Source organism: Urtica dioica, chromosome 6, assembly GCF_054948205.1.
Source record: "Urtica dioica subsp. dioica isolate 48M chromosome 6, U.dioica_male_clone48M_v1_H2, whole genome shotgun sequence".
Classification (NCBI taxonomy): Eukaryota; Viridiplantae; Streptophyta; class Magnoliopsida; order Rosales; family Urticaceae; genus Urtica; species Urtica dioica.
In genome coordinates, this window is record NC_142761.1 from 41780008 (window position 1) to 41995603 (window position 215596).

Below are 215596 nucleotides of genomic sequence, written 5' to 3' on the forward strand. Positions count from 1 at the left end.
CCTCAAGAAGGCGGTCATGCGTGCCTTCCAATATCCATAGTTGGTTCCGTCGAGTACTGGAGGGCGATTGACAGAAGCTCCTTCTCGGGAACTATCCATAATAGGCAATCAGAAAGAAAATACAGGAAACCACCTAAGAGATCAAGGTGCCTGCTCTGATACCAATTGAGATTCTGATTAGTTGCAATGGCAAGATGTCGCACACAATGTGTTGACAATGTGTCCGACAACTTGCTTGAACACAGATATGGATAAACAACAAAAAGTGCAGTAAACAAAGTACACAGGATATGGTTACCCAGTTCGGTGAAACACACCTACATCTGGGGGCACGCTGCCAGTGGAAAGGATTTTCACTATCTTGTAGTCAATAGTACACACAAGGTTATATCTGATTACAATCAACAAATCAATAAAACCTAGAGACTATTACTACCAGTGATCACCTAGACAGGGACTCCCCCTGAATTTGAGCTCCGTCTCAATTCCACTCTTCGAGCAACCTCCTGGCTCGGATGACCTTCAGTCTTCAGTTGTACGTGAACCTTCAATCACGAAAAGCACAAGAACCCAACTCTCACATACACTCAATCTGTGGAAAAGTGTTTGAGAGAATACACCACTTAAAACCAAAACACACAGCCTCCCAGTCCGCCGGTCTTGCACGTCTAAGAGCTCTGAGTGTTTGATCAAAAAGTGTCGAGGCTGCTAAGGGAGAGCACACGGCTTTTATAGCAGCTGGACAATCCTGGAAGATATCTCGGGTTTCCTTACCCGGCCTCATGCGAATATCACAAAGTAAAGACTCCATCAAGGTGAATATTCGTGCAATGAAGATAGCAGCGGAGGATATCTTGCAATGAAGGCTCCAGCGAGGCAGATATCTTGTAATGAAGACAACAGCGAGGCAATAACTCAGCAATAAGTCGCCATCGAAGCAAACAGACGAAACTGGAAACTTGCCTGAAATACTGTCTGCACACATGAGGAAAGATGTCAATCCAGAAGATGAAACATAACACCTGACATCTTTCCATACCACTTGCACTAAAAAATAAAGCCAACAAAACAACGTAACAACAAACTGTAATGAGATAACTATTTAATTAAAAAGTAAATTAGTTAACAATTAATTACTTATGCAAGACAAACAAAGCAAGCAAACAATAAGTAGAAAAACAATAAATGACACATAGAATTGATAACTCAATGACAAAACATCTAATCTTGAGAACGTTTTAAGCCCGACGGTGAAAAGACATAAATTCACTAATATAGTCAAAAGTACAAGAACTCAAGTTTAACTCTCAAACTCAAGTTACAGTCTTCTCCAATTCTCCAATAAATTACAATATAAGCTCCACTTAGATAAGAGATCTCTCTCTTTTTCACGTAATCCTCTCCCGACGATCGTCTCAGTGAAGATCTCCAATGCAGACTGAAATTAATACTCTAAGCTTGGTGTCGATGAAGATCTTCAATGCAGAGAGATGGGTAAAGAGATAAGTCTGTCATGTATGACTAACAAAAATTATTAACCTACAAGAAATTCTAAGCGGGTGAGTTTTATTTTAGGTCAACCATAAAATCTTCAACGAATTAGTTTGATCAGTAAACTAAATCCAATCGTATCTCTAAACCTGGACATGTGGAAGGAATTATTCCTTCCAATGTTAATAGAAATAAATTTCTTCTGGTCATAAGATATTCATTTTTGGCACAATTTAGAGTCGTTGGATTTGCAACTGCCTCAAATCCAATAGCTCATAATTTATTTTTTAAACATAAAAAATAAAGCTATGGTAGGAATCATTTCCGCTGGTGGAAGTCAACATCCGTTCATCCACTGGAAGAAAATCCTTCCACTCACACTTTCCCAAGGAAGGAATCCTTCCGCTCGAATTTCAAAGTCGGAAGGAAGGGATTTTCATTCATCTTCCATACCATAAGCCTAGGTTTACGTATCTCTTTAAAAATTTCGGAACCAAAAACATAAATATTTTTAGTTCGATTTGTGTAGAAAGGATATGCGACTTATATGATAAGACAACCACTTAAAATGTTTAGAAGAGGACAAAAGATTGATAAAAGGTTTCATGGATTATTTTTTATTTTTTTTATTTTATTTTAACAAAGGCATGGATAAATTGTCATATTATTTAATTAGAGTTTATAGTCTTATATATTTTTTTAAAACGACCCAACCTTCTTATAAAATAGTAATACTTTTAATTGAATATTGCACCGTCACAATGAAGTGGACACTTTCATTGATCTACTTCCTTTTCTCACTGTCAACTATTAGCATATATATTATTATATTTAGGATTATTTCTCTTTTCATTTATTTCTCTTTTCTCTGAATCCCTAAATCTTCATCAACGACTCAACAACGAATATATAACTTGTACTGAAATTAGGTGAAAAGGTTTAGGTAACCAAAAATGTAACCCAAAACATTTCGGTCCCTTATTTTTTTTACCCATCAAATTTTTCTAGAGAGCAAAATAATTCGATTAGAGTTAACTGCTTCTTTAATTTTTACGTAAAATTCAGTTAATAATAATATATCATTTTTAACATATATACTATACAACTATATATATAGTTGGCATTATAAACCCCACAAAGGTTTGAGGAGGCAGCTGGGGAGCCAAAATTTATGAGAAGCGATGATGGTATAACATATCGATGATGGCATAACATATCGAGCGAAAAAACCAAAACTAGGTATGAACATGGCCTTCAAAATAAAAAAAATAAATCGCTCAAAGTGACGTACCGATATATCAAAGATAATTAATAAATTGTGAGTTTGATCAATCTACAAATTACGAAGAAAAAAAAATATATCGACTATACAAGAAAATTAACAAGAAAGGGGATGCTCTCGTGCACTCTCACTCGCTAGACCACTATCCTACATGAACACTCATTTATTTAATTTTCTCTAGAGATTCGTCTATTTTAATGAAAGTTTTGTCCAACATTTCACTTTGTGAAGTAATCTTTCTCGGTGCAAATTGATTTTCTTACTGCCTAATTGTTGTAATTAATATGTGTATCAACATAACCTCTTACAATTTTTTTTTTTTTGGATAGGTAATTAGTAAAATATAGTTAATTAAAAAGTGAATACTTGCTGCTGTACGACTAAGTACTAACCCCTTTTAATGTATGATATTTTGGAAAATATCTAAATTTACGTAATATATATATATATATATATATAATATATATATAACTTCAAGCGTATTAATGAAGGCTGAAATAAATAAATAAACTGCATAAAAAAGCATATTATTGGAGGAAATGGTTGATTGAAGTTAATATACTACATCTGATTCAGTTACTATAGTTCTGCTCAATATATTATTAGACGTGGGTCGATAATTTCTAACTAACTCACGAATATTCACAGTTTTATTATTTATACATAGTAAATTCTATTGGACATATTTTATGAAAAAATGAATAAATTAAGGGGAAAAATCACGTTCATCGATCAAGTTTCTTTGTTCAATAGTGTATGATCATGTAAGTCCTGCATCACTTTTCATGCTTGAACTTCGACATATATATATATATATATATATATATATATATATATATATATATATATATATGTATATATATATGTATGTATATAAAAAAAATAATCAGAAATAAAAAATAAGCAGTAAATAATAATGTGATCATATATCGATTAGTATATTGAAGTTCACGTGTATTTGTTAGGATAAAGTGGAGAATATTAATAAGAAATTTTGGCGCAAATAGTATCCCCAACCTTTTATGATAGTGGCATTTTAGTCCTTAAACTTTTTTTTGAAGCATTTTGGTCCTTAACCTATTGATTTTGTAGCATTTTGATTCTTTTTAAAAAAATGATAACTTTTTTTTTATAAAATTCAACACCAAATCAACTTAAAACATATTTACAAACTAAAATAACGTGTTTATAATTTTAAAACGTTTAAAAAAGTAACATATATAATGCTATAAAAATCTAATATTGTATAAAAAAAATTTAGTGCTTTTAGGATCAAAATATGATGTAATAAATTTATATTGTAAAATTAACAATTTAATTTAGTATATAAACATATTTTAAGTTTGTAAAGTATATAATTTTATAAAATAAAATATATATATTTTTTTAAAAAGGACCAAAATGCTACAAAATCAATAGGTTAGGGACCAAAATGCTTCAAAAAATAGTTTAAGGACTAAAATGCCACTATCATAAAAGGTTAGGGACTATTTGAGCCAAAAATCCGGAGTAATAATTATCATGTGAGCTGGTGATTTTAGGCAAATATTTGAGTGGGTCCATTCAACGGAATTGAGTAATTCATGCTTATTATTATTCTTTGAAAAAAAGGGGTATAATATAGATTATAAGTTTACCAAAATCGGAGCTATAATGAATGAAAAATTGATGCTCAAAATATGCTTTAAGAAACATATTAATTGTGTACAATACATTTGTGTGTGGGAAAAGAAATGCAAGAGTCTCACATGGAGTGAGAATGAACAAATGTGTGAGCTTACATAGCTAATTTGTTCAAGAGTACCACAAAGACTTAAGGAAGCCCAAGTCCACCACACCCCGCCGCCGTCCATCCAGGCCGAGCTTGGGCTTGGGCTTGTTTGGGGTAATTCATATATTTTTATTGCAAAATTCACTTCTTAAAGTTTTAATTCCGTAAACACTTTTGTTAGCTTGAGAATTAATATCAAGTGTTTTGTAAATGTGTCTTGAATTAAAACGTATCTAAACATTTTGAACCATTTGCATAGGTGTTTGAGCTTTATTGCGTTTAAGGGCCATAATGACTGATGTTTTGTGTTATTCGAATTTCGTAACCTCTCAGATGTTGTGGCTAGCTATTTATAGGTGTCTTTATTATCTCTCATTCAGAACACACCATAAACAAATTCTCTCTCTCTCTCTCTCTCTCTCTCTCTCTCTCTCTCTCTCTCTCTCACCGCGTTCATCTCCTCTCGAAATTGTTCTTGTGTTTTCTTTTGTAGTCGGTGTTAGTGTTCTGCAATAAGCAAAGTTTGTCGGAGAAATTATGTTGGTGTTAAGTTCTTATCGCTCCGCAGTTGTATCTTGAGAGGTAAATTATTCGTCGTTTCCAGCATCCATAGGAGAGCAATATTAGTTTAAAAAAACCCGTCGAACGGTCCTCGGCGTTTTTCTTCTTTATTTTATTTCCGTCATATTATCTTCTTGTTTTGTTGTTTATTTATTTAACTATATTTTGTCATAGTATTATTATAATTTACTTCTTACCAACTAATAGTTTAATTTTCTCAAACAAATAAATACTATTTACGTAATATTTCTAACAGTATTATTTGAGGCCTCCATCTCTCTCTTGGAACTTGGTAGAAGAGAAATCATAATCCAGAAATCAATACGGCACTCCAATACAAACAATGTGGTAACAAAGGGAGTCTTAGAGAAATACCATAAGAAAATGAAAGACTAAATTATTCTTCGTATAAACAAATTTCATCATTCTGATCAGAGTGATCACTTCTTTATATGCTCTGAAGTTTTGAATGTTTAATTTCTTTTTTTACGCAAAAATATTTGCAGGTTAGTCCAAAATGAGAAGGCTCCTCTTTCTCTCTCACTCTCATAAATATTACACATAAATATTTGCAGTTCAGTCCAAAATGAGATCTCCCCTATTACCCATCTCTCTCTCTCTCTCTCTCTCTCTCTCTCTCTCTCTCTCTCTCTCTCTACACGTAAAAAAAATTGGATAAATTACACTATTGCTCCCACAACTATGACTTTGATAACGTTTCACTACCTGAATTCTGAAATCGTACATGACAGACCTTGAAATCCTACATTTTAACAAATATCTCATTCTGTCACGTTTTATTAACGGAAGTCTTTACTTTGATCACGTTTCAAGCACGTGAATTAGTATTTGAGTGAATTACATTAATACCCTTATTTAAACTTGCTAAAAACAAAAATTATTTGTTGTTATATATTTATTCCTTCATTTATTATTGATTTTATTACCCAGGATGCTTAAAATCATAGAGAAATCTCCAATGGAGTTCTATTACTTGACTGAATCAAAATTCCCAAATATTTCCCCATCAAATCCCTCATATTTTTTCATCTGTTCGGTCCCCAATCTCTCAGCCCCATTCTCACCAACGAGGTTCTTCAACAGAGCATTAAATTCTCTCTTTCTCTATAGTGACGACCACGGTGAACTCAATCTTCTTGCCTCCTCCATACTCGAACTCCTTGTCCCTAAGTTTCCACTGCCAAAACAAGAAAAACGCCATCGTCTTTGCTGCCGAGAATCGACTATAAATCTCGTCGTTCTCTTCACCAACGCCGGCGGAATAGAATCGGAAGGCCTCGCCAATACCGATGTTGCTCTCGCGGTCAGTTCTCGCCCCCAAATTCTTTATGCTTAGTTACGTCGCCGTCAAATTTTGAATTTCTACATCTTCTGACTTTTTTTGGTCGATGACAGAGATGGATTGGATTCGCTAAAAGCTGACAATGGATTCATAATTTTTTTTTTCATTTTTGTTTGGGTGAGTTGTAGATTGGAAAGATTTGGTGACTAGAGAGAGATTTGGAATCACATATGCTAAGCTGGTCATTCTTGGAAAGAATATGTATGTGTGTTTGTGTGGATTTACCGATTTTTATCAAAACAAAATTTGTATGTGTATGTTTAATTATGCATATGTATACGTATGTTTTTGTGTATATAATGAAAACATGGAGAAAGATATACTAATAAAAACATTTGATTATTTATTATTTATATATAACCAGAATAATAATAAAAAAAACTAAAAAAATTAATGAAGAAAAAAAATACTTCTTTAGCCTTAATATTTCACACCATCAAGTAAATTTTAATAGAAGGACTAAGTTTGTTGCGATGTAGAATTTCAAGATCTGTCATGCACGATTTCAGAGTTTAAGAGGTGAAACGTTATCAGAGTCATAGTTGAAGGGGCAACAGTGTAATTTATCCTAAAAAATTTAAATCATCATATTTAAAAAAAAAATAAGTTAAATTTTGTAGCCTATTTTACCTATTTATAATGGTTTATAATGGTCAAATTTGATATATAACGTATATTACGCAGTAACCGAATAAAAAATAAACTGAACGAATTAAAAATAGAAACCTAATTATTCAAGTAATAAATCATATTCATATCTCTAATTTTGTGCCCTCGGTGACCATTTTTATTTTAATTATATTTTAATTTTATTTGACTTTTTGTAATAAACTTTCTTATTATGATATATATTAAATACGACTAATAAATAGTCAAATTTATTTGTAATAATTTTTTTTTACAATACTATAAATACAACATAATTAACGACACGAACAAAAAATAACATGATTAACAGCAAAAAATACCATCTGCACATTTTATCAAAAACAGAACAGAAACAATCCTATCATTAATTATGGCAACAAAGAAAATTATTAATAGGGTATTAAATGTAATTTTAGTGCACTTTTAAAAAATTATTTGTAACTAACTAGAACACTTACGTTTGACAATTTTTAGGGATATAGCCAAATGACTTATGTGTCAATAATTAAGGTCTGATGCCCTTATTTATTAATAAATTCCTCACTTTCCCTCTCCTATTTTTTTTCAAATAATTTTTTTTGCATCAAAACTTCAAAAATTCGTATATTTCTCATACGAACTCGAAATTGAGTGATTTCATATCCTACAAATTCGTGGCGTCGAGATCTTCAAAAATAGACCTATTGTGTTTGATGAAAAATTATGTTTAATGCATCATATTTACGTTTCCATTTATTTTTTGATAATTTCAAAAAATTTCAGTTATTTCCATATTTAAGGTAGTAACGTGATTTTTCTACATCTATGGTATTAAACATGATTTTCATCAAACACAATGGATCTATTTTTTAAGATCTCGGCGTCACGAATCCGTAGGATTTGGAATCACTCAATTTCGAGTTCATATGAGATAAATATGATTTTTTGAAGTTTTTATGTAAAAAAAAGTGTATGAAAAAAAGTAGGAGAGAGAAAATTACGAATTTGTTAATAAATAAGGCCAAATCAGACCTTAATTATTACCACATAAATTTGTTGGATATTTACCTAAAAGTTGTGAAACTTAGGCTAAAAACAAATTTCATAGTGTCATTTTGGCTATTTTGCTACACCGGTCTTTAAAAAATACAAACCGGCATAGCTATTTCTTCCCCCTTTTATTTATACATGGCTCTATATTACGTCATTCGAACTATTTTTTTTTTTGGTCACTCAAAATCAATCTGGTCTATGATCCTCTGTTGATGCTTCTATATAGGAACAAGTACAAGTTTTGTAACCACAAGATAGAGATTGATTGTTGATTACCTAATATCTGAGATGTTTGACCACAAGATCAAGGATTATTATTCTGTTATTATTAATATTATTATTTTGAATGGAGGGATGATCATTGTAAAGTATAAAATATAGCAAAAAACAAGGGAAGGTCAGATATAATAGTTGGCATATAAAAATAGGGCATGTTCTTATCCTGGGAAGGTGCAAGGTGGTACCTTTATTTTGGAAGTTTTCTAATTGTGGAATACTATTATGTGTGTGTACTCACGGTGGTTCTTCTTCACTTCCTTGAGATACGTTGTTCTTGATCAGGGCGATTTTTAACTCACGGTGGTTCTTCACGTTGTTCTTGATCAGGGCGATTTTTTTTCCCTCTTTTCTGGTTTATTTTATGTGGAAGAAGGAAACAATGAGATAGAAGCTAGACTCTAGAGGCGGTGAAAATTTGATGAAGAAAAAAAGGACATGAAATAGGCATATAATTACATCAAGCAACTATATTGAAAGTTATGAGGTAATGATATATGTATGTACGTGTGCGTGTGAAATGTATATAGGATCTTATTTGACGCAATATATATATATATATATATATATATATATATATATATATGGTAATCTTATCTTTGGAAAATTTTCGTATAATTAAATTTATTCATATATATTTTATTCTAGACATTTCGATTTGTTAATTAGTGTACGTAGGTATCAGTCATATCTCATGACACAACGTGATAACAATTATGGCAATTGAACATTTTGGCATTGTAAGTGAAATATTCAGTTGTTTAGTGTCGTAAAAGTTACAAATATGCACGGTCTAATCCGGTCTAAAATCGATCAAAAAAATTAAATCGAATCGAAGAAGTAAGAAAATAAATTGTATTGGACTAAACCGGTTGAAACACGGTCCGATTAAATTTAGACCGTTTCAGACCGTTCTAGACCAGACCATTTTAAATTGTTAGATAATATTAAATCAAAGCATTTTCGACCTATTTTTATTATATTTTCTTAAATAATATCCGGTCCAGTCTACGTTTAGACCATTTTAGATCGGACCGTTTTAGACTAAACCAATTAATACATTTTTTTATTATATATATATTTAAACACTAATCGATCTGGTCCGGTTTAGACCGAGGTTTAAAATTTTTAAATCGGACCGGACCGTTTAAAAATACAAATTGGACCGAACCGGACTGGTAAAATTTTAAATGAACTGTTGGTTTTAAAAATCAGTGGTCTACTTTGATTTACGATTCAATGATTTTTCTACACCGCTCTAATAATACACCTTCTGCGCAGCTCCGTTTATTTAACAATGTGTTTTATTTTATTTATTTAAAAAAAAAAAAAATTACGCTCGAGTAAGTTTTAAAAAATCAAATTCTGAGTTCTGAGACATTCTAAACCTAAAAGTGACAGTATTCTCCAATTAAGATGAAGTAGAGAAGAAAAATTATATACACTAGCTGAGAAAAGGTGGTAGAGACACTCTTTCGTTTAAGTTTTTATCAAATCTTATGTTTTAAACCTAAAAATTATATAACCTCCTAGGGTATTTTTCTTTTTATCTTACACACCCTTTATAAAATTTAGAATAACATTTTTGTTAATCATATTTGTCCACTCTAACTGTAAATCATGGCTCCACCACTGCTTATGTATTATGATTAACTATGGATAGGGAATGAATCAAAATCTAATCTCGTTGCAAAGTATAAATAATACTGGTCAAAATTAAAATGATATTGTGAAAGATTTTCGTAACTAAATAAGAAAATGTGTTTCTAAAAAATAATTATTTTTTACAAATTTTAAGTAGGGTAATCCAAAAGAAATTAAAGCAAATCGAATTAATTATTAATTATTTTAAAGCCACTACACCTACAACAGGCTCATTAAGTTTTTAAGATCGATTTGCAATTTTTTTTCTTATAAGATATTCGAGATATCAAAATCTAACAGTATATTTGTAAGGATTGTCTTGTTTATTTTTATCATGGTAATTATCATATATCGCCTGAAATGTATCCAAATTGAAAATTTTAGGGCATAATATGGTGCATAAGAATTGCAGTCAGAGGGCTTTAAAAATATTATTCAGGAGAGTGTGTGTGTGTGTGTGTGTGTGTGTGTGTGTGTGTGTGTGTGTGTGTGTGTATAATAAAGATATAATAAAGATTACAGTACATTATTGTTCATCTTTATAATATCTTAAAGCATATAGTGCGGATTAATTAATGTATACTTATTTTTCAGCTACGGACAAAGCCACCGCAGAGTTACAGCTTTAGTATTTTATTTTATATGCTATTTAATGCCATTTCCTTCGACCATATGTATATTATATGCATAGATCGAAGCAGTGACCGAAATAATGGGAAACTTTTCATATATGGGGGTCACATTGCATTTCAACACGTGCTTATTTCATTACCAGCCCAAATAAAAAAAACCCTATAGGGACAAAGCGTTGAATATATATATATATATATATATATATATATATATATATATATATATATATATTAATGCAATACCTCATAACTACTAGTACTTCTGTGTTGTGAATTATAGTTAGCAGCTGTAATACATACTATATATATATATATATATATATATATATATATATATATATATTGATGCAATACCTCATAACTACTAGTACTTCTGTGTTGTGAATTATAGTAATTAGCAGCTGTAGCTTTGGTGTCATGGTCATAAGGTTTGTTTGTGTGTGTGTGTGTGTGTGTGTGTGTGTGTGTGTGACTTGACCACGTATAATCACTTTTGCTTACAATCGAAATATAGCGGCGAGACTAAGAAAATGATAAACTATTGTCAACGTGACAAAACTATATATAGATATATATATATATCATATATGGGTACGAATTATATGTCTTGTAAATAGATACAACTATACAAGTATATATCAAAATGATCTATTTAAGATTATAGATATTATTATAAAGTTGGTTTTTAGCCAAAATTTTGAAATAAAATTATTATCTAAATCTAAGTAATGATGTTCCACTGTTTTTGTTTGATATTGTGGAAATTATCTTGCAACCATTGATTTATATACTATGAAATAGTTTAATTTAACAATAGGCGTAGTTTTATTTCAATACCAATGGAAATTTACTTTTTGTACGAAGAACAAGAACCGTATACAATTTTGATAGAAACATGTTATGATTTGGGACTCAAATGTTATATAATCAGAATAAAGTTAAAAATAGAAAATATATAATAAAAATAATACACAGATTTATGGTGATTTATTTTCAATACGAAAGTTAAATATTTATCATTGTTAATCGCGTTTTTGGATTAGCATTCAGAACCGTTCGTGATTTGATTTAGGACCGGACCCCTATAACTGCACGTAGGATAAGGTGTGGTGAAGTTTTCTATTCTCATCGTCCTTACTTCACCGGAAAATGGTTTACGGCTCCTCGTCACTTCACCAATAGTCAGTCTTTGTGTTCTTCATACTTTTCACGTGTCCTTCACGTTCGTCGTGCTCTTCGCCTGAGAATCATGAAACATGAACTAGGGGGTGCAGAGAGTTTTCCCCCGACGCGTGCTTTCGACGCTAAACATTAGTTGATGTGGGGGGTCTCATCTTACCAGAGGTTTTCTAAGTCAAGAGAAACTTACATTGAGAGAGAGTTAAGATGAGTATTTATAGAGGTCTTGGAAGACACATGAGGGGTTTGGAATTGGAGGCAAATGAGTTGGAGGCAAGTGGGCCAAGTGAAGCCGTGCCCTTGGGGTTGGCGGCAATGACATGGTGCTATGGAGTTGGTGGCGACTTGGCTTGTTGGCAAGCATGGGAGTTGGCGGCATCATGACCAGCTAGAGGAGTTGGCGGCAACTAGCTCTAGGTGAATTTTTTGGGTTGCCGAAACATGGAGTGGGAGAAATTTCGGGTTGGTTGCGCCATCAAGTTGGTGTCACCATCATGTTGGCGGCGTCATCAGGTTGGTGTCATCATCAGGTTGGTGGCGTGGCATGTTGGCGGCAAGGCTCATTTTGTTACAAAATGAGTTTAAGGCAAGGCTTGTTTTGTGGCCAAATGAGTTGGCGATGTTAAATTCCAATCTTAAAACCAATTGGTACTATGTGGAGAGGCTCAACTGATATACAAACACATGTTCATTCACACACACAACTAATGTGAGACTATCTCACTTCAATACTCCCCCTCACGCGTAGCGTGACCAGGCCGAGTAACAATCCCTCTCACACTTCGCGTGGGCCGGGCCAAATTTAAGTTGTGTGAATGAACAAGGCTCTGATACCATGTTAAATTCCAATCATAAAACCAATTGGTACTAAGTGGAGATGCCCAAATGATATATAAACACATGTTCATTCACACAAATAACCAATGTGAGACTATCCCACTTCAATAGGCGACAAGACTTGTTTGATGGCCGAAATAGCTTGAAGGCAATGGTCATTTTTTGGTCAAGGTAAAGCTTATTTAGTGACCAAATAGAGTTGGCGGCAAGACTCATTTGGGGGGGGGGGGGGGGGGGGGGGGGGGGGGACGAATGAAGGCAAGTTTCATTTGGTGGCCAAAGTGAGCTGGCAACAAAGCTTGTTTGATGACCAAAATAGGTTGAAAGCAACGGTCATTTTGTGTTCAAGGCAAAGCGTATTTAGTGGCTAAATAGGGTTGGCGGCAAGGCTCATATGGCGGAAAAATGGGTCGAAGGCAAGTTTCATTTGGTGGCCAAAATGAGTTGGCGACAAGGCTTGTTTGATGACCAAAATATGTTGAAGGCAATGATCATTTTGTGGTCAAGTAAAAATTATTTAGTGGCCAAAATGGGTTGAAGGCGAGACTCATTTGATGGTATTTTGGGTTGACGGCATCATCAGGTTGGCATCACCATAGACTGGTGCCACCATCAGGTTGGCGGTGTGAAAGGTTGGCGGCAATGCTCATTTTGTGCCAAAATGAGTTGAAGGCAAATCTTGCTTGTGGCCAAAATGAGTTGAAGACAAACCTTGTTAAAGGAAATACCCGGACTGAAGGCAAGAGTCAAGTTGACTAGATGTTTGACCAAAGGACTCTACTTATAGGCTTGGGCTTTGAACATGGGTTCGATGTGTCATTTTTTTTTTTTTTTGCTATCGATGTGTTATTTTTACCTTGTGAAAATAACGGCATAACAGATATTACTTATAACTAAAATAGGTAGCTATGTTTACAAATTTCGTGCGCTCTACAAAAAACACGGAACTATAGAGTATAAATAGAAAAAACAAAAGTAGGGCTAACAATACCAGCCTGAAATTCTCTATACCGTCGACTAAGCACTCTTACAATGTAATTTTTGCTTGAGAGGCTCCGCCCCATACGACCCTGGGAAGGGAGTTTACCATCCCTTCCAACCTCCACGTATACCTGACTGCGTAGGTTGATCCGCAACATAATCATCGTAAGGAGTCTATTCATAGTCATACGTATAAAACAATGGGACAAATTAGAACAAATAAGTCTATCAATTGATAAATTTGAATTTATAATATAAGTACATATAATGAAAACTTCAAAATATGCAAAGAAGTCCCAACTAGCTTCCCTTGTACAAGATAAACATCATACTAGCAATGTGAAATTATGTTTACTCATCTTACTTTACTTATTTATTTTACTTATCAAAATTATGTATTAAAAAAATGAGGATTTTACTTTCTATCATATAATACCCTTACGAACCCGTAATCTGGAAATTTGCGGAGTGTTTTTTTTTTTTTTTTAATACATACATTCTCAAATACCATAAAACAATAAAATCATACTAGTCCTTGTCAAAATAATTTGGTCAAAAGTATAACAAATAAAAATAAAAACTAAACTTTAAGATTTGATCATAGTAAATCTTTGACTTGAAAATATTTTACCTTTACTTGAAAACTGGTATTTTTAATACCAACTTAATAGAAAATAAATTATAATAAATTTGTTAATCAAGCTAAGGATAAAATTATACAAAACTATAGCATACAACTTAATCTACATTAAAAATTTATTTTAGAAATTATATTAAATCTAATTTATCTTATGCTTAGCGGAAGTCTCTCTTACGTAGTTGCAACCATAACCCGACCCTCTTACTATCGATGCCGCTGGTCCATACTCATCACTTAGCAGTAAGTTGTTTACCTACAGTACATACGTAAAATTTTCGTGGAAATGAGCTATCGCTCAGCGAGAACAATATAAAACTCACAAAACAAGATGAATAATGTAATGCATGAACCGATTATTAGTATTTTCATTCTAAAAGTGAAAAAGCCTTTCCTAACATAAATCTTATCATATTTTATTCGAGGCTCCCCTAGGGTAGGCGTACCAATTTCAGTGTACACTTTGGAGACAAAGATATGGGGTTGCAAAGTCCCATACTTTGCTCCGTCTTATAAAATTATAACATATGAGAAATTTCCCCATTTGGGCCCGTAAGTCGGCTCGGGAAATTCTCCTTGATACCTCCGTAACTCGAGGCGGTACGACTCTCTTACTTATCTTTTCACTTTATTATTTAGGTGACATGCAAATATGACATGTAATATACATAACCATCATACATGAAATGATTATAAACTAAACAAAACAACATGACATAGCTTACCAATGCATATGTATTGGATTCTGAGATCCAATGATCGAGATAGGGAAAAGAGTTTCAAGATTTGAATTGAATGAAAACTAATTGATTAATTGACTGAGGAATAAATCCCTTTTTATACATAGTACACAAAAACTAAAAAGCAGAAACGACGACAAGTCGTTTGTGACTAAGAAATACGACAAACAGAATAAAACCAAATAACTCCTCCAATACACCCCCTCAAGCTGAACAAAAAATATTTTTTAAGTTTAGCTTGGACATGAAATTGAGCAAAGCTGGTGAAGCCAGTGGCTTGGTAAAAATGTCTGCAACTTGGTGCTGAGTTCTGATAGGCAGGAGCTTGACAAAACCTTTCTGAAGATGATCTCGTACAAAATGCAGATCAATTTCGATGTGTTTTGTACGCTCGTGAAATATCGGATTCGAGGCAATATGAAGAGCTGCCTGATTATCACAATATATCACAGCCGGATTCTTTGACTGGACTTGGAAATCTCTCAATAGTTGCTGCATCCATAGGACCTCACTCAAGGCTGCTGCTAATGACCGATACTCCGCTTCAGCAGAACTCCGGGATACCGTGGTCTGTTTCTTGGATTTCCAGGCCACCAACGAATCACCTACATAGACACAATAACCAGTCACAGATTTCCTTGAATCTACACATGTCCCCCAATCAGCATCAGAGAATGCTTTAATATGAGTTGAGGAATGAGAAGGATAGAAAAGGCCAAGTCCTGGATTAGACTTCAAGTAACGTAGCAGATGGTTAACTGCTTGCAAATGATAAGTCCTTGGTGCCTGCACAAAACGGCTAAGACAATGCACAGCAAAAGTGATGTCAGGGCGAGTAATAGTAAGGTATAAAAGTTTTCCAATAAGCCTTCTATACAGGGTAGGATCTGAGATAAGATCACCATCTTCCTGATTCAAAGTAATTATTGGATTCATGGGAGTCTTGACAGGCTTTGATTCTAAGAAAGCTGCAGTCTCAAGAATTTGTAAAGTATATTGTCGTTGATTGATAACAATACCAGCATGTGATCGTGCAATTTCCAAACCAAGGAAAAATTTAAGATCTCCCAAGTCTTTTAACCTGAAAGCCTGACTTAAGAAACACTTGACATCAGCAATAACAGTCTTAGTTGGACCAGCAACTATAATATCATCAACGTATAACAAAATGACAACAAACTGATCTCCAGAACCACGAGTGTACATAGAGTAGTCAGTTTTAGATTGAGTGAAACCTGCTTGAGTAACAGACTCAGTAAATTTCAAGTTCCATTGCCTTGATGCCTGCTTAAGACCATAAATAGATTTATGGAGCTTGCAAACCATCTTAGTCTTTGGATCCTTAGCCTGAACAACATATCCCAAAGGCAAATCCATAAAAACTTCTTCATAAAGATCACCATTGAGAAAAGCATTACTTATGTCCAATTGTGAGAGAAACCAGTTTTGAGAAGATGCAAGACTAAGTAAAACTTTTACTGAAACTAATTTAGCAACAGGAGAAAAAGTGTCAAGAAAGTCAACTCCCTCCTTTTGATTATAACCCTTGGCCACCAACCGTGCTTTTCGTCGAGCTAAAGTCCCATCAGAGTTTAATTTATTTGTGTACACCCATCGGCATCCAATAGCTGTTTTATGTTGTGGAAGAGGCATGACAGTCCATGTATTGTTGTTGTGCATAGCGGCAAGTTCCTCTGTCATGGCAGCTCTCCATTCACTATCTTTGACAGCTATGTGATAATATTGGGGTGCTGACTGAACTGAAACAGAAAGGACAAAATTTCTGAAAGCAGGAGACAAGTTATCATAACTAAGAACATGATCAAGGGTATGTTTCGAAGAATGAGTATCACCTGATTGAATAAGGTTGCAGTGATACTCCTTCAAATAATGAGGTGGGACATGACTCCTAGAAGACCTTCTCGGAGCTGGCAAGGAAGAGGTTGCCTCAACTTCAACAAGGTCAGGAATGACTGTCTCATTTGTAGTAGGTGAGCTGGTCTCAATCTCATGACCACCCGGCACAACAGTAGTTGGTTCAGGATTATGATGATCAGTGAGTGCATGATGTGCAGGGATAGTGTTTGGAACAGGGATTGGGATTGGAGTATCTTCAAAAGGATCTAGCATAATAGTCTTGCAATGTGGATCATGAAAGGGAAAGTATTGTTCATGAAAAACCACATCACGAGATAGAAAGACCTCTTGATTGTCCAAATCCAAAAGCATGTAACCCTTAACACCCTGTGGATACCCAATAAACACACATTTCCTTGCACGAGAGTCAAATTTGGCTCTATGTGCTCGTAGAGTCGAAGCAAAACATAGACAACCAAACACTCTCATATGAGCATAATCAACATCTTTATCATAAAGAAGCTCAAAAGGACATTTGTTAGATATAACAGGGGCGGGTAAACGATTAATAATATATGTTGATGTTAAAATACACTCACTCCAATACTGAATAGGAAGTTTGGATTGAAAAAGGAGTGCTCGAGCAACATTCAACAGGTGTTGATGTTTCCTTTCTACAACAGAGTTCTGTTGTGGAGTTTCTACACAAGAGAACTGATGTATGATGCCATGTTTTGCAAAATATTCTGCAAAGACTAACTCATGTGCATTGTCAGAACGAAAATTCTTAATATTAACAGCAAAATGATTGGAAATGTAAGCACAAAAGCGAGGGATAATAGAGTGAACATCTGACTTGTGCTTCATTAAAAAAATCCAACAAAAACGAGTATGGTCATCGACAAGAGTTAAAAAGAAACGATGTCCTAATCTGGAAGGCACTTTATAAGGGCCCCAGATATCACAATGTATCAAGTCAAAACGAGAACTAGACATATTGTTTGCAGAAATAAAAGGTAAACGGTGTTGTTTTGCCATAGGACATATACAACAAGGTACTTTATCTGAAACATGTGTAGTATAGGCTAACCGACGTTTGAGGACATCTAATCTTTTATGGGAGAGGTGACCAAGTCGTTGATGCCATATCTGTGCTGAAACATTATTCCGGTGTATTGTTGAGTTAATAAGATGATTCTTGAACAAAACATAGAGATCATTGGTCGATCTACCCGATCCAATCATCTTCATATGCTTCATGTCATGTATATAAAAATAATCATTCGAAAAAGAGACACATAAATCAGAATTCTTGGTCAAAGCATGCACAGATATAAGGTTGAATTTAAAACAGGGCACATAGAGGACATTATGCAGAACAAGATCACTACTTATTCTAACAGTTCCTATATGGCTAACATCAATAATAGTGTGATTTGGCAAAGTTACTGTCGAATTGTGTAGAACTCTTAAATCTGAAAATAAACTTCTTTGTGCACATATATGTTTTGAGGCACCAGAGTCTAAGATCCAAGAGTTATGCACTAAATTCGATGAATCAGTAAAATTGATCAAACCATAAGAACCTCCTTGGAATGATGTCATGTTGACTTCATTGGAGTGACCAGGGTTGTTCTGAGTTGATGATGCAAGCTGGCTGGAGAGATGGTTGATCAATTGGTGGATCTGATCCACGAAGCGGCTTGAGGAAGCTGTCTGATTATCACCACCACATCCAGTGCTTGTTCCTTCGACTGTGTTGACTTGAGACTTCGTCTTGAACTTATATCCAGGGGGATAACCATGTATCTTGTAGCATTTGTCAATGGTGTGCCCTAGCATCTTGCAGTGTGTGCAAAGAGGCTTCTCCTTGCCTTTAGATTTCTTCTGATCATCACGAGCCGTCATGGCTAACGAATTGGATTGCTCTCCCGAGGAAATTGAGTCAAGGCCAATCGATCTTTGCGTTTCTTCTTGAGTCAGCATCGCGTACACCTTGCTTATTGGAGGAATTGGCTCCATCAGGAGGACTTGTCCACGAGCATGAGTAGGGTTGAAACTGGATCGGTTCGGTTCGGTTTCTTACATTTTTTATATCCGAATCCGAATATTCGGTTTTTAAAAGTTCTGTCCAATATCCGGTCCAGTTTAGTCTAAAACCGAAATTCGGTTATCCAAATATTCGGTTATCCGGTTTCTTAAATCCAATATCCGGTCCGATATCCGTTTTTCAAAATTCGGTTATCCGATTCTTTAAATTTCGGATCCAGTTTTATATCCGGTTTAAACAAACCGGCTATCTAGTTTTTAAAATACATATCTAGTTCTAAAATTATTGCAATGATCTAAATACAAGTACAGAACGATTCATATAAAGCTCTAAAATAATAATCCACAGTCTAAAAAATAAAAATAAAAAATAAAAGTTAGGTAAAAATGTTATGAAGTTTTTTTTTTTTTTTTTTTTTTTTTGAAAAAAAAAATCATGGTCTAGGTGGTTGTGAAAGACCTATGTTTAATTTTTTTTAATTTAATTTTTTAAATTTAATTTTTTAAATTAAAAAAATCGGTTATATAACCGATATCCAAATTTGTCTAAAATCAAATCCGATATCCGGTCCAATTTTTGAAACCGGATCGGTTATCCGAATCCGAATTTCAGTTATCTGACGTGGCTCCAGATTTCGGTTTTGGTTCGGTTTGGATATCGGTTTTATCCGATTTTCGGTTCGGTTTTGTACAGCCCTAAGCATGAGTGTAGTTCTCATTGAGTCCCATAAGGAACTGCATGACGTACTCTGACTCGGCAAATTGCTGGAGCTTTGCCTTTCCTCCACATGTGCAAGAACAAGTACATTCTGGTTTGAATTCGCATAGATCTTGGTAGACAGACTTGAGCTTCGTGAAGAACACACCAATCGATTGATTTTCTTGCGCCAGATTGATGAACTCGCGCCTCAGCTGGAAGATCCTTGGTCCGTTGCTTTGCTGGAAGCGATCCTTCAAATCGTTCCAGATATCCATGGCAATACTACCAAGAAGAAGACTAGAGGCGATTTCTTTGCTCACCGAGTTCATGATCCAAGCGATTATGGTGCTGTTGTTCCTGCTCCATAATCGCAGAAGATCTGGATCCTCTGGTGGAGGTTTCTTGATGGAACCATCAATGAATCCCAATTTGTTCTTTGCTTCAAGAACGATCATCATCGAGCGACTCCAAGGCATGTAGTTAGTTTCGTTGAGGACGTTAGAGACGAGACTGCCTCCAGACGAATCGGAATGGTGAAGGTAGAAAGGCGAGAATTGATCCTCGATGTTAGACCTAGGTCTGATGTTTCCTGTGATTCCGGCGATTGGATTCTCTGTCGATGAAGCTTCAGTCTCCATTGTGGAAGATTACTGTTGCTCGAAAACGAGAATTGGAGAAGAGATAAGAGCCAGGAAAAAAAAATCACGATCATACGATCTCAGGATTTGCGGAAAAACAGCTCTGATACCATATTGGATTCTGAGATCCAATGATCGAGAGAGGGAAAAGAGTTTCAAGATTTGAATTGAATGAAAACTAATTGATTAATTGACTGAGGAATAAATCCCTTTTTATACATAGTACACAAAAACTAAAAAGCAGAAACGACGACAAGTCGTTTGTGACTAAGAAATACGACAAACAGAATAAAACCAAATAACTCCTCCAATAATATGAAACATAACATAGCTCAACTAGAAAACGTTAACTAGCATCTCATACATCATACATAAATTTACTTAGCATAAAGAAATGCGCAAACATCAACATATATAATGTCATATAAATTTAAAAAATATGTCATTAATACTCCAGCATCATCATTTATCATATCATAACATATCATAAGGTAAAATGCATAAACGCAGACATGTAATCATTGCATAATATATAACAACTCATATATCATATCCTCGTACTTAAGCATCTCGTATCATGTATCACTTGACTTTTAACTATAAACAAAACCATATAATACTATTTAACAAACCACGTCATGAATCACAAAACTCATCATAATTTTATTTAAAACTAATATGTGCTGTAGTGAGATTGTTCTCACATAGACTTGGAAATTACGATATATCTGATCGTGAACGGCTTAAACGCTCTAGTCGGTTCAAAACCTAACTGAAAGGATTAATAATTAGGACATCACTTAATACTCACTAAAAAAACTATTTTGTAAAGATAAAGGTTTATGAAAAAACTATCCGCCTCTGGGTTCTTCTTCTGGGTCTGGCGTGAAGAGGATGTTGGGGCCGTTTCGCAGCGGCCCGAGCGCCCAGATCTTCTTCAGGAGCTTCAGGCATTGTTGCCGGCATTTCTCTGACCGGTCCTTGTCATCCTTGTTCTCCGACGCGATGTCGATCTCGATGAGGTCTCCGAGGACGATGAGCTCGCAAAGCGCGTCCAACGCCGACGCCAAAATGAGAGAGAGAGGCTGAGACTGAGGCTGAGGTCTCCGCGGAGCGAGGTCGTCGCCGAAGAAAGAGAAAGAGAGTAAGATAGACTGGAAGAGGGTGAGATATAGAGAAATAGAGAGTGAGAGTCTCTTACAATGAGGGAACGGCCGGCGAGGAGGAGAGGCGGCAGCGATGACGTTTGTCGCGCAGAGAGAGTCGCAGAGGTTCAGAGAGAGAGAGAGTGGAGTCGCGAAGAAGAAGAAGAAGAATGAGCGATATTTTATAATTTTAACCTGATACTTGTCGCACCTGTTGCTTGTTGCGAATTTTCTCGCACACGCAAGTGCACGTGGTCGCAATAGTAATAAATCGTAAGAACGAGTCGATCCCATGAGGACTAGCTAAATTGAAGATTCAAGATTCACAAGCTAATATAGAACTAAATATAGTTGATGGAATCGTTGTCACAAAAATTCACTAACATGTCACAAAATTAAATAACTAGATGCACAAAAAATTCTAATGGCTAAAGGGAAGGACTATGGTTCACGGGTTCACAAAACAACTTAGATTCGTTGAATTAGGAAAAGAAACAAGCTATTGAGATTCATATTTTTCACTACTCACTCACTTTAATAGAATTGATAGATCTCTCTCAAGCATCTAACAACCTAAACCGATACCGGAATATAATCTCTCGATCTCAACTCCTAACAAGCACGGCTAGCATAAAAACAAGAGTATTCTCACGAGTCTAGAACAACCTAGCTATATCTAGCCTAGGAATGAATTCTAGTAATCCACACAAAAACACAACAACCTAATCTTTCTCAAGCATTAGAGTTGAACATAAAACAAGCATGAGTTCATGACATTCATACAAGCATTAAGCATAGTTGTGGATTAAGTAAAAGTGATGAGAAAAACAACAACCTAACAATTCTAATACCATGAATCCTACATCGTAATGAACCCGCTACACCATAGCCCTACATGAGACTAATTCATATTAATAACCATGACAATAAAAATACTTAAAGATGAACACAAGAACAACACATCAAGAAACATCATAAACATATGGAGAACTTGAATTAAAAAAAATAAGAGTTTAGAGAATAGAACACTTTTATTAGGATTGTAGCAATGGTAGAACTCTGCAGCTCTCTCCTTCTCTTCAAATTGGAGCCACAAAGTATGAACAAGTTTGGAAAATTTAGGAAAAATAATGAAAAAAACTAAGAAAATGAAAAGATGTTCTTGATAGATTCTACAAAATCCCTTCCATGCATGCCTTCTTCTGCATTGATTTGTCTTTTTAAGGTTGAATGGGCTTGTTTTCGGAGCAATCTCAGCCTTCAAATCTCATCCAATGGTTGAAAATCGCCAAAAAAAATTGAAATAAACGAAGTCTGTCAGAATGACCGCGCGCCGCGCGGTCCTTCATTTTGCTTCCGCGCGGAAGACTCTGTGATTTTGGCTTCAGACTTCCCACTCCGCGCGGCGCGCGAAATGGACCCCGCAGCGCGCGGAGTTGTCAAAAAATGTTTTTGACGTCTCTTTTCTTCGTTTTTGCTCCGTTTTGACTCCGATTAGCATATTTCTCCATGTTGAGGCCCCAAACACTAGTAAAACCCATATAGACCTGAAAATCCATCAAAAACACTCTAGAGATAATAAAAATCCTTGAGAACTCGTTGGATTTAAGCTCGGGAGATAGGAGTTTACGCGTGATTAACGCACCTATCATTGCTCATATTGGGTGCGACATGTCGCACCTGATACTAAAAAAAACTTTTTAATTCTGGACAGTAAAAATAAGAGGAGGGATCTTAAGCCCACCTAAAATTTTTAAAACTTTTAGGTGCGACATATCGCACCGGATACCCTTGCGCACCAGAAAATGAAATTTGTAGTAGTGTAGATAATGGAGTAAGAAAACATAACTAATTATGAACTATAAAACTATAATGTCTACAAATAGTAATAAATTAATAAATAGCTTATAATGGCATAAAATATTAACACAAAGCAATAACTTATTTCACAGAATTGCCCAATTGATCGGCTGGCTAACAAAATATAATAAATTCTATTTTTTTTTCAACATCCATTATTTCTGAAACACTATCTCTTCCAGGATCTTGTTCATAATTTAGTAATGCTCAAAATGAGCCCCACCACATATCACGTCAAAACGGACTATAATATGAGAATATGAATACGACAAGATGTTCACACTGATGGTTTGGAAATTAATTAGATTAAGGCATAGATCCAAAACATTATAAAAATTCATGAAAGAATAGAAATAATCATACCCAACCACATTTAACTCTCTCTCTCTCTCTCTCTCTCTCTCTCTGTAGAAACAGGGAAGTCATCTGAAAGTGGATTGCAAAAGCTAATGTAAGTTTTCCAATCTTGTAATTTTTTTTTTTTTCAGATAGCACACTTTCCTTGATATATCCTAGCAAAATGGTTGTCGAACATATAAAAAAAAAAAAAAAAAAAAAAAAGCTCAAAACCCTAGTACATTAGATCAATTTCTTCTCTCATGTATTTTATTTTCTTTGATGTTTTCAGCTTTAATTACTATAATAAAATCAGTCTTTTCTTTTTGAGATTATTATTGACAAATGAGCTTTTTTTTATTTTTTTTTTTATTTTATATCTTATTACTAACCTTTTTCAGCTCTTGTTTTAGAGGGATACTCTAAACCGATCTAGCTCCGAGGATCATGGACGTGGTATTGGATAAATGGTTTAGCGAAATGGTAATTAATTCACTAATATTTCCATACGTTTGAACATAAATTTATATACCATATATACATTACTTAAACATTTATGTTTTATTTATTTAGGGAACAGAAGAGTACAGTATCTTGAATGATTTTGGATTCACACCAGATCAAGATCATCACTATCAAGGCATGATTGAAGAGAGCCTCAATAAGTGTCTCTCTTCCGAGAGCTCTACCATCACTGCAGAGAAGAAGAACAACGGCCCGGATTCGATAGTCAAAATAAATCCAACGGCCAGATTTGACGCCAGGCCTTCCAAGCAGCTCAAACCTTCTTCTTCCTTGTCTCGGATCCTTTGTTTCGACAACTCGTTGAAACCGCATGATTATAATTCTGATGAGACAAATCACCAGAGCTGTACTATGACGATGAAGCCCAAGAAAGAGGCTGTTGATTGGCCAATAGCTAATAATTATAATAAAAATAAGAGGACTTACTCGTCAATAGCCAGATCTTCTCTTTGTGCCCAAGACCATGTCATGGCCGAGAGAAAACGCCGAGAAAAGCTCGGCCAGCGATTCATAGCTCTCTCCGCCATTGTTCCCGGTCTAAAGAAGGTACTAATCCATATTTATAATAATTAAAGGGCTTAGCGAAATTTGTGAAGGGGTTTAGCAGCACCAATTTATTTATGGTTTTCATATGTTTAAATTATTATTGCTTTTTTTTTTGTCAACGTTTACAATCGTATCATTTGAATCCAAATTGTCTATATCACTCCAATAAAAATAAAAATAGACCATCTCACATTTTTAAACTCAAAATTTACACATAAAATGTATAATAATAAAATAATGTGATGACATGGTTTACTTTGATGGGAGGAAACAAGAAAATTAAAGGGACAGACAAGTTGGCTTCATATCATTTAGATTATTCCGAAAATATGATTGAATAGACTTTTTATTTTTTTTTATTCTCCGTATTCATTAATAAGTCTTTGTGACTATAATTGTAATTAAAGTTTTTTAATGACATGTGTTGTTATAAAAGTGGGTAAGAGTCTTGCTAATAGATAACTTGAAACATTCTATTTAGTCATACTTTTTAAATAATCTCTTTACATATATAAAAAATAAAATAAAAATAAAAAAGTTATAAATACCCCGAACCTTTATCTGAGTAATATATCCAAAGCATCAAACTTTTTCCTTTGACATTACGATGTTTAAGAAATGAATAGAGAAGATTGAAAATAAAAAACATAATGAATAATTATAAATAATTTACATCATATTACTTATTGCTGTAAATTTACATCGTAATACTTAACAATAATAAAGTTAATTATTTCTAGATTATAAATTGTACTTACTATTAAATGGACAACTTTTATGATGAGAGCAACTTAAGTTACTTATTACATCGCTAATTTGACATGTAAGTGTATAATATTACTCAAATGGATCAACAAGATGTTTCACTATAAACTTAATCTTATAGCTGAATCATTAATTGTACATGCTAGATGGATAAAGCTTCGGTTCTTGGAGACGCGATAAAGTACTTAAAGGAGCTGCGAGAGCGTGTGAACACGCTAGAGGAACAATGCAAGAAGCGAACCATGGAATCGGTAGTGTTCGTTAAGAAGTCCCAATTACAACTCTCATGCGACGATCACGACTCATCTTTGAGCAACAAAGTCTCTGATATTGTCGTCAACAATGAAGAAATCTACGAGGAAGTCCAATTTCTCCCAGAGATCGAAGCCAAGATTTTGGACAAAGATGTGCTTATACGCATCCATTGCGATATGCGAAAAGGCGTCGCCCTAAAGATCTTGAGCGAAGTCGAGAAGCTTCATTTGTGTGTCTTCCAGAGCAGCGCCGTGCCATTTGGCTCCTCAACTCTTGACATAACTATCGTCGCTCAGGTACTAATTAGATACACATATATGTATATTTACACTACAACAAATATGAATTTTAAAGGCAGAATAATTTTAAAAGCGAATAGTCGCATCTAGTTAAAACATTTTTTTTTTGCTTTTAGAAGTGACAAATCGTTTCTAAAAGATTTTGCCAGATTTAATAAATATATATATATATATATATATATATATGACTTTCGTTATTTTTTTTTAATTATTTAGAAGTAAATTATTAGCAGTGGGTTTTTATAGAAGCAACATTTAGTCCTTTTAATAATGAACTTTTAAAAGCGACGTTTGTGATTTTAGAAGTGAAATTAGTCGTACTAATTAGTATACAAAAGTTGATTTTTAGCATAATTAGTTCATGAAATATTTTTTTATCTCTAAATCAAACATCTTTGTCACTGAATTAATTTTGACCAACAATTGTCATCAAACTGTAGATTAGACGATAAATTACGGGTGTTTTATATGTCTTCGGTTTCTCTGCAGATGGAGAATCAATTCAACATGTCAGGGAAGGATCTAGTTAAGACCTTAAGGCTGGCTCTATTGAATATCATCTGATATATATTTCTATCAAACTTTGTTTTAGTTATTTCGCAAATAATACTTGTCTTCATGAATAAGCAACCTCGGCCAGTTTTTTTTTTTTTTTATATAGATCATTTCCTAAGGGTTCAATAGTGTCGTGGTTGCCAGAGAGCCATCTTAATTTTGCTTGAAAGGGTTTTTTCTACTTAATAATTGTTTCGCTTTTTCGTGGTTGATACTTTTTTATATCGCCATGTTTATTAATTAAGTAGTGACCCATCAAGTTGTGATATAAGAACTCTATGGCAAACCAGTTGTTGGTCCTTTTTTTTAGAGGATTAAATTCATTAGGTTATATCCTCTTTACTCTCTGGTGATGTATATGTTCGTTGAATTCAAGGAGTGATAATTGGCACTTCCATTGGAGCTTAATATCTGGTCTTGTAGAGGTTTTGTGCGTGGGATGTTAAATTGGGGTTTATGTTGAGGCTATTTAATTTACGCTATGAAATGTATTGAAAAATCTGTGTTATCCTGATAGTTATCCCTCTTATATTTAGAGCGTTTCTGTGTGCAATATATCTACGCAGGTTATGACAATTATTATTTATTTGACGTACTATTATGTTATGACGTACATGCAAAACAAATGCCATAAAAAAAAAGTAAAAATATATAAGAAAAATGAAATCGAAAAAAAAAAACAAGAGGAAAAAAATAGAGAAAAGTGAAAAGTAGACACAAACTTGACCTCTCATGTAAAAATTTAGATGAATTTTAATTTTCACCTAATTTCTATGGAATATGAAATCCTTTATTATTTTTCTATGTTATTTTCTCTTAAGTACACAAGAAAAATATGACATTTTTATTTCCTTTTCTTTTTTATTTGAAAAATTACACGGACTAAACCATCCTGAAATATGTTATTTTCTTGAAAAGCTGGTATTACAATCTTGTCAACGTTTCATTTAAGTTTGAAATGTAGCCTCAAATAATGACGTAGCTTTATTAGTCATTTAACAAATTACTACATTAATCTTTATTAAAATCGGTTGAACATAAACATATGTAGCCAATGTTTTATGTTACATAAGAGTGATTCCAATATTTTTTAATCGTTTATTTATGTAAATTGTTAGATTAAAAAAATTTACCAAACGTTGGTTACATCTTTAAAATCATGTTTGAAATTGGCTACGTTTCTATGATTTATTTTACATAAGAGTATTTTTGATATTTTAATTGTTTATTTCTGTAAATGGCTAAATTACAAAATTTAACAAACGTTGGTTACATCCTTAAAATCATGTTTGAAATTGTCTACGTTGCTAGATTATCATTTTTATTTTTTGAATAATCTTTTTTTTAAGAGGGTAATGTATGTTGAACTTGAGCTTTTTATTACCACGAGACTCGATACGTCAAGGCTACTTAAGATGCAAGTCGCCATAGGCTTGGATTGATGCAAATATTTGGATTTAAATTTTAAAGACCAAGTCGCTTTTGGCTTTTGGAAGTGCGAAAAATGATTGTAATTTGCAAACACGTGTGTGAAAGTGAAACAAAGTTTCTTAGAAAACTAGTTTTATAAACGCGCGATGCGCGAGTTAGCAATTTTGTATTTTTTTTTAAGTCAAAAAGAAAAATAAGTAAAATAAAATAAGTTGAAGATTTTTAATTGTATTAAAATAAATCTAGCAAAATCGTTGTCAAGGATGTTTAAAAAATAACAAAAGGTAGAAAAAAAAATTCTTTTATGATTCAAAGGTTTTCAAAATACTGAATGTTTTCCTATCTGTCAGATTTCTTAGAAGTATTATGGGAAAAAGAAATTTTAGGTAAGTAAAAATCGAAGTTAAATTCTGATAAAAGAAATCAAAGTTTTTCCAACTATATATATATATATATATATATATATATATATATATATATATATATATATTATAATAAATATACTCATAATAATGTATGTTATTGGTATAGTATAATATAGTATTAGTAATCATGATTATAATATACATAAAAAAATTATACAAAATATATTGATGAAAGAGGGAGAAAAAATGAAATAATATAAATAAAATATATACAAAATATATTGATGAGAGGGGGAAAAAAATTAAAGGTCGGGGAAAAAAATAAAGGATAATGCATGTTATTGATATAGTATAATATAGTATTAGTAATTATGATTATAACATACATAAAAAAAAATTAATGTTTGGAAGGAAAAAAAATCAAAATTGGAAGGAAAAAAAGAAAAACTCAAAATCAAAATAAAAAAAATGGAAAAAAAAAAAAAAAGCCAAAATCGGAAGCCAAAAAAAAAAAAAAAAAAAAACCAGCCAAAATCGGAAGCAAAAAAAAAAAAAAAAAAAAAACTGGCCGCCACGTGTCGCCCCCTGGATGCGCCACGTCGGCACCAGGATTAAAGTTAAATAGGCATTGGCTCTTATTAACTATGTTAAGAGGCAACCGGGAAATTTTATATTATTATTATTGTACTAGTAATGTGGAAGTCCAAAATTGTGGGGTATGAATAGGAAGAAAATATAAAAATGGATAACTAAATAAAAATCTGACTAAAATAAAAACAGTAAATGACATATTCTTCACACCGCCGACTGATAGTGACACTGAATGATAAATAATAAGAACGAACGACAAGCTATTTCTTGTAAGTTATATAATGACGAAATTTATTTAAATAAAAGAAAAGTTTTGGTTAGTATATAAGATATTTAAAACTAAGGTTGAAAATTATAATAGAATGGCATAAGATTCTACCAGATGAAAACTATTTATTCAACTTTCAAGAGAAAGCGATGGAGGCCTCACAAAACACGTGATCCTCAATTTTTAAATTTGCATGGAAAGTGATGCAGGAGTCATGATACACGTGATATTTTTTTTTTTAAAAAGAGACACACGTGATATTTTTATAATTATTCTATGCAAGAGAAAACAATATATATGCAAGAGAAAACAAATAACGTCATAGAAATGAAAAAAAACTAAAAGATGTTCACAAACCACAAAGATGAATCTTAATTTGATAAGAGAGATGGAGACAACATTGGTATTTTATTTTATTTTGTAATTTACTATATACAAAAGTTGATGTCATTTTTATCTCAGTATTACGTATCGTGCCCTCATTAATAAACCTCAACCTACAATTTTATTAATCTGGATGAAATTGTTAGTTTGAAACATAAAAGAGATTTGTGATGATGATAATGTTTAACTGAAAATTCAGTACACTTGGTAATAGCGAGAATAGTCAAGGTTTTCCTTTCACTACGATATGTATACTTCATTTCAAAGAACTATAGGTAAAAGATTTTTTTTTAACTATCATATTAATAGAGAGTTCTATATATTTTTTGTATTTTCCACTTAGCTACCTCATTTTGTATAGTAGACGGGATTTTTGTAGTGAATACTCACATTTTAAAAAATTCACCTATTTTTAATAGGAGCATGAGTTAGCCTACTTCATTATTTAATTGTATTCAATTAATGCGCCTTGTTTAGTCCACATTGAAATTTTATAATGTTTTATTTTCCTTTTTTTTATTATTATATAGCTTCGTTTTTCACGCATGAAAAACCACACTAAGAAAGATGACAACTAATATTTATGGGTTTGGCCCAGAAATCATTAAAAAAAAAAAAAAAAAAAAAAAAAAAAAAAACAAGAAAGTCTAAGGCATCATTGAGAACTTAGTGAAAAACAATCTCAGAAGGCCCAATGCTGAAACTCAAAGCTTACTTGGCCGAGATTAGTACTTCATCTCGATGAAACTAAGATTAGCTCCAACTTATAACATCAAAATGTCAACGCAATTTTTCGATCTAACATTTAGAATGCGATTTGATCTAGAATCGGACCTTATGACTTCATGTACGTAAAATGATGGTCGAATATCCTCTAACGTATCATCGTCGCCTCGTTGGAAAGTAATTATTGGCATATGTCACATGAGAAAGATAATGTAGTGAGAGAGACGGGATCATAGTGATTTTTTCCAACGCTCAATACTAATGTGATTGTTAAGCGTGAGATGAGGAGTTTCATCTCATATCTAGAAGTCAGGAGAGAAAAATTGAGGAGGGAGAGAAAATGAGGTGAGAGAGAGAGAGATAAAGTTTTAGCAGTTAAGAGAACTTATTTCAAACTTGTGTGGAATTCAGTGTTTATAGGGAAAATTACATAACTAACTCAAAGTGTGCGTCACTTCATATATCACTCATGTTTTCAATACATTTCGGCAATAACTGTTTCGCTTTTCTCCTGATAAAAATGCCGTTGTGTTCCAAATCTGATTAGCATTTATTAAAATCTGATCAACAGCTATTGAAATCTGGTTAACAGTTTTTGAAATCTAGTAATAGTTATTGAAATCTGGTTAACTGCTATTGAAATCTGGTTAACATGTTATTTAAGGGTAAAATTGACACTTCAAAAATTAAAACGGTTATTTATAAAAAAAAAATTATGAAAACAGTTATTGAAAGCTATTTCCATGTGTTTATATGGGCCAACCAAGCTTGCGAGCTTTGAGTGAGGCCAGAGCCGGCCTTTATTATAAGAAAGGAAGGCCGGTGCCTAAGGCTCCCAATTGAGTTAGACCCCAAAATTTTAAATCCAGTAAATTATAGCTCAAATATTATGATTTTTTTTATTAATATAAAAAAAAAATCCGAAATTTTCAGCCTAATATTTTATCGAAAGGTCTCAAAAATATTAATTTGCTTATAGTACCTAATGAGTTTGGGCCGGCCGGTGAGCCATTAGGCCCAAAGCGAAAAATATATATTAGACGTTAAATTCAGCGAAGAGGGATGAGATATGGAATTTTTTTTTTTTTTCAGAATAAGATAGGGTATGATGCCGTTGGATATTTCTGGTGTCTTTTTTTTTTTTTTTTTTTTTTTCTTAGCCTTAGATTTTTCAAGTGGTTATAGTCTATTTTTTTCGTTAATAGGAGTGTCATTTTTTTCTGTCGATCTCCATCCAAAAGCAAAACTCTCATTTCCCTACCACATGTTGGCCACCACGATTCACTTTCACGTCTAATTTTGTTTTTTCCCCCTTTTTTTAATATAATCAGAGTGAGGGTTTTCTTTGGACTAATAACTGTAAAATCTTAAATGTTTCCAAAGAATGAGAATGAAATTGTCGCTTAAAATTGCTTAATGACCTCTTGAAGAAGTAGAGAGAGAGAGAGAGAGAGAATAAATATGCCATCCTCGTCTCTCAGTGCCGTTACAGTTTTCCCGCCCTCGCTGAAACCCTCGAACGATGTTGCCACGTGCACTTCCATGGCTGAGCTGAAGCAGCTTCACTCACGAACCGTTCGCCTTGGCCTCTCCGCCGACAACCACGCCGTCGGGAGACTCATCAAGTTCTGCGCCGTCTCCGACTCCGGCGACTTTCTCTACGCCCTCCAACTGTTCGACGCTTTGCCCCAACCAGACGCGTTCGTGTACAACACGATGATGAGAGCCCAGCCTCGGTCCCTCGATTGCCTCCACTTCTATTCCCTCATGTTGACCCGTTCGGTTCCCCCGAACCGGTTCACTTTCCCTTCCCTCATCCGGGCTTGCTCCAGAATCGGGACCGGCGTCGAAACCGGCCGGGAAATCCACTCTCACGTGTTGAAGCTCGGGTTCAACGACGACCCGTATTGCCAGAACGGGTTGATCCACATGTACGTCGGTTTCGGGGCCGCCGAAGAAGCAAGGAAGGTGTTCGACAGAATGCCCGAGAGAGACTCGTCGTCGTGGACTTCGATGATCTCGGGTTATTCCCAATCCGGGCGAGTCGACGAAGCCCTCGAGCTTTTCCGCTCGGCAGAACCCGAGAAGAGAGAACCGGCGACATGGAACGCGATGATCGCGTGTCTCGTCCGAAACCACCGATTATCCGATGCGTTCGATATGTTCGGCGAGATTAGAGACGCGGGGGTCGAGCTCGACAAGTACTCGGCGGCCACGATGCTCTCGGCTTGTTCACGGGTCGGCGTAACCGCTCTCAGTCTCGGCCGGCGGATCCACAAAGCCGGGCTCGAACTCGACTCGAAGCTCGCGGCAGCGCTGGTCGACATGTACTGCAAATGCGGGTCCGTGGACGAGGCTCTCGCGGTCTTCGACTCGTTACCGCGCCGATCCCGATCGACCTCGGCGTGGAACAGCATGATCGGAGGGCTCGCGATGCACGGGAGAGGAAATCTCGCGGTCGAGATTTTCCGTCGGATGGAACGAGAATCGTCCCCGGACGAGATCACGCTCGTGAATGTCCTCGCCGCGTGCGCTCACTCGGGGCTGATCGACGAAGGGCTCGCGATTTTCAGCCGAATTAGCGAGCCCGGACCCGAGCATTTCGGGTGCGTAACGGACCTTCTCGGTCGGGCCGGGATGTTCGAGAAAGCCCAAAAAGTCCTCGCCGAGAACCCCGACGAGGTCAGCGTAATCGGAGCGCTCCTCGGAGCGTGTCGGATCCACGGGAACGTCGAGCTCGGAGAGGAAATCGGAGAACGATTGATCGAGCTCGACCCGGAAAACAGCGGTCGCTACGTCGGGCTCGCCAACCTGTACGCCGAAGCGGGCCGGTACGATGATGTGGCGAGGATCAGGAAGCTGATGGAGAGTCGAGGGGTCACGAAAGTCGCGGGTCGTTCGACGGTCGAGTTCGGAGGCGTCGTCAGCGAGTTCGTCGCCGGAGAAACGACGCACCCAAAGTCGCGCGAGGTGGGCAAAATGGTTAACCGGTTAAACTTTTAACCCTCTTAAACGGTTAACCGTGATTTTTTTTCTTGGAAGTTGGTTAATCATGAAATAACCCGTTAAAATTATCCGTTTGGTTTATAATGACCAAAACGAACGGTTAAAATGCAAATTAATCGTCCGATTAATATTAACCAGTCAAAATGCCCACCGTTTAGATTTACGAGAAGCTCGACAACGTTTTGGCTCGGATCGCCACGTCGCCGTTCGGGTACGAACCCGACGTCGAGGCGAAGCACCACAGTGAGAAGCTGGCAATAGCGTACGGTCTTTTGATGACGAGGCGCGGGGAAACAATTCGGGTTTCGAAGAACTTGCGGGTTTGCAGAGACTGCCACGTGGCGAGCAAGCTGATCTCGGCCGCGTACGATCGCGAGATCATTGTACGGGATCGGAACCGGTTTCACCACTTCAAAATGGGGGAGTGTTCTTGTAAAGATTACTGGTGAAAGTACACTACATTGTCTATGTGCTCATATTTGTATAAAAAAAAAAAAAAAAAAAAAAAAAAAAAAAAAAAAAGACCAACCTAAGATTAGCATTACTCGAAATAATAAGAAACGACGATTTTCGAACACGAGGAACTTCTCGGTCTCACTAGAGTCGCAAAATCTTAGTTAGTCAAAGTAGACAAATTCTCAAGTAATGAAAGTACAGGAACCAAAATCAACTCAACCGGGTATTGAACACGACGTGTAGAGAGACGATATCAAATCGTCTAAAGACGCCACTAAACTCCAATGGGTATTGAATATATAAAATAAAATAAAATCCTATTCAGTGGGACTTCGAATTGGTGATATGTGATTTGGCAAAGAGAAGACTCAGTATCGAACACCTATCGAGGTTGACATACTCTATAGCACATCCATGACTTCACCATCGGAAAGAGGGTTCAATTTTCATCAAACCGAAATTCTAGTCCTTAATGATCATAAGTCTTCCTTCCGTTAAGGACCGAAATTTCCAGTCATTGGAAGTGAAACTTCCACTTCCAACCTATAAACTTCCACTTCCAACCGATAAAAAAAAAAAAGGAAGCCCGTTGTGGCCTAGCCTAGCCTAGCCTTATCTCCCCTAAGGTTGAGTGTCTTGGTGGACCCGCCTCGTCGATCATCCAGTGGCAACCCTCGGGTGCAGGCCCGCCGCAAACATCCGCGGCCTACACGTAAACAAGGGCCGTGATTAACTGAGGTTAATTTTAACCGTAATATTATATCTATAACCGAGTGGTATAAATGATATTGGTTGTGTTTGGCATAGCTTTGCTTTTTAAAAAAGTGATTTTAAAATAGCTGTACGAAAAAACTGTTGTTTTAAAAAACAGATGAGTGTTTGGTAAACTATTGTAAAATAATTGTAACTGTTAACAAAAGCTGATTTAGTGTTTGGTAAAATATATATTAATATTTATAAGTGATAATTATTTATATAAAATGTAATTAATAATAATAATAAGATATATTTTGTTATATAAAAAATATATCAAAGTGGGTGCCTATAGAATGTAAAAAATAAATTATAAATTTTGGTGACGTCAAAAAAATTATTTGATAAAAGCATATAGAGATAATTAGAATTAAAAGTTAGTGTAAGAGAAAAAAAAGTTAAGAGAGATAAATTATAAACCAAAAACTAAAGCTACGTATAAAAGCTACAAATTGTAGTTTTTAGTTTTTTAGTTAAAATATTCAAAAACACTTTTTAGCTTTTAGAAAAAGCAATTTTACCAAACACTTAAATATGATTTAACTTTAAAAAAAAAAACTAAAATCAAGCTTAATAAGCTGAACCAAACATAGCCATTATAGATGTGCGAGTGTGATTTCAAAAAATTAAGACCGGTATAATATTCATAATAATTAATTCATTGTCATTCATTTGTATATTCTGGACTTGAAAGTATTTAGTCATAGACATATAAAGAGAATGTGATATACATTATTGAATTTGAGATCTGCTAAGAGAGAGATATTTCTGAAAACAATGAATCCTCTGATTGATTTAGGAATGATTAATTCCTATTTAAATAGTAGGTACAAAGTTAAATCAAATAAACTAACTAAGCCAAATACGACCCGTCGTTTACTTGAGTGACTAAAAAGAAGAAACGACATCAAAAGGAAAAGCAACTTCAAACGTCTCTAACGCAATACAGACATTACATGGATGCTAAGCAACTTAAAACACAGACTCTAAACTCCAAAACTCCCCTTCAAGGTGAACTGAAGATGTTCTACATGTTTATCTTAGACGTAAGATGGAGCAACGCCGTAGACGCCAAGGGTTTAGTGAAGACTTCGGCGATCTGTTGTTGATTCCGGATGGGAATCAATTTGATCGATACACTTTGCACGTGATCTCACACAAAGTTGGCCCCGTTGACCCACTAGGGTTTTCGGACTGAGGCCCGGAAAAATCCACTTCACTTGCCCTAGAGCAAGGAAGTCTTGTGGTAGCACCGGACCGCCGCTGCTACGAGCAGTGACGAAGCCAGAAAAGCCCATCAGAGGGGGCTAATTTGAAAAAAAAAATTCAGGGGGGCTTGATTGTAAAAATTTATAAAAATTGGGCCAAAAGTACAAATTTTCAAGGGAAAAAATGTAATTTTTTTAAAATGGGCAAAAAGTGCAAAAAAAATTGAGGGGGGGCTTAAGCCCCTGCTGGGCCTATACTGGCTCCGTCACTGGCTACGAGGGCGCGGCCCGGCACGAGAACACGGCCAAGAGGCCGTGCTTTGTCGTGGAGGCTCTCTTCGGTCTTTCGTTATGAGTCCGTCTCTCGCCGATCGCCGTGATCAAGAACGTCGCGCTCGTTGGACTACAACAATAATAATATAAATTACATATAATTGATATCCTTTGAATTTCAGGTTTACAAAAATTTTAGAAAAACGATAATCAAATATTCTACGATCAAATAATGAATCACATAATCATATATTGAATTGCATGAAACTCATACCCATATATAATTTCATTCAAATCATATTTATTTTAATTACAAGAACGAATCGATTAATTAAACAAAACATCTAACTCTGATACCACTTGTTGGTGATCATGCACCCAAAAATAATAACTGTGCGGAAAAGATAATTAATTACGATATCTTAAACTAATCAATTTAATGGTTATTTAATAAGATCTAGTTTTGTTTAATTAATTTAACTATGAGAGCATAGGTCAAGCAACCAATATAAAGAGACGAGTTATTAGAAAACTTACAGGTTTCTCCTTTAGCTTTCTGAATCGGGATCTCCTTGAGCTCCTCATCTTCGTCTCGTCTCGTCTCAGCCTCCTAACGCCGTTTTCTACGATTAGACCTTCGGGATGTCTCTGAAACTCTCAGGATCTCATTCTTTACACATCGATGACACCTTAGTCTTCTGAAACATAATCTCCGGACGAACAAGAATAAGGTGTTGACCACACTCTATTTAATCTCACTAGATCTGACTATGATGTTCCAGATCTCACTCTTATTTTCTAAGAATGGAATAACAAAATTCCGAGGGACAGAGGAGAGCAAAAAAATTTGTTGACCACAAAGAGGAAGTGGGCGAATTTTTGCTTCTGTTGAAGTGATTCTTTTGTCTTCTCATGAACCTCTATTTATAGTAGTAGAAGAAGAGATTCATGAAAACTTCCATAATATATTATTCTCCTTTATTGTGTTCACACTATGTGTTCACATTTATGGATTAATCTCAGCCCTTGGATCTCATCTTATGAATCATACTTTTTCTCTCATCCATCATATCAACATCTAGGATATTTTATTTTCTGTTTAAATAGAGAATATTTATTCATGAGAGAACAAAGGGGAATACATTATTTCTCTTTAAATATATTCTCTCTAAATATTCATGAGAGAGAATAAATGACAATATATTATTTCCTTAAATATTATTCTCTCTCCTTTATTTAAACAACTAAGGAGAAAATATTGGTAAATATCAATAAGCAAAATTTGACCATAACACACGGCAACAACAACAAAAAATGCAAACACCATGTTCACACTATGGAAAATTCGATTTTATCATAGTGTAAGGCTCAATTTCTAAAAACCCAATTAATTATTTATTTACTTGGTCTAACAACAAACAAATAACTAATTAATTGATTATTTACTTGATCTAACAATAAATAAACAATTCTACTATAAATAACTTATTAATTCAGTAAATACCTGTTTTCTGAATTTAATGTTGTCAATACCCATTACATCTTGTGAGATTGTAATAATGAATTTACTAGATAGTTCTTATTCGTCTTTATCGAAGCGGAATCGGGGACTATGGACCTAGTAATAAAAGTTTCATAAATCCGATGAAAAAGACGAAAAAGTCATTTCTCTTTTTCCATCGATTCGTCTAATCTTGGTCAAATACTCCACCATGTAAGCCAAGACTGAACCCTCATTTATACTAGAATTATATTTACTCGTCGTGATGAGTGTCCACTAATCTAGTCAGTTCGTGATCAAGATCCTCCAGGTTCAACCTGTATCGAGAAAGATAAATTATTCCATTATACCTTTCTTGATACATACATACCCTAAACACCGTTGCTTCCCCATCGAAAGATTTTTCCGAACGTTACTTACTTTGAAAGTGGTAGCAATCTATCGGTTCTGGAATCAAGCATTAGGTGAGGGAACATTAACCTTCTTTCAGGAAGGCTGGATTTCGTATCTGTCAACCACTTTTTTTCTCAAATCATATTCGAATTCCCAGGACATAAGTTTAATCAGCTTCTCAGTAGCCTTTAACGAATGAGACAAAGAACTCGGCGATATGAACTAATAGTCGATGATCACTTCAGGATTTAGATCAAGTCTCACTGTGACCATCATAAAACGACCTCGGCTAGTGCGTCGTAACGGTACTTAAACGACACATCTACAACCAAAATCTGTCTGGATCGTACAGTTACCAAAAGTGCAGAATGCTCCCACGAAGTGATCAACCTCACTCGTGTTCAACATATATGATTTTAGATACAGCTTTCCAGGCTTGTATCAATTATCAACTATGTTTTAGCTCACCGCCCGAACTAAGGTGCCCAGCATGTGATTCAGTTTAATACGAAGGCTATGGAAGAAAGTTGTTATTGATTCTGATTTCGCAACTCAACCCACTAATCATATGATGCGAATAAAGTAAACTTCTTATCCAATTCAGTAATCATTCATGTTTATTTATTATTTTCAAGTGGGCAATATTCCTAACAGTTTTATGAGATAAGATAGGAGATTGAGTTTTATTGATTAGATATATGGCTGTGAGCACACAATCTGTCCAGAACTCAATAGGTATGTTGGATTGAAACATAAGAGCTCGAGAAACATTCAATAAATGTTGGTGTTTTCATTCCACAATAGAATTCTGTTGAGGAGTCTCAACACACGTGTATTGATGTAGAATGTCATGCTTTGAGAAATATTCTGCAAAAACTAATTCTTTAGCATTATCAAATCGAAAAGATTTTATGCTAGTAGAAAATTGATTAGTAACAAAGGCACAAAAACGAGGTATAATAGAATGAACTTTAAACTTATGCTTCATTAGAAAAATCCAACAAAATCTTGACATATCATCTACGAGAGTTAAGAAAAATATGTACCCTTGTCTAGAAGGAACACAATAAGGGCCTCATACATCACAGTGAATCAAATCAAAGCTATTTTGAGAACAATTATTAGCATAAATAAAGGGTAATCTATGTTGTTTGGCCAAGGTACAAACTAGACAATGAGAGTGATTATCAAGATCAGCTTTATGAAAAAGACAAATGATGTTTTAAACCTTCTAATCTCTGAAAAGACAGATGACCAAGCCGTTGATGCCAAATCTGAGAAGTGACTTTGTTCACAATAGCATCAGTTGATAAGATTGTCTTTTAGTCAAGATGTAGAGGTCATCACAACCACTTGCTAATCGTCATCATATCCCTGATATCGTGAATGACATAAGAATCATTTGCAAAAGACACAGTGACATTTGACTTCTTGGTTAGAGCCTTGATAGATATCAAGTTGACTCTAAAACAAAGGACATAAAGAACATTATATAAAAGCAAATCAAAGATGAGATGAATATCTCCTATGGACTGAACAGGTATAACAGTCCTATTAGGCAAGGACACTGTGGAATTAGAAAGAGGTCTTAGGTTGGTAAAGAGAGACTTTTCTGCACAAATGTGTTGTGAAGCTCCAGAGTCTAATATCCAAGTACCACAAGAGTAACCAGAAATTTCCCCCTCGAGCTGTGACATGGTGATGGGCCCACGGAGGAAGAGTGGTAAAGGAAGAAGAAGGAGGAGGCGAGAAGGAAGAAAAGGTGTGAGGGGACAAGAAAGAGTCCGAAATCAGGAGGGCAACGGCAAGGAGGAGGAAGAGGGATTTTATTGGTAAACTCTAGGTCCAACAAACGCTTAAACCCTCTAAAAAAAATTAAAGCGAATCAAAAAATGGTAGGCCAAATTTACAAGGCTTAATGCTTCAAGAAAGCACAAAATATTTTTCTAGCTTTATAGGTGTTTGAACTCAAAATTTTATTATGTGCGGACCAATGTGGGACTTTTGTAAAACTTGTGATTGCCTTGCTATAGTGTTTTATAATATTCAAAAGCAAATTCTTATGTACGTACACGTATAAAGGAGTACGTTTATTATGTTGTTTTTCTAATGTACATGTGTTTATCACTTTATTGTTGCTTTTTTCTCTTTGGTGTACGGTTCTTTTATATTTTTTATATGCTTTATTATTTTTTATTTATTTTACTTCATATCTATCACCAATTATTCCTTATTTATATACTATACATATATATTTAAAATATAATTGTCATATGTATCATTAATGAATTTATAATATGTAAATAAAATAAAATAATATTTGAGTTTATAATTAAAATTGGTAGTATTTAAATATTATTTTATGATTTGTAGCGTTTATTTTTAATTTATTTATTATTTTGAATATGTAACATTCGAGAACTACTCTATTTTTTTGGTTTGAAGACACGCGCGCGCGCGCACACACACACACACATATATATATATATATATATATATATATATATATATATATATATATATAGAGAGAGAGAGAGAGAGAGAGAGAAAGAGTAATTTTAATTATATTTTATAGGATTTTTATTAACATATCATCGATAGTGGGTATTGAAATTATTATAGGATACTCATCAATATATATGTCGATAGTTAATATATTTGTAAAATCAAAATCTCGATACGACAATATCGGTTGATAATTAAGTTATCTCGGTACGACGATATCGACTGGTATAGTTTAATTATCTAGCTTGCGGTTGTTTCCTTTATGAACAATGTGATTTTTTTTAATTTAGATATAATTACTTGATTTTAATGTCTTTTAGGTAGAAATGGGTATTAGTAGGTATTGGCCATTATTATTATTATATTTGTTTAAGATTATTTTCCTTTTTCTTTATTTCCTTATTTTGTTGTATTAGAGTTATATATACTCAAACTATTGTATTTCTTTTCAATACATTATCATTCAGACTATCTCTTTTATTTTCGCAATCTCTAAATCTTCATGGTATTAGAGCCCTAAAATCGATTTTTCACATTCGTTCACCGTTAGATTGTCACGAAATTTTCACAAAATGTTCGTGACACATATTTGCTCATTCTGAACGGTTGGATTACTGTTTTGAGTATTTTAAGTTTGTTTGTCGAGTGAAGAGATGAAATACTCTCACTCATTAGTTTTAGGGAAATGGCCGGTTCTAGTAGTCATTTCAATAATTTGGACCAAAATATAGAGTTTCTTGTTTTGGACACTTTTAGTAGTTGCTTAAGTGAGCAAGTAGTACATATTTGCCCTTGACTTTATTTTTTGTTTTAAAAATACCTCATTAAACAATAGCGTCAATTAATATTTCAAAACTCAAATGAAACCCATTTTCATTTTCTTGGTTCACGCTCTCTCATCTCTCCTCCGACTCTTTCTCTCTCTAAAACCCTCACCCACTTCGCCGAAATCGCGAAAATCCTCATCCACGTCGTCGAAATCTCCGGGTTCGTTGCTAATCTCTCCTAAATATCTCAGGTTCGTTGCTAATCTTCATTATTCTTTCAAATCTCTACGAATCACCTTTTTTCAAACGCTAAATTGCAGAAAATGACGGCCAAAAAATGCGCGCCGGTTCGGAAGAATTCGAGGACGACGAAGAAAGGTCCGACGCCGCTGAAGAAAAGTCTCTCCAGCGAAAAAGTCTCCCGCCAAGAAGCCAACAACGTCTCGTCGAGTGAAGAAACCAAAACTAGTCACTGAATTGTCGGCGTCAAATTAAGATGAGACATCGCCATTTGAGCTCCGAAAACGAAAAGCAACTGTAAATGAGGTACATTTCTTCACTTTGAGCATTTTGGGTAACTTTTTTATGGCATGCAAAGCTGAATTTGGGTTATTATTTATGTGATTGTAGAATTCTTTGATTTGCATTTTCTGTGTGTTGAAGATTTCATAGGTTATAATTTATGTAATTGTAGACATTTATAGCTATAGTCACTAGAATTGTAGATGTTTATGTCTAGTGACTATAGCTATAAATGTCTACAATTACATGTTTGTGTAGATATAGTTCTGATGATATGAGGACTGTTTGTGTAGAGTTTCATGTTTTTTTCTTGACATATGCAGGTATTTGTAAGATTTGTCCCCGAAGAAGAGATTGTGGACCACAACTTCATCTTCTTCGGCGCATTGGACAAGTTTGAGGAGACCATGTGGCGGTGAAACTTGCGACCGGCTACGAATCTGACGACGAGTTTCCGACATCTTTGGGCTGGGATTTTTATGTTTACATGAACTCAAATCTCAAACTATGAAGTTACTTTTAAAACTATGTTTTATATTTTTGTATGGTTTTGTATGACAATTTGAAGTTTGAATGCCTAAACATTGCTATATATTTTCGTATGCTTTTGTTTTGTTTTATTATGACTGTATGGCTTCGGTATGCTTTTGTTTTGTTATGGCTGTGTCTACAGATGTGTACAGTGATGTCTACAATTGTGATGATTGTAGACATATATATCTACAATTTGAACTGATTGTAGACATTAAATGCCTACAATCAGTTTAATTGTAGACAATGATGTCTACAATTTGAACAACTTCTATCATGTAATGCATTCAAGACGTAAAAAAGACATACAACTATAATAATTCAATTATATCATTAACCCTGTCTCACTGAAATATAACATTGTAAATTCATCACCACCATAACACTGCAAAAGTATCAGTTCAAACCAAAAATTGTCATTGCATTGCATTGAAATCATCTTCATTACATCATTACAAAACCCTTAAAACAGATACCTTAAAATCTGATTCGAGCAGCTATTATCTGACTAACCAAACATATTCAGAGCATGTAAAAAACTACAACAACGACAATGACAACGAACAGAGCCATCTTCAGCTTGAAAATTTGACTTCGAAGTCCCGCATTCTCGGATTCTAACATGTTTTTCCTCCTCAACAAACCGGGAATGATTTGCTTCGATCTATAGCACATTTCTGGGTCTATCCATTTGAAATACCCGCACCCACCATCTTCCTGAGAAAACAAACACGAAGAGGTGACTTTTCGGCGAAAACAAAGACGCGATTCACAATCGTGATTCGAGAGCTTACCTTTTTTGTGATGCAACTGTGGAACCTCCTTCCAGGATTCAAAATTGTCCACGAAGCGCACTCGCGAACAGGAATGCCACAGCAGCAAAGCTCTCCCATGACTGCAAGATCGCGACTTGAAGTTAAGCAGACGAAAGAAATAAGAAGCAATTTGGGGTCCTTTTCTTATTTAGAGATTTCAAATTGTTTTTCTCATTGAGTCAAGAGAAAGAGTTTGATGATTTATGCCGCCAATTCCCCTTGATATGTATAATTGTAATAAAAACTGTGATAAACGGTAGACTTATATAAGTCTACAGTTAACAACAATTGTAGATATCGACGTCTACAGTTGTAGTAAGTGTAGACCTATAATATCTACAATTGTTACAACTGACATTCCTGCATAGCAAAAACGCATATCTGATTGTTATTATCGTGTATGAAAAAAATTAAATGTCTACAATGAGACTATTTGTATACATGTATATCTACAATTACACCAATTGTAGATATACATGTCTACAATTCTTGTAATTGTAGACATATAGGTCTACAACTTCAGTTGTAATAGACGTATTAGTCTACAACAGCTGAAGGTGTACACCGATATGTCCACATTTACAAGAATTGTAGACATGTATATCTACAATTACAATAACGTTGTATAACGGGGACAGTCTACAATTTCAGAGACTGTAGACATGTATGTCTACAATTCAAGAACGCGAAAAAAAACTCAAACGTCCAAAAACACGAAGAACAACACACAAACAAACCCAGAAACAAACAACACAGAGACGGCGGGTAATGCACCAACAAACCCAGAACGACAAAGACCTAAAACCCAGACAACAAGCACACGAAAACAAAGATGACCGACGAAAAAAAAGCTTTCTTTTAAGATGCACGAGGATGACGTTGAACAAACATGTTCTCCGAAACCCAGAAACTCATAAACCCGACGAGGATGAACGAAAACCCAGAAACAAAAAGAGAGGAGAGAAGACGACGACGGCGTGAACGAAAGAAGCTTACTTTTAGACGATGACGAGGTGGCCGAGAGCTGAGCTTCACTTCAAAGACACACACAGCTCATGGAGGAAGTTCAAACGTCCTTCACACGCAGAGAAAAAAGAGATGAGAGAGAGAGAGCTGTGATGACACAATAAACAAGACGTACTTGAATTCTTATTGAGCAAGTTTTGGTTTAGGGCTTGAATGAACAAAATTAAATTTTAAAGGGCAAACCGGGTATCAAATTATTATCTCTCCTCAAAACACTACTAAAAATGTCCAAAATTAGGCTACTCTATATTTTGGTCCAAACTACTGAAATGAGTAGTAGAATCGGCCATTTCCCTTAGTTTTATAAGTTTATTAGGCCCAAAAATTCAAATAATACCAATAGTTCAATTTTATTGAGATATCGATTACTGAGAGATATATCGACGGAGATGTTATAGTTATTTGAAATACCGCTACAGACTAACCGAGAACAAATTTATCGAGATACTGAATACCGACAAAAATATCGACGGATATTTTATAAAATATAATATATATATCAAAATAATTATATATATTGTATATTGTCGAAAATCATAGCTCCCTCGTAACTTGATACCAGTTTATTCTTGATAGAGTAAAAATATTGAGTCTTTAAATAATAGTGGCTCACTCTTTAAGTGTACAACGTGAAATTTCTCTTTTTAAAAAAAATCTAATATTCACCAATAACTTGCTATCATAAATGAATTTTTGGCGTGTCTACAGGGACTGCCACGTGGCAAGCAAGGTGATCTCGGCGGCGTATGGCCATGAAATCAACATCCGCGATCGAAACCGTTTTCATCACTTCAAAATGGGAGTGTTCTTGTAAAGATTACGGATGAAAATACACGATTTTTGTCTATGTACTATAATTGTATAAAACGTGGACATTACTCGAAAGTTCAGTGTCAAGTTAAACCATTTGGCAATAAATGAGCCACTACTCGAAAATAACTTACATTAAAAATGAGCCATTACTGAAGCTTGTTTGGCAATAAACCAATTGAAGCCTTTTTTTTTTAAATAATTCTAGATAGTCAGCTACTTCAAAGTTCAAACATAAGAGAACCTGCTGGCTCAAGATCTAGAGAACATAAAATAAAATTGCATATACAATAAATAACCAGAAACACCACCAAATAAGATAATTCACAGACCATGAAAATTTAACATCATATCTTTATGTACCCCTGAACTAAAAAAAAAAAAAAAAAAACCAGAAAACTGAATCCTCTAAAACGACGACAACTCCTAGATTCTAATGCAGCACATAAACGGATTTGACTTCCTCTTCTCCCTCTTGATCTCGGTCTCCTTGTGGGCGAGGATCGAGTTGACCGTGGTTGACTTTGGCGGCGAGTTCTTGTTGATGGGCTGAGAGGGCTCGCCGAGGAGGCTCTTGAGCGGGGTGCGTTGTTGCTGGTTATGGTGGTCTCCCCAATTGGTGACCTTTGCGATGATCTCCTCGTTCTTCTTCCTTCCTTGGGACTCGTTCGGCCCGTGGGCCTTCGAAGGAAACCACCCAGCTTGCTCCGTCGTGCTTTGCCCGTTTGTCGGCTCGACCAGAGTCATGAAAGACGGAGCCTCGATCTCTTCAGGTTTCTCTGAGCTGCTCTGCGGCGGCTCGCTCGCCGGTCTCGACTGTGCCGAAACAGCTGCGCATTCAATAGCCATAGTTTGTCTAAAATTAGTAAAATAATAAAATATACAGAAAATTAGGAAAATAGCCAACTTATACGTTTGACATTGCTAAATAGCCAACGTTTGTTAAATCTTAGGTAAATAGTTGTAAATAATGACGTGGCCTAATATATGAAGGTGGCTATTTAACTAAGATTTACGTCTGTAAATACATGAAAATGGTTATTTACCTAATATTTACCAAACGTTGGCTATTTAGTAATATCAAACGTGTACGTTGACGATTTTCCTAATGGACCCTAAAATATGTGTGCAAGTTTCGAGTTTCTGAGTTTCAGTAATTTTTTTGCCTCGAAAGTAAATATTAAGGTTTGTCTAAAATTAGTGAAATTGCCAAGGTTTTGTTTGGATTTAAAATAATAATAATAATAATAATAATGGAAAAATTACCTGATACGGATCCCCAGTTGTTTTCCAGGCTGTCGGCGGGGCTGCCAGAATCGGCGGAGATATCGACTACAGAGCCGCCGGTTTGTTGTCGGTCGCTTTTCCCGGGGAAAGATCCAGAACCGATCACAGACGCCACGTTCGTCGATTCTCTTGCAGGGCTATTCTTCTCCTCCGTTGTTGCAGTGGGACTTTGGACGGGTTTGTTCTCCAAAGCTCCTTCTTTTGCGTCCGAAACCATTCCAACGGAGCCAGGCAAAACATCTTCTGCAACATTACGGGATTCCTGAATAAGATGATTAGCAGATTCGGAGGTCATAATTTGCTCTAACGGCAGGTCTTTCTGAGTTTCGGTTGCATGGTCTACGCCGGGCTCTGAAACCTCGTTAGCCGACTCGGAGAGACCTTCCTTTGAGGAGCTCTGGAACTCGGACCCGACTCTGATTTCGTCTTTCACATCCTCAGTTACGCCGTGCTTTTCAACCTCAACCTTCTCATAGTCCAATGGTAGATCTTTCGGGGTCTCGGTTGCATGGTCTACGCTGGGTTCTGAAACCTCGTGAGCAGACTCGGAGAGACCTTCGTTTGTGGAGCTCTCAATCTCGGGCTCAACTCTAGCTTCGTCTTTCGCATCTCCAGTTGTGTCAATTACGCCGTGCTTTACAATCACAACCTTCTCATAGTTTGATGGTAGGTCTTTCGGGATCTCGTGAGCAGGCTCGGAGAGACCTTCCTTCGCGGAGCTCTTAATCTCGGACTCGACTCTAGTTTCGTCTTTCACATAGTCCAACACGACCTCTTTATCACCCGACCCGAGAGAAGAGTTCTCAGGGAAACTTTCCACTGCATGACCAATCTTCATACACTCTGAAACGTCATCACAAGCGTCTCTGATCACGTTGGCCTTCTCAGAGGCTGTCACGGGAAGCTCTATGTTGTGATCGCCTTCTATCGCTCCTATTCCTTTGCGAGACTCGATATCCGAAGCACTTGCTGTATCGGCATCAGATGCCACATTTTCAGGCATCGTGAGATCGTCGGATCTTTTCAGGGCTTCGATCTCAGACAAAACACGAGAACCTGAACCGAGGATTCCAACGGCGACTTCATCAGAGGTGACCGATTGATTCAAATGAGCTCTATGGTCTTTGAAATCCTCGAGCATGTCTTCAGCGTCGTTGTTTCCTAGTAAATCGTCCGCGACAGAGACCACGAGTACATTCTTCTCAGCCGATTTATCCGAATTAACTATTCCATCATCAGCGTCCAGTGATTCACCAGCGGCTTTAGTATCATCTACGGCCAATTTCGAAGAGCCGTCGAAATCACCATTAATGACAAGTGGCTTGTCTTTCTGCGTTTCAGATTTCGTGGGTTCGCCGTTAAGCAGAAAAGCTGACTCTTCGCTCTGAAAATACTCTGACTTGCACGTACTCAATGACTTTATTGTACTTCCCTGGGGTTCAATACCTTCAACGTGTACAAGACAAACCAACGAAAAAGTTAACCAGATGCGAGAAGAAGAGGAATAGAAAACTACATTCAAACAAGAATTCGACACACGAACCAAAACAATATCGAGAAATAAATAATTTTCCTTATCGCCTTACTCATGAAAACCGCCACGTTTTTTTTCCTTATCATAAATGGCAATAGTGTCTTAAAACGATATTTATAAAATACAACTAAACTATGAAAATAAGTACTCTGCAGTTTATGGTAAAAAAAAGTGTCACAAAAAGATCGAGGTATCAAGACACACCCATTACAATCTCATGTTGTGCTGTGAGGATAATAAAAAAAAAAAGAATAAAAAAACATTGTGATTGTTTTGTTACTTCGATAGACCAACAATAATCTTGACTGGATTTTTTTCTTTCTTTTTTCATTCTAAAGGAAACATGTTTAAGTGTGTCTCTTGAATCACGAACACCAGGTTCGACTCCGGTTCGCTCTCTAAATTTCAAACAGTTTATTCAACACAAAAACTCTTCTTACATGTAGTATTCTTTCCCTAATTTAGGATTGACTCAAACGCATCGAGATTAAATGCCTACAAACGCTCATCTTACCAAATTCTGAACTAACAAAGCCCAATTAATAACATTAAATGGAAACCAAAGACGAACTGAACAATCAATTGGATGGGAAAAACATCGTAATAGTTACTTCGATGGACGAACATGATAAACTATTCACTTGACAGTTCGGGACACATTACTACTATGGTAGTAGCTATTTACTCTTTAAGAAAAAAATCTCTTTTTTTCCATTCTAAAGGAAACATGTTCAAGTGTGTCTCTTGAATCACGAACACGTGGCTCGACTCTCTAAATTCAAACATTTAATTCGACACAACAAATTCTTCTTACACATAGAAAATTTCCTAATTTAAGATTGACTTGAACGCGTCGAGATTCAATGCCTACAAATCCTCATCACACCATATTTATTAACTAACAAAACCCAATCAATGACACATTATATGGTGTACACAAACAAGGAAACCAAAAGGCAAACTGAACGATCGATCGGATCGGGAGAGAAAAACCTACCAGCTTCCGGTTCCTTTCTCGAATCATTTTCCTCATTAATTACGCCTCCTTTTGCCACGGCAGCGACTCCGGCCACGGAAAATTCCGTGGCAGCGTCGGAGTACAAGTCATCCTCCGATCTCTTACGGGATTCCGTGGTTCCCTTCTCGGTACCAGTAACATCCGAGAATTCGGAACCTAAATCGGACAAAACAAAAAAAAAATTAAAATCGGTTAGTATAATAAACAGCCATGAAAACTAATTCATCAAGAAATACCTATAACAAAAGGGTTTCAAGTTCCAACAGAAATAAAATAAAAAAAATGTTAGACATGAGAATGAAAAGGAAAATAGAAGACACTGACTTGGGTTCTTGCAATCTTTGTCATCAGAGAGACGACGCTCACGCTCATCGCCGGAGACATTGGAGTGAGAGCTTCCATCCAAGTCAACGACGGCGAGCTTGTTGTGACCGTCGATGGTCCCACAGACCTTCTTGTGAGATCGTCTCTGCTTCGCGCTCGGATGTGAGTTCGGAAATGTCCATCCACATGTGTGACAGACGGGAAGTACATGACCTGAAAAAAAAAAACCAAGGTCACAACAAAGATTTAAAAAAAACGAAAACCCAGTACAACCCGGATATGATTTTTACCAAATCTCGAGGGGGGTTTTCTTTTCTTTTGTTTCGAAAACGAAATGATGGTTCATGGTAAACCCGGAAATCAAGAAATCGGTCAAATCCGTAAGCCATTTTTCCTCGGAAATCGAAAACCAAAAGAACCCACGAAAAAATAAATAAATAAATCACGAGATCGGAGCGTAAATAAATAAACCTGAGGCTGAGTGAGCGAGTCTTGGTGGAGTTTGGCCATCCATTGTTTCGTTACAAAGAGAAATGAGATGAGAGAAAGAAGAAAGAAGAAGAAAAAAAAAGTCTGAGCTTCACACTAGTCCTTCTTCTGTGTCTGATGACTGATGAGAAAAAAAAGATAATGACTTTGCAAAAGAAACGGAAAAGAAAATCAGCGTAGGTGTGTACGGACGGACCAGTGTGAAATAAAAACACGGCACTGTGTGTATATATATGTGTCGTATCGTACGCTTGTTGTTAAGTGTCCGCACACGCCTATTATTTAGGGTTTTCACTCCTGTGCGCGAAGGTGCATTGATTCGTGCCTAACAACCCCTTTATTATTGGTTATGAATATTAATATAGTTACGAGCGATTCATTAATTAAAGAAGAAGAAGAAAAAAAAAAGGCAAAAAATCAGTTAGGCAAAAGTCCATCTACACCTTAGGAGGGTTTTCTTCTTCTCTCCCGTAGAGCATCTCTACGTAGTATTTTTCTAGACATTATTTGAATACCATACACATACTAATGCATGAATCTAATAAAACTATTGGATTCTACTTTCCTAAATGATTGATTGGTGGAAAATATTTTAACAAATTGTTTCATAAATTCTACGAAACAATGTGTACTTATTTGAGATTAATAAGACTTTGTCGTTACGCACATTTTGTAGTGGTGTATCTATGTGAAAGTCTCTTGTTTGGTGTTGTCTGTTAGGAATCCCACATCGAAAGTAAATGGGAACTAACAAGAGCTTATAAAGGTCATGGATTACTCCTCTCATTACCAATTGGTTTTGAGATGAAAACCCAATAATACTTTCACATGGTATCAGAGCTCATTAAGCCCAAACGGGTATCCGATCCAATCATTGGGATTCGGCCCAAGATGAGCGAACGCAAAGAGCCGCCATCTTGAGGGGGCGTGTTAGGAATCCCACATCGAAAGTAAATGGGAACTAACAAGAGCTTATAAAGGTCATGGGTTACTCCTCTCATTACCAATTGGTTTTGAGATGGAACCCCATGATACTTTCACATTGTCCGCTTTGATGATCTTGCTATACTTGTTATATTGATTGGCTCAGTTCTCCATTTTTTTTCGATTGTCATAATATATTCACATTTCGGATCGGGCTTCGCCTGTTCTTCTTGGGTCTTAATTGTTGGGGAATTGAAACCTCATTGGAGGGTTGTGGGTCATGTGGTGAAGGAGATGGATCGTGTGGTGGAGGTGGTGGCTTTTGTTATGAAGGTGGTGCCTAACCATTGATAAAAAAATTAAATCACTTCAACAAAAAGTATACGGTTAAAGAGGCAGAAGTCAATCTACACCCTATACCTTAGGAGGGTGTTTTTTTTCTCCTCTCCCTTAGAGGTAGTTGAATAGTTCGGTTCCTAAGGGTGAGCAACAACATGTGTGCTCTTTCGAATGACTAGTGGGAATGGACGGTCTTCCGAGCATGCTAGTTCTCCCCATGTGCTCTAGTGGCTGTATTTGGCAAGGCAAAAGCAACAAGTGAAAAGTCATCGGTAGGCGGCAGCGTGCTACCATAAGAGGGGGGCATGGATGCTTTTGACGGTGCTTGTTGTTTCAAAATTAGAGTCTGGTGGCTCTATATGATGGTGTCGATGGCATTTATATGTCACGTATCGGAGCGCGGTGATTCATGTTTGTCATATAATTATTTTGATCTTTGGTGATCTTGACGTTACCTTTCTCAACTATATGGTGGTTCTTTTTCATGTTGAAATATATATTTTTTCGTTTATTTTGGATGTAATCATGTTTTTTTTTTTTTTTTGTATTTTCTTGTATCATTAATTTGTGTCTAGATGGAATAACTGTCTTGAAAATTCTTTACAGAGTTCCCAAAACTTAGGTTAGTGCAATTTTGAATCCCTATTTTAAAGTCTCTTATCTTAGCTGTTCGAGCTCATCCATCAACGGTAGAAGTTGTTGTCAATGATTCGGCGCGTGTTCGATAAATTAGGTGCATTGTTGTTATTCCACTCAGGCCCAGCTTTATCCTTAGGGTAATAAAGCGACTGTTTTAGGCCCAAAAATTTAAAAGGCTCAATATCTTTCGATTATAAAGGTCAATATTTTTAACGGCTTCCATCTCCTTAAAAAAAAATAATAAATGTTTGACGCGAAACAAATAATGCTTACGTAGCAGCTTTCTTTTTCTTGATGAGATAATTTAGTATACACAGTATATACGACGTGAAAGAAAAATCTCATCATAAAAAGTCCTATTTTCTTTCCAAAAAAAAAACAAAGAAAGGCCTATTTCCAATATTTAGCTAGTTACCCTCACTAAATATTTTCTTTGCATATCGCAGTTATGAATGATCATAAAAAAAAAAAAAAATCAATATACACAAACAATCATCTTCCATTTTTCCACATTAGGTCTAAGTGTTGTTTATAAATAAAAATAAATAAATAAAAAAAAAATCTGCTTGCTTTACTTTGTGAATTTTTTTTTTTCTTTCAAATATTTATATTATTATTTGATAGAATCAATAACGTCTATTTTGAAAATTCGCTTTAGGCCTTGAAATTTGTTAAGTCGGCCCTGATTCCACTATTGGAATCTAACATGCATTTGCGTCGCGTGAACTATATGACATTCAATTTCACGATGAGTTTATTTCTCCTTGAGACCGAATACTGACATTGAGCCTCACAAAGTTTGTATTAGTGGTTGTAATACCTTTTATCTAAGGGATTTCTTTTTCCCTAAATTTGTAACCAATAATAAAGCGGCAGATGACTCGTGAACAATCATTCTTCATTAGATCACAATTGGAGCACTTAAACTAGTTAGTGATTTATCTATATATGATAGTTGGACATTTAAGTGCGTGTTTCTTTGAACTCGTCATTCTTTTACTTGAATATTCACAATATCAGTCATATATTCCTCAAAATATTGAAATATCTAACTTGCTCGCCGATTTATTCGTGCTCTTTGCTCCTTGACTCAATTTGGCTACAAACAATTAAGCTTCTTCGTTCATTTTTCATAAATCTTTGGGAAAACATTCTCAAAACAAGTTAAGAATATGATAAATAGCTGTGACATACTCATCAGACATTTTAGTTATGTATGATGGATAACTAGTTACATCCAAATTTACCCAGAGCTAAAAAACTAGAACCAAAATGAAAAATATTTGCGTTAGAATCAGCTATATACAGTAGCAATTACTCAATTGTCCATTTTTTATACACAATCTGGTTTGTCTTACTTGATTTAGTTAATTTGTCTATGTGTGTTTATATATGTGTATATATATATATATATGCACAATTTTTTTTAATGAATGAAGTTAAAAGCTATTTAGTGATATTAAGATCACTAAAAAACACACTATATTTTGAAAGTCAAACTCATCTAAATATACATAATATATATGCACAATTGTCTTTTTAAAATGAATGTAATTAAAAGCTCCTTAGTGATATTAAGATGGGAAAATAACACATGTATACCCTGTGTTTTAGTGAAATGTCGAGTTTAACCCTCGGTTTTCAAAAATGTCGAGTTCATTCCCTTTGTTTAACTAAAATGACGAAATTATACCCTGAAATAGACAACAGTGTCACAAATATTTTTTTTTATTGATTTTTCATTGACGTTGACTATAATATTTATAATATAAACACCAATTATCTTTATTCATTCGCGCCATATATGTAATTTATTCAAAAACTAAAAGATAAACAACAGTCTCTTAATCGTGAAGAACACAAAAAGAGGCAAGGGGTAAACATCGATAGTTGACAGTCATCAAAATCGCATATTCAAACAGAGAATCCAAGATTTAGAGTTACAATTCGAACACGGAATGAAGTCATTTCTTAGGCGGTATGAGTTTTATTATTTAATTTCAATTTAAGGCTATTTTTATTTCAAAATTGAGAATTTTGAAATTAGGGTACTGATTTAGATTCGATTCGGTTTTTCTTATATAAGAGTTAATATAAATGAAAGAGAGATTTGTGACGCTGTTATTCATTTCAGGGTATAATTTCGTCATTTTAGTTAAACAGATGGTATGAACTCGACATTTTTGAAAACTGAGGGTTAAACTCGACATTTCACTAAAACACAGAGTATAAATGCGTTATTTTCCCTATTAAGATCACTTAAAACTACGCTATTTTTTAAAGTCAAACTCATCTAAAAATACATAAAATCTCTTCTTTTTTTGGAAAAAAAAAAGGTTCTATTTCTTTATCTCTTTCTTTCCAAAAAATTATTACAAATTTAGAAAAAGAAAATTAAAAAAAATACCAAATAAAATTCTATCTTTATCTCTTTCCATCTGAAAAATTATTGAAAAGAGTGAATAAAGAAAATGATTAAAAGTCCGGAATAAAAAAGTTGTCGCTTCATTATTGTGCATCATTTGAAAAAAAAACATTATTTTAGCTTCCACTAAACTAAGATTATTACCTCCGTTAAAAAGTAGTTGTCGCTTCATTATTGTGCATCATTTGAAAAGAAAAAAAAAACATTATTTTAGCTTCCACTAAACTAAGATTATTACCTCCGTTCCCTAATACATATAATTGAAAAGATTGTGTAGATCGTATTTTTTTATTTTTTATTTATTTGCTGAGAATTCATTTAAAATACTTAGTAGTTAGTATTTTTTTTTCGACAGTTAGTAAGTACTTAGTATTCAAGTTAACGAATTTAAGGGCAAAATTGTCTGAACATAACAAAAAAATTAAGGGAACTCAATAAACACCATACACCCAACCTGATCAGATAAAAAAACCAAGACCAGCACGTGCTTCTCTGCCCCCTTTGACCAATGCAATAAGTTTTTCATTCAAATAGAGAATCAGCTCGTTACCCAACCGTGACGGAACGTAAAAAACAGCCAATGGACGGTCGACTTTGAATAAGAAAACAAACAATGACATGAAACTGAAACGCAATCAAACACGTTAGTTGACCTTTAACTTGACCACTGTATCACAAGTGACGTGGTTGTCTTGTGTCCCATATGCGGTAACATTATACTTTTCTTCTACCAATTTTGCGTAAATGTTGTATTGTATTTGTTGGATTATAAAAACAAAGAAATTAAAATTAAAAAATTGTTCAAGTTGGCTTTGTCGTTTTCAAAGGTACCATGAATAGAAAATGGACCTGAGCTAAGTTAGCATTCGTATTAACGTCGATTAACTAGAGAAATCGATGTTTTCTCGATGTAGCTATAATAATTATTATTATTACGTTAAGGTAGATAAAAAAAAAAATTATTTATTAATTCTTGTATTCTCATTATCATGTTAATCCTGAAATTCCTAACTTTTTTTAAAGGTTTTTTTTTTTCGAAAGGCTTTTGAAAGTTTAGATCCATCGTCGAGAGAGATTGAGGCTGGACTCAATCCTAAGACTTGCATTAATCATCACAGAATTGGAAATGATTTTAGAAGTTTATTTTTCGTGGGAGAAAATCGATAAGACCTTATTTTAGATGCATCCTATGAAAGATCCAGAGCATAACAAATGTCGGTTATTTTTTTCCAACAAATTTGTGGGATGATAAGGGATCAGATTTTATTAGTTTGTTTAGAGATTCTCAATAACAAAGAGCTGATATTGAAGAGTATAGTAAAACAATTATTGTGTTTTTTTTTTTTTTTTGCAGTGGGGATTGAACCCACGACCTCCACACAGGAGGTGATGTGGAATTACCGCTAGACTATCTTAGGTACCACAATTATTGTGCTTTATTTGAATTAGAAATTAGAAATGTGACCAAAGTAAATGATTTCTGACCAATGTCTCTTTTGCAACGCCCTTTGCAAAATAGTCTTTGATGCATTGGAAAATTGTCTTACACAATTTCCCAAAGAGTTTATAGACGAAAACCAAAGTGCAATCATTATAGAGAGACAAATATAATGGTTTTTTTTTATACATTTTAAAACATTCATATGTATAAAAGTCAATAAAAATCAAAGTTAGGTTACTATTAATAGAAAATAAGCATACCATTAATCATAAACACAACTTTAAAGAAAGAGAAAATGGCGGCATAAGTTCCCAAAGTTTTCGGGTTTTTACACTTATGTACCCAAACTTTTTTTTTCGCGGCATAAGTATCCAAAGTGGCTTCTCCGTTACGCTATAAGTGTTTTGGACGTTAAATGTAAACGGTGAGTCACGTGTCTTCATCCTACAATGTCTGAGTTTATAAATGAGAGTAAGTGGCGGCACAAGTGCCCAAAGTTATCTTTTTTTTTTTTTGCAAGTCGAGCAGGACGACTCTATCGGAGGCTGTGATTTTATAAATGAGAGTAAACTTTTTATTTATTTATTATTATTTAAAAAAAAATTGTTTGATGGTGGAAGCTCGAGTCGTCCTTGGTGGCTAACGTGGCGAGGAACGAGACGAAGAGGCGGTGGAAGTTCGAGTCGTCCTTGGTGGCGAATCCCGTATTTTTGCTTGATGTCGCTCACGATGTCCTTGGGCTTGTAGTTTGGAGACACTTTGAGCTTCTCTTTGACGATGCTCGCCACCCAGCTCATCGTGGCCTGGTGGTCGTTGGTGGCGGACGAGCCCTCGCAAGTGTGACCCGGGTTCATCTTCTTGATGCAGATTAGCTGAGCCGTCGAGAGCCGCGACGTGTGGATTCTCCACGGGCAACCCTCCGATTTTCACTTGACCGTCATGCGGTGGCTGTCGTTCTTCTTGTACCAGAACGCGAACTGGTGGGCGATCGCGTACTTTCGCAGTGTCTCGCGGAACTCGTGGACCCCGCTGAACCACTGCCCCACGTCCGTTATGGTGTCTCGCCATTGTTGGGCTCCTTTCGCGTCCGCCGCCGATGAGTCCATGAGAGGAGGGAAGAACGACGGGGCTTCGATTTCCATGCCGCCGCCGTCGGACTCGTGGTGGTTCGGGTCTTCCGGAAAGTCGTCCTGCTCGACCTGCAAAAAAAAAAATCCGATAACTTTGGGCACTTGTGCCGCCATTTACTCTCGTTTATAAACTCAGACATTGTAGGATGAAGACACGTGGCTCACCGTTTACATTTAACGTCCAAAACACTTATAGCGTAACGGATAAGCCATTTTGGATACTTATGCCGCGAAAAAAAAAGTTTGGGTACATAAGTGTAAAAACCCGAAAACTTTGGGCACTTATGCCGCCATTTCCTTTTAAAGAAAAATAGCGATAAGTGTAAATCGTAAACATTAAACAAGATATGCGATAAAGTGTAAATCTTTTATAATACTATATTACTAAGACAAATCTAAGAGTTCTTGTTCATTGCAATAAACCTTTGGGCATTTGGAATTGAATGGAGTTTCATTCCAATCAATTAAAATAGAGCTATTATCTTTCTCCCCTTTCCGAAACTAGGGTTTTAGAAACCCTTTCTCTTCTCAGCCGCCGCCCACTCCCCCCAGGCAACGGCCACCGCCCTCGTTTAATGGCGGCAAGGCTAAGTCTTGGGGGGAGGCATGTTTAATCTCTAGCCGATTTGCTACATCTTTTCTTTTCATTTGTTTTTTTTCTGCTTTCCTTCCCCACGCCCCGGTCTGCAAATCCGGCGGGGTCCTTCTCCGGCGGTTTACCTAAACGCCGAGTTGTGCCGTCTCTTCCCTTGGACGTTCAGTTTTTTGCTGTTGGTGTTGGTCTTTTCAGGTGGCGTGGTGGAGCTCGATGTCGCCCCAGACGTGGCTGCTATTCTCCGACGCTCCTCGATGAAGCGCTCCGTCAAAGCCCATCCTCGGTCTTGGCTTCCGTCCTCACAGGGTGATACCTTTTCAGATCGACGCCCCTCGTCGATCCCGGTCTTATCATCTTTATCCGGTGAGGTCGAAGAAAGTCTAGATGAGCGCTAATTTTCTCTCATGTGGCCCGGCCTCACGTCGTCGACACTGTTTTGGTTGGAGAGTGGTAGTTGTGGCTCGTCGACGTTCGCGACGCGGCTGTGCTCGCTGCAGATCTTGGGTGCGGGTGTTCGCCTTTTTTTAGTTTGTTTCAGTTTTAGTTTTTTAGTTTGTTCTTTTGATGTTGGCATGGACCTATCATTTTCTTGCTTTGCTTTGTTTTGTGTTGGACTCGGATTAGCCGTAGTTCCCTCTCCCGTAGTGGATTTCCTGTTAGGTTTTTATCTATGCAGGTTGAAGAGCCACCCTATTCGTGGTTATCGGACCAAGTTTGGTTGGATTTTTCCATCACCATTCTTTGGGTTTTTTAACGAGCCTCTTGTGTGCTCTATTGGTGCTTGTAATTCTTCCCATTGTCGGAAGTTTGCACATATCGTACTTTTACCGGAAGTTGGTGTTAGATCCACCTCGACTTAGGTCTTGGTAATCCATGTACTAAGGTGTTATTCTCCTGTATTGATGGGTTTTTTTACCCGTTTTTAATGGAAAATCCGTACTATTAAAAAAAAATTAAAATAGAGTTCCATTCCAACATTATCATAATCTATCTATTACTTACCCAAAAGAAGGAAAAGCTTAGTCACTCTTTTTGCCTGCCACTTGGCAGATTTATTTTTATTTTATTTTGTAATACCGATGTTTTTGGTATTTTAATTGCATATTTATTATTCACCTTTCTCTTGCGTTGGTTTTGGTGTTGTTTTAACCAAGTTTGTATCAATACCATTATCGTATCGGGACTTCAACTTTGAGATAAACCGCTTATCGGAGGGAAAATCGAAATATGTTCATACAAAAAAATAGGAAATCGGTACCGGTAGGAAACCGTTTGTAACAAACCGAGGGATATTCAGACAAATATTTTGCAAAAATAAACATATTTTTCATAGTTCAAACTTCATAGTTCCGATTACATGATATCAATTCATCATCACAAATCAATATATACATCATCAAATCATCATATTCAACTCAAGAACATCATTAATCATCATTAAACATCATATTCATCTCAAGAACATACACTCAAGAACATCATAATCATCATATTCATCATAAAATCATCATCTACAATATCAAAAAAACTCACTCCAATTTGTACCTGTTTCACATGTTAAAATTAACTTATCTATCTTATTTGAAAAATATTTTTTGATATAATACCTTCATTTCAGTTTTGACACCGTCATTGCCTTCAATTGTGTGGTTTGGCGGCTCCCAAGTTTGCCGATTTTGATTGCCCCTCAGAAGTAGAGCCCACGATCTACGATAGTTATTTGGTTTATATGTCGACCTCGTCGATCCCGAATTGACTTCTTGTTTTAATTTAATTTTTTTTTTAGTTGTGATTATATATTATTTTGATACATTGAAGATGTTCCTCAAAAGTATTTTCTTTATGTATGAAAATATTATAAATAATTATATAAAATATTAATAAGGTCACCTCACCAAAATATGGTTAGATTTTTAAAATATAAAATATGGTTAGATTAATATTATATGCATATAGATTAATCATACTACCTAATTCTTTAAAAAAAAAAAAAAAACTTTCCAATTATTAAATTTGTCATAAGATCTTGAATTAACCAATGTTTTATAAAATAGTCAACACTCTTATTTGAAACCATGAACTCAATGCCCAAAATAAAAAGCGTCGTATCGAGTTCTTTCTCATTTCCTTAAACCCCAAAAAAACCCTTACTCATTTCATCCACTCTCCAGAATGAATTTCTTCAACCGACCAAGAAGCGACGCGCCTCCGGAACGACACCGTTTCGACCTCCAGAAAACCCTCGCCGACTTCCAACACAACCTCTCGTCTCTCTTCGCCCACGGCACTTCTTCCCTCGCGACCCACCTCCAATCGGCGCTCTCTCCGCCGTCGCCGCCGTGGGCCCGGATCGCCGCCAGGGGCCCAGCCGGAAACCGGTTCTCCGGCCCAGCGCCGCCGCGTACGGAGGCGCGTGGGCTGGCCCTGTCGGAGGAGGCGATCGAGGAGAGGCTGGCGGGCGTGCCGGTGTACGCGCTCAGCAACGGAAACGAGGAGTTCGTGCTCGTCTCCGGCGTCTCAACAAACAAGTCGCTCGGACTGTTCTGCTTCAATAAAGACGACGCCGAAGCTATTCTCGACCAGATTTCGGCTCTCGATCCTTCCGTGCAGTCCGGCTCCAAGGTCGTCGCCGTTGCTCTCAATAAGGTTGGTTGATTTTCTTTTTTAATTTTGAAAGTGTGTAAAGATGAAGATTTTGATGATGGAATTTGGAATTAATGGTACTATTGTATGAGTAGTTCTTTCTAATTGGTTTTTTTTTTTTTTTTTTTTTGGGATAGGTTTTTCAGCTGAGGCTTAATGGAGTAGCGTTTAGGTTCATTCCTGATATCTCTGAGGTGAAGAATGCTATTCAGGTGAGAATATTTTTTTTCATTTTTATTTTTTATTATTATTTTTTTGGGGTTGATGTATGATTTTGTGCTTTAGTATTGTTAGTGGAAGTATTGTTGAGCCGATTTCTTCGAATTTAAAAGGTTTCAGGAGACTTGAGGAACTATAAGAGTGTAAAAGAATTGAGTTATTTAGTTGGAGTGTGTTCGTTCTTCTTGCAGTGTTGAGTTGTTCGTTAACATGTTCGTGTTGCATTACTGTTAAGACCATTCAATACGTCGATTGTTCTTATGGTATACTGGGGTTTTTTTATATATATATATTACTAAGAAAAAATGATTTAGATAGGTTACAATAATCAAAGTGCTATAATTCTTTCTTGGTTAGGTTGTCATTGATTTCAAAGACAGATGATAAAATTTAGTAGTCATGCTCTACTGTTAGAAGTCTGAAAATTTGATGAAGTTTGAATTAAATGCCTTTATATTTGTATATATTAGCCTTCTCGTTGTGTGAGAATGATGACCTTCCTTGCTTTGAAGCATTCGACGTCATGTTCTACACTTCTATAATAGACATAGAAGCCGAGTAATTTTCTGTAACCTAGATTTAGTGGTTGATAAAACCTAGTCCTTGAATGCATCTCTAATTGCTTGGATTTGTCAATTCGAATCCGACGTTTATTTTCCCAAAGAGGCTTAGGTTAAGTGGTTAGGTCCATGGTTTGGTTCTATCAAGTAATATACTCAAGTTTCCTCTTCCCAAAGATTGCAGGATTCTGTGGGTAGATATATTTAAAAAAAAAAAAAAAAAAGGTAAAAAAAGGCCTTTATTAGAACCTAGAATGTAATATTTATTTGTGATTTGACCCTTATGATTATTAGTATGCATATTCTGTAACCATTTTCTTAAACATTTATTTTTACTGTTAGGTTTTGAACTTGTGAACTTTGCTTATGTCAGCCGCCAGGATTTCTCTTTTTACAACTTAAACAATTCTGTGAGCAGAAAATTGTCAAAGTTAGAAAAGAAAAAGAAGCAATTATTGAAAGGAAGGGATTTAGGTGAAGTCTTTTTATTGACAGAGTTTCTCTTCTTCTCGTGTAGCTAATGTGTGGCGTGATATTTTCATACCATGTCTTATTGCGGAATTATGACTTGTATTGCTATCGGAAATTAGTCGACTGATTTTTATTGTTTTTTTATTTTCTATGCATCGTCGTCTTTTTTATTCATAGAAGATTCATATACCGTATTCCAGCATAATATATGGCTCTGGCAATTATGTGATTTGGTTCTTTGATTTATTTATTTATTTTTTTTTACCCCAGATTCATCCTTTACGACTCCACCGTTTCTCTTTGTTATGTTTTTCTACAATCACCATGAAGCATTTGAGTACCATTTTCAGTCGTGTTTGACTAATCAAAAGCGGCTTAGCTAATCCATAAGTAATCTGTTGGGAAGATTATCAAATAACTAATATCTTATTCTCCTATTTTGCAGGAGAGAGAAAATGCCGGTTTACCAAATGAAGGCTTCTGGGGGGTTCCTATTTTCCAGGTTCTTGTCTCCCATCCGATCTCGCATAGTTACGCCTGATGTGAAATTACTTCCATATGATTTTCCAACATTTATAGATTTGATATATGGATAAAATTCCAACATCTTACGTAGTCAATTCAGAGCACATAAATCTGCAGTGAAATTGCTAATATGATTTGACTGAAAATACCGAATTCAAATATAATCCCGATGATGGCAGTTTTGGATTGTTCGTGCTTTGACATGAATAAAACTATCAAATTTAGATGTATTTAATAATCCCACATGATTTCAGTGGTGGCCGATAAAAAAAAGATTGATGTACAAGAAAACCTCCACCAATAATTTGTTATTTCATTTTCACGCTGTTGAACATTTATGCAGGCGAAGAGCTTGATCTTGAGGAGCGAAAACAAAACTTACCGTCCGGCTTTTTTCAGGAAGGTAGAAAGAAGCTTGATACTACATTAATTTATTTATTTTATTATTTTACATCGAATAATGCTCGCAATCTTTTTTTCGTGTTGGCAGGAAGATTTGGAAAAATCGTTGCTAAGTGCTTCTCGTGATCAGGCTCGACTTAATCCCGGGTTTCGAAAAGGAGAAATTCAGGTACAGGTTTTAGTGGGCTTCTCGCTCGCAGTCGTATTATAGGATGTTCTCTTACACCCACCTCGTCGTTTGGTATTTCCATTTCAGGTTTCTGTACTCGAGGATGTGATAAAGGGGATGAAGGTGATCAATTTTGTTTTTATTTTTATATATATATATATATATATATTTTTTTTTTTATATTTTATATAAACTCATCTCTGGGTCCTTTCTTGTTTTTTGACAATTATTTAAATATATATATATATATATATATGTATATATATACATATACTTTTTTGTTGCAGGAGAGTTCGTCGAAATGGAACGATGTAGTTTTCATTCCTCCTGGACTTGACATTTCGACTAATACTTCCGATCCTTCCGGTGCAAATGACAAGTGAGTTCGCTCGCCTATATTATTTGTACAAAGGCGCTCTCTCTCTTTCATATTTTAGATCCTTGTAGCTATTTAGCAAAGTGGAATGGACTTACAATTCTTTGAGCATTATGACTTTTTTTTTTTGTTCCTCTTTTTCTCAATTTAAATATTCTTGTGCTATGTGGTTTTGTTTCCGAGGATGGTGTAGTGTAAGTTTAAGTTGAAGAGGTTAATAAAAACATAGTGATTTAACCCAAGAGGTTTGGTCTAGTGTTATGGCAATTCTCAAGACCATATCACTCTCCCGGGTTCGATTCCCTCTAGACACAATAATTAGGAGCCACTAGGGTGTCCGATTCCCATCAAGACGTCGTCCCGATGATGTTTGATGGTTCCCTTTAAATTCAATGTCTTCGGGTCAAAATTCGAAGCTTCTCTTGTTTCACCGTCGTTCGGATACGATCTCGCCATCTTCTTCACTACATGATTCTTGGGGCAAGAATTTAAGTATGGATGGTTCTTGTTTTCTATTTTCTAATTTTTGTAGTTGTATTGAAAATTATTTTGTAGTTGTTTTCAAAAAGCTGTTTGGTACAGTTTTCATTTTTGTTTTTGAGAAAGTGAAAAAACTGAAAAAAGTGTTTGGTATAGTTTTCATTTTTGTTTTTGAAAGAATGAAAAGAGAAGATGAGGAGAAGGAGAAGAGAAGAGAAGAAATTTTTTTCCAAAAACACATTTTATTTGTTTTCAGTTTTCTTTACTTTTTTACAAAACAACTTCAAAATTTTTTGAAAATTTTTTCCGGAAAATGAAACCAAAAACATTTTCGTTTTTTGTTTTCAAATTTTTCAACTCAAAAACAGTTTTTGAGAGGAGAACCAAACATGCCCTAGTTGCTTGGGCAGCAATGACTCTTTTAGGCTTATAGCCATGGATAAATGCCCATATGAGTCTACTAATAGAACGCATAATTCTTGGGGCAAGAATTTAAGTATGGATGGTTCTTGTGAATGCCATTATGGCTGAGTTATGGGTGGACTTAACTGACAAAACGCCAATTTATTTTGTTTGCACATATACGACTTGAAATTGGTCCAATTTTTTGCCCGAAGTTCATTTCACAATACTGTGATTTCTGTTTAGATGCTAGAACCCTTATCCTGACATGAGAGGAGAGGCTTTTTGTTCTTGTTCCCCTAATAAACACGTGCTGTTAAGGCCATTGATTTTTCAAAATGAAAAAAAAAATCAGTGCAAAAGAATTTAAGTTTTTCGTCCAATGGAGTAATCTCTAAAATGGCATTACATTCGATAACATAACCACTTTTCTACATTAGATTACACCTACACAACCAAATGTATGTAGAAAAATATGAATCCATGAACCAAAATACCTTTAATACCTACAAACTTAATGTCATGTTTTTTTAATTAGTTTGATCTTCATAGGTATTTTGGTTTAATTAGTCATATTAATACTTGATATTATTACCATAGAGATTGAATTTCATGTGTTGGTCATATTTTCTCATTTTTTTTAACAAGGCCTAAACAAATCAAATGCTTCATTCGGAAACCGAAAAAAAACCTTCGCTGAAAACACTTCATTATGTCACTTAGACGTGTTATATTCGTTTCCGGACTGTTGCGATCTTAGAATGGATGAGAATCTGTTAGGATATTTTCCTTATTGAAATTAACGGGCAATACTTTGCGCAAATAATTTAGGATAATATGGTACCTATTAAAATTATTTCAGTCTACTCTCAATACACTACAATGATTTAAAACGGAAGAGAAAAACCAAAGAACATGTTGTTTTACTTGTTGTGTACCTCCTTTTATTCCTGTTCCCCTTCTAGTGAATAATCTCTGCGTTTATGCCATGAAGATATTACTAGCTATGCAACATAATATTTTGTAATATTGTTTAGACGTGAAAAACAATCGATGACTATATTTTCCATTTTTGTTTTGGTCGATATCATAATTTGTTGGAAATGGCTTCCACATACTGGTGTGGGACTAAATTGTAATTTTCTTTACCATACTTGTTTTTTTTTTTTTTTTTTTTTTACTTTTCAAAATACAATATGAAATTATAAAACTAAAAGTGGATTAATTTTGTGTTGCAAGTAGGTATGTAAAACCTAAAAAATTGTAGCTATTCAAGGACACTTATTTATTTATTTATTCATCATTTTGAGTGGTTGAACTTGAAGTTTAATAAATGAGCATCTACATACATATTTACTTTGATACCGCATATGGTTTCTGTTAATGCCTGAAAATGGATCAACACGAAAACCGGTCCGCAGTTCGGTCTAGGACCGGACTCTATGACCGCGCGGTGGTCGAACGGAGAAGTTGTCCCAACACCTGTACCTCCGCCGTGCCGGAAAAGGATTTCCGACGACTCGTCACCTGAGAAAAGAGAAGAGAGTGAGCTAAATGACCGCGGAGGGGTTCCCTCCGGCGGGCACTCCGACGCTCAACATTAGTCTATGTGTCGTGCTTCGAGTTCTAGAGAGAGAAGCTCTGATGAGAGAGAAACAGAGGTTTTGTAAGTGTGAGCAAACTTACCTCCAAATGAGGAATCTGGAGGTATTTATAGGAGTGTGATGAGTCGGGGCAGGATGGTCTTTTCATTTTTCCCTTGATTTTTGTAGGGGCTGACCATGCACAATGCTTGAACCTTCCTTGCCCTCGGCGGGGCTGGGATTTTTCCTTCCTGGCCCTTGGCAGGGCCGGGACTTTTCTTTCCTGGTCCTCGGCAGGGCTGAGATTGCCTTCACAATTTTTGGGTTGGACTTCCTCCTGGAGGTCGAACCTGGCCTGGAGGTTGAACAAGCCTGCCTGGAGATCGAGCTCGCCTGGGGGACGAGATCGCTTGGAGGTCGAGCTCGCCTGGGGGGTCGAGATCGCCTGGAGGTCGAGCTCGCCTGGAGGTCGAGCCTTGGCCTGGAGGTCGACCCTAGCTGGAGGTCGAGCCTGCCTGGGGGTCGAGATCGCTTGGAGGTCGAGCTCGCCTGGGGGTCGAGATCGCCTGGAGGTCGAGCTCGCCTGGAGGTCGACCCTGGCTGGATGTCGAGCTCACCTGGGGTCGAGATCGCCTGGAGGTCGAGCTCGCCTGGAGGTCGAGCTCGCCTAGAGGTCGAGCCTGGCTAGAGGTCGAGCTCGCCTGGGGGTCGAGATCACCCGGAGGTCGAGCCTGGCTGGAGGTCGAGCTCGCCTGGGGGGTCGAGATCGCCTCGAGGTCGAGCTCGCTCGGAGGTCGAGCCTGGCCTGGAGGTCGACCCTGCCTGGAAGTCGAGCTCGGCCTGGAGGTCGACCCTGCCTGGAAGTCGAGCTCGGCCTGGAGGTCGACCCTGCCTGGAAGTCGAGCTCGGCCTGGAGGTCGACCCTGCCTGGAAGTCGAGCCTGCCTGGAGGTCGACCCTGCCTGGAGGTCGGGTTGGAGTTTTCCTTCCTGGCCCTTGGCGTGGTTGGGATTTTTCCTTCCTGGCCCTTGGCATGGCTGAGATTTTTTCTCCTCACTAATTACATATCACACCCAAGAACAATTATCTGCAGCATTTTCATCCTCACTAATTACTTATTCAAAAGTAATATACTTACAAGGACCCACCTTTATTTATCACAATAATCTGAAAATAAATCCTAAATGTTCAAAAGGCCCTCATTGTTCAATAACACAAGTCAATAACAAAGTTTTATCAGCAATTAGATGAATATGAATTCCTATTCAGCAAAATATTATATAGTTGCATTTTTAAGTGGATATCCAAATTTCTAAAACAATATATATCCACATTTAATGGAAAAAAAACAAATAAACAATATGACGGAAAAAAATATCTTGAAAGTTGAAACGCACTTTAAAGAAAAAAAATCTTGAAACAGCAGACATAAAATATATTGCATGAGTCCACTCTATATATAGATTTGAAGTATTGACTAAATTAAATGAGGATCAGAATAGGCCAAATTACAAGTGGAAGAAACGTGATAATTCTGAAAAGGAGAAACCCAAGAGTTAAATGTAGTCACTAACCATCAATCCAGTATGAACACTAAACATGTCAACAATTCATACGAATAAATTTAAGATTTCTCACAATAAAAATTCACCACCGGACCTCATAGATGTGAAGAAAGCCAACAATATTCAATAAACCAAACAATAATCAACAAAATTCACGACAAAAGTTAGGGTTCGATACTCACAGCTGAGAAGTGGAAGGGAAAGGAGTCTGTGAGAACGGAGAAGAGAGAGAAAAGAGAACGACGGCGAGGAGGAGAGAGAAAGCCACCGCCGCGCTGATTGTCGGCTTCACTGATATCATTCTCACCACCATCTCGCTTTTTCAACACAAATCTGATTCGGTCACAATCTTCTTCAGCATTTAAACACTTTAACCCATTCTTGTTCAAGTCTGAAGTCAATTTTTCCACAACAATAATGAAATAGCTTAATTTTATCTCGCATCACTCAACACACACTTTGATCCGAACTGATAATCCGTTCACAACCAAATGATAGTTTCTTCCTTACTCTGATCTCTTAGACCATTTTGATGCCCAATCTCTACTAATCCCTCTTATCTATCTATTGATGATATGAAAAGAAACAGATTGTAAATAAAAACGGATAAAGAACTCGCCTTGGGTGTGAAGGAGCATAGCAATGGAACCGAACTCGCCGGAGACGGAGGATCGAACGGCGAAGGAGATGATTGGAGTGTTCGTGTGCGAGTCTTAGCCGAGAGGTCAAGATCTGTATCAGAAAAGAGGAAATATCCGAAGATTAATTTTTTTTATTTATATAAATTGATTAAAAGAATTCCGGTCCCGTCCAAATGCACAAATTTAAATTGAACCAGTTGTTAACAATATCGATTTTTTTATTTTTTTTTATTTATTTTTTTTAACATGGCACATTAGTTTTACTTTTTGCATCAAGCGTAACACATAATTTTGATTCCGAATTTATTCGAGTCTCTGTTAAACAATTTTTGGTGTTTGTTTAACTTGTAAAGCATACATTTTCAATACATAAATGGTTTTTTTTAATTGAATTTAACAAAAAAAGAAAAGAAAATCACACAAATTTCTCTTTTTATAATCATAGGTTCCTATGTCATGTTTATATTATTTTTGAGCTAGTTCATATTAATACCTCACATCAACATATAATTTAAAAAGTGGAAAATATAATTTGTACGAGAACAAACTTAAAGGAGCATAGAAGTCATATTTTTTTAATGTCACCTTTATTTGTGTGAATTTGTATCACTTTTGCTACTTTTATGTCGTTTTTTTCATATGGAATGCCATTTTTATCACCTGATCTTAGGCTACTTAAACATACTTTACAAATCGCTCATGAGAAGCCATAAAATGTGAAGCTAAAAATTTACTCTGTGACTCAAACTCAAAGGAACAAGGAAGTCTTTCTGATTTGACTGTTTCAGTGACTAATGAACCACAAATTCAGTGATCATCTTTACGATAATTAGTCGGCTTATTTTGAGTTCTCATCACAAAAGCCATCTCTCGTACCGAGCGATATGTGCTCAGTTCCATTTTAGTAGCAATACGCTCAATGCTCTCGGCCAATCCCAGCCTCAGAAGCCGATCTCTCAGCCTCTGAACCGTGGTCAAATACGGCGTGATTCCCCGGTCAACCATCTCCTCCAAGTACTTGCACGCCATTTTGGTCCCTCGATTTCCCTTCATCAAGAATCCGTGTATCAGCGTCGAGTACGTCAAAACCGAGCCGCGAAACCCTTTCTCCGACATTCTCTCCCAAACCTCTGACATGTCATCGAATCTCCCAAACCGAATCAGCAACTTGAGAACCATGTTGTACGAGTCGCGGTCCGTCCATTCTTCTCCGTAGCAGACAAGAGCTTCAGAGCTCGATTGACCTCGAAGTTCTTGCAGTGGGAAGAGATGATCGCGTTGATGGTCGACGAATCCGGCGAAACCCCATTCTCGATCATCTCTTTCATGAGCTTGTAAGCCTCGTCGGCTTTTGCACAGCTTGTTGATCACGAGGTTGTAACCGGAGATACCCGGAGAGAGATTGTGTCTCTTCATCCCGGCGAGGACTCGGAAAATCGCTTCGATGTTGTCGGATTCGCAGAAAGCTCGGAGGAGATCGTGTAGCTTTCCGCGTCGGGGATCGGTGATCCTTTCTTCGCCATTTCACGGAGAATCTCGTGAGCCTCGTCGGAGTTTCCTCTGATGCACAGGGATTCCATGTAAGCATTGTAAGAACGGACGTCGAGGGAAATTCCTCTCTGGGACATTTCGTCGAACAGTTGGCGTGCTTTTTCTGGGTGGCCGATATTTCCCCAGCCGAGCATCAAAACGCAGTAAGTCTCGGCGTTCGGGTCGAGCCAGGCTTTCGATTTCTCGAAGAACTCGTGTGCGTGTTGAACGTGCTTGTGGTTGCGCAGAGCTTTCAAGAGACCGTTGAGATCGTCAACGGTGGGTTTGACTTGAAACTCAGACATTCTGTTGAACGCTCTAATGGCGTCGCGAGGCAAACCGGCTCTGCTGTACGACCGGAAAACGACGCGGAAGATCTCGGAGCCGATCTCGAAGCGACCGGAGTCTCTGATGTCGATGAGTAGGTCCCACAAGATCACGAATTGGTTGCTACGACCCAACGCGTCGACCAAGATTCAGTAGCTCTCGTAATTGTGTTCGAAGCCTGGAATTCCTTTGGCCCAGAGGAAGAACCTGTGCGCAGAGAAGCCTAGGGTTTTGCATCGCTTGAGGACTTGTTCGACGAGGTTCGTAGAAATGTGTGGCTTGAAGGAAGCGAGTGAGAGCTCCAAGTCGTCGTGTGGGTTTCGGTGATCGCTCAGAACGCGAGAAAGAGATCTCGCCAGTCCCGGCATCGACGGTTGCGACGGCTTCGAACATATCCGGCGAGAAGTTCCGGTGGTCGGCTGCGAAAGAAGAGAGCGAAGGACTGAGCCGAGGACTGTGTGCTTCAAAGAGAGACTAGTCCTGAAAGCCATTGTTGTTTGTTAGAGAGTTCAATGTTCGGTTTATTTGTTTTTAGGATGTTAAGCGTGTGATTGGCTTCGACACGTGTGTAGTTCGTTATTAGATTTAGTTGCAAACGAAAGTCCACTGAATTCCATTCTGTGAATTTCCCCATTCTCGTACCATGTCGCCTATAAACACCTCTGCATTATCTAGATTTAGATCAGAAAAATGAAAGTCTTGTGGTATCCAATGCTAAAAACGACCATACCTTAACCATTGTAATTAAGTTCTCTTGCATCTGACTTCGTTTAAACTATGAAATTCTTCAATCCTCAAATTCATAATTGGCTCGAAATACCTTTGTTTTGTCGCCGCTGATCATGCGTTCCTCTTCGTCTGCATTCTCTGAAGCAGCCTCAGAGACCTCTTCACCTCGAAGTTCTGGAAGTGTGAGGCGAGGATCGCGTTGTAGCTCCATGTGTCCGGGGAAACTCCGTTCTTCGTCATCTCTTCCACGAGCTCGTACGCCTCGTCGACTCGCTGGTCGTTTCCGAGTTTTCTGATCACGTGGTTGTACGTCGCGGTGCTGGGTTTGAGGCCGTACCGTTTCATTCTGTCGAGGGCTCTGAAAGCCGAGTGAAGATCGTCGGACTCGCAGCGAGCTCGGACGAAGATCGAGTACGACTCAGCGTCGTGGCTCAGCCCTTTCTTCGGAATTCCGGTGAAGATCTCGTCGGCCTCGTCGGATTTGCCTCATTTGCATAGAGCCTCCATGATAACGTTGTAAGCCGTTGTGTTTGGAGAAAATCCTCTCTGGAGCATTTCGTCGAACACCTTGCGGGCTTCTTCCGCGTCGCCGATCTCGCCCCAGCCGCGGATCAGGATCAAGTACGTTTCCTCGTTCGGCTGGATCTCCGAATCGGCCTTGGGTTTGGCGAAGAGCTCGACGGAGTGTCTCACGTGCTTTCGACCGGACAAGGCGTGCAAGAGGTTGTTGAGATCGTCAACGCCGGGTTTGACTCCGAACTCGGGCATTCGATCGAAAGTTCCGACTGCTTCGGCGGGCAAGTTGAGTCTCACGTAGGCTCGGAAAACGACGCGGAAGATCTCGGAGCCGACCTGGAATCGACCGGAGTCTCTGACGTCGACGAGGAGGTCCCAGAGCGAGTCGAACTGCTTGTTGCTACCCATAACGTCGACCAGGATTTGGTGGCTCTCGTAGCTGTGTTGGAATCTCGGGATTCCTTTGGCCCAGAGGAAGAATCTGTGGGCGGAGAAGCCGAGGTTTTTGCATCGCTTGAGGACTTGTTCGACGAGGTTCGGTGACACGTGTCGCGCGAAGGAGGCGAGTGAAGGCTCCAAGTCGTCGCGTGGGTTTCGGTGGTCGCTCAGAACGCGAGCGAGCGAGTTCACCAGACTCGCCACCGAAGGTTTCGACGGCTTCGAATAGAAACGGTGACAGCTTTGAGAGATAAGTGAGCGAATGACTGTACTACTCCGATGAGCCATTGTTCTCTTCTCCTTTCCTGTCTCTTGTACGTGTAACATCAGTACCATGAAAAATCGGTCACACTTTGACGTCAAAACTAAATTTTCTAAGCTCAGAAAATATTTCAGTATTTCCAGCTCAGGAAATACTATTTCTTAAAACAAAAATTTATTACTTTTACAATTACAATTTCATTTTAGCTTTAAGAAAAAAGAGTTTCAATTAGAATATGAGCCGTTTCCACTGGTATTTGGAAGGGAGAAAAAAAAATCTGAATGATATTCTTAGAATAATCATAAAATATAAGGATAATTCCATAATTATGATAATTTAAAACAAAAAAAAACCCACATTAAAAGAGATTTCGTTAGCTAAACAACATAATTTTATACGAAAAATTACACATAACATTATGATATTTAAAAGCCTCACCATTGTATTGGGCATAAAAGTACTAGAAAACTTCAAGCTAATATAGTTATAGTAATTCCACTCAATTAATCAGTAGAATATTGGTGACTGAAAATGAAAAAATGGCGTTCCACTACATGATAACTAACCCCGTTTTATAGTTTTCTTGGTGAATCCCATCTGATTCGTAATTATATGACAGTATATAGACTTGCCATATATCTTTTACTGTCTAGTTTAATTAGTTAACTAGAGTAACTAATCTGCACATATGCAATCTGGGTGATGGATTGTTAAGTATTGTCCATTTTCGTTGCCGAAAATTGGGAATCATAATGGTTTTCGATTGCATTTGTTTTTGTATGTCAGTGATTTGTGGTCTTTAAACAAGATTAGGGAGAAAAAGAAATATTTGTTTTTTATGTTACAATTTTCTGAATGATCTTAGTACTATCAAATAGGCGTCTAATTAAGCGCGATAAAATCCGAGTAATAAATAAATAATTATAAAAGTTAAAAAATACGTGATTTCAAAATGAGGGTATAATATCTATTTGAATGAAAAGAATCCCAATTTTTTTTCCCGGGTAAGAAAAAACCCTTTTCTTTCTGTTACAAACCAGACCAAAAAGCAAGGTTCAACTTGCCATTACCGATTGAAGGTGGGCATTTTATCCGATTAACTGATCGGTTAATTTACATTTATCTGCTTAAATAAGAGAAAGATGGATAACCGTGTTCAGATAAATCATCTTACTACGGATAAATTGTTTACAGACAAACGAGGCAAACTATAATAATTTATATAACAAAGAAATCAGACGAGTGAAACCAAATTCAGAAATCACAACTTGACTTCACAGAAGCAATCAGGCAAAGCAGACCCTATACCCATCACGAAATCATGTCTATGAGCTTCCCACAAAGCTAACTTCAGTTCTGTCCCTCTCAAACCCTGCGACGTAAAATATGCGAAATCTCTCATGCTCAAGAAAAGAGTCTTGTACAAACCCTTTTTCGCCCTCATCGCAGAAACCATCTTATCCATGTTCCCAAAATACGTCGCGACGTACGATTCGCTGTTGATCGAGACATAGTAGTCCAGAGCCGCTTTCGTGTTCCCGTGCATCGTTCTGAAGTCTTCTCCGCTGAGAAGACCAGACTTCGTGAACACGTTCTTGTAAACCGAAGTCAACCCTTCGAGTTCCATTATTCCGTCCCCGGCGGCGAGATATATGTTTGTGCTTTTCGGGATCAAAAGCGACTCGAGAACGAACGCGGTCTCGTTCGGCGTGAGAGGGCATTTCCCTCGGCTTCTCCACCGCACGGCCGAGTCTCCGGTCATCTCCCTGAGCTTTCTCGATGGCTTTCAAAGAATTCGGAGAGAGACCCGAGTACTCGCATTGGCTATAAGCCACCATGTCGGGCTCGAATCGGAGGTGGAGCGAGAGGAACGGCTTCGGAACGGCTTCGAGAAGCTGAACGACTTTTTTCTCCAGCGATCGGGTGAGGCGTAGCGCGTCGTAACAAGCCTGGCATAGAGCGGCTTTCGCGTGCTTCGGATATCTGTCACGTCTTTGGCTCATCGCCGGCGTGATCGAGATGTAACGATGTTCCAAGAGCGATGGAAGAACGGTTTCGACGTAATCGAATTGGCCTTTTCGTTTGCCACAATCCACGTGGAACGGTTCCTTTGACGCGATCTCCGGCGGAAGATCTTTAACGACGTTGACGAAGCCTTCCATTTGTTCGACGAAGTAGTCAACGTCAAATACGTCTGCGAAACCGCTGATTTGTCGGCCAAAATTTAGTTTAGACAGTGAGTATTAAAACATTTAAGCCAAAAACGTTACGGTGTATATCACCTTTGTTCGTCCCAATACGCAGCCACTTCAAACTTTGGCAAAACGAGGGTCGCGTTTAAAAGACGAGCAATTCCAACGCCATCGCAAAACTGCGTTAGCCAGGCAACAAACATTGGTGTGCTTAGAAAAATAAATATGAAAAAGTAAAAAATAAATAAATAAAATAATTTTTGGGGACGCACATCTCTTCTCATTTGGTTGAGTCCGCCGTAGCAATCCACTCGAATATATCCGTTGGTTTGAGCCGGCAGAGCTGCGACATTTCAACAAATAAACCAAAGCAATTTGTCTGCAACGAAAGTCAACTACGGATTGGACTCGGAATATCGAAACACAATTCAAAACCCCAAATCAGAATCTACTTTTTTTTTAATTACCGGAACATAATGAACGCCGAACAATTTCAGTGAAGAACACAGTAAAATTGAACTAAGATCATAAGGACATACACTGGATTATATTTACAAATCATAGAACAATTACAAAACCATAATAGAGTGTAAGAATATCTGTATTTGTGTGTTTACCGGGAAAATGTCCTTGTCGCCACCAATTGCAAGGTCTCCATTCGAACTTCCTTGTCACACTCCATATATCCTTCTCAATTCTGCTTCCACACATTTCAACAACACCATGGAAACTAATCTTTGAGGAAACTCAACCGAATCAACAAAATTCACGACAAAAGTTAGGGTTCGATACTCACAGCTGAGAAGTGGAAGGGAAAGGAGTCTGTGAGAACGGAGAAGAGAGAGAAAAGAGAACGACGGCGAGGAGGAGAGAGAAAGCCACCGCCGCGCTGATTGTCGGCTTCACTGATATCATTCTCACCACCATCTCGCTTTTTCAACACAAATCTGATTCCGTCACAATCTTCTTCAGCATTTAAGAAATCACTGTTCACACAGGCACACTTTACTGTTTTTTCTACAGTGCCGAAAATACCCATTTAAGTTTTCGAAATTGCATAACTGCCACTAAATTATATAAAGCAGAAGACACCACTCAAATATTACAGAACTGCCCAATCTTATAACACCCTATAAACATTAAAAAAATTACAAAACTGCCACTAAGCGACGAAATAGGAAAACTCCAGAACTTTGTGGATAAACGAAAACTCTAAAATGATATGCGAATTGCGTGTATATATATAAGCGACCGCAACCTAAAAAAAACGTCAAACTCACTTAATAGCATTCAGATCAAATGAAGAAAGTGTTAACAATAACACATACTCTAATTTAGCAGGGTGATCATAAACTTTAAGTGTTGAACATATAGACTTCAGGTACGTATACACTAATTCAAGTGTTAGCATCTCATCATTTTCATCAAGTTAGTTTTTGATAACCTAACTCATTAACTACTATCATTCATCAAAAATAAATTTTCTTTCATAATCTTTCCAAGAAAAAAGAAAGCAGTACCAAAATCATAGCCAGTGACAAAAGAGAAAAAAAAAAACCGCATAGACCAAAATTTCGCCTAATTTAGCACGTTAGACCAAATTAATCTCAACTCTGATAAGGAATAACATGATTTATGAAAACAACATTTAGCACCTGTGTTTAGCTCACATATCTGACATCAAAATACATGAAATAAACAGCAAGAATCAACATTTGTTGATTTCATTTCTGATAATAACAATTAAGTAAACTTCACCTTTAAGTTTTTTTAAATTTCTTTCCCATGTTTGCAGATTCTCTCGGCAACCAAACCGATGGAGGAGTGGACCTCAGACGACAAGGAAATAGAAAACATTAAGCGTATATATTTAATATATGAATATCCTATACACATATAACAATTTTATGGCTTAAGAATACAGAAAATGCCATATATGGTAGTTGACATGATTGACAAAATAAAAAAATAAAAAAAGGTCATGACGCATGCCACATCCAGTCTGAACATTGAAGGTACTAAGTGACGTTATTATGAGATTCAAAATCATCTCTAACTTCTCAAACTCGAAGCGAAAACGAAGAATCAAACACGCGAAGCGAAAACTACCATTATGAACTCAGTTTTGAATCCAAGCACACGGTATCAAAAGGAAATTCACAATAATGAAAATATCCAGAGAATCCAACATAAATAAATAAATAAAAACCTAAATTTAATCTTGAGCAGAATTATCTGTTTACCTTGAGAATTCCAACGATAATCTATCATTTTTTTTCCACTTGGTCGCCGAAACCCCCCAAACTGAAGACGAATTTCATCATTGAATCTTCAAATCAAACGCACGAATAAATTCTAGAATTTCATATCTGAAATTCAAAAGATAATCAAAGGAAAACGAGGAGAGGGACATCTTAAATAACCTCCAATGGTTGAATCCTTGCTCTTCAACCAATTGTCTCCCGAACTCTCTTTCTCGCTCTATGTCTCGCACACGCTCTCTCTCTCTCTCTCTCTCTTTGGCCTCTCTTTCTCTCGATTACGTTCTTTTCTTCTCTAAATTGGTCGATCCGTAACTTTACCAATGGGAGTGAGGGTGAAGAAAGAGAAATCTGTAGAGAAAGAGAGAGGCTGAAGAGAAATCGGTGAAAAAAAAAAAAACGAGGCCGAAGAAAAAAAAAATTGACCTACGATGTGTGTAATGTGTTTCTTTATACTGGCACATCTCGCTCATTTATAGCCGTAGATTATACTAATCCAACGGTTAAAAATAAAAATTGTAAAATGGCTAGGATTGTCGTTTTATTCAAACACCTATGTCGTTTATTTTATCTTTGGTGTGAGCTCAGGTTTTAAGCCTGGCCACATATCAGATTTGAACTCTTTTGTTAATAAATAATTATTGTGAATGTGTCATTAACAAAATAGTTAATATAATTAATAAGAACTCCTTAAACATATAAAATTAGAAAATAAATAATATAAAAAAATTTATATAGAAGATGAAATAATAGAATTTAAAATTTTCTCTATATAATATTATATAATATATTACATATAATATTATTTATATGGTTGAAGGTACAAAGAAGGTATGTCAATTGTTGACATCATGTTGAGGGTAAATTGTATTTGTACAAGTGACTTACTAATATTTTTGACCAAATTAAGCTTTTGGTGAAAAATTAGAAAATACTTATCAAATGGTGGTAGTTTGGGTAATTGCTCTAAAATAATTTAGGACTGGTAATTCTTGTCCCTTTTTTTTAGAATGGCGCGACGCCATATATATCTCAATGTTTGTGGTATCCAAATTAAATTTGATAAACCTATGGGACATTTGTTTTGAAAAATTTCATTGTTTGGGGCTCAAAAGTGAGGAAATATCAAGGTTAGATTAGATCCGCTAATTGAAAAATATATAAAATTGGAATTTTGATCGAAATTCGAAGAAAAAAAAATATTTTTCAGCCCATCTTTCCTTCCTTCCCTCATTTCACTCATAATGATATTCTCTTTCTTTCGGATTCATGATTCTGAGGATTAAAATGACCAAAAAAGTAAGATTTTCATTTTTATTTCGCGTTTGAATTGTTGTATGATAGCTTTAATAACGATTAGAGTGATTATTAGATGATTTGTATTGATTTGGATCGGTTTTGAAAAAGTTAAGATTTTGAATTTAAGATTTTTTTCCGATGAAATTCATAGCTGTTTACGATGAAATTCGAAGAGTTAAGATGATTTTCGATGAATTCCAATGAATTTTTTTGATGAATTCCGATGATTTAAGATGAAAAATGGGCTGAAAAATGTATTTTTGTCTGAATTTGAGTCAAAAGATCAGTTTTGGACATTTTCTAACTAGTGAGTCTAATTTTGTTATTTTTTTATTTTTAGGTTCAAAAAATGAAATTTCTCTTTAAGTTCTTCTATTTTATGAAATTCTTTCAAAATATTTTCATATGGTTGCATAACAAACTAACAAAGTGAAGGACACACATATATATGACATATATACATATGTATAAAAGAACGATAATTGTCGTCGGATCAGCGCGTCAACACTGTGACGTGGCTCATGCAATTAATCCCACTTTTACAAAGCTAATGTATAAAGAGCTAACATTTCATAAAAACAATAGATGTGCATTGTTCGATCTCTTGGATGACTAACGGATGTCACCTATCCCGAAGTAATTACATGTGAGGCCAATTATACTTAGAATTAAGTACATCTATGGTGCATCAATTAACTTTCAATCATGAAAATACACGAGTAAATGTATTTTAAATTTTGCTTATACACTTTTAAATTGTGATATAATATCGACTCTCTGTCGAGTTTGGTGTCGCTATCTCATCTTAAAATAAGAAATAAAAGATTTTGGGTTCTAAATAAAAGTTTTTTTTTTTTTTTTTGAGACGATGAGTCTTTGACTTTTTGTCCGAGCCGGCAAAGGACTCTCATGTGAGAGTTTTTTTTTTCTTTTATATATATTTTTCACAGTTTTAATCGAGTGTGTCGTAATACAGGATTCTTGACTCTTCCGGGACATCCTCCGAAACTCAAATTCGTTGTCATCTGGACTATTGTGAGCCCATATTTCTCGTGCAAACTAACGTTGTCGACCCTATTTCAAATTAAGATCTTTTTTTCTTCTTCTCTTTTTGCTTATGTTTCAACAATTTAAATTTACATACAGCTTTTTAAGTTTCATTATATGGATCCAAATATCAAATATAATATACGTTTAATAATATGTGGGCATAAATTTAAGTCGATAAAGGCTCCTAAAATGCAATTTGCAATAAGGAAATACACAAGTTTACGTCAGTGGAACGTGTACCCGTAAAGACTAGTAAGTCACCATTTATGTATTGAGGTGTGGAGCATAATTGATCGGTTTAACGACTGAAAAACTTATGACAATGATTCGTGGATCGACCTAGGTGAAATTATATTGTAGAGTTATTAATTTATGGTATTTTGGGAATTTCATGCACGTTTACTAGCCCTAACGTTTTCTTATTTATACTTTGTGCGCTGATTGTGTTTTAGAGCGCAAGAGAGTTGTAAACACATTCTCTTCCGATTTGGATTTTAGTGATAATCTACAGCGGCAAAGTGGATATTACTTTCGCATTGAAAGTGAACCAGTACAAATATGTGCTATTGTTCTTCGTGTTTTTGTGTGTATTTCGCTTTCTTTTTTTTTTTAAGTCGAGATTTAGGGATAAATTCTAACACTATGTTGTAATATTGATTGTTCATGATCCACTTTTTATTTCATGAGTTTTAAAATCTCCTTTTATTTTATTATAGTTTAAGCTTCTTTTTTTATATAAATATTGTAATCAACATATAATCATCGAGGACATCTATACTTTGTTTTTGTTGTTGGTGATTAATGCACCTTAAATAACTAATTTAATGCGGAAAAGAATAATTACGCTAACAAGAGCTAATTATTAACATGGTTATTAAACAAGATCTAGATGACTTAATTAATTAATCATAAGAAACTTCATCAACCAACCATATCAGATAAAATACGAGTTTAAGAAAACTTACAGTTTTTGGCTCACGAACCGAAAGCTTTCACAATCCGTCTTCGTCTTGAACGTACAAGCCTCAACACGATCAGATCTGGAACTCATCCTTCAAGGACTCGATGTGATGACACCAAAGTCTTCCAAAACGTAATCTTCGAGGAAGATAAGACAAAAGAGTGGGCTTCGTTATATCTCACTAGATCTGGAAACGAGATGTTTCCGATCTTTCTCTCTTATTTCTAATAATGGAATTGAAGCAATTCCGATGGGAGGAAGGAGAAGCAAGCACACGGCCACAAAGGAGAGTGTGTGGGCGTTTTTTAGCTGTTTGGCTAGGTTAAATTTTACTTCACATCAGCCTTCTATTTAGCAGTTTAAAAAGTATCTTTATAGATTCCAAAATATTCTAAAAGATATTATTTTCTTTTATTGTGTTCACACTAGTGGATTAAATCTCAGCCATTGGATCTCAACAAGTGAATCATATTCTTTCTCTCATCCGTCAGATCAGCATCTAGGATTTTATTTTATACAACAGTATAAAATATTTTGCTGTTGAGAAAATCTAGGATAATATATTATCCTAGATTTTCTCATAAATATCCTCATATATTTAGCTAAATATTAGGAGAGAATATATGAAAATATATCTCCTATTTATTCTCATATATTTTAGGAACTATAAAAAACAGAAAAAATAGTGGTTACCACACCAGTGCAAAAAACGTCCAACACCGTAGGGGGTAGGCGATTTTATGTTTTTTCAAGACCCAATAGATTTAAGCCCATTAAACGCTTATTTACTTGTCCAACAATAAATAATAAGTTTATTTACTTGATCTAACAATAAATAAACAGCTTTACTATAAATATTTATTTAATTCCCAAAATACTCTTTTTGGAATTAATGTTGTCGATCACTATTACAACAAGTGAGATTATAATAATACATACATACTATTATATTAACGTTCTTATCCACCTTTATCGAAGCCGAATCGGGGACGATTGACCTAGTAGTATAAGCTTAACAATCTCGATAAAAGACAAAATATTCCTTTTTCTTTTCTAATCGAATTGTCTAGTCTCTTTCAATACTCCACCGTGTAATGCAGGACTGAACCCAACTTTGATACTAGAATTATATTTACTCATCGTAACGAGTGTCCATTGATTTATCAGTACGTGATCATGACCCCCCAGGTTCTGCCCGTATCGAGATAGGTCAATTTGTTCCGTTATACTTTTCTCGTTACATATAAGCCCTAAGCATTGTTGCTTCCCCAGCGAAAGATTGAACCGAACGTAAGCCAACTTCGGAAGTGTGCACAATCAATCGGTTCTGGAATCAACCCTTAGGTGAGAGAACATTAACCTTCTTTCAGGAAGGCTGGATTCCGTATCTGTAAAACACTTTCTTCTACAATCATGTCCCGACTTCCCAAGACACCTATTTGATCAGCGTATAACTAGCCTTTAACGTGGTGAGTCAAAGAAGCCGGTAACATGATCTAGAAGTCCATGATTACTTCAGGATATTAGTTCAAGTGTCACTGTGACCATTATAAGCGGTCTCGACTAGTGCATCGTAACGGTCCTTAAACGACGCATCTATCCAAACCAAAGCATGTCCAGGTCGTACACCTTCTGCAAGTGTATAATGGTCCCACTGAGTGATCAACCATCACTCATGTTCCACATATATGACTTTATATAAGGCTTTCCAGGCGCATATCAGTCATCGACCAAGTTTTAGTTCACCGTCCGATCTCGGATACCCAACATGCGATTCAGTTTGATACGGAGACTATAGATGATAGTTGTTATTGATTATGAATGTTATCAGACCTCAACCCACTAATCATATGATGCTAATAAAGTAACTTCTTATTTTATTTAGTAATCATCCTTTTCTAGTTGACAATATTCCTAACATTCGTAACTTCAAAAAAATATACTCAAATAACCTTTTGATTGATCTACAAACCCACTCTCCTTTATCTATATGTTGATCTCCGCTCCACTTTAAAGCTGGAAACCAAAATGAAACCCACAAAATAAATAATAACGAATTAACACATTAAAATCAGATTGCCATTATTTCTCCATAGCTAGCTAGGGATCATTATTCAACGGACCCAGCCAAAGACTAGTTATGTTTGTTTACTGATAACCTTAATTATCAGAATTAGTAAGGTGGGGTCCAATAATACAAGCATCATTGCCCACAATAGATAATTTGATTGAGATTGTATATTGAATATATAGTGTAATGGGTGGGTGAGTTGTATATGTAACTAATAATAGAACATAAAGTAAAAGTAATAGAACATAAATATATATATGGGTCTTAAACTCATGAAGCTCCTTCAACTTTATTCTCTTGTTACGGCAAGTATTATTATTTTGTTTTTATTTATTATTATCTCACTAGATATGGTCCCCTAAACTTTATATATTATGCAATTAGTCCTTTTAATATATAAAGTTCTCAATGAAGTTTTTTTTTTATATATATACATATATATATATATATATATATATATATATATATATATATATATATCGGACAATGAAGTTGATTTATTAACCTTTAAATGCATGTACGTAAGGTTTTTAATGCGCCGGTGACCTCCGAATTTAATTTTTCAAGTAGTTGTATTTTGTTTCTTGAATTTTTTATTTTTTTTTTTTTTTTTTTAAATTTACTTTCTTGCATTTACCTCATTTAACACTTAGTTATTGGAATTTGTATTCTTTGAAAACTTTCCTTCATACTTTGAAATAGCATAATTGTAGTCGTTTAACGGGTGCCAAACTGCTCAATTCAATACCATACACGATCAATGTAATTTAGATAACATTTATTCTCTATTCAAGATGTATTGCATTATATAAACTTCTGGCCTGATTACATACTATGTTATGTTATGTTGAGTTGTAGAGCTTACTTTATCAACAAAATTATGAAGATTTTAGGATAATTATGCCGCAGGTAAAGCGCAAGAGAAAATTATAAACAAAACTCTTTATTTGGATTATAATAAAATCTTCATCGTCAAAATAGACGTATCTTGCATTGAAAGTAAACCATTATATGTATGGGTATTCTATTTTATTCTTCGTCTATTTGATTTAGGAGTGTCGTAGCTATTTAGGTAATTTCAAACTTGATTTATAATAACTAACCAACATTTCGTTTATTTTGATAAATTAGACATTTACTAAAATTAACGTATAATTACCAAAATTTATGTATGAAAATGCTAAAGACAATCATGTAAAATACTATTTTATTAATGAGGTCACGTCACCAAATACGATTAAATTTTAAACATATTTAAAACGTTGACTAAATTATAATGTTTGAAATGGCGTAATCCGCGAAATTTTTCTTGATTCATATTTTGATTATGTCGGATTAGGGACTCAAATCGTAACACCTATATATTACAGAGACAAAAGTGAAGAACCATTCTCATATTGTTAGATTGATTGACAATTTAAATCAGACATTTAATAACCATCACTATCGAAGTGTAAAATATGGCTGTCCATGGCATGTATTACCTCCTTTTCATGGACCACTATATTAGGTTTGATTTTTTTTCATCCGACCACCCACTTTTCTGCTAATGATCATACTGGGAAAAGAATAATGCTCCTTTTTATGCAAAAAGAAAGAAAAATAGGAGATGAAGAAAAAACTATATAACAATATAGGTGAAATTTTACCGTATATTCGTTAGTTTATAATTGAATTGAAGCATTATTAGTGTCTTTGATCGAGCAATTCTAGAGTTTAGGACATTCTAATTGGTGTTATCTTCATAAGGTGTAATCTTTTATAAAGGAAAAAAATCGTTTTAATTGTTTTCGAGATTTAGTTCTTTGCTCCAAAATTATTTCAGCACATGTTCACTATCTCTTTTATATAAAATATAATTAATCAACGGACATGTGAATCTTAACATCTCTTCGGTTAAGAAAATCAACACACTGCTCGCAGTTATATATGTATTTAATTATTCTTAATCAATAAATTATAAACTATATTTCTTTGAAATATTTGTCTACTTATATAGATAGTTCGTATTTATAAATTGAATTGATGAAAACTTATTAACTCTATATATTTTTCTTCTAAAATTGAATAAAACTTTAAAAAAATGTATCAACTTCTAATTATTTTTGAGCTTCTAATTATCAACTTCTCTTTATTTTTCTTTTTTTGGTAGAAACGGAAGTTTACATATAATACCTAGAACATATACGTACATTACTATTTATTTTCCCGCTCAGATGTCATATTACGATAAAGTAGGAGGTCAAATGCAGTGAATCGGATGAGCTTGATCATTATTGCATGGAATATCCAAAACAACAAGAAATGACTAGCTGGCTAGCTAAAATCTTGCTGTCTTCACTAAATGTTCAAAACCAAAAATCACCATACCCTTCACGTACACGAAACAACCCAGAAAACAAAAAACAAACAAACAAATTTATTTATTTGACTTATAATAAATAAATTAATTAGAAATTTATCGTAACTGACCCTTCCATATCTCTTTTTAAGATTCTAGCCAAAATTTCAGTTTATTAAAAATGAGTCCATTAAGTCTGTAATAAATTAATTACCTAAATAATAAATTAATTAGCTGCGAGTTAGATAAATTATTTTTTTAATAATACGAAATTTTGTCTACTTAAAAAAAGTGAGACTATTGAGGACAAATAAATAACATTGCTTAGCTGTGTGACTTTATTTAATTATGATAATTATGCATCCACTTAGACCAGGTAACCAACTAGTTTAAGTCCCTTCATACTCTGGAAAAAAAAAATTGTTAACTCTCCTAAAAAGTTAGATTAGATATTTGGAAATGGCTTTTCTAGCTAATTAGTTAATTAAAATAGATGAATTTGTAAAATAATCAAAATATTTATATAAAATTAATAAAATAATAAAAATTTGTTCAAAATTAGTGTTATCGCACGAAAATGAACAACTATTTAATGATTCATGCCGTTTGGCCCAAAGTCGGACCAAGTGGCCACACTTGAGCCAACCGAGGGAAACTCGAAAGTCTCGAGTTGTCGCTCTTCTAGCTCGAAGGCGTTCTTTGCTCACGGATATCTAAGAATAAGAAGAAGAGAGATCAAGCTTAGAGGGGCGCAGAGGCAATGTCTCTGGCGCGCTCCGACGCTCAATATTAGTATGATTGCTATGTGAGGTGGGGAGCCGATATTCGTAAGTGAATATTTAGGAAGATTGTATGCTCGACAGAGGAAACAGAGTGCGGAAGGTCTTCGGCAGCATTTAAGAACTCTAGAATTGAGTAATCTTGAGAGAGAATTGTGTGTGTATTTTCCTTCTTTGAGGAGGGGTATTTATAGTGCTTGGGACACTTAGGAGAGCCTCTTGGTCGTTTGGCATGGAGCGCACATCGTAATTTGGTGAGCGTGGGCGCAAGGAGCAACGCGCGCGCGTTTGCGCACTGGCGCACCTGATTTTTAGGAGCTCGTGATGAGGGGTTTTCCTCATCTCACGGGCGTGGCATGCCAAGCTTTTTACACGCGCGCCTTGGTGTGGCGCGTGTGCGTGCTCTGACTCACGGTCGGGCTTGAGCTTGATTTTTTGGCCCGTTTTGAGTGAGTTTTGGCTCTCTTGGGCCTTGATGGGTTTTTTAGTGGCCCGTCGTTGGACCATAAGACTCGAAATTCGATGCGGATAACACTGAATTTAATGTTTCGGATTTACTGAGAACGATCGACAACAATTAGTTTTAAATATTAATTACTTGTCACTTATCAAAAATCAATCAAAACTTAAATAATATTAATTGACAGTAATAATATTAATTACTTGAAACTTATAAAAAATCAATCAAAACTTAAATATTGATACATTTAATATCAAATGTGTAACATAATCAATCAGTTCGTGATGAAATGTACAACAGAATCAATCAGTTTGTGACCGATTTGATCCTCAATTTGTTAATATTTAAGTTTTGATAGATTTTTGTTAATTATCAAACAAATGATATTATTGTTGTTAATTTTTATAATCTAATATACGTGCGTGTCAAGTATTTCCCCCCCCCCTCTTTTTTTTTTGGGAAAATAACACATTTATACCCTGTGTTTTAGTGAAATGTCGAGTTTAACCCTCAGTTTTCAAAAATGTCGAGTTCATACCATCTGTTTAACTAAAATGACGAAATTATACCCTGAAATGAATAACAGCGTCACAAATCTCCCTTTCATTGATATTAACTCTTATATAAGAAAAACCGAATCAAATCTAAATCAGTACCCTAATTTCCAAATTCTCAATTTTGAAATAAAAATAGCCTTAAATTGAAATTAAATAATAAAACTCATACCGCCAAAGAAATGACTTCATTCCGTGTTCGAATTGTAACTCTAAATCTTGGATTCTCTGTTCGAATATGCGATTTTGATGACTATCAACTATCGATGTTTACCCATTTGCCTCTTTCTGTGATCTTCACGATTAAGAGACTGTTGTTTATTTTTTAGTTTTTAAATAAATTACATATGTAGCGCGAATGAATAAAGATAATTGGTGTTTATATTATAAATATTATAGTCAACGTCAATGAAAAGTCAATAAAAAGAATATTTGTGACACTGTTGTCTATTTCATGGTATAATTTCGTCATTTTAGTTAAACAGATGGTATAATTTCGTCATTTTAGTTAAACAGAGGGTATGAACTCGACATTTTTGAAAACCGAGGGTTAAACTCGACATTTCACTAAAACACAGGGTATAAATGAGTTATTTTCCTTTTTTTTTCTGGAAGTATATTAACTCTTTGTCTTAATCCAATTTCGCATTGGAATTTGGAATGATATACTGAACTACTATGATTGATGGTCCAAGAAAGTTTTGCCAAACTTTATTCTTCCATACCATACCCCGTTGGCATCCACCATGGAAATTTAAATCACAAATGAAAAGTAACTTCTCTTTGGACAAAATCATTTGTTACCAAAAAAAAAATAATAATAATAATAATCTATCAAATTATACTGTTATTTTTGTATTTATTATTAAATTAATCCTTATGTTATTTATGATTTAATCGAAACCTAAACAGGTCCATAATACTCTTAGTTTATATGATTATATATTTTTATCATGCTCATCAATTAAGACCGTTCAATTCTTTTATTACATGTCATTAATAAACTTTATGTCCATAATACTTAAAATATGGAAATGTATATTGAATGTCGAGAGAGTGGTTGGGGTGGTGATGATGATAACCCAAAATATAGTAACCACTTCTTTGACAAAATCACTAGGTTAAAAATGTAACATAAAATAAAAAATAAAAAAATGATTTACGTGTCATTTTAACACATTTAACTAATTTGCTCTGGTAGAAATCTCACACGTACTTCGACGGAAAAGTTTTGGATTCGAACTCCTGAACGGCACAAATGTATGCTCCCTTACGAGTGAAGTATTTATCATCTTTCAACTTAATATTCATGAGCTAAATCATGTGATCTTGATTAATAATAACACATGCGTTTGCAAATCTTGATTAATAATGTTATTTCTATGAAAAAAAATAAATTAAACTCTTCACTTTAGTACTTTTTCTATTAACAAAAAAATTAAAATTAGTAGCTAGCTAGCTCTACAAATTTGTGAGCCTATGACCTAAGTGGGACTGAATAATTTTTATAATGTTCATAATTCCTTCTTAAAATTTACCAAAAAAAAAAAAAAAACCAATCACACAACAAAACTCGTTATGTGTCCAAACAAAAGTTTCCAGCTTTCGTGGTGAAGCTTAGCTGGCAACAGCTTTGAGTGCTATTCCCTCACTCTCTTCCCTTACCTCTTCCCATACCTTCCCTTTTTCACTTCTCTTCAATATATGTATATGTGTATATATATATACCCACTAAGCAGTGACTTGTAAAACCATCATCAAACCCACACAAACAAACTCTCTCTCTCTCTCTCTCTAGTTCTCTTTGAAAAATGGGGTTCTCACCAAAGAAGAAATGGCTGTTTGTTATAGTGAGCTGTATTATGGTTGCCGTGGGGTGCGACGCAGGGGATTTCAACCGGGATTTCGAGCTGACGTGGGGTGATAAGAGGGCAAAGATCTTGAACGGAGGTCAAATTCTTTCACTGTCTCTGGACAGAGTTTCTGGGTCTGGGTTTCAGTCAAGAAAAGAGTATTTGTTTGGGAGACTTGATATGCAACTCAAGCTCGTCGCTGGAAACTCTGCTGGGACTGTCACTGCTTATTACGTAAATCCTCTGTTCTAATTGTTATAATATAATATTATGGATATGATTGTTGATTAGTGAGTATAGTCAAACCTTTCCTATATGGCACGTTCAGAAATTGTGTGTGTTTATTTATAATTGTTTTCATGTGATTTGGAAGCTTCTTTTTTCTAACGTTGTAGGGTTAGATTTTGTTAGCAGGTGGGTTATCAAATTATAGGTCTTTTTTTTTTTTAAATGGATTAGATTAAGACCCTACAATAAAACACAAGAAATTCCAAACAAAATTTGTCGTTTTGTTACACGATGATTATATTTGTGGGCTTTCCTCACCTTGACATTTCAGTTTTTTTTTCAGATGGTATGAGAAAATATTTTTGTGTATTAAATTAGAGGTAATTAATTTTTTTTTTGTTACTTTGTTGCAGCTTTCTTCTCAAGGGCCAACTCATGATGAAATTGACTTTGAGTTTTTGGGAAATGTTAGTGGTGACCCTTATATTCTACACACCAACGTGTTCTCTCAAGGCAAAGGAAACAGAGAGCAACAATTTTATCTATGGTTTGACCCAACTAAAAACTTCCACACTTACTCCATCATTTGGAAGCCCCAACACATCATGTAAGGCTTCTGATCCAATTTAATTAATGGCTTCTTACATGTTCTTTTATAGATTTTGACATAAAGATTACCAAGCTAACATCATTTTACCAAAATTAATTAAAGCTTAAATGAGTCATTCAAATAATGTAATATCCTTTTATAATTTTTGTCACAAAATAGTTCGTTTTTGTGACAAATCGATCACGAAATAATAAAACGATCACAAAACAACAACAAAAAAGGTACGAAAGATTATTTTTGTAAACAAATAACTCTCTTACTAATTTAAATAATAAATCTATCGAATTTCGGGTTCTAGTTGATTTTCGTAAAACGACACAAATTTTATAATATTTCTGTCGAAATTCTTCTCTTTAATTTTGTATTCAATTTTTTTTTTTTTTTTTTGTTACAGATTTTTGGTTGACGAAGTTCCCATTAGAGTGTTCAAAAACTCGGAGACTCTTGGCGTTCCTTTCCCAAAGAGCCAACCAATGAGGCTATACTCGAGTCTTTGGAACGCCGATGATTGGGCCACAAGAGGTGGGCTCGTCAAAACCGATTGGGCCAAAGCGCCTTTCACGGCCTACTATAGAAACTTCAACTTCAGAGATTTCAAGGCCAAAAGCCCATTCTCGGACTCCACTTGGGAAGCGAATGGGCTTGATGGGCCTAGCAGAAGAAAGCTTAGGTGGGTCCAGAGGTACTTCATGATCTACAATTACTGTGCCGATCTCAAGCGATTTCCACGTGGCGCTCCGCCAGAGTGCAAGTCAAGGTTTTGAAGGGGAAAAAAAAAGGTTGTTTCTATTCTACTTTCTCCAATGGGTTTGTGAAGAAAAGAAAAAGAAAAAGATGTTCTTGATCTTTTTTTATGTATAAAGGAAAAAAAATGGGGTTTGTGTTATGGGTTATGGGTCGGGTTAGTGTTTTGCAACTTGATGTTTGGTAATTATTTTCTTTTGTAATAAAATCCTTGTTTTTTTTTTTGTTTGTTTGTGTACAATTATCCGTGAGCATCATTATTGTTCCATATGATAACGGGAAAAAATTCAAAAAATAAATTCTTTTTACTCTGAAGATTGTTATGAAAATAGTTTTAAATTAAATTTATTTTTTAGAATAATAGATTTTCAGACTCTAAATATTTATTTTCTTTATAAATGAAACGGTAAAGTATATGAATCCTAAAATAGTAAAGAAATTTTTAAAAATAATATGTGCACATCAAGAAAAATTACTACTTCCACTATAAGAACTTTAGACAAATTGGTATTCACGAAAAAAATGTTGTATTAGATTTAGAACAAGAGACACAAAATGAAGTGCACACTACAAAGGGTGTTTTTTATAATCCCCTTTTAGTCATTTGTCATTAAAAAAAAAAAAAAAAAAAAAAAAAAAAAAAAAAAAAAAAAAAACTCGTATTCGTATTCATGTCCAATTCCCAAAAACATAATTGAGGAGCCTGCAATCTTTAGTAAGTAATAAAAAAAAATCACGCCACAATCGTGATGTAATAAAATAATACTACTAGTTAAATATGTACACAATAAGATCTAATCACTATAATTCGGTCTTCAATTTTGTAAGACATATAATCCTACTCTTTAAAAAAGTTGGATCCTACGATAGTTCTGAAAATGAAAGCTTGTTATGTTCCCCTCATTTTTCTTGATGTGAATGACCCAAAAGCGAGGCAAATATTTTACAGCCAAACGCAATAAGTAGATTGCAGACATTAGAACTAAGAATAAATGATATTGATTAAAAAAAAAAAGAAAAAAAATTGTTGCTTTCTTCTTATAAACAACGCTTCTAATCCAAAGAAAATAGACAGCCCGAGAATTGAATATAATATTCTACTTAGACGATTGTACACGAGTACTTGCCTATCGCCGCTTCATGTAAAACTCTCTCGTCCTTTAGTACTTCATCAACTGAAACATTTGCCTGTACCTTAGTAGTAACATGTTCTTCTTCAACGCGATTTGCAAACTTGACTCTAGGACCTTCAACACACTGCAAGGAAATTAAGCCTAATCTTTAACTCTCAAAAACTTGAGATAAATTCATAACAGCGTACATTTAATATAGTTGGTGTTTTTCTTACAGTAGTTCGACAGTGAACGCCGAGATCATAGTTCATATGGCTGAGACAGTTTTTCGCCGCTTCTTCTGCTTCTGATGCTTTCTTGCAAGCCTCTTTCACCTTACATTAAAGAAAAGTATAATAAATTAGGATTCAAGTTACGGATTCGCAACAAAGTATCTACATCGATAGACCACAGTTTCAATACACAGAATATAAATCCTAATATCGAGATTTAAATCAGTATTTTAGTATAAAAAGTACTGAAAGTGCTAGGAAACCAACTCACGTTGGTAATATGATGATCATGACCCAAATCAGCAGACTTTTCTAAGACACTGCGAATATATGACAGCTCATCAACCAACCCTAGGACCAGTTCTTCGGTGTCTTTCATCTGGTTCCTCGAGAACTCAAATGCTCGATCGGCGTTTAGTCTAAACGAAGCGCAGTTCAAACAAGTGCAAAGCCCTCGGCATCCTCTCGGGTTACTTCTGAGAATTCCCCTTTTGATTCCACCGGCAAGAGTTCTTGAAGGAACCGGGCTATCGAATTGAGAAAAGGGTTCACATGGCTTAACGTCAAATCCCACAACCGACCTCAACGATTTCCCATCAGCCTCGGAAGTCACCAGACTATTCTCCGACATGACGGGTTTTATCGATTTAGATTCAGAGATAGTTGAGCAAAGCAGTGGGACCGGTTGGCTATTATCGTGTAGACGCTCCGCAGAATTTTGATTGCTTGGGGGTGTATCCAATGCACTGTTAAAATCTGATGATACCTCTTTAGCTAGCAACGAATCTTCTTTTTCTGTGTTGATCGGCACTTGGATTTCATTAACATTTTCTGGCGATATCAGATTTTCTTTGTCTGTACGAACTGGCATTGGTTTTACAAAAGAAGCATGTTCCCGATTCTCTTCAAACACGACGTTTGATCGTGGTGCTGGTTGTACTGAATCCTTTTCGGGGGTCAATTCAAGCTGAACAGTGGACTTAGGATCTACAAGTAGGATCACGAAGAAAATTAAGAGTTGAAGTGAAGTAAAACAAAAAAAAATGTATGAATTTGACATTGAAGGTGTTATGGTTGGGCGAAAAGTAAACCTTACCAAGATTATCTTTGGCGATATCCATGAGAAATGGAAGCATTCTTCTATAGCTAAAAGAGCCCGGACTTCTGAACAATTTTGTTCGCAAGCGTGGCTTTAAAACCTGAAAAGGGGATATGAAACTTGATATCAGGTCGACGGATTAAAAAAGACATAGGTACCATATACTCATATAAACCGAAAAAATATAAGATCATCAGGTTTTATTACCACTCCTCCGCATGTAGAGCTGATTCTATGTGTTGTTTTAGAATCCAAGCCAGAGATTCCGTGATTCACTCCATTGGACACGTCGCCGTTGATATCCTTATCAGTATTGAGCATAACAATGTCGGCCGTTTCAGCTTCGCTTCTTTCTTCTTCTCGTTCGACAAAAATCTCGGCGTCCGGGGGTGTCATCTGATTGGATTCTTCGTTCGTATCATCAACTTGATTCGCAACATTCGAAACAGACTTCTCTGTGTTCTCAGATAGCTTGACGAGTTCAACGTCTCTAACAAGATCAGAGCCATCAGCAGCGGAAGCAAAATCTGTGTTTCCCGATCCTCCATCTTGAACCATCATAGAAATACCCTCATCCATGTCAATTGGCATAGTAAGAGTGACCAAACCATTCGCTACCGAGTTTCGAGGAGAAAGATAGGTATTGGTCGTTTGAATGTGTCCGTTCCCAGATGGCTCCGAGGAACACTGAACGGACTCGATCGGCTTGCAATCAACACCCGATCCAACCTTGTCTATGGAGTTAGAATCTCCTTCGCGACGTTCCGCCCCCGAGAATCTGTCTTCGTCACTTTGCACATGTTCCAAAGTTTGGAGTTTCTTATCTTCCAAGCCCTTGTTGAGTTTCGGGCATCGAACGATCTCTCTATCTCCTGGAAAATCAAGTATCAAAATCAGTTATCTTATATTGAAATGGGTGAGTACACATAGGATTGGATTATTCACTAAAATCCCAAAATCACTCACGTGGGTTCGTTTCAGATAAGTAAGGTAGTAGTCTTTTGTAGCTGAGAGAGCCTGGAGCGATGAACAACTTTTGTCGAACACATGGTCGGATAAACTGAAAAACATTCAAACCCAAAAATTAAAATAAAATAAAATAAATCGCAATATTCATTTTCTTTTGGCACCACTAACATCTAAATGAACCATAAAGGAAATAAAATAAAATAAAATAAATCTCTGGGTTTGTGAAAACTTACAGATTTGGTCTTGGAATCGTTTTCAATTGAAGGCTTTTCGCATTTCTCAACTGAAACTTCGGCTCCTTTCTGAATCCCTATACCGATCTGTTCGGCCTCGATTTCCTCAGAATCGACCAAGCCAAACTCGAACCCTAATTTCTGGGTGACCATGTCTCTGTAGAGCTCGGAGTTGGGAGAGAAAATCCGATGCGAGCGGAGATCCTTGACGGAGTTGTGGAATCGGAGGCCCGAGCTTCTCGGTCTAGGCCTTTTTCGAGGCGATTCGGGTCTCTGAGACTTGGAATCAGTTGGACCGCCATTGAAATCGTCGATTGTACCGGAGAACGGCAGTGAAGGTCGCTTCCGGCTCTCCAAAGCTGTCATGGCTGACGAGAGAGAGAGAGAGAGAGAGAGAGAGCGAGAGATGAGAGAGAGGTGAGAGAGGTTTTTGGCTCCAAAAGTTGAGAGAGAGTTAAGCCAAGATATATCGTGGCGGGAAAGAGCTGTGAATTGGCGGGAAGTGCATCTGAAAACGGGTCGGGTCTGACCCAACAATCCGCGTGGGAATCTTTTGGTATTCTAATTTTGTCCATAACTTTAGCTAAATAAAAAAGAAAGTTCAATAATTATTATCAATAGGTTAATAGTTTGAGGACGAAATCGGAATTTTTTAAAAAGAATTTAAAGACTAAATTAGCAAATAAGAATTGAAGTAAAAGTTTGTTTTAAAAAATAAAAACAAAAGAGGACAAGTTTAACGAAATAGAAGTTAAAAGATGTATGGTTTAAGGATGAAATTGTAATCTTAAGTGAAAGCTTATTAAAAATGTCACCAATCTAATTGAAGTTAAAAGATATATGGTTTAAAATGTATTTTCTTGTAATGGGAATGCCCACTCTTTAGAGTTAAGGAGGATATTGTGTGGTCGGGTCTTATCCCACTTTGTGCTATGAATGAGATTATTGTTAATTATAAGAGTTTAGGTGTGTTTTTCTTGTAATTATGATATTCACTCGAAACTTAAGTGATTGCTTTAATATAATTCTCTATGGTACTGTTCACTTGTATTTAAAAAAATTGTATTTTTTTTAATATTATTCATTTTCGGATCGTCATTTGAGTGATAGACAAGACAAATTTTCCAACATTATAAAATAGAGTCAAATTATCAATTCTGAAGATTCCTTTCAAAAAAATCAATTCTTAAGATTCAATATTAAAGGACTATTTGTGCCGATCAGTCTTATAAAATTACACCAATACCTACTTAAAATTTATTATTCCAAAAAATACTTATTTAATTAATTTTGTAAGATGTACAGTAATTTTCTTATATTAATTATTAATTTTCCTTAAATTATTTTCACTCATAAATTATAGATGATTGATTATTTCGTTTGTATCTATAATCAATCAGCAATAAACTATAAAACATTGTAAATAAATATTTCATGCTTTACTTGTAAACAGTAAACACTCCAAGATAAACTGCAACCATTTAATATAAAAGTGTGATGATAATTTTATTCATTTATTTAAAATGGGTGATTTTCTAAGTTTTGTCATTAAAAATAGAGTGTTTTCTAATTCATCTATTTAGTTCGGGTATTTTCAAGTTTGTTCATTTCGATTTTATTTATATTGTCATATATGTATAAACATAACAGCTGAACAGAAATACACATACCAGATAAATTGCCGCACCATAAAAATGAAAAAAAATACAATAAGACCGCCGAACAATGGTTGAAATCGAGACCTAATTACCGAGGCGATGATCTCAACCCGCCTCACCTCCTCGATCAAAGTTCTCTATAAAAAAATCAACAAAAAATGTCAAACTTTTTTATTCGGCTCAATGATTTTAAACTAAAATATCAACTTTAATATTATTCTCATTTAGTATTTGAAAAATGTGGATATTTGAGATACTGCCTAATTTTCTTCCAAATTTACGTTGAACATATGAGATTTATGTCCAAAAATTTATTTCGGATTATGTTATGGTATTGAATCCTAATAATTATTGACATTGATCTTCTCTCAGTTTCTATAAGATCTTGGCATAAATACTATGAATTTTATAATCCCATTAGCTATATGTATGATTATTAACCCACCTATTATGATTAAATATGAAGCAAAAAAAAAATTAAGTTATAAAATTTAACTAGCAGTGTAAATTTCTCGAAACAATCTAAACCGGGCTATGTGCACCCTTAGAACATTGACTAGATTGATATAACAAAATTTATTGTGATTAAGTGCTAAAAAGGGAGCCTCTCTTTTTATGTATTTAACATTTTGTTCTTACTAATAGACTTTAACCACTTTTTTTTTTTTTTTTTTAGATTCCCAATTTCATTCCAATAGTACAATGAATTGCTAAATACTGGACTCTCGCAATCTAGGGTGCAGTATTGACCGCTTCGCCTAGCAGCACGACATTTGTATTGCTCTCCCACAACCCCGTTTTCACGGTTTAAGCGGCTCCCATTTCGATTTTTATTTATTTATGAAAATACTCTTTGAACTATTGCGTAAGTAGTGTTGTTATGTACAAAGTCAGATTTTAAAACGATTTAGACCTTAAAACACATTTTTCAATGAAGAATATTGTGTGAGACACGTAAAGTGTGTTTGTAAACTTGTTATGTGATATTTTGATTAATCATGCTTCTTGGCCATAACAACAAGTATTCCAAAAGCTTATTGTGTTTGGTTTTCATTCCAAAAAGTGTTTTTGACTTTTTGAGATAAAAAAATGGAAAACAAAAAGTGAAAGTTGCGTTTGGTTTAATTTTTCGGAAAAAAAATTTCAAAATTTTTTGAAGTTGTTTTGTAAAAGAGTAAAGAAAACTGAAAACAAATAAAATGTGTTTTGTAAAAAAAAATTATTCTATTCTCTCCTCATTCTCCTTCAAAAACAAAAAATGAAAATTATACCCAACAGTTTTTTCAATTTCTCAAAACAAAAATGAAAACTGTACCAAACAGCTTTTTGAAAAATTATTTTGCATGCAAAATAATTTTTCAGTACAACTACAAAAATTAGAAAATAGAAAACAAAAACTTTTTGAGTTAACTACCAATTTAGGATTCTTCAGGATTTTCTTGTTTTATACGTCAAACAGAGTGATACAGCTGGCACGGTAGTGCTTTTCTCCCATTACAAGTCTGGTTGCGATTCTAAACTTGAAAACAGAAAATGCTTCTTCTTCCAAGTCTTCAATCTCACTATTCTCAACATCTTGCATTTCTCAATACCCATATTTTATTATTATATCAAAGTATTCCAATGGGACTGCCTTCTGAGCAATTTGCATTTCCATATATATACTGACGTGGACGTGGCATGGACTAACGGCTAGGAATTATTCCAAATTTTAATATTCAGTTGATCATTAAGGTCCATTTGGAATCCGAAAACTAGGAGAGAAAAAAAAATCATCATATTTTTCTTTTGTTGTTTTGATGGAAGAAAAATATGATGGAAAAAAAGAGGGAAATGGAAGGAAAAATGTATAACTAAAGTGGGGATTCCATTTTTCGGAAAAAATCGGATGAAAAATGATAATCTCTCCAAATTTGTTTATGTAGGAGACCAATTTCTGTGTATCTTTTTCACTTTCCCTTCAATTTTCTCCTCTATTTTTCATAACTTCCAATTACAACTTAAAATTTTAATTTTCTCTCTTATTCTCCCTCATATTTTCATTTTCTCTTGTATTTTCACTTTCCCTCGTATTTTTCGAGTTCCAAGCGGAGTTAGGATATATATATATATATATATATATATATATATATATATATTTGGAATATCCTATGATTAATAAAATAAAAACAACTTTTCAATAATAAATAATTTTTGGTGGATATAGAATTCATGCATCGGGGCTTATTGTCATCAATATTACCGATTTATGACCGGTTAATTTATAACTGTTAAGTTAAATTTGACCAATTTTTTCCTAATTGCCCGATTTTTTTTATTTTTTTATTTTTTTTTTATTTTTAAGGCCTCTAGGAAAGAAAAAATAAGGTTAACTTTAACCTTAACTGCATTGGACTAATTAAGGTCAAGTTGTGTACCATATTCTTGTTTATATTTGAAACGGATTGATCTGTTTCTTGGTTCCAAAAGCTTAATAGCTTAGGATTCTCCAGGATTTTCTTGTTTTATTCGTTAAACAAAGTGATATAGCTGGCACGGTGCTTTTCTCCCATGAGAAGTATCTGGTTGCCATTCTAAACTTGAAAACAGAAAATGCAAATTCTTTCCAAAACGTGGAACCAAAGTTTCTTGCCTCTTATATCCGAGAAATTATTTTCAACTTAATCCTTCTCTTCTTTTTCATTTCTTTCGTTTGCTTTGATTGCTCTCTCTCTCTCTCTCTCTCTCTCTCTCTCTCTCTCTCTCTCTCTCTCTCTCTCTCTCTCTCTCTCTCTCTCTCTCTCTCTCTCTCTCTGGTTTGATATCTTGCTGTTGTGCTGCTATGGCAACCTATGGTAAGTTTTCATTTTCACCACATTCATTTAGTAAAATATGTTATTCATGGAGTGCTTATCTTTAAATTATAGACATTATATACTGCCGTGTATATCATCAACCAGTGACGGAGCTGGCTAAGGCCCAGGGGGGGCTTAAGCCCCCCCTCAATTTTTTTTTTTTGCACTTTTTCCCCATTTTAAAAAAACTTACATTTTTTTCCCTTGAATATTTATACTTTTGGCCCAATTTTTATAACTTTTTTACAATCAAGCCCCCCCTGAAATTTGTTTTTCAAATTAGCCCCCCCTGATGGGCTTTTCTGGCTCCGTCACTGTCATCAATATTATATATATATATATATAGACCTCTTAATTATACGTCATAAAATTAAATAATGTTTATCTTTACAAATTCAAGAGAAGCAGAATTGGAGACTACAAATACAAATAGGTGGATTATACGATGTACTTTGCACGAAGATCTTTTAAATTATCTTCATGCAAATATATATAAAAAAAAAATAAAAAAAATTGATTGCGTATTTTTTTTTTTTTTTCATATTGGCTACATAGGGACGAACTAGAGGTCTTTAAACTTGTGGTGTGGTTACTGTTTGACCCTTCAATATTTTTTGTATTTTATATTTTTAAGTTTTTTACTCATTATATCCGGACATCCACTTTTGGTTGTTCAATATTCCAGTTTCAGAGAGATCCTCATTGCACAAGGATCCTCTGTGCCTGAGAGATGAAAAGTTGAATGAAAATAGAAGATGCGAATTATGCAAAAAACCGGTGGTGGCTCCTTTCTACGTCTGCAATGAAATATGCAAATGTTACATCCATAAATCATGCGGCGATTTGCCTCTTGAGATCAACCACTCTTTTCATCCTTCTCACCCTTTTCACTTGTTCGGGTCTGTGTCCGGGTCATGTACAGTTTGTCTCAAAGACTTCAAAGATTATTCTCCGTTTTACATGGGCTACATATGCGATCTCTCAATGGACTTGGAATGCGCAACGATGGTGATGATGATGTCATCGGTAGGGTCTGAACAAGGCCTCCAACACTCGAGCCATCCACATCCTCTGTCTCAGCAGATTGTTGTTGTCTCGGAAAGTAAGGCAGTGAAATGCGTGGCTTGTGAGTCCGTGATTTCAGGCGAGGCTTATGGATGTGATCACTGTGACTACTTCTTGGATAAACATTGCGCCGAGTCTCCACTGGAAACTTCGCAGCATCTTCTTCACCCTCACGACCAGTGACGGAGCCAGAAAAGCCCATCAGGGGGGGCTAATTTGAAAAAAAATATTCAGGGGGGGCTTGATTGTAAAAAATTTATAAAAATTGGGCCAAAAGTATAAATTTTCAAGGGAAAAAAATGTAATTTTTTTTAAAAATGGGCAAAAAGTGCAAAAAAAAAAAATTGAGGGGGGGGGGGGGGGGGGCTAAGCCCCCCCCGGGCCTTAGCTGGCTCCATCACTGCTCACGACAACCACACTCTTTCATTCGTTGTCACCGTAGAGAACTTGAGCTGCAGAATCTGCGAGATGAAAAAGGAAAGCTTGTGCAACTTCAAGCTCAAGTGCAATCACTGTGATTTTGAGTTGTGCTGGAAATGCCACCTCACTGTGAAGAATATCATTACGTGTGAAGAGCATGAGCACAACAAGCTTTGCTTCGTCGAGAGAACTCTTGGTGGAGAGAATGATATCGATCGCTGCGACGGCTATGATGCTTATTGTAATCGACCTGATCTTATCGGGGACGCTAATATTCTGAAGGAGTTCAAACACGGTGCTGTGTCGTCGATACTGAAATGCTTGTATTGCAATTTCAAACTCCACTTGCTTTGCGGTCCCTTGCCATCCAAAGTTAAGGACGAGTGTCATATCCACCCTCTCACTCTTCGTGACTCGCTCATTGAAGACGACTCTGGAGAGTATTACTGTGATGTTTGTGAGACTGAAAGGGATCCAAGGATTCGCATTTACTATTGCAAGGAGTGCAAATATTTTGCTCATGTTCACTGCCTAATTTCGAAGGTGATTCACTTATTACCTCCATTAATGTTTACTATATACAACTTTGTTGAATTGTTTATAGTAATGACATTTAGTGTTTGATAAATTTAGTCTGACCGTGCAATATTTGGGGAACTAGACACACTATAAATGTTTACGTCTAATTAGTGTGGAGATGAACCCATGACCTCTTCAAAATAATTAAAAGACCTGACCACTAAACCAAACCTTTAGGTATTATTGTTTATATTTTAAATGTAATTTTTTCTATTTAATAAATAAAATAGATATTCATTATGGTCTATTACAAAAATAACTAACTTAAACGTTTGACATTGTTAAATATCCACTTTCAGACGTAAATCTTATGTAAATAATCACTTTCATATACTAAACGTTCGCTATTTACATAAGATTTACGTCTAAAAGTGGCTATTTACCTAAGATTTACCAAACGTTGGCTATTTAGCAATGTCAAACGTTTAAGTTGACTGTTTTTCTAATTTTCTATATTCATTATTATATAAATATGGACAGATTTTTTTTAAATTTTTTTAATAAAGACCTTTTACAGGAAAAAAAATATTATCTATCGATCATTGAAACATGATATGTTCAAAAAATATGTTTTTATGATTGAGTGGGTAAGAAGAAAGGAAAAAGAAATTTTGAAAGTTCATATATACCTAGATCTAGGCACGAAGCCAAGTGGTGGCCGGGGGGCTATAGCCCCCTCTCAAAAAATTTTTTTTGCACTTTTTACCCAGTTTTTCATTTATTTTTACATTTTTTTACCCTCAAAATTTACAAATCAGCCCCCCCTGAACTTTTTGTTGCAAATTAGCCCCCCCTAATTTATATTCTGGCTTCGTCCCTGCCTAGATCTAACACTGTTTAAATTTTAAAAGGATTACCATACCCATTGTGTTTCGATGTTGTTAGATTTTGCGTGCGTTGTGGGGAGAGCTTGAAGGTGTCAAGCTGAAGGCCCTCAGGAAAGAAACTTGCAAGGAAGAAGAATCGACAACGCTGACATTGAAGGATCTACTAGACAAACTAACACCGATCTGGGTGAAAGAAGAGCTCAAAAAATATTACAAATGGGAAAACACTAGATCATCTAACGACAAAGGGAAATCGTCTACGCTCTTGAGTGACGAAGAGATCGATGACACTCTACGGCTTTCTCGCTTCACACGTGACGAATTCACCCATTTCTTTGGCAAGCTAAAGAATGATTTCTATTTAATATCTCCCTTGGAACTGAAACCTAGCGATTTGGGGTTAAAGTTGGTCAAAGTGAAAGGCTACTTCATACCTCACTCTCTGGCCGATGTACTCAAAACGTTGTTGCAGCGTCACGGAGATATATTCTATGGGGATCACTCTGAGGAGTTCAAAGGCTTCGTGCTTTTCATTCTGTGTCAAGTGGTTAAAAGAATGAGCGAGACTATGGTGAAGGACATAACCAATGAGCTTCTTCGAGAATGGTATTATCATTTGAGCTTCCTGAAACTCGCTGGTATGAAACTTGGGGCAGCTCATAGGCAGTTCGAGAGGCTTGTGGATGCATTCTTGGGTTTTCAGGTGCACAGACTAGAGAGCGAAATCCCGACGGAGCTGGAAAGAAAGAAGGCGAAGCAGCAAAGGAAGATCGCGGTGTTGGAGCGTAAGTTGGACAAGTGCAAGGAATACAAAGGATCGTCTGAGAAATCAGAGTACATGAGGTATTGCCTAAAGAAAGCTTCTGAATTGGAATGGAGGGATGGTCGTGCATGTTTTCCTGAACAACACGATCAAACTCCGCCGTTGATTTCAGAAGAAGAGTGGCTAAATTATTTGTAATATTATATTCATGTTGGATAGTACGTGTTGCCTTGTTGAGTTTAGTTTCAACTTAATTAACTTCTTTACATTGGTTTTAGTTGTGTTTTATTTATTTTATTCAAGTTATTCAAAGTGTTGTACGTATGAGTTAGATGAGAAGCCTGATTGAGACTAAAGTTGAAAATTGAGTGGAAAATATGATTATTCAAATTTCTACATGTGGAGTCCACGTTTTTCAAATTCTTACTATATTTTCTATGTAAAGTATAAACTTTTTTAATAACTTGACTTGTAAATTCAAGTTTAATTAATGAGCTTCCGTTGTTACAAATAAATTCTTAAGTGAATTATGGTCCTATTAGTTTATCGAATTAATTTAAAATATTTTAAGGTAATGAAAAATCTCGGAATAAATAAAAGATTTATCGAGTTCGTCTCGAATAATAAATTAATTTTCAGAATAAATATTATGGAATCTAATTTAATAAATAAATTCTCAAGAACGAGAATTATTTCCGAGAAACCTTGAATATATTTGAATTAATCAAGATCGAACGATAAATTCTCGGTTCGAATCGTATAATTAAAATCCGTTCGGTTATGGATTTAATTAAATAATTATGTAACAATTTTCAGGACCCATTTGAAAGAAATTTTGAAAGTGGGGTCTGTTCGAGCGTGTGAGAGAAAAGAAGGATTTAAATGAGCAATTATGGAAACTTGTCCGTATAAATACCAATTCATTTCTTTATTGGGAAAATAACACATTTATACCATGTGTTTTAGTGAAATGTCGAGTTTAACCCTCGGGTTTAGAAAATGTTGAGTTCATACCCTCTGTTTAACTAAAATGACGAAATTATACCCTCTGTTTAACTAAAATGACAAAATTATACCCTGAAATGAATAACAGCGTCACAAATCTCTCTTTCATTGATATTAACTCTTATATAAGAAAAACCAAATCAAATCTAAATCAGTGCCCTAACTTCCAAATTCTCAATTTTGAAATAAAAATAGCCTTAAATTGAAATTAAATAATAAAACTCATACCTCCTAAGAAATGACTTCATTTTTTGTTCGAATTGTAACTCTAAATCCTGGATTCTCTGTTTGAATATGCGATTTTGATGACTATCAACTATCGATGTTTACCCCTTTGCCTATTTCTGTGTTCTTCACGATTAAGAGACGGTTGTTTATTTTTTAGTTTTTAAATAAATTACATATATGGCGCGAATGAATAAAGATAATTGGTGTTTATATATAAATATAATAGTCAACGTTAATGAAAATTCAATAAAAAGAATATTCGTGACACTGTTGTCTATTTCATGGTATAATTTCGTCATTTTAGTTAAACAGAGGGTATAATTTCGTCATTTTAGTTAAACAGAGGGTATAATTTCGTCATTTTAGTTAAACAGAGGGTATAATTTTGTCATTTTAGTTAAACAGATGGTATGAACTCGACATTTTTGAAAACCGAAGGTTAAACTCGACATTTCACTAAAACACAGGGGTATAAATGTGTTATTTTCCCTTCTCTAAACGAACAGAAGAAAAAAAAAAGAAAAAAAAAACAACGAACAACAACAACAACAACAACAACAACCACACCCCATCATCACTAATCTCCTCCATCTTCGCTCTTCTTCTTCTTCTTCTTCTTCCTCGCTTACCTTCCTCGCGCGACGTTTCAAGCCACCGAGCTCCACCGCGCGCGCGCTCCGGCTGAGAAAGACTAACGCCGCGAGCCGCCGAGAAAAGACGCTGGAGAACGAGAGAGAGAGAGCGCCGAAGAGTTCGATTTCACGAAGCAAGGTGAGGAATCTTTTTCCTCGAATTGATTTTTGGATTTAGGGTTCCGAGAATCGGGGGTTTTGTATTTTGTTGAGGATTTTCGTGAAATTGATATGCTGTTGATGTTGATGATGCTCGTGCTATGTTGTTTAGTATTTGGAATTATAAATTGGAATTGATTTGTGAGTTGTTCTTGTTTTTTGGCCGATTTGATGAAGCTAGGGTTTATGGATTTGGAAATTAGGGCTTTTTGATTCTGAGAATTGTTTGATGGTTGTGGAGTGATTTTATACTCGGTTCATGTTGAAACAATGATGGATTTCGGATTTTTTTTATGAAGGCTGGTGTTGAATTTCTGTGTCGGCCGTGTGTTGGAAGTTGGATTTGTGATAAAATTTCTTCTGTTAGTCTCGTATGCTTTGTGTCTGAAATCGTTGTTGTTGTCGTCGATTTTGAGTTTCAGTAATGTTGGATTGGATTTCAGTTCGGTGATGATTTGGTTTAACAAGTTGTCTCGTGTTTTTCTCTCGGACCGAGGCTGTTTTTCTGTGTGTATTGGATATGAGATTTGATTGTGAAATGTTGGATTGTTGATTATTATGATCTGTTTGGCTGGAATTGGAATTGGGTTGTTTATGTTTCGGGTTGGTTTCAGTTGGAATTTGAGTCGAACTACTCGCTCTTTTGAAACTCGGCCCAACGAGATGTGTACACCGAATCTGAGAATTTGGTTTTTGGTTTGTGTAACATTGTTTGGTTGTCGATTTCGGTTTGGAATTTCTTGGTTTGATTGAGGATTATGGTTTGTCTTTTTTGTCGGAGTTTCGGGAATCTCTCAGGTCTCAATGAGAGATCGAGAATTTGGATGTTAGGGTTCGAGTCTGAATTTGGTATTATATTTAGACTCGATGCTCGTTTTTGAATTTAGCAGCTTATTCACAGATCGAGTCGGGACAAGCAAAAATCGGCGTAATCGAAAGAATCGAAGCCGGAAAATAGAAAGTTCAGAAAGAGTGTATCCCGATCTAACTCGTGAGTTGTTAATCACTTTGTAGCGTTTAGAACTCTTGAGTTAGATCGTGGATCTAATTATTTGGATATTATTTTAAATAATTGTGAATTATTTTTTAGACGTTCGAGAATTTAATTTCAGTTAATTATTTTGGAATTCTCGGTTTGTATAATTATTCGGATTATTTATTATTTAAAACTCGTTAAAAATAAATTGTTGGAATTTTATTTCGTACTATTTCTTCGGTACGAAAGCGTACGGGTCTTAAATAATGTTAATTTTTTAAAGACTGGGAAAGTAATAAATTAAATTCTCGAACCCCGAACCAACTCTCAACGAATCCCGACAACGAACCTTAATCTCTTCAACATTTCCGAATCAAATAACTAACGAAGTCTCAACTTCGGATTCTAGTTCTCTTGACACTCCAGGACGTGTCAGATAGTCTCAAGAAGCGTGTGAAGCCAGGCAACTCCGGAAGTCAGCAAGTTTTTCATTGAACTATTCCGGATAAGTGTGGAGACCTAAGTCAACTTTTTAGAAATGGAATAATCATGTTTACGCGCATTTTACGTGATAGTAAACAAGAGTAGATGAAAGCCTTAAAAACGAATAATCTCAAAGATTAAGGCTTCGGCCGCTTTTCTTGAAAACTTGGCTCGGGTCTGTCCGATAAGTTCAAACATAGATTTGTGAAACCCAGCCTCTGCTACGTGATATAACTATCCCTTAGTTTTGCGCTTGACCCGTTAGAACGGGGGAGACAGGAGAGCAGTGATCAACTCTCGAATTCGAATCGAGGGTAGAAGTACCGGGAGTCACGTCCCGAGTCTTCAACTTGAAACATTAACGAGCTTCAAAGGGAAATGATAAGTATTTCGGGGTTTAACCCGAGTCGCTCTCCTGTAAGTAGCATAGGTGTGTGCTCCGAGTGCTGCAAAGTACCCAAATCATAATGAACTGCTGTCGGTGGTACCTACAAGTCATTGACTTGTGTCGAAGACTATACCGGTCCGGATGGCGCTGAGTACCCAGGCGGAGGCTCACCGAGTGCCCCGTGTTGCAATGGGACTGCTTCACAAAACGCGAGCTCATTTCCAACTGGAGACTCAAGCGGAGGCCGTTGAGTGCCCCGTGCCGCAGTGGGACGGTAATCGCGAATCGAGAGCTCATTGCTGGAAAAGCTCGACACGCGTCGATGTCACAAGGAAGACGGTACCACTAGTGGATTCCAAGCAAGCGATAAAACTCTTAGGCCTCCGGACGACTGCTGCTCGAAGTCTAAGGCTGGTCTCTTGTCATTCCAAAGGTTATAGCGGGGTGTCAAACCCCAAAATAATATTTAGTTATTAGAAGTTTTTTTATTTTATTTTTTTGGGGTTTTTAAATTCAAAATATAAAGATATATATATATATATATATATATATATATATATATATATATATTATAAACCATAAATTATAGCCATATTTTAAAATAAATGTATATATATTTGTGTACGTTATGTAAATAAATATATGTATAAGTAAATATATATATATATATATATATATGTATATATATGTACATGAATAACATGTACGTGTGATATTAATGCATGTGAATATATATATATATATATATATATATATATATATATCATACTGTAGAAGATACTATTTAGCTTTGCTATATAATATATATATATATATATATATATTATGATAATATGATTTATTCGATAATCTCACCTACAGATGCGTAGGTTTCTTTTGTTTTTGTATAGAATATATATATATATATATATATATATATATATATATATATATATATATATATATATATATATATATGTGGTATGCGTGGGTTTCTTTTAGCTTTTATTCCGTAGGTTTACTTATATATATGTTTGTATGTTTAGATTAGGGTTTTGTCAAACAACTCATTTATTTTTTCCCCTCTATCTTTTTTTTTTTCTCTTCAACCACATAAAATAAAAACCCTAGCCACCCAATTCCAAAACAAAATCTACCATCTTTCAGACTCTAACTTGAAAATCGAGTTTCTCTCTTCAATCATCAAGGTATTCTCTTTAGGTTGTTCTTCTTTGATTTCTAGGATTTTGTCTTTTGAAAGTCGTTTCTTAAAAAGCTTATCGTGGTTTCAAAAATCGTTTTTTTAATCGATTCTTTTTGGAAAAAACTAGCTTTACATGTCTTCTATCTAAATACTGAATCGGAAAATATTTTCAGTTAATACAGAATATTTTATGATTATTTTCAAATCGCTGGGCAGACCAGTTTCAAAGCTTTGACCTATTTCCAATTTTCAGACTTTAAACGTTTACTATGGATTCAAAAATTGTGGTTTTGCGTTGATTCTTTTTTAAAAAATTAGGGTTAAATGTATTCTATCTAATTTCTTAATCGAAATATGAAATACGGAATATTTTATTATTATTTTAAAAACGGTGCGCAGACAGTTTTTGGCAAAAATTTTAAAGTTAGATTTTAGCACTTCTTTTATTTTTTAATAAATAGTTAAAAATGATTTTGGCCGTGGTGCCTTTACAAAAAGTGATCAAAATTATGTTTTATACGTACTGGAATTTTTTTACAGAAGTTTTATCAGAGTTTTAGTTTTCACCGAAACCCTAATAGCCAAGGGTATTTTGGTCATTTCACGTTGAAAGTCGTTTCTGGAAATTTTCAGAACCAAAAATATGTCTTGAATCCTTTTCTCAGCTGATCCCGATAGTCTTTCCCGATTAGGTCCCAAGCCTTTTAGAGCGTCCAATTCGTTCGACGGTCTACGATCGTAACCTCCGTTATCCAGGTGAGAATAATCTCACTACAACACGGATTTGTTCGAAAATAAAATTAGCGACTATACGATCTGTTTTAGTTGTGTTATGTGACTTTATATGTTTGATTGTTTTGATATGTGTGATATGATGATATGTTATGATTCACTTAGGCATGTTATCTACAATATGTTCTTATTCTAAGCATGTTATCAAGTATGTCAATAACTTATGTTATTCTTGCATTTGACGTAATCAAGTAATAAGTTTAGCAAGTAAATTAGAGGGTCGTACCGCCTCGATCCAAGGAGGTAACTAGAGGATCTTCTCGAGCCGAATCAAGGACTCACCTAGAGAATTTCCTCACAAGTTTATCAGACAGATGGGACGTTCTATGGGAGGTTGCAGCCCTATAGTTCGTTACCAAAGTGTACACTGAAATTGGTACGACTACTCTAGGGGACCCCGAATTAAAATATGTCAGACTTTACTTTTTGATATCATGTGTCACCATTTAGCAAGTGAAATACCAATATCTGTTTATGCATATTTATTGCTCTTGTTTTGTGAGTATAGTTGTTCTCGCTGAGCGTTAGCTCACCTATGTATATGTGACAACCCGACTTTTCGGACCGTCATACTAAGCTTAATTCTTTTACTTAGAAAAAAAAAATAGTGGATAAATTTTTGTTTTTTAAACATCGTTTCATATATTTATAAAGTTTGGACTTTAAAATAAAACAATATTTGACAATAACCAACATTTGAAATTTTACAAAAATATTTGATGAATATAAGAGAAATAATTAATTCGGAATTCCAAACTAAAGTAGATGATTGGGATATTCAACGGAAATAAAACCATAAGAATTCAACTTCAGTTTTGCAAAACTAATTAAACTTGGAAAGTATCTTAAGCATAAAAATCTCGAACCGAGTGTTTAGAAAATTTCGTAGCGGAAGTCTTTTAAATAAGTGAGCGGAACCACAACCCAACCCCTTAGCCATCGAACGCCGTTGATCCACCCTCCTCACTTGTTCATTTGTTGCTTACCTACAATACGGACGAATACACATAATGTGAGCTAACGCTCAGCGAGAATAACTATGACTCACAAAAAGAGATGAGTAATGCTATGCATGACCGATTAATTAGTGTTTTAGTTCTAACGGTGTCATGGTCTTTCGTATCATAAATATTATCATATTTTATTCGGGGTGCCCCTAGAGTAGTCGTACCAATTTCAGTGTACACTTTGGAAACGAACTACGGGGCTGCGACCTCCCATAATTCGCACCATCTAATAAACATATCATATGAGAAAACTCCCTTTATGAGCCCGTAGGTCGGCTCGAGAGAATTCTCTTAATACCTCCGTAGCTCGAGACGGTACGACTCTCAACTTATCTTATCACTTGATTATTTGCGTTACATACAAAGATGACATATGACATAAACATAAATAAAACATGCTAATAATTAGAACATGTTATGCCAAAGTTGTACTAAACTCATACATAAACTCATCATAACCAAACATGACATAATAATCACAAATCACTCAATAACATATACACGCACATAAGAAATATCACACAATCAATCATATAACACATATTAACCAAATCAGATCACACACTCATCGTAATTAATTTTAAGCTAATCCGTATTGTAGTGAGATTATTCTCACCTTGTTTCGGAAACGTGCGACTTTAAACTATCGAACGATCGGAAAACGTATTTGGTTCGGGACCTAAACGAAAGAAAAAAAAAATAAAGCTTATCACTAACTATCTCTGGTACTCTTAAAAAAAAACATACAAGGCTGCTGGAAAAAGAATTCCAGAAATGAAAAATGGACATGAAAAGACCAAAATACCCTTAATCCTAAAGTATCGGGGAAAAACGTTTTCTGGAAAAAACAATTCTGAAAAAATTACAGAAGCTAGAGAATAAATAAATGAACGTTTTCATCTTCAGTGGTGTTACCAAATTCGGATTCTAAATAACATAACTAAATTAAAAGCATAAAATGTAAAAAGACGCTTTAAAAAAACTTCTAGAACCTATCTGCGCACTGGTCCAAAATTTCAGTTTAGAAATAGTTCTGGTAATTAAAAACTCATCAAAATTTTATCATATAATATAAACATATAAAAGTATCTTGTATAAAAATATCATTCCAAAATACATCTTCTAGTTATTTTAAAAAAAAACAAGACCTTGCTGATTGAATCCATGTACAACTATATGCGCACCGATGGTAAAATATTTTTAGAATAAAAACGGTTTATCCAAAAATCATGAAATTTTAAACATGTATCAATAACATCTGAAAAGTTCATATTTAAAATTATTGGCTCAAAATAAAATTCGTAGCTATTTAAAACAAACACATTTCCTTACTGCCCTGAAATGTGATGAAATCAAAACGTATTTACTTTAGAATTCTTTAGAAATAAACATAATTACTGAAAAGAAAATACCAAAAACAATGAGAGATAAATATTTTCGAAAATACCTTGAGAGTTGTGAAAACCTTGTTGGAAAAAATAGTCCTAAGGCTTTCAAAATAGAGTAGTAGAAACTATAATATGGTGACTAGGGTTTTTTTTTTTTTTTTTTCTTGATAGAAGAAGAAAAAGAGAATTCGTAAAGTGTCTGAGGAAGAGGATGAGAGAAAAGAAATTTTGAATGTGTGTGTCATATGATTTGAAGAGAAAAGAGCTTTGAAACAATTTCTAACGTGCCATATCAATCTCAATTGGAAAAAAGATCATATTCCATTATGGCATAATCAAAGCCATTTATTAACCACAAAACTTGCTATTTTTTGTTTTCTCTTTTTGAATTCCTTACGTTGACATAATATATATAGAGTAACCAAAAATCTAAATATAAAAGGTAAACACGTGATATATATATATATATATATATATATATATATATATATTTATACATATAATAAATGTATAAACTGAACATACTAGCTTATACTAGAATTACATATATCAACAATATTATACATATACATATATACAGTTTTTTTTTATAAATCATGATAAAAAAAATTATGAGATTCAAATTTATGTCGTAGAGAAATCATCTCCCGAACTTAAATTTGAAGTCAGCACAACAATTAGAGAAAAAGAAAACATACATAACACCAAGCCATATAACTCAAATAAGGGTTTTCCCACACAAACAAAATCAAATTTTTTTTTAAGGTTAAGATTCGGGGTTTCACAGTATATTCGTTCGTGTTGTAGGTAAACAACCTATGAGCAAGTGAAAAGGGTGGATCAGCGGCGACGATGGCGAGAGGGTTGGGTTATGGTTGCCGTTTTCGAAAATAAAAGACTTCCGCTTGCTTTCAGTTTTTCAATAATCCAAACCCAATGTTTTATTTTTCATGGTTTTAGTTATGTTTTTCGATTCCGTTAAAGGTTACGACTTTATTTATGATATTTATTTACAATGGTATTTTTGGGTTTTAATTTTCGATTATGCAACTTCGACTTTTTGGTTGTTTCGTTCATCAAGTTTAAAATGAAAATTTATTTTTAGGTTATGAGTTTTCAAACTTTATATTTTAAGTTATGTTTTAAAAAAAATTGACCTCAACTTTTCTTAAGTTTTAAAAAGTAAGATAAGTAAGACGGTCCGAAAAGTTGGGTCGTCACACGGGGGATGTGTGTAGCCTTGCGGACGATAAGTACTAGTTAGAGTGTGCACACATTAGTCATGCTCTAGAACTAGTTATATTTGCATCATGCATTCTTATGTGCTTGTTTGCACGTCACATGATATCACATGACATAAGTTGCTTTTCTTTCTAAGTTAGACTCCCACTTACTGAGTCAATCGACTCATAGTTTTATGACCCTTAGTAATGTAGAGAAGGGCAAGGCGGCGATGTGAATGAAGAATCCGAAGACGAAGGCCGGACGTCTATCTCTTGACCTATGGGCTAATGGGAACTCACCCGGGATCAACCTATTGTATAATCGTATTTTGTTGAACCCCTTCTGTAATCTACGCTCCTAAACTATCCCATGTATATATACGTAAAACAAGGAGCTTGTATATATATAAGAGTCGTTATAAGACTCAAGGTTCAGAAACGAAAAACGAAAAATTCCCCGGGATTTTCATATAACCACTTTTGTACTTATGTATTATCGTACTTTAATTATGTTTAATATAAGTATCTATGGTTATGATGTTTATTTATTTTATAATCTGTTTGATATTATGTATGATGTTGTGATTATATGATATACGACTTGACCAACGTCGCGGCTCGTGACATCTATTATTTTCATTTTCCTTCAAATATTTCCTTGCATTTTCAGGGTCTCTAAACATACCTTTAATTCATAGTTTGTTTTTTTTTTTTTTTTTTTTTTTTTTTTTTTTTTTTTTTTTTTTGGTATTACATATAGATGCAAACATATAGACTCAGCTTGTTAAGATAAGTTGCCAAAATCATGATTTTTTTTTTTTTTTTGAAGATTGAGATTAGAACCCGAAACAGAAAGGAAAGCGACACTGAGAGATGTCCTTGCAAATTGCAACCAAAGGGCAATAACTATGAAAACTCAAATGTTACTTAAAATATCATAATATTTAAAGCCTATAGTCACACTCTCACTTGCATGCAATGAGTGAAATAAGCCATCACCAACAATTTCTCTCTACAATCATATTATAAACAAGAGAAATTTACTTACACATCAACCACAAACCCTATTGTCATCATCCTGACCCGCTCAGACTCAAAGAGTCTGGGCGCGTCAGGACGCTGAGAAAACAGATATCCGCACAAACTCGGATATCCATTTCTTCAGAGACCACGAGCCACTTGGCTCAAAAATTCTTTAAGATTGGCCGGGGAAGACCCGCCTTCGAGTAGAGCCTCGCGGGCCAAACCCTTCCATTTTTCCGCGTTACGCGAAAACTCTTCCACGCCGAACACCGACTCGAGACACCTCTTGATCTCGTCCCCCTCAGCGACCCCCGTCCCATCCTCCGCGTGCACCCTCACCCCGACCTTCCAATAGTCCTCCGCCAGCTTGGCGTTGGTGAGCTGGTCGATCCGCTGCGGGAAGCCCACCATAGGCACCCCCGCGGCCAGGCTCTCCAGCGTCGAATTCCACCCGCAGTGCGTCACGAAACACCCGATCGCACCGCTCTCCAAAACCGCCACCTGGTCGCACCACGGCACGATCACCCCCAACCCCGCCACCTCATCGACCCACCGCTGACGTGGCATCTCCCCTCTCACCACCCACACGAAGGGCCGCCCGAATTCCACCAACGCCCTCGCCACCTCATCCGTCTGCTTCTCCGCCAGAACCGACAAACTCCCGAACGACACGTAAACCACCGAACCCTTTTCCCTTTCCCTCAGCCACTCCATCGCGTGGTCCGGTGGACCCGCCCGCGGAGGATCCGCCAGCGGGCCGATCCCGATCAGCCTCACTCTCTTGCTCCTCATGCACCGCAGAGCCTCGGGCTCGAGCGAGTCAAACGTGTTGACTAGCACCGTCCGATCAGGACGGTGCTGGTCAACCGCGAATCGGCTGAAATCCTCTCGAAAGTATTTCGAATAGTGGGCTTGCGAGCTCGAGGCGTCCATGAAATCCGGGAGGTCCCGGACGGAGAGGTCGACGGGGAGGCCGAGGGGCTCGAGCTCGGTCAAGACCTTGTCGTAGTCTTTTCCGGCGAAACACTCGTCGATGAGGTCTTCGTAGCCGTGGAAGTACGCGTGGATGACGTCGAAGACCGTGGCGGCCTGGACCCACAGGAGGACCGCCGGAGTGCCGAGCTCCTCCGCCGCGCCGGCGGCCCACGTCACCACCGGAGTGTAGACCACGCACGAGAAGGGTTTTCCGGCGAGCTTGGCCTCCGAGATGAGCTCGGCCACCGCGCGGGACCCGCGGGAGCGGATCTCGGAGTCGTAGCGCTTCCCGTCCCCGCCGGATAGGAACTTGTAGCCGGAGTCGTGCCCGTCGGAGAACGGGGCGAAGGTGACGCCGGCGGTGACTCCGGCGGCGCGTGGCTGGACGATGGTGCGGTGGGAGGAGATGGTGGTGGAGAAGGTGACGTCAGCTCCGGCGGCGGCGAGGCGCTCGGCGAGGCGGAGGGAGGGGTTCACCATGCCGTGGATTCCGAAGGAGACTACGAGAACGCGCGGCGGCGGTGCCATGTGGCGGCGCGTGAGTGTAATGGTCTTCGGAGAATGTTTTGTGATGCTTTGATGGATATACGATATAATCTTGTAAAAATATATAGTGTGTATTGCCAGTATTGGACGTGTGTGGTTTATAATATGTGGACCTATTGGGTTTGGGATAAATATATATATATATAGTTGTTTGTAAATATTGTGTCTGAGTAGGTGACGTGTGCTCTGACGATTTCGTAAATGACGTTTGGATTTTATATAGTAGACTACGTTTGTGCTTACCGAAAGAATCAAAACCCACATGTTTGAGATCTTCGTTTTGTTTAGTGCTAGCTATTATAGTAACGACAACGTGGAAATGAGGGATCTCAAACCTACCGAAAATTTTAGGTACTTAGAGATGTAGTTCACTTGTAATATAAAATTATATTGAATCAGTTTTGAGAGACTCTTATTAAACTCTTAAGTCCTATATGTACTCCATGATATTGATTAGGAAATTCTTTTGACCTTCGACCCTTCTGTCCTCTACAGCAAGGGTTTATCATCGAATCAGGTTATCCATATTTCATTTCAATTCATTTTGATATTACAAACATTCGCTTATGGGCATAAAACTCATACTTTACAATGTAAAAAAAAAAAGAAAAAAAAAGGGATATAAACACCAACGAAATTATCATGATCAAACCAAAGACTCTCTGATCCGACATTAATATAAGTGATATTGAAATTGAGACGTCTAAAATTGGCTCTTGTTTTTTCCGTCGCACTCTATTTAATAATCCTTCAATGACCATGGTGGAGGTCATGGGATGAAGGGAATCATTTTCTTCCCACTGCATCCATACATTTTCTTGAACACGAGTCTCTATCGATAACTACTTGTGTGAAACCCGAAAAAAAAAACGATCTGAAGCTCGAAAAATGATATCTTTTGGTCTAATCTATATTTTATAGGAAATGAGATGCTCGGAACAATAAAAATGGTACTGAGAATTTCGGTAATTATTTTCCGCGAGAATTGCAGTCCCATTTTTTTCCTACCAGGGATCCCATTATTCATTACCTTATATTTGCATTGCACTAAATTCTCTGCCTAATTGTAAAATTATAACAAAAAATTGGCTACGTAAGCCATCTAAGCTATAAGAATTGTAAATTAGCCAACCTTTGGTAAATAATTTGTAAATAGCCAACTTGCATACGTGGCAGCCTATTAACTACCTAAAATATATGTTTGGTTGTGTTAAATAAGGTTTTTATTAATCTGTTAATAAGTTTACTTGGCTATTTACAATAAATTAATCAAAGGTGGACTATATCTCAATCCACTATATCCATGTGGCTATATAACTTAATAACCCAAATTAAAATGGTCTTTAAGTGGTATATATAATCATCAATACATACATTGAACTAAACTATAAAAGTTGCAAGTGTATTTGAATTTCACATGTTATACTTCTCTTCATTTTTTTTTATATCTAAAGTTTGAATAATCTTTTATTCTTTATTTTTCATGGTAAAGTTTAAATTTTATTATTAGTTATATACTCATATTTACATCTACGTTTTGTCATTTAGTCAGTCTCTTTTGTAAGTTTTTTATAAATAGTCATGACCCATTATTTACACACGTAAATTGAGAGAAATATTTTATCTCACTTCCTGCCCAGCGTCATTATATATTATTACTTAAGTCTTAAAGTAATTATTAATTCGAGCAGTTATAATATTGACTATTTATATGCTTTTTTTATTGCATGTTAATAACTATTTAAGCTCATCTAATGTTATCTATCGTTGACTATTTATCAAAAACTTATCAAATATTGGCTAGTTAGCAAACGTTCAAGTCTATGTTGGCTAATTAGCTAATTATTTATATTCCCTATATACTTGCATTAATTTTGAAGAAACTAACATAACAAGTAAAAAAAATTATAAAAACACTAAAATCGCACTAAACGGTGCTTAAATAGAGATCTCAGTCATGTCACGTGTGTAAATGGCTACTGGGACAAATGCTTGGAAGGAAAAATGGTTTATTTTTATTTATTTATTTTTTTCATTTTTCAGATGGTAACAAATAACGGGACTTCCTTGATGGAGATAATCTGCACAATTGAGTGCAAGGTGGGAAAATCAGCTAGACACTTGCTAATTAAGCCTCAAACCTCAACCAAGATTATACTTATTTTTTACTTCATCTGATTCCACTACCCAAATTTTTGTACTTTCTAGCTTGGAAGTCAAAGAAACAGACAAATGTATCTAGATCCTCAGTTGAACCAGCAGTTCATATATTGTCAATTTGTGCCTGATCACCTTCAGAATGGAGAGTTCAAACTGTCTAAAATGTCTCTCATAGACATTTATAGTCCATTTTGAGGGGGAGCATTGAAAATTGAGTTACCTTAGAGCTTAAGTAATTAGCTCGCTGTATTTTAACTGTTAGCTACACTGTTTTAGTTGTTTGTTCCATTTTATTATTAGCTTACTTTGACTAGTCGACCAAGTTCACCTGTAAATAATTGCTGACTTGGTACAGGTAGTTAGTTAAGTAATTATGTATATATAGTTGGTAAATGAGTAATAAGAAAATTCGCTTCCCAATCATCATTTATGCTCACCAAAAACTAGGTCAAATATGATTTTGTTTTTCCTTCTATTATCAGAGGTCAAATATGGTTTTAAATCCTTGTTTGAATATTTAACATCGACGTGGAACTCTCTCTAAATTAACATTGCCCAATTGTTGTGATTTTGACTTATCAACATAAAAGCCACAATTTTTAACACCTATGTCCATATTTGCAATTTACAAATTAATGAGAGGCCAAACTGAACATTGGCAACCAACCTATAATAATAATAATAATAATAATAATAATAATAATAATGATAATAATAATAATAATAATAATAATAATAATAATAAGAGTAATTTAGCAAAATAGCCAACTTAAACGTTGAGAATTGCTAAATAGTCAAGGTTTGATAAATAGTAGGTAAATAGCCATTTTTATATATTTACAAACGTAAATATCAAGTAAATAGTCACTGCCATATTAATTCACGTCATCATTTATGGTTATTTATTTAATATTTATCAAACCTTGGTTATTTAGCAATATCGAACGTTTAAATTGGCTATTTTTCTAATTTTTTGTAATAATAACAGGAGTTTGGTCTCCTAATCGTGTTGTCGAATCCATTTGTGGAGAACAGTTAGGAAAAAGTCTACGAATTGGAAGACTAAACCCTTCCAAGAACGCTTCTTTGGATTCCAGGTACGATTCAACTTTGATTCTCGTTTCATTGCTGTTGACTTATTTTCTTCTCTGTTTTTTTTTCCCTTACGAATGTAGTTTCAATCCGTAGGATTTTAATCCCATGTCTAATTCGGAGAATAGAAATAAGGGTGGTTGTCTTTTCAGAGATCGGAAATTTGGGAATTGGGATGTACTGTGACTTTTATATCAATGGGATATTGAATATTATGAGAATAATATTAAATCAGCTTGATTTGGTGTCTCTATTTATCGTATTTCTCCGAAGCCTCTAAAGAAAGCTATAAAAAATGAATCAGAAACTTCAAATGTATGGCACAAACAATTGAGCCGTATAAAGAATGATTTTTCCTTGATTTTTTTTTTTTTTTTTTTAATGTTTGTGATTTTTATGAGGATTGCTTGATTTCTGTGTCAAATATGTGCGTTTCATGATTTTTTTGGACTGAAAATATGTCCTTCCAACGTGAATTCGCATTGAACCAATCTTCTTGTTTTAGTGAGTGACGAAATGATTTTTTAGTTGTATTAAATCTTCATGTTTTTCTGGGTATTGAGTTTTACATTTTGAATAGCTGGTTTAATTTTATTTTTCTGACAATATTACTCGGCTTAGAAACAGAGTTTGAACCGATTCAGCTAACTGAAGTTTGAGTAAAATTCGATTCGTTCGGGTCTTTAGTAAAAACCGAACCGAACTGAACCACAAATCACCAAAATGTAACCGTTTACTATGAACATTTTGTAACAAGTTTTATAGAGAAAGAGACCCAAGAACAACCTATCTTTTCTCCTTTTGCAAATTTTCAAATTTAAAAAATCAATAACAAAAGTTAAATCGATATTATGCTTGTCTCTTTGATTGATCAATTTTTCATTTTTCTTTCTTTAGGAATGGCCATTGTCATAATGGGTGTGAGTGGAGCTGGAAAATCGTAAGCCTCAAGATCAAAGGTTTTTTTTTGTATTTTAGGAATTACAAAAAAGTGATGAGATATGGATTGTGTTATAAAACAGAACAATAGGTGAATTATTAGCAAAGGAGAGGGGTTTTAGTTTTATTGATGCAGATGATTTTCATCCAGAATCAAATAAAGGTATCATCTTTTTTTTACCTTTGAACTTCATGTCATAATCTCTTTAGCCTTGTTACATCACTAACCTTTTTGTTGTTGAATAATAGAAAAGATGCGAAATGGCGTACCTCTCTCTGAAGAAGACAGGATTCCATGGCTCGAAACGCTTCGAGACAATCTCAGAGAGCGTTTGGAAAAGGGTATTTCCGTGGTTCTCGCTTGCTCGGCTCTGCAGAAGAGGTACAGAGAAATTCTTAGATCCGCCGATCCCAATTACGAGCCCGAGAGCTACGCGAGCCTTGTAACGTTCGTCTTGCTCGAATCCGGCGCTGACGTTCTAAATGCTCGGTTGGATCGGAGAGCCCGAGAGGGCAAGCATTTCATGCCATCTTCGCTCTTGGGGTCGCAATTGGAATCGCTTCGGATCGATGAGTCAGAAGGGATATTTAAGGTTGATGCTACGCTGAGCCCGACGACTATAGTAAAAAGTATACAACAATCATTAATACTTTGATGATATTGATTCCTTAAAGAAGCTACCAAAATTGGTGTAGTCACCAAAGAAATGAAATTGAACTATTTATGAAAAATACATCATGTTAAACTTGATTTGAATAAAAAAAAAAATTATCCACCTAAATGTGCATGTATTGAAGTTTGAATACGATAAAAGTAAAGTGTATGACAATAGGGTTATAATATATATATATATATATATATATATATATATATATATATATATATATATAATATATATAGTGGAAATTCTGCCGAAATTTTGATAGAATTTGTAATCAAATGGTCTAAAATAGCTAGTTTTCTCAATAATCGCAATTATCTGACATTAAACATCAAAATAATGTCATATCTCACTCTTTATCTTTCTCTCAAGTCTGGTTCTCTATAAATCTTTCAAAGTTCAATATTCAACTTTTTTCTAATTTGATTTGTTCTTTATGTTATGTCAATATTGGAGCATTAGCTCTGTTTGAGGCTTAATCGTTGTACACAATAGTCTGTTAGTTCTGGTTGTGTCGTTTTACTTTACTCATTTTCCTTTGTATTCAAAATGATAAGTCGTTTTGTTTGGTCTGTTAGTGTTAGTCGTTTGCTTATTGTCCATATAAGCAGATTAGTCTGTAATGTTTCAATAGAAGGCAATATACACATTTGGCTCTCGACTCATTCTGAGAGAGAGATTTCCCAAATTCGTTTCTACTTCGTATCTAAACTTGGAATTGCAATAACAAATGAACAGTTGAACCATCAAAGCGTTTTTAATATCGTAAGTCATAACGGAAATTTGAGACCTATTCATAGATCGAAATCCATTCTTTCTTTTGAGACTAGTTTAAGGTAAATTCTACCATAGACTAGTTTACGCAAGCCTACAATTTTCCACGTTCCAAATACCCAAGACATCTACCATAGATAATACAATTCAACATAAATTCAAGAAGAGAGACAAGTAATACATGGGCAGTCAGTTAACATGAATACCATTAAAGATACAGTAACCAATAATAATAATATAAAAAAAAAATCAATCTTTTTTTTTTCTTCTTTTTTTGCTGAAAATAATAAATCAATCCCGATTCCCCCTTCCTTATACGGTGTCCAAACCGGGCCCTATTTATACAAGGCTGGATTTAGACTTGACATACGAAGTGATATATTGAGCTTCTTAATTCTTAGTCTTCTTGGATACCTCAAAAAAAAAAAAAAAAAAAAAAAAAAACTTAGTCTTGGAATGATTATAACCGCGACTATTTTTTTGGCAAATTTACATAGCACTTACTCTCTAACGTATCAATTAATAAATCGTTTCGGGACTGTATTAAGCTTCTTTGTCCCCATAAAAAAAAAACAAATTACAAATAAAATACTGACGTACATGGATCAGTAATAACTTACAACGGCCGAATATTACATCTTATCCATTTTATTTCTCAATTTAACCCATTTAAAAAAAAAAAAAAAAAAAAAAAACAGATATAACCTTAGCACTACTTTTATAAAACCTAACGTAAATGAATGAATAATAATAGTAAATTTAAAGTTCTTCACAATACTTGCACAATTTGTTCTCTCTCTCTCTCTCACGTCATTGTCACCCCATACACAGACGTACGTGAACGAAACATAAATAAGTTTCAGCCACCCATAATAATAATAAAAAATAAGAAAACCAAACACTCGGTGTCTCGGTCCATAATTACTCCATATAGCCATAATGACACACCAACCCGATATCCTCACGCGCATCCACGCGCCGCCGCGAATCCTGATCGCCGCCTTCCCGGCCCGAGGCCACATGAACCCCGCCCTCGCCCTCGCCGACTCTCTCTCCCTCCTCGGCTGCCACGTCACGTTCCTCACCACCGTCTTCAGCCTCCGCCAATCCGGCAGGTCCGCCGGCGACGGCGCCGCCTCCGCCTCCGGCGGATGCGTCACGTTTGTGGCGTTCTCCGACTGCTGCGACGATAAGGGCTTCCCGAAGAACTGGGGTTGGGATGATTTCGAACGCTTCAACTCCGAGCTCAGACGGGTCGGATCCGAGACCCTCCGCGAGCTCGTCCGGTCGGGGATCGAAGATGGCCGGAAATTCAACTGCTTAGTGTACACTCTCATCATGCCGTGGATCGCTGACGTGGCGGCGGAGTTCGACGCTCCGGCGGCGGTTCTCTGGGTCCAATCCGCCACGGTCTACGTCGTCCTCCGCCGCTACTTCCACGGATTTCGAGAAACCATCGAAGACGTGTTTTCCGATCCTTCTCGTCGGGTATTGAGATTCCCGGGGCTTGATCGGATCGAGTTTTCCGCGGAAGATCTCCCGACGATCCTCAAACCGGGCGGGCCGCCGGTGATCGAGCACTTCCGAGAGCAGTTCGAGGCCATCGACAGAGACCAAAGACGAGCTAGGGTTTTGGTGAACACGTTCGACTGCCTCGAATCCGAAGCGCTGATCGCGCTCGGCCCTGATGGGCCGAGCCTGATCAGCGTTGGACCGCTCGTCAAGAACAGCGACGACGACGACGACGATGCCATCAACGTAATTCAGAAGTGGCTCGACGAGAAGCCGAGAGGCTCGGTGGTGTTCGTGTCGTTCGGGAGCGTGGTTAAAGTCTCTACGGCCCAGAGAGAACAGGTCGCTCGAGGCCTAGCAGGTCTGGAGCGACCTTTTCTCTGGGTCGATCGAGAAGAAGAAAGAGAAGAGAAGCTGATAGGTCAGCACGGGATGGTAGTGCCTTGGTGCAGCCAAGTGGCGGTGCTCCGCCACGTGGCGGTCTCGTGCTTCGTGTCGCACTGCGGTTGGAACTCGACGTTGGAGAGCTTGGCTTGTGGAGTTCCGGTCGTGGCGGTCCCGCAGAGCGTTGACCAGACCACGAACGCGAAGCTGGTCGAGTGTGTTTGGAAGACCGGACTGAGAGCTCGGCCGGAAAAAGACGACGGCGTGGTCGACGGAGATGAGATAAAGAGGTGTTTGGAAGCGGTGATCGGAGACGAAGGGTTTGCGAGGAACGCCGTGAAATGGAGAGATTTGTGCAGAGAAGCCGCCGAGGAAGGTGGGTCTTCGGCTCGGAATCTTAGTGCCTTCTTGGCCGAGGTTTCCACGGCTTAATCTTCTTCTTGAAAAATAATTTCAGTGAGTTCTTGATGAAACTTTTTAGAATGTTTGTATTTGTGTATGAGATTCTTGAGACGGTCAAGATTAATCAATTATGTTTGGATTTTAGTTATACAATCGTTGTTTCTTCCGTTAGATATATATCCTCGCTCACTGAGATTTATATCGTCTAATTTTGGATACTAGATGCCAATTCTTATATAAATTAAATAAAAATTTATACTGTCTAGACCTCTATGCTCTATGTATAGTAAATTTGAAAGAGATGATTATTTAGACATGGGTAAACACTCTTTTCTTATACGTTGTTATATTTTAGATTAACTCAAATTAATAAATAAATAAATAAAAAACGATAAAGTAACATGAATCTAGTAGTAATATACTAATATTTATGTCGAAAACCAATTTTTAAACTCTACCTTTTACCCACTTGAACCTTTTTGTTTTTAGAATTCTAACTATTTTTTTTTTAAATCCTCAAATTAAACTGTTACCCACTTAACCCTATTTTTTTTTTTTTTTTTATTTCTTTACCTTGGAACATTGTTGGGAAGACAGTACGTTTACATGTTATTATTATGATCATACTCTTTTTGGACGGTCAATATAAGGTGAAAATGAAAAAGTAAGTCGTGTTCAATTGATATCCGGTAAAGACATTGATTCGTCGCTTAATAGAGACAAAGAAACTCAACGTGGATGTGATTTTGTAACGTAGCTCAATCGAAGCACATGTAATGTGTGGTTAGACTCTGATGAGTAACAAGATAAGAATTATTGGGGCAAAACGTCATTTCGTCTTTGTAGGGTCTATTTGCTATCCATTTTCTATATCTTCATCATACCAAATGGCCATCACTATAATTATGTTTGGAGACCAATGTATACACTTAATTATAATTTCTCATTATTCAACTGAGATTACAACATTCAAGTTGTTTCATATCATAAAGTTGATCATGTAGAACCCGAAAAATTAGATTTTTTTTGTCCCGTTTCATATTTTGTGGAAAATAGGACTCTCGGAACCTTAAAAAAGATATTGGAAAACCCTGAAACTATTTTTCACGGTACCAAAAATTCCCGATACCATATTTTACGGTTCCGGGATTCACGAATTTCTTATATCTTTTACTTTAAACATGAATGCAATTGAAATAAAAAAATCCTTTATTTACATTTAAAAAAATACAACTTAAAAAATGGTACTAAATGGTGCTAAAAGAGGATCCCGGTTCCGTCCTATTTCTTGGATGATTTCGGGACAAAAGTCCCGCTACCACATTTCATAATATGGATTTCTCACACGGTATCAATAATACGGGAAATTGGGTCCCGCGAGATCTCATATGACCAGTTTAGTTTGATGTATTTCTCTGCCGGAGTTTGGAGTTCGAGGTGTCACCTTCGATGTTCCACTTTTGGAATTATTCATTGTCGGTCATAAGCTCGGCCAACCGAGAAACCTTTTGAGATTATATTAGAATCATGATAACCTAAAATTTTATAGATCAAAATCCAAAATTGCTTATAGTTTGAAAATCATGACTATTTATTGATAAATTTGTCAATAAATAGCTGTGTTTATTGACAAACATGTCAATAAATAATTGTGTTTATTGACTTGATCATAATTTTAGAATTAGAAATAACTAATAGATTTTGGTAAAAAAAAAAGTTTTAAATGGTCATAATTTTGGTTTAAGCACAAGTTTTAAATGATCGTGATTTTGTGTCAAGGAGATGCGAGGAGTGTGGATTTCGGAAATTTTCTTGTGATTGTCGTTATGAACATTTCGTGTTCCTATAGAGGAGTGGGCTTACGGCCCCATATTGATGGGCCTAAGACTTTACGCTTCGGGCCGTGACCTTGTCCTCCATGAAGAATATACTACACGAGATAAACTCGAATATGGGTGATCTAGCAACGGTTTAGCTTTATGTTGAATAATTAAATTTTCTTGACCATGCTTGATTTGTAGAGAACTTCGATTGGGACTACTTTTAGGAACTCAAAATCCCTACTTAGTTGCATGGTGGCTTAACTATCTATCTTCTCGTAGAGTAGTGAGCATGAGCCGAGTGCTAAAATTTTTGTTTATTATATAAGGGAAATTATCACTAGGACTCTTTTTTTTTAATCATATTTACCATTTTCTATAAAATAAATAAAAATTATCAATCTAGGAGCTTGACTTTCTTTTTGACTTAGTTTGTCTCCAATTAAATGGAATTGGAATAGAGAACTATAATTCAAGCTAGTCGAATGAAAACATTTAATGATGAATTAATTAATGTAACAAGTTGTGACATTAGTTCTTTTTTTTTAAATTTTTTTATTTATCAATATGACATTAATTCCGATAACAATTTTTTTATTTATCAATATGAGTGTCTACTTGGATTTTTGGGCTTAAGATTTGGCCCCAAATTGCTTTCTGATGTTGCGCATTTTTAAGACCCAATGCAAAACTTTAAGGAGATATCTTACAGATACCTCATTTAAAGATAGTGATTTCTTGTACACCTCGATTTTTAAAGCCTTTTATATATATATATATCTCGTTTTTTTCCAGACGATTTTGCCGATATTATTATAATAAAACTGTAAACAACTAGTCACATGTGAAATAAAAATCTAAAAAGAAAAAAAAGTATAATAAACTAAAATCAACGTGAATTTTTTTTAAAATGACAGCTCCGGTAACTACCACAAACTTAAAGACCATGTCTTGTGCTACATCCGGGACTCGATAATTAATCAATACAAATATAAGTATTGATTAAATACAAAGATCTTGTTAAACTTTATAAGAACCGGTTTTTATTTAAAACCAAATGACTCCATTCAAGTGTGGATGCTGAAAATCTCATAATTTGCACATGAAAATATCAATCACATTCCTTGAATTTTACCATACCTTACTTTCAGTTATCTGTTTTTGCTTAATCATCTCTTATATTCTATTAAAGTTGTAAATACATTTCCTAGTACACATAGATAATATCATCTTACAATGTTAATTCAAGAATAAATATCCAAACAAATAAAGAATAATCTCTGATATTGGTAAATTAACAAGAAAAGGTCAATAAAAATGTCAACTAATAGCTACAATTTTGAGCAATTGTAAAAATATTTATTGTTATTATGCTAATTTTGATATATTATGATGCAACAAATAAATTAAAATATATATTAGGGGATAAATTTTTAACTTTAATAAAACATAAGGGACATTAATAGACAGATAATTTATTATATGATTGTGTTATATTTAAAATGCAGATTATGATTATGCTACAATTTACTAAAACTCGATTGATATGAATTATATTTTTCATATTTTTATCATTTTATTTAGGGGCAATTAGATCAGTAGTCCAATAGCTCTTTCTACTTTTAAAAAATAGTCAAAGTTTCATTTTATTAAAAAAATAGCACAGATCGAATTAAATTAATTAACTGTTAATTTAATTTACTTAGGAAAATAGGTCATCATGTCAAAATAAATTAAATTAACTTAATCAGTTAATTTATTTGTTTCAACTTGGTAAACTATTTTCTTAATAAAACGAAATTTTGATTAAAATCTTAAAAGAAACTAGAAAATTAGCTAGTTGAAAAAAAAAACTCTTTTTATTTAAGACGCATATTTAGTCGGTCCATTTGAATACTATCATATAGAATTTATCTTTCATAAATAAATAATAATGACTAAGTAAAGTGTAAAATTACCAATTATCCATATAATCATTTTTTTTCTTCAATTTGTCTTTCTTGTATTCTTCTTCTTTTTTTTTTTTTTTTTTTTATTTATTTCAAAGAATACAGCTACGATATATAACTACTCGGTCGTTTAGTATTGATAGTATGTTTGTCTATATGTTGATAGTTTATTGAATCTTTGATATAAAATTTCTCATTGAGAATTAATGAGAGGTTGGTAAAGCAAATTCGTGGAATTAAATATAAAAAAAATGATAGGGTATATTGTACATTTTCATAGCCACAAGCCTAGCGAAACTCTAGTTAGTTGCAAACATTTCATGTTATTATTGTTTAAATAAATTTGTAACTTACTAAGTCATTTTAAATATCACGTGTGGGATATAATACGTTTGAAAACTTATTAAAAAATAGTCAAACATATGAGGTGACATTTGAATAAACTATTTAAATTTTCCTTTTTTTCATTACAGTTTTGTTTTTTGCTACAATGATTAGTCAATTTATCTCTTATAATTTTTTTTTCTCGTTAAAACTTTAAAAATCCATATCTTTCTCACATGAATTCAAAATTGAGTGATTCCAAATCCTAATAATTCGTGGCGATGAGAGCTTCAAAAATAGACTCATTGTGTTCGATGAAAAATATTATCTACTACTGTAGAACTCCGCCGGAGTTCACAATTGATATATTAATTGTCGAATTTTTAAATTATTTACATTTTTTTTGTTAATTATAACATGTTTAATATACGGATATTTAAGTAAAATATAATTTTTATTGGCTGTTTTTCTAAACATTTGCAAACGTTGGCCACATCTCGATTTTATAGGTTAGTTTTGGTTACAAATCTACAATGTGTTTATTTAAATTTCTTATAAACCTTTATGTAAATGTGATATTTAAATAAAGGATATTGTTTTTTTGTAAGAAATAATTTGATTCATACTAATAATTTAGCATAAAATAAAATGTCTGTCAGTGACCACTCGAACACAAGGATAAAAATCCACGACTAGGACATGTACCGTAGAATTTAGCTTTAGAATCGGGATAGTTCCAAAATAAAACACTTCTAAACTTAAATGGTCAAATAATTAAATAAAACAAAAACAAAGAACCAAAAAAAAAAAAAAAAACACTGCTGGCAAGTGGCAATGCAACGAATGATCCGGCTAAGAACCAGCTGTACTGAGTTTTCACTTACACAAAAAGCTACATATTTCAAGTTTCATTTCGTGTTTCTAAAATCATACATATTATTATTTAATAGTTATCACTTTCTTTTTCGGATAAAGAAGTCGTAAATATGATCATACCTTTGTAGTATGTGGATGGTATTTGAGAGGGTTCAATCAATACGATTTGCTTGTAATTGTAAGAATCAATTAAAAATAAGGAATAACGTCATGATACGTATTTGGTGGAAATTCTGATGTTTTGTGAGTACATCATTGCAATAACTGCTAAATAGACATAGAATTGTAATAACTATAATTAAATGATTAAAATAAATTCAATTATTTGCTGTATTTAAAACAACGACACGACCAGACGGCGTATTTATGAAAGTGATTAGGGAATTAATTTGCTTATTTGTAAACTATTATTAATATTCTATCTTCGATTTATAACATTTATTATGCCACGACAGATCTAGAATTCCATATTTGTTAATTGATCCTTTTATTACGGATAATGTTGCCTTGTGTGATATTTTATGAGCACAAAGTAAAAACAAATATATAGACAAAAATAAAATTAGCTTTAAAAGAAACTAACAAAAGATTTTGAAACAAAAGGAGTATGACATGTTTAGTTTTTTTATAATTGAAAAATAAAATAATTTTAAACATGTAAAAGAAACTCTAATTTTTTTTTCTCTCTAGTGGGCTACAACAAGAGTTTTTTTCTCAGAAAATGTTCTTTTCAAGTAATATCAAAATCACGGCGAGGATCCCAATTTTTCTTCGAGAGTCCGTTGATTAATAAAAACATTCTTCCAGTCTATGCTGTGACACTAGAGATCAAACGGTACCTAGGTACTCACATCGGAAGAGTTTTGGGGATTTAAATGAATGAGCATGATCGTTGCTCCAACCGATTTGCAAGGGCTAGAATTCGATTCGATGTCAAATTTTCCCCTCGAAGAAAGGCTCAAAAATTCGTATGAGCCAAATCAGTGAGGTATGTTGGCCCTAATTTTGTGGTGAGATGTTACCGGTATTTTTCTTATATGTGTGCGAATATAACTCATATGCTCAAGAATTATCCTTATAAGGCCGGTGCGAACAACATTATGCAGCTCGGTATGTTCTCATTTGGACTCTTTCTGTTAGGATTTATTCTTCAATTCCAACATAATCAGAAAACAAAATAATACGTAAAGAACAAATAACACACAAATTTATAGAGGTTTACTTTCAATGCGAAAATTACATCCAGTTTATCGCTGTAGATTATCAACACATAAACACACAGGTCAATATGTGAATTATCGTCGTAAGTTCTTCAATCGTCAAATTGATTAATTAGACTCCACATCTCAACACTTTCCATATATATCAAGCTTCAAATAATTATTGTGAGGAAATAGCACATCTCGAAAATCAGAGGGCATCCACTCACAAAGGCTAGTGTGTTAGATTTGAATCTACGTTATGAAAAAAGGTGACTCTCATAAAATATACAGCATCTCGTCAATACTAAATCAAGGACCCTTGATTTATTTTATTTTATTTTTTCTTCTTGATAGTAGAAGCATAATTATATTTAGATTCAAACTATAAGAGAAACGAGAGTGTGCATGACTCGAAGATTTGGGAGAAAAACATAAAAAATTGTGGATGATCCATTGATCTACATATGAAAAAAAAAATCTAGACATACATGCCAAGTTTATATGAAATCAAAATAATATAGCTATTTTGCAAAAGTCATAGTTTGAATTGGCTACTTCGTACCATTTTTTCAATAGTATAAACACGTATATATTGAATTTATTATGAAAATCGTATCTCGATCTAAAATCATGGTCATGGACAATGTAATGAATTTATAACAGAGCAACAAACACCCCCCAAAAATAACCCTAATAATAAAAAAAATAGAAAAATAACCATGTGAGAGTCAAATTAAACCCGTCCCTACACATGCAATAAAAAAGAAACTTCTCATCTCTGATCTCTCGTTTCTCTCTCTTGTCTGTACAAAACAATAAAATACCAAAAAAACACCCAAAATCCATAAAAACCCAACTCCAAGCAAACCACACACACTCTCTCTCCTCTCATTCATTTCAATCCCTCTCTCTCTCTCTCTAAAAACATTATGAAGAAACCACACCTCAAAACCCTACTCTCTCTCCTCGCCGTCCCGATCTTCCTTCTCTCCCTCGCCGCCGCCGATGACGCCGACGTGATGACCCGGCTGAAGGCGTCGATCAAGCCGCCGCCGGCGGGATGGTCCTCCGGCGTTCCGTGCTCGCCGTGGAAGGGCGTGAAATGCGACTCCTCCGGCCGAGTCACCGCCATCAATCTCGCCAAACAGTCTCTCTCCGGAACCCTACCGACGGACCTCAACGCCTTATCGGAGCTCACGACTCTCTCCCTCCAGGAGAACAGATTCTCCGGCGCTCTTCCTTCCATGGCCGACCTCGCTCAGCTCCAGGAGATCTACCTCGACGGCAACAATTTCACCTCCGTCGCTCCCAATTCCTTCCGCGGACTCACCAACCTCCAGAAGCTCAGCATGAGCAACAATGGCGACCTCTCTCCCTGGGGATTCCCCTCCGAACTCACCGACTCGCCGAGCTTGGTCACGCTCTACCTCGGGTCCTGCAACATCGTCGGTCCGATCCCCGATATCTTCGGTTCGTTTTCCAATCTGCAAGATTTGAGGCTTTCGTATAATAATCTAACAGGCTCTCTCCCTCCGAGTTTCGCCGGATCTTCGATTCAGAATCTGTGGCTGAACAATCAGATTTTGGGACTTTCCGGTGAGGTCAGCGTTTTGGCCAAAATGCCCCAATTAACCTCAATTTGGCTTCACAAGAACCAGTTCACGGGTCCGATACCCGACCTCTCGGCCCTGGAATCGCTCTCGGATCTCCAGTTGAGAGACAACCTCTTCACCGGCGTGGTTCCTCAGTCTCTGGCGAAGCTCCCGAGCCTCAAGACCGTCGCGCTCGCCAACAACAAGCTTCAGGGCCCGAGGCCGGCGTTCCCCGCCGGAGTAGTGGCTGAACTCAACGGGACCAACAGCTTCTGCCGGGACGTCGCCGGAGACTGCGATCCTCAGGTCTCGGCTCTGATCTCTGTGGCCGGTGGCTTCGGGTACCCGGTCCTATTAGCCGACTCGTGGAAGGGCAACGAACCCTGCGTGGACCAGAGCTGGAGCTTCGTGTCCTGCGACAGAGACGGGAATGTCATAACGCTCAACTTCAAGAAGCAGCATTTCTTCGGGACGATCTCCCCGGCTCTGGCGAATCTCACATCGCTGCAGAGCGTGTTCCTCAGCGACAACAACCTCACGGGACCGATCCCGGACGCCCTCGCGAAGATGCCTCAGCTCAAAACCCTCGACGTCTCGAACAACAATCTCACCGGTCTGGTTCCGAAGTTTCCGGCGAATGTGAGCGTGGTCACGACGGGGAACAGTCTGCTCGGGATACCGATCAGCCCCGGGAGTTCGTCCGGGTCCAGCTCCGGGACGAACGACGCGAGCTCCGGCGGGTCGAATTCCACGAGCAACAAAGTCTCTGCCGGTATGATTGCCGGTATCGTCGTCGCAGTCGTCGTGTTCGTTCTCGTCGTCGTGTTTGTCCTGTTCAAGTGTTACGTCAAGAACAAGCACAGGAAGTTCGGGAGGGTCGAGAACCCCGAGCTCGGGAAAGAACTGGCGGTGAAGCCCAACGTGCTCGGATTAGGTTCGCCGAAGGGTTACAACGGGGTCCCGAGCGAGTTGCAGAGCCAGAGCAGCGGCGATCACGGCGATATCAACGTCTTCGAGGGCGGGAACGTGACGATCTCGATCCAAGTCCTGAGACAAGTGACCAACAACTTCGGCGAAGAGAACATCTTGGGCAGAGGCGGGTTCGGAGTCGTCTACCGAGGAGAATTGCACGACGGGACGAAGATCGCCGTGAAGAGAATGGAATCTTCCAACGTGGTCACGAAAGGGATGAGCGAATTCCAGGCCGAGATCGCGGTCCTCACGAAAGTGAGACACAGGCACTTGGTCGCTCTCTTGGGGTACTGTATCAACGGCAACGAGAGGCTTTTGGTGTACGAGTACATGCCTCAGGGGACGCTGACTCAGCACCTCTTCGACTGGGACGAGAATAGGCTCTCTCCTCTCACGTGGAAGCAGAGGGTCACCATAGCTCTGGACGTGGCACGCGGAGTCGAATATCTGCACAGCTTGGCTCAGACCAGCTTCATCCACAGGGACTTGAAGCCCTCGAACATACTTCTCGGGGAAGACATGAGAGCCAAGGTCGCTGATTTCGGTTTAGTTAAAAACGCCCCCGATGGAAAGTACTCAGTGGAGACTAGACTGGCTGGGACTTTTGGATATCTCGCGCCAGAATATGCCGGTAAGCATTCGATATAAATTATACAAAATTAATTGATTAGTGATATAGACAAAGTTTCAAGCTTTTAGCGTAACGGCCAAAGCTCCGTTGTGAAAATTGTTGATTCGACCCCTTGATATGGTTATGTTTTTGGCAAAATAGACAAAATTACGTTGTCGAAATTGTTTTCGAAACTAATTGATTAGTAAAATGGACAAAGTTTCAAATACTGATGTGCTTATGTTTTTGGTGGAATAGCCAAAGTTACATTGTCAACATTGGTTCTGAGACATCCATTAAAAAAATTTCACGATTTATATCAGCAATTTATCGCTTCCCGACAAAAAAAAATTACTGACGTGGTCGTGTTTTCTCTTTTTTGGCAGCTACGGGAAGAGTAACAACGAAAGTGGACGTGTACGCGTTCGGAGTCGTGTTAATGGAGATAATCACGGGAAGAAAAGCTCTCGACGACACCGTCCCCGACGAGAGGTCTCACCTCGTCACATGGTTCAGAAGAGTCCTCGTGAACAAGGAAAACATCCCAAAGGCGATCGATCAGATCCTCGACCCCGACGAGGAGACGATGGAGAGCATATACAAGGTTGCTGAGCTGGCGGGGCATTGCACGGCCCGCGAGCCGTACCAGAGGCCCGATATGGGTCACGCTGTCAATATCTTGGGCCCGCTCGTCGAGCAATGGAAGCCCAGTTGCCAAGAAGAGGAAGAGAATTTCGGGATCGACTTGCATATGAGTCTGCCTCAAGCCTTGCAGAGATGGCAAGCCAATGAAGGGACTTCGACGATGTTCAACGACATGTCGTTCTCTCAAACGCAGTCGAGTATTCCGTCGAAACCTAACGGATTCGCTGACTCGTTTAACTCTATGGATTGCCGGTGACCCGTAAAAAAGATCGTTTTTTTTTAACTATTACAGTTATCCTTATTTATTTATTTATTTTTGTTTTGTTTTTGTTCTTCACACATTGTTTCTTGTCCTAGACCTGATTAATCTGTAAAAAGTTCGAGTTGTTCTTGATTTTTTTTTTTTTTTTTTAATAGCCCGACGGAAAATTGATGTTCTATCATGAAAACAGAGGAGAGGGTACAAAAGCATTACTCTCAAATATTCTTTATTTTTATTCCCTGAACGTGAAACTTTCTATTCTTGGAAGTTGGAACCATATTTCACATTCATGGTCAATTCCACTTTTCAGCAAAGCCGTGTATATGACATTCATTTCAACCTTTTACCTTAAAGCGAACACTGAACGCGCTTTGGTGTATTGGATCTGAGCTGGAGAGATCTATTATTATTATTTTATTCTTACTGACTATTAATTTTAGAACTTTGGGTTTGGGTTTCTGGTTGTAAAATTGTTAGCAAGCAAGTGCACATGGGGAGATAAAATCAAGGACCTACAACAGAACATGCTAGGTTGGTTGTTGAAATGAAAGACTTACTTCTATATGTATTCGATTGGGACCTTTATTTGAAGTTTTGCACATGTTGTGGGGTCCACTTTTTTTTTATTTTTTTTTATTTTTTTTTTTTATAGTTATTTATTATTGGATAGATAATATTTTTTAATCATGGGAAGTGATTGTTTAGATACGTAACCACTGGCTAGGTAACCAACAAAAGCAAAACAATGGCCAAATCTACAAAATTCCTAATGATAATGACATTGATTTAATGGGCTGAACCAGCAGATCCTTAGCTTGATGATAATTCTGTAGCGCAACCTTTTTATGCGATATAATATATTGGTGTTTTTAGGCTGTCAGTATCAAATGGAAATCGTCAAAGTTGTTAAAATAATTGTTTGGTTTGTAGATTCTCTACAAAAATTGTTTAATGTGAATTGTGACTGTATTGTTAGTGACACTCTTAGACAAATGATACGTTGTGGTTTTATGATTGGTTTAAGTCTTACGTTAAGTCCAATTGGTAAACCAAAACAAAGCAAGAATGCTTTGAGTACTTGGTCTTTGTGACCACAGCTGGTGGCGTATATATGGCCTGTGAGAACCAACTATGTTACTGGCTTCATATATATATATATATATATATATATATATATATATATATATATATATATATAATTGGGACACTAGGCGAATTTATATTTTGGGAAATTTGGAATTTTTTTATATTAATAAAAAAAAAATTCTTGAAAGGGATGACAATTTGGTCCGGATATGAAATACGAAACGGATACGATATGATTTAAAGTGGATTTAGCTCTTAATAAATTAATCGGTTCTTAATTTGATCAAACACGTTAATACGATTAAATAATGAGTCAAAATGACACGATTACGGTAATATGATTAAAATTCAATTAACACGATTATAAAATGGTCGACATGAAACACGATTACGACCCCCACGAATATGACCCAACTAATATGATTACGAGTAATAGCACGATTACGACCCAATTAATAAACACGATCGACTATGATATATATACCTATAAATTTAATGAAAACTTATAAGTATGAACAAAAGATATAAAATTGTAATTATAAGTAAGATATAAAATAAAATTATAGAGATTTTTATTCACGAAAAACAACTTATTATATTTATATAATCTATCGAATTGATTTTCAATTAATACTCACACACACATATATATATATATATATATATATATATATATATATATATATACTGCAAATTAATTATATGTATATAATCTATCGAATTGGTTTTAAGATCGATTTGATAATATTTTCTCTAAATTTATTGGATACGTTTTGTAAAATAAAGATTTGTGTACCCTCCATCTTGTAAATATAACCTCGAAAATTGGTTATAAATATTTATATATACTACACGAGTCTTTAAATGTATAATTCCCTAAATACTTCGCTTGAAAGTTCACGGCTGTTGGTTGTCTTCATTTTTCATCCTATAGATTATTAGCCTCTCGTACCTCTGACCCACCTCTACGGTCGACACTCTTTCTTTGTGTGTTCTAACAATAACCTAATATATGAATATGTTAGAAATACTGTATGAAAATAAAAATGAGAACTAACAAAATTTATAAAGCCCATAAATTACTTTTATTTTTTGCAATTATTTTTGCGTTGGCACTTATAATACTTTAAAATAAAATACTATTAATATAAAACACTGTCATTAATATTAATGATATCAATGAATAATTATTTCCACCCTAATTGTCATCAATGTATTGAAGGATATGACTGATATCAATGATTCATTAGATTACAGAAGATAAATGACACCAGAAGATGATTGACGTGTCATATGAATTTCTAAAATATGTAATGTGGATATAACTAGAATATAGGATAATTACGTAATGAAATTTTCAACGACAACTATGCATATGCCACCTCATTCCGGAACCAATTATTGTGTAACAGTATGATCCACAGAAAATAGCGTAACTTGTTTAGGCTTATCTTTCGAAGGAAAAAAAAAAAAGAAACAAAATAAATACTAATAAATAAGTTTGGTTATGTCGTATTCGTTTTTTTTTTTAATAAAAAATTTGATTTTAAGCCCTAAGCAGGCACGTATAAAGGACAAAAAATCGTATTGATGAATTTTTTTTCCTTTGTTCTTCATACTCTTTTTTTGTAGGGACTTCTTATACTCATTTGATAAGTGACAACTATTGGATTCAATCTTTGCAGTGGACCTTGCAAAATTTTGTACGACTCTCTCGACGATTTTTTACCGTCGTTAAAACTTTCCACAACGAAATATTTTTGTCGTGAAATCTATTTCTTACAACGGGGGGTTATTTATCTGTTGTGAAAACATAAAATTTATCCATTCTCGCGAGGCTTCAACATTATTTTCGCAGTGGAAACGAGTTGAAATAATGATAATATATACTCTATATTTTGATATAAAGTATTGATGATTGACGATAATGATTGGTAACAATAATTATCAATTACGCATTTTCTTCAAAACAAAACTGATAATTAAATCTTATCATACGAGTAACTACTTCCGCTAAAAAAAATGGTGCTTATTCATACGTGTTTTTTTTTGCTAAAAGTTCTTTCACGCGTAGACGTGGTCGATCTTAACGTATAATAACTAGGTGCAACAGAAAGATACCAATGGACTAAGGCAAATCATAATTTTTTTTTTTTTTTTTTTTTTTTTTTTTTTTGTCTAAATTATGATGACAACATATGTAATGGTATTAAGAATATTTGAAATAGCTAAGTGGCCTAGTCATCCATTTTGTCGTTTTGTTGGTCAACGTCCACTACAAATGGCAATACAATACGCATCGATCTCTCTTATAAAACCCTTTTATTCCGAATGATATGCTTTTTTTTATTATTATTATTCAGAATGAAATGCTATTTTAATAATGTAGATCTGTTATTTCAATTACGGTGGTTCGTTGCAATATGATAATACAGTTTTAAAGAAGTTGATTTGATAAGAAGTTGACTTTTGTTTTTCATTGACCGTTTTCGGTTCCATAAACTCTTGCTTGATTAGTGGAGATTCAAAACTGACCATAACTAAATAAATTATTCCATTTATTTCTTTAGAGAATTTTCGAAATGATGTCAAAACTACTATCTGCTTCACATAAACTGCGAGCGGTGTGGAAGCAATATGTTTGACAGTTATAAGATGGTGATAAGGTCGGTGTATTAAAATTGTACATCATAAGTATATTATAAAATACAAAAAGTCATAAGATTATAGTTGTCAATACGCTGCTGAACGCTGTCAAAAATCAAAGATTATATTGTCGTAACTTTGGCTATATCAACAAACAATTTGTTATTTGTATACACAATAAGAATGAGCTACGAAAGATTTTTACTACTGATTCTACAAGTTATAAAGAAGGTTTAAGAATACGATTTTTTATCTTTGCATTCAAATCTACAACACTCGTATCTTCTTTTTTTAATTGTAACTTTTCATTGTAATTATGGTAAAAGACCGATAAAATAGTATTAAATAATAGAGAAAAATGGCATTAATTGTCCATACTTTGAAGATGGTAGTCTTGTGCCCCTTTCATGTTATTGCTATTTCAAAATGTCCATAATAAGAAATGGATAGTCAATAAATCGCTCTCCGAAATCGTGACATAATTCCTAAACCTCTATAGACACAAACATAACATGAAACTAAAGTTGAGATAGTGAAAGATAATCCATCTCAAATCCAAAACAAGCCAAGCAACTCACAACAACAAAAATAGTGTTAAAATCCACCATAAATCTGGTAAGGAAAATCAACACGAGATCATGATAGATATGAAAACCTAATTTACCATCAAGACTATGAAAACCTTGAGACGATTATTCCGCAGATGTATATGCTAGTCACATGCGCATAGCTTTTTTCTATCTATAGTATAAGTGTGGATGTTCTTTTTAGAGCGGGAGAGAGATTGTAAACACAACTCGCTATTTGAATTATAGTTAAATTTGCAACGATAAAGTGGACATAGCTCTAGACTCTCGTATTAAAAATGAACCAATGTAAATTTGTGTCGTACTAATTCTACTACAATGTCACGAAACGCTAGAAAGGGCCACAAATACACCTACAAAGCATTCATCACACTATGAACCAAACAGTGTTAATAATAGTGTTAAGTTCTACTAATTTTTTTTTTTTATTAAAGTATAGGTGATAGTTTTTATTTTTATTTTTATTATTTATTTTTAAAAAACTGATCAAAATACAACCTTTTTAAATTTGTTATTGCGCAAAATATGTTTTTGGTAATTATTTTTCTTGTTGTTTACAATTGAGAAATTGCCTCAACTACCACTATTTGATAAGGTTTTTTTTTTTTTTTTTTTTTTTTTTTTTTCAATTTTCCACCAAAAATCTTAATTTGGCCAAAATTACTAGTAAACCACTAGTACAAATACAATTTTACCCTTAACAATTGATGTCAATAATATATGTCAATTGTTGACATAAATGTCAATAATAGATGTCGATTGTTGACATCTATGTCAACAAACAGAGAACAAAAAACTCACAGATATCAATATTATATGTCAATTGTAAATGTCAACAATAGATGTCAATTGTTGACATCATATTGAGGGTAAAATTGTATTTGTACAAGTGGTTTACTAGTAATTTGACTAAATTAAGTTTTTGGTGAAAAATTGAAAAAAACTTATCAAATGGTGATAGTTGATGCAATTTCTCTTTACGATTTTAAAACCGTTTAGTATTAAAGGCTTCATTTACTAATATAGTTTCATTTATAATGACAGTTTGAAAAATATTACTTTTTAAAACATTTAAAATGCTCAATATTTCAAAAAATGTTACACTTTTAAAACACTCTATTTTGTAATTTTCCCACTATTTTTGCTAGGTTCCTGAGTTCATTCAGTTTGGGCTTTAAGTTGTCCTCATGGACTTACCTTTAGCTAGGAACACGAGTACATTTAGTTTGGGCTTTAAGTTGTCCTCAATAGACTTTTATGTGAAACGTTTTTGCATAACAAAATTTCTCGACGTAGACTAACACGTAGCCTTTGTTTGGAATCTCAAAAAAGCAATAGGAAGTAGAAATCCCCTAATGTGTTCCTTATTCCGTATGGATTTAAGAATGTTTGTCGGAAAAACATATAAAGAAAATTTGAGGGGGAGCTAAAATAATAAATCTCATTTTCCTCTTATGGAAAATCAAAATCAAAGGCAATCCGTATATGCACAGGTCACGTGCGAGATTTTATTTTTCTTATCCCACGCACCTTAATTTTTTATTTTTTTATTTTCATTCTTTTTTCATCATATCTTCTATACATATTAAAACAAGATGGAATAATAATAAATGCTATACAAATCTATATTCTCTATTAAAATTTACAGGAGTTCTAAAAAATACAATACAATGTATCCTACAAACCTATTCTCTCTCAAAGTTTACAGGATTTTCTAAAAAAAATACAACAAAATGTGTATTGTCACTCAAATTATCAGCTATCTTTTCAAATTTGTGTAATTATTTCCTTAGATATTTTTACGATAGGTAACACTACCATTATCATTCTCTTTTAGCGATTTTACTCATTTTAATATATTATCCTTTTGCAGTTAAGTAAACAAATCGTGTGGTAACACACTTCAATCAGACAATCACATATCTTTACTTTCTTGTATTGCATGTAAAATTAAGTATAAATTATACAAACACCCTCCCAAAAGATCATGAATTATCAATACCTCTTTACTCAAAAACAACATCTTGCATGAAACATATATCCATCTTATTTTAAAACTTCACTGCCTTAATATATCACCTACATTCACACTTTCTACATTGTTACATCTACCAATGATAAAAGAAAAAAACCCTATATATACTCGGCCACAAAATATATGTTTGTGCACCATATATTAATAATCACAAGTATATCAAAACATATAAGAATATATCTTAAACCAACCATCGAGAATATCATGACTAGATCAAAAATGGCAATTCATTTTCACCTATTATTTCTCACATCTCTCTTCATTGATCTCTCATGTACGTATACAAATAATCACAATAATAGTCTCTCTATTCATCTATAAACTATTTACTTTCTTTTTAACTGATCAACATTAATTTTTTTTACATGCAGGTGCTAAAATGTGGACCGGAATCGGCGTAAACTACGGTCGAATCGCCGACAATCTTCCTCCGCCGCGCCGGAGCGTCGAGCTCATAAAGTCGATAAACGCCGGCGGAGTAAAGCTCTACGACGCCGACCCGGAGATCCTCTCTCTCCTCGGAGAGACGAACCTCACGGTCTCGATCATGGTCCCGAACCACGAGATCGTCTCGCTGGCCTCGAGCCGGGCCGGCTCGGACGAGTGGCTCAGACGCCACGTCATCCCTCACTTCCCGCGGACCGCGATCCGATACATCCTCGTCGGCAACGAGATCCTCAGCCCCGCCACCGGAGCCGACCCCGCCACGTGGCACGCCCTGGCTCCGGCCATGGAGAACCTCCGCGGGTCCCTCGAAAAGATCGGAATCTCCGGCGACGAGATCAAGATCGGGACACCGTTCGCGATGGACGTCCTCGAGTCGACTTTCCCTCCCTCGGCCGGGCGGTTCCGCGATGACGTGGCGGTCCCGGTGGTGGCTCCGATCCTCGAGTTTCTCCGCCGGACGAAGTCTTTCTTCTTCGTCGACGTTTATCCGTACTTCCCGTGGTCGGAGAACCCGTCCGGGATCGATTTAGGTTACGCTTTGCTCGATACTAAACGGAGGTTTATCGATCATTATTCGGACCCCGGGACCGGGTTGGTTTACGATAATCTCCTCGACCAAATGCTCGATTCCGTGGCTTTCGCGATGGGGCGGCTAGGGTTTCCCGAGATTCCGCTGTTCGTGGCGGAGACGGGGTGGCCCACGGCGGCCGGAGATGACGGCGGCGCCGGAGGGTACGGCGCGAACGCGGAGAACGCTGCAGAATATGTTCGGAATTTTGTGCGGAGGATATCGGCGGGGACTCCGGCGAGGCCCGGGGTTAGGGTCGGCGCGTTCGTGTTTTCGCTTTTCGACGAAGACTTGAAAGGCGGGGCCGGGGTGGAGAGACACTGGGGGCTTCTCAGGGCCGACGGAACTCCGGCGTACGATTTCGACCTCACCGGAAAACTCGATTGATTTGTTGTAATTCGTGCATGGTCTTTATAAGTTTTAAGGCTGAGTTCTGTTACCGTTTTCGATTTACGTGCGTAATAATGTATTTCTTTTGGTTTAGGGGAAAACTATATGAAATGAAAGCGTAAAAGTAAAACAACCAATGCGTACGGTGTGTATTATTTTATAGGATAAATTACAGTATTGCCCCCTCAACTCTATGGTGATTAACGATTTGCCCCCTGATAAATGAAAACGTACATCAGTGGACTTGAAATCCTACAATGTAACCATTTGCTCCTTCTGGTAACTCTTATCGACGGAACTCGTCTGTTGAAAAATATGTCATGGGTAGTTTTGTAATTTTACTGAATAATGAGTAATTAAGGATATAATAATGAATGAAAAAAAAACCCCCGAAAACTTCTTCATTTTATCAGAACAAAAATTCAAATCGTGGAGATGAAATCCCCGGCGAAGAAGAAAACCCGAGCCCCGAAATCCAAGGCGAAAACGAAGCTTAAAACGGCGGTGAAGAAAAAAGTGGAGAGCGCGTCGACTGAAGAGAATGAAAGGAGAAGAGTCGATTATGGTAAGGTTTTATATGTAATGGTGGTCCCATGGTTATTGCTTTTGCCGATTTTGTATTTTATAATAGTTGTTGGTGGTCCCAAACTTTATGTTTTGTCTGGGTTTTGTCTGGGTTATGTGGTGGTTGTGGTCCCGAGTTAGGGTTTTTTTTGGTGGTGGTAGTGGTCCCCGGTCGTAATCAATCTCTGAATGGAACATTAAATTATTATTCTCGAGACTATTAAATGGTTGTTCTTAAATGATTCTTGGAATCTTTGTCTTTCAGATCCTTCGTCGACCCTATTTACTTTTAAAGTTCATCACGGTGGCACTATGGATTCAGAGATGGTATATGTTGATGGGGAAGTCTCGTACTTTGAATACTGTGACTTGGATAGGATGTCAATTGTGATAATAAATGGTATGTTGAAGAAATACTTAGGCCACGTGACTTTGTTAAGAAGAAGTTGCCAAAATTTCCTGAATTCAGACCCGACACTGACATGCAAAAACCAGAATTCAAGTTTGGTTTATTGTTCCCGAATGGTAAGGTATTTAAGGAAGCAATTAAAGAGTACTCAATTAGGAGTGGGAAAGAAGTGTTCTTCAAAAAGAATGACCCTAAATGTAAGTGGGTCTGTTTTGCATCTGTGGTAGGGAAGTCATCAACATGGATGATCAAGACATACTGTGGTGAGCATACATGTGCCCGGACAAATAAGAACAGGTTTGCAACATCGGCTTGGTTGGCGAAGACATACTGTCAAGAGTTTCAAGATAATGAGACTTGGTCCGCCGCAAATTTCATGAGTCGCGTACAAAAAGATTTTGTATTGGAGTGCTCGAGAATGAAGGCGTATAGAACAAGAAAAGCTGCTGAGCTAGCTATTCAAGGGACTTACGAGCAGAAATACGCGGTTTTGTGGGATTATGGTGCAGAGATTAAGAGGTCAAACCCCGGATCCACAGTTGAATTTGAGACAGAAGTTGACTCTGAAGGTAAATTCTTGTTCAAGAGATTGTATATATGCTATGAGGCGTGCAAAGCTGGTTTCAGATCGTGTAGACCTATCATTGGTCTGGATGGGTGCCACGTCAAAGGGCATCATACATTGCACAATGGTCCGGTGGACATGACTACCAAGTTAAAAACATGTATGGTGGGATGCACGTGGTTAACTTGAGAAACAAGACTTGTTCTTGTAAACGGTGGGATCTATCAGGTATTTGATCATTTACTTGTTCTTGTTGAGACTTCACGTATATGATAATGTTTTTGTTCATGTGTGTACTGTGTCATACAGGTATACCTTGCAGCCATGCAATTGCTTGCATATGGCATAAGCACGATGACCCTGTTGACTATGTCGCAGAATGTTACAAGAAGGAGACATTTCTGGCCACCTACAAGTACCAAATATTTCCAATGAATCCAATAGAGCAATGACCAAAGACATGTAAAACACCCTTGTCAAGACCACCTGACAGAGCCGAGCCAGGAAGGCCAAAAAAGTTGAGGCGTGTGGAACATGATGAGGTTATCCCACGTGGTGCAACTAGAATTTCCAGAAAATACGTGACGATTTCATGTTCACAGTGCGGCAAGGGGGGGCATAACACCTTAACTTGTTTCAGAAGAAAATAGGAAGAACTGGTGAGATTTATACTTTAACTTGTTTAATAAATGGTCCCTAATCCAAATGTTTATTACATGTTTTCACAGAGACGTCAAAAGAGTCAATCAAACAACCCAAGCCAAAGTCAGAGTCAACCACACCACCCTAGCCAAAGTCAGAGTCAACCCACACAGGCTTCAAGTCAGGGTCAACCCACACAGGCTCCAAGTCAACCGAGTCAGCCCTCCCAAACCCTTAGGGTAAGTTAACATTAACTTTTTCTGGACCATGTTATTATGTGGTGATTTGTATACATTATGTTTGTGCAGAGGAGCCCGAGAATTCGCACGACAATGGGGCCAAGACAAGGATCAGGAGTGCTGCCAAGAGTCTTATTCTAAAAGTCTGTTTTGGTGTGCAGATTTTGTGGTCTAGTAAACTTTTGATGACTATTTTGTGGTTTTGATGACTATTTTGTGGTCTTGATGACTATTTTATGTATGGTATATTTTGATACTTAATAGACCTTTTGAATATGTGTGAAAGGCTATTATGTTGATTTAATTAGGTACACTTAATGTCAATGTTTTCTCTAATTTGATCTTGTACTTCCCGTTTCAAATTGAGTGACCGATATCTCACTTGCCATTTCAGTATATTACACTTCAACAAACAAACCTATTACGTATGTAAACATATCTGCTTCAAATTTCCATTTCTGATTCATTCAGCACCAAAAAAAAAAAAAAAACCATACAATATAAAACAGTTGTACAATTCCTAGGGGCAACATAGCCTTACTTAAACAGAATGACATACACCAGTAGTGCAACTATGATGAGTAACATAACTTTCATCTTCTTGATTTCGGCTTCTATTTTGCCCCAATTCGCCATTGATTCCCCCACATTGTTAAGTCCATCAGCAACATCAAATTCTTTCCCATTCCCGAGTTCCTGCTCTAATTTGTTTCTCTTCCTCAGTAATCCGGGAATCACTTGAACTGATCTCTTACACATCCGGGGATCGATCCACTCTAAAAACCCACACCCATTACATATCCCTTTCTGCGAAATTTAAAACTCCATGAATTGAGAAGATAAACACAAACCAATCCATGAATAGAGAAGATCAACACATTCATTCAACATAAATAACATACCTTATATCGAGAACACCCAAAAAATCGACGCCCGGGATTCTCATCGGTCCACGAAGTGCGTTGGATGCTTGGCAGTCCGCACGGACAACTAGGTCGTCGACGATCTTCGCCAGAGGACTGAGCTTCATCGTTTGTACCGGGCTGAGAACGATTCAACGTTTCGCTGCTCCAAGACTGACTCCCATCCATTTTCCTCGATTGAAATCGCGCCTCTTGATTGATTTTGGGAACCCTAGCACGCGAATTTATTTTGTCTGTTCTTTCCCTAATTTTGTTTCCCCAATTTTATATAAATCATTCGAATAAGGGTATTCTAATAAATTCACACATCACGTGCTTAAAACACGAGAAAAGTAACGATTTCCGTCGATAAGAGTTAACAGAAAGAGCTAATGGTTACATTGTAGGATTTCAAGTCCACTGATGTACGTTTTCATTTATCAGGTGGTCAATCGTTAATCACCATAGAGTTGAGGGGGCAATACTGTAATTTATCCTATTTTATATTAAGGAGAGTTGGTCGTATTAGATTTGTAGTCGAATTATCTGAAATTTAATAAAATAGTTCAAATTAAATGTACGATGAAACAATTAAAGTAAACATGAATTTATTGTTGGACTTTATTTTGTTTGTTTTTTGATGAGTGCTTTTCGTATTTTTCTATGCCGTCAAATAAATAAAGTTTATGAGTTTTACGACTTTTAGCTTCAACCCCGTCCTTGTCTCCGTCTGTTTCCTTGATGTTGGATTCGGCAGGAAACCCCCTTGTTGATGAAGCGGCGCCCCTCACGGTGGAGGGCCGCCGAGCGCAATGATTGGCGTTTTCTGGAACGTTCAGGGGCTTGGCAGCCCCCGAACGAGGAGGGCGCTCCGCTCTCACACGTTGTCGTATCGTCCCGATCTTATTTTCCTTTCGGAGACGAGGATGAGGAGTACGGCGGCCGAAAGTGTGCGAGTGTCTTTGGGGTTCGAAGGGTGTTTTACGGTGGATTGTGTGGGTCGGAGTGGGGGTCTGATGGTGCTTTGGAGGAAACCCATCGGGTTCTCGGTTTGGTCGTTTTCGAGGTTTCATGTGGAGGGCGTGATTACAGATGAGGACGGAAAATGTTGGAATTTTGTGGGACTCTACGGGGATCCGGTGGCTGCGCAGAGGAAATCGTCCTGGGAGTTGGTCCGTAGATTGCGACCGTGGCCTGATTTTCCTTGGCTTGTCGGGGGAGACCTGAATGAGGTTTTGTCTAACGCGGAGCTTAGTGGTCAGAGATCGAGAGGTCCGGGTTTGATGGAGGAGTTTCGTGGGATGATGGAGGATTGCGGCCTCTGCGACCTGGGGTTCGAGGGGGGGCCTTTTACGTGGCGATGCAACGACTCTCCGGGAAGCAGTGCAGGTCGTTTAGATAGATGCCTCGGGAACTCTAGGTGGCTGAACCTTTACCCTTCTGCGATTGTTCGCCATCTTGAGTTATGGGGGTCGGATCATAGGCCTCTCATTCTTTGTACGTCGGGGAGCTCGAGAAGGAGGGATCGTAGAAGTCACACCCGTTTCTTTTTCGAGGAAGCCTGGTCGTTGGAAGAGGGTTGTGAAGAGACAATTCGGGAGGCTTGGGACCCAGACCCGACCAAGGCGATAGATGACCGCATCTCCGAGTCTCTCCGGAACTGCCAGACGACGCTCCAAAGGTGGGGGAAAGCTGAACTGAGAGCTATGGGGGACAGGATTGCTAAACAGAAGGAGGTCTTCCGAGTGGCGAGCGAGAGGGAGGATGGCAACAACGTGGAGGAGATCCGCCGTGAAGAGCGCCAACTGGATGCTCTACTCGAGAAGGAAGAGGCCTATTGGAGACAGCGTAGTCGGATGTCGTGGATGAAGTGCGGGGACAAGAACTCTAAGTTCTTCCACCGCAAGGCCTAGTCGAGAAGGAAGAGAAACAAGATTCAGGGGCTTAAGGATGACAACGGGGCTTGGGTGGAAGGTACGCATAATATCGAAAAAATTATTACCTCTTACTTTTCGTCTATCTTCTCTTCTATGCAGCCCACGAGGGAGGCCTTGGAGGTGGTGGGCGAGGTAGTGTCTCCGAAGATCACGCCTGCCATGAACGACACGCTCCTACTCCCTTTCTCTGACGAGGATGTGAAGAGAGCCGTGTTTGATATGGACTCGATCAAAGCCCCGGGAGCGGACGGTTTTCCGGCTCTGTTCTACCAGAAGTATTGGAATATTGTGGGTAATCTCGTTGTTGAGTTTTGTTTGGGGGTTCTGAATGAGGGTAGGTCGGTTAAGGACATTAACAACACGATTATTACGCTTATACCGAAGATTGACAAACCTGACAGAATCACAGATTTCAGACCTATAAGCCTCTGCAATGTGTTATATAAGATAATTTCTAAATGCTTGGTGGACCGACTCAAAGGCACGATGGCTTTCGCTATTTCCGAAAACCAGAGTGCTTTTGTGGGGGACGCCAAATTTTTGATAATGTGATGGTTTGTTATGAGGCTATGCATACAATGTCTGAGGCAGGTTTGGCAACGGCTCTTGTGCGGCCCTTAAGATCGACATGGCTAAGGCTTATGACAGGGTGGAGTGGTCTTTTCTTGAGTTCATGATGCTGAAGCTCGGATACGATGCGCGTTGGGTTGATAAAGTGATGAGCTGTGTATCGTCAGTAAGCTTCTCCTTCAACGTCAACGGGGAGACTCGGGACCGGGTTGTGCCAGAGAGGGGGCTGCGACAGGGAGACCCGTTATCGCCGTTTCTCTTCCTGTTTTGCTCGGAGGGTCTCTCGTGCCTTATTCGGCGACGGGAATTCGATGGGCTGATTAGAGGGGCTCGGTTCGGGCGGAGTGACTGTGTCGTTTCTCACCTCTTCTTTGCAGATGATAGCATCTTATTCTTTCAGGCCAATGACGGAGATTGTGGAGAAGTTGCGCGGTGTCTTGATACATACTCGGCCGCTTCTGGACAGGTAATTAATTTCTCTAAATCTGACATTTGTTTTGGTTCAGAAGTGGAAGAGGAATGCGGAAAAGAGCTTGCCGAGTTGCTTCAGGTGTCGGTCACTTCCTGCCATAATCGATACCTGGGTCTGCCCACGACGGTGGGGAGGCGGAAAACGGATATTTTCGCCTTCATCCGGGAGAGGGTTTGGGAGAGAATTACCTCGTGGAGGGGTCTCTTTTTCTTTCAAGCTGGTAAAGAGACCCTAATCAAGGCGGTGCTTCAGGCGATCCCTTCATACGTGGCGAGCTGCTTTCGCCTCCCCCAAGGGCTCGTTGATGGGATCCACAAAGCCATCGCGAGTTTTTGGTGGGGGGACACTGAGCAGGAGAAGAAGAACCACTGGTGCAAATGGGGGGAGCTCTCCCGGCATAAGTCGGACGGTGGTCTCGGGTTTCAGGATGTTGGGAAGTTTAACCAGGCCTTGCTAGCGAAGAGCATGTGGGGGCTTATCCGGCGTCCGGAGAGTCTCGTAGGACGGGTTTTCCATCAGAGCTATTTTCCAAATGGAGACGTTTTGCGCGTTACTTGTGGGTCGTCGGCCTCTTTCATCTGGAGAAGCTTGGTTTGGGATAAGGAAATTATTTTGCAGGGGACCAGGTGGAGGATTGGGGACGGGGAGTATACTTCTGTCTCTCTTGATCGGTGGATTCCCCGACCCCCGACGTTTATGCTCAGCGATCCCCCCCGATCCCTTCTGACATGCGGGTGTCTGAGCTTAAAGAGCACACTGGAGCTTGGAACATCCCTCTTATCGAGGCTATGTTCTCCCACGAGGATGTCGAAGCAATTCTAAGCATCCCGGTAAGCCGGGGAGGTGGGCCGGATATGCTTCGGTGGCACTTTACCAAGGACGGGGAATATGCGGTGAAAAGTGGGTATCGAATAGCGACAACGGTTTCGGACGGAGAGGGTCCGTCGACACCGTCCGGAAATATGGAGTGGTGGGGCAAGCTGTGGAGTCTCAAGATCCCCCCAAAGGTGAAGATCTTCGTGTGGAGGCTTTGTCGAGGATGGATTCTGACGCGTACCATGCTTCGGCAACGCCATGTCATTACGGACGCGAGCTGCCCGGTGTGCGATTCGGTGGGGGAGACCTCTTTCCATGCCATGTGGGGGTGCCCGTGGGTCAAGAAAGTGTGGAAGCTTGGGGGTTTTAAACCGCTGATAAAGAAATTCACGGACGGCGATATTATAGGAATGCTTGTCCGTGCCTCGACAGAGCTTAAGGTAAGTGATTTCGAACTCTTCATCATTATTATGTGGGAACTTTGGAATCACAGGAACAACGTGTGCTCGGGGAAGAAGGCTTGGAAACCCGGGGAATTGCTAGAGTGGTCGGCTAGCTTCCTACGTGACTATCGGAAAGCCTGTGTTGGCGTCAAGCAGGAACAGGCGGAGGCTAAGCAAAGCAGGTGGAGTCCTCCCCCAGTTGATGTCGTGGCAATCTCGGTGGACGCTGCCATACATGCGGAAAATAGACGTGTTGGGCTGGGGATTGTAGCTCGGGACTCTAAGGGGGTGGTTCTAGGGGCGGAAACTACGGTGCTGCATCTCGGGCTCTCACCCCAAGTCGCGGAAGCATCTGCGGTCTTTCATGGTATGCTTTTCGCGCTGGATAAGGGATGGTCTCGGATCGTTATTCAATCCGACTGCATGGAAGTGATCTTGGCTATTCAGAAACGCGGAGCAATGGCTACGGAGCTAGGTACGGTTTTGAATGATATTTTTATACTCGTGTCCAGGTTTGAGAACATTTCTTTTATCTTTCATCCTTGTGGTTGTAATAAGGCTGCTCATGTTTTAACTAGTTATGCGTGTAATTTCGTTTCGGGCGCCAGTTGGTCAGAATCGGCCCCTCCGTGTGTTTTGCACGAAGCTGGAAGCGACCTTTATGGTATTAGTCCTTGATGTAACCACGGTTTTCCTCCGCCATTTAAGTGAAGGCTTATTAATATATTTTCCCGTGGTGCCGGCCACGTTTCAAAAAAAAAAAAAATGATGAACAAGGTATAATCAAAACCCACTTATGCCGATTATGTTTCACACCTTTTATATATTTATTGTTATTTTGTATTCAGTGATTTTTGTTTGTTATGAATTCTGAAGTGATGTTTTCATGGATATGCGTAATGTTAAGTCATTAATTCACGAGGTTGAAATCAAATTGTTAATCAAATATGTTTGTATGTATTTGTGTGAACGGAATTTGGATATTCATACTATAATTAATTTGTTAATTATCAAAGTGTCCAAATTATAAAGTTTTTTTTAGATATCAAATTAAAATAAATTCAATTACTCATATTTATATTTATGTAATACTTTTAAAGTAAATGACATTATGATATTTTAAGTTTTTATTATAAGTAAATTGAAATTTATGGTTATAAAATATTTTGCATCGTCCAAAGATTGATCATTCGTTTTATAATTCATGAACACTATCGTGATAAATTGATATGTTTGGTTAGATATGTTTAGTATATCAAAAAATTATAAATATATCTAATTTAAGTATGTCATTGACCTATGTAAAAATTATTTTGAACATCAATTATGTTATCGCATGTATATATTGTTGTTTTGATCAAAAATAGCTTCAATATATACCTTAAGTTTTAAGACTTGAGTTCTGTTACCATTTTCGATTTGCGTGCGTAATAATGCATGTATATTTTTTTGTTTAGGGGAAAACTATGAAATGAAAGCGTAAAAGTAAAACAACGAATGCATACGATGTGTATTATTTTATATAAAGGAGAGTTAGTCATATTAAATTTGTAGTGGAATTATCTAAAATTTAATAAAGTAGTTCAAAAACTAAAATAAATTAAAGTAAGATGAAACAATCAAAGTAAAACATGAATTCAGTGTTGGACTTTATTTTCATGAAGCCTAGACGTGGGGGATTTAATAATAATAAAATTAAATACTATTCATTAATTAAAATAAATGTAATATATTTATAAATCTTGATTGTGAATCTATATATAGAGAAACTTTAAAGATTGATTATCTCTTAATCTATTACGTAATTTTTTTTATGTCATCTACAAAAAGCTCTCAAGTTTAAAAGATGATAAGACAGAGAAACTAATTTCGATGATTCTGTTACCGTTGTCATCGCTATCTTCATGGATCAAGATATGCTTTTTCTATCTTTAATTGTGTGTGAAAATCATCTAGTTCAAAGACTTTGGCTATTATGTTATAGATAATATTAAGAATTAATTTGCATAACTAAGAATGCTTACATATGGTATCAGAGTCAAATTTATTAAATTTGTGATTTTTCCATTATCGTTGATACGTCCTATTAAGTCGTATACATTTGTTTATTATTAAAAATCGACAGATGTCTCTGCTTGCAATTGATGATTGTCATATGGCGATTATTTTGATTTTTTTTTATTCTGTTTGATGATTGATGAGTGCTTTTCGTATATTTTTATGCCGTCAAATAAATAAAGTTTACGAGTTCTGAAGTGATGTTTTCATGGATATGGGTAATGTTAAGCCACTAATTCATGAAGTTGAAATCAAATTGTTAATCAAATGTGTGTGTATTTGTGTGAACGGAATTTCGATATATGATTAATTTGTTAATCATCAAAATAGTCAAATTATATAAAAAAAAATATTAGGTATCAAATTAAAATCAATTTAATTACTCATATTTATGTAATGCTATTAATGAAAGTAAATGACATTATGATATTAAAATAAGGGGAAAAATATGAAATATATATATATATATATATATATATATATATAAATATATATATATATATATATAAATATATATATAATTTTGAGTTAAGAAGTAAAAAATAATTTTCCAAAATTCAGGATTAAAAATTTAATTTTTGGAAGCTCATGTAGGCTAAGGTAACTCCGTCTTTGACTTCCAATGTAGCCGATGTTCCCTAAATGAGTCCATGTTGTCTTTAATTATGACTAATTTCTATTAATTCTGGAACTTCCGATTATTAATTTTGGTGAGTTCCGATTATTTCCGATGGACTTCAACATTTTTTTGGATGATAGAGTTAAAAGTGAAGAAATTGATATTTTAAATTAATTCAGCGCGTGTTCGTCGGAGATTGTCGGAGATAATTGGAAATCATCAAACATCATTATAAATCGTTGGAAGAGTGATAATCGAGATAACAGAACGAGAGAAAGTGTTAGGAGAGGTATTTTTTTCCAAAAAAACTTGACAAAAGTCTAGTTTCAGATAGTGTTTACATACCCAGCTCATTCTTGGCATTTTGCTATTTAGAATGTGACGACCCGACTTTTCGGATCATCTTACTTTACTTATTTATTTTACTTATCAAAATTATGTATTAAAAAAAATGAGGATTTTATTTTCTATCATATAATACCTTTACGAAACCGTAATCGGGAAATTTGCGGATTTTTTTTTATACATACATTCTCAAATACCATAAAACAATAAAATCATACTAGTCCTTGTCAAAATAATTTGGTCAGAAGTGTAACAAATAAAAATAAAAACTAAACTTTAAGCTTTGATCATGGCAAATCTTTGACTTGAAAACATTTGACCTTTACTTGAAAACTGGTATTTTTAATACCAACTTAGTAGAAAATAAATTATAATAAATTTGTTAATCAAGCTAAGGATAAAATGAAACAAAACTATAATATACAACTTAATCTATATTAAAAAATTTATTTTAGAAATTATATTAAATCTAATTTATCTAATTATGCTTAGCGAAAGTCTCTCTTACGTAGTTGCAACCATAACCCGACCCTCTTGTTATCGATGCCGTTGGTCCATACTCATCACTTAGCAGTAAGTTGTTTACCTACAGCACATACGTAAAATTTTCGTGGAAATGAGCTATCGCTCAGCGAGAACAATATAAAACTCACAAAACAAGATGAGTAATGCAATGCATGAACCGGTTATTAGTATTTTCATTCTAAAGGTGAAAGGGTCTTTCTTAACATAAATCTTATCATATTTTATTCGGGGCTCCCCTAGAGTAGTCGTACCAATTTCAGTGTACACTTTGGAAACAAAGATATGGGGTTGCAAGATCCTATACTTTGCTCCATCTTATAAACTTATAACATATGAGAAATTTCCCCATTTGGGCCCGTAAGTCGGCTCGGGAAATTCTCCTTGTAGACCTCCGTAACTCGAGGCGGTACGACTCTCTTGCTTATCTTTTCACTTTGTTATTTAGGTGACATGCGAATATGACATGTAATATAGATAACCACCATACATAACATCAGACGTGACATGATTTTAACTTAAAAAAATAACATGACATAGCTTACCAATGCATATGAAACATAACATAGGTCAACAAGAAAACGTTAACTAGCTTCTCATACATCATACATAAATTTACTTAGCATAAAGACATGTGCAAACATCAACATACATAATGTCATATAAATTTAAAAAAACATGTCATTATTACTCCATCGTCATCATTTATCATAACAAAACATATCATAAGCTAAAATTCATAAACGTAGACATGTAATCATCGCATAATATAAACAATTCACAAATCATATCATCGTACTTAAGCAAATCATAACATGTATCACGTGGCTTATAACTATTAACAAAACCACATAATACTATCAAACAACCACGTCATGGATCACAAAACTCATCATAATTTTATTTAAAACTAATATGTGCTGTAGTGAGATTGTTCTCACCTGAAGTGGAAATTACGATCTTTGATCGGGAACGATTTAAACGCTCGAGTTGATTCGAAACCTAACCGGAAGAATTAATAATTGAGATTTTAGTTCATAGTTAAAATCTATATTCTGGACAATACTAGGCTACTGGAAAAAATCAGAATCCAGCGTTAAGTGAAAATACTAAAATGCCCTTAGATATGAAATATCGAGAAAATAAACCTGTTGAAATAAATTCTGAAAAAATTCCAGAAAATGTAAAATAAGATTTTGAATAGTTTTTCCTAAAGTGACACGGTCAAAAACAAAGTTTCACAATTTCTTAAAATTCATATACATAAGATATTAATAAAAAAATCAAATAATTATATTCTTTTGTACGCTCAAAATTGGAACATCATAGTAAAAATAGGCTAAAGTTTAATTGTAAAGCTCTATCGGTTTTGTTGTAGAAGATTTTACAAAAAAGGTAGGAAAAAAAAATCTTTAATCGCATACATAACTTTGTATCTTTTTCAAAAAAATAAAATCATGGACAGATGAATTTGAAAACAATTGTAACACAAAAAATTTCGTGTCGGAAAAAGAATTTGATAACGTCACAGACCCATAACATGTGTAGAACAGTAAAATATTTTTACTCTTGATTGATAAAAAAAAAAAAAAAAAACATGACAACTATAAACATATTATCAAAGTATCTTGAGGAACCATGAAAATACCTTGATCATCTTGCAACTCTTTACTCCTCCTAAAAAAATTAGCACTTAAGAGATATTAATATCTTTTGGGGCTAGGGTATTTCTTATCGAGATGAAGGAGATGAATGAAAGGAAAAGATGATCAGTGGACATGAGATTGAAATGAGTGATAGAGTGACGGATATTAGAGAGAAGGAGAGAACAAATCAAATAAAAAACCTTTATTATTACGAATCTCCTAAAATCAGCCGTAATGATATATTAGGAAAACATGTAATCTCAAACATCACATTTCGGTTACCATTGAAATACTTTCCAAACGGTTACAAAGCTTTAATGGGTAAAGGATCTGATTCTAGTACCTTTTTTTTTTTTACAAATAACTTCCACATATACATTGAATACTTTATATCAAAGTAATCTCATTACTCATTAGTAATATATATATTACAACATCCGGCATATATATGTGTATATATATAAGCACATAAATAACAAAATAAGTGCGAAGACAGGGCTGTGAAACGTATACATATATCACATAAACTTTTCGTATACTTATATATATATATAAATATATATGTAATCTAATTGAAGTATATTTTATCATCTGAAACGTATACTTTCTTTTATATGAACATATATATATATATATTATATTTCTTTTAAAGAGGTCCCTAACTGTAAGTATAATTCTTTATATATTCAACAATTGTATATATATCCCTTAAATAATGTACGTGTACATTTGAACGGAAATACACAACACATAAATTGAATTTGAAAATATGTATCTAAACGCAAAATTTATAAATATCTAACTAGACCGTATTGTGGGATTTCACAATCTCCCCTACTTGTAAGAATTTTCGTCCCGAAAATTAACGTAGTGATTCAGACAAATATATATATATATATATATATATATATATATATATATATATATATACACATATAGTTAAAATTAATGACTTCTAGGAAATATCGGGATATTGTGATCTCATATCGTCCTCACGCTCAAGCGATATCTTCGATCTTATAATTTTGTCAAAGTATATATGATTAACTTAAATCACTTTGTTCTTCATAAGTTTTTCTTTACGGCAAACTGTTTGAGCTATTTTTCTTCATAAGTGAGGTCTTCATGTACCTTTATTGGCTATTAGATTAATTTGTGTTTGATCGGGAAGATGCATTGTAAGCATTGAGACGTATTCTAAGCATTGAGATGTGAAACACATTATGAACTACGGGATTAAGAACTAGACATTAGGATACCTTCCAGATTATTTTCATGATCTCAAAGGGAGCAACATATATGGGCTGAAATTTCCATATATATATATATATATATATATATATATATATATATTCCACAGCTTCACGGCTTTGAGAGATACTACTTTTGAAGACAAGGAATTTCTGACTGGGAATAGCTGTGATCACTATCTCATTGCAGCCTATTTTTCTATTTCTTCACCTTTGGGAAGTTCTCATCCGATCTAATATATACGCCTTGATAATATATACCGTGCCTCTGATAAGATCCATCTATCGAGACTATTTCCTCCTAATTCAAACATGTGAGGGGATTGATATAGTTAATTGTTTTTTTATACCATAAAGAGCTTCAAACAGAGCAAAGTCGATTATGGCTTCACAGCAGCTATCGTTGTACGAGAAAATTAAAAAGTGGCAGTTTCTTGCTCAAAATTCCACCAAGTCCATGACACTTGATTATCATATCCTCTATGATTTTAATAATCTGTTTGGATTATCCATCCATTTTGGGGTGAAATGTGGTGATGAAATTCAATTTGAACCCATTGATTTTCCACACACCCCAAAAACGAAGAAGTTTAACGAGTTCTGCGTATAAAGTGACTGAGAAAGACATGTCATGCATCTTAATCATGTTATCGGTCAATTTCTACATGGAGTACGTGCTATCATCATAATTAATATAGCAGACTTGGTCAAACGGTCCACCACAATTCATATGGTATCATAACCCTTGATCGTCGTAGGTAATCCAACCACGAAATTCATTGTGATTTGTTCCTACTTCCATTCAGGAACCTCAATTGGCTGTAATTCTCCAGCTTGTCGTTCATGCGCAACCTTCACTTTCTGGCATGTATGACATTTACTAAGAAAATTTACAACATCGCCCTTCATGCCATTCCGCCCTAAGTGATCTCGGAGGCCTTGATACATCATGAGGAAGCCTAGATGGACTGGATATGGTGTCTCATGTGATTCAGTCAAAATTTTCCTTTGTAACTAATCTTCATTGGGTATACAAAACCTTCCATAAAAAATATTACATCATTCTCCGAAAGAAAAAAATTGACTTTTGACTTTCCAGTCCGTCGTCTTTAAACTTCGACATCTCAGGATCATGCCCTTACGTCTCTTGGATTCTTTAAAAAAATATTTGACTGTAAAACTCATATTGGCTAATCCTCTAGTGACAATTTCAACTTGTAAATTGTTGATTTCGTCAACTAATTGAGGAGATAATGCTCGCATCATCGATAGCCTAGCCTCATCTTTCATATTTAATGCATCTGCTACCATGTTCGCCTTTTCGGAATGGTAATGGATACTACAGTCGTAGTTCTTAACCAATTCTAGCCACCTCATTTGCCTCATGTTCAACTTCTTCAGAGTGAAAATGTACTTTAAGCCCTTATGGTCGGTAAATATCTCACACCGAACTCCATACAAGTAGTGATCTAGATCTTGAGGGCAAAAACCATTGCGGCTAACTCTAAATCATGAGTACGATAGTTTCTCTCGTGATTCTTGAGTTGTGGATATGCTTAAGCCAATACTCTGCTGTTTTGCATTAACATGGCACCAGGACATGTCTTTGACGCGTCAATATAGATAGACAAAGGTTCTCCACTTTCAGGAATTATAAAGATTGGCGCGGTGGTGAGTGTTCTCTTCAACTTGTAAAAACTCTCTTGACACTTCTTGGACCAATCATACTTCTTATCTTTCTTTGTGAGGACGGTGAAAAGAGCAGCTAATGTAGAAAACCTTTCCACAAATCTTCTGTATAGCCTACTAAACCGAGAAAAACTCCTTATCTTGATCACACATTGAGGTGGCTTCCAATCATTCACGGATTCTATCTTGGAAGCATCGACGGAGATTTAATCTTTAGAAATCACGCGTCCGAGAAAATGCACTTTACCTAGCCAAAATTCGCACTTTGAGAATTTAGCATATAACAAATGTTGTCTCAGTGTCTAGAGTGCGACTCGTAAGTGATCTTCGTGCTCTTTGATGCTCAAAGAGTAAATCAAAAAGTCATTGATGAACAAAATAAAAAAAATAAAAAAAAATTTATCCAAGATGTCGTTAAAGATCCTATTCATTGTATCCATGAATGTCGCTGGGGCATTAGTGAGTCCAAAAGGCATGACTGTGAACTCGTAATGACCGTAGCGGGTGCGAAAAGTTGTCTTCGGAATATCGTCCTCCTTGACTCGTAATTGACGGTTGCCATATCACAAGTCTATATTTGAAAATACCTTCGCCCCTTTGAGTTGGTCAAACAAGTCATCAATCCTTGGAAGTGGATACTTGTTCTTGAACGTTACCTTATTTCGCTATCGGTAGTCGATATACATGCGGAAAGACCCATCCTTCTCCTTGATAAACAAAACTGGTTCTCCTCATGGCGAATGACTAGGTCAAATAAATCTCTTACCCAACAACTCTTGAGGTATTGTAACACCTTGGGCTAGGAAATGGCCATTCGATAGGGTGCCTTGGAGATAGGACCTGTTCCGGGTAGCAACTTGAATGTGAAAGAAATCTCACGTTCGAGTGCTAACCGGAAGAGATCTTTAGGAAAAAAACGTCAACATACTCCCTCACCACTGACATGTCATGCGGATTCGCTTCGACCTCCTTAGTCTTATCTATTACCTATGCTCGGAATCCATAACACCCTTTACTCATCAATCTTCTAGCTTGTAACCCTGACATAATCATCTTTGGATTCTTGAGTGGCCTTCCTACAAAGGTGAACCCTTTTCCCTTCACCGGTTTGAAAGTCACTCTTTTGCGGCGACAATCGATCATTGCATTATTCTCGCCTAAGAAGTCCATACCCAAGATAGCCTCAAAGTCTTTCATTTCTAAGACAATGTAATTGCTCTTTAGCTCTTGTCCACTTATAATTATCGGTAGTCCTTTCAGACAGTACTCCGATAACAACTCATCACCACATGGTAATACCGTAATGAAAACCTTCTTAGTTTTCATTATATTATCGCCTAATTTCGTAGTTAGTTCTAACGAAATAAAACAATACGTAGCACTAGAGTCAAACATTACTAAAGCATCAAAATGAGCTATATGAAGCTGACCTGCTACAACATTCGAAGAGTTGGCTAGAGCATCGGCGTTGGTATAGGCGTAGATACAAGCTTGTTGTGGTGGTGGCCTTTGGGTGGTTGGAGGTGCTTCCGAACGTCCCGATGAGATTTATGGCCCTCTAGTGCAGTTGGCATGTAGTTGAGTCGTCCATTCTGATTGTGCTGCTGATATTATCCATTCTGAGCAAAACTCGGTTTCAGACAATCTTTAAGGAAGTGACCAGGCTGACCAGACTTGAAGTAGGTCATGGTTCCTTTCCAACACTCTCCAGATGCATATTTAAACAAGTAATGACATAGCACGTGTGTCACTTATAGTTGCTGTTATATCCTACCAGTATTGAGTATCTTTCTTCAGGGCAAAAGACGCGCATATTACCTTCTCGGTCTCCGAGATATTCATGAAGTTCAATATCTTCTTGATCTCTCGCATCCACTCTTCAGCTACTAAAGGATCAATTGGTCCTTCAAAATCTGGAGCTCTCATTCTCATGAATCTCTCGAATAGGTCAACAACAACATTGCCTTGTCCCATTGGAGGGAGGAACTGCTTGCGACGCTGCATGCATAGGTGCATGGCAGCGGCGGTGGTCGTTCACCTTCATCAACTTCCTTATTTCCTTGGTAAGTTGGTTCCTTAATTCATGTATCTCTGCTTCTTGCGTTTCGACAAAAAAGTTGAGACATGGCACTAGAACTCTGCTCTTAATACTAGATTTAGACGAGCTAACTCAACTACAAACGTAATACTAGTATCGAAATTCTTCACATATAGCCTAATCAAAATCATGAATTTTAATTTAACAAAGAAGATATCCTTTGGAAAATAAAAAAAGACCTAATTATAACCTAAGATGACATATTGAAGCCATTAGAAAATTCATATGAATTCTTAAAAAAAAAGTATAGAATGAATACAAAAAGGAATGAGAGTATTGTCTTCTTTGAATAAGGAAAATGAAGAAAATCGTTGATCATCAAAGATTGTGTTTAGTCCGTTCTTCAAATAAAAGAGTGAAGATTATCATTCTTAAAATAATGACATCTAATTTCTTCTTTAGATATCGTCTTCTCGTAATATAACTAATCTATATAATTATTCCTTGAAGAATAACTCGAAAATATAATTGTACTAAAACTTACTTGAGCATGGGACGCAGCCGTGCAATCGAATAGCAAGGGTTGTCGCAGGTCGTTGCTCTGATACCAACTGTGACGACCCGACTTTTCGGATCATCTTACTTTACTTATTTATTTTACTTATCAAAATTATGTATTAAAAAAATGAGGATTTTATTTTCTATCATATAATACCTTTACGAAACCGTAATCTGGAAATTTGCGGATTTTTTTTTTATACATACATTCTCAAATACCATAAAACAATAAAATCATACTAGTCCTTGTCAAAATAATTTGGTCAGAAGTGTAACAAATAAAAATAAAAACTAAACTTTAAGCTTTGATCATGGCAAATCTTTGACTTGAAAACATTTGACCTTTACTTGAAAACTGGTATTTTTAATACCAACTTAGTAGAAAATAAATTATAATAAATTTGTTAATCAATCTAAGGATAAAATGAAACAAAACTATAATATACAACTTAATCTATATTAAAAAATTTATTTTAGAAATTATATTAAATCTAATTTATCTAATTATGCTTAGCGAAAGTCTCTCTTACGTAGTTGCAACCATAACCCGACCCTCTTGTTATCGATGCCGCTGGTCCATACTCATCACTTAGCAGTAAGTTGTTTACCTACAGCACATACGTAAAATTTTCGTGGAAATGAGCTATCGCTCAGCGAGAACAATATAAAACTCACAAAACAAGATGAGTAATGCAATGCATGAACCGGTTATTAGTATTTTCATTCTAAAGGTGAAATGGTCTTTATTTCTTAACATAAATCTTATCATATTTTATTCGGGGCTCACCTAGAGTAGTCGTACCAATTTCAGTGTACACTTTGGAAACAAAGATATGGGGTTGCAAGATCCCATACTTTGCTCCATCTTATAAACTTATAACATATGAGAAATTTCCCCATTTGGGCCCGTAAGTCGGCTCGGGAAATTCTCCTTGTAGACCTCCGTAACTCGAGGCGGTACGACTCTCTTGCTTATCTTTTCACTTTGTTATTTAGGTGACATGCGAATATGACATGTAATATAGATAACCACCATACATAACATCAGACGTGACATGATTTTAACTTAAAAAAAATAACATGACATAGCTTACCAATGCATATGAAACATAACATAGGTCAACAAGAAAACGTTAACTAGCTTCTCATACATCATACATAAATTTACTTAGCATAAAGACATGTGCAAACATCAACATACATAATGTCATATAAATTTAAAAAACATGTCATTATTACTCCATCGTCATCATTTATCATAACAAAACATATCATAAGCTAAAATTCATAAACGTAGACATGTAATCATCGCATAATATAAACAATTCACAAATCATATCATCGTACTTAAGCAAATCATAACATGTATCACGTGGCTTATAACTATTAACAAAACCACATAATGCTATCAAACAACCACGTCATGGATCACAAAACTCATCATAATTTTATTTAGAACTAATATGTGCTGTAGTGAGATTGTTCTCACCTGAAGTGGAAATTACGATCTTTGATCGGGAACGATTTAAACGCTCGAGTTGATTCGAAACCTAACCGGAAGAATTAATAATTGAGATTTTAGTTCATAGTTAAAATCTATATTCTGGACAATACTAGGCTACTGGAAAAAATCAGAATCCAGCGTTAAGTGAAAATACTAAAATGCCCTTAGATATGAAATATCGAGAAAATAAACCTGTTGAAATAAATTCTGAAAAAATTCCAGAAAATGTAAAATAAGATTTTGAATAGTTTTTCCTAAAGTGACACGGTCAAAAACAAAGTTTCACAATTTCTTAAAATTCATATACATAAGATATTAATAAAAAAATCAAATAATTATATTCTTTTGTACGCTCAAAATTGGAACATCATAGTAAAAATAGGCTAAAGTTTAATTGTAAAGCTCTATCGGTTTTGTTGTAGAAGATTTTACAAAAAAGGTAGGAAAAAAAAAATCTTTAATCGCACACATAACTTTGTATCTTTTTCAAAAAAATAAAATCATGGACAGATGAATTTGAAAACAATTGTAACACAAAAAATTTCGTGTCGGAAAAAGAATTTGATAACGTCACAGACCCATAACATGTGTAGAACAGTAAAATATTTTTACTCTTGATTGATAAAAAAAAAAAAAAAAACATGACAACTATAAACATATTATCAAAGTATCTTGAGGAACCATGAAAATACCTTGATCATCTTGCAACTCTTTACTCCTCCTAAAAAAATTAGCACTTAAGAGATATTAATATCTTTTGGGGCTAGGGTATTTCTTATCGAGATGAAGGAGATGAATGAAAGGAAAAGATGATCAGTGGACATGAGATTGAAATGAGTGATAGAGTGACGGATATTTTTTTTTTTTGAAAAATAGAAATCTATTATTAATCACAAACATTCTTGATTAATTACAGACTCTATCGAAGGAGGAGAATCCTCCAGCCAACCGAGTTTATCATCTATGAAAAGAGCGTAAGTTGCTAACCCATGGGCTGCCAAGTTGGCTTCCCTATAAAAGTGAGACAACTTTACTCCTGGAAAGTTAGACAATAAACTAGATACATCAGACAGAATGGAACCAAACTCAATCTTGAAAAAAGTTTCAATTCCAAAGCTTGCACCACCGTCTTAGCATCTGACTCCACAAAGTGGATAGGCGAGAAACACGTCCAAAGCCCAAGACAAGCCGTAGCGGAGAGCGAGAGCTTCAGCTTCTTTGACCGTGAATTTGCCTGGGAGATTTTGAGCCAATGCAGCCATAACCAGTCCAGAAGAAAAGCGAATAACAGCTCCAACTCCAATAAAGTTAGAAGATTTTGAAATTGAGGCATCGACGTTGAGCTTGTAGAGGTCGCAACTTGGGGGTACCCATCTTGCTTGGGAGCGGTCCTGTTTGGGGTCAGGACCACTCGGCAAACTAATAGAAGATGAGCGTCTGGATTGGGCAGACTGAAATTCAAGAAGAAAATTTAACATCCACGAGGTAATCTGGTAAGGGTCTTTCTTAATGTTTTCAAAGATCATTTTATTCCTTGCATTCCATATAGACCGGGAGATACAAAGAAACAAAGAGAAGTCTTTTTTTTTTATAAAAGAAAAGTGTATATATTGCCAAAAATTAAAAATATACATAAGCAGAATGTGGAATAAAGTAATAAAGTAAAAATATTATATAAATAAGTAAACAAATAAAGTATGAGTATGGAATTCTAATTACCAAAAATTTATTAAATTCTCATGAACCGCATGAGTAGAATGATTATGAAGATGTTTAGGGTGTCTGCATAAGAAAGTTAAAAAAATTGTGTATTAGTTATAAATTGTTGGTTCAGAGTAAGTATACATAGGTAAATGTGTGAGATTCAGATTCGATCATTCTACCTCGAGTAGTAAAGAGAATTATTTATGATTTGGTTGTTAAGGATTAGGTATTTGAAAGTCGGTGAAGATGGGTGTGAGCTAAAAATCTTCAGTAACATATAAATTGGGCGTAGAGTTCTATTATAGTTGGTGGTAGGTTAAAGATGATTTGCGGTTAATTTCGTAAATTTAAAATTAAGGGCAATAGGCTTGTTGTGGTAAGCCCAAAAGGTTGTTTAAAAATAAGTTAAAAGGTGGCTTTAATATGTAAAAAGTTAAAAAAATAGGTACCCAGTTTCAATGAAGTTTTTTGGACTGGTAATAAAAATTAAGAATGTTATAGAAGTACTTTTATAATCCCATAATTGAGTATAGCCTCAAAACATCTAGATTTGGGGTACGGTTAATTCAAACTTGGCTTGGAAAGTGACACTACTTGTATTATCTTGAAATCCAAGGAGAGACAGTTAAGTGTTTGTCATTTACATGTACATTGGCAGAAGATGTGTCATCATCATACTAAGAGACTTATTCATTAAAAATAAATACCTGAAGACCTCTTTCCTTATGGACTCAATCAGGGTTCAAATAAGTTCAAACTTATTTTTGAATCCTTTAATCAATGATATTTGAAGTTAAAAATATCTGATATGTTACGAAACTTTTTCCATCTGTTTGATAATTAATCCTCCAGCCATCTACTTATAATTTTTGCTTAATAAGCGAAGATAAAGGAAATATAGATATAAGACCACATTTTGTTCCTTAACTAGATTGTTCATGATTTGTTCCCATGAATTTTAAGTATAAGACTACGTTCTGTTCCTTAACAAAGGAGAATCTGAGTGAAAAAACTCAAAAGTTGAACCCTTTTAAATTATGATATATTTATGAATTGAAATTTTATTTAAAGAATTTCTAGGTGAAAGTGTGAGAGGGCGTAAGGAGATGTACCAAAAACAAGGACATCGAAAGTATATCATTAAACAAAATACACATGTAACTTCAAGATAAAAACTATTGAATTACAAGATTTAACTATGTATAAATAGAAGTGCTGATATGAAGTAGAGATGTTGGGGATACAAAGGACATTAGGAAGTAAAAAAACGGGAAGTGGAGAGAGATGTAATCTTCTTTAGGCAGTGGAAAGAGATTTGTAGGGATGTCTATGATTAGGAGACTTTTGTCAAAATTCCAGGGCGCTCCTCGAATAACTTTTTTCAGATCTGCATCCTTTTCAAAATGAAACCAGAACATATTCTTTCCAAGAGGTTGTATGGAGAAATTTTCTCGTGGATTCCATGCCTTCGACAGTGCATCAAAGAGTCTATCAATTATGATTATTTTTCTGAGCTAAGACGTATACAAATAAAGCAATGGCTAAGAGATCAAGATTTTGTACATCTTGATTATCTGGGAGAGTGTGATTTTGTTTTTCTCTATGAGACAATGAGTCTGTTTGGCTGATGGTATTTGAGGGAGGCAACATGTTGGAAATGATGGTTGGGAGAGAAAGTTTTAGGTGTTAAGATATTGAGGAGAGCAGGTATGGAACGGGTTTTATAAGTAAAGAGAAGAGTTGGTTTCCAGAAAAAACAGCCACGATCTCGATCTTGAAATGGAACTGCAGAGTGACTGTAAAAAAACTGCAAAGAGAAACTGCAATAACTGCCTAAAAAACTGCAAAAGGAAACTGCAAAAAGAAACTGCCCGAAAAACTGCAAAAAAGAACTGCAAAAGAGTAACTAACTATTTAAAAAATCATTATTCAGGAAACAAAACTGTAACGTAAGAAAGTTTTATATTTTTTGTTCACTATACAAAGAAAATAAAGAATTTTAAAGCTGCCTTGTACTATCTTTGTGTTCTATTATTAGTGAGCAAGGAGAAAAATCATCTTTGTAATCTTTTTGTGTACTATCTTTGGAATTTGATCATATAATATTTGTTTTATTTGAAAACGGTTACAAGGAACCAAAAAATTTCCACAGAGGGAGAGAAAGCGGTTACAGAAATGAACCGAAGAAAGACAAAGAGAATATTAATATCAATAAGTAAATATTTAATTATTTAGGTAAATAACAAAATTTTGAGAAGATTGGCGTATAAAGTGATTATATGTCTATGAGAACAAAGGATGAGAGTTATTAAACACGTTGAAAATTTGTTCAGAGCATATAGCAAGGAGAAAAAAACTACATTGCTGATCAGAAAAGAGCACACTTAAGAAATCCAAAGAGAAGAGGAGCAAAAAAGACAAGTAAAGGACAATTGGCATAAGCTAGAAAAAAAATCCTATGCACATATGAGCAAAGACTAGGTGGGCACATATGAATTCCCTAATGCGTAAAGAAAACTAAGAAGGGAAAACCAAACAGACAGAGGGATAGTACTGATAAGAGGACCCAAAAAAAAAAAAAAAAAAAAAAAAAAAAAAAAAAAAAACATCCAAAGAAGAAAAGAACTAATAAAAAAACGGGTCACAACAGAGGATGTGAAGAAAAAGAGCAGAATATTCCAGCAGAATACTAAAGGAATTCACATTTTTTCTTCCCAAGCCAATATACCACTGGCTATGATATGATTATACAAGGAAAAGAGCACCTATAATCCTCGAGTATCAGTACATAAAAAGAAACAACAGACACTGAAACTGCGTAACCCACCTTGCAGTTCTTGTATTATCTGACATCGAAAACCTCAAATCTAAAGAAAAAAACAGATGAGCTATAAAGGTCCGCTATTTTATCAGAACTTAAACAAACAGAAACAATTAACAAAGACGATCCAATTATAACAGCTCTAAGGATTGTTATGGAAAAGAAATCCCTAAAACGACCCTTCAAAGCACTCAGATACCACACATAGAGAAAATAAAGAAAAACAAACACTTACAGTGATAGTAGACTCGGCGACTAGGGCTTCGATTATCTTAGATTCCAATTGGGCAAAATAACATAAAGCATGACTATATAGCACTAAAAAACAGATCTAGATTCCACAAATTACAAAAACAAAGCAAACCATGAAATTGAATCACAAAAGCCCGAAACATCACCATTTCGTTTTCAAAAATATCAGCAACATTTCAACAAAAACCTTAAGCAATTATAACTACTAAAGAAAAAACGCATTGAAACTCCAACCTAATCAACTCATAGAAAACAAAAAATCAAATCAGGCCTAGCGGAAGGATTACGAGCGCTGCAACTGCCGAATAGAGTGACGGATATTAGAGAGAAGGAGAGAACAAATCAAATAAAAAACCTTTATTATTACGAATCTCCTAAAATCAGCCGTACGTAATGATATATTAGGAAAACATGTAATCTCAAACATCACATTTCGGTTACCATTGAAATACTTTCCAAACGGTTACAAAGCTTTAATGGGTAAAGGATCTGATTCTAGTACCTTTTTTTTTTTTACAAATAACTTCCACATATACATTGAATACTTTATATCAAAGTAATCTCATTACTCATTAGTAATATATATATTACAACATCCGGCATATATATGTGTATATATATAAGCACATAAATAACAAAATAAGTGCGAAGACAGGGCTGTGAAACGTATACACATAAACTTTTCGTATACTTATATATATATAAATATATATGTAATCTAATTGAAGTATATTTTATCATCTGAAACGTATACTTCCTTTTATATGAACATATATATATATATATATATATATATATATATATATATATATATATATATTTCTTTTAAAGAGGTCCCTAACTGTAAGTATAATTCTTTATATATTCAACAATTGTATATATATCCCTTAAATAATGTACGTGTACATTTGAACGGAAATACACAACACATAAATTGAATTTGAAAATATGTATCTAAACGCAAAATTTATAAATATCTAACTAGACCGTATTGTGGGATTTCACATAGAAGGTCTACAAAATAAAATATCTCTAATGGATTGATAATACCGATTAGTTTTTTGTTTGTTTAATAAACCGAAATTCCTACCTGTTATATTAGGTATTGAATTTTCTGAAAACTTGCTAATTTTGACTATTGTATTGAAAATATTAAAACGTTGACCATTCTGCAAGCTTAGAAATTGAAGTGACTTAATTCGTTTGGTTTATCATTTTCAAAGTTCGATACTTTCGAATAGAAACCAAATTTCATGTATTATCGGTCATATTTTACCAAATTTCTCTTAGAAAAATTTAGAAACATATGACCAATCACATTGTGTTAAAAATTAGAAAGATATAATTATTCTTAAAAGCTAAATTTACAAAATGTTGACTATTATACAAAACGTCAAATGTTATATAGCTAATGCTCTTAGGCAGTAACTAAATTTTGCCTGTTACCGGTCCTAAATTACTAAATTCTTCGTATAGAATTCTCGAAGTACAGATTGGAGTCTTAAAAAAGAAAGAAAAGGAAAAAAATTAGTACTAGGTGGAAAGAATAAATAAATGAAAAGAGATAAGTACAAAAAAAGAAGAAGCTGTTATCAGCTTCTGCCTATTTTTCAACCCCACTTCACCACCACAGCCCATTCGAAGCATAAAACTGTTATTTAAAAACAAACATACAGACAATAATGTCACTCACAGAAACAAATCCACTCTTCCCATTAGACAACAGTTCTCGTACCTCCCATTTCCCAAGTCAACAATATATCATATATATAATCACTCTCTCTCTCTCTCAGTTGCTATGCGTTCCCATAATATTGTTGTCTCATGCGAATATTTCCATATCTAATCACCACCATATCATATCAACAACAAACAACCCTCTCTCTAGCAAATAAAGAAAGCGACTTTCTCATGAATCAACACCTCTCATCTCCTTCTCTTCACCCGATTCCAATGGCGACTCTTTCCTTGATGACGTCATCGAACCCTGGGCTCTGCGATCGCTTCCTCTTCTCTCAATCCAAACCCCTTAACGCACGCCTTTTCCTCAGAAACAGAGTTGTTTGCCACGCCCAGGTGATGATCTTTTCCTCGCATATTGATTTTTTTTTTTTTTTTTTAATTTGGTGTTTTGAATTTTGAGTCTTAATTGCCTCTTTTGTAACCTGGGAACCTTTTTTTTTTCCCTTCCGTATATGGGTTTATTTTTGTCTTAAAGTCTCTGCTGACTCCATATGAAGCAAGTACAGTTGAACTTTAAAAAAAATGTCGGCAGTACGTAATTCTATACATAGACTGATCCTGTAATTTATTTTGTATTTTTTCATTTTTTTTTTCATTTTTTGTGGTCATGCCCAAAAATTTGTTCTGTTGTACATACACTGATCAGGAAATAGAGATAAGAAAGTGTTCGCCGATTCTCGAAAGTTCGTTGGTTTCGTCGGGCAACGGCGCTACTGTCTCGTCGGGTGAATGGAAAACGATTCCCGACATTTGGAGATCAACGGCCGAGAAGTACGGCGATCGTGTGGCAGTTTCCGATCCCTACCACGACCCTCCATCGATGTTCACTTATAGCCAGGTCCGATTTCTGTCCGATGACTTTGTTCGTGTTGTTTCTTTCGTTGAAGCCGTGGCGTTTTTCAAGTAAGAACTTCATTCGGTCCGAGAGCTGATAGATTTTAAGAAAAAATTAAACAAAATAGGGATTTGAAACTAAATGTTGACCCCTGTATATAAGCAATTTACAATTGTCAAAAAAATTATTGACATCGTCAAAAAAAATTATTGATACCCGGCACTTGCACATTTTTGAAAATTTTGGTTATTTCACTAATTTGAGAAAACCTCGTCTATTTTGCAAATCCACTTCAATGATATCAATACATAGGACATTTTGTAATAGAGTATAAATAGAAGGGAACGGTGGGAGAAAAAGGAATCGCATCATTTGTATTGTGAATTCTTGAGAAAGGAAATTGGAGAGCCCCGGGTCTCTAGAATTACCAGGAGATTCGATCAAAATACCAAAGTTCGTAACTTTGTGAACACAGATTACTTTTTGTAAACACAATTTTTTTTTAAGTCCTCTGTGCTGGTTTCGAAATTTCAGCTGGAACAAGAGATTTTGGACTTCTGCGAAGGCCTCAGAGTTATTGGACTGAAACCCGAAGAAAAGGTTGCTCTTTTCGCAGACAATTCATGCCGTTGGCTTGTTGCAGATCAGGGTAAACAGACTCGGCTTTTTTTTTTCCTTCGAAAATTCGAAACTACGTTTTCTGTGTCCGTTTTGATTTTCGTAACTCGATATAGGGATGATGGCTTGTGGTACAATCAATGTTGTGAGGGGTTCAAGATCTTCGGTTGAAGAACTATTACAAATCTACAATCACTCCGAGAGGTTTGAAAACTTGTTTAGAATACCATTCCTTCATATAATTCTGATTCTGAGAAAACCGCGATTACAGCGTTGGACTAGCAGTTGACAATCCCGAGCTGTTCGGTCGGATTTCAGAGGCTTTCCATTCCAAAGCCCGTATGCGATTCGTCATCTTGTTGTGGGGTGACAAATCGAGTCTCCCGAGCAAAGGCGTGCAAGGAATTCCCGTCTTCAATTACAAGGATATCGTTAGTCTGGGACAGGATAGTCGCCGAAAAGCTCTCTCTAATGATGTTAGTAAGTCTATAACTCCTCATTTTATTATACAAAAATACAATCTTGATTCTCGTGGAAAATCAATTTTGAATTTGTTTTTTTTTTATTTTTTTATTTTTTTATTTTATTACAGAGAAATCATACATTTACGAAGCCATAGACAGCGAAGACGTTGCTACGCTTGTCTACACAAGTGGAACGACTGGAAACCCGAAAGGAGTTATGCTCACGCATCGCAACCTGTTGCACCAAGTCCGTTATTTATTTATTTATTTGCGTTTATTTTCTTTGTTTTTTTCATTTTAAAAAATAAAAAATGTTGAATTTATTTTAGGTGAAAAATTTATGGGATACTGTGCCAGCTCAAGCCGGGGATAGGTTTCTGAGCATGCTTCCACCTTGGCATGCTTACGAACGAGCTTGCGAGTATTTTACATTCGCACACGGATCTGAGCAAGTCTACACATCTGTGAGGAACTTGAAAGTATGGTTTCAAATTTCGATTTCGCGTTAATCATCGTTTATCGATTTCCAGGAACTTGAAACTGTGTTTTAGTCCTTTATAAGATTGTTTTCTTGATTTTAAACTTTATCCATTTCAGTAAGCACTAATTATTTTGTTTTGGTGACAAAAAATTAAAAAATGACTACTTTTAATTTTTTAATAGTTACAATTTATATTGTTTTTAATCTTAAATCTGATTTTACATTTAATTTTTGGCCTTTTAATTTTTACCGCGATTTATTTTATATTTGACAATTGGCCCCCCTTAAGTTTAATTGCTGGCTCTACGTGTTTTCTGTTTTCTTTTTTTTCGTAGGATGATTTGGCAAGTTATCAACCAGAGTATATTGTTACAGTTCCTTTAATATATGAGACATTATACAGGTATCTATATATTCGTACTTTAGTAAAAAAAAAAAATTACACAAAGTTGAGTGTCGAGATTTTTGACAAAAAAAAACAAAATCATGTGTTAATTTTTCAGGGGGATTCAGAAACAAATTAATGAGAGTTCTACGCTCCGCAAGCTTATTGCACTTACGCTTATACGGGTCAGCTTTGCATACATGGAGTTTAAGAGGATCTATGAGGTCTTTTTTCTGACCATCTTTTTATTTGACAAAAACGTCGTGTTTTTTCTGAGGTTTAATATCTTCTGAATGAACTGTCTTTAAAACTTTGTTGACAGGGAATATATCTGACAAGAAATCCTGAGCAGCCTTCACTTATTGTTTCGTTGTTGGACTGGTTATGGGCAAGAACAATTGCTGGCCTTTTATGGCCGATACACGAACTGGCAAAAAAACTCGTCTATACCAAGATCCGCTCTGCTATTGGTATATCAAAGGTATGATCATAATTCCAAAATATGTATCTATATATACACTTGCAGGTCCAGATTCCCTTCTCTAAACTTTTAAAAATGGATCCATTAGGAAAATAGCCAATTTAAACTTTTGACATTACTAAATAGTCAACCATTCAGTGGTAAATCTCAAGTAAATAGCCACTTTCAGACTTAAATCTTAGTTAAATAACTACTTTCATATATCATACGTTGGCTATTTACGTAAGATTTACGCCTGAAAGTGACTATTTACATAAGATTTATCAAACGTTGACTATTTAGAAGTTTGATATTTTCCTAATATCCCTATTTTATTTATATTTTTAACCCAAAATTATATGATTTTTTTCATTTTTGCCCCCCTATGAAAAAAAAATTCTATACACCCTTGAATTTTTTTTAAAATTTTATATTCTTATCAAATACGCCATCCCTGAGTTCGAATTTTGGCTCCACTACTATATATATATATATATATATATATATATATATATATATATATATATATATATATATATATAATTTAACTTTTTGTATATTTATTTGTTGGATGAGTAAATTATTTTTGGTTGGTTCGCGCAGGCTGGTATAAGTGGAGGTGGTAGTTTGCCTTCGCACGTCGATAGGTTTTTTGAGGTTAGATCTTTTATATTATTTTAATTCTTGTTTACCCTTAATATATTTCTTTTCACTTTCCTGATTTTTTGTGTTACATGCATGTAGGCAATTGGTGTGATGGTGCAAAATGGGTATGGATTAACAGAGTCGTCTCCGGTTATAGCTGCTCGGCGACCAACTTGTAATGTAAGTAAGACCTTCCATTCACATTTTCAGACTCGTCTCTTCTTATGCTTCGTCACTGTAAATTCTGTGAAGGTAATTGGCTCAGTTGGTCATCCCATTCGACACACCGAGTTCAAAATCGTGGACCCTGAAACTGGCGATGCTTTACCACCCGGTAAATCGGGGATAGTAAAAGCTAAAGGCCCACAAGTCATGAAGGGTTACTTCAAGGTAATCTCTCAAGTGAAAAGAGCTCTCTCTATTTACAAACCTTTTCTGAGTATAGAATGCTCATTTTTCTTTTATAGTTCTTTGTTTGTTGTTTACGGTTTCATTTAAAATGACGACAAAATATCTGGAAAAAAATGAGATATTTATGAAGTATTTGAAAATATGAGATATATTCATTAAATCACCATCTTTTAAATAAAGTATTTGTGAAACTTTCCCATCAATCAATCAATTAACTCAAGCTTTCAATTCACATTTCAAGGGATGTTCATTCCATAATACCAGTGGTGTTTACAGTTTTGTTGACTTCTTGTTTTTTTTTTAAATTATTGTTTACCGTTTCATTTAAAATGACGGTAAGATAATTGAAAATTAAAAAACATGAGACATTTATGATTTTATATATATATATATATATATATATATATATATATATATATATATATATATATATATGTATATAAAGTAGAAGTTAAACAATGTTTTTTTTTTTAATTTTTTTTTATTATTTTCAAAAAACTTTAAATACACTTTTTTCAAACCTAAATATTTGGTCACTTGTCCTTATATAATTCTTCCTCCAGACTATATTATATATTCTGCAGCAACGCCCGGGGCATACCGCTTGTTTATGAAATATTTTAAAATATATTCACGATATCAACACATATTCAAATGAAAGTATTTCAATCGACGAACTCAAGCTTTTGATTCACATTTCGAAGAACGTTCAATCCGTAATACAAGCTAGTTTGAGTGATCTTAGAATCCGGAGGCCACGGAGCAAGCAGTGGATGAGAAAGGGTGGTTGAACACGGGAGATATAGGGTGGATCGCTCCTCGCCATTCGAGAGGACGAAGCCGTCATTGCGGAGGAGTTATAGTCCTCGAAGGCCGTGCTAAGGACACCATTGTTCTTTCCACCGGTACGCTTACCATCTCTCAATATATATCCACATCTTTTTTATTTATTTTTAAACTTGGATATATAGAAGTAACGTGTTCGACGACGATTTTAGGTGAAAATGTCGAGCCCATTGTGCTTGAAGAGGCCGCGTTGAGGAGTAGTGTCATTCAGCAGATAGTTGTCATCGGTCAGGTAGATATAAAAGTGCTCTTACTAAAATAATTCATGAGCAAATGGTTATTTTTCAAAGATTTTGATAATTTCAATAATTTTTTAATGAATTCTAACACAACTAATTGAAAACGTATTTTCAAACTTAAATAATTAGTTTATATTGACAAAAAGCTTCATTAAAACACTATATTACCTTAACAATCTAAAATATTTAACTTTAATTTATTTTTTTATGATTATATTATAACTTATTAGTCGGTTTTATAAAATTAAAACGTTATTTATGGTAGCAAATATGTTATGAGTTTATTGGGTGATAGATATCATTAAAACAATTGATATTTATTTAAAAATGGCCTAAATATTACAAAATCAATATTTTAGTGACTAATTTGTTTAGTTTATTAGTGACTAAAATATCATTCATGTTATAGTTCAATGAGTACTACAAATTATTTCTATTATTAATTTTCGATATGCTAATTAGTCAGTGATTGGTGTAGGATAAACGACGCCTCGGAGCCATAATCGTACCTAACAAAGACGAGGCTTTGTCATTAGCTAACGTCTCTGAGCTGAGCAAGGACAAGCTCACAAACATTTTGTACGACGAGTTACGCAAGTGGTAATAATTAAAAAAAAAAAAAATTACTTTCCCTGCATTCACAATCACAAATAAAATCTCTTTAAATGTTTTTTATTTTTTTTATTTTTATTTTTATTTACAGGACTTCAGAGTGCTCGTTCCAAATCGGACCAATCCTCATCGTTGACGAGCCATTTACGGTGATTTTATAACTCTTTGCATTTCTATATACTCGTTTTGGATAGATGATTTATTTGCTGATTAGTTCCTTTAATTTGCAGATTGACAGTGGTCTTATGACTCCCACAATGAAGATTCGGAGGGACAGAGTCGCCGATCTATACAAACAAGAAATTGATAATCTCTACACGTAATTAAACTCGAAAATGCGATAAGAAAAATAAATAAATATTAATAAGACACTACCTCTATTTTCTAACATCTTGACAATAAAATGATGCATCTTCAACGTTAAGATTTGTGTCTTTCTAAGTCAGCGCTCAAGTATTAATTTCGTTTTTCCTTTCTTTAGTTGTAAAAAGTATTTATCATCTCCAAAGCCTCATTGACGAAAAATTCAAGTTTCTTTCAGTGTGTGTAGACTGATTTGTAAAGTTTTCCAAACTATTATTCTAACATCAACAAAAATAATTGTTTAGAACTTGAAAAAAAAATGTTACTGTGATAACATTTGTAGTGTTCAAGTTATCTCTGCGGTTAGTTTCAATAGATCAATGCCACAAGCAGTTTTTACAATTTATTTTTCCAAATAATATCGAATAACCACACCAATTGCAAATTATTACTATTTTTTTAAGAAGAAGAAGAAGAGGCTCTAAACTTGGGCACTGGAACGGGAACTAAACTGAAGTTTCGGTTCTTTCTCCGCACTTACTTCCATGGAATTTTCAATTATGCGGTGATTGAAAGTGGATGTTTCGGGGTGTAGAAATTCCCAATAAAACTCGAAAGGAATTCTTTTCAATATTATTCATTCTAATTTTTATTTCTTTTATATTTTTTAAGTACATCTGAATAGTCTAATTAATATCCAACGTCCCATTTTAATCTCTAACCGGAAGTGGATGTTTTCACTGGCAGAACGAAAAATATTACTAATTTTAATTTTGTACATTGTTATTGGCTGCGTTTGACGAGATTTGCTTTTAAAAAAAAAGTACTTTTAGATCTGTTGTACGAAATTTGATATTTTAAAAAACAGATGGGTGTTTGGTAAACTATTGTAAAATAACTGTAGAAGTTAGCAAAAGTTGATTTAGTGTCTAGTAAAATATATATTAATTAATAATTATTTATATAAAATATAAATAATAATAAGATTTATCTTTGATATATAAAAAAATATATTAAAGTGAGTGTATTTAGATTGTAAAAAGTAAATTATAAATTTGGGTGGCTTCAAAAACATTATTTGATAAAAGCATATAAAGATAATTAGTTCTAAAAGTTAGTGCAAGAGAAAGATAAAGTTAGAAGAGAGAAAATACAAAACAAAAGTAAAAGTTACTTACAAAAAGTTTCAAATTGTAGATTTTAGTTTTAGAAAAAACAATTTTATCAAACACTTAAATATGATTTAGCTTTTAGAAAAAGCTAAAATTAAGCTTAATAAGCTAAGCCAAACATAGACATTAGCTGTGTTTGACATAGCTTTGCTTTAAAAAAAATTGCTTTTAGATATGCTGTACGAAAAAACTGATGTTTTAAAAAACAGATGGGTGTTTGATAAACTATTGTAAAATAGCTGTATCTATTAGCAAAAACTGATTTAGCGTTTGGTAAAATATATATTAATAGGGTCCATTAGGTATATAGCCAACTTAAACGTTTGTTTATGCAAAATGGCCAACGTTTTGTAAATCTTAGGTAAATATCCATTGCATTTTATTTACGCTTATTTACAAGCATATATTTAAAAAATACCCATAAATACCCAAAAAAATTTGAACTTATTTATGAGTATTTTTGTAAAAATACACTTGTAAATAAAATACAGTAGCTATTTACCTAAGATTTACGAAACGTTGGCTATTTTGCTAAACCCAAACGTTTAAATTGGCTATCTTGCTAATTTTTTTATATTAATATTTGTAAGCAGTAATTATTTATATAAAATGTAATTAATAATAATAAGATAATTTTTGGTATATAAAATATATATTAAAGTGAGTGTCTTTAGATTGTAAGAAGTAAATTATACATTCAAATGACTTCTAAAAAATTATTCGATAAAAGCACATAAAGATAATTAGAATTTAAAGTTAGTGTAAAAGAAAAATAAAATTAGGAGAGAGAAACTACAAATCAAAAGCAAAAATTACATAAAAAAAATTCAAATTGTAATTTTTAGTTAAAATATTTAAAAATAATTTTTAATTTAAAAAAAACAATTTTACCAAACATTTGAATATAATTTAACTTTTATAAAAAAAAAACTAAAATTAAGCTTATTCAAACATATTGCAAATTCTATAAATATTACCTTTGATTTGCAATAATAAAAAGAGAGAGGGTATTGATGTAATTTACCCTATGAAAATTAGTTGACTCTTTCTTTTTCGTTATCATCATGCGTTTATGACTCACTATAGCCGTTAAAGGTTATCAAAGCAAACTATGTGTACAAAAGACTCGATTGCTTTATGCAAACTTTTTCTTTCTTGAAGATTAAGCAAATCATGTCCATCGCATGGAAATCGGCTTAGGCTAAATCATGTCCATCTCATGGATATCGCCGCAGCCAATGCTCTATGAGTCTGTTTTCCACCGACGCTTTGTGAGCTAATCAGCATAAAAGAAAAATGCCCTCCAAATGTTCGACGAAATGCCTCGTACAAATTTCTTTTCTTACGATGCGATTCACAAACCTTCTTCGTGTTTTCTCGGCAAAGAAAATGTCTGTTTCAAACCATACTTCAAGTTCTACAAAATCTAGTTGAAGATGAAACCTTTCAGGTTCGTACTAGAGACATATTATCACCGCTGTTGAAGTTCTGAATTTTTTGGTGATTATAATGAGGTTTGGAGATCCTCTTTTCTCTTTTCCTTTCTAATACAAATTTTTGCGTATTTTCTTTCTTTCACCAAATGTAATTTTTGAACGTTTATTTGACTACTGATGTTTCTTACAGATTTTGATGCATCTCAGTAATACAAACACAAAAGCTTCCTTGGCTTGGAAACTATGCTCTCATGGAGTCATTAAAAATTAAAGGTAAAGAAAGATTACCAAAACCGACCTTAGCTCAGTTGGTAGAGCGGAGGACTGTAGTTCGGTCAAAATCCCACAGATATCCTTAGGTCGCTGGTTCGAATCCGGCAGGTCGGACTTTTTTTTGCGTTGACTTTAATTTAATCAATTAGTCTCAGATCTGTGTCTCCTTAAAATACTCTTACATTGTTTTTATTTGTCTATTTTTTTGGTCATCCACATCAAAGTATAATTAGAACTAGAAGTGTTGTTATTATAAGCCTTGCTCTCTTGAAGCACAATCTGATGCTACTTGATTCTTTGTAGTCTTTTTCCAAATATTGATCACACCAAATAAAATTTATTTTGAAAAATAATTTTAATCTCTAAATGGTAACTTGTTCTTCTTTCTCGTTTTTCATTGCGTACATTGATAAATGATGCAGATTAATGAGTTTCATATCTGCACGGTCAAAATTAACACGATCTTTGATTCCCAGTCACATCAACCGGTGATTAAAAACATTTTATTTGAGACTAGATCGCAGAGTTTCAGATAATTTCCTGGCTTGCTTATTTGCATTTCGTGGCTAGTGATCTTTTGTTGCCATTTTATTTATTTATTTCTTGGCATGAACATTCATTGAAATTAGTTCAAAAACTATGTGTGTTTTATCAGAATATATAATTTATCGTCAAAACCGACCTTAGCTCAGTTGGTAGAGCGGAGGACTGTAGTTTGGTCAAAACCCCACAGAGATCCTTAGGTCGCTGGTTCGAATCCGGCAGGTCGGACTTTTTTTTTCCTGCGTTGACTTTTATTGAATCAATTACTCTCAGATCTCTGTCTCCTTAAAATTATTCCTTGCATTGTTTTTTCTTTTTTCAGCTATGATCAAAAGTCTTTTTCTTTTTCTTTTTCTTGAATCACAATCTATTGCCACTTTGTGGATGCAATCCTTTGAGAAATGTAAATACATGAATTTAGAAACCCTTTTAGCCTTATAATATCCAGATTTAGCTGATATCATTCTTAGCTGAAACAAAACCATGCTCTCCTGTTTTTAAGTCCATTTTTACTTTATACTTAATCTTTTGTCAAATTTGCTGATGTTTTGTATGCTTATTTTCAACAACTCTAGCTAGCTAACTCTAGTCACGCATTCTACTACAGAAAACCTCCTTACGTCCTCCTTAATGATCATTAAGCAATAAATAATTAAATAAAGGTCAATTGACAATTAAAATAGCTTGGTGTTAGAATGTAGTTTATCAATCATCAATCCGACCTTAGCTCAGTTGGTAGAGCGGAGGACTGTAGTTCGGTCAAAACCCCACAGAGATCCTTAGGTCGCTGGTTCGAATCCGGCAGGTCGGACTTTTTTTTTCTGCGTTGACTTTTATTAAACCAATTACTCTCAGATCTCTGTCTCCTTAACATACTCTTAACATTGTTTTAATTATTATTTTTAGGTCAACCACATTGAACTATGATTAGAAGTGTTGTGATCAAGAGTCTTGCTCTTAAATCACAATTTATTACTACTTGATTTTTGTAGTCCTTTTCTAGTATTAATTAAATCATATAAAATTTCTCTGGTTTTGTTTTTCTTGGTCTAGTTCTGTTCTAAATGGTCACTTGTTTCTGCATTTTTTTTTTATTTCTTTCTAGTTTTTCACCGTACATATTGAAAAATGTTGCTAAAATATTTCCAAGATCAGTCAGTTTCATATCTTTATGGTCAAATTAACATGATTGTTTGATTGGCAGTCACGTCAACCTGCGATTCCAAACATTTGATTCGAGAGTTTCAGATAATTGTTTGGCTTGCTTTTTTGCATTTCGTAGCTAATGAGCTTTTGTTGCTAGCTATTTGCTGACTATTTTTATTCCTTGGCATCAAAGACAATAAACACTCATTGAAATTATCAGAATATATAATTTATGATCAAAACCGACCTTAGCTCAGTTGGTAGAGCGGAGGACTGTAGTTGGATCAAAACCCCACAGCCATCCTTAGGTCGCTGGTTCGAATCCGGCAGGTCGGAATTTTTAATTTTTCTCTCATCTGCATTTCGATAAATTTAGACCACTTGTTAGAATTTTTTTATTTTTTATTTTTTTTCGTTTTAAATATGGGAATATTCCTCATGTCATTATTTTATTGCCAGCCAGATTTAATAATGAACACAAGTTTTAGTTTAAAAAAAAATGCTTTCGATCTTCTTTTCCAAGTACAGCCTGGAAGAAATATATATATATATATATATATATATATATATATATATATTATTGTTTCAAAGTATTTCTGAGGTTATTATGATTCACATCCAACAGCGATTTGAAGTTAAAGTCGAGAGCGTTTTGGCCGGAACTTGGGTAAATTCAGTACTTGCTTGCAGTAAGTTGTATATTAATCACTCTCAACTTTTTCCACATCAATTGACTTAAACTTGTCCAGTCTAGAATCTCGTGGTGGAATGTATTTGTAAACCTCTCCGTTCAGTAAATCGCGGCTAAGCGGAGTAATTGAGTTTATGTGATTATCTTCGAATAATTTATGAAGGAGCATTGTCATACTCAACTCTTGTTCCATAATCACGTTGGTCTCTCTGATAGCCTTTTTCTCCTGAAGTTTTGTTTGAAATTGTTTGTCAATGTCCCTTTGCTGAGGCATCATAAGATCAAGTCCTTGAAAGTATCATCTCAATAAGGTTCTACAGTAATTTGGTTATATTAAAAGAAAAGTTCAATTGTAATATTGGGTGTACAAACCGAAAGAAAAAAAATGCTGAGAGAAATCAATATGTTCTGTCCCACTCAGTTTTTTGTTCTATTCTCTTGTTGATGTGCTTTATTCCTTGTTCCCATTTCCACTGAATTTCTTTATAACTTAAGGTGCAGACTTTCTACACAATCTAGTTTTGGCAAAAAATGATTTTGTTTTTTTTCTTTTCTGTTTCAGGTTTAAACCATAAATTGAGGTGGAGAATTCCGATTTCAGTTATCTTTATCCGGCTGCGAATTTCTTTTTGAAATAACTAAACTCATGCAGAGATAATTGTTCAAATAAGATGATGAACAATCTGCAAACTAACATGAAACAGTGAAAGGCAATATAAAGCAGTACACAAGTTTGTTTGTTTTTTGTTTTTTGTTTTTTTTTTCCTCACATAAGAGTTGGTTATCGAGTTAGACTCTTAGAATCCTTCTAGATCGATCATTTTCCTTAATAATTCCATAGTGAACTATGATATAAGATCATTTAGGTATGAGATCCTCTTACTTCCATGAAATCTTCTTCTAACCTCATCACATGCTCACAAACCTATGGAAATACAGTACGCATAGAGATTCACAACCACTCGAAGCCGATGAAGAACATGAAATAATGAACGTCCAAAAGTCGGCATGAGACTTACACATTACATAATCCGAATGAGACTAACCCTAGAGAGTAAACTGTGCGAATCGAATAGATCTTGTTAAGATCGCGCAAGATCGAGAAATCAAATCGAAATTGTATATCTGAATCGTAACTAAAAGTCAGCTCAACTTAATTAGTTGAATACCAGAAAAGACCATGAAGTTCCACGAGAAGGTGAAGAATATATGTCAATTGTTAACATCGTATTGATGGTAAAATTGTATTTGTACAAGTGGTTTACTAGTATTTTTTGTCAAGTTAAACTTTCGGTGAGAAATTAGAAAAAACTTATTAAATAGTGGTAGTTGATGCAATTTCTCTATATAAACGAATGTTGCCTTCGTAGTAAACATTTGTCACGATTCAAAAAGCAAGGGACAAATTATTCATGGCAGTTAAGGGAGTTTTCATATCGTAGACTTGACAATTAACAAAATATCAAGATTGAACCTGTTATTTAATTTGTTTTTTACACAATTAAAAATATTTAAAATTAGATTTTTGTCACGTTTTTAGACTAAAATCCCTCTTAAGAGTATTTAAACCATACTTATCATCAGAAACCATTGGAATTTTTTTTTTAAAAAAATTAAGGCTTATATGGTTTTAGGCGTACTTTTGTTCGTAAATAAGTCAAAAAGTCCAATTTCAATATTTTTCAAATAACAAATTTACTTAATATTTTATTAAGGATAAATTACAGTATTGCCCCCTCAACTCTATGGTGATTAACGATTGACCACCTGATAAATGAAAACGTACATCAGTGGACTTGAAATCCTACAATGTAACCATTAGCTCCTTCTGTTAACTCTTATCGACGGAAATCGTTACTTTTCTCGTGTTTTAAGCACGTGATGTGTGAATTTATTAGAATACCCTTATTCGAATGATTTATATAAAATTGGGGAAACAAAATTAGGGAAAGAACAAACAAAATAAATTCGCGTGCTAGGGTTCCCAAAATCAATCAAGAGGCGCGATTTCAATCGAGGAAAATGGATGGGAGTCAGTCTTGGAGCAGCGAAACGTTGAATCATTCTCAGCCCGGTACAAACGATGAAGCTCAGTCCTCCGGCGAAGATCGTCGACGACCTAGTTGTCCGTGCGGACTGCCAAGCATCCAACGCACTTCGTGGACCGATGAGAATCCCGGGCGTCGATTTTTTGGGTGTTCTCGATATAAGGTATGTTATTTATGTTGAATGAATGTGTTGATCTTCTCTATTCATGGATTGGTTTGTGTTTATCTTCTCAATTCATGGAGTTTTAAATTTCGCAGAAAGGGATATGTAATGGGTGTGGGTTTTTAGAGTGGATCGATCCCCGGATGTGTAAGAGATCAGTTCAAGTGATTCCCGGATTACTGAGGAAGAGAAACAAATTAGAGCAGGAACTCGGGAATGGGAAAGAATTTGATGTTGCTGATGGACTTAACAATGTGGGGGAATCAATGGCGAATTGGGGCAAAATAGAAGCCGAAATCAAGAAGATGAAAGTTATGTTACTCATCATAGTTGCACTACTGGTGTATGTCATTCTGTTTAAGTAAGGCTATGTTGCCCCTAGGAATTGTACAACTGTTTTATATTGTATGGTTTTTTTTTGTTTTTGGTGCTGAATGAAACAGAAATGGAAATTTGAAGCAGATATGTTTACATACGTAATAGGTTTGTTTGTTGAAGTGTAATATACTGAAATGGCAAGTAAGATATCGGTCACTCAATTTGAAACGGGAAGTACAAGATCAAATTAGAGAAAACATTGACATTAAGTGTACCTAATTAAATCAACATAATAGCATTTCACACATATTCAAAAGGTCTATTAAGTATCAAAATATACCATACATAAAATAGTCATCAAGACCACAAAATAGTCATCAAGACCACAAAATAGTCATCAAAAGTTTACTAGACCACAAAATCTGCACACCAAAACAAACTTTTAGAATAAGACTCTTGGCAGCACTCCTGATCCTTGTCTTGGCCCCATTGTCGTGCGAATTCTCGGGCTCCTCTGCACAAACATAATGTATACAAATCACCACATAATAACATGGTCCAGAAAAAGTTAATGTTAACTTACCCTAAGGGTTTGGGAGGGCTGACTCGGTTGACTTGGAGCCTGTGTGGGTTGACCCTGACTTGAAGCCTGTGTGGGTTGACTCTGACTTTGGCTAGGGTGGTGTGGTTGACTCTGACTGTGGCTAGGGTGGTGTGGTTGACTCTGACTTTGGCTTGGGTTGTTTGATTGACTCTTTTGACGTCTCTGTGAAAACATGTAATAAACATTTGGATTAGGGACCATTTATTAAACAAGTTAAGGTATAAATATCACCAGTTCTTCCTGTTTTCTTCTGAAACAAGTTAAGGTGTTATGCCCCCCCTTGCCGCACTGTGAACATGAAATCGTCACGTATTTTCTGGAAATTCTAGTTGCACCACGTGGGATAACCTCATCATGTTCCACACGCCTCAACTTTTTTGGCCTTCCTGGCTCGGCTCTGTCAGGTGGTCTTGACAAGGGTGTTTTACATGTCTTTGGCCATTGCTCTATTGGATTCATTGGAAATATCTGGTACTTGTAGATGGCCAGAAATGTCTCCTTCTTGTAACATTCTGCGACATAGTCAACAGGGTCATCGTGCTTATGCCATATGCAAGCAATTGCATGGCTGCAAGGTATACCTGTATGACACACATGAACAAAAACATTATCATATACGTGAAGTCTCAACAAGAACAAGTAAATGATGAAATACCTGATAGATCCCACCGTTTACAAGAACAAGTCTTGTTTCTCAAGTTAACCGCGTGCATCCCACCATACATGTTTTTAACTTGGTAGTCATGTCCACCGGACCATTGTGCAATGTATGAAGATGAATTCTCTTTATTTTTTTCCAATATTTTAGAAATTCTGGGACCTATACAACCATGCCAATTTGCCACAGCCAATCTTTGCTTTGTGAATCGTTGTAGGAGATACATTCTTATGATTTCAAGCATTGATAGTATTGGTTTTTGTCTTGCCATCAAAATAGCCCTAAATCACATAAATGTCAATCATTAACAGAGACATGGTCAATCATTCTTATGTATTGGTAATAAATTCAAGGTATAAAATTCAACCTTACCTTGTCCCATTGAAGCATTCACACATGTTATTCAGTAACATGTCACATTTCAGCGTGGTTCTGAACCCGCTTCTGGCCCAGTGACTTGTACCTTTATCAACCAGCCACTCAAACGCCTTGACATCCTCGGCTTTTATGAACTCCATCTCGGCATTAAATCTGTCTACTGAGTAAGCCATAGCCGCTGCCATCATCTCGCCTTGACATGGGCCTGCTCTTCACGGGCTTCTTGAGCATGGGCCTGCTCTTCACGGGCTTCTTGAGCATGGGCCTGCTCTTCACGGGCTTCTTCAGCATGGGCCTGCTCTTCACGGGCTTCTTCAGCATGGGCCTGCTCATTTTCTGTAGGTTTTGGTACCGGGTGCTCGCAGTAGAGGTCAATTACTCTTGTTGTCTCCATTAACACCCCAATACTTCTAAGCAAATCATCATCTGTGTCAACGTACTCCATCTTTTTTTCACCTTCTGCAGGTAAGAAATAAAATGCTCCAGTATCGTATCCTAAGTATTTCTTCAACATACCATTTATTATCACAATTGACATCCTATCCAAGTCACAGTATTCAAAGTACGAGACTTCCCCATCAACATATACCATCTCTGAATCCATAGTGCCACCGTGATGAACTTTAAAAGTAAATAGGGTCGACGAAGGATCTGAAAGACAAAGATTCCAAGAATCATTTAAGAACAACCATTTAATAGTCTCGAGAATAATAATTTAATGTTCCATTCAGAGATTGATTACGACCGGGGACCACTACCACCACAAAAAAAAAAACCCTAACTCGGGACCACAACCACCACATAACCCAGACAAAACCCAGACAAAACCCAGACAAAACATAAAGTTTGGGACCACCAACAACTATTATAAAATACAAAATCGGAAAAAGCAATAACCATGGGACCACCATTACATATAAAACCTTACCATAATCGACTCTTCTCCTTTCATTCTCTTCAGTCGACGCGCTCTCCACTTTTTTCTTCACCGCCGTTTTAAGCTTCGTTTTCGCCTTGGATTTCGGGGCTCGGGTTTTCTTCTTCGCCGGGGATTTCATCTCCACGATTTGAATTTTTGTTATGATAAAATGAAGAAGTTTTCGGGGTTTTTTTTTCATTCATTATTATATCCTTAATTACTCATTATTCAGTAAAATTACAAAACTACCCATGACATATTTTTCAAGAGACGAGTTCCGTCGATAAGAGTTAACAGAAGGAGCTAATGGTTACATTGTAGGATTTCAAGTCCACTGATGTACGTTTTCATTTATCAGGGGGCAAATCGTTAATCACCATAGAGTTGAGGGGGCAATACTGTAATTTATCCTTTTATTAATTATTATGTCTACAATATGAAATTTATGTACTAAGAATTAATCCCTTTTTTAGACCAGTAGTAGTGGTCCCTGACTTTCCAAGTTGGTAATTTAATTAAGCTAAGTAGCCTCCTGAAAATAGCCAATTTATTTTTAGTCAACGTTCTGTAAATAAGTGGTAAATAGCCAGGAGGATTTATTTACAACAAAAATTGGCCGAGACTACCCTTCCATTTTCCCGCCCACTATCTTCCGGGTCATTAATACGTGATCAGCTGTAATATTTGGATATTAATGCACGCGAAAATCGAGGAGTAATTTAAACCGTCAGCTGCGTTCACATTAACACGCAACCGCTCAAAAATATTGTTTTCAAAAAAAAAAAAAAAAAAAAGATGCCCAAAAATCGCGAAGAAGAAACTGCTCAAATTTGAACCGGAAAAAAGATTCAACACCTTTATTTACAATCGAAATCGAAACCCAGAGAAGAAATACAGCGACGACGAAGAAGAACGAACACGGGTTAGTAAATAAATCAAAAATACGATTTGTATCGGTCTTGTTTTACTGCTCTTAAGGAAAAAAAAAAAAGAGAGATTTGGCCGCCATCAATGCCGAGCCCGAGCACCCCCCTCCTCTCTCTCTCTCATCGTCAACGTCTCCTTCATCTCATTCTTTTTCATTCCTTGCGCGTCATCAATGGCCGAGACCGAGCACCACTCGCGCGTGTTCCAGCCGAGAAAAAGAGAACAGCCACGACCCGCTGAGGATGCCGGACCGAGAGGAGACACCGGGAAACGACGCAGAGAACACCGGAGAGTTGATTTCACAGCCATAAATGGTTCTGGGCGTGCGTGCGTGTGAAATGGTTCTCCCCGTGCGTGCGAGAGGCAGCACCTCCTTCAGGCCGCCGCCACCACAGTTTTTTTTTTTTTTTTTTTTTGTTCATATAAAACATATTTACAGTATATCCGTGTAAATAAGAAGCATATTTACAGTATATTCATTGTAAATACAAAACATATTTACAGTATATTCATTGTAAATAAGAAGCATATTTACAGTATATTTGAACTGAAAAAAAATTCTGGAAATATTTTGAGCACGAAAATTCTGGAAATTATGAATATATGGAAGACAAAATAATATCAATAAATGAAGAATATATTTACAGAGTTTAACCACGAAAATAGATACTAATTACCTAAAGTCAACGCTAAAAACTTCCAAAAACATAACAATAAATGGGCTATTAATTTTCAAAATCTGCAGGAAATTTCAAATTTCAAATTTGAAAACTTCCCTATTCGGTTTCTGCGAATTAAATAAGGGCAAAAGTGTAAACCTAATTTAATTAATAAGCTGCCACGTAAGCAATATGGCTATTTACAGCATATTAACGAAAGGTTGACCAATTTTAAATTGCTACTGGCTATTTGATCTGTGAGTGTGACAGGGAGTTTTTATTTTGTTGCCACTGTTATTCAATATCCAGTAGCCGTTAGGCTTTACGCGGAAAGCGTTTTTTTTTTTTGCTCAATAAAAGCATTTTTTTTTCTCTTCTAAAATAAAAGCATCCACCTTCGTGAAAATCACTTTCTTTAATGATTTGGATTGGATTTCCCTCTTAAAAAAGCTGAAAACCAATTTTTATTTTTCTCTTCGTTCTTTCCTTTTCTAGCCCTAAAACTTACATGTTTGATGTTTCACTTTCTTTCTCTTAAAATCCACTTCTATGTTTTTTAATCAAAGTTTTTATTTATTTGATGCAGTTCTTCTACTCAAACACTGCCTAGATAGGAAAGCATCTTCATCCCATCTGTCAAAACTTCAAGCTTGTCAGCTTGCCATTGTGTTCCCGCAACGCCCTCCACATGGTCGATGAAATGCCTCACAGAGACACTGCTTCAAGAGAGGTTTGAAGCTCCTCTTTGAGACTCTGCTATTCCATACTAATCCTATATTACGTATCTTCGCTTTTACATGAAACTGGATCAAATATTAGAGAGTCCTTTTTGTTACTTGGTCACTCCCTTTCATATTTAAAGTTTGAACCATATATTCAAAATGAAAACTCGCTTGCAATAACCGTCCAAAACTAAGTATTGTTTTAGTTAGTAGTTCATCAAAACCGACCTTAGCTCAGTTGGTAGAGCGGAGGACTGTAGTTCGGTCAAAACCCCACAGAGATCCTTAGGTCGCTGGTTCGAATCCGGCAGGTCGGACTTTTTTTTTTTGCGTTGACTTTAATTTAATTAATTAGTCTCAGATCTATGTCTCCTTAAAATATTCATACATTGTTTTGTTTCAGATAATTTCCTGGCTTGCTTATTTGCATTTCGTGGCTAGTGATCTTTTGTTGCCATTTTATTTATTTATTTCTTGGCATGAACATTCATTGAAATTAGTTCAAAAACTATGTGTGTTTTATCAGAATATATAATTTATCGTCAAAACCGACCTTAGCTCAGTTGGTAGAGCGGAGGACTGTAGTTGGATCAAAATCTCACAGCCATCCTTAGGTCGCTGGTTCGAATCCGGCAGGTCGGACTTTTCATTTTTTCGCGAATCAATAGTCATTGAAGAATCTTATTTTCCCCTCTTTTAAATATTCCTCAAATTTTATTCTTTTCTGTTTGCCATCCAGATCCAAGTATCATTGACTTCTGGTACATAAATTACTTGCAGATCTATCTCTCTTTATAATATTTTTTATTTAAATATTTTTCCTTAATCACAATCTTTGAACTTGATTGTTATAGTCCTTTTTTCCAAAATTGATTACACCAGATACAATTTTTTTTTTTTTTTTTAATAATTATAACTCCTCGGGTTCAGTTTTTCTTGGTTTAGTTCAGTTCTAAATGGTCAATTTTTTCTGCTTTTTTTTTTTAGATTTTGTTTTCCTTTTCTTTCTTGTTTTGCATTGTACATATTAATAAATGTTGCTAAAATATTTCCAATGTCAAATTCAATCAGTTATATAACTGCATGGTCAAACTTTACATGATAGTTGATTGGTAGTAATTAAGTATGAATGAGGTTTCATCTAAGAATCAATGGCCAATCATAGGAGTAACCAATGAACTTATAAGCTCTTGTTAGTTCTCATTCGCATTGTGAAATTCCTAACACCAATCACATCAACTTGCAATTACAAATATTTGATTCGAGACTAGATCGCAGAGTTTCAGATAATTTTTTGGCTTGCTGGTTTGCATTTCATGGCTAATGATATATCGTTGCCTATTATTACTTGATCAAAGAAAAAAAGCACTCATTGATTTTGAAAATACTATGTGTGTTTTATCAGAATATATAATTTATCATCAAAACCGACCTTAGCTCAGTTGGTAGAGCGGAGGACTGTAGTTCGGTCAAAATCCCACAGCTATCCTTAGGTCGCTGGTTCGAATCCGGCAGGTCGGACTTTTTTTTGCATTGACTTTTATTAAATCAATTACTATTCAGATCTATGTCTCCTTAAATATTCTTACATTGTTTTATTTATTTTTTTGGTTATCCACATCATTCTATGAGTAGAAACACTGTAGTTAAGAGTCTTGTTCTTAAATAAAAATCTATTGCTACTTGATTTTTGCAATCCTTTTCCGATATAGATTCAACTTAATACAATTTATTTTTACCGATATTAAAATTCCTCCGGTCCTGTCTTTCTCGGTCTAGTACAGTTCTAAATGGTCACTTGTTTCTGCTTTCTTGGTCTAGTTTTCATTTATTGAAAGGTTGCTAAATATTTCCAAGATCAATCAGTTTTACATCTTCATCGTCAAAATTTACATGTATTGCCAGAACATTTTATTCGAGACTAGATCGCAAAGTTCCAGATAATTTTCTTATGTTTGCCTGTTATTACTTGGAATTGAAGAAAAGAAACACTCATTGAAATTAGAACAAAAACTATGTGTGTTTTATCAGAATATATAATTTATCATCAAAACCGACCTTAGCTCAGTTGGTAGAGCGGAGGACTGTAGTTCGGTCAAAACCCCACAGAGATCCTTAGGTCGCTGGTTCGAATCCGGCAGGTCGGACTTTTTTTCACATCTAAACTTTGATAAATTAATACTACATGTTGGACATCATTTTTTTTAATCTATTAAATATTCCTAATTTCATTATTTTATTGCCAGACAGATCAGATCTGATTATGAACTCAAGTTCTAGTTGAAAAGGCTTACTCTTTCTCTCTAAGCGAATAAGGGTGAAACAATTTTTTCAGTGAAATCTCGGAGATAGAGTTTTCATGCATAAATTTCCTGTTTGTTCTATCACTATTTTGTTGAATTTAATTTTATTTCAGTGTCAACAACCTGACTAGTAGCAGAAGAGCTGGCCACATAGCCGAGCAAGGGTGAATAAGTCTTTTTGGCCGAAGGTGATACCATGTTTACATAGGAACGAAGTGGCGTTTATTTAGCTTTGAAGAGGCAAATCAAGCTCATATAGACTAAGCCTTGAAAAGCTAGCCACATAGCCGAGCAAGGGCAAAGGAAGGTAAGTATAAGTCTTTCTTCCTATAAATACTTGCGAGTCTCGGGGCGAAAGTAATGACACCTAAAATAATGAAGAGAAGACCAATACACAGAGATTCAATAATGGAATCTAAAATATAAATTTTCTTACCTATATGCTCGAGGCTGCATATAAAGAGGTTGTAAACTCTATTGATCTATTGAGGTTCACTTATTTTAAAAAGATTTCATAACAAGTGAAATAGACTATATCATGCAAAACCACATGGAAGTTGGTTAACCGTCCTCTTGGAAGTAAAGTACTTGGCTCGAAAGGATCTTCACGAGGAAGATGAAAGTGGATGACGCAATTGATGCGACACTTATAATCAAAAGTTATAGACAAACAAAATGGTCTAGATCTTGACTAGTTTGATACTTATTTTCCCCTGACGAGAATAACCTCCGCTAGAAAAAAAAATTCTATTGTTGCACTGCAAAATCTTGAAATTCATCCATGATGTAAAATATTTTCCTTAACGATGATCTCAAGGAAGAGATCTATATGGATCAACGTAATAACGACATAAATTTCATGATACGCATTTGTATTTTTTTTTTTTAATTGAAATACTCCATTCTCATGTTCTTTTTATTACGGAAATTTAGTTATTTGTAGAAAAAATGAATTTTTGGGATTTTAAAAAATCATTGAGAGTTATAAGAAAATGAATAAGACTTATGATCAAGGGTCGAACTTCAACCCACATATATTTATAGTCATGCATTCGAGTCGCGACTATAATATACTAGTGATAATCACTCGATCTACAAAATTATCTTAAAGTTAAATTTATTGTCAATTTCTACTGAAGTACTCTTGCACGCTTTATGAACTCGTCGCCCTGCATTTTCGGACCTGGTTCCTTTAAATGTAGCAAATTTACTTTCACACGCCGAACGGATTCGGATTCTGTACACTTCATCACTACTTACCACTAGTCAATAGGCCAATGGTTTTTTCTTTGCTTGCCCGCTAGACATTCTCAACGGAAGATGATTACAGGTTTTGATAAAGACAATGAGATTTAAACATAAACTTTACGTTGACGGAAATTCTAGAGAGGATATGATCGGAAAGTAAGTGTTTTTTCTTGTGCCTTGTGAAGGAAGTGAAAGGGAAATATATAGTAAACTTACTTTACGCGGGCTAGAGATTACGGAGGTGTTTTAAGTATTCGGGAGAGACTATGAAATGTAGGAACGAAAGACTACTTTGTATTATTTAGTGTTAATAACTTTTCGCTTGATTCAAACTCAAGTAAATCACTCTTATTTATACTAGTGACATTCCCAAATGAATGGCTATGAATTTGCCACTACAATTCTAATCTAATGACTACAAATCATTCTCTAGAATATTCTCTACAATCACAACATTATCCTTATCTTCTAGAGAATTCCATAGACTTGTCTAAATTTAACTTCTAGAAATTAAGCTAATACTTGGACTACAGTTAAAGTTTGGGCTTAAAAATGCTAAGGCCCGATAAACTCCATAGACTTATCTAGAATTGGCTTCTAGGAAAATATTGTGGCGATCGTGGAGAGAAGACCGAGCGTCGATTGGGTCCGGTCCTTATGATAATTCTAAAATCATATTTATAGTTATATAAAAGTGATTTCCAATTTTTTTTTTTTTTTTTGGCAACTATATATGGTCGTGATGATTAAAGGGTTCAGATAAATCACACTAGTAAATCACATTATTCATATTTTTCATTATCTTCGCATCTACATTAATAATATATGTTTTTTTTTATATATAAAAATATATATATGGGACAAGTTATTCTGGAAAATACCAAAGCGAAGTCATAATAAATTGCACAATTAGCGTAAAATTGTATATTGCCAACAATTTACCAAACATTCGCGAGAATATATTAGACAATTAGGGAAAGGAAATAAAAGACACTAAAAATAAAATTAATTGACAAAAAGGGTGAGAAATTACGCAAGAGAGCATTTTTTTTTTTTTTTGCTTTTCTGTAGAAGGCTATGAATGCAAGTTTCACAGCATCTCAACGAACTGAAGCTCTGCGCGAGAAGCCAAACGCCTTTGGCCCTGAAAAAGCTCCATGCCCATCTCCTCAAGACCGGCGTTGACCAATCCGAGCCTTTCCCAAACACCATTCTCAGCTCCTACGGAAAATGCGGCCTCCTCGGAGACGCCCGCCAAGTGTTCGACGAAATGCCCCAAAGAGACCACGTTTCTTGGGCCTCAATCCTCACCCTCCACAACCGCGCGGGCTTTCCCAAACGGACTCTCTCGATCTTCACGACCATGTCGAGCCGCGACAGATTGCACCCCGACCACTTCGTGTTCTCGAGCCTCGTCAAAGCCTGCTCTAGCTCGGGAAACCTCAGGCTCGGAAAGCAAGTCCACTCTCGGTTCACCGCGTCGTCTTTTTACGCCGACGACGTCGTCAAATCCTCGCTGGTCGACATGTACTCGAAATGCGGATCGCCCCACGAAGCTCGCTCGGTCTTCGACTCCATGGTTTCGAAGAACCCGGCTTCTTGGACCGCCATGATCTCCGGCCTCGCGAAAAGCGGAAGAAAATCCGAAGCGATCGAGCTCTTCCGTCGAGCCCCGTTCGAGAACCTGTTCTCGTGGACGGCTCTGATCTCCGGGCTCGTCCAGAGCGGAAACACCTCCGAGGCGTTCGAGCTCTTCTCCGAGATGAGAAGCCGAGGCGTCGACTTGGTCGACCCTCTCGTCCTCTCGAGCATCGTCGGAGCCGCCGCCAGCCTGGCGACCCTCCATTTCGGGACCCAACTCCACGCCTTGATCGTATCTCACGGCTTCGAGACTTGCCTCTACACGAGCAACGCTCTCGTCGACATGTACGCGAAATGCAGCGACGTGCGAAGCGCGAACGAGATCTTCTCTCGGATACCCGAGAAAGACGTGATCTCGTGGACTTCGATCATCGTGGGCTTGGCTCAGCACGGGCGTGGAAACGAAGCTCTGTCTCTGTACGACGAGATGGTCGTCGCGGGAATTAAGCCGAACGAAGTCACGTTCGTGGGTTTGCTCTGCTCTTGCAGCCACGTCGGGCTCGTGGATCGGGGTCGCTCGATCTTCGAATCCATGGTTAACGATCACGGAATAAAACCCTCGCTGAGTCACTACACGTGCTTCGTCGATCTTCTCGCCCGGTCCGGGCACCTCGAAGAGGCCGAGAGGGTTATAAACTCAGTCCCGTTCGAGCTCGACGAGGCGATATGGGCTTCGCTTTTGAACTCGTGCAAGAACCGCGGGAACGCGAGGATTGGAATCAGGATCGCTGATCGCGTATCGGAGAGGAAGATCGAAGACCCTTCGACGTACGTGCTCTTGTCGAACGTGTACGCGAGCGCTCGGATGTGGGACGAGGCGGCGAGGATGAGGAAGCGGATGGGAGATTTGGAGGCGAAGAAGACTCCCGGGTTCAGCTGCGTTGAGCTCGGGAAGGAAAAAGTCGTGTTCTACGCGGGTGAGAGTTTTGATCATCCGATGAGGGACGAGATTTTCGAGCTTTTGAAAGGGTTCGAGAACGAGATGAGGAAGAGATTGCCATGCCGTGTTGAAGCTCGTTAGTGGGATTGCCGTAATGACTTTTTGGTGATTTCGATTTGGAAGTTCATTCACCAATGATTGACTAGTAGTTGAGATACAGAAAGTTCGTCGGCGACCTATGAGAATTTCGACATGAATTTCGTGATACACATTTTGTATTTCTTTTTGGAATACTCTTTTTTTTCGATATTTCTTTACTTGTAAAGAAAAAATGGGACTTATAGCGACTTTTTAAGGGACTTTGCCGGTATAAAGAAAAATGATTAGAAAATAGATGAAGGAATTTCTGTGGGATTTAGAAAAAATAAATCCTATTTCAAGTTTGTTTTTAAATCATTTTTTTTAAAGATTGCATTCTGAAAATACTCCAGAGTTTTACATCAAGCCCTGTGCTTGAAATTAGTTGATATATCAAAGGTGATAATGAGAAATAAGATCAAGGTGGAGATTTGTTGAGGTTGATCTCATTTAAGAAGACTTTCTAAAGCATAGACGTGGCAGCTAATTTGCAGAATATACTGTTTTCAGCCGTTGGGTCATATCCAATGGTTACTTGTGAACGAAGCAATTGTAAACAGTGTGCTATGAGTTATAGATATCAACTGTGGGAGGTTTAGATGAGTAACACAACACTTGGAAAGAATAACAAACGAAAGAACAAGGGAAACACTTGAGCGAATCGTAATTTGATAAACATTTTATCCGTGTTGGAAAAAATAAATGTAACCGTTAAAGGTAATATATAAACAGAGATGGTTAAAAAGTACAACAGCAATGTTGCAAGTCATATTAGTGTTAAATCAGTATTAGATCAAATTTATATTTACCTTGCCATTTTCTATTTTTAGGAAGATGATATGGAATGAGTGTTTTTTTTTATTATTTGTTTATATACTTGTGAATTAATTTTTGGAGCTATAATCGTACTCAATTATTTTTGTGAAAAACTAAAATATAAATATTTAAATCGCGTGCTATAATAAGAGCAATTTGGGAGTAAATTATATTATTTGACTATTTTATACTAGTTATAAAAAAACACCGCTTAGTTTACTAAAAATATTAGTTTTATATTAAAAATAAATGATAATATTATCCATATTTTTACAATAATTAGAATTTGATAAAAATAAAGTTTGTTTCATCGTTCCTAGGGGTGTTCATGAGAACCGACAAACCAAACAACCCGATCATCCAAACCAAACCGCACTATTTTTTAACCCGTCCCATTACAACCCGAAAATTTTTGGGTTGAAACCAATCCAACCCGCAAGTGTTTCGGGTTGGTTTGGTTTTTGATCGTCATGAGATTGGGTTGAACCAAACCAACCCAATCCCGTTAAAATAAAATAAAAATTTCTAAAAAAAATGAAAAATGTTATCAAGGTAAAATAAAAAAAATACACCATGTGCTTTATGGTTTTGAAATAAAAATATAAATGAATTTTTAAATTAATTAATTATTTTGTAGGTGTATCTTTATGCTCACGACAGTTGACAAATAGATAATATAAGTAGACTCAATATGATCATAAAGACTTACTTATATTAGTTTCAACAACTCATTTTTTTTTTTATTTTACAGATTTTTCACGAGGTCTAGATTTTTATAGAGTGTGAAATTTGAGATGAGACATAATTTATTTATTCTTAGTATTTGCATGTTTTTTTTATGAATTTGATTCAACGATTATATTTTGTACTTTTATTATGACAAATTAACCCGAATAACCCCGACTTAAACCACCCCAAATAAATCAAACCAAACCAACCCGATTAATATCGGTTCGGGTTGGTTTGGTTTCAATACCATAAACGGTTTGGGTTGGGTTACAAAAATGACAAACCAAAGATTTCGGGTCGGGTTCATGAAATGTACAAACCCGAATAACCCAACCCGATGTATAGGCCTAATCATTCCTATCCATCCATATAAATCCCTTGTACAAAAAAACACTTACTAATTAGCGGATCAGAATTTCTAAAAAAAAAATGAATTTTCATAACTAAATCCATCTTATCTTAATTAATCCACCCTCCATATATATATATATATATATATATATATATATATATATATGTATGTATGTATATACAGATCAGTTTACAGTTCTCTTATCTTTAATTTCATTCGACACTTGAACTGTGAGTCATGCAGAGTTCACATTTCTTATATAGCTGAAATCGTTGCGGGAGATTAAAATTTAGAATTAAGGCTTTTTTATAATATTCTCTTATAAATATATAAATAGAGGCTAAAATTCATAAACCGACCTTAGCTCAGTTGGTAGAGCGGAGGACTGTAGTTGGTAAATCCCATAGCCATCCTTAGGTCGCTGGTTCGAATCCGGCAGGTCGGATACGTTTTTAGTTATTATTATTTTTTTATTTGGCACGAGCTTTGATGACATTATTATTATATTACCTATAAAGATAATTCATTAAGTATAATATATCACCTCACCCCAACTTCCAGCTCCAATCCTGATTTAAATTGTGGTTGATTTCTTTATATTTTTTCCACTTCTGTCTATAAGGGATTTCATTATATTATGTTACTTAATTTGGTCTTACATCCACGTCCAAATAATTATATTATACTTCATGATCTGTTATGAGGATTTGTAGCATTGACAGCTACGAGGAAAAACGTTAATTTTTAAGGAATAATAATAAATAACTAATCAATTAGATGAGGGCAAAAATATTCGTACACGTTTCATGATCTGATTATAAGCTATGGAAATTGGAAACGACGAGGTCATGGCAAAACTCTGCAAATATTGCCATTTTTAGCCGTTCGTTAGTGTGAGATTACAGATTCATCCCCTTTAGACGTGCTCGAATGTGGACGATATCTTAAACCACATGCATAATTTTTTTTTTTTAATTAAATCACAGGTTGACAAGATCACGACACTCACTGAATGCCGTGAAGCCATTAAAGTCAGTAAAGATATACATTATCCTTAAATTTTTATCCCATATTTTTATTTATTTATCTTTAAATTCTCCTAGTATAGATGTATGTTGATAAGCATGGCCTATTTTTTAAATTTCAGGCCCATCACTTTATCACTAAGTTATACGAAATCGAATTCTTTTTTGCGAGCGCCACCTCAGCACTGGTCTGTCACGTCCATCTCGTGGCTTATTATCGTAATATTTTATTTTCTAGCTCCATGCCACGTGGACAAAAAAGAGAAACTTTAGTATAAATTATAACAGTAAAGATATCATCATCATCTTCTTCTTCTTCAATTGATCGAGAGAGAGAATGGCAAGTGATATGGTTGATCTGAAGCACGCGGAATCGGACGGTCAGGGGAAGAGGCAGCGCAATCAGACGGCTATGGCTTGCTGTGAGTCGGTGGGCCCGGGATACCCTACCCCTTTGGACGCCATGGCTGGTCCCAGGGAATCGCTAATCTACGTCACATGCGTTTACACAGGTATATACTCTCTTCTTTTTTTTTCTGCTTTAATTGATCGTTAATTACATTCCAATTGTAGAGCAATTAATCTTTCTTCACTTATCTGTGGCCTTGTTCGAACTTTGAACCATGAAGCAGAAGGATCAGTGTTTTTTTTTGTTTTTTTTTTATTTTTTTTAACAAAGAATCTAGAAAGAATTGTTGTTTTAAACTTTTAATTAGTATGCTTCAGATGCACGGAACACAATACTCACGGAAAGTAGCTAGGTTTCTGTTACTGATGAGAATTTGAGAAACCAGAGAATCATAAAAAAATTATGTTCCTATTTTTTTCTTTTTTAAATTGTATCTGTTTGAATTGTTGGAGTTCTTTGAGAGGTGATTTGTGAGTTATTTTTTATATTTTTTTATTAATGGCGTTTAGGGACGGGTATTCAAAAGCCGGATTACTTGGCCACGGTGGACACGGATCCGAACTCTCCGACTTATTCGAAAGTGATTCACAGACTGTTCATGCCGAATTTGGGAGACGAATTGCATCACACTGGATGGAATTCGTGCAGTTCTTGCCACGGAGATCCGTCAGCGAATCGCCGTTTTCTGATTGTTCCTTCGCTCATGTATCCCCTAAAAAATTATTATAGTCCATTTTAAATTTGTGTGATTGGATTGAATCTAAGCATGTTTTTGTTTGTAACTTTTTATGTAGATCTGGGCGTATATACGTGGTCGATACGAAGACAGACCCGAAATCTCCTTCGCTGCATAAAGTCGTCGAGTCGGAGGAGATTGTACGGAAGACGGGTTTGGCGTACCCACACACCTCTCATTGCTTGGCTTCCGGCGATGTGATGGTCTCGTGCCTCGGCGACAAAGATGGGAACGCCGAGGGGAACGGGTTTCTTCTACTCGATTCGGAGTTCAACGTCAAAGGAAGGTATTTTTTTGTTATTTCTCTCTTGTACTCGTTAAAGATCTCCAACGAAGTTTTACGTCATTAAGGATGGACCAGGAAAATAGGAGGGAAAAGAAAACAGAATCCTATTTTACTTTTAGTGTTGTTTGGACGGAGGGAAAATCGAATTTGAAAGGAAAATAAGACGAAAAATAGAAGGGAAAATGTATAACTACTGAGTGGATACTATTTTTCAACGTCAAAGGAAGGTATTTTTTTGTTATTTCTCTCTTGTACTCGTTAAAGATCTCCAACGAAGTTTTACGTCATTAAGGATGGACCAGGAAAATAGGAGGGAAAAGAAAACAGAATCCTATTTTACTTTTAGTGTTGTTTGGACGGAGGGAAAATCGAATTTGAAAGGAAAATAAGACGAAAAATAGAAGGGAAAATGTATAACTACTGAGTGGATACTATTTTTCATGGAAAAAATTGAGTGTAGAAACGGAATTTATGCAAATTTATACACGTGAGGCCCGCAAATGACTTCCAAACACAACATAAATTTTCATTTTCACTCGCATTTTCCGGGCTGCAAAGAGAGCCATAGAAAAAAAAAAGTGATTTTTTTTTATTCATTAGGTATATAGCCATATTTATAGTTTCACATTGTTATATAGCTAACGTTTCGTAAATCGTAGGTAAATAGTCACGTTCATGTATTTACACGTATAAATTGACCTAAATATCTCACTATTTTATTTCAATGAAACGGCAAATCAGGAATGTCACGTCATCTTTATGACTATATACTTCAGATTTACGAAACGTTGACTATATAGCAATTCCAAACGTTTTAGTTGGCGAATTACCTTTTTTTTGTGATGCTAGTGGTGATGCATAGAGGTGATTCTCTCGGGAAAATTTTGAAGTGATTTTTTTTTTCACGTGTTGTTTAGGTGGGAAAAACCCGGTCACAGCCCTCAGTTCGGCTACGATTTCTGGTACCAACCTCGACACAAGACGATGATTAGCTCGTCGTGGGGCGCCCCGTCAGCATTCACAAAAGGCTTTAGCCTTGACCACATCTCCGAGGGCAAATACGGAAGACATCTTCACGTGTACACCTGGCCCGGCGGCGAGTTGAAGCAGACTCTGGATCTCGGCGAAACAGGAATGTTGCCCTTAGAGGTTCGTCACATAGAAAGAAAAAAAATCCATACCCGGGTTCGAGATTTTTTCAGTCATATTTTTTATATTTTGAATGGTCGAAACTGTTTTTGTGTCTCTCTGCAGATACGATTCCTACACGATCCGTCCAAAGACACGGGTTTCGTCGGATGTGCTTTGACAAGCAACATGGTTAGGTTTTTCAAGAACCCAGATGACTCGTGGAGCCACGAGGTATATATATATATAAGCTCTCTTGTGTCGTGATAAAATAACTTTAACAAAAATTTAGCGATATAAGCCACATAAATTTAAGCGTTTGCGTTTTAGTCAACGTTTGTAAATTTTTCGTAAATAGTCAAAAACTTTTGTAAATATTTCGTAAATAGCCATATTTCTAGAAATTTACACTGCGTTTTTTATTATTTTGATAGCGTAAATAGATATACGTGGCTATTTACAAAAAAATTAACGAAACGTTGGTTATTTCGAAATTTCTAACGTTTCATATGGCTAGATAACCACTGGAAAGCGACTTAAAAAACGAAAAAAACCGGAAAAGTTATGCTAGTCATAACTAGGCGTTCAATATTTTTTTTCTTTGTTAGGTTGCGATATCGCAGACAGCGTTGAAGGTGAAGAACTGGATTCTGCCGGAAATGCCGGGTCTTATAACCGACTTTCTCATCTCGCTCGACGATCGGTTCCTCTATTTCGTGAACTGGCTTCACGGTGATGTGAGACAGTACAATATCGAGGACCCTAAGCATCCGAAGCTGACCGGCCAAGTTTGGGTCGGTGGACAGATTCAGAAAGGAAGCTCCGTTTTCGTCGTCGATGAAGATGGCAACACCTCACAGTTCGACGTTCCCAAAGTCCAGGTTTGTCCATGACCGCTTTCACACTCGCGCTAATATCTGGCTTAATTACAGCCTATATTAGTAAATTAACAAGCAAAATTCAATAGAAATTTTGATCGAGGGATCAACAAATATTAACATCTATTCTGTTACGCCGTTCTTGGTAAATTCACACTTAAAACAGTCAACCAAAATGTCGAATAAGGGATACATTTTTAGCATGTAATAAAAGATTATGTTAATTGAACAATAAACAGATGACTAATAAAGTTAATGATTTTGAATATGATCAGTGACAGAGTTTATCAGTTGTAAATGCGCCATAAACTTTTGAAAATTATAATTTTACTTCAAAATTTTATCAATTTCGATATTTTTAGTCCAAAATTGCCTTACTGGCTGCGATTCCTGGCTCCGGAAACAACACTCTATTGAACAACATTCGCTCCGGGGATGGAGACGATATTTTTTTTCAGCAATAAAAAGAGAAACGACTACAAACCGTAATAAGAAACTACTACCAATAGCAATGGTTACAATAATTTTTTTTCCAATAATATAAGCTTGGGCTCGGATTTATATTTTGTTTGATTCAGGGTCACAAACTGAGAGGCGGGCCACAGATGATTCAGCTGAGCTTAGACGGGAAACGTCTTTATGTCACGAACTCGTTGTTCAGTACATGGGATCGCCAATTCTATCCCGACCTCATGAAGAGAGGCTCTCATATGTTGCAGCTCGATGTCGACACCGAGACCGGTGGTTTGGCCGTAAACCCGAACTTCTTTGTCGACTTCGGAGCCGAACCCGACGGCCCTTCTCTCGCCCACGAGATGAGATATCCCGGAGGTGACTGCACTTCGGATATATGGGTTTGAATGAATTAAATCTCTTATTTTCTCATGATTTTAAAAAGTGAATTTTAATAAATGCTGTGTAATTTTTTTTTTTAAGATGTGTCTGCTTCTTTATAACATATTGTGACATAAGACATGTTCCATCTGAATTATTTCTAATTAATTAATTATGTAGATGGAAGTTGGTCTTTCCTTTAATTATGAATGGGTTTTTCCACTGTTTGTGTCTCTTCATGTATGTTTTGCCACATTAAATGTCTCTTGCGTGTAGTGTTTCCTTTTTTTTTTCTTTTTTTTTTTTTTTTTGTAGATAGATAGATGAGTATAGTAACTATACGCCCAGGCATAGCCTCATACATTAGCTATGCATTAAATGAATATTGCAACAGATATACATTGTTGCATTGATGCCAAATAACTAAGTGTACCCAGAATTTAATGAACAAGGGTTATGGCCTCTATACTGGCCTGGTATTATTGGGTTTCATACCATTATACTGTATTTCCTTCTTTGGAAAACGGAATGTAGAAATATAATATTTTTAAGTCTGCAATGACATGGTATTTTTGGGGGTGTGATTAATTTAGGGCTGAAACGGATTAGTAAACAGAATCAAATTTTAGGTTTTCAATTTTTTGACCAATAATCGGTTCAAATTGGTCTAGGATTAGAATTCCTTAATCCAGATTTTTAATTGACTGAATCTTAAATTAAGTATCCAATTTGAAAAGCAGTTGTCTAATTCTAAAACTGACTATCCAAAAAATTGGTATCTATTTATCGATTCTAGCTTAAACCAATTTATTTTCCTACAATTTAGAAGAAGACAAAAAAAAAAAAAAAAAAAAAAAAAAAAAAAAAAAACGGTCATCCTATTTCAGAACCAATCATAATTGGTTATCCCGAAAATCAAATTTTTTTTTTTTTTTTATATCTAGAACCAATATTTAATTCAGTTTGATAGACCAGATCAAGTTAATCGAGCTAAATTTTTCGTTTGATGACATGACGTCGAAATTCAGTTATGGATTGGTTTGGTTACCGATTTTTCATATACATCTCCCCTGAATAATTTTTTTACCTTACATATATACCTCTTAAAAAATTCGGAATAAATTAATTTTCGCCCACTGATCTCATCAAACAATAGCCTCAATTACAAAGCAGTAATCAGAACAGTGCTAGTTGAAATACAGACTTCACAAGTTCAGCAAATTGATGTGATCTTATTGGGGTTCTAATTTGACATGAAAAGAAAAAAAACAAAGTAAATATGGTTTTATCTATAGAGACACTACTCTAGACCGACCTATGTTGCAATAATTGATAGAAGATGACAAGTTGCGTAGTAGAAAAATAACTCACTTTCCCACACCAGAAGCTAAATAAATGCCAGTTTTGCTCTATCCTAAAAAATGACCCTACAAAAACATGTCCACAAGTTAATTACCATTCTCTCTCACATTATATATACATAAAGAAAAAGATTGTCACACACCAAACTCTGTGATCAAATTCATGGAAGAGAAAAGAAAAAAAAAATATGAGCTCAAGAAGACCTCATTACTCGAAAGCTCTACGAACTCTCGCGTTTCTTCTTCTTCTCGTCGCGAGTCACGAAGAGAAGAGAATTGAGGGATTGGTCGAGTCAGAAATGGAAAGCCTTGAAAGTGAAAGAAGGTCTCTCAAAGGAGGGAAAGTCATTTCTATCGGGGCGATGAGACGAGACTTGGCAGTTTGTAACAAAGCACCGGGAAAAACTTATAAAAGCAGTTGTCTTCCAAATCCTTCAAACTCTTATCACAGAGGTTGCTCCAATATTTACTATTGTAGGAACCACTTTTGATATTTCATCATGTGGGAGAAAAATATACTTATTACACAAAATAAAATATAAAAAAAAAAGTTATAGTTTTCTGCTTAGTTTTGTTGCAAGTTGCAACTACAATGTATGAAAGTCTTTATATATATATGAATCAATCTTGTGCAATAAAAATTGGAACTGGGAACCATTATTATGTTCATTTTTCTTTATTAAATTTAAGAAATTGGCCAGTCCTTTATGGTCTACTAAAATGGAAGTAAGATTTTTTTTTTTTTTCTGGACATGTGTATGTGAAAATGACAATTATTAAAGACTTGAGACAACCTAGACAACTGCATAACCTATTTACTTTTTTACGATAAGTTTACTTCTTCATGCAAAGTACGGTTGCGTGGTGAAATATAATTGCCGACAAGAGGTTTATATTCCGATGATGTACAATGATGCAACCTTCGGTTAAACAAATTTTGTTTTTTTTTTTACTCAGTAAATTTATCGGCCACTTATTTTTAATCGAGCAAATTTATACTGAAGAAAAAAAAATCATTATTTCACACTACTATGATATTGCGTAGGAGTTTGATATTCATGTTGTTTATTTCATATTCATAATTTCATATGCCTTTTAGCATTCCAAAATCACCATTCTGTTTGGCCAAATCAGGTATATTTGAGTTTATATCTATATTAGTGCAGTCAATCCTGTTATCGGTTCGTTTCACATATGTAGTATTTACTGAAACAAACTATTTTTGCATTATGTGTAAGAACATTTTGTAGTATTATGTTTGTTTCATATTTTTTTTGTTTGTTTTTACGTTTGATATAAAATATTATAAACAACTATAAACCATTCATATTCATGAGTGTGCTATTGATGTCGCTGTTGGACCTGTTGAAATTAACCATTATATGAACTATTATTAATAATTATAATCAGAAAAAATTGGCTACACAACGTTAGTATTTTTAATATGATGATTTGAAGAGAAGCGGTGATTTAAATAGGAAAAATTGGCAGAACCGCCCTTGCCCTTATCTACTAGAAGGCTTCATCTTAGCAGAAGGAACTCAAAGGCTATGCCTTTTAAATACTTGAAAATTTTCAAAATTAAAAACTTATTATTTTTGTTTACATTTATGTTGTTACATTATATTTTATGTTGTTTTATTTTAAAAAAAGAAAAAGAAAAAATGGCATTGAATATCTCTTCTATTCTTCATTCATGTTCTTCTTCTAGTAATAATACCGTAAATACGTCGAATTTTACACAAAAAACAACACATAGATTTAAAAGCAATACTTATTATGAATCATAGAGGCCTGTCACTTCAAAAAATTGGGCCAGTCATGTCTAAATCTTGTTATTTTATGCCGTTATGTTCACATTTATTGTGAAAAATAGAAACTAGTTTTTTTAATTTTAATTTGTAGGGTATTTTCTAATTGGCCTAAATAAGAGTTTTCTTTTTTTTTCAATTTTCAACATTTTTTTAAATCGAAAACATGATATATTAAGAGAGAAACTAGATATTTCCAATTCCGAGCAAAAAAAAAAAAAAAAAAACTAGGGATTTCCAATATAAACAAAGGAATTTGGTGATAATGAGCAATTCAGTATAAACTTTTGGGGCAACACTATCTATTTACACTCTTTTGACAGAACAGACAGTGCTTAGTCGGTGATAAGTGTAGTATAGTAGACAACATTCGACAAAAAAACTCAATTTTTGGTGCAGCCATGCAGTTATTATAAATGATATCTTAAAATCATTGTGTGTATTTGAGTATGAAAACGCGTTCATTTTTACATGGAAATATTTGGACCATAGAAAAGCCTAATTAAAAATTTAAAATAATGTGGACCAACGTTTATAAAGAAAAGTGGTGTTGTTAGGCAGTCACTATAATAGAGACCTCTTTGGTAAACGTTTAAGTTTGGAATGTGAGAGACGCTTTCGTTTTTACATGTGAAGACTGTTCTTTTGCCTCAAGCATCATTATTACAACGAAAGTGACCACTTGTTTTGGTGTCGCAACATATTTTTTTTAATCTTTTTCAATCCACAGGTAAAAGAATAAGATTTATGGATGAAAGACTTTTAATTACATCGAATTTCAAAGTTCAGTTATTCAATAATTAATGAAATAATATAATCGAGATAACACATGCATTCACAAATATACATGCAACCTAATTAATCATAATTTTTTTTTTCTCAAGTAACTTAATTAACCATCATTGTAAATTATATTAACCAAATCTTTTGTACATAGTTTGTTGATTTTGTAATATTTTGATCTTGATTAACTTTGTTTAAAGACTTTAATCTAATTAACTATGATGGTTAATTTAACAACTACGAAGGTCAAATTAATTTACCATGTTGATAAATTTAATTTACTTAAAAACAAGTTGGCGATTTCGAACAAATGAAGGTAAAAAAAACCAAACAATTATTTTGATGAATTTTTGTTAATTAAATATATTATAATGGTTAACGCAGTGAGATATTTACTCACTAACGGACATGCCATCAAGACGATGTGCTAAAGTTTGTCGTAACTTAGTCCACTTGAATTAAATGCGTGTATAATTACCGGTTATACGTGTAATTAGTCAATTAGAATTACTTGTCAGCTCTTTCATTATAAGAATTCGTTTATTTAATTTTTGTTAACAAGTCCTCTAAAATTGTACTCACTCTTTCGAAAAATTCCATTTCTTTTAAAATCACCAGCTTCAAACTCACTTGTCCAAATTACCCTTCACGTCCTGCTCGGTTCATCGTGTCATATGGGGAAAAGGAAAATTTAGCTTCATCAATAAATCCATTCCTCGACCGCCGGTTTTTGATCCATCCTTTCATTCTTTCCTTGGTTGATTGTGATATTCATAATTTTAATGGTCCTACCATGGCTCATTAACTCAATGGAGAAGACCATAGTCGAGATTCATCCTCTTTGTCAAATTAAAGAACAAAAGCAATAGCCAAGCAATATCATCGTTCCAGTGTTACAATTTTCTTAAATTAGAATAGGTAAAGAGAGAATGAGAATTGAGCCTTAAAAACTAATTGTATTTGTTTGTTAATCAATAGTATGCACAAGGCCTAATTTAATTCTACTATGGAGAAGGGAAATTTGGGAATTTCTAAACAACTCGGCTAGATTTTAAATATATATGTAGAATGTCGCTATTATTTTAATCTTAGGCATTGAGCTACTTCAAATAGATTCTACTTTATTTATTAGTCATATCAACAGGTGAGAAAATACTTCGAATAATTTAATTATAAATTTTTTCGTTAAACGGAGGAGGCTAACCAAATTTTTGTATAAATCATTATAATTTCTCAAAAAAAAAAAAATCTTTTTAGAATTTAACCTAAAAATTTCTGTTAAAAATTAATTGATGTTCGAAATGTAATTGGCTATAAATAAATCAGAATTCTTTTGTAAGCCGATTTAAGCACATTAAATCATGTCTGAATATGAAATGCAACGACACCATAGTGAGAATATTTTAAACTCCTTGTCATCGTTGTTAGCTCCCGAATTTGTAGGACAACTATACTTTGGCCTTTAAACTTATTTATTTATCTATGCATTCAACCTATTAAACTTTTGATTTTGGACACATGTCGGGCCTCTAAAAAATTGTTGATATATTCAAGGGAATGAATATTTTACATTTCAAATAAATAACTAATTCTAATGCATATTATAGCAATATCAATGCCAAAAATATTACAACTGTTTCAAGGGAGACCTGTGTATACCGAATAGAATCAGCCGACACTACAAATATCTAGGCAGATGAATCTAGTTAGAAGAAGAATTAAATCAAATTTGGTTTAATGAATCTCCAAGTTTTCTTTTTCTTTTTTTATTAAAAAAAAATAAATAAAAAAACTCTCTAATTATTAGATGAAACGTAAGACAATAAAATGGTCAAATTTTTTGTGAAAATTAGATAAGCAAACCAACCAGTAAATAATGAAAAACGATATGTCTACGATAATTCTCCAATTTTTAACAAAAATTGATTTTGAATCCTTGATTCAACTTTTGTTTAATAGGACGGAGAAAGGGATGAGACTGATAGACAATAAAACTTCATTAGTTTGGTTTGGAATATTTTTCAATTAACTGATAAAAGAACGGGAAAGAAAGAAAACCTAAGACTAAATGGCTGATTTGTACTCACAATGTAACCGAAGTTATAAACTATTTATACATTATATCATAATCAAACTACCAGCAATACTGACATGGGTCCATATGACATTGCTTTTTTAAAGGTACTTTGGTTTTTTTTCCATAAATTATTTACTGTTTTAATTTTGGTATTTCAAATTTTTTTTTAACTAAAAATTTAAAACTTATACTTTAATAATTTTAGAAATGAGTTAAAACCTATACACAACTTTTCCCCCCTTACTTCTGGCTCTTGACAAAAAAAAAAGCGTTAATGATCAATTCTCATTCTTCTGTATCAAATACTTCTGTATCAAATACTTTTTAGATAAGAAAAGGAAATGATTTGTATATGTAGAACAATCTAGCAGTTTTTATTAACTCTAATAGAGAGCGAATAGTTAGTAAGTGGTATGAACGGAAAGCTATTTTATCATTACAAACAAGACCCACAAGGAAATTAAACATGGTGATATTTGAATTTGACTGCCCTGGGCTGATTGGCATAAAAAAAAAACATGAAACATAAGTTTAATGTATTTTTTTCATAAATTCAAACTACCCTCCCCCTAAAGCATTGCCATTTTTCTTCTCCACTATAAACAAGTCAATAAAATACTAGTAATCACTTTTCAGAGACCTTTGTTGGATGATTTAAGCACCAAATTTAAATCCACATAGAAAGTGCCATTCGGTGGAAATGCGTGGACTATTGAAATAAATTAGTAATTGAACAGAATGCGTGACTATCATTGGTTTGGTGTAGTGCTTGGACCCTAATCTAATGTGAATGGAGATTCCACTACAACCTACAAAAAAAAAAAGTTATATATAAAGTGCTTCAAACTGGGCACACAATGAAAAAGAAGAAGAAGAAGAAGAAAAAAAAAAGAGCAATGGTTTCTCTTCACTTCTACAGCTATTTCTTGACCCTCGGTTTTCTGTATCTCGTCACGATCGGAGGCTGTGACACTGCGAACCGACCCTGCAACGGGTCTATAGCAGAGTGCAACGAAGAAGGCGAAACGCTGATGGAATCGGAGATCAGCCGAAGAATTTTAGCGGCGAAGAAGTACATAACGCCCGGAGCGATGAAACCAGACCAGCCGGTTTGCAAGGGCTCTAGAGGAGAAGCCTATACCAAGTCCAGCGATTGCCTTCCCGAACCGTCTAACCCTCCCAACCGAGGCTGCCAAAGGTATTACCATTGCAGGTCTTGAGCTCTCGATGATCATCGAGACAAGCGAATTATGCCCTATCGGCTCGGCTTGCAAAGAGCATCATCTTCTCTTTTTTTTTTTCTTTTTTTTTCTATGTTTTGATCATTCATGATGACACTCACTGGCATAAATTATTGTTACAGATCTCAGTTTATCAAAATAATATGACAGGCTATGTTGTAACTTTGTTCAAACTTCAGATATTCTGTGCCCGGAATGTTTCCAGCGTATCGCTGATACTAAAGCTGATATTTGATATGAAGTTAGCTGAGTTTAAAAAAATTATGAGATTACCAAGTACCAACCATCGGAAATTATAATTTTCTGTTCTTGTAATAGTTCATAACTGTTTTGAGGGGATAAAAAAAATAAATCACAACCAATCCTCTGCTATTGAAGAAGAAGAAAAAAAAATTAAAAAAACACTATAGGCCGACAAAAAAAAAACACACTAATTTGAGTATATTGTAATATACTCATTCTTCACATGTGTTGTTACATTGCAAAATTTGGCCCCACAGAAGAGGAAGAAGAAAAAGAGGAAATAGTGTGTGTTGCACGGTGTATCCTGGCCGAGAAAATCTTTTTTTTATTTTTTATTATTGATTTAAAATCGGCTTAAATGAAAGCTTCCATACCTCTCTAACATTTGAAGCACCATCGGTAACAGAAGAAATCATGTTGAATTCCATGAGGCCTGCAAAATATAAATAAAAGAGAAAAATATCAACTCTTTTCCATAAGAAATTATCCGAAAATAAAAAATAATCTAATATGAAAAACGCGAAGGTGAAAATACATTTACTCGTTAGAAGAAAAAAAAATTATTAGTGTGGTCAAATATGTCTTCCCATGCCTGATCATATAGTTTTTTTTCTCTTCATATATTTGGATGGAACAAAATAAAAACGTTGAAGTAAAAAAGGCATAGTTGTTTTTATCAGCTTACCGTCTTTCTCGACCATGGATAAGAATTCTCGAGTACCTCCACCGACTCCAAAGTAATGCTTCTTTGCCGACATGTATAGTATTCCATGCGGATATCTCATGCACTACAGTTTCAAAGCGCTCTTAAGACCAGCTATCATTCTTAGATTAAGTCGAAAAAGTACTTTACAAGTAATACCTTTTTGATAAGGTCGTAAAGTCTCTGAAGAACACTGCTTGAATATACCGTCTCTGCCATCAAAACCACATCGTAACCCTGAGCTGAACGATCTCCCGATCCGCTGTCGGATTCGGGTTTCGTGTCGCGTTCGAGAGGAAGAAGTTTATGAACTTCACTCCAATCACCGGCAAAGAAACGAACTTCTCTCGACTTTGATTTTGAGCTCCGAGGTGTTTTCTGAAGATTTGCGTTGACGTTGGGTATGGTGAGGCATTTTAGGACCTCGACATTGAAGTCTTGGAAATGAACGGCATCTGCATCCTAATGTAATAACACGATTCAATTTCGGGGACAAATTTGAAATCGATAAATGAGTATGAAATAACCAAAGGGGAAATCAAAACTCTTCACCTCAAGGCAAGCGATGATCCCAGGAAGTCCATGACCACATCCGAGCTATAAAAAAGAAGAACAAATTAGTATGAGGAAAAAGAGGAACTTATTCCATTTCTCTTTGCCCTCGTAACTCTCCATGGGAATAAATTTTTGAAAATCATTCACAGAGCCATAAAATTCGAGTATACGCATGGAACTACAATAAAAAAAACAGCAGGCAATCATTCAAGGAAGTCCATGACCACCAAGCTAAAAGAAATTATAAAAAGAACATAAAGAGTACAAGGAGAAAGAGTTAATATGGATAGAACATATTCCATTCCTTGACACTCTTGTAACTCGAGCACAGAATTACAACTAGATTCAATACTTCATCCATGAATTCAAATAGATTATGCCTTTTCTTCTACTCGCAAATCATGACATTTGGTTTTTGGGATTTTTCTCTCATTTTTCCATCAGCACAACAACTGCTATAACGCTCCCCCAATTCACATATAGCTCTGCAGATATTAGCATCAAGCAAATGAAAGCATTGCCTAATTTACAGTTGATTATTTCATAAACAATGTTCTCCGAGCTGCACTTACGAGTAAGAATGCTTTTCACTTAAAAAAAAAAAAAAATTAGCTGAAAGTTTAAAAACAATATTTTTCCAGAGAACCTTCTGTTTAGATGCTGATCAAGCTCAGTATAATGTCTAAAACAGAAAGGTTGTTACAAGACGACGAAAATTTAAAACTAAAAATATGGTAATGTTTTGAGGTGTGCACAGAATTAATCCCGAAAAATAAAATAATAATTATCTAGTAGTTGTTGCATGAGCTGCGTTATATCCTCCACAACTAACGAATCATCTCAAGAGAAACTCCACCATTCCGAGGGATAGTGGCAGAGGGCAAAGAAAACTCTGTAATTAATTCCGCGTCGCAGCTCTCTTGCACGGTCAGCGTAGAGAGTAACGTCTTCGGGAAAAGAGACGATCTGGGAGGCCTCGAACTCGCCTTTTTCGGTCGGCGCGACGAAAAGCATGCGAAGCTGGACGCTCAAATCGGTGTACAGAGACGGGGGTAAAGTACAAGCGAGGTCAACCGTGCCGTAGTTGACTTCTGCTTTGAAAGTCCACCACGGCGATCCGGTCTTCGAGTGGACGTCGACGCTCTTCAACGGAACCTTGAGCTCGCGGAGAGTTGGGAGATAGCAGAGATACGCCGAAACGGGGTAAAAACTCTGAGCCCGGCCTTCGTTTTCCGTCCCTTCCGGGAAAGTTGGGACGATGAGGCGATTCTGAGTCATGCACCGAGTTTCGAAAGCTCCGATATCTCGGATGGCCATCGCGAACGGAAGAGGAAGCTCGGTTTCTTCGCAGTGGCTTGGAGCGATACAATACCTCTGCGTATGGATATTGTAAGCACTGTGGACGGTGCGTAGCTTTGCATAGAGAGCGGTCATACACACATCGACGACGATGGGCACAAATTTCTCGATCTCTGCCTCGATGTCCGCATCGCACATGGAGCTATATTCGTAATAGGCGACCAGGAGAGAGAATTTGAGCGTGTCTGCCATGGAACGACGAAGCTCGGCGCAGCTCAGGTTTAGGACGGTCTGTGGTAAGGGCTTTCCGGCGTTTGCTCTCCAATAAACTAGTTCTCCCCGAGCGGCGAGCAATTCGATATAGTTTGGATCTATACGCAACGTATGACACGGTTATACACCCTGAGTGGGAGTGGTCTTCGATCGCTTCGACGGCACGTTCGGCTATGAAAAAAAAAGTTGATGATAAAAAAATTGGTCCTATTGCTAAATAGTCAATTGATATTAATGAATTTGCTAAATAGTCAAGGTTTGTCTAAAATTAGTAAAATAGCCAAAATGATTATATAAATCGTCACAGTAAAAAAAAGTGACAAACGTAACTTCGGCTATTTTTCTAAACAATTAGTTTCAAATGGATATATTGGATCATTAAAATGCATGTGATAGGGCTCCGCGACCTGGTTTCTATCTAATTGAGCAAAAAACATTGTTCTATCTTATGTTCTAAAGGAATTTGATACCAAATTAGGATAGTCATTGTAATGTATTACCCTCGAGAGAGCAGAACATAACAACAAAAACTATTGCCCTAATAAGCAAAATGAAAAAGAGTCAACCAACAGGAAGAATAAAACAATTAGGAAGATTTAGAACATTATCGCACCTCTAGTACTCGTTTATCTTTGAGCACTAAATCCCCATTTCCAGCCTCGGAGCGAAGCGATTTAACTAGATCGAGCGAACCTTCCCACAACTTCAATCCCCCTGTATAGAAAAAGGAAAAAACAGATTCAGCATTTGGAATCGGAACCCTGAAAAGCAAACAAATGTTAATTTAAGCTTCGAAGCACAGCGGAGAACGAAGAAACGGAAAGACTTTACCTTCATACTTTCCAGGGACTAAATCAGAGTTTGACAAAGCAAAAACCTCTTTAGTACTAACACGGCCCTAAAAGAAGAAGAAAAGATAAAGAGCATCAATGTCTGTTTCAATTAGCAGGAACAAGACGGACACATAATTTCTCTCAAAGTCCTATTTTGACATTTTATTTGAGCTATTTCAGTTCTTCGTCACTCCCAAAAACAAACAAAAAAACTGACCTTGAGCAAAGTCATTCCATCCAAGTCCAGTGACTCCTCAGTGTATTTCACGGACGACGAAGCCTGATTCGCATTCAAAATCAATCAACTACGATCGAACACAAATCCAAAATTCGATTCTCAACCAAGCCTATAAAGATGTCGACACTATCATTATGCGTACACATAGAAAAGGTAAGCTGAAGTAACCTCGGAGGAAAAAACCTCGACGCAAGGCGGAGAGGGAAGATTCGGCGGCTTCGGCGAGTCCGAAATCCCTAATTTTGATTCATCTCCGTCGTCGGAAGACGATAGTCGGAAAGTCCCCGTCATAAAATTCTGATAATCATTCCAAAAACAGAAGGAAAAAAAACATGTTATTGCAAAAAGCGAAGTAAAACCTAAAATCCATGCATTTAAGCTTGATTATGAGAGGCCGATAAGAAGAAAGTGAAGAACAATAACCCACCCCGAAATTTGCCGCCATTGTTGTCTCTCTCTCTCTCTCTCTCTCACTCACTCTCTCACTCTCGCTCAAACATCTCACGAAGCCTGATTTTGTCTAAGACAACAACGAGGGGTATTTTGGGTAGTTAAATACCAAGTGTCACAACTCACTCACAGAAACAGGCAATATTATTTTTTTTCTATTTAATTATAGGTTTCTGTATCGCACTCACAATTTCTTCTCTGTTTAGGCTTTAGATCATATGTTAAGACTAAGATCACAACTCGTATCCACGATTTCTTCTTTCGGCTATGAATTCAATTATTCTGTCTCGTCAAGAAAAGGAATTGATTTGATCTTTCGGAACAGGGTTTGGTATGGTTGTCTTTTGAATTATTTTTTTTTCCTTGTTGCGTTTATTGTGTTTGAATCAGATTCTTATAGTCTGATAAATAATAAAATAAAATAAAATAAAAACTGTTTGATTCCTGTTTGAGTGTGTAATACTATTTTGATTTTGTTCTAATTTTCAACTGCGATCGATAGGTCCGTCACTTTATACTAAATTAGTTTGTTAGTAAAGACAACTTTTGGAATATTCATTTATTCCTCATGTGCATTCTGATTCAGTATATTTTAAGGAACTATTCGATCCGATTTTGTTTGAATTTTTTGTAAATGCGTTACTTTTGTCATCTTTTTTTTTTCTTTTTGTTCCTGACCAACTTATAAGCTTTTTTGTTGGGTTGAAGTACTGTATTTGACGATGTAGAATTTCGTTTTTGCAGTAGAATCTGTACCGAGTGCTTAACTACATTCTTTTATTGAACTGAAACAGCGAGGTATTTGGTTACAAAGTTTGATTGATTAGCTTAACAACATATAATTTCCGGGTTAATGTGTTTATTTTTTTAACTTCACGGTCTGATGCGTGATCTTTATAGATGTCTGTCATGAATTCGCATTCAAAGAATCTTATAGAATGTGTTATCCTCGACTTGGACGGTACTCTTCTTTATACAGGTCTGTTTAATTTCTTTATTCTCTGAGAATCTGATATCATTTCTGGGGCTTTAAGCTATCGAGTGATTGGGATAACATGTTATTTTATAATTGAATGGCAGACGAAATTACTAGTCACGTTTTAAGAATTTATCTATCCAAGAACGGAATGGAATGGGACGGGAGAGAAGCTAAGAACATAGTCGGAAAGACGGTTCTTGAAGCTATGGCCATGATCGTGGAAGAATACGAGCTTCCTTGCACAGCAAAGGAATTACTATCTGAATTCAGACCCATGTTTTCCGATCAGTAAAGAACTCGTTAAACTCGCATTTTTTTTCTTCCTCGGCAATTGGTGGTCTCGTGTTTTTGCATACTTATGCCATAACATGTTTATACTTACGTTCGATCAAACTTTGTATACTTATGCATTGAGAATACGAAATCGTTCGGAAAATTTATGATCGGTGTCAAAAAAAAAAAAAAAAAAAAATTTACAGGTGGAAAAATGTTAAACCACTACCCGGGGCTGAGAGATTGATTAAACATTTGAGAAGCCACGGTGTTCCTATGGCATTGGCTTCAAACTCTCCTCGGGACAACATAGAAACCAAAATTTCCTTTCATCAAGGTATAGTTTTCTACTCCTTGAGGAAGAAAAAAAATCCGTATTTGTTGTTGCTAATAGCTTCTTTTTTTTTTTTTACTGTGACATTGCATGATTTAAGACCGCCTAAGATTGATTTTTTTTTTTTTTCTTAACTTTTTATTGTTTGTGTATAGGCTGGAAGGAATCACTTTCTGCTATTGTTGGCAGTGATGAAGTGAGAGCTGGGAAACCATCGCCTGATTTGTGAGACTAAATAACTTATCTTATTTTTTTTCCCTAAGCTTGGACTTCTTATATTAATCGACCATTTCTACGTGTATTAATCTGAAGCTCTTGACATTCTCGTTTTTGCTACTGAAGATTTCTTGAAGCAGCTAAAAGGCTTAACACAGAACCGTCCAAATGCCTCGTCATCGAAGATTCATTGTAGGTGACCCTCTTCTTTGTCTCTAGTCTTTCTGTGACTGGAAAACTATAAATTGTGAAAACCTGTAGATTTAAAAAAAAAAAAAAAAAACATCTCAAGTTAGATATACACTTTATTTTATCCTAGTTGACGAGCTAAAATTTTTTGGAAAAACTTGTTAGCTGTAGATAAGTTAAGGACTGTCACAAATCAACACAGTTATTTGTCCTCCCGAAAAACAAAAAAAAAAATTACAAAAAATCTTGACATGTCAATTTTCCTTTTGTATAGTCCGCGCACGCTTTGTAGAACTTCTATAAGTTTAATTTCATGTAATTACGCCCAATAAACATATATGAGCTCCATGACTGGAAAATTATAAATTGTGAATCCTAGTTGACGAGGTAAAAATTTTTGGAAAAACTTGTTAGCTGTAGATAAGTTAAGTACTGTCACAAATCAACACAGTTATTTGTCCTCCCGAAAAACATATATAAAAAAAAAAGGACAAAAAATCTCGACATTTCAATTTTCCTTTTGTGAAGTTCACACGCTTTGTACAACTTCTATTAAGTTTAATTTCATGTAATTACGCCCAATAAACATATTTGAACGTCCAAGAGAATCTGGTTTACAAATTCAGAATAATAAAATCGCGCCTGGTTATCCTTTCGGCTACACTTTAATCTTCCTGGCAAAACATTACGTGGGCTGAGTAAATTTTCTCCCGCAGAACAGGTGTGACAGCTGGCAAGTCAGCCGGGACGGAAGTCGTTGCTGTGCCGTCTCTCCCGAAACAATCTCATCTTTATACTTTAGCCGACGAGGTGATCAATTCCTTGCTTGATCTGCGACCCGAAAACTGGGGACTCCCTCCATTCCAAGACTGTAAAAAAAATCTCTCACAATCCTATTTGGCCGTTCTCTCCGTGCAAGTCGTTTTTCGTCAACATTTTGGTTTAATTTGCAGGGATCGAATCTACTTTGCCATTAGAGCCTTGGCATATCGGCGGTCCTGTCATTAAGGGTTTCGGACGAGGCTCAAAAGTACTCGGAATCCCTACAGGTGATAGGAATGTTGCAATTTTTTTCCATGCACCATTTTGTGGTTTTTAGCGTAAATAGTCCCTAAACTTTTGTATGTTTGATGTTTTGGTCCGCTAAACTAGTTTTATTAGAGCAGTGGTCGTTAAACCAGCTATTTTGTAGATTTTATGTCATATGTGAATGGCATTTTGGCTCATAACTAATTTTTTTTTTTGTAGCAAATCGTCATCAAACTATTAAATTTGTAGCATTTTAGCCCTTTAAAACTTTATAAGCTAAGAAACCTAAAACATGTTTACTAACTTGAATAACTTGTTACTATCATATATATAAAAATAAAAAATAAAACCAAGTAATTTGTAAATTAACAAAAAAATTAAAAATAAATAGAAGTTAAACAACTTTGGATGGTTAAGGTAAGATTGTGCTTAACAAAACATTTTGAAATTATGAACAAGTTATTTCAGTTTGTAAATTTGTTTTAAGTTGTTTAGGTGTTATATTATATTATAAAAGTTTAATATTTTTACGGAATAGTCTGGAAACCATTTTCTTAATTTTCTTAATTAGCACTAACAATTTTCTTTCAGCCAATCTATCCACTAAAGGGTATTCGGATCTTCTCTCGGAACATCCCTCCGGGGTATACTTTGGTTGGGCTGGATTATCAACTCGCGGCATTTTTAAAATGGTCATGAGCATCGGTTGGAATCTGTTTTTCGACAACCCTGAAAAGACTATAGTGAGTCTCTATTCACGAAAAATTGTAAATCTTCCATTATATTGCTCCGAGTCTAATTAATATACTTTGCGAATGAATATAGGAGCCATGGTTGCTTCATGACTTCGACGAAGATTTTTATGGCGAAGAATTGCACCTCGTTATAGTTGGGTATATTCGCCCCGAGGTACCTATACGACGATTATATTATGCAGAGCAAAATTGTGGCTCATTCTCTTGCTCGTATTTTACGATGCTTTAATGTTTCGGTTATGAATGGAACACAGGCAAATTTTTCGACGCTACAGAGCCTTGTTGCGAAGATTCACGAGGACCGTAAAATTGCGGAGAGCGCTCTCGATCTTCCGTTGTACTTGAAATACAGGGATGACCCTTATCTTAGAACCTCAGTTTGAGTGTGTTACTATGATCTGATAGTCCAATCCCATAAGGAAAATAATTTTCATAGCAAGATTAAAACTATAGTTGGATATGATTTATTGATTGGAGAGCACACTCTTATGTTTATCCAAGATACTTGTAAGGAACAAAATTATGGACGCCAATTGAGTAAATAAAACATGTCTACTAATGCTCAATAGAAGGTAATTGCATATACTTTCCTTTATCACTAGTAAAATCACAATATTATAAGCTTTATACTTGAGAATTTTCATTTCAGAATTTCCGTTGTGATTCTCAATTCAAAATACTAAATTAATGAGTGACGTCTGCACTGAATAGTCATCTAATTAAGTCGTTTTGGAATTTAGTAACTTGGTAATACTTTAATATTTGTGTCAATTATCTAGGTAGTTGTTTTGTTGTCCTTTTAGAAAAATGGCATGAACTAGCCAATTCAAACTATGGCTTTTGCAAAATAGTCATAGTTTCATTAGGTTAGCCAAAATAGCCATCACTCTCTACAGACTCTCGATCGCCTCGCCGCCGGGGATTCTGTCGACCGGGAGGACCATCTCGACTTCCATGCGCAGCACCGCGGGGCCCGGCCGCGGGCGGTGGTCGGCCATGTGGCGGGCGGCGGCGACTATCTCGCCGGCGAGGGAGGGCAGGAGCTCCGGCGACGAACCTTTCCAGCGAGGAAGCCCGCCTCGTCGCCGTAGCGTGACGGAGAGTCACGAATCTCCGTCGATCTCCTCGCCTTCGCCGCCGTGACGGAGAGTCCGACGGGAGGTAAGATCTGTGCGATTGCAGTGACTGGAAGGAGGTCTGAGAAGAAGAAGATCGGAGAAGGTCGATGATTAAATTTTAAGGCTGAATAAAATCTCTGGACTAAATTAATCCTGTCTGGATTAAATTTAATCCCGATATCTTGTCTGGATTAAATTTAATCCTGCCTGGATTAATAATCGCAGCTTGGCTATTTTGCTTATACTTGATAAACTTTGGCTATTTTGCAAATCCTTAAGTTCTATTTGGCCATTTAGCCGCTTGACCCTTTATTAAATAGGCATATGGACTATGAAGTTGGACTAGAATATCACTGATATCTAACATTTGGACAAAAAATATCACTTTTCACCAAAAAAAAATAAAATAAAATAAAATAAAAAATTAAGACTCTGTCATCATCGGGTAAATATTTCCATATTGTCGTAAATTGTGATAAAAAAAAATATCTAAAATTTCTGTAATCCCGTCTAAAAAGAGGCATTGTCGGTGACCCGGACTAAATGTTATTTTCCATTCTTCAAGACAACCTAACACATCATCTCTAACTCTAGGCCATCTTTGCCACGAAGTACTGGACCAAAGTTTCTTATTTTATACATATGCCACTTTATGACTGCCAATAACAAATACTTGTGTAAGTGCAATGATTTAAATTTTCTGTGCCGACACTTGAGGTCGAAGCATATGAAGAAGTAAAGGCTATAGTAAATACGAGCATATATATTTATATATTATATATTATTCTAATGAATTTAGAAATTAACTTTTCATTTTCGTTTATAATTTCAAATTATATCATATATATTTAAAAATTAATGTAAAAGTGTTGTGATGTTAAAATGAGTTAAATTACATGTCGTTGGAAAAGACAGCTATCCTATTACTCTGAAATTAATTAGTAAAGGCATAAATTAATATGTCCAGACTTTCATTTAAACTATAATGTGCGGCATTTAGAAAAAAATTTCTGACTTTGTTAATTTTTTTTTTTTCAAATCTTGTATCATATAATAAATAATAATTTGTAGTCATATATAGAATCTATCACTTTATTTTAATATATAAGGGATTTATGTATGAATTTAATGGAATCAGTTGTTTATAGGAAAATAGTATTAATATTTTTTTTCTCTATAATTTGCATTTGATTGTCTTGGATGCGTTTAATATTTTCATTGTCTTGTCACTAAAAATTTATAAAATAAAAAGTAAAACAAACATTCATAAAAAGAAATCCCAATTGCTGATTAATATATTAGTTAGAAATGATATGTTATCAAGTAATATTGAATCCAACTTCGTAATTATGCTACGTTTCTTTAACTAAATTTATTTGCACAAAACTCTAATTATTATATTTTAGACGTTCGAAATTAGAGCTGTGTTTTAACAAAAAGAAAATATCTCATTGGTCTATTTGTGAAGATTATAAATATCTTACTAAATACTAATAAAGTATTTTTATAATAATATAAGATATACAGAGTAAATAAGAGAAAGTAATATTAAGAACAACTTTAGTGGGACCAACTGATGTTGTAAGTTGCAAGTTGTAAGTTGCAAAGTTGTAACAGCTAAATAAAGAGCTTTTGCATTTTAAAGTGATTAACGTATATGCGTAACATTTTCCAAATTAGAAAAAAAAATTAAAATAAAAAATTAAAATTAAAATAAAAAAATTTCAACTGCACTCTAGAGTCTACAGTGAAATGGGGATTCCTTTTAGTATATTAAGGATGTCAAATAAAGCCACTTCTTCATTAAATGAAAGTAGCCGATTATTTGAACGGCTACTCAAGAGTATGTCAAGGATGATTATTAAGGGCCTGTCTATTGCTTAATTTGAAAATTATTTGTGACTTTTTTAACTTGAACAGTTTTATGAAAAAAACTGAATTCACTGTTTGTTTGATGATTCTCATAATACAACTCAAAAAAATTTCAAACTGTTTTCTGTTTTAATGAAGAAAATCATCAAACAGTTTTTAGGTGTTTTCCAATTTTTTCACTCAACTTTTTTTATTTTTTTTCTTTTTTTTTTTAATATCTCCTCTTGACATCTCATTCTCT

At 35.5% G+C, this 215596-nt stretch overlaps 17 protein-coding genes, 1 long non-coding RNA gene, 9 other non-coding genes and 5 pseudogenes across 31 annotated transcripts; 25 read left to right on the forward strand and 7 right to left on the reverse strand.

Moving 5' to 3' along the window:
- The first annotated feature begins 23668 nt into the window (after positions 1-23668).
- On the forward strand, positions 23669-27180 carry LOC149394263 (transcription factor bHLH25-like). 2 transcript variants are annotated; one of them, XM_089617284.1, is made up of 5 exons: positions 23669-23774; positions 24061-24142; positions 24233-24730; positions 25642-26046; positions 26539-27180. In XM_089617284.1, exons 2-5 carry the CDS (start codon positions 24107-24109, stop codon positions 26611-26613), a joined length of 1014 nt encoding a protein of 337 aa, XP_089473410.1. In that variant the 5' UTR covers positions 23669-23774; positions 24061-24106; the 3' UTR covers positions 26614-27180. The 2 variants fall into 2 exon arrangements, with proteins under 2 accessions (XP_089473410.1, XP_089473409.1); XM_089617283.1 differs by having other exon boundaries at positions 24073-24142.
- Positions 27181-31580: 4400 nt separating this feature from the next.
- LOC149394264 (pentatricopeptide repeat-containing protein At5g66520-like) lies at positions 31581-33863 on the forward strand. The gene is made up of 2 exons (XM_089617428.1): positions 31581-33339; positions 33534-33863. The coding sequence occupies exons 1-2, from the start codon at positions 31831-31833 to the stop codon at positions 33822-33824; spliced, it is 1800 nt and encodes a 599-aa protein (XP_089473554.1). The 5' UTR covers positions 31581-31830; the 3' UTR covers positions 33825-33863.
- An 11221-nt stretch (positions 33864-45084) lies between these two features.
- On the reverse strand, positions 45085-49789 carry LOC149394265 (Pentatricopeptide repeat (PPR) superfamily protein). The gene is made up of 5 exons (XM_089617373.1): positions 49570-49789; positions 49099-49311; positions 48754-48930; positions 46202-47668; positions 45085-45765 (listed from the first exon to the last, which is right to left on the reverse strand). Exons 1-5 carry the CDS (start codon positions 49610-49612, stop codon positions 45362-45364), a joined length of 2304 nt encoding a protein of 767 aa, XP_089473499.1. The 5' UTR covers positions 49613-49789; the 3' UTR covers positions 45085-45361.
- Positions 49790-59138: 9349 nt separating this feature from the next.
- Positions 59139-62610, forward strand: TIC22-III (Tic22-like family protein). Its single transcript, XM_089616347.1, has 7 exons — positions 59139-59726; positions 59861-59935; positions 61419-61475; positions 61842-61901; positions 61989-62069; positions 62157-62192; positions 62357-62610. Exons 1-7 carry the CDS (start codon positions 59253-59255, stop codon positions 62450-62452), a joined length of 879 nt encoding a protein of 292 aa, XP_089472473.1. The 5' UTR covers positions 59139-59252; the 3' UTR covers positions 62453-62610.
- Positions 62611-67583: 4973 nt separating this feature from the next.
- LOC149394267 (pentatricopeptide repeat-containing protein At5g15010, mitochondrial-like) lies at positions 67584-69463 on the reverse strand (annotated as a pseudogene).
- A 349-nt stretch (positions 69464-69812) lies between these two features.
- On the reverse strand, positions 69813-70949 carry LOC149394268 (pentatricopeptide repeat-containing protein At1g52640, mitochondrial-like; annotated as a pseudogene).
- A 1123-nt stretch (positions 70950-72072) lies between these two features.
- Positions 72073-75833, reverse strand: LOC149394269 (O-fucosyltransferase 13-like; annotated as a pseudogene). Its single transcript, XR_016299778.1, has 7 exons — positions 75533-75833; positions 75353-75438; positions 73906-74095; positions 73727-73806; positions 73382-73452; positions 73200-73288; positions 72073-73122 (listed from the first exon to the last, which is right to left on the reverse strand). The product of XR_016299778.1 is annotated as an O-fucosyltransferase 13-like (transcript).
- Positions 75834-86605: 10772 nt separating this feature from the next.
- Positions 86606-88543, forward strand: XTH16 (xyloglucan endotransglucosylase/hydrolase 16). The gene is made up of 3 exons (XM_089617823.1): positions 86606-86972; positions 87380-87573; positions 87971-88543. Exons 1-3 carry the CDS (start codon positions 86697-86699, stop codon positions 88338-88340), a joined length of 840 nt encoding a protein of 279 aa, XP_089473949.1. The 5' UTR covers positions 86606-86696; the 3' UTR covers positions 88341-88543.
- Positions 88544-89041: 498 nt separating this feature from the next.
- Positions 89042-92367, reverse strand: LOC149394271 (uncharacterized). Of its 2 annotated transcripts, none has more exons than XM_089616342.1 (7): positions 91967-92367; positions 91731-91824; positions 90972-91636; positions 90762-90864; positions 89937-90652; positions 89669-89767; positions 89042-89577 (listed from the first exon to the last, which is right to left on the reverse strand). In XM_089616342.1, the coding sequence occupies exons 1-7, from the start codon at positions 92330-92332 to the stop codon at positions 89422-89424; spliced, it is 2199 nt and encodes a 732-aa protein (XP_089472468.1). In that variant the 5' UTR covers positions 92333-92367; the 3' UTR covers positions 89042-89421. The 2 variants fall into 2 exon arrangements, with proteins under 2 accessions (XP_089472468.1, XP_089472469.1); XM_089616343.1 differs by having other exon boundaries at positions 89456-89594.
- Positions 92368-97984: 5617 nt separating this feature from the next.
- LOC149394272 (uncharacterized) lies at positions 97985-100445 on the forward strand. The gene is made up of 2 exons (XM_089617721.1): positions 97985-98486; positions 99408-100445. Exons 1-2 carry the CDS (start codon positions 97992-97994, stop codon positions 100308-100310), a joined length of 1398 nt encoding a protein of 465 aa, XP_089473847.1. The 5' UTR covers positions 97985-97991; the 3' UTR covers positions 100311-100445.
- Positions 100446-102057: 1612 nt separating this feature from the next.
- On the forward strand, positions 102058-109983 carry LOC149394273 (uncharacterized). The gene is made up of 3 exons (XR_016299870.1): positions 102058-102116; positions 109161-109291; positions 109790-109983. It is a non-coding gene; the product is annotated as an uncharacterized LOC149394273 (long non-coding RNA).
- A 467-nt stretch (positions 109984-110450) lies between these two features.
- On the reverse strand, positions 110451-112191 carry LOC149394274 (phloretin 4'-O-glucosyltransferase-like). The gene has a single exon (XM_089616301.1). The coding sequence runs from the start codon at positions 112100-112102 to the stop codon at positions 110738-110740; it is 1365 nt and encodes a 454-aa protein (XP_089472427.1). The 5' UTR covers positions 112103-112191; the 3' UTR covers positions 110451-110737.
- A 3071-nt stretch (positions 112192-115262) lies between these two features.
- On the forward strand, positions 115263-117087 carry LOC149394275 (P-loop containing nucleoside triphosphate hydrolases superfamily protein). The gene is made up of 4 exons (XM_089616628.1): positions 115263-115377; positions 116270-116312; positions 116395-116474; positions 116561-117087. The coding sequence occupies exons 2-4, from the start codon at positions 116272-116274 to the stop codon at positions 116965-116967; spliced, it is 528 nt and encodes a 175-aa protein (XP_089472754.1). The 5' UTR covers positions 115263-115377; positions 116270-116271; the 3' UTR covers positions 116968-117087.
- Positions 117088-118467: 1380 nt separating this feature from the next.
- On the forward strand, positions 118468-120382 carry LOC149394276 (UDP-glycosyltransferase 75C1 pseudogene; annotated as a pseudogene).
- A 6677-nt stretch (positions 120383-127059) lies between these two features.
- LOC149394277 (Leucine-rich repeat protein kinase family protein) lies at positions 127060-130706 on the forward strand. Its single transcript, XM_089616627.1, has 2 exons — positions 127060-129411; positions 129777-130706. The coding sequence occupies exons 1-2, from the start codon at positions 127146-127148 to the stop codon at positions 130289-130291; spliced, it is 2781 nt and encodes a 926-aa protein (XP_089472753.1). The 5' UTR covers positions 127060-127145; the 3' UTR covers positions 130292-130706.
- A 6164-nt stretch (positions 130707-136870) lies between these two features.
- LOC149394278 (putative glucan endo-1,3-beta-glucosidase A6 pseudogene) lies at positions 136871-138053 on the forward strand (annotated as a pseudogene).
- Positions 138054-142189: 4136 nt separating this feature from the next.
- LOC149394279 (uncharacterized) lies at positions 142190-143290 on the forward strand. Its single transcript, XM_089618305.1, has one exon. The coding sequence runs from the start codon at positions 142190-142192 to the stop codon at positions 143288-143290; it is 1101 nt and encodes a 366-aa protein (XP_089474431.1).
- Positions 143291-164971: 21681 nt separating this feature from the next.
- On the forward strand, positions 164972-170782 carry LOC149394280 (putative acyl-activating enzyme 16, chloroplastic). Its single transcript, XM_089618306.1, has 17 exons — positions 164972-165202; positions 165734-165848; positions 165934-166021; positions 166089-166297; positions 166410-166528; positions 166611-166760; positions 167098-167165; positions 167266-167371; positions 167470-167628; positions 168211-168264; positions 168352-168432; positions 168505-168642; positions 169409-169568; positions 169662-169741; positions 170227-170348; positions 170452-170509; positions 170591-170782. The coding sequence occupies exons 1-17, from the start codon at positions 164972-164974 to the stop codon at positions 170681-170683; spliced, it is 2031 nt and encodes a 676-aa protein (XP_089474432.1). The 3' UTR covers positions 170684-170782.
- A 2782-nt stretch (positions 170783-173564) lies between these two features.
- On the forward strand, positions 173565-173658 carry TRNAY-GUA (transfer RNA tyrosine (anticodon GUA)). Its single transcript has 2 exons — positions 173565-173601; positions 173623-173658. It is a non-coding gene; the product is annotated as a tRNA-Tyr (tRNA).
- Positions 173659-174221: 563 nt separating this feature from the next.
- Positions 174222-174315, forward strand: TRNAY-GUA (transfer RNA tyrosine (anticodon GUA)). Its single transcript has 2 exons — positions 174222-174258; positions 174280-174315. It is a non-coding gene; the product is annotated as a tRNA-Tyr (tRNA).
- Positions 174316-174804: 489 nt separating this feature from the next.
- Positions 174805-174898, forward strand: TRNAY-GUA (transfer RNA tyrosine (anticodon GUA)). Its single transcript has 2 exons — positions 174805-174841; positions 174863-174898. It is a non-coding gene; the product is annotated as a tRNA-Tyr (tRNA).
- A 577-nt stretch (positions 174899-175475) lies between these two features.
- TRNAY-GUA (transfer RNA tyrosine (anticodon GUA)) lies at positions 175476-175569 on the forward strand. The gene is made up of 2 exons: positions 175476-175512; positions 175534-175569. It is a non-coding gene; the product is annotated as a tRNA-Tyr (tRNA).
- A 7974-nt stretch (positions 175570-183543) lies between these two features.
- On the forward strand, positions 183544-183637 carry TRNAY-GUA (transfer RNA tyrosine (anticodon GUA)). The gene is made up of 2 exons: positions 183544-183580; positions 183602-183637. It is a non-coding gene; the product is annotated as a tRNA-Tyr (tRNA).
- A 231-nt stretch (positions 183638-183868) lies between these two features.
- TRNAY-GUA (transfer RNA tyrosine (anticodon GUA)) lies at positions 183869-183962 on the forward strand. The gene is made up of 2 exons: positions 183869-183905; positions 183927-183962. It is a non-coding gene; the product is annotated as a tRNA-Tyr (tRNA).
- Positions 183963-184747: 785 nt separating this feature from the next.
- On the forward strand, positions 184748-184841 carry TRNAY-GUA (transfer RNA tyrosine (anticodon GUA)). The gene is made up of 2 exons: positions 184748-184784; positions 184806-184841. It is a non-coding gene; the product is annotated as a tRNA-Tyr (tRNA).
- A 532-nt stretch (positions 184842-185373) lies between these two features.
- Positions 185374-185467, forward strand: TRNAY-GUA (transfer RNA tyrosine (anticodon GUA)). Its single transcript has 2 exons — positions 185374-185410; positions 185432-185467. It is a non-coding gene; the product is annotated as a tRNA-Tyr (tRNA).
- Positions 185468-187780: 2313 nt separating this feature from the next.
- On the forward strand, positions 187781-189638 carry LOC149394289 (Pentatricopeptide repeat (PPR) superfamily protein). The gene has a single exon (XM_089617540.1). It carries the CDS (start codon positions 187953-187955, stop codon positions 189531-189533), a length of 1581 nt encoding a protein of 526 aa, XP_089473666.1. The 5' UTR covers positions 187781-187952; the 3' UTR covers positions 189534-189638.
- Positions 189639-191781: 2143 nt separating this feature from the next.
- Positions 191782-191872, forward strand: TRNAY-GUA (transfer RNA tyrosine (anticodon GUA)). Its single transcript is given in 2 exon segments — positions 191782-191818; positions 191837-191872. It is a non-coding gene; the product is annotated as a tRNA-Tyr (tRNA).
- Positions 191873-192748: 876 nt separating this feature from the next.
- On the forward strand, positions 192749-196945 carry SBP2 (selenium-binding protein 2). Its single transcript, XM_089617555.1, has 7 exons — positions 192749-192964; positions 193371-193566; positions 193656-193883; positions 194801-195032; positions 195138-195245; positions 195620-195892; positions 196468-196945. Exons 1-7 carry the CDS (start codon positions 192790-192792, stop codon positions 196747-196749), a joined length of 1494 nt encoding a protein of 497 aa, XP_089473681.1. The 5' UTR covers positions 192749-192789; the 3' UTR covers positions 196750-196945.
- Positions 196946-203473: 6528 nt separating this feature from the next.
- LOC149394292 (protein RALF-like 32) lies at positions 203474-204151 on the forward strand. The gene has a single exon (XM_089616698.1). The coding sequence runs from the start codon at positions 203613-203615 to the stop codon at positions 203973-203975; it is 363 nt and encodes a 120-aa protein (XP_089472824.1). The 5' UTR covers positions 203474-203612; the 3' UTR covers positions 203976-204151.
- Positions 204041-208655, reverse strand: LOC149394293 (Putative methyltransferase family protein). The gene is made up of 10 exons (XM_089616697.1): positions 208568-208655; positions 208309-208437; positions 208120-208182; positions 207901-207967; positions 207683-207783; positions 205495-205539; positions 205102-205404; positions 204925-205027; positions 204614-204672; positions 204041-204543 (listed from the first exon to the last, which is right to left on the reverse strand). Exons 1-10 carry the CDS (start codon positions 208583-208585, stop codon positions 204427-204429), a joined length of 1005 nt encoding a protein of 334 aa, XP_089472823.1. The 5' UTR covers positions 208586-208655; the 3' UTR covers positions 204041-204426.
- Positions 208656-208741: 86 nt separating this feature from the next.
- On the forward strand, positions 208742-212828 carry LOC149394294 (bifunctional riboflavin kinase/FMN phosphatase-like). Of its 2 annotated transcripts, XM_089616696.1 has the most exons (12): positions 208742-208921; positions 209335-209388; positions 209491-209569; positions 209671-209857; positions 210049-210179; positions 210332-210401; positions 210519-210584; positions 211298-211452; positions 211535-211630; positions 212202-212353; positions 212436-212519; positions 212620-212828. In XM_089616696.1, exons 3-12 carry the CDS (start codon positions 209491-209493, stop codon positions 212746-212748), a joined length of 1149 nt encoding a protein of 382 aa, XP_089472822.1. In that variant the 5' UTR covers positions 208742-208921; positions 209335-209388; the 3' UTR covers positions 212749-212828. The 2 variants fall into 2 exon arrangements, with proteins under 2 accessions (XP_089472822.1, XP_089472821.1); XM_089616695.1 differs by lacking the exon at positions 208742-208921 and having other exon boundaries at positions 209210-209388.
- The last annotated feature ends 2768 nt before the right edge of the window (positions 212829-215596 follow it).

Coding starts and splice junctions, on each gene's coding strand:
- LOC149394280 (XM_089618306.1), top strand. CDS start 164,972: ATGCCCAAAAATTTGTTCTGTTGTACATACACTGATCAGGAAATAGAG. Junction 166,022..166,088: donor ATCTACAATCACTCCGAGAG/GTTTGAAAACTT, acceptor CCGCGATTACAG/CGTTGGACTAGCAGTTGACA. Junction 168,643..169,408: donor TCATGAAGGGTTACTTCAAG/GTAATCTCTCAA, acceptor GAGTGATCTTAG/AATCCGGAGGCCACGGAGCA.
- LOC149394279 (XM_089618305.1), top strand. CDS start 142,190: ATGATTGGCGTTTTCTGGAACGTTCAGGGGCTTGGCAGCCCCCGAACG.
- SBP2 (XM_089617555.1), top strand. CDS start 192,790: ATGGCAAGTGATATGGTTGATCTGAAGCACGCGGAATCGGACGGTCAG. Junction 193,884..194,800: donor GAGTTCAACGTCAAAGGAAG/GTATTTTTTTGT, acceptor CGTGTTGTTTAG/GTGGGAAAAACCCGGTCACA. Junction 195,033..195,137: donor CAGGAATGTTGCCCTTAGAG/GTTCGTCACATA, acceptor GTCTCTCTGCAG/ATACGATTCCTACACGATCC.
- LOC149394271 (XM_089616342.1), bottom strand. CDS start 92,332: ATGACAGCTTTGGAGAGCCGGAAGCGACCTTCACTGCCGTTCTCCGGT. Junction 90,865..90,971: donor GCTCTACATGCGGAGGAGTG/GTAATAAAACCT, acceptor TCCCCTTTTCAG/GTTTTAAAGCCACGCTTGCG. Junction 89,768..89,936: donor ATGATCATCATATTACCAAC/GTGAGTTGGTTT, acceptor CTTTAATGTAAG/GTGAAAGAGGCTTGCAAGAA.
- XTH16 (XM_089617823.1), top strand. CDS start 86,697: ATGGGGTTCTCACCAAAGAAGAAATGGCTGTTTGTTATAGTGAGCTGT. Junction 86,973..87,379: donor GGACTGTCACTGCTTATTAC/GTAAATCCTCTG, acceptor ACTTTGTTGCAG/CTTTCTTCTCAAGGGCCAAC. Junction 87,574..87,970: donor TGGAAGCCCCAACACATCAT/GTAAGGCTTCTG, acceptor TTTTTGTTACAG/ATTTTTGGTTGACGAAGTTC.
- LOC149394292 (XM_089616698.1), top strand. CDS start 203,613: ATGAAAAAGAAGAAGAAGAAGAAGAAAAAAAAAAGAGCAATGGTTTCT.
- LOC149394293 (XM_089616697.1), bottom strand. Junction 205,540..207,682: donor AAGATAAACGAGTACTAGAG/GTGCGATAATGT, acceptor TCTTTTTTATAG/CTCGGATGTGGTCATGGACT. Junction 204,544..204,613: donor GTGCTTCAAATGTTAGAGAG/GTATGGAAGCTT, acceptor TTTCTCGGCCAG/GATACACCGTGCAACACACA.
- LOC149394264 (XM_089617428.1), top strand. CDS start 31,831: ATGCCATCCTCGTCTCTCAGTGCCGTTACAGTTTTCCCGCCCTCGCTG. Junction 33,340..33,533: donor CGCACCCAAAGTCGCGCGAG/GTGGGCAAAATG, acceptor CCCACCGTTTAG/ATTTACGAGAAGCTCGACAA.
- LOC149394272 (XM_089617721.1), top strand. CDS start 97,992: ATGAAAAAGGAAAGCTTGTGCAACTTCAAGCTCAAGTGCAATCACTGT. Junction 98,487..99,407: donor TTCACTGCCTAATTTCGAAG/GTGATTCACTTA, acceptor CGATGTTGTTAG/ATTTTGCGTGCGTTGTGGGG.
- LOC149394275 (XM_089616628.1), top strand. CDS start 116,272: ATGGCCATTGTCATAATGGGTGTGAGTGGAGCTGGAAAATC. Junction 116,313..116,394: donor GTGAGTGGAGCTGGAAAATC/GTAAGCCTCAAG, acceptor GTTATAAAACAG/AACAATAGGTGAATTATTAG. Junction 116,475..116,560: donor TCATCCAGAATCAAATAAAG/GTATCATCTTTT, acceptor GTTGAATAATAG/AAAAGATGCGAAATGGCGTA.
- LOC149394265 (XM_089617373.1), bottom strand. CDS start 49,612: ATGGATGGCCAAACTCCACCAAGACTCGCTCACTCAGCCTCAG. Junction 49,312..49,569: donor ACTCGCTCACTCAGCCTCAG/GTTTATTTATTT, acceptor TTTTTTTTTCAG/GTCATGTACTTCCCGTCTGT. Junction 47,669..48,753: donor GAGAAAGGAACCGGAAGCTG/GTAGGTTTTTCT, acceptor TACACGTTGAAG/GTATTGAACCCCAGGGAAGT.
- LOC149394289 (XM_089617540.1), top strand. CDS start 187,953: ATGCAAGTTTCACAGCATCTCAACGAACTGAAGCTCTGCGCGAGAAGC.
- LOC149394277 (XM_089616627.1), top strand. CDS start 127,146: ATGAAGAAACCACACCTCAAAACCCTACTCTCTCTCCTCGCCGTCCCG. Junction 129,412..129,776: donor TCTCGCGCCAGAATATGCCG/GTAAGCATTCGA, acceptor CTTTTTTGGCAG/CTACGGGAAGAGTAACAACG.
- TIC22-III (XM_089616347.1), top strand. CDS start 59,253: ATGAATTTCTTCAACCGACCAAGAAGCGACGCGCCTCCGGAACGACAC. Junction 61,476..61,841: donor GGGGGGTTCCTATTTTCCAG/GTTCTTGTCTCC, acceptor ACATTTATGCAG/GCGAAGAGCTTGATCTTGAG. Junction 62,070..62,156: donor TTCGAAAAGGAGAAATTCAG/GTACAGGTTTTA, acceptor TTTCCATTTCAG/GTTTCTGTACTCGAGGATGT.
- LOC149394274 (XM_089616301.1), bottom strand. CDS start 112,102: ATGGCACCGCCGCCGCGCGTTCTCGTAGTCTCCTTCGGAATCCACGGC.
- LOC149394294 (XM_089616696.1), top strand. CDS start 209,491: ATGTCTGTCATGAATTCGCATTCAAAGAATCTTATAGAATGTGTTATC. Junction 209,570..209,670: donor CGGTACTCTTCTTTATACAG/GTCTGTTTAATT, acceptor ATTGAATGGCAG/ACGAAATTACTAGTCACGTT. Junction 210,402..210,518: donor GGGAAACCATCGCCTGATTT/GTGAGACTAAAT, acceptor TTGCTACTGAAG/ATTTCTTGAAGCAGCTAAAA.
- LOC149394263 (XM_089617284.1), top strand. CDS start 24,107: ATGGACGTGGTATTGGATAAATGGTTTAGCGAAATG. Junction 24,731..25,641: donor TTGTTCCCGGTCTAAAGAAG/GTACTAATCCAT, acceptor TGTACATGCTAG/ATGGATAAAGCTTCGGTTCT. Junction 26,047..26,538: donor ACATAACTATCGTCGCTCAG/GTACTAATTAGA, acceptor GTTTCTCTGCAG/ATGGAGAATCAATTCAACAT.